Source organism: Hypomesus nipponensis, chromosome 14 (genome assembly GCF_054491055.1).
Source record: "Hypomesus nipponensis isolate SF chromosome 14, ASM5449105v1, whole genome shotgun sequence".
Taxonomy (NCBI): domain Eukaryota; kingdom Metazoa; phylum Chordata; class Actinopteri; order Osmeriformes; family Osmeridae; genus Hypomesus; species Hypomesus nipponensis.
Genome location: NC_140374.1, coordinates 22,495,825 through 22,784,182, shown reverse-complemented (window position 1 = coordinate 22,784,182; position 288,358 = coordinate 22,495,825). Strand labels below are relative to the sequence as shown.

The window sequence follows — 288,358 nt, the reverse complement described above, 5'->3', positions numbered from 1 at the left end:
CCAGGAAACTGTTCAGTCAAGTATCACCCATTTCAGCGATGATACTAGGCTCAAAAGCTCTGTGCCACACAATGACAGCCAGAGGGCTTACTCAACAGAGAATGTTGAACCCCCTCCCCTTTAGAAGTCCCCAATTCCCAGTCCAATATCAACTCCCAAGCATGAAATCCCATTCCTCATCCAGACTTCAAAGAGTAAACGCGCAAAGGGGGTAGCAGTTTGAAACAGCTGAAACTCTAGCCTGTTTAAAGAACCAGGCATGACAAGGTTGACTAAACAGTGGAACAATAGCCTGGCACACAAAATGGGGGGTTGATGTAGATCAAGTTGAAGGTTTGTGGCCAGAGCTGAAACAAGCTCATCAAAAACAATGATTAAGTTTCAAGTTTGTTTGTAATAAGTACAGGTGGTCTTGCTTCCCCCTGGCAGTCCTGTAAATAAATAGATCTTAATCCTATGTGAGCTAAACATTCTTTTAAACCATATAATAATTCCACTATTCAAAAAAACCAAATTGTTTTATTATAATTTAATCTGTAAATGGCAAGGACATAAATATATGATTAGATGAAAACCATCAAGAGCTATTTACAGGCAGCAAGACTATGCCTGTTGACCAAGTTCCTGACATATTCAAATCTATAGCTCCTATAAAGAATGTTTCAAGTACTATTTCTCCATTTGCACTAGATTAAAGATTAGATTTGGACCAATCCCAGAATTCGATATCTTTGGCCAGATGTTTTCAACCTTGCTGACCTTATCGTCTACTGAACAAAACACAGAGCTGGTCTCAGGGTCACATAAAAGCTCTGTCAACCAGTCTGAAATATAAACCAATAAAAATACATGTTGAGCATGTTATACTTATTTTAACAAATTGGTTTAGCGAAAACAAACATGCTACATGGTGTGCACAAAACGTTCCTTCCCTCCAAAAAGTTATAAAAGTTGCTTTAACGAAATGACATGGTACAAACATAACACTTTTACAATCCCAGCATTGTCCTTTTCTCCTACAGGACCTTTAAATGTGTGAGTGTCTCTCAGAAGAGCCAACCTCATTCACTATGACACAATAATGATTAAAGCTAAAGATTTCTCAACTAACTTCATTTCAAAGATGTAGAATCATATTATTTTTATATAAGTATATATTTATAAGTATTTTTCTGAATATCATGATGTAAGTAATGTGTAGGCTGAACATGTGCGTGTGTGTGTGTGTGTTGGATAGCAAGCGCAGTCTTTCACAGACTCTAGGGCTAAGGGAACCAAGGCAGGCCATGAAGACTGATGATCTCTTCTCAAGCTAAACACATTCCTCTCATAGCTCTGTCTGAACAGGCCTGGGATAACGATAGAAAGCAAGCGAGTGAAGGAGAGGAGGGCCAGCTAGCTAGAACTGGTCGATAATCTCCTGTCTTGATTCACAATTTGTAAATCAAGTTTTTGGACAATATTGCGAGACAACAGTCAAATTAAAGGTTTGAGGGATAGAAAAAAAACTACTTCAAAAACGGCTTGTGTTTAATATGACAATCACCACCAACACTGTCCAGTTTAAAACACTTGACTGTCAATAGCAGTAACATACTTCCAGTCAATATGTTCAGACAGGCTGTTTGTAGAGCGTTATTTGTTTTTGTAACGTACATGTGTCCCGAGCCTTAGTGTGCCTACTGGACCAGTGCAGGAGCAGCACACAGTCTCACCATGGGAACTCCCTGATTTCTCACTTCATGTTGGGAGAAAGTAGGGCGCAAACATACAGAAGTGATATTTTAGATCCTGCATTATGTCTTTATTATGCCCCATTATGTATTTGATGGGAAACTCAACAGCTGCTTGTTTCCACAAACATGCCCCCTTTTGGGAGGACGGGGGGCATTAGCAACCCTCTTTCATTGATTTCCCTTGACCTTGGTCATGTGACATGATGAGGGAGGACATCCAAGGTCTGTCTTCTTCACTTCCTGCACCAGATTCTGTGGGAGTCGGCTTGTTTGGCTTTATAGATTTTTCCCTCCACCCAATCTTATCAGGTCGAGTCCCAAGGGATAATGAATCCTGTTGCTTGTGAGGCCAGATATTGAGTCCTCACTAAGTAGGAACTTCGTGGGAAACATGTTGGTGGTGTGTGTGTTGGGGGACACTTGATTAATCCATTAACCATGGCAACCTCAGAAGGGGAAGTACACTCACAATGCTCCAGTATAGTGAAGAGCTCCCCTGCGTCAACAGATGGGTCATCTTTTCTGTTATGCTGTAAGTGCTGCACAACCAGTCAATACACCTCTGCTTAAAGACTGTTCAGCACTTTAGGGTGATGTGGTACCTCTGAAAACCTCAACATGTTGACCGTTGAACAGAGCTTCAGTCCCTGGCTGCTGTCATGACCAAAACTCACTATGACAGCAGGGAACTAAGGTAATGATGTTGGCTTTGGGCAGTGCACAGCTAAGGCACTGTGGCTAAATGCCAAGGCTTTGTCAGTAATGTTATACTCTTGTGGGCATTTTTGATCCTTGGATCTGGACTGTTCCATATTACATGCCCACCTACACTCCATATTACAACATCTGACATGGCTTTGAGCATAGTACTGGCCATACCTAATTATGCTTTACAACAAGCACTTCTTATAGCAAAAATGCATTGGGTAAGATTAGACTGCTTGGCTGTAGCTTGCAGACTATATTACATAACACTAGCCTGGGGCCTGGGAACAGATGTCAGCCTTGTCGTAGAGGAATACTCTGGTCTTATCCAGTGAAGGTATCACACAGACAACCTGTCTTGGTGGGAAGCCAACAGGAGAGGAAAATTAAAAGAACTCAGTAGAACGTACAGACGTGTCTTCACTGTGCTCCGTTGAGAATGATCCAAACAAATGATCTGCTCTCTGCTTGTTTTTCCACCCCAGAGCTTCAGCCAGTAGCGACCTCTGAGCCTTTTAGGTATTCTGCACAGAGCACACTGCCATTGGACAGATGATGGCTCATTAGCAAAAAGTTTGTCCCCCAAGAGGAAAGGAACAAAGACCACATTCTCATGTCCCGAGGCTCATTCTAACTAACCACCCTGACGATCAACAAATCACCATTTAGTGGTAATCATGTCAATGTTGCTAACAACACTACCCTCTACCTCAAAATTCCCTCAACCTTAATTTTACTCAGAGTACAGCCAGACGCCAGGGTGAACAGAAATATTAGGGGGACTTGCAAGGGCCAAAGACCTGACATGTGCAATTAAACTTTTTCAGATTCATAGAGTCCCATGCCAAGATGAAACAGAAGGGTTTGTCTTGGTACTAATGCAATCATGCAGATCTAATGAAGTGGACAGGCATGCAACAACTAAATGAGAAGGATAATTAGGTGAGTGAAGGGTTAGGGCACTGGGGCTTTGTTGGGTTAGGGTGACATTTTGAAACTCTTCAGTCATAATCCAATCCAGGTGTGGAGGTCTGAAAAGAGCTGTCTTGCCTTGTCTTTAAATCTGTAACATTTTAATCGTGTGCTGGAGCAGGCATGTCACTGTGCCAATATCTGCATTTCAGAACTGCAGGGTTCCTTTACAAAAAGCATCAAAATAGCAAGAAACTTGCACAACTATGCAAACCACAAAAACAACCAGATAGATCAAGTGAGACAGGCTGAGATGGAGGAGGAGGAAGAGTACAACTAGCAAGATATGAAGCAAGAATTTGTTTAGAAACATCAGTGCCAGTCAGGTTGAGGGTTAGAGGCTGAGTTAGGGAAAGAGAATTGACAACACAAGGAAATTGTCAGTCACAACAGCACATAAGCTAACAACAGGTAGCAAAACAACAGAGGGACTGAAATAGCTTGTCTTTTGTAGGTGATGTAATGGGATACTTTTGGAAAATCGTGCTAGTCTGGACAGTATCGCACTCATCAACTCTGCTGAAGAAAATCAATTTAAACTGACACAACACTCAGAGTATGAAGAACTACAATGCACAACTGCAGTGTGTGGTTGAAATGTGGTTAGCCAGCTCAGAAATACCCACACTGGGGGGGGGGGGGGGGTCACATATATTTTATATAACTCATATGTTAATGATATGTAAATAAAAATATATATATAATTAATCAGTGATAAAGGCCTCTTTGCTCCTAAACAGAAAGTCAACAGGGTTTTGGGACTAGACAAGTCTGGGCATGTTCTGGCCCTTCCTGACATGGGAGTCACTGGCTGAACTGGCTTCATTTCCTCCCTGGGAAATTCTCCTTTAGAAACTCTTCATTCGTTTTGTTAGCATGAATACTAGTTTGTTGGTTTTGGGCACAGTTTCCCCCATGATGCACTCTCTTATTCCTTCCGTCCTCTTGTCTCCTGGAGTTTAAGAGACAAGATCCAGAGACCCCCCATAAGGAGGACTGTGTCCTGAGCTGGAACTCCCAGCAAGGGGTCTCTCCAATACTCACACACACACACACACACACCCTTCTCATAACAAGTTGAGGTCAGTTAGCAGGGCAGCAAGAGCAGTCTGCAATCTGTCTTTCTATCTCTGCTCTGTTATTGCCCATATTTGAAAAGGACAGGCATTCACAATGAACACATTTTCTTATGTTCTTTATTATCATGTTGCATGTTGCTAATAGCTGCATAGGCACACTCCTAGAGAAGGGGGACCATTGCACTCTTCTCTCACTTCAATGCCAAAAAACATTCATCTTTAAAACCTGACAAACTGTCTGCAGACACGCTGACAAAACAGCTTGTCCACACAAAGACATGTTGTGACCGACTGAAGGGAGTGAAGAAAACCCACAGGGCTCACCTAGTTTTGTTCTGAGCTGGTACCTTCCTTCACACTGCAACACTGGATGCAGCTGATTCAAATGGTTGTAGGGGCCAGGGTATCTCTGGGTTCACAAGTCCACTGACTTCCTGTAGGGAGAGGATCAGAGGGGGGAGGGAGGCTGTGAGAGCATGCTTGCTTAAGCCTGCTAAGAAAAAGACCATGAGGGAGAGAAATAAAATATGTGTAGGAGTCGTCAATATAGAAATCAGTGACTGAGTGTTGCTCCATGAGAGGAGCTGAGAGGGTCTGGCCCTGTGAGAGGGTCTGGCCCTGTGAGAGGGTCTGGCCCTGTGAGAGGGTCTGGCCCTGTGAGAGGGTCTGGCCCTGTGAGAGGGTCTGGCCCTGTGAGAGGGTCTGGCCCTGTGAGAGGGTCTGGCCCTGTGAGAGGGTCTGGCCCTGTGAGAGGGTCTGGCCCTGTGAGAGGGTCTGGCCCTGTGAGAGGGTCTGGCCCTGTGAGAGGGTCTGGCCCTGTGGCTGAGCTTGGAGAGCAGAAGGGAGATATACAAGACTCAGACGTGGGTCAATTGGAGATCATTTACATAAAACTGTTGAAATGAAGGAAGCCAAATTTGATTTCTCTCACAGTCAGCACCTTTTAGGACTGATGCACTGGGTTCATTACAGTGGGTGACATATCACGAAGACCCAGACTTTTAAATGAATTTGTACTATTTGTAAATAGTAGAAAATGAAGCAACACTAGAGAAGCTTAGAAATTCCAGGGCTTACATCAACCAGATAAAGGCCAATTTATACCTCTGCGTTTTCACAGACACGCACACGGGGAACGCCCTCTCCGTCAAGGAACTCCCTCTCCGAGCCCCTCGCAGAGCTCTACGTGCACCTCCTGATTTTCTGACTATCCGTCTGTCCGTCATTTTACGGCTAGCCCTTGGCTGTGATTGGTCCGTATTAAGAACCGCTTGCGTCAGGGGCTGGGGCGGGGTTGCCGTGACCAACAAGAGAACAGAATCCTTTGACCGCCATTGTTGTAAGTTTTTACAATTCATATTTCAGCTAAACAGTACATGTAAATCAGCATCTGAATTAAAATGTGACGAGAAATGGGCAGTGTAGTTGCTGAAAATGTCCGTATTTTATTGATGAAACGGCTAACTTGTAAATTTGCTCCCGACTTTTCGATAACCTAGCTAGCATCGCAGTGCAGCACCATCTATGGGAGTCAGATGGCTGAGCGGTGAGGGAGGTTACTTACCTACTGTAAGTCGCTCTGGATAAGAGCATCTGCTAAATGTAAATCTACTGTTCTGGTGGTGAATTGCTTTCACCACGCAGAACCGTCAGATTAGTATAAATTCAACCAATCTGTCCAACTCCGTGCGTGCGTCTGTCGAAGTATAAATCGGCCTTAAAAGCTTTATTCTTCGTTTATCGATAAAGAAGTTGTCCCACTGCAATTTTGTCAACAAAAAAAATGTCAACATAGTAAAGACACTAGAAATGCAGCCAAGAAATCAAATACGCAATTCTGATCCTTTACCTTCCACTGTACTTTCTATCTGTCTCTCGTTGGATAAAATCACCTGCTAAATTAATAAAATGTAATGTGGAAAGTCCCTTCTGACTACAACCTCAATGAGTCCCATGTCCATTAGAGCTCGCTGTATGAGTCACTAGAACAAGGGGAGGACCACTTATTCAACTTCCATCTGTATTCACCCTAGTGGCAGTTAGCGCCCTATCAAGCACAGCTATATAAGGACCTGTATGTACTCTGATACAGAGATTGAACCAGAGTACAGGCCAGCTTCAGGCCAAGCTGAAGATCCAACTGTTGACACTAAAAGCCTTTTTTTATTTTCCCTTATGAAGAGGTCCCTCCTGCTCAACATGACAGGGCTCTTAAAGCAGAGTCCAACACTAACATTTATTGGCTTGAGGTCTGAGGAGCAGGAAGTGTGTGTGAGGGTGTAGGCATTAAAAACAGAGGTATAGTGTGTTTATCTATGTGTTTGTATGCGTCTAGTTAGTTCTGACCCCCCCCCCCCCCTCACCCCCAAACGCTCCTAGGGCCCCATGGGTCCCATGGGGTCATGATTGGGGCGGAAAGACTTCACCCCTGCAACCCTCTGGTCAGGATTTCCCGCTCACCAGGTGGTGCCTGTTGGGTGTGTGTGTCGGTGTGTGTGGATGAGTAAGTGAGTGTGGGGAGTGTGTGTCGGTCTGGGTGTTGCTGTACCGCTCTCCTGAGATTTCTATTTCCGGAGTGCCCCAGAGGGTCAGTGACAGTAGTTATAAATCAAAAGAGCAGAGGATCTTGCTCTCTCTGCTTTGTAGATGTTTCCCCAATATTCTAGTGATTTCCCACGTTTCTGGGAAAAAAGTTTCAAAAGGTTGAAAAAACGATTTTGGGGAAAAAACCTGTATCATTGATGAGTACCTGACTTTCCTGTACTCTGCTCTGCTCTACTTCGTTTTAGGCTTCTCCATACTCCTCTCCTTTCACTGTGTGAAAAACAAGTTGTTGTTTTTTGAACATAAGTTAAGAAAAAAAAGTTGCAATATGTAAAAAAAAAAATGAAATAGTTTTGAAAACATATTTGCGAAAAAAGGTTTAAAGGTTAAAAAAATGTGTGTCCTCCCGCCCACCCTGTACTTGTTCTCCCTTCTTCCTCCTGTCTGTCTATCCCACGCTGGGGAGAGCCACACAGACAGGGAGCGTGAGAGATGCAAGAGAGGGGGAGAGACCCATATAGATGCAGAGAAAAAGAGAGAGAAATCTGCAGAGTGGCTGACTTAAGGGGTCAACCGTTCCAGAGGATGGAAGACAAATATGAGTGAAGCCGTTGGCTTCCCTTCTGCCTGTGGTCTTAGCTGTGACCACTTCCTTCCTCTAACGTCCTAATTGACAGGAACTATTCCTACGTGGGCGAAAGGACCTAAACTGCTCCATGTGTTAAGGAAGTGAACCATGGGCAGTCTGAAGCATGGGTGCGCCAAAGGTCTAGGCTACTGCTAGTCATCTGCGATCTGGAACCGAATCAACTGATTACATCAGAACCGTAATCAAAGACACATGATATCAACCCACTCTTGGCTAGACGGATTTGTAGAAAAAATAAAAGGCTTAATAGTTCCGGTTCGTGCCCAAATAATTACACCGGTCAAACCAGGAAAGACTGTCTTCAAAAGTTCAGTGGAAAACCTCCTCATAGCTTTTACTATTAACTGACCTGAATCCATTGAATTAGCATGCATTGCATCTTGCCTGAAGTTATGAAATCCAATTGATTACAAAGTTAAAGAACGAATACAATCACACTTCATACTAATGGGTCGTTCTAGAACATTGTTGCACAGCACCATCAGCAACAACTGTCCCACTTGTTTTTGCTTCTTGGCATTTATCAAGTCTTAATCCAGAGCAGGGCAGAAACCCAGCAGTGAGCCCATGGGCTGCAGGTAGCCCCCTCATACAGTGAGCCCATGGGCTGCAGGTAGCCCCCTCATACAGTGAGCCCATGGGCTGAAGGTAGCCCCCTCATACAGTGAGCCCATGGGCTGCAGGTAGCCCCCTCATACAGTGAGCCCATGGGCTGCAGGTAGCCCCCTCATACAGTGAGCCCATGGGCTGAAGGTAGCCCCCTCATACAGTGGGAGCAGGAGCTCATCTGAATGTGGAGCTCGTCAGTGCAGGTCTGCACACCTGTGGAGTCCCCGGGCTGGAGACATGGTATGTCTGCGTGTGTGTGAGCGAGCATGGCAGACTGTTCACTGTGGTTTGTGGAGCGTGTCTTCGGGCCAAGCCCAGTTCCCATGGCAGCGACCCAGAGTTCACCCTGACCTTTAGCTGAGCCTGGAAATGTGGCCACTTCAAGACGAAAATTGTGCATAAGTCATGGTTGACATGAAGTAGGCATTCTGTAGCACATAACTAACTTTACACTGGGTAAGACACCTTGTTGTTGAACACAGCGCTGTATATCCCCTCTGTAAGGTAACAGTGAACTGCATATGTCCATAATGAATTAGTCTTATCAGGTTAGTTAATATATAATAATAGTCCGTTAGCTTCTGGAACAGGGCACTAGTTATAAACGATGATGTTATCACCACTAGTGAGGAAAAAAAACATTGACAAACTCAATGTTAGGACAGCTGAGTCACAAAATGCCTGACCCTAATGTAGTCTGCCAGTAAGCAGACAAGACGGCCAACTCAGAGCCTATCAAAACAGTCAGCCCTCCTCTGTTGCCATAACACAATGCTCCAGTACTGGGCAGCACAGTTAGGAGCTCTGGTGATAGAAGAGATTCATTTGGGTTAGTTTGTCCCTTTAAGGCTGGTCAGCAGGCTGGGATAGACAGCCAGCGTCTCTTAGTCATGATGTCATTATGGTTCCTGTTGGAGCCAGAGTGGAAAAAGAGGATTGAGCTGGCCAACGAGCCAAGGGCTTGCATCACATGCAGATGGAATCACAGACTATTTTTAAACCCTGTGTTGCGAGAGGGGATTGACAAAAGAAGGCTCCAACAAACCCTGCCTTCGACAGGTTGTTTTTTGATGACAGTGTGACGGAGCGCTCGTCTATCTTCTACCCTCCCATTTCCAGCCTGTGGTCCTTCTCAACAGGTTGGGCTGTTGGACAACACACATCTCCAAAGGGTTACACTGAGAATGTAAAGGTTGCCATGGTAAAGGCAGTCACCCGTTGCCCTGCACAGCGGGGTGGGTAGCAGTGTTTATTGTTAGGGCTAATCACAGTTTGGTGGACTCGCCTGCTCCCAAAGTGAAGTTACATCCTGTTATTTAGGCCAAGTTAGTAAAATATTTACATAGAAACACCATACCAAACCAATGGCATCCAATGTAACCAAACTAGATAGCACCAAGTCTCTCATCAAATCAGAGAAAAAGTCAGAAAGCTTCTAGTTGTCGGAATTGCTAAAATGTTAACAGAGGACAACAATGTTTTGTATCATTTGTGTCAAATAAAGCAATATAGAGACTTTGTACAAAATAAGATGAAAGTTCAAGTTTGTTTCCTGTTTCTAATCTACATCAGAAGTCCATAGTTTGCCTCATAGCTCCTCGTTTAACTGAAGTTAATTAAAATGTCTTAACAATGGAGTACGCCAATTTGAGAAATAATGTGCAGTGAGAGCTAGCTTGGATTACAAGCTCAGAGGAGAAAAACCTTTTCCTCAAAAATGTAGGGCATCTGAAATTTTTAAACCTTGTTTGGAAGTAACAGACTTTCAGTATTGAAAAGGTATTTGAACTCCCATCAGTTATACAATCCAGAATAATGGCTGTTTTTTAAGTAATAATAAACACTTTTTAAAAGATCGCCAAGGGACAAACTGCATTTCTCACTTGATGTCTCAAAAATCCTCAATTTCAATTCTGTATACAATCTCACACACACACACACACACACACACACACACACACACACACACACACACACACACACAGCAAGTGTCTAGCTGCAATGGTGTTGCAATCCTCCCGCTCCTTCTCTGGCCTAGCCTCCAGCTCCTTCAGACCTCAGCTGTGTATTTTCCCAGAGGGACCCACCTTGACTGCCTGACAAACACACAGTGGATTCCTCTGATCTCCTCTCAGCTCCTGTCACATGTCACCTGTGTGAGCTACCACAGGCATGTGCTGCAGGGACACAGTCCCTTGGGACAGGAGGGCAGGAGGACAGGAGCGCAGGAGGGCAGGAGGACAGGAGGACAGGAGGACAGGAGGACAGGAGGGCAGGAGGAGGTGGGTGGAGGGGTGGCACTGGGCCGAGAAACTACAGCAGGCAACCTGACCTCATGCCCAGAACTACTGGCACACCTACACAAATACCATGTGTCTGTTGAGGGAAGAGACGCTTCTCTGTGTTTCCCAGTTGGAGAACGATAAAACAACACAAACACTCTGGCATGCGAGTCAACAGGAAATGATCACATTTCTGTTGTCAGCCAGTCATGCTTAAAGTCCCAGCTAGCTTAACTGATCAGTCTTTCAGTCTTTCTTGCAGTCACATCAAGTCAGACTCCTTCATTCAGCACTGTCTGTCCTTGCTGTCTGCCACCAGGGACACACCTCAGTCTGACTACTAAGTAACATTCGGACCAACACTACAATAGTCCAGGCAGCCAAGATAACTTGGTTTAGTATTCTGGACAATGCCAACAGTCACAGTCATTACTGGATGTGGATGACAGTATCTCTGCCCTACACCCACTCTGCAAGTATCACATTCGTGCTGATACTGCCAATTAAACCACTGAGTATACTGAAAGAGGCGGAGGGATATTGAAATACATGACTCATACCGTATTATTGAACTGAAATTATTTAAAGAATCCACAGCTCAAATAGCTGTTATCATTAAAAGCTGCAGTTGGTACTTCCACTGTGTAGCACACTAATAAACAGGTTTGATATTTTACATTTTTAGTCATTTAGCAGACACTCTTATCCAGAGCGACTTACAGTAAGTACAGGGACATTCCCCAGAGGCAAGTAGGGTGAAGGACACAACGTCATTTGGCATGGCGAGGAATCGATCCAGCAACCTTCTGATTACTAGCCCAACTCCCTCACCGCTCAGCCATCTGACTCAGTCTGATATGACTGAACTGTGATTGGTGCTGTGATTCTAAGGGCAGGTTTGGCTTTACTAGGTTGAAGGTTGTTGAAGGAGCTTGTTTTCCTTGCTGTCAGGAATGCTCTGACTAAAAACTGACGTTCACGTGCATACACACACACCAACACCCGCAGCCTGAGATAAGTGTGTGTGATAGCATGAAGATGTGCCAGGGCCTCTTCTTCAGGTCATGTTACTACAGCACCAGGGGTCGGTTGGTAAACAAGGCCAACAGAGGCAGGGCAGGGTACATCCTACCGGATCCACAAGCAGACTGTTCATTCACAACACCTGGCAGGCTGGGGGAACACAAGACACCCTGTACCCTCTGTGTCATACCACAGAGATTACGGTCAGGGTTGACTGTGACAAGAGTGCAACCAAACATTGAATGACGCTGTAATGCTGACAATAGGCCCATGCCGTGTCCTGACCCTAACCAGGGTGTGGGTCTGTTCAAACATCATAAGAATCACTTTGTTAGGTTTGTCAAGCTACAAGCTGAAGACGAGGTCATGTGTTTCTGTTTCTACTGTAGAATGTTTCCTTAGACTAGATTAGTGGGAGGAGCAGCTCCCTGCTGTTACTTGTTCCAGTAATCACAGCTCCTGACACACTGAGCTTATACCATGGCTGGTGATCTGTGGTCCGAGCAGACAGGACCCAGGTCCACACTGGGGCCAGCGCTCAGCTGGGAAACACTGAACGGGAAGTCTGATTGGAGAAGCGAGATGTCAGCACTCTTAACGCGAGGGATATTTTAAAACCCTGGCCCAATGAAAGGAGAAACCGGTTTTAAGTAACCGGGTGGGGGTGGGGAGTTACACTGTGTCACAGAGAGAATATATCGGGGGGTACCAAGGGTCTTGGTCACACAATTTTAATGGGATTGGTATCAACTGAATTTCCCAATTTGAATTTCCAACAGAACTGCTATGAGATTCTGTCTCATATGTAAACGAGATTAATTGAAATTTGAGGTCTATAGAGGATGCAGATTCTTTGTGCTGTGTACTCAGCATGTTACGGAACAGAACCCAGCTGGAACCGGCCCTCAGAGGACCAGCTGGAACCGCCCCTCAGAGGATCTCCTAAACCAGCCTCTGTTGCCTGGACAGGGGCGCCTCTGGCTGAGGTATAATTCATGTTAACAGGGAGAAGGCTGCAGTTAAAAAATTAAAAGGAGGTTGAGGATAATAAAATGTACTCTGTCGGTTATATTGATGGACACATTTCAGATTAGGAATCATACTGTATTAACCATATAGCCTACAGTAGATTATTTTAATTTGCGCAAGAAGGATAACCAAGCTATTTCACTGTTTAACTATTCACTATAGAGCTAGTATTGAACCCCACACTGAAGAATGAATGATAATATTTACATCATCAAAATCTACCTGTTCGTTCACTGCAGGTGTGCGATCAGCCACACCCTCATTGGCTCTGCGGCACGATGCCCCAGGTCATTCCTGTTAGCACGTCTGTCAAGAGGACGTTCCTCTCACCAGTGATTCCCACATCCATCATCTTTTCAAAGGAAGACGCTAACGAGTCTGGACTGAAGAAAGGGATTCAGTCACTCCTGGGTCTGGTCTTTCCACCTGCTAGGAGACTTTGTGGACCACACAGGACACAGCAAGACTACCTCACTCCAGTCTGTTCAACAGGACAATTGCTGACACTGTTAAATCAGAGTCCTAAAAGGGGATTGCAGTGAAGTCAGTTTGGGGGAAAAGATTTAAAAGGGGAACTCTGCTCGACCCTTACTGGCCTACACACGTTTAAATCACACGCTTCAGTTGAAAAGGACAACGTTTTAAGGGAGATGATTGGCATCGAAGCTCCACAGCAATTTTGACAATAGAATTTTAAAAGCAAGTTGTCGTGCCCCTCAGCAAACAGTGTCTTGGAAGATATGTGGTTTCAGTAGAAACTTCATCCACATTTAAACTAACTTCAGCTCTGCATTTAAACAGCGGAAAACCGCAAAAAACACTATGAAAAAAGTATTACTGATGGTAATAAATGGTAATGCAGGCCTAAGAATTGCACTCAAGCTATGTTGAAGTTCACATACCATTTTCGGAATGCATGAAGCACAGATTAAATATTACGAGGTCAACTTACACACACACACACACACACACACACACACACCTACATGCAGTACCACACATGCACACAGTCACACTTCTGGTTTGATCTCTGTCTCTCACAAACACACATGCAAGAGGGCCAGGAGGACAGTGATGAACGCCCCTATCTGATATCACACAACCCCTGAGACTGAACAGCAGAGGTGTCTGCTACCTGGAATGAGCTCTCAAGACAAGCTCACCTGATCCCCTCTTTTGCCCTCATTGTGCTGCAGTCATATAGCCTCGAGCACAGACATGATACAAATGCAGTATTCTGAAACAAACCTGTTTAAAAAAAAAAAAAGTACTATAAAAACTCCTATGATTTAATCACCTATGATTTTAGGCTGCAATTAAGATCTTAAGATATTATGATGGCACAGTATTCACAGTGATCACGAATCATAGTGACGTTAGTGTAACACTCAGCTCAGCATTGAATTAGAGTGAGTCCTTACGCACCAGACGATGTCGAATAGCTTGGTTCTCCATCGAAAACAACATATACTCCCTGTGCAATGTGCGATAGACTGGCTTTCTTGTTAACACGTCACAGTGTGTACGTGTGTATATTTGGTGTGTGTGTGTGTGTGTGTGTTGTCCAGACTGACTGGATGCTACTCCTAGGTCACACCTGTCCCCAAGCCCCCAGTCACAGAGGTCACAGTTCACAGTGTCACATGACATGTCCCTCCCCCTGTGTGTTGGTGGGTCACCACATCAGGCTTCACTGGATCCTGCCATTAGGCCCCTTCCCCACCTTTAACACCACCTTCCCCACCTTTAACACCACTTTTAACACCACCTTCCCCACCTTTAGCACCACCTTCCCCACCTTTAACACCACCTTCTCCACCTTTAACACCTACCTTATGGTACCGATAAACATGACTGATCTATAGAACTGTATGGCTCTCTTACCCGTGTAGGAAATCACCTCTTACATAAGAAGCAACACGTCCTGTTAACTGTGCAACAGCATCAGTCTCACATCATTGATGATGTCACATCGTGTCATTTAAATAGCACTTTCAGCATTTAAATCAATAGATAAACCTGGGGGATAGGGAATAGATATAGCTCAGTGATAGAGCATTTGACTGCAGATCAAAGAAGTTGCAAGATCGCCCCCATTAGTTTCTTTGGATAAAACCATTTGCTAAATAAACAAATGATCATGAATGATAAGTCATTGAAATTGAAAAGTCTCAAGTCTGTCTTTTAGTGATGACAGATTCAAGTAGCAGTAATAGTACCAGGCTACTCGTGATCTGAACTGATCCTTTGCACAATAAACAGCACTTAGGTTATTTCTACTTTAACTTTTACAATTCCATAGTACTACACTAAAAACAAAACAAACTTTACTCACAAATGAGTAAGTTTAGGTTGAACTTCTTTAGTTTGTCACTTGTCATTCATGTATCAAAAGACAAAAAAACTGCATCCTCATTCTGAACTTAATGATAACCTTTAGTCATTTAGCAGACACTCTTATCCAGAGTGACTTACAGTAAGTACAGGGACATTCCCCCGAGGCAAGTAGGGTGAAGTGCCTTGCCTAAGGACACAACCTCATTTGGGACGGCCGGTAATCGAACCGGCAACCTTCTACGTAACACTATGTACCTCTGCCATTGTGTATAATGTAAGGGTAGTGCTCCACAGGCCTTCATTGCCTTTCTGCACAATAAAAGGAGGTCAACTACACCTGACTGGCAGAGGAAGCATATCTCCGGTTTAGACTGTAACTGACAGGAGGTCCGAACATTGTCACTACTACATGCAGCAACCAACATATTGCTGTGATTAAGAGACAGCCAAGACCTATGTATGGAATTAGGTTTTCCATCTCAGGTACCGTTGGCCACTTATCATTACTTACCTTTCACTTTTGATTCTAGAATTCACAGCCTTCAACTTTGACCCGACAAACTACAGTACAGCACAAACCTCTCAACATCACCCTATAGCCACAACAACAGTCTAAATACTAAACAAGCTAACAACAATTCAAGTACAAACACATCCAGTCTTAAAGTAAAAACAACCACAATCCTGAACAGTGTTGACTTTTGAATGGCACATGTCAAAACACGAACAAACCTATCGCTCATGGTCCTAAATGTGATATGAAAAGCTGTTGTACAAAACACTTACTTTCTCTCCTGTGCAACAATAGGGGCTGCTTATAATGAGAAGCAACTAGCCTACATGGCCGAATGCACCTTCTGTGCTGAGAAAGATGATCGATGTATTACCGACAATTACATGACAATGTTGTCACAGTATGCGTCTGCATTTAAAGTTAAAATTAAACATTTTGCAAAATTCTGTTTTTTTTTTACTTCCTTGATGCTCGGTGGGTGTAAACTTGAGGAACACCCCCACATGTCCAAATCTGTTTTGTCCCACTCAACGAGGAAGCAAATTAAGGTAGCATGAGGTGTGTGTATTTAGAAAATACTTAATACGTGTAGCCTAATCCATGCTATCAAAACATTCACCCCAGCGTTTGTATTTTCTATAGGCGACATTTGGAGTATTTTCCTGTCTGATGGTGGCAGGCGTGCGGTATGTGACACTACAGTAATAATAGGCTACTCCTAGCCTATTGCCTAATCAGTGTTTATTTTATATCCTTGGTGTATTGCTTTGATTTAAATATTATTCAAGCGTTCATTTGAAGATCAACCAGACGAATATGAACCTAACTGATTGTCCCAAACGTAGCTTTGTAACCATAATGTCAACAAAATTGCAACTGAGGCATAGGCTACTCTTGCATTCGTTCACATACTGCTATAAAAGAAACAGCATCATGTCTATTTAGTTATAAACGTTAAATAAAGTCGGTTTAGCCTACCTCTTGAAATGTTTTCCTCGCATGCAGAGCTCAAATAGTGCCAACGTTACAAAGTCCTACGCATTAAAGCTGATAAAAGTTGTGTCCCTCTATTTGGGCATTGTAACAACAGTGAGTCAATACGTGTTTTCATATGGGTTTATTTGATAGTGTTCGAATGGCTATAAAAACCATCCACGGTAAGTAATTATTTATCGAAAATGTTAAGAGTAGGCATAGCCTAAGAGCCCTCTTCATTTGGAACTTCGAAACTGAACAATCTAGGCGGTTTATAGTGCAAGCGATATTTAAGTTTTGCTACTTACTTTAACTCCCACGGCTTCCTCCACTTTTCTTTCTATTCTTGACACACATATTCCCCTTAATTTTATATTGTCTTTAACTTAAATAAGACAAACCCGTGGGTGTTACAAATGACAATGCGTCTGAATCTGATCTCTCACTCCTCTGCGTGGCTAGCTGTGCAGCTGCAGTTTTCCCTTCTTGACACGAGCGCGCATTCCGCGCACATACGGGGTAGAGGCGGGCTCGAGCCGACAGTATAAGAAATGCACGCGCACAAAACAGGGAATCCAGACAGTATAAGAAATGCACGCGCACAAAACTGTGAATCCAGACAGTATAAGAAATTCACGCGCACAAAACAGTGACTCCAGTGAATCCAGAGCCATAGAGAGAATATAGATATTTATCTGCGGCTCTGAGTGAATCTATTACGGGGATTCATTTACCGTAACTCAAAATATGATATCACCCTTTAATTCAAATATTGAAACAATCAATGACAAATATTCCCTATGAAAATCTACCAAAAACGGTGAGGTAGACCAGAATCAGAAAGGGATTTATTCGCCATGAAAGTTTGCACAGACAAGGAATTTGCTTTGGCAGGAAGGTGCATGCAATAAACATATAGGAATCTTAAATTTAAATATGTGTGTTCAAATATCTGTTTTAAGCATTCTGTAGAGAGCAACACCAGACTTAGAGAATTGAAGTTTCATGATATTTTATGCATTTAGTCCAGTCAATCGATGATTTCTCATCAATGCAATCAAGCTCAAATATAAGACGTGTTGCGTTTCACTATAATTTCAGTCCTACACGGCCTCTCTTAAAAAGATGTAATTACTCATTATCACCTCATCAGTACATAGGGCTGACATGCATTTTTATCATGCGTTAATAATTTATAATCAAAGGTAGACTATTCAGGAGGAAACCATGTGTTGTGAAAATTTATTTTGTACCAGGTATGTGTTTTGGTGACAGTAATTAACAACTTTTTGTACTCGTTCATTGGAGCTAATTACAAATGAATCTCAACAGCATATGGAGAAGGAATTCCGGAACATTGGTATTGGGTGGAGGAGGTGAGAGTCGGGAGTTGACGGTGAGGTGTGGGAGTGACTCGTGTTTTTACACATTCCTCGCATTCTTTCCGCCCTGCTCGATCCCCAGAACCAAGATTTCAACTTGGGGTGGCACAAGATAAAGCTTAAGCTTCTGTCATTTGCACCCTCATTTACAAATATGTCTTGCTTGAAGATAAATAAATAGCCTACGTAGGAATGTACACCTGTGTAATTCATGTCTGCCTCAGTCGTTGGAAAACCAACATGAAACCGATTTACTATTTTGCATTTCAAAGTGAAAACTCGTACCAACATAGACGAATGGAAAACACAAAAAGACGACTTCAAAATTTCTGTTTTGAGCATTCTGTAGTAGAGCAACACCAGACTTGGAGAATTGCAGTTTCATGGTATTTTATGCATTTAGTCCAGTCAATCGATGATTTCTCCTCAATGCAATCAAGCTCAATGCAAAAGTTGTGACAGTGTTTTTGTAAAGCTGAGTAAGCAGGAACCACATTGCTTGCTGCTGATGCAGGCTTCTAACGCTGATGAAAATCTAAATGTAACACATCTATCATATCTATCATAGTTGAAAGTGCATTTCATCACAATCACTGAAAATGCTTCAAAGCAGTGTCTTCCCCAAAGATTAGCAGGAGGGGTGATTCACGTCTGATGTGATGCTAAAACTGACGGGGTCAGCAGAGTAGCCTAGTTTGTCTAGCGGTAAATCAAGCACAGGAATCAAGTAAGGGGAGAATAAATAATGAATAAGGGTTCATTCCTTTTTCAAAAATTGTCAACGCATTAATATTAATGTGTAGAACAACAAAAATCGTTGGTACACACACTGTATATTTAAAAGGGAAATAGTTTTGAGAAGTATTCAAAATCCCTCACTAAACTCGTTCAGGTTGTGTTGTAATGAAGCTTGCTAGCTCAGCATATGATGCTTCCCCTCTCTGACTCACTCATTCCTGCTATTTGGCTCAGGATCCATGACTCTCCTCGGGAAACCAGTATCTTTCCTGTCTGTCTTCCAAACCGCTTATAATTCACCCTTAAAAACCCAAGCTTTCAGCAGCAACAGGAAGCAGGTTAAGGAAGCAAGCAAGCAAGGGAGATTTGGGGGCGGTGGGGAAGTTTGTCATTGTACTTGAGTGATTAATTTGTGTGCCTATGTGTACTTTGTTTTCAGGAGGGGAATATTTTGGGCACAAAACAATACCAGGTCCCTTGCTCATTTCACCAATTCATCGTTCTGAGTCACGTGACATGCTGGCATGCTCGGTGACCTGGAGGGCAGAAAGCTGCTGGCGATAGCGGCTCACACCGTTGAGACGCAGCAAAAGCCTGCAAATTACCTTCCCACGTTTCTTTGGATCACCTCTCAGCTAAAGAAAAGCTATATGGACACAAACTGCAAGTTTTGGCGTCTAACACAACAATCCAACTATTTAGTTAGCTAACTTTATCTCACTATGACAACTGCAGTTGGACGATACACAACAAACAATGTCAAAGCTGTTACATAAAGATGTGTTTTATGGCTAAAAATACGATAGTTAATATACTTGTGTTTAACTTTACTTGTGCTTAGCTTCGATGAAATGTTCGCTGCAAATGCGTGTATATTTGGACGGCTGCCATTGTATGCCCTCCTCGGAGACAAAGATAGCGTTACGTTTAATGGAACAAATCCATAATCTTCTCCTATCTATATTTTCTTTATCGGGTGGAATTCTGTAGAAACATAGCCCAGGCTTGTCTCTTCTGGAATTAGTGCATCCGATAGCACAACAACTATCCGGCATTATGCCTAAACAAAAGCAGCAGACTGTAAGACTTTATAATGGGTGGCGGGCAGCAGAAAGTCTTTTTTGCCCTTCAGAGGGGCGTGTCCATTGGAACGTGACGTCACGTGATAATTATGAATTATTGAGTTTGCCTTTGAACGACCTATTTTAGGCTTTCTCATATTTATTATTTTCCCAACTAGTCCCTCCATTTTTCAAAGTCAAAATGTTCGTCTTGGTCCCGTTAGCGTTGCTTTAATCTTCCGTTTAGGCATCATTTAAGGTTTATTGGCGAAAAGTGAAGCTAACGGTAGCTAACTAGCGTCACTAACATCATTACGTCACAAACCTGCGCGTGATTACCATCAGTAGAACCGATTAGACATTCTCTGGTAGAACATCAGTTCTGTTAAGTAACCCTGGTAACTCGTTGGCGTCTGGGCGCTAGCTAGCCAACACTGCAAAAAGACAACTGCATAAACGCCACAGGCACAGGCCATGGTGATAACTTCTTATGTAGCTGGCTATGTTTCCATCCAGGCTGTGATATCAACACCCTATATACTCATTTCGTACCGGTTAGCTCTAGCAATATACTACACAGCTGTAGCTCAAGTTAGCTCAGTTGTGTAGTTACTGTACTTACCGGTCTGGGGATCAGGCCTAAAGGCTTAAAGCTAGGAGCAAAACGGAGCACAGCCGGATTCTCCAGTCCACATTATGCTACTACTAGGATGTGCTCTTCTCTAGCTGATGCAGTTATCCAAAGCACCGGATGTACCCGCCGGGTAGCCAGTAGCAGCAGCACTAGCTACCAACCAGTTAGGTATCCTAACATGTCTTCAGCTTTGTTTTCCCTGTATTTGCGCTGTTGAGCTAATATTGTTGTGGGACTAATAAACCACGAGAGGGGTATAAATTATGATCTTAAGTCCTGTAGAGCAATCAATGCCATTCAATATACGAACCATTGGAGTGGTTAACAGTAGAAGTGAGGTTTTCCCTACTCGTACTAGCGCGGGTAACCGGTCACATGACCCCATGACGAGACTTCAGACAGCCAGTGACTAGTTGTAAGGTGCGTTCGACTTCATGTAGCGCCGGCGTCGCCTGCAGCCGGCTGCAGCCCGGCTGACTTGAAGCAGCCAATGGCATTCTCAGCTTCAAGGCAGCCGACTGCAGAAGTCGAACTCACCTACTGACAGGCAATGATCACTAAATGGCGTTTCTTGTATAGAGAAATAGCATGATCGGGAAATGAGATTGCCTTGCAGTGTATAGGCCTAATAGGCAGTGAATAATATCATACTGGTTGGAGAATATCTATTGTGGTTTTATGTAGGCCAGTACTGTCATATTGGGACTCCAGTTTTAAGTGTGGATAGCGAATTACGAAGAGCAGTATTCTAAAAAGAACCACTGGAACTCTGACTGGACTTGACCTGAATTCGAGTTTACAAGAGGAACAAACTCCTAAGGAAACATTAGAAAAGGAGCACCTGGGATGGTGAGAGCTGGGTTGGTTCCAGGGCACGCACAGGCCATTGTGGACAGGAAGTGAGCTGGCAAGGAGGAAATCAGCATTGGTAAACCAAAACAGGAAGTAGTCCAGGGGTCCATCAACATCACAGCCGACTCATTGACCATCCGGGTAGCCAAAACAGCTATTGTAACAGGAGTAAAGTGCTTGATTTAAGAAGTGAAATGACAGAATAAGAAAGGATTAATGATATAAGAAACGATTTTTAATTGATTATTGAAGATTTAGCTTAGGTACCTCTTAAAATGTCATCAGTGAGAAGAAAAAAATTACCATCCACAACTGACTTTTCAATACACTGCTAACCTATCATGTTTTACAAATACATTTCTGCACAACATGGTTGCACGTTTGTAGACGCACTGCAGAGAAATGCAGTTCAAAGCCATTCTCAAACATAATGCAAATCCTGCTACACAATGAGCCATCACCTCATCTCTTTTGACTCAGAGCTTTGTAAGTAATTGGGCAGTATAGCACTGTGACCTAGCACAAAGTCAAACAGTGATGGTATTAGAAAGGATTAGCAATGCAGTTCAATTTGATCAAGCTATGTGTTATCTTTAAACTAGCTTGTTCAAAGAACCTCGTTGCATGCTGTGCAATGTCACAAGATGATGACACCACCTGCTGATAATCGTCAGGGGGCATGCTCTTCAAGATGTATAAGGCTGTTATAGTTTGATGTTGCACAATAGAGGGATCTCCTTTTCTGCCATACTTGCTATAAACTGTCATCAAATTATTAGTGTAAAAAACCCTGTGGAATAATTCAGACCAGTCGCATGACAAATCGAATCTGAAGCAACAATATATACAAACACATTTTGGAAGTGGAGAACATTAGCCAAAAAGGCTAAAGGTCATAAAAGCCAATTTTTCTGTTAATCTGACACCAGATTATTCATGCATTTGTCAGACAGAAAATATACTTTTATATTTTTTGAATTAAGTTATTAATCACTTCAAACTCTTATAACAGAAAAACATCTATAGTATGTCATGCATAACTTGACAGTATATATAAATCGTCAATTTAAAAACATCAGCAAAGAAGAGAGGTGCACTGCACTTTAGTGTGTGTGTCAACATACTGAATGTTGGTCAAATGAAAATTTATTAATTGACTCACAACTTTAACAAAACATTTATGGACTGGCACATTTTTTAAATTAGGTTCAATAATTTTAACCCAATTACAATCAGGTTAATAAGGTTATTGTTTGAAATGAGGTTGAATTTGGTTAATTGAGGAATACACAAGTGCCTTAATGACATACAACTACACAAGACATGTAAAGATGACTAAAGAATACAACAAAAATCTTGGCTTAAAATAAATAAATTCTGACTTCAACACTCCAGCATACTACTATGTGGAATGGATGACATTATCGTGTCATATACTTGGATGGAACAAATATAGGATTCCATAGTCATACAAAACCATCAACTACAGCTATATAAAAAATTGTAGACAGATAAAAAAATTGTTGTAAAAAAAGACAATAAATAGTCAACACTTAACCATGTTCTTAAAAGGCTTTAAAAAAAAGCAAACAAGTGACAGTTTCCTCGTGGAGCAGAAGTGTCAGTGATGGAGTAACGCTTGTGTTCTCAGCAGTGTCAGTGATGGAGTAATGCTTGTGTTCTCAGCAGTGTCAGTGATGGAGTAATGCTTGTGTTCTCAGTTGGCATCACGAATGGCCTCCACACACATCAACTATCCCACGATCCAAATATGTCCGATTACCTAGACGAGAAAATCATCACATGGATTTTAAGATGTATTCCTTTTTATTATTAAGATTAGTATGTTTCCTTGGCCGCTGGTATTCTCGACCTTTTTTTGGTTATGAGTTGATAAGGAGTAGGCCAGTTTATACAACCCTGAATTGTTTGAACACCTTTTTGTTTCCAACCCAAAGCAACATAGTGCAAAAGCATTGGAAACATTAACTAACAAAGGGTGATGCACTGACCACAGCAGGTGTGACAAACACAGCCTCTGAGGCCTCAGAAACATTACCTGTCCAGACGGTTGACCACGTCCCGGACCGTGCTGATGAGGTGGTCATGCTCCTGCGGGTTAGCGAGGATGAGGCCGTGGAGTCGCTTCATGTAGGAGTCGATGGTGTCCAGGGTGGGGGTCTCCCCACTGCCTGCAGGCAAAACACAGCATCAGCACAACGGTGACCTGAAGGGGTAACTTTTTTTGTTGTTGTTGATTTTAATCATACCACAGTGCTGTTGGTGAGTAACCTATACACTGTAGTTTTTGAAGTGTAATATCACAATTTTGAAAGTGATGTTTGTGTATGCAGCGGTGTGTGGGTTGGTGTCTGTTGACGTGTTAGTGTGTGTCTCACCAGGCAGAGCCACTGAGGAGAAACTGGAGGTCAATGCTTGGCGCAAGGTCTCCAGGTGCTGTTGTAGGAGGCCGTTGCGGCCCCTCTCCTGCATCACGTCGCCCTCCAGACGCTCCACGGCGCCGCGCATGCTCTCCACATGCTTCTGCAAGGCGGCGTTGCGCTCCTCGTACTCCATGTTAGTCTTGCGGAGCTGGCGCATCTCCGCTTCGCGAGCTGCATGCCAACAGAAACACTACAGTCAGATGCTGCAGGCCAACAGAAACACTACAGTAAGACGCTGCAGGCCAACAGAAACACTACAGTAAGACGCTGCAGGCCAACAGAAACACTACAGTCAGACGCTGCAGGCCAACAGAAACACAACAGACGCTTGCTTACAAGACAGAGATGGAAGGAAGCAGTGCTGGCTGAGGCTATCAATAATTCACAAGAGCAAGGCACACTCAGCTAAACTTACAGTATACTATTTTAGGATGAAGTAGAGGTGCTAAAGTAGGATGAAGACGAGGTGCTAACTAAAGTACTATGGTGTTGATTGTTACAGTACAGCAAAAGTAAGATGGTTGAAACTGAAACCATGAAAGACTGTTTGGTACCTTTGCTGTGGTTGAGAAACTCCTCAGTGAAGATGGGAATGTCAAACACAGACCGCTCTTTCCCATCTGTGTCCTTCTGGTCAGGTTCAAAGTAAGAAACAGATAGGACAAAGACAGGAAAAGACAGTGGAAAATAACATCAAACCCAATGGAACGTGCTGGTAGGGACCAATATAATACTGCTGTGACAGTGCCACATCATCTGCTATTATAGAAAGGCATGGGGCACTGGGACATGAACGGACTCGGAGAACTCTTCATCTATCGTACACATTTTTACTCAAGCTTAGAGTGTGTGTGTGATGTGGACTAATGACAACCAAGAGAGGGGTCGTTAATCTTGGAAGTGGGAGGTAGCAGGCAGGGGTTGCTCAAAGCAGGTAAGATGGTCATCTACAATGATTAACTTGATGCCACAAAAAAGGGTGGTTTGCAGGCAGGGTAGAAAGTTGCAACAGGCCGCTCCAGTATTAAAGATTAAAGCGTGCAATGTAATCCATCCCTTACTGCCCCATTTCAATTGACAGTAAGTTGAATGTGTTACAGTAGCTTGGTACTGTGCTCCAGGGGGTAGTGTGTGGTCCTAACCCTACCCCCTACACAGCCACGGGATGAAGGATCGCTAAATACGGCTTGGTCACCTTGACTTCCACCCTCCCTGCTTGAAAATTCAGGGAGATTTACACTAGAACCCTATAATCACATCGCTTTACTTCATCAAAAATGAATTAAACACTTACCAGAAGCGAGGGGTTTGGATGCCTAATATAAAGAGGGAGCCAAAGCAGCTTAATCTAGCTTTAGTGCCGCTAGACTTCACGTCCAGCAACCAATGATGGCCAAGCCTTTAGTTGAGCTCTTATGTGATAAAAAAGACTGTCATTGGGTTCATCATTTTAGGTCGTAGAAGCATGCCAAGGTTTAAACTGGATCACATTAGGATATATTAGCCATACTCTTTAGAGGGGGGAAACATGCTTGGTATGTGTACTGGCTTCAAACTGAGACAAAGTTCCAATATATATTTTTTAATAAGTGAGTTTAACACTCAGTCGAAAATTGAGTACAAAACATATTTTTGGAAATGAAACACATTCACTGTCCGTGCCACTAGACGTATCTGCCATAAATACTAATGCAACAACAAACTGGAAGTTGGTTGCAAGCTCATTGATAAATGTGTGTGGTTCAGGACAACCTGGGCACGGAAGGGTTAACTGACCTCGTGAAGAGACTCACTGGCTACCTGGTGACCACCATCTGGAAGAAAAGAACAGAATAAGACAGGACAGGAGATGATTCATGCTTCCTCCACCCAGCATGCGTCTTGCTACATCTTGAACCTATAAAGGAGGAGTTATCAGGGAGGCTTGCCAGCCCCTTTCCAAAAGAGAAAGTCTTAAAGAAATATCAATGACAGCCAGTGGTAAACTATATCTATCCAATACATGTCTCAGCTAACAGGTTACTGATGTGCACCTCCACTTTACAGTCAAAGGTGTTCTAGCTCCTCCGTATTATTGATGCTTTCAGTCATACGTCTTCAAAAGGCCAAATAGAGCAGCTAAAGCTGTGTATCATACTGGACATGGGGGATGGGCACAGCTCAGCTGTAGAGCATTAGACTGAAGCTCAAGAGGTTGCAGGTTCAAATTTCCCTATGTATGTCACTGAGACCACATATAGTGAACTGCAGATTACAATAGCTTCATTTCCATCAAACCCAACTGATCAGTCCTGAGGGTTTTCTTAATCTGGTAAACAGCAAAGAAAACCTTCCTTTCCAAGTTGTGAGTGGTGTTTACCTCCACGATGCCTCTTGCCCTTCTGTTTCTCCTGGACCTTCCTGGTGAAGTGCTTGTAGGCCTCTGTTTTCTGGTATTTCTCCAGCTCCCGCATATAGCGTTCCTTATCCTTCTCTGCCTCATCCAAGTAATGCTGTAACACAGGAGAGACAGGCAGTGACACAGACGGCAGTGAGACAGACGGGCAGTGAGACAGACGGGCAGTGAGACAGACGGGCAGTGAGACAGACGGGCAGTGACACAGACGGCAGTGAGACAGACGGGCAGTGAGACAGACGGGCAGTGAGACAGACGGGCAGTGAGACAGACGGCAGTGACACAGACGGCAGTGAGACAGACGGGCAGTGAGACAGACGGGCAGTGAGACAGACGGGCAGTGAGACAGACGGCAGTGAGACAGACGGGCAGTGAGACAGACGGGCAGTGAGACAGACGGGCAGTGAGACAGACATGTGGTGTGGCCCTTGGACTCCCAAACCCCAGTGGGGATGGACTCACCTGCTTGTCCTCAGGGGGCAGTTTGCTCCACTCGTTGCCCAGCATCCGTGTAATCTCTGGGAAGGGAACATCAGGCCTGTCAGCCCTCAGCTGTTCCCTGCGGTCGTTCATGAAGCGAACATAGCCGGTCAGGGGAGCCTTGGGGGCGTTGCTGTCCTTCACGGGCTTCTTCCTCTTCCTTCCCTTAGTCCAGCTGCCTCGTCTGGACTTCTGACATCAGAACAGTACGGATCAGAACAGTGAGTACAGAACAGAACAGTGAGTACGGATCAGAACAGTGAGTACGGATCAGAACAGTGAGTACGGATCAGAACAGTGAGTACGGATCAGAACAGTGAGTACAGGTCAGAACTATTTTTAAATGCTGACAGATCATTAAGGTGCACTTCTATTCTGATTACCCAGTACAGTGGACTCTTTCCTCGCAAAGGAGAGCCCCTTCATCCTCATCTTCAAGGAGAAGCTCCAGAGGTGTCATCTTACCTCATCTCCATTTCTCTGGCTGCTGTTGTCAGTGTTCCCTCCAGGCGAGCCTGTCTGCTCCTCCATGTCTCCTCAGACTATGACAACAAAACAGGAACATGCTTAGGTGGCGGCAATACAAATATCAGAACATTTTGGCTTCGCTTTATCAATGGCATAGGGTCAATGTTGCTAGGCCTACAGGAAATGACATATAGCCACAGAGACTGTTCAACAGAGAAACCATTCAGAGAGTCTGGGGTGAGGAATTGCACAAATACCAGTGGGGATGCTTCGGAAGGAAATGGTGCACAGACAGACTGTCTCATTGATTACTCCTCAACACACCAACCTGTTTGTTTCTCTCCTGCACCAACCCTTTTCTTGGCCCAATAAATGTCTTGGCTAGAAAATGTTTCCGCTCATAGAAAAGTCTCATCAGTTTCGGAGGCTTGGGAAAACAAGAGCTCTACCTCTTCATGAGATTATCTCCATATTGTACCTAGTCAGATTTCAACTGAAGGAAGTATTGCAGTGGTATTGTGTGAAATAGCATGTAATGTCAGATAAGGCCTAGCCAGGTTGAACAAACACAAGGCCTTTGATGTAATTAATTGGGTGAGGTGGTTAAAAATAACCAAATGCTCAATGGACAACATAGAATCTATGGCCTTGGAAAGCTTATCAAAACAGGCGTTCAGTTTAAATATTTTTATGGAAGCCTAATAAAAACTGTGACCCATTTTTTAGAACAGTTTGCCAATTTAGGCATATAATCTAAATAGTAGGCTAGTATACGATTAATCAATGATGAGGCCCAATGGCTACAGACGACAAATGCCATTGTACATCCTTATCAAACTATTTGCCTATTTAATAGTAGCACACATTAGTAGCACACATAAGTAGCACACACAGTTCGTAGCAAATAGACGACACAAAAAGCAGATTGCATGCAGGGTTTTTGTAGCGTTATATCGCTCTCTGCTGGACCGCGCGTGCTCCACACTGAACCTGTCTCGTACCAATGTGGCTTCCCCACCACCGACCAGTCAACCGCCTTTCTACAGGGTTCACTGAGAAGTGGGTTAACAATAGCTTTTTTCAGAGATAAACATCTTACAGACTTTCGGAAATTGCTTTGTGAGAGCCGGGTCTTCAAAGACAGACAGAATGGCTAATTTACCGTTCCTCCTCGATAGTATAGCATATCAATATTATTTTAAAATACAAATATATGTTATATGTAGACTTTCCGCAAGGAAAAACTGTGAGCTTGGATGTCGTGGAAATACATATTGCAGGAGTTTGCTAAAAAATAAGAATGTAATTTCAATAATTCAAAATTGTAATTTCAGCATGTGTAGGCATCGAGCAACATGTTTGCTGTAGACCTACTCTGCTCCATCCACTGTTCTTTCTATGCCAGTTCACTGGAATAACACTGAAATTAATAGTGCTTAATTTTCTCAATTCAACAGTAAACATTTTCATAAAACATCAGGGTGTGGCTAATCTTGACTAGACAGCTGGCAAACTACTGCTGTCAAATCCAGTTACCTAGCGCTATATATTTCATTTGTAACTACCTAAATGATGTGGCTATAAATTGCATACAAGCGCAGTCTACATTTAACAGCCTCTAAGACGTAACATATAGTTTACGTAGCAAACGAAGTAAATAATGAATACAGTATTGCAATGCTAACCTAGTCTCTGGCTTTGTGCAGCTAGCTAGCTTTCAAGCTAGATTCAGCTAACTTGCATGAAACCTAAAACGTAGAATGATATGGAAATGGAACATAATTCGTATACACTGTCTATTAAAAGCATAAAAATACACTAACCTGTGACGTAAACCTTTATGAACAAGTCTAGAAACGATTGCTAGCTGATGATTTACCTAATCAAAACAAAAGCTGCAGTAGTTTCCGCTACACATTACCATCACCGCGTCACTACCGGTCACCAATGTTGCGTCAAATGTGTCACCAGGTGGCGACATTCCCTTTCTCTATGATTAACAGGGAATAGTAATACATCTTAACGCTGTGATTATAATAATAAATTGCTTGACATATTAGGTTTAGTGATACCAAATACTGCACCCACTGACACAAGGCCCCAGATAGGCACCGGTTCCAGACACATGCCTAGATCTGAAAGCACGAAATAAAACAATGCTATAGCAATTTTAAGAAGATACAAACAGAACGTTTTCCCTTGGCAGGCAAAGTTGACAGGGGGATTTTTCCCCGTGTTGATTTCTGTGCACAGACATCTGAGAAAAACACCAAAAGACGAGATCGGAAAAGCCAAGCAAGGTTTGTTCTAAAACCTCCTTGCCACATTGACTGTAAACGTCCAGATCGGTCGACCTACACAGTAGGGGGACGAGCAGCAGCATCCAGTGAGCTGCAGCAACAGTGGCATTTGGCCTGGGTGTACACATCCCAGATGTGAGCATCTCAGCAAATAACCTACTTTTATTATGGAGGTAGGGAGATGTGCACAGAATTTCAACCCAGGTATTGGATTTTGCAAGATCACAGCCACTCATGTCAAGAACAGATATTTGTGTAAAAAATGTGCCTTGCTCAAAGTGACATCTTACAATGTTGTGGAACAGGAAGCCTACTGTTTGAGAGAGTAGACATTTGTCAGAATGACTTACTGGACTTGAGACTTCTGCAGTTCTGCAGTTTTTGAGTCCACACCCTCTGAAAAAGTTGTCCATGTTGAACACATGATGGCACTGTTATAACAGGACAAACGCTAACCCTTGAGAATGATCATCTCTCACCTACCATGTGTCACCTACGGGTTGTCAAACTATGTAGCCTAAATGCAGCCTAGCTTCACTGATAGTACACACCCTTGGTGTGTCTTCATATGCAGCAGAAAGGTCCACCAGATTCGGTCATCCTTAATAAAAAGTTGTCGGCTCGAGACGCTAGAATTTGATCTGGTGGTGTGACTGGTGTGCCTATAAATAGAAATCCAGACATCCAAGAGTATGCCCTAAATACTGTAGTCCATTTTGAGGTCAGATTTCGTGGAGATTTCGTCCATGTGTTCTCTCCAGCTCTGTTTTCAGGATGTGACATATACATATCGGCAGTAAGGGCTGTAAACAAAAGGATACTATGAAAACATGCCAAGTTCAATTTACCCTAACCTTTTACATCCTTCACACTCCCGGGGTTGTTTGGGCACAGGAGGCAGTAGGTCATTATGACCCCACCCCCTCAGATCATGTCACTTTCATTCAGCTGGTCGTGACATGTGAGGCCCACTCTGCGAAGACAGTGAGGGGGCCATGCTAACTCCTGGTCCCTGGTGTGTCTCCATATGTGTCCTGACCTGTTTGTCACAGCAGCTGGGGAGCTAGAGGCTGGCCTCCACCGCCCACAGTCCCTGTCTTACTGAGCTACAGGACACCTAGAGTAACAAGTCATGTCTAGTAAGGATAGGGGATTCATATTCCAGCTACAGAGACAACAGACCAAACATGCACATGAGCACATAGTGGTATCGATCGTAATAGATGGCCAGTAGGTCACTTCCTGTGTGGTTGCTCAACCTTGGGATCAGTTTAGTGTCGGTCTCCATCATCTGAAGTTGGAAGGACACTACCATAGCGTACTGCAGATCTGGTAACCTATGTGACAGAAATTTTAAAAGAGCTGGAAAAAACAACTGTATGACACCAGACAACACCTTATGGTGTGTCCTTTTACTGCGGTTGTATTACATTTTGTGTCTGCATGATCTGCCACGATCTCGTGAAATAAAGCACAGTGCTATTAAGTTTGTTTACCTGCAATAATTGGTTTTCTACATCACCATGTGAGCGTCCTAAAAATGGACTTGCATGACAACTATGACTGAGACTTAATGAATTCAAGTGGTGCTCCTGAGGCATCTTTTTAATGATGTTCTAGAAACATCACAGCTGTTGCTGTCTTGGTGACAACTTTCAGACTAACACACTGTCATTTTGCCTGTAGCTATATGAACACACCTCACGTATATCGCATTACACCGAACATTTGTAGATAATTAAATGTAACAAATACAATACAGGCATGATTGTAATAATTGCAATTATTTAGCTGAGTTGCTATAATTTAAGATTTATTTTCAAATTAAACTGGTTATAAAGGCAATTACATACTGTATCTTTGTACACTAAATGAAAAAATACAGGGAGGCAGGCATGCACACATATGTACACATATTTCACACTGTCACCTCCCAAATAAACACAAACAAACATGGGATTTTCCATCTGGACTAAATATGTACAATGTGTGAAACCATAACACACGGACAAAGAATGCAATTGTGTGACAATTGACAGTAAATGTCTACAATAACAACCCTCTCCTGGTCCCAGTTGAGGGGCTTCTATTCCAGACAGCTGAGCTAATGGAAGCCTGCGTGCTGCTTGGACTGGTGTACCTCAAGGCTCCTCCCTTCCGTTTCCTGGATGCTCCCCGAGGATGCATTGCTTCTGCATGTATCCCCCCTCCGCTCACCATCTCGCACTTATTTCTAATGTCCGTTTTGCACGTTCTCCCTTTATCTGCCCCGCTTCTCTTCCTCTTCGTCTCCATCGGCCCTGTTTCATGGCTCGCAGGCCTGGGGAAACTCTACCACACAGCGGATGTCAGGAGGCCACTTTGGTTCAAGCCTGGCTGGAGACAGGATTTAATTAGCAAGTCAGGCGATAAATTACCACTACAATTAAGTAGACAGCCCCCTCTTTTTCTGTTTACGCCCAGGGAAAGTCAAACCAAAACAGAGAATCCCAGGCAGACACAGCAGTTTACTGTAGATGAGCACACAGGAGTTAAAGGCTGCCGAGGGCCTCCCTAAATGTAAATATAGTTGAGGGTGTTCGCCGCTCTCTGAAGGGACAAGCTTTCTCTCGTCTCGGGTGACAGATTGGCATTTCTGTCCTTGTCACAGAGACTGTTCCTTGGCACGGGCCCAGAACACACATTTTACTTTAACAGTCGACACACAGCATGAGCTCAGTCCCCAGACTCGACGCTCAGACACTAAACACAGATGTCCCTCTTCTCTGTCTCTCTTCCTTGATCATTTTGAGAACAATTCTAATCAGTAAAATGCCTTGACGCTTGGTTGTTTCTGCCATTTATCTAAATGATGGTTTTTCAGATGTGTAACAGGGACATGGACTAGGGTGCATTTACGCTACATAGTTTGACAACCCTAGGTGACACATGGTAGGTGAGAGATGACCATTCTCAAGGGTTAGCGTTTGTCCTGTTATAACAGAACATCATGTGTTCAACATGGACTGTGTGTCACCCTGACTCATGATTATGGCTCCAAAGATTTTATATTATCTATGTTGCAATATGTGTGACCAAGATTTTATAGCAAAAAAATATTCACTCAATGCATTCTCTTGTGGTGGACACCTGGAAATATATCTTGACTGATTTATTACAGGGGAATAATGAGCAGTATTCAAGCTAATGGGATTTAAAGAGAGCGGCCATCGAAACACCACAAAAAGAGGGTAGGTGTGGAGAATCAAGAGGGAGGAAAGTCGTCGCAGAATGAGCCTGGGTAATCCATCAGATGCCAGTCGTCATTATGGCTGTGGATGCGCCATGAAAAGAAGGCCTTTATCCTGCTTTCCTCCAGCCATTAGTGGCACTCAGGCGAGGGATGGCAGCAGCCCCTCTTGTGCCGAGGGACCCTTAGTGACTGATGGGAGCTGGGCAAATCCTACTGAAGTCTGGCTACACTAGATGGCACCTAGGGCCAGGAAGTAGAAATATATGTGTGTTGGTCCAGGTTTATGTGGGTTGAAATCTGTCAGTGTGCATTCACTGGATAGTGTGTGTGTGTGTGTGTGTGTGTGTGTGCATGTGCATACACGTGTGAAGGTGTGCTGGACATCAACACATAAAGGTCCTAAACAGATACACTTGGACCCGACAGAATCAGTGCACTACTTTAACATAACATTACACTGGAATAGTTTGGTAGTATTGTGGGGTTTTGCTTTACATCTGAAGTCATAACAGATAAAGATACACAGATAACATAGATAAATCAAATGCCATCTCCAGGAGAGGGCAGTGGTTAACAGTAGATACCTATCAAAAGCCCTCTGAGGAAACCAGGGGATCCTCAAGAGGCCTAAAGCATGACAAGTCAAGAGGAGAAAACCTTTCAAAGAGGGAAAGAGTACAAAAAGGTACAAAGGGAGCAAGTCTGAAATCCCTGGGTGACAGTTGGCTCTTTAAAGGGCTGTCACATTGAAGTTTACAGTGTTAAAGACACAGTATGAGACTGATTAATATGAGGGCTGAACGAAAAGTGGCACATACGACCGAACACTTTGAATATTGTGCTCCGGTCATGCAATGGAGTAACCATAGCCATAATCAAATATGTATTGCCTTGCAAACCTGTGTATTCTTGCACTCAAATGTTACATTGAAAGTGCCAACATGTAAAATATTTTCATGGGTTATTTTAACCCTAACCATATGGTACATGTACATTTAGATCGTCATAGTGCAGCTGTCCAGAAGCAGCAGGCCACGGCACATTGTCTACAGACCGGGTAGCCTACAGTAATGAGTTTATCGCTATGGTCTGCGTGAGTGTTTCTTCAACTCTGCTAGCTAGCTGACACGAATAGCACAAACAAACGTCGCTGGAGAGCTTCAGAAGGGGATGAGGATATGATAAATAAATAAAAGTGGGCTATACTAAATTTAGCTAGTACTTAATTTTTGCTGTAATCTGTGTAACCCTTAAATTCAGGACATAAGCTACCTTAAAAATATCATACTATCTTTTCCATCATATAAGACAATTTATATATTTATCAGGGATCCGCTCAGTGCAGAGATGTTTCAGATCATAGTGCAAATATGCTAGCTAGAGTGGTCAGCTTTTTGATGTCTTTGTCTGTCACTCTCCCTCTCTTCTCAAGCCTTACTCTTGTCTTCTAATCGCAGTGGCAGGCTTGAGATGGAGACGAGCGCAGAGGATGGACGTGAGAAGGGGAAAATGCCCCAGTTCGCTGTCAGCCTTGGAGGACATGCTCACAGCCCTAGTGTGACAGTCCCAGCCAAGCTGTCCCCTGTTCACTGCCAGTCAGGCAAATGACAAAAGAATACAGAAAATACACCTCAGGTGAAGACACAAGGATAGAAAGAGAGAGAGATAAAAAAAGGGAGAAAGAAAATAAAAATATGTGGAGAGATGGGAAAGAATGGTAAGAGTTTAAAGAAGATAAGAGAGGGAGTGTATTTGTGTGTGTTGTGTTTCTGTGTGTGTGTGTAAATGGAGGGGTGGGATATATAAACACCTGTTTAGCCGTGGTATCAGTCATCTCGTCTCATGAGTATATGCACACACACACTTGTGTGGTGTGGCGTGCCATGGTGTGTACAAAACAAAGCCTGCGTGTCAAAGAGCGGCCGAACAGACTGCAGAGATCAAACATCAGAGACAGGGAGGCAAATCAGTTGACTTTTCTCCAAGATGAGCATGACTGCTGACAGCAGCTCAGAGCCATACACACACACACACACACACACACATACACATACAATGCCAACCCTATCACATCCTAACATATCCATTTCATTGAGGTACTGATGACGTGAAGCCGACCAGATGAGAGGAACAAAGAAATAGACCAGGATATCGCCGCTCCCTGATGAAGTCCACTTGTGACAGGAAAACCCCCACAGACACAAAGTCTCTGGCTTCACTTCTGAATCCCCAAAGGACCCTCTCTCTCCACCCACACATTTACCCTCAGGCACCCATGTGGACGACATGAGTGGGCCTAATTAGGGGTCATTTCCATTGGAAACTAAGTCGACTGACTGCATGCTGTACGGTCCAATTCACAGGCAAGCAAGTATTGCAGGGCATACACGTGCCTCACTACCAGGTGCTGACAAGAGAGCTGCACACGGGCAGTGAGAACAGCGTGTGAACCCTCTCACTACATGTGGGGACTGTAGGGGGAGCTAGCTCGTCATCTGCCCTGACATCTGATTTTATAATAGAGAAGACCACAGTGATCACTAAATCTCACGTTTTCATTTGAACTATTCTCCATAAGGAACATATTTTTCATATTCGAGATCCTCAAATAATAATGAATGGGATTATTATTCCATGTATGACGTTCTTGAATTTGTCCATGGAATATGTACAAAAACATAATAATTGTATGATTATAGTTGGTTATGGAGGCTGCTTGTGGTTTATTTATTAGCACAATTCAAATCAATAGCAGGTAGTTGTGAGTTGTTGCTACGTAGCTACATGTGATTGATTATATGTTGAGTATATTGTGAACTATGGATCACCTTAACCCTGGCCCAGTGCCAAAGGTTGATTGTTGGGAAGAGAGAACATGTAGAAGACCTACAGGTCATTAATCAGAAGGTTGCCGGTTCAATTCCCAGCAGTGAAAATTACCTTATGTCCTTGGGCAAGGCACTTCACCCTACTTGCCCTGGGGGGAATGTCCCGGTACTTACTGTAAGTCTAAATGACTACAAGTAAATCTCAAGTGGGAACGTGTCCTCTACCATGATGTCATACTGTACTTCCATGATGTCATACTGTACTTCCATGATGTCAGATTCTGCTTCAATGATGCCATACTGTACTTCCATGTATTAGCTGAAAACTTAACGAAAAACAACAGTCAAAAACGTATTGGGAAAATCTAAAAAAAAAATGTTTTGCCAGATTCAACTGTTGTGTTGTCAGCGTCTATCCTAATATGTATAACCAGCATCGCTGCTGATAAACGACCCGGGACTTTGAAACTCAGACCGGCCCATGACCGAATGTTATTATTGTATATATATATTTTTAGCCTTATGCCGCGGCTGTTTGACCGGCCATTCGGGAAATCTTCTGACGGCCAGTCCAACCCTGCCACTGACAAAGAGAAAGGGCTAGTGCGTGAGTAAGCATAAGCCTGTGTGTGTGTGTGTATGTGTGTGTGTGTGTGTGGCCGTTGTGATGATAATAGACATGTGGTCTCCTGTTTCTAACTCTGTTGGAGAACAACATCGCACATTAAGCCCCACAGTAATTGTCTGTAGAGGTCACCCTGCCAAACCCAAGAGGCAGCATTTACTGTGGCAATATGATTTGTTTTTAGTTGTGTTGCTACACTGGACAGAGGCAGCAGACCCTGCTGAAACGTGACACTCAGCCCCCTCTGTGCCAGCAATGGCTGCCCATCCGGAAATTGCTCTCTTACGTAAGGCTCCTTTAATGTGTTCCATTAATAACATCCCATTCTGCCTTTTGTGCATCCAAAGACTCACTTTCCTTCTTCAATATATTATTTGTGTGCACCAAGGCTTACAACCTGATATTGAGCTACGCAGATAGATTACTGCCCCTGGTCGTGTTCCCTGTTCTGTCCCTATTCAGGACTGCTCTATGAACGCACCTGGTCCAACAAGATTGAATGAGTCAGGTGTTCATGTCACTTTACCAGAACAGTCCAGTGGGATGCAAAGCCCTCTGCTGTATTCATCTGTGAAGGTCGTACATTTCACATGTGTTAGGGGGGTAGCAATGATTCTAGCTTGTCCTCTAATTGGCTGGTAAATGCCACGCTATCGAGTTTGATCCAATCAGAACTCTGCGTAGGAAGGCAGAGAGGTAGAAGGGATGATTTGGGACAGGAATGAAGGCAAATTGTTTCCAAACCCAGATTGTAGCCATTCCTCCAAAGTTGCAAATTTGTGAAATTGGGATTGTCTAATTAGTACATAAAGCTCTACCAAAAAAGCTGTCTCATAAAATCATCACTCAAGACTGTCATTTCCCAATGCTACAAAATACTAATACTTGCAATAGGCTACTATACTTGCAACTTAAGTTTTAAAAAGCATAAAGAAAACAAAGTCCTCCTTTCAATAACAAGTGGTTGAAAAAAGGGGTTGAATCTAATTAAATGGGTAGGCTATAAAGCCTAATTATTGTTACTACAGGGATCTCCACCTTCAAATTAATTATGATAAGTGTAGATAATCATGTAGCTTTTACATTCTGGTATGAAGCTTCCTCCGGTTGTCATGTTGTTCCAGACCCTCTGCTAGAAGTAATTCTGTCATTATATTTCTTCCTATCACAAACAGGGGGTGGGCTGCTAATATATTAGTGTTAAAACCATATCCTTGAGGCCATTAGAAGCCATTAGCACGCATACGCTGCTAGGAGGAACTCTACTCTCATGCTAATGCCACAGAGGATGCAACCTTCTCCTTGTACTACTGTGTGTTTATTTACAGTGAAAGCCTGAGGCGCTGGTATGCTTCAGATGTCGCAGTATTCGATGAAAGTTGAATCGCTCTTACTAACCTCCAGAGCATATACATTCGAATCAACAGATAAAAAATTGATAGACTGCTCATGCATGTATGTGATGATGGGTGACTTTGTCTACCCTGTAGTAGGAAAGTTGAGCCTTGCGGTGTGTGGTCACGGTCTCTTAAACACCCCGAAGGATTGTTGTCCGTCTTAAGTTTGCATTACAGGTATCAGTTCTAGCCTTCGAGACTTTTTTGCAAATTGTTGGTGAGCATTCATTATGAACATTGAACAAAATGTTGTAAAACAAAAATGACACAGTAATGCTTCTGGTGAAGGTTTGGTTCTGGTCACAGTTGCATGATGCATTAATGCCAAGAACGAACAATTATCCTAAGCTGCTGTACCTGTCTTAACAAGGATCGACTCAGGTTCACACAACACATACCATTAAAGATGACAGTACAATGAAAGCAATTATTACATATTTCAGAACAATATAGTGAACCTTCAAACCTAAAATTATTGCATTGTAAAAACAATACTATTGTTTCATAAGTGAACTGTATTCAGTGCTTGTATTATTATCAGAAATGAACACAAATGAACTAGGCTAAACCTAATCTGAACTTTAGCCCCTAACCCTAAAACTAGCACTAACTCCTATCCCCCACCCTAACCCTAACCCTTCATGCCATTTTAACCCTATCCCTAAACCCCCCTCTAAAAAGGACAATATCCTTGTGCAAAATATTGGTAGCTATCTGCACTTAGCATACCTACTTAAGGTCTAAGAGCCTCTACAAATTTGACTGTGGTAATTCATCCATCAAGATAAAGTGAACATTTTATACTTCATTGGAAGTGATAACAACATGACAAATGCTATTTCTGTTCTCTGACTTCAGTGTCCCATGACTATATTTCTCTCCATCTTGCTTAAAATAACCAGGGACGGCTTTGTCGTTGTGTCTTGGCAGTTAGAAATGAGAAACAGACAACATTCTTGCAGCTAATTAAGACGGATCTGTTAGTACAGGAGGGAGGGAGAACAACGGATGGAAACTGACACTTTCGTTAGCAGCGCGTGTCTTCCCACCAACTGGGAGCATGCCTGGCAAGCCTTCAAATATGCTGCTTATCTAATTAGATATTCTGTAAGTCGAGAGAATGTCAGACTTACATAAGAGAGGAACCAATACTATGAAAATAATTCATTTGGATACATGCTCAGTCTAAATGTGAAGAGCTTTATTCTCCATTACTTATTCACTAGCTAGCTGTGCGACCCATAAAAAAGCTAATGAACACTTTATTTACACTCACATATACAGTATACATATTTAGCACCCCAATCATGTATTTTTTTTATAAATATGTGAAATAAACCTACAAGGACTTCTATAGCATATTTAACATTCAATACGATATGGAGTTAAAATATTACTACTTTAATATTCACCCATGCTTATCTTATTATGTAAACTATGTAGTGTATGGCTAACGGAAACACAACCTTCCCATACATCCATGCCAGTTCCTGCTATCTTCATATTGTACCAATTTAGAAATGTTATGACGTTTTGACTTTACATCATTTTAAAGAGCCATGCCAACGGGACAACTTCAAATCAAACTGACAAAATTCAAGACGCCAGATTTCCTAACGTCCCCCTTCATCCTGGCCACTTTGACTCAGTGGAATTAGGCCCTGGCCATGTTCCAGATCTGAACACATCAACCTCCTCACCAGGCCTGTCCGGTCGTCCCAGCTGCACATCAGTCTAAGTCAATTAAAAGTGGTCTGGAAGGCCGGTCCGGGGAGACCCAGAACCAGAGTGGCAGCTGGGGTAGAGCGGGGGGACAGGGGTGGAGGGATGAAAAGATGAGGTAGATGGGAGCTTGCAGCTGGGGGATGGAGCGATGAGAAGGGGAGAGGAAGCTGGAGAAAGGGGGCATTGGGGTTGCAGCTGTAGGGAGAAAGGGCACATGGGTATACTGCAGGGGTTGTTCAACCGAGAGAGAAGGATGAAGTAGAAAAAGGGAAACAAGAGTAGGCATCTTCAGAGGGGAGAGGATAGACTACAGGGAGAGGATGCTGCAGTTTCAGATGGGGTAGAAAAGCTTGGGGCTTGGGTAAGAGAACCAAAGGAAGACCAATTCTGGAAAGGTTAATGGGGGCAAGAGGGGGTGGGGGTGCGGTTAATATAACAGCTGGGGGAGAAACACCTAACGGGAGAAGGGGAACAATAATATTTAAAAGGGGGAGGAGGGGAGATGGTTGATGCAGACAGTGAGGTGAGGAGAGTTCAAGTCAGCAAGAAGCAAAGGGAAAAGCAAGAGAAGAGGGGGGAGAGGACAGGGAAGAGGGTAGTTGGGGTAGTGGCAGGGTGTGGAGGCAGAGGAAGAGAATTAACCAGTCTGAGAGCATTCTCAGTGTGGAAGCACACAAGATGCTCTTTCTTTCTCCCCAGTCAGAGGCCCCTTTCTCTGGGCCCGATCTCATCAGCTGCCCATGAGAAGAGGAGAAGAAGAGGGAGGAAGAGGATGAGGGAAGAGGAGGCCGTGCGGGAGGGGGGCTGGAGGGATGTGAGTTGGACGCCAAAGACGGAGCTGGCGCACATCCATTCCTCTTTTCCTGCCCTCACTTTCTCTCTGCCTCTCTCTCTCTCTATCAGAGGAGTGTCGATCAAAAACGCAGTGTTTATGTTTTTCTGCTCCACCGGACGAGCCGTGGGGAGGGGAGCCACGGCCATGAAGTCACCAAGACACACTACCCAACGGTCCTTCCAGCTGTCACTGCACACTGCACTGGGACACACACACACAAATAAATACATCAACATATTGTAGAGCCCTTCCAGTACCTTTCAGAGCCACAAATATTGTATGTGTATTTATTTGGAATTGTGTGTGCAAGTGTGTGTGTTTGTGAGAGAATTTGACAGCCACAGTTCAGCATCACTGAGAATAATGTAGAATCGATGTGTCTGTGTGTGTGTGTGTGTGAGTGTGTGTGTGTGTGTCAAAAGAAATCCCCATCCCCAGGCAGACACTGTTTTCCATCCCTGAGAAGGATCTGTAATGATGATGTCTGTTTGTATAAGTGTGTGTCTTTGTGTGTCTGTGTGTGACATGAGAAAGCCCCATCTCTCAGGTCACTACCTGCCAGTCCCTGTTTACCATCACTGAGGGGTAATCCAGAGGGGCAGCCCACTAGCTTTCCCTGGCATCGTGGACGCCACCACCCCTCACAGGGAATCCCACAAGGGCCCCTCGCTCATACTACAGGCTGGGCCTAGAATAACTGCTTTCCGCATCACACTCACTAATTTCCAATTACCAGATAGGTAGATGCTGTTCCAAAACCGCATAGACTTTGTTGGAAACCCACAAAAAACTAAATTGCCTCCCCCTGTACAGGCCGCTGGAGAGCAGACAAACTGAAATATTGAACATTCAAAGAAACCTTGGTGAATGGAAAAAAAAGCGATAATGCCTGGGACTATGTTTCTATGGTGACACGTGTGGGTACGCGTGAACACTTGTACAAGACACAGGGAAGGCCACAAGGCTAGGCTGAGGCCTGATATGTGTCGATGCTAATTATCACAGACATCATCAACAACACCTTAAAGAGAAACACACTTGGACATATTCATTTATCCAAGGATGATACAGAGTTAGTGAAAGAGCGTGAAGTTGAATGTAAAAACTGAAAGTAAGAAGCTATCATACGTCGAGCACGTACAGGTGGACGTGCACAGAGATGTCAGATGTGGCCCACTTCTCTGAAGTGCTGCATCCATTATTAACACGAGCAATTCCACATTGGTTTTGGAAAACACAAGCTCAAGGACATCCTGCCTCTCCACTGCCTGTGTTTCCACTTCATGTGTCTATACACTCTTAATATGTGTGTACACACACAAGCCTTAATGTGCACACACACATACCGTACAAATCTCATCAACCTCCCCATGTTCCACTAATCTCGCAGATACTCACTGATACTTTTCAGGGAGAGAAATTTAACAAATTATCACCAGACTTGATTTCCCTTTCAAGGGGATTTCACCCGGCCCAGAGGAACAGCTCTCAGTGCAGAACAGTCTGAGGTAGAATCCAGGAAGGTAGATTTCAAGAGGAAAAACTACAACTCCCTACAGTAACAGTGTTTCTAAATTGCTGATCACTGTCACCCTTTGAGCTACAGTAGATGATAATGTACCATCTTCTGTGTATCTTTGGCAAATTTGGTTTTGAGAAAGGGGGACTATAACTGACAGGAACTTTATAAAGAATATTCTGTTTTCTCTAGACAAACACTCTTCTATGAACTGAAGTTCGAATATTCTTACTGAGTATAAAAGGCTCTTACTAAATTGCTGACTTCTATTGAAAATAAAGGGCTCAATTGAAAAGCCAATGTGTTTATGTGCACCTACATGTTCTACAGTCAATACTAGTAAAAATACACACTAGAGAAGCAGCTTGTCTATAATTATTGTTTGTCTCTTGTCTCTTGAAACATATACCCAGCTTGCAGGATTTGTCAAATAAACCCCACAGCTGATCCTGTTTCCCACCAAACCAACAGCATGCTTACTCACACGCACACTCACAAGTACACACACTCTCACCCTCCACCTCACTATCCTCTCTCTTCCTCTCCGTCTCCCTCTCACCCACACACACAGTTTACATTCCATGTCAAGGCCCCATATGGTGCGGGGCGCACATATGGGCACGAGTCGACCTAGAAGCTTGTGGCGTCACAGTGGCAGAGGCTCCAGAGACACCAGGCCCTGGGACACACCAGGGCACAATCAGGGCAGCAGATGCAGCCTGCAATGTCTTCCTCCTCTCTCTGCTTCTGTGTTTTCCACTAACTCAGTTTGCTTCAAGGGGAAGCTCAACATAAAAGCACATGAGACTTTGTCTTGATTTTCCCATACTTTAGAAAACAAATGCATTCCATTGGGCCAGCAACCGGTCTACCTAAATGCATGTACAGAATCCTCCACATAATGGCAAAAACGTATGTATGCTATAGCCTACCTAAATCTATAATTTGATGGTATCTTTGAGTTGGAGCAGTTGTTTCTGCCTGGGAGATGTTTGTATGTACAGTAATGCACTGTTCAGAAAAGTACTGGAATCAAGAAGCATTTCGGTGAAATGGTCAATGAAAGACAGTATAGTACATGGAATATGGATGCTAATCTGTGAATCATAATATGCAATATTTTTAGCAAGCAGAAAGAAACAGTCTATTAAGTTCTTTATTAATTTCATTATAGTTGAAATGGACATATTGAAATCCTTAGCTAACACTTAACCTTAAGTGTACTCGCAGCTCATTAATATGTAACCAGCGTTAAGCACACTGTTGCAATACCTAAAGTAACATTGCAATTATGCACTTCCATGTAATGACACGGTACTATTATGCAGTGGTAATACTGGTAATGTAGCTAATTACAAAGTGGAATGGGAGGAAGATTGCCAGTGTTAAGAAAAAGCTGAACACTCAACGTAACCCTTTTGTACTACAGGTGTTGTTGTCTTGTCTCAAAGGCAAAACATAAAACATGCTAGTATAAAGTTAAATTAATTAATTTGTGAAAGTAAAAAATAAATAGAAATGGGCTCAAATGTGTTACATGTTAAAAGTATAGGTCATCAATAAATGTGGAAAAGTCTGTCGTTCGGTTGAGAGAAAAAAATCCACCTGGCTTAAACTGGAGGAAGCAGTCAGTGTATTATAATAACCCCATACACACATACTCTATTTTGTGTCTCTTAGCTCCTTTCACTCACACACACACACACACACACACACACACCCGCACACACACACACACACACACACACAAAACAAAACAAACAGGTGAGCTATTAATATCTAGTGCACAGCTGGAGATTGAATATGCAAAACACTGGTTTCTGATGTCAGCTGTTAGGATCTGCTACTGAAAGATAGCTAGTGGGATTAGCAGTGTAAAACCAATGGAAAGATTCATTATACTTGCACTCCAAGGAAACAGTGGTTAAGTCTTACAGACAGTGTGTTAGTGTTGTACAGGTCTGCCCAATGTAGGCTACTGTACATGTTCAGGTTTTGAGGCTTAAGATGAAAGGCAGTTTTTTGCTGCAAGTTTGGTAGTCTGCTGTATTGTCAACGCATCTTACCATTGTACTATAAATCTGAAATCATAATGGATTAGCTGATGTATTTTCTACAATTCCATCACTGCATCTGTGGTAAATAAAGTGGACCAATACAAGACATGGGTGTACCTCTAGAATGTGGAGATCACAAACTGCTCAGAAACATGATCAAAAACGGAACGAGGACAGTGTCTGTGTACCAAAATTAAGATCTTAATCATTATTGGAATGACAGTTGTGTCAGGACCAGTATCCGTGGTAACAGCTGCAGAACGCCATCCAATCATGGCTTCAGTTAGAGTTGATCCCTCTCAACAGAAACATGATCCGGCTGGAAAATATCTGAACCCAGACGAAAACCCTGTCTGCCTGTCTGCCTGCCAGCCTGTCTGTCTGTCATGCCTGTCTGTCTGTCTGTCCGTTCGCCCGCCCGCCTGTTTGCCTGTCTAGGTTTGCGATAGCAGAGAATAGAGAACACAGGAGGGACTGAATAATATTGAGATAAGTTACCCTGATCATCAAGTATAGCTTTGCATTCTGTCCTAGTTTCTGAAGATGCCTAGTTAGATTTGTGCAAGGTAGCTAGCGGAACATAATAAACAACGCCACCAGTAACTAGTCATGTGCTCCATGGTAACACACTACAAGCCATTCATCATACTCCACAAGCCTAACTCTTGTCACCTCATTGTGCTGTCCAGAACACTAGGGATTAGATTGTCACATAGCTGCCTCCCTGCTCAGACACACACACACACACTATAAGCAAATACACAGACACAAATACATGCAGGCAAGCGCACACACACATATGTATGCACTGCAGATGTGCACCAAGAGAAACATATGTTAAACACACACAAAACAATGGGAACACACTGATCTCCCTGAAACGACCTTCCTTTCCTATTTTGCGTCCAGAAGTCACCATCGATGTGTACATCTGTCAATCACGTACAGCAAACGTGAGCTAGTCTACAAAGGCACACACACATACAGGCACACACACATATAGGCACACACACATACAGGAACACACACATATTTAATTCTCAAAGGTCGTGCTTCCTGCCCCCCCCACCTCCGCATCTGTTTCCTTCAAACCTCAAGATCAAGAGGTCAAAGCAATCTCACACATTGTGCCCCCACATGTTGCGCTGGTATTTAACAGCGGTGTCAAGTCATTGACAAAGGTAATTGAAAAACCTGAAAGCAATACCAATGGGGGTGAGTCTTGTTCCATATCTTTTGCTACATGTTCTCCGCTCTGTGTTACAGTCAGTACCACCCCTAGCACATCTGTTCCTGGGTACAGTCACCTGTATCCCTTCGGCCTTTCATTTACACGCCTGAGACATCCTGAGAGGAAATTGTTATCAAGCAAATAAGTTGCATCGTATCAGCGGTGCACTGTTATGTTTCTAATGATTGGAATGAGGAAATTCTCCCATATTAACCAAGGTAATTAATAACAAGAAACCTGACAATAAGGCTCAAACAATATGAGGCATCTTATGTTTACTAATCCTTTGTATGGATTTATGCTGATGTATGCCTGTGACAGCAACCAAAGCATTGACAAGAGACTACCAAGTTGCAGATAATACATTATTTAACACACAGATGTGCTAAATATATTCAAACTATTTCCTGTAAACAAGGTTATGCTGTTTCCTGTAAACAAGGGTATGTTATGTTTTCTGCCTTCTCGGGCAAGAGTTTTTCATCGAGTGACACCTGGTGCAATATTCAACCAACTAAGAAACATCTCCAAATGTTTATAAATAAATGATGCTAAAGGTGCTTGGAGTTCAAATGCTATTAATGCTAGGCAGGGGTGAAACTGGTTTCAAGATACACTTCACCCATGTCAGAATCAGAATCAGCTTTATTTGTTTAGTAAATTTATACAAACAAGGAATGTACTATGGCAGGAAGGTGCATATGATATGGTGTTATTTGCATATGTATGATGTGTACATGAGTATCTGTTAGATCTCAATCTTTGCAATGTCTAAGATGGTCTTGGTAAGACACATTTACCCAATTTACACTAGAGCTGTAACACCATCATGCGTCACATGGCATGCTAAAAGAAGAGAAATCAACACCTGTCGAATTATCCTTTCATCCAGACGCTTCCACCTCTCAGAAACATCACACAGGGGACCATGGTTAAAGGGTAACCCATGGAAGGACTGACAAATGTGATCTACATGACTTCTCCCTCATCTGCCCTCTCCCACATTCACAGAAACAATTCCCTGTGAGGCAACAAAAATAAATAGCTGAAATTGATCAAATGTAATTCACGTGTTTATCAAAATGAGTTGTGTAAGTTTGTTCCCCCCTCAGTTGTATGTGTGAGGGTGCAGGATCAGGCCACGATGACAAGTCCTCATCAGCTTCTGTCAAAGCTTATCTGGGTACAATTGTCACCTGGTCACCAGCTCTGAGTAAACAAATGGTTTCATCAAACAGATGGCTTGCACACAGAGATACTCACACACTTTACAAACACACGATGAGTCATCAGGCCCTTTGGGGATGGCACTGAGTAAGTTCATGAAGGTTCAGGAGGACGTGATCGAGCCAATGGGAGATCCACTTCCTCTTTCCCAAGAATGTGACTGAGCATGCTGGAGTACAAACCCAAGTTGAATGGAAATACTTCAGAGTGGAAGGCATGAGATTATCCCTGCAAGGATTTACTGCGACTCGATGAATCCTGTAGGTGGGAATGAGTGCCAGATTCAAAGTAAGCTCCGAACTAAGGATGTAGAGACTGCCCGGTGGAGAGAGAGGGTTCCCAGGCGGAGGTGGTTGCCTGAATGTGTGTGTGAGAGAGAACGAGGAGGAAACATGAAGTTTAAAGTTTAAAGCATATTTTCCCCGCCTCTACTCTGCTTTAAGGACACTAGACAAAGTCACGACATGTGCGTCGAGGTGGAAATGTCCATCAAGGGTTTTATTTTTGGCATTTGAATCACACGCTTATGGGTAATAAAGTTCCAAAAGGCATTAAAAGTTGCTTCAAATATTTAACATTTCAGGAAGCCAGTAGTGGTCCATTTGATCTTAAATTGGACCACTCACAACTTCACCCTCATCTGAGACAAATCTCTTGACAGAAATTAGCAAGAGACAAAAGGCGACGCAAGAAGAAGCAGAGGTGGCCTCTTAATTAGCAAAAAGGAATGGATATTTCATGGCTGTCTTTAAAGATTTATAATCTGTAAGTCTAACGGAGACAGCTGGAACAAGTAAAATAAATTATGTAATAAGAGTGAAATGAGCGGGGGTTTCCTGGACGTTCCTTGGCTAGAAGATTCAACCTATTCCAGAACAAATCAAATATACACAGATGCTCTGGTTAGACTTCTTGGAAGATCCAAAAGGTTTTTTCATGACACTCAATATCCATTTATTCTTTATCTCGGACACAGAGAACTCTGAATGAACTTGTTGAATTGAACTTGTATTGTAAATGCAAACAAATAAACTATATCTCATGAATTATGTATTTGAACAAGACAAAAGTAATTAAATGCATTATCACAAAATCTTTTAAATTATTCATTGTCGCTCGTTTTTAGAAAGAGAGTGGTGTACTTTTTGAATAAAGTGCCGCTTAGTGTGCAGTAGAAAAGCAACATTTCCATATTCATTTTAAAATGAGACGATAAGTGCAGAGTTGAAAAATAAACACCAACCACATTTCTATTTACAACCAGACTTGAATGAAAACAAACACCCTTGACCCATAACCGTAGAGAGGACTGCTGCTTGTTGTGTACAACTCTCTTTTATTGAATTTATTGTACAAAATGGGCTGGATTGAACTAAAACATTTCGTTATATAAGATAAATGATGACCACATACCGACTGCTTAAATACTATAAGGTTACTTAAATACTGACATACAGCCAAGTCATTCCAAGAAATGCCATCATGTCTGCAGTCTATAAACCCTGTCAGGTGGGCAGTCTTGATGGACAGGTCTGCACCCACACTGAAGATGTTCCACATCAGACATAGCAAGACAAATGGTGCACTCCACAAGTTGGCAGCAACCATTGAATCACATCCTCCCGTGACAAGGAGATTTGTGCTTTAAATTAATGAACAATAAAATCAATTAGATAGATCAGAACATTTAATCAATGGCCTAATTACAGGTAATTTAATGCCTCAGCTGTAATTGATTCTATTTATTATGCTGCTGAGAATTAATCACATCTTGACGTGTTTGAAGGAGGCTGTGATATGAGATCGTGTCTGGAACTTTCTCAAACTAAAGTTTTTGATTTGTCGCCATTTTCTTATTTACTCTATTAACTTCAGCCTCGATGGCAACATCAGTGCATTCTATCGTTCTGGCGTCATGTTTGAAGATGTACACCACAAACTGGGGAAAAAAGTTTGAAAGAAGGTTCCATAAAACATTTTTAAGGGTCGAAGATTTGTTCTTACCTGAAAATTGATGTTTGGAACGTTGCAGGCATGTGATTTGAAATGTTCTGTATGGACAGAATTAACAGAATGTTATTTTTGAAAGTGATTTACGAAACCTTCCTAGAGCCTGTTTTCAGATTTTGTTAATTCTGAAACATACGATATAACATGAGACTTAGTTTCTGAGAGAGGGGAATTGAGCCTGCTTTAAATCTTATGTCATTAAGACAATAGCTTTTAGATGTTCAGTTTAGTGCTTAATTGACTACATTCTGGATGAGCCTCAGTAACCCAGTGGTGCTTGAAAGCTTAACTTTGAAAAGAAGCACATCAAAAAGTTGAAATGATAGAAACAAAGTCATTTGAGATTCTAGTTAAGAGTGAGTGGACCGAATCCTTGCCTTATTTGTGCTACTTTTACAAAACCTCTCAGTTGAACCTGGGGCGCAGTGCCAGAGAAAGGCTTGGGGGACCGCAAGGTGATGGAAGAAAGTGGGAAAAAAATCAATATTTGCTCGACAGATCAAATTCCCTCACCTCCTCCTAAGCAGTTGTCTAGTAGTTTAGAAACTCTACAACCCCCCCTAACACACACACACACACACACACACACAGACACAGACACACACACACACACACACACAAACACACACACACAGACACACAGACACACAGACACACACACACACACAGACACAGACACAGACACAGACACAGACACAGACACAGACACACACACACAGACACACACACACACACACACAGACACACACACACACACACACACAGTGATGTTTGATCCTTTGTCCAATCCTCTGTTTATCATTCTGACTGAAACCAGAGGGGATCATTTGGGGCTTTACTGCTCAGGACTCGGACATCTACTCTTTTGTTTATCACATAATTTAACCTTCAGAATCGACCGTTTGTATTGTATCTTATTAGCATTTCTCTGTGTGTATGTGTGAGTAGGGGTGTGTGTATGTCCAGTATAGGTGTATGTTTGTGTGTGTATGTGTGTGTGTGTGTGTGTGGAGGGCTGTGTATGTTCATTATATGTGTGTGTGTGTGTGTGTGTGGGGGGGTGTATGTCCAGTATTCGTGTGTGTGTTTGTGTGTGTGTATGTGAGTGTATGTCCAGTATACGTGTATGTTATTGATGTATTGGTGTCCCAGTAGCTGCTGTTAACCTGGAGCTGATAAATGGCAGCAGAGTCTTTCTCCTCCCAAGCTCGTTTTCAGCCTCTGGCTGCTCTCTCTGGTGTGTATTGATGTGCAGACCTCAAACTAGTGTCGCTCATGCCCTTTAACCCCACCCCCCAGACTGCCAGTAGTACAGGTCTGTTGAGACTACAATGCTCAAAGCCTGTGTGCAGACACACCCTCTCTGCATGACCTTGGCTTTTCTTTGAAAAAATGTCCAATAAATCAACCCACCCACTGCAAAAGCTACAACACAAATACATTATTTAACCCCCACATATAAACCTGTTACAAAATACAAACCTAAACTTCATCCACAGTCCCTTTAGAAACATCAGTGTGCTACTGTATGGACCCCGATGTCCCATCCTAACCCATCAATCATGACCGCAGGCTTCGTAGGAGATGAGGCAATCAGTCAAGATGTCACAGTAAGCATGTGTCAACACATGGCAGTGATGGAGAAGGAAGAGGCATTCCGGGTCTGGATACAGGCTCCCTGCAGTCACCAGCAGTGTTTTTGATTGGTCAGTGACAAGAATTAGCCTGCTCCTTCTTGGTATAGCTGATGTAAAAAGTCAAAGAGAAGCACATTTTGTTACGGAAGTTTTGATGTACTTCTTCTTTGTTAATAGTGTCAACTCAACAAATCCTACTTTACCATTACTACATATGCATACATATCCTAGAGAGAGGATGTTTCAGGATTCCAATATGCTGGAAGCCATTGCTATTATTACAGTTTTTTTATTTTTTAAGTACTTGTGGGCAGAGCAGTCATTATTCACTGAAACAGGGAGGCGCGTGGTGTTTAACATATTGCTAAAGGTTAATGAAAGCAAAACACAAACCACCCACCTATTGTTTTAAGTAAGTAGTGATAAAATGACAAAGAATGAAATCATTGGCTAAGCATGATAAACTTACTCTAATGAAATGTCTATCACTCGAGATTATTCTGGCAATCTTTCTGAATAACTGGCAGAAGACAGTATATTAAGATTGATGCTAGACATCACAAGACTGTTGTCCACATATTTACTTGAACCTAAGACAATCTGTCAAGATGTCATCACACAAACACCACACACCAAGATGGTGTCACCACGCAAGCATATGCTAAAAACAATCAGTAAAGATCATGAAACTGTACAAACTAAATGCAGGATTTGTCACCTGGGACACCTTGGTTGTGCTCTGGCTCAGAAACCAACTGAACACTTTACAAACCTGCTCATCCTCTTTCACAAGCCACACCCATTTTCCTAAACTCATTCCTAGGAGGAAGAAATTCAAGAATTCCCCAAAACACAACTGACCCTGTGACCCTGAAAAGCCAGTGTGTATTGGCTAGTTTAACACACTGACCAGTTGAAAGTACATTTCCCAGGTAAAACCCCCGTTATCATGGTATTGAGCTGGTATTAAGAGACTGAAAACCAAGATGTGCGTTAGAGAAAAGCATTTTTCTGTTTGAATCCGTGAAGGCAGACATGTATTCCCTCAAAAGGGTCTGAGGCCAGCCTCAGCCTCAGCAGCCTCAGCTGCCTCAGCAGCAGCCTCAGCAGATGCACTCCGTTTTGGCAGTGAATCATGTGACCTCTGCCCCGCCGCTCGTGAAAGATCACCTGACTCACCGCACACACCCCTTTCACACCTTGCCCTTTTCCGTGGGGTGGATGTCGTTCTCGGCATTCGTGTCTCCCCAGCTGGTGCATGTACCGCCTACCAGATGGCTTGGTTTGCCTGTGAATAAATCCTTTGCCTGCTCAGAATGTGCTGGAGTGTTTGCCAAAAAAATACCCCTTGTCTTGGTAGGGATGGAGAAGCTGTGAGTTGAGTATAGGATTGAAGTGGACTACAGTTCAGTGAACATGTATCAGTGTTCCAGACATGTTTTATTTGATTTGAGATTATAGTAGTAAATGACCAGTGAGGAAGATATTAAAGGTTTAATGTGGTGCAGCTTTGATGAGTAAGCTGTTTGAAGAGTATAGCACTTCCATACTCTTACCCCACTCTCACACAAAGTGTTGAGTATGGTTCCCCCTTCTATTCATGGTACCGAATAAAACACCAGAGAAGCCAGAAATCAAGATTTTCAGTGAAGTGAACACATTCCACATGCCATCTTGTAACTCACACAAAATGACCCAGAACCAACTGCAGCACCTCTCCCACATTGCGTTTAAAAATGTATGAACCTCAAACGTCTCTGAAGGCTCTATTTTCTGTTTATTGTTGAGGAACCCAAAACAGGCCTGTCGCTTGAAAACGTCTCAGGTGGAGAGGAGTGTGAGAGCTCATGGCAGGGCAGATACCTCCAGCTCTGGAGCAGGGCACATACCTCCAGCTCTGGAGCAGGGCAGATACCTCCAGCTCGTAGGTGGCAGAAGGTGCCCCAGGATCTGTTCACCAGGCTCCCATCAAAAGGCACCAGGCCTTACAGCTGGAACAAGACGGTGGACCAGGGGGAGGAATGTGATCATGTGTTCATTAAGACATTCCAGAAACGCTCTGGATGCAGATGGAGCTTGTGACACTGATGGAAAAGTTGGGACACAAAATCGGATGACTCTTTATTCTCAATAGACTGGGGCAGAGGAAGAACATCTTTCAACAGTTGCCTTGTAAGTGTTTTGCCGACTCATTGTCAATTGGATAAGATTCCTGCATTGGCCAGATTGATTTCTCAGATTGATTTTCCCATACTGATTCTAAAACCAAAACCAAACTGCCCATCAGAGTAGTTATCTACATGCCCATACAAATCTACACGTCTACATTCACAACCAGATATGTAAAACCAAAACACCCCCTGCGTTTAACCTCAGGAGTCTAACAGAAACATATTGCAGGTTGTAGACTCAGTTCACCACTATTTTACTCCAATCACCTCACCGATCACAACAGGAAGACAGGAAGACAAGGTCTGACAAGATCAAACCAGACAGCTGCTGGTGAGGGCTGCAGCATGAAAGTGCACAGAGAGTATTATTAAGCATTAATCCAATTCCACAGCAGTTGTGTGGGAACTTACACAGCTGTCCGAGTCTTAGAGCCCTGGGGCATAAAACATCCAGCTGGGAGTCAAATGGCAGAGAGTCCCTGAGCCTGAAAAACGTCACTCTTCTACCAGTACATAGATTCCCTCTCAGTCCTATTCTTGGTCCTACACTCCTAATCAAACCTTTTTCTCTTTGTGAGCGCTTTCTCTTATTTTTCTTGTTTCTCTTGAATTACTGTCAAATTGACAGTAATTCTCTTTCTCACACACACACAAACAATCAGGAAACATTTTTGTCATTTCATTTATGTGCCTTATTTAAATTTATTTTATTCTGATTGTATATTTATATATGTTCTCTCTTTTTAGTGTTTTTATTGTAATTATGTGGAAGGAAGACATTGCACTATAAGAATGTCATTGTATCGTATACATGACAATAAATACTTGAATCTTGAACACAAACACACACACATATTTAAATGTTTGGCTGGACCTGATGTTTCCTCCAGGATCACAATGACTCTTATTGAGAGACTTTTTGCTCTTGTTGGTTAGTTATAACTGCCTTAAAACTATTGTACTCGCTGTAAAATATATATATTTTTGTTGCTTCCCTTTTTCCACAGGTACACCCTTGCACTTTGAGGTTCATGTTTTTTAATTGTATCTTGTTTAATTACATGCTCTTATGGTTCTTCCCTTTGGGATTTATTTAGTTTTCACAATGTATGTTTCATGTTTTGGCTAGCTGCAATGTTTGGGGTTATCTCGTTGTTATGCTCAGTGACCTATGCACTTTTGTAAAGCTCTCTTTTGGAGACGCTTTGGATAAAAGCGTCTGCTACATGCATAAATGTAATGTAATGTAAACGTAAACTCTCACATCTATTCCTACTGTCCCTCTGTGCCAGTCCTCCTCCTTTCTACTCAATCACTGCTCTTTTGACGGTTGTTACAGCTCATTGTCTTACTAGATGTCAGAAATACCTTTGAAAGTTTTAAGCATCTCTTTTCCTCCCCAGAGCTACGTCTCCTCTCTCCTGAGCAAACAACTGTGACCTTTAATCTTTACTATACAGATAATTACAGTGCCTCGGGAGCGAGAAGCTCTGACAGAGACAGAGGGAGAGAAAGGGAGAGAAATAAATAAAGAAGGGGCAGAGAAAGATGGAAAATGGAGAAAAGAAGAAAAAGCTGTTACCTACTTCTTGAATGGACTCTGCCACCACTCAGCCTCTGCTGTCTGTTCTTCCTAACCCTCCAATCTTTTCTCATCTATTGAAGGCTAATGCTTGGACCTGGTGAGCCGGTGGTGCACAGGGCCTGGGTTCCACCCTGCAGCGGAAAGCCTCCCCCTCATTTTGCAAGTGAACAAAAGGGAGCACACAAAACAAATGAAGAAAAGGTTAATGTATTCCACCAGTCTTATCTGCCGTGAGAGACGAGTCGTCGTCGGACCCACAGCAGTGGAGCTCAGTGCCTCCTGGTGCTGCGGGACAAAACACCACCTCCACTCATTTGCTTCATCAAGCATTTGGAAGATAACTTCAATGAGCTGAAACTGGCTGATTGTTCCTTTACCCCCAGACCAAACCTTTTTACCTAATTGCTTTCAATGCACAAGGCACAAGGTGTTTTTAAGGTCTGTGGTGACACTAAATTAATTGTATTCATGATGCTAACATTGATTTTGTATTTGTAACACAATCATCAACTGCCCTTTTATAACATCCACTTACCCCTGACCTCTGAGTGACATCATACATTGTTCCAAGACATTACAGCTCCGGTGTGGGTATGTGATGGCTGCTCCAAGCAGGACTGTGCAGAATGCTCCAGGCAGGACTGTGTAGAATGCTCCAGGCAGGACTGTGTAGAATGCTCCAGGCAGGACTGTGCAGAATGCTCCAGGCAGGACTGTGCAGAATGCTCCAGACAGGACTGTGCAGAATGCTCCAGACAGGACTGTGCAGAATGCTCCAGGCAGGACTGTGCAGAATGCTCCAGGCAGGACTGTGCAGAATGCCAAGGTCTTGGGATAGGTGGTTGCCAGGTGGGTCCAGAACTATAATAGAAATAGAACTTTAAAGAATAGCGCATTTTATGTTATACAAAATGGAGATCAATTTGTAATCCGGGTCATTTTCAATGGACCAGAGAGTAATATAAACTGAATGAAGGGTATAGGGTTCATGTATAGACATGACATGTATGTATTCTATGTGGACTGTTGTTGTAAGTTGACATTTTGACTTGACAATCGTGTTAAATCATTAACGTAGGCATGGTACATACATACAGAATAGGTTTTTCTGTATTCCATCTCCCCCAAGAGAGGGTTCTCTTACTTAGCAAAAACTGGAGATGCCATTAAGTTTTTCACACTTTTAAATCTCTGCCTACTTTTAATCCTGCATGGAAATGATAGGCTTAATTATCTGAGCATTATCCTGGCCTTGGAGCTTATTAGGTATTAAATAGGAGTTATATTCTAAACAAGATATGATTCTGCATATTTCATTTGTTGTCAGTCTACAGTCACATCTAATACAATATTTGTTTGCCACCTAAAAAAAAGCAATTGTTCCACAATGTTATGCGATTAACTTTTAATTATGTCTGTATCCAAGATGTGCAGACTTACTGTACTCTTGACTTAACAAAAACAAAAAGTGATAAACTGATTTGTATTTGCATGACCAAACCTTCCCAGGAAGACTAATCCCTTAAAGTTGAGTAATTGCACCCAATATATAATTGTATTGACGGTGTCATTTAAAACCATTGTATAACAACGATTACTGTAACAGTGTAGGTATAAACCAAACTGTTCCAGTCACATTTTACATCTAAATGATTAACAATATCATCCTATGGTGATATCATCTAGACTGGAGGGGGCGACCATGTTGGATTTCTTCAAGTGGGTGGACATCAACACAACAAACTAAGGTGCACGAGAAAGACTGTTGTGGCAATGCTGGAACCTCATTGTGGATGTCATTGACCTTATGAAAAACAGATACACAAATAAATATTTCACTCGACAGTTAACCAAGCTCATTTGCAACTCCCACTTGAGCAATCTTGGCTGTGATATGGATGTGCAGCGTGTGACGATGGAGGTGATTAAGAAGACAATGTCTCTGCAGTACCCTAGGTAAAGAGGCATCCAGTGCACCAGAAAATACATTTTCTATTCAGTTTCAGGACCTTCTAAGGATCTCTAACCCTCAGAAAGAAATCACATTTTTAGAACACATCATAGATGTTCTCTGAGAATATCAGACAACCCCCATGTCTGTATATTGTGCTGTCTTGGGTCCTTCACCACGAGTCGTGAGGGATTTAATGGTGGCTTATCATTACATTTTATGTCAAACACAACAGAAAACAGGGCCTCTGAAGAGACAGGAGGAAATGCAGATATCTAGCATTGTAAATGGTCTTGAGTCTTAGGTGAAGGAAAAAGTCATTCAATTATCATAAACACAACTCAGGAGGATAGACACATGATGGAGGACGTGTTAAAGTGGCACACAGTCTGGAGGAGCGAGCCAGCTGGCTGTGCAGCAGAACATGAACCATCCTGAACATGGAGGAGGACGAGGATTGCTGGATACATGTCCCTGTGTCAGCTAACCACATGGGCTACAAGGGACATCTGAAAGCCTGATTAAGTTCTGTATATAATCAGAGTATGGTATTTACACCAACATACTTTATCTCAGCAGTGTTGAATGGATACACGACTTTGAAGTCTTTAGTTTGTTTTAATATGATCCTTAGGTACTCACTATTGAACACAATTATGAAAACTACCCTCACCATCTTGGATCTGCTCCAAGTAATTGATGTAACTTGACAGGTACGACTACATTCTTGAACGTTCTATATCTGAAGATGTTGACCAAATGGGCTCTTTTGGGTAACGTTTGGTCAAGAGTGTAAAAGATCTGTCCCTCAACATGGAAGACTTATGAGATGTCAACGTTCTACCAAACATGATTTGGACTGGTTGAATAACTGTCAGCTGTGTGTATCTAAGATGTTCAAAGGGATTCTCACTGCCAACACAATGCAAACACTTGGCTGATAATATGTGGCTGCACCTTTCATTTAGTTATTTCAGCTTTGACCATTAAATCATTATTTGTTCAGAGACAAGCTGTGAAGACAAGTCAAATATAACACATTTGATTTGCATAGTTGCACCTCCTAACTCTGTAAATGATAAATGTGCGGAAGAGAGTAAAACAATATGACATTTAAATTCTCTAGGTGGTTGAAGAAAATTAATTAACCACCTTGGAGACAAAACTGGAGAGATCTCCTTAGAATTGAATAAAGAAAGCAGGTTAATTCCTGGAGTCAATTTATTAAATAGAATATATTTAATGATTGTAGAAACTATTGAGGATCCATTTTTGGAATAAGTTTGTTTGGAGTAGTTATGTAGAAACTATTAAGGATCTATGTTTAGAATGACTTGGATTAAAAATATTAAACAAAGGAAGAGGATCCATTAGAAAATCACCACAAAAACATGTGTCAGTTTGACCTTTAACCCTCTGATTGTGATGGTCTGACTTCAGCTGGAACCAAGAAATTCAATATAGAAACAAAAGAAAATACCTACCTCCCTGACAAACCTCTGGTCAAATTTCTAGAGCCGGACCAAGTAACAGCTAAAAAACAAAGGAAGGGATTTGGCTGTGGTAATAATGCGCTTATGTCAAGAGGTTTTTGTTTGGCAGTCTAATAAAGACATTTTAATTGTGCCTCGCTTTATTGTTTCCTCCAAAGTTAAATCCTCTTTGACAAATCCTGAGGAAGCAGATATTTCCCTAGATGAAGGAAAGCATTCCCTCCCAGCTAGAACCCCCAATAAGGACAGACGTCCCCAAAGTGGTGCATGTGTTGTCATACCAACCGACATTGCAGATGCTGAACTTTCCCAACATGGCCACTGAGAAGGGAGAGAGATGGCTGCCGCTGATTCTCTGACCCACTGTGGTGTTTTGACTGTGTGCCATGTTGAGTCACAGACACATGCAGTGTATGTGTGTGACATCACTTTGTAGACTCCAAATTGGAAAGCATTGTCTATAATCTTTCCGTAACACTATCCACCCACCCTTCTATCAATCCACCTCCTCCATATCCCCATGCTGCCCCCCCCCCCCCCACCATCCCCTTCCTCCCCTGGTATCTGTCATAATTAAAGAGTTTCCCTGACAGGCTCACTGATTAAAGTCGAGTTGGCCTCATATAAATGTACACCTCACCTTCAGTAAAGGGTAGTTCACTGACGTGGGAGGGGGAGCAAGCAAGGGAGACACAATTCCCAAATTCCCCAAACCTCCCTCCCCTCCTTACCTGATCTCCACCCCCCCTCCTCAACACAACAGTCAGATCCCTGAGTCGTCACACCCAGAGGATTAACTGATGTTAATGAACAAGAAATGCTGTTTGCTCTCTCTCTCTCTCTCTCTCTCTCTCTCTCTCTCTCTCTCTCTCTCTCTCTCTCTCTCTCTCTCTCTCTCTCTCTCTCCCTGCCTCCCTCTTGCTCTCCACCTCTCTCTCCTGCTGATCTTGTTCTTACTCTATCTCTCTCTAACTCTCTCTTGCTTTCCCTCGGTCTCCTGCTCTCACTCTATTTCTCCTTGCTCTGTGAGCCTGATATCCACATGAGGGCTCTTCAGAGGGAATAATTAGTGGAGGGATGGACCACGCAAGCACTTTTAATGAGTGCTCGATTCTACGCTGGGGGTTACAGTGGGACTTGACAGTTGCTCACTGCAACGGTGTTGAAGGCTGACCAAGGTCAAGGCAATCAACCTTTGACCCCAGGGTTCTCCCATGTGTTTCGCATGAAGAGAGACATTTTACTCATATTGTAATATATGTTTTTTTGTCAAGATATTCCATCCTGTCAAAAGTTACAGTGTGTAATAACTATTATTATCTGCTTTAATCATCTAGGTGTTTAAGCGTATGTACTCTGTAGTGGAAGGTGACTTGATAATCTCCTCCATAACATCTGATGTAAATGTTTATATATTTATATGCTTTCAAACATTCCTTGTTTGAAAGCATCATGAATTATTGGCTCAATACTTCCAAACGAAGCCAGAAACCTGCCATCAGTTCTTTTGAATCGACGCGTGACATCTGGAGTTAATTAGGATTTGAGTTGATAATGTCTCCTGCCTTTTAGCACCATGAGGGCCACAATAAGGCTTCAGGACACCATCATGGTACAATCTCCTCAACTTCACTGCTACAACATCAGTAGCTGAATCACTAGAATGGTGTCGACTAAAACTACATGTCCCACATTTTGTTTCACAGCTCAAATTGCCAACATCTTCATTAGTTAAAGAAAAGATGGACGCAAATACATGACATGAGTGGAACATGAAGGAAATTGTTGTAAACATGTAAAATGATCGCTTAACTAAAATGTTGATAACGAGGAACTGTCAATAAATAGATTCAAATGTAAAATGAGTCAATATGCAAGTGTGAAATTAATCTTGAAATTGGCTAAAATCCTTCATTATAATGCAGCCATAGATTTAGTCAATCATTTGTTTTTCTTTTCCTCTCCATCCCTCCATCATCCACATTAGAAATATTATGGAATATGCATAACATAACTCTGGAGGCTCGCTACATTTGCTTGGCATTCTGTTGAGCGCATATATAAATGCATGACCAAACCATAAACATATATTTCATGTGACCTTAGGCCAGGACATTTCTTCTAACTATTACTGTGATCTAGAGCGAAGGTCATGACTGTGATCTAGAGCGAAGTTTAGTCTTTATTCTTTTGCCAGCAAAAGCTTGTCCAAGGTGTCATCTGTCAAAGTAGACAACTGGATATTTTCTGTGTTTGTTTAGAATCAGGGGAATTACACCATGCAAAATTATAAAGGCTGACTTAACCCCTTTTTGTTTTAAATTCTCAGGGAACACAAAACAGATAATGTACTGTGTAAACCCAAATATATTTGTCTTTTTTCTTTCTAAATTTGAGTAAATAAACTGGATTATCAAAGCAAAAGATGGTTGAAAGTTACAAACACATACATTTGTTGTAGTACATATTCATTAATGTTAGTATTTTATTTGACCCTGCCATACCGGTGTCAAAAATCAGACCTTGGGTGAATTTTAAATGTGCAACCTCCAATCCCCACCAAATGGGCTTGAACTAGCCTTGGCTAATTTGGCGAGGATCCAGTTCAGTAAATGCTGATGAGAACTGACTCGTCCTTAACAGTTTGCTGTACAGCTATAGGGGTCGGTCACAAAGGCCATGTGACTCACCATCCTAGGGAGGAGCCAATTAAGGTGCTGAATAGCTGTCCAAACAAACACCCGTGGGACCCACAGCTGATAACTCAAAGGGAAAACTGAAAGAGAGATAGATACAGAATAGATAGAGAGGAAGAGGAGAAGAGAAGTGGTAGAGATGGGCACAGTCAAGAATGCGGATATTGCAATATTTTAGGAAGTAGCAGTTATTATTGAATCAGGAAAAATATATCCATTATTTACAATCTACTGTCCATTTCCCCAATAGAAAACAATAAAAACACGACTGAGATGGAAACTCTTATATTCATGGTTTCCTCTGAGAGATCCACTCCATATTAAATCAGAGCTGCATTCAACAAGCAGGGGTAGTCTTGACTGATTTGTGATACATCACTTTATTATATGGCAACGACCGTACAAGCTTTCTGATTGGCTAATGGGTAGTCATGCCAGCCGCGTATTGACGGCGGTCTGATAATAACTACTTACTAACCGAGAGTGAGGTCATGCCGGGAAATATCAAACTGAGGCTGGAATGTATCAACCTCGCAGTAAGTAGTTAGTATTACTCAGGATCTTACATAACCACTGCACAGTTCACTCTGGATTCACTGAATCTTCAAAGAAACTGCTTTTAATCACATCATACAAATCATGATTCTGTTTTCCTATTGGAAGAGTTGGAAGGAACAATGATGCTAGCATTGGTAGAGCATACTTCTCATGGAGTTGGGTTCTCAGTAGCAATGTATATAATATGTATAGTGTACAAGACAATATTGAGAGATGGGGTAGGTGGTGGGTTGGGGAGGATGTAAAGGATTAGCCTCCTTAGCCAGCATCCAAGTTTACTCCCCACACATTCACAACAACACAAAAATATTTTCACCAGCAAGATTTCAGTTTTAACACTAGATATAGGCACCATATTTAGCTAATGTTTACCAGTTGTCTTGGAACCTTGTTAAAAAAGAGATTTCGGCAGGATTCAAAGGCAAGGCATTGGATACATATTTCCTGCTATGAAGGCAGAGAGTACAAAGGGTCTTAAAATTTAAAATGTTATTTTATTAACCTTAGCATTTGTCACTCCTACATGCCCTCTCTACCATACTGACCATGTCTATGACCTTCCCACTCTCATACAGAGAGCACAGTTGTCCTACTGTTCAGTGTACCAAGCAACCCTTGTCTAATATGGCTGTCCCACCAGCTGTGAGACCCTACGGCCTCTGCTCCCAACCTCAGCTGTGTGGCTTGGCCTCAGAGCCAGCGGTCCATGAACAGGGTCATTCCTGTGTTCTTTGTTCTTGTTACCCTGGTTTTATCACAAAACGAGCCAAAGTTGTCTCATGCAGAGAACCATCACCACTGGTGCACAAGAACGATCATGCAACTAAATAAAAACAAATGCAGGAGCAAGGACAACACAGTAGTAACAGTACGAACAGTCAAGGAAGAACCGATGCAATTACAGTTTAGCAGTGTACTGTAGGTTATTACAAATGTATGAAAAGGTACAATTAGTGCTTTGATCCCTATAACCATGCTGGCAGTGTTGGCCTAGTAATCTTAGACCAAATCCTGTAATCGTCGAATCTTTTTGATGGGAAGGTGTCATGTGTTACCTGCAGATGATTGACAGATGTGATGGCAGTGGCACTGGTCTCAACATCAATATACCAAGTTTGGATGAGACAAGAAGGAAAGCTCAAATGAAGGAGAAGGAGTCATCATGCCCCTCCTGGATGAAAGCCTTGCCGCTCCTCTTCTCTTCTTGGACATTAGCTGTAGCTGCAAGGCTGGGTTAGAGTCACGTTCACCAGCAGAGTGCTGCTGCAAGGCTGGGTTAGAGTCACGTTCACCAGCAGAGTGCTGCTGCACGGCTGCAGACCTCAGTGTCAGCATGTGACCTGACCTGCAGCTAGAGTCCCCTGCACAAACTAGCTTCGCTTTTTTTCTACAGTTTAACTCTGGTTAGCTACACAGGTTGACTTTATGGTTAAGAATTTGGCTACTTCAACATGAATCAGAAACACAACAAAAATTGTTGTTTATAAAAATCCCTAAATGTTATTTTGAGGTAAAGAAAATGTGATCCACAGACTCTTCTCTCTCTAAGCTGGTAGTGAGGTTCTACAATGTGTTCAGGACATGAGTAGCTGGTGGGAATTCCTACTGACAAGTCAGATCATCCTTAGTAGACACAAGCCCCATCCCGTAGGGGAGCGAGAGGCAAGCTTCGCTAGCTGCTTCTACTTTGCTGTTATTATGACCTCAGGCCAGTGTGTGTGTGTGTGTGTGTGTGTGTGTGTGTGTGACCTCAGCAAGGTGCATGTGGCATGGGGTGAGAGAGCCTTGGTGTAATGTGTGGCTGCTCAGCCTATTGGTCTTGTTTATAAAATATTTTTCAACCTTTCAAAACTTATTTAACTGATTTAAAAAAATAAATAAAAATCAACCTGTTCTTGATTAGGACATTGTCCTGTTCAACCTGTTCTTGATTAGGACTTTTTGTCAATCTTTCAAAAACTCTTTTTCAAAACTTTTTATCAAAACTTTTTTTTTCTACCCAAAATGTGTTTTCTAAACGTTTTTTTGACCAGAAAATTGTAACTTGTTACAAACCTTGCAAGTAAACCTTCAACGCACGTGAGAAAAATAGTAAATGTGAAGAGTGAGAGGAACTGGGTCGGGATGCTCATAGCCAAAGGTTTACCAACGGTTTCATAGACATAACACAGAATATACTATATAAACATACTGGTTCATGTCCTTTCATATGGCAAAACTCATTTAAATCAATGTTTAAATGCTCATTGAGAAAAGTCTATTTTTATGTCATTTTTTATGTTGAACATCCAATTGCTGAAGAGGTACTGTCATTTTATAGGGGAATTAAATCAATCAGGAGACTTAACGGAGTAATTCACAGCTAGAATTTCAAACAAATTAATAAAGAAATTACAATGACAGTTGCACCGCTGCATAATTGTATATTTTATATTTAGAATTCCCTTTAGATGTTTGTTGACTCCCAAATAGGTTGTGTCCCTGAAGCGTAGTCCTGTCCTCCACCACCTCAACATTCAGCAGCAGGGCTGCTTTGATGTGCCCGGCCCCTGTCTTTCAAGTTTCCACCTTGTGTAAAATGTGTCTTATCACAAAAAGAGAAAGACAGGCACCATTGAGTTAGTGCTTTGACAGCATATTTCAAGCTAATCTCTTGAACCCTGCAGAAATCTAAGCTCTGCCTCATTACTGTTTCATGGGTTTGACAACGGCTGAGGTGTCACTGCCAAAAAATGAGTGTCAATGTATGTTTCAAACTATTCATCAATAATTTAAGATTATGTAAAAAGTAGTTGATATCATGAATTCAAAAGGGCAAACGTTTAAGCCGTAAAGCATTCTAGGCTTTTAAAGGAAAGCTCCTTCCTACTGTACTATGCCTTATTCCAGGAAGTCCCTCGGGGATAAATATACTTACAAAACAACTGAATACACGCGCTCTAGAGTGAAAAAGTAAATATGCCAGTTGTGGTACTGTTTTCATACTGTGACGTTGGTTCCCAAAGTGTGGTTCGAGAGAAAAGGATGGGCTTAATTTCAGAAAAGGTCTGTCCTACCTGTGTATATATAGCCTGGCTGCCAGTCCAACTTCTCCCCGCCAACGAAAAATTTGGTCGGGAAGTTGGATCTGGAGGGTTTCGTTTTGGGAACAACTACATAAAACCAGGATCTGGGCGGACCAATGAAATTGTCAGGACGGGCTTTATACGATGATGGACAGATGATCAACAGTAACGTAATCAAGCAATCATATTACGTTGCTCTGATTGGTTGTAGGTCTATCCAATTGAGCGTAGAGGCATTTGTTTTACGAGTTCGGTTAAAACACGCCCCATAGTCACAGCCCAACGGAGAGTTTTCAGACTCATATTCTGACTAGAATTATGAGTATGACAACGTCAGGCTAGTGTATATACAGTCTATCTAATGTCACATTGCTATAAGACAGACGCTCTATTGCTAGGTCTGTCGCTAGCTTTGTTGCTAGCTCTGTCGCTAAAGGAAATAGTGTTGTAGGTTTTAGACTTCCACCGATTGAAACATTATGCTGATTTCAGCCCGTTACTTACAACCCGTGAGATGAATATCAGCTAGCAGGAACCTCTTCCATTCCATTTTACCCTCCTACCATGTTACACAGAAGATCCTTGCATTTCTCTGTTCTAGCACCAATGAGACAAATAGTACACTGCGTGATTTATAGTAGTAATCATTAGCAGCAGAAAGGAGGATGTTGGAGAAGGGGGCTTGGAACTGCTTGGCTTGATGGAGTGTGTCTGGAAATGGACGCCAGTTCTCTGTGGAGCAGCAGAGATTTTTATCAGCTTGTCCCCTCTTCCCTCTGCCTGTGCCAAGCCTTGGTCCCTGAGCAATGAGCCAGTGAGCTGGTGGTGTCAGCTGGAGAGCGTGAGAGGAGAAGACAGGTGCTTTCGCTGACTGAGAGAAACGTGTGCCCTGTACTTAATGTGTTAAATAGACATTTCTTTAGGGAATTTAACATACGAGACATGCACAGTCATGAGAATAGTGATAAAAGAAAATGAAAAACACTTAATTAATCAATTATTATTTATCGCTGAATTACATAAAATGAGTTATGCCTATTCAAATGAACAATATAAATACACATAGTAATACATCAAGGTGTGTCTAAAGTCCGTGCTTATGTCCCCCTGCTAACACACAAGCACACACAGCCACTGAGCTGATGGTTAACAGTGAGATACTTGTAACTGGACACAAATGCCTACCGTATAACCCAGGTGCCAGAACTAGGATATTTACATTGTAAGGCTTAGAGAAGTGACACTATCACATCGTGACTATTTCTCAGCAGGTTTCCCACACCCACGAGGGAGAGCACATTCTGTTCCCTCATCCTGATGTCAACAGCCGTCTGTCTCAGTCCAGTACCCACCTGCCAATTCTTTAATAGCAAAAGATCTACAGTGCACTAAGTCCCTACAACAGCGCTATCTCCATCTTGAGAATCCCACCCTCTTTTTCCCCGTCATGTACAGGGAAAGGTAAGCCTTCAGGATGGAGAACTGAGCCGTCTTGTGTGTCTTGACAAAGAGCAGTGAGTGGAAGGAGCAGAGGTAGTGGGGTGGGCTTCACATTGCAAAAAGCTGTCAGAGGGGGTTCAAAAGAAGGTTCAAAAGAGAAGTCAGACTTCACCTGGATCGGAAGCTCTGGTGCAAACAGACCGCAGTCTCCGCCTGACCTTTTAGATATGCCAATGTTCCCCGCCAGTCTCTCTGAATGGCAGGCCAGACCGCCCGAAATCTTTCCATCGGATGACAAGTTTGTGTTTTCCCTCAGACACCTTTGGCTTCTTCGATCAATGGTAATGTGCCACCCCCGACTCCTGTCTGAAAGGATATAGTGTTTCATGAGGGAGGGCGTCTGGGCTCTCAGTAGGGTCTATGCAGTATGAATGATGGTTTTACATGGCCAAGCTGTGCTGTCACCATGAACCTGAGGATAGTGTCTTCCAACGACATAAAGTTTATTCAAAATTAAACGGATGTTATAGATGTTTAGATTCTTAATTCTTATTGGAAATCTTGATCAAAGAACTCAAATGTACACAATTGGCATATGATTTTTCTTCCAACAAGAATTATTTTCAATGTTGTACCAACACTGTCATGTGTCATGCCAATATGCCTGGCTGATGTTGACACATTCAACAGTGGGTTTGATGTCAAACAAAAAACAATCAACATGTTTCTATTGTGTATCAGAGAGAAATGAATGGCATGTTTAGTTATAGGCCACAGTGAACAAGTCAGTCACAGTCAACTGACATGTTTGAACAGGAAAGCATATTAACACAAACACAGGACTGACTCCTCAGCATCTCCCCTGGTGTTTCTGACTGGGTCAGTGGGGAGACCACAGTCACAGGGTCAGTGGGGAGACCACAGTCACAGGGTCAGTGGGGAGACCACAGTCACAGGGTCAGTGAGGAAATCAGAGGAGACCAGAGTCCCCAGGTATACCCCCCAGGTCTTTTTTAATGATGCCCACACAGAAACAATCATGATGGGCAACTCTTCCTTCTATGGCTCAGCTTCACAGCAAACAGGAAGCAGCGATAAGCAGGTGCTTATCTTGAGATTAGCACTAGCACTTTGAGAATTAGCTAAATATAAAGTGCATTACAAAAAACATTATTATAATTATCTCTCTAACTCTGAGACTATTTACTTTCAAATTCAATCAATGTAATTGTATTGAAGAGTATATACATCAATATTCATATAAATGTTGTGTTATTGGTGATGTTACCAAAAGCTACAGGGCCATTGTTTTCCAGATGTATTTCACATGGCACTGACAGAATTAAGTGATAAGTATTTAATATACTGTATTAAAAAGCTTTATTTAAATAACATACTACTGATGAGTTAGGAGTGAAATAAAGGTTTTCTGTAACAGAGTAGAGTTCAATCACTAGTGGGGATATCCTACCATCTGAAGAGAAACATGATTTTGTGAGCTTGATTGCTGATTACAGCTTAATGGCTGATTACAGTTTGATTAGGAAGTGCAGAAGAAATCTGATGATGATGTGTGTGTGCATATGAGGTGGAGGGTGTCGTGGCACTTGGCTATGGCACTGTCTGTTGTACAATCTCAAAGCCAAGCTGCCCAATTCAGGGCTTCCCACAGGTTGGCAGACAGGCTGCCAGCTCCAGACACCGGCGGTCATGACAGGCCCTAGGTAGTCTCAGCTGTAGCGATGTGTCAGGAAAAGGCATTCTTTAATGGAACACCAGCCACTCTGGATGACTGTGGATAAGAACTGTTGTTCTGCTCACGTTAGGATTCAACATACTAAAAGGGAATTAGTTGGCCAGAGGCTGGGTTTGAATGAATATAAAAAGTCAACAAAAGAACAGAACAGCTAAAAAGAAGGGTGTTCAAATTATATGTGCAGTCACACACATCCACAACAATACCTGTGTTCATGATGCACTGCTGCACTGCCTCCAGGCAGGAGAGATGACTACTTGCCTGTATGTTTACAAACTGAGATTTTATGTCAGTTTCACCTTCAGGGCTAGATTAGGGGAATTTACCCAGTGGAATTGGACAGGGTGCAGTATCTTTAAACTCTGTATGACCTCAAATGAGTGCACTTGACATGAAACCTTCCCTCAATAGCATAGTACCTGACCTTATACTAAGGGGATATAGTATGAAATAGTTTTCCTTCTCATTCAATGTGCAAGAGCTCTGTCCCGTAGGGCATGTGAGCAATTGATTCAGTGCTTGTTATATATACCCCTAGCACGGTCCAGCAACAACCTTATGCATGAAACAGGATAAAAAAGTTCTACTTAGAATAGGACTTCATCAAATTTTCATGAGCTGCATGCTTTCCTGGCCAATCCATAGTTGCCATTTTGTTTGAACAGGAAATGGAGCCTACCCTGTCCCCAGAGTGATATCCTGTTTGAGTCATCTCCTCAACAAGATAAGAGAACAAACAGCAAAGAACCATCTGCCAATCAAGGGCCCACCCGGGTGTTCTATAATATAGGCTACTTGTCATTTCCAGGCCTTGGAACTGCACAGTTCTCCAGTGAGTTGTGCTTTCTCTGCTATTCCTGTCCCAGTTCACATTTTGTCATTGGTTAATCTTTTACACTTCTGTTGTTCACTTAGGGTTTGGCTGTCATGTCTCACAGACACACACTAACACAAATATGTGACAAAGACAAGGCCACCAATGTTGTGACCATCAACTTAACACCATGGGGAGGCAGAATGTGCCTCCATCAGACTGTCCACGCCTGATGTTCAGATGCCAGGATGATGTTAGGATTGTATCGTGTGACAAAATTGTTTTCTTGTACATTTGTATTTTTTGTAATATTTGTATTTTTATACTGTAAATTACGGCAACTTATATTTTCTTTGATTGTATATTTTATTTTAATTCTAATTGGACTTAGTATTGCTAGTTGATGTACCCTTAGTATAGATAGACCACATATTTAAATGTAATGTTCCTAAATGTTTATTGTATGCACTTTCCTGCCAAAGGAAATTCCTTGTCTGTGCAAACTTTCATGGCAAACAAATCCCATTCTGATTCTGATTGGATGATGCTAGGATGACGTCAGCATGATGCTAGGATGATGCTTGTATGAGGCTAGGATGATGCTAGCATGACTCTAGGATGACGCAAGCATGACGCTAGGATGATGCTAGCATGACTCTAGGATGACGCAAGCATTATGCTAGAATGATGCTAGAATGATGCTAGGATGATGCTAGCATTACGCTAGAATGATGCGAGGATGATGCTAGGATGATGCTAGCATTACGCTAGAATGATGCTAGAATGATGCTAGGATGATGCTAAGACGAAACCTGATGCTAGGAAACATCTGGAGATACTTTGCGTAAGCACTTGAATTCCACTGTGTGAAGCCCTTTAGTCACAAGTAACTAAGCGCCTCAGAGAGTCAGAGATAGTTAGTCATCTCTGCTAGCTCGCATAATATAGACATAAGTTGTGATTTAAATCATTCTGTTGTTTTCCGTGTTATAAATGTTGTCTGAATTCAATAGGTGTGGAGGAAACTTCCATTACATATTACAGTTTTGATTCCGTAGTTATAGTTTAGATATTAGGTAGAAAAGTCAATACGGTTATTTCTCGGGTGACATTAAATTATTCTAAAGAAAGAGTGTGTCTTAATTTCAGACTGAATCAACCTGTTCCTACTCCTACAAACATACTAGAGAGGATTAATGGCTGGCTCCAGAAATAAGCCTTAACTTAAAAATAAGGTGACAAAAAAAGAGTAACGACCCTTCGCTTAGTATTCTGCAGATATTGATTCACAGGGCCGAGGTGGGGAATGCTGTCTTTGCAGAGTTTGCTTTTATGTGCTTGCCCAGACACCTCGCCTATGGAGCACCGCTGGCTTTAACCACGTTAGGTTTTGACAGTGAGGTTTTAATAGCACATTTTTCTATAACAACTAAATCCGTTCTAGAGTTGTGTGAGAATTGAAGTTATTGTGGATGGGTAAGATTTTTTTAAAGGGCAGGAGCAGCTATTTCAATGGTTTATAAAACCACCAACTGGCAGCAAACGTTAGGATCAACACAGGTCTTGGGGGGGAAAAAATGTATTTAGTCTGCATCCAACTGAAAATACCAGTAAGACTATACTAGAAAGTACAACTGACAAACCCACAAATAATATTAACTATTTTAACTATCCAGTAATGTGCGTTCGGCAGTCAAGTTTATTCTGAAGTGTCACAACGATGTTTAATTCTGATTTAGCTTGTTGGAGGTTAGTCAATAATATCAATATAATTTTTTGTAAAAATTATGTTTTTGTAATTGATAGATTAGTGTGTTTTCTCGCCAAATTAGCAGCACTGACCTTGAAAATTGCGTTTGGCAAAGCCAGTCCTGCAACATACAGACACAGGTGTCCCTTTGTCAAGGTGTCCAACTTGAAATGTATTCACATGTGCATTCTGTTTATCCATTATAAGGTATGTTCCCCTGGAGCTGTGTGCTTATAGAAAGAGGCCATTTAAAATTTCTGTATTCCTTAGACTTGTTTTGGCTGAGAAATGAGGGGTCCCCTTTAGGGTCATTATGTAAAAAGCCCCTAATAAAGTCTGTGTCCATTACCTATCCTCTGGCAAATGGGTGATAATGCTCATTACTGCTCAAAGACCTGGAGGCCAAAAGCCACAACAGTGAAAGGCTTGGCCCCCTGGTCCTCTGGACTCATGGAGGGAACTATGAACCTGATACCTACTAAATCATGTTAAAAAAAGAAACACAAGCTGGGAGACAAAATTATGACCCACGAATAATTTGATACTGAAACTGGATTACACGTTCAGGTCCCTTGGGTAAGGGACACACTTTCAAAATGAACGGGCCAGAGTTTGGGTCTCTTCGATCTGTAGATCGAAGGTCTTTTTCAATTCTCAAGTCTCTTTCTAATTCTTTTTATTCAGCAGTAACCCCTTCTGACATATCTATTGAACCAAAACTGCAGATTGCAAATCTGATGCCTTTATCAGAAACTTTGAAGTAGGCTATTTCCACATCGCTGACCTGATCGTCCATGTTTGAAATATTAATGTAAAATCCCCTGAGATAAATATAGACAGTTATGCCATTTTCAATGGCCAAAATATCGATGGATTAAAACAAATCATATACTTTTATTTGGAACACTCAACTTCATTTCTCGATACTACTCAAACAACCATTGACACAAAGAGTTGTTTAGATGGGCTCATTGCCAAAAAAGCAAAGCTTCAGTTGCCTGATGGGCTGAAAGACCCTGAGGGCTCTTCACCTCCTGGTGGTGAGTTGTTAAACCCCCCCTGTGTGTATTTGCCCAAATGGGTCTGAAACAACAAGAAGATGTGAACGGCAATGAAGCAACACCATAATACACTGAGGAACTACAACCTCATACACAGAGGAACTACAACCTCAGGCTGTTCTATGAATCTCAACATTTCTCAAAGCTGCAAAAAGAAAGCCTTTGATTGTATTGTGTGTGGATGCGTTTCCAATATAAGATTTCATACAGGAACCCTCACCACGGTGATTCTCTAACAATAACCAGTTCACTGAGGCAATCAATACATATTTTTTTAGATAAAAGGGAGGGATACATAGGTCAAATAAAATGCTTTCGAGGCAAATGCTTTAGAACATTTCGACAGGTAAATGTATGCTTTGATGTGCCCATCTGCTTTGTTGGTGATGACTTCTATAGCATTTAGGTATACAGCCTTTCAGCCAAATGGTCCCTATTTGCCTGGGCTGTGGGTGCAATTAATGTATTGGCCAAGGTCTTATTGTATCATTAGGCAGTTCTCACTAATTTACTGTAGGCTTTATTAATTCTCTCTAGGCTTTGTTACTGAGTCCTTGGAATAACGTTACACTGATTTTTGTGTCCTCTGACTCACACTAACAGCTAACCGCCACTAACAAACGCCAGTTAATCCAGCTACGCCACCAAAAAGAAAGCAATTGGATGGTGCAGGTAGTTGGCATGAGTTTGTGTCATGGCTACGGTCATGTCCTGAGGCCTGTTCCATAAAGCCAGTTTACCGAACAAGCCAGACTTATGTCAGTTAGTCGGACTCATTTCTTGTTCATTCGGTTCCATAAAGCTAGCTCAACGTAGTTCGAACTCGGTTACTATGGCAACTTAGGCTACGAAACTAGTCTGGTCAGGGTCAGACTAACTTTCAGGCTTAGCGTGACTTGGTGCTTAACCAGACGTCCCTGTAACACTGACCCAACAGGAAGACGATGATTTACCACGTTTATTCTCATCAGTTCAACATTGATAGAAAATCAACGTAAATAGCCTACATAGGCTACAACATTTAGCCTAATGCATAAAACAATGATGAATAATGGTTTGATAGGCTACGCACCATAGCCGTTAAATGTATGGATGTTTGTTTGTGATTTCAAATGTTTAGGCATCAGGCATAAGCCTACTTCTCAATCTAAATTATCAGAGTATTATTATCATAGCAATATAATTGTTAACAGTAGCCTACAATTGCAAAACAAACCTAAATCCGCCCCCCATTTCCCCGACACAAAACCCATGTTAAAAAGTTAGCACTAGGCTACTGGATAATGTTTTAATTAATAGTAGGCTATTTATTTTAAACAATGTAAAAAAAGTCAATTTAGATTAGTTTAGAGGGTATATTTTAATCAACGAAGGTCTACGTTCACGACGTCAATCATGGCGTGTCATTTTACATTGATTGAAGCGGTGGATGAGGGAGCTGTCATTGTACACGATTTAAAGGGGACGTTCTTTCTGGAAGAAGTCATGTGGCCGTGTGCATTGCTTTTGCCATGGTGGATTGTATGTTCCATGTTTTACCTCTCAGGCTGTAAAAAAATAGGGTGCACGCGCAATTAGCTTGACTACGTAAATCTGACTTGAATTAGTAGGACTGCGTGAGCTGAAATTGGCCTTTATGGAACCGCTTAAGCCCCGCTTGACTAATTAAACTTATTCAAGTCTGGTTTAGGACTTATAGTCTAGCTTTTTTGAGCGGCCTTTATGGAATAGGCCCCTGGTGTTTCCCTGGTGTTTCCCTGGTGTTTCCCTGGTGTTTCCCTGTTGATGGTCTGTGTTGGTGGCGTGTCTGTCTCTCTCCTTGTGCTTTTCCCTGCAAGCGCAGCAGATGTTCTCGTGTGACTTCCTCATACAGTCCAACCCTTCCATCTGGGTCTCACTGTAATCCACCTAGCAGTCGTCAGTTGTCATTAACCCCACGTGCTGCCTTGGTTGGTGTCTGTGTGATGGTTAGTATGTTTTCTTTTCCTGAGGGTTCCTGAGCTTCCTGTGGATTTTTGCCAGGTTTTTCTGGTCTTGATTCAAAGTACCCGAGTTGACAAGTTTATGAATCTTTTGGGTTACTTATTTTAAGTTAATTATTTTGATCCTGTCTGCTTGTGTTCTCCTGCATTTGTCCACTTGCTCTACTACCCATGACAGTTTGACCAATTAACAACATTTTGTGACATTACTTAGTATGTCACCACTGATGTAATTCCCCCTGCTTTTTAATGATTTTTTTTTAACATATAATACAGAATTGGCAGAAATATCTGTCTGTCTGTACAGTAATTTACACTTATGTTGGGAAATTGACACAAATCAAATCAACACTGGACTCCCATAAGACACAATAAAATGAGCAGCAGATGTCAACACCAATTTAGTAAATCTGCTGCCCTACGTGGGCATGCTCAGTGAGGACTAACTCGCCCACTGCCTGCTTCATGGCTTTTGATTGGCCAGGCGATGACAAACAGCTGTGTCTTTTGGCTCAGCTGGTTGCCACTGGCACCTCTGACAGCGAGGGTATGGAGTGCCCTTTCTTACCTTCACCAGTGACAAGGTAACTGCTCATATAACCGATGTGGACGAATAAACTCTCTCCTCAAGTATGTATACAGGCCACCCGCAAACCGCTATTAGCTAGCCTTTCGTTGGCGTAGCTGATAAGGAGTCCCGCTAGCAAGTGATCCGTTTCGAGAGCCATTTGTGGGGAAAATACTGCAAGGAACTGAACATTGATGTGAAGCTTCCTTTTAAGGGGAATGGGTTTGTCACGTAGGATGAGATCAAAATCTAATGAATAAAATGAATTCCAAGCAGTGATCAGGGCAATTACAAGAACTACATGGACTTCAGGGTTTTCTGTGGTTATAGATTTAGTTTTGGATTCGTTTCATAAAGATATTAACCCAGATTTAAAACAAATTCTAGATGACATTTGCAAATCAATATTAAATGAAATACCTGATTCCAAACATATTTGGATATTTGATTTGACATGGCATAAATCATTGCAAATGTCTATCTTCTTGATTACAATTAAATTATTCACCTAAGCACAGTATGCCTGTAAAATGACTGTAGCTGTTTCCATAGCGACAGAGAGTGCTTTTCCCTCTTGCTAAACAAGATGCATAAGCTATTCAGGGGCTAATGACAAGCACAGGGTGCCATCAAGGGTCCACATGCATGTACGAGTTCTTTCCAAAAGCAATTTATCATGAACTGCAAATATTTTCTTTAGTGTCATGGGAGCAATTTCTAACATAACTAAGATGATGAGTTCAATTAGGCCATAATTTAAAATAAATTATATAAACACTGTATGTACATTATATGCCAAATACACACTTAGGAGAGGAAAAAAAGCACTAATATTCTGTATAGGAAATGTGCTTTAGTGCAGGCATTTTGAACAATATACAGTAGTCCATTTGAATTATTTATATGTGAGTAGGCACAAAAACTTATCATCATAATTTTGTCATTTTCCTGGTTTCTTTTATGTAAATGCTGAAAGAAAAAAAAGACCCGGATGCTGCTGAAAAAAATGTATGCATGGATTTATTTAGTCACAATTTGATTATGTACTTTTTTTCCCATCTCCTTCATCTGAGTAAATAATTCGCAATGGGTGCAAAATTAGGTCTTACAACCCTTTCAGGACTCAAAGAACATGGTATTTGGGTGGTTTCTAAATCAGTAAGAAAACTGGAAAACCCACCATGTTTTAATGGGCAGCGCAGATTGTCTGTGTGCTTGGATCAAGACATAAATGAATTTCCTGAGGCATTCGTATGCTGTCATGTCCTCTGGCACATTCAAATCCATAGCTGGATAACCCTTGGTCAAGGGTCGGCAACCTTTCTGATGTTGTGTTCTAACAAAAATCGTAAAAATTGCATGAGAGCCACACAAATGGCCGACTCCCTCCCCCCCCCGCCCTCCACCCAGGTATCATCTCTTACACGGCGACAGCTCCTCCTACCCTCCACCCAGGTATCATCTCTTACACGGCGACAGCTCCTCCTACCCTCCACCCAGGTATCATCTCTTACACGGCGACAGCTCCTCCTACCCTCGGTACACCCTTCTTCTTGTACTGCTCACTGCCATCTGGTCTGGGGGGCAGAGCACTGCTCACTCCCATCTGGTCTGGGGGGCAGAGCACTGCTCACTCCCATCTGGTCTGGGGGGCAGAGCACTGCTCACTCCCATCTGGTCTGGGGGGCAGAGCACTGCTCACTCCCATCTGGTCTGGGGGGCAGAGCACTGCTCACTCCCATCTGGTCTGGGGGGCAGAGCTCTCCATTCCAAGATCCACCAGGACCGTGTGACGCAGTCCAATGCGTCGTGTCGTCAGGCTGTTGATAGGCCCGGCACTTTTCATGACGGACGGAAATCTGATGGGAGGGGCCAGACACATCTGCTAAGGAATATAATCCCTGTTGCAGGTTGGAGGGTTGGTTGGGTTCCCAGGCAACATTTGACTGCTTGGATGGAAAATTGCACAAAACACGCCTCATGATCTGGAATTATGCAACTGGATATTCCAACATGTTAGAGCTTATGTGATCATTATGATCTTAAAGGGATCGGCATACAGACAAAAAGAAAGTCAAGAAAACCTATTTGTGGGTGTAAAAACAGCTAGAGCTGTTACTATAAAGTCAGTGTCCAATGACCCCGATAGAATTGCACAAACCAGCGCCAAGCTATTGGAGAAATGTCAGTGAGAACAGAAACCGCTTTGGAGAAGTCTGGCCTGGAGGCCAGCTGTGTGGCTTCATTAAAAGTTACCATTTATTTCTTTGATTCTTGTGCTTGGAGGGAAGAGTCATAACCTAAGTTGGGCAGGGAACCCTTTTATTCTTTCCCCCAGGATTCTTAACTTGGGGACCTGCCAGACAGCAGGGGAAGACATATAGTGCAGCACCCTGCCTGGTGTTCTATAGAAGTCTTAACCACATCTTAAGTACTCCATGTTACTCCACGTGTTTGCTTGGCAATATCACCCAGTTCTTACATAAATATACTTTAACAAGAAAATGTATGTAAAGTGTTACCTATGAAGCATGACTGAGGGTAACACACTTGCTTTGTTTAGCCTTGTGTCTACTGGTTTCACAGTGTAATACTATTTTAATTCCTGATATGGAACAGAGCTGAGATGATTAGGAGCCAGCTGTCCTTTCAATGTTTTAATCAGCAGCTTATTATGTTTCATTGACTTAAGTCAATCAATCATTTAAATTGATTAATTAAGTTCCAAGGACACTCAAAAACTAGGTGACAATGTGGCCCCTGAGGGACATTGTCTGATGACCCTGAAAGAAGGGCTTGGCATGTATTCTGCTGGTGTAGCGCTGCCCTTATGTTAACCATTCACATCTACAGCATGAAATCTAATAATCTCCCCCCTCAAAATCCATACCCTGTCATTTAGGCAGATGTTCAACAGATAAATAAATAAAATATTTCTTTGGTGGGGGGCGCACACTCCGGTCTGCCCATCGTCAGGGGGGGGGGGAATGTGATTTGGGCTCGCTGGAGAAAAGCCTGTAATGTCAGCTAATCCCCCTCCTCTCACCGTGGTTTGGAACACGAAGGGAGTCTGGCTTGCTTCAACCTTAACAGCTGGCTAGATAAGCACCAGCGCAGTGCTGGCTATTTACACAGACTTATTTAATAGCATTAAAACCAACTGGAGGAGCTGTCTCTGCTTTGTCCTCTAAATTGTTGACATTGTGATGATATTTAAGCTTCTTGTGTGTTGAGGTGTTGAGGCGTCAGGAACTAGGAATGTGTAGCCGTTTCCTTAACTCTAATTCAGCTCTTGAACATATATAGAAATCACCTTGTTTAAGGAGATCAACTGGGGGTGCATTTTGAGTTTGAAAGTAAAAGAGTGTCTGCTAAATGACAAGAATGAAATGTAAAGTGGAGAATGGAGATAGTGAAGTGTTTACATGTAATGATTTCAAAGAGGTTCTTATGTCATAGAAGCAATGTGAATACTATGCTTTGAAGCGATGTTGAAACTGGGTTGTCTAATTTGAAACTCAAAGAACGAGTGGAAATAGAATACTTTCATAATTTTGGACACTGTTTAAATCTTTGTCAGATTTTTGTCCACAATATTTAACATTTAGATGATTAAGTTATTCCCAATAACTTCCTATTTTTCACCTACTTTGTTTTTTTTTTACAAAAACCACATCAGGTAAAAACAGGGTATCATCAATTCCCCAATCGTGTAAGTTGAGAATGAAAACAGTCCAACATGGACAACATGGACATAACAGGTGGGTGGATTAGAGATCCCTGGTGTATGTGTGCACAGTCTTGGTGTGTTCTGCATCCAACTTCACCTGGGATCACAGCTGTTTACCTGCTCCCCTGCAGTTTGGCTGGATTAAGATTAGTAACATGTTCAGTCAGCATGAAGATGATTCCACCGGTGTGGCTCCGCTAGCAATCTCATTAAAACACTTCACACTTCTCCTCCATTTATAACAATAGCTTGACCATAAAACATTATTTGGTTTGAGACTGTTCTGGGCAAATTATCACAAATGTCCATTTAGTGACAAACCCTTAAATTGGTGAGAAATGGGGAGAACATATACAATATGCAAATATACTAGAGACATGTACATTTTGTTGTAGTTCTAAGGAGTAAATATGACCTGAATTTACACAGTGCTTTTCATACTATTTTAATGTAAATACAATGTAAATAAAGAGACTTATATCATTGAACATAGTATTTGCTACTAGGCTGAATTGCATGTTTACCCTGAAAGGATTATGTTGTTTTTTACATGACAGAATGTCAACGCATTAGAACATTTATTCACATGATTCTCAGAAGACAGATGGTCTGTACCCATCACTGATGTTCAACCAGCTTAACTTCCCCACTGGCCTTTTAAGAGACGATTTCATCAATAACTCTGTTCTGTGCTTAGTTACCTCAACATGAGAGAAACCTGCCCATCTTTGCCGTTGTAGCGGGGTCTCGTCGTGTTAAAATAGAAATACTTAATTTATCATAAAGTTCGGGGCACCACCCTAATATTGGTTTAGGACATTAGGGAATCCTATATTTAACATGTAATATTCAGTCTCATCTTTAGGAATGAATTCGTTCTAAGTGTAGAGCCAATCGTAACATCAGTGAACACAACATTAAAACAAAGTAACAAACATGACACAAATATCCCTCTCGTAATTCTCCACCTTGTACTCTCGTGGTAAAGGTGAAGTCTGAAGAACTTTCCTCAAAAGTTCTGATTAAGGTATGTTCTTTGTTCAAATGCCGCCAAAACGGATGCAAATGGTTGCTGGAGACGTGTCGTCTCAAGCACGCCCTTTGAAGCTTGCAAGCTAGCAGGAGGGCTGAGATTGGGGAGGTCCTCCCCCCCAATTCTATGGTTCCTTTGCATCGGCGTTTGGTGGGTAATCAGCATACTGAGGGTGTCACAAGGGCTGATTAGGTTTGTCTGATGTGATTGAATCACTCTTCAGGTGTGGCAAGATGTTGGCTCCGTGTGGTCTTGCTTACCTCACTACATCCCCCCGGATGTCAACTTTCATAGACCGTCGTCGATGAAACTGTTGACATGAAGACAAGAGAAGAAAGACCACAGCAGTGTAACGGCATGTCACCCCCCCTCCCCAGACATTGGCATGGCTATGAGTGATTAAGCTATGACATGACATAGGGAAAAGGTTGAAAGAAAACAATTGAAATAAAAGGAGGCACTTGAAGTGGCTTACAATGGCCGTGGCAATTGAAGCTTTGTGACTAGGGGTCTAGATGAAGGAAAAGTTGTCGGCTTTTCAATCTTTTTAAATCAAACTAGTTTCAATAAACTCATTTAGGTTATGGTTACATTTGACTGCCAAAGACGTACACAAATAGGCAAATAAAGGTGCAAGGTAATTATAGTACATACTTTAACACAATTATAGTTACTAAGTAGCTTCTTGAAGTCAACTTAACTAAACCACATTGACGAACTGCATTTAACAATGTAACTTTAGTTTGGCAACCACTGTTTAAGACACAGTTAGCTGCGGGAATAGTCAATGCTTTTTCCGAAAAGCTATCGTGGCGGCATAATAGGTTACGTGTAGAAACTGCGTTGTTTAGTTGCTTCTAAACAAAAAGTCCTTCGGGACTAATCACTGCCTGTTTCCCTGAACTAGACATGTGCACCAACGTATTAGTTGGTTGGTTAATTCACTTAACCAAATAGCTACACTATTAAAATAGAGGCTATAATAAAGGCTCCTATGCTACTTTCCTTGAAGAGCTGGCCGAGGCAGATTACAACGTAAATGTCGGGGCAGCGGTGTTTCTGAGCACGCGCGTACCTCCGGTCAAACCTAGCTGCTTCCTTTGAGCTAGCTGGTCCCACGCACATACACATTAAAAGCTTGGCCCTATTTTACAAAACAATTGAATACGCACACAGCCACTGTAGCCCAGGCACAGTGGTATTAAAAACATGATGTTACATATAGTTAGAGCTAGCTCTATTTTAACAGTTCGTTTCACAAAAGTTACGATTGCTCATTTCAATCTATCTTAGCCTCACACGGGACACCATTATGTAGCGGGGTCTCGTCGTGTTAAAATAGAAATACTTAATTTATCATAAAGTTCGGGGCACCACCCTAATATTGGTTTAGGACATTAGGGAATCCTATATTTAACATGTAATATTCAGTCTCATCTTTAGGAATGAATTCGTTCTAAGTGTAGAGCCAATCGTAACATCAGTGAACACAACATTAAAACAAAGTAACAAACATGACACAAATATCCCTCTCGTAATTCTCCACCTTGTACTCTCGTGGTAAAGGTGAAGTCTGAAGAACTTTCCTCAAAAGTTCTGATTAAGGTATGTTCTTTGTTCAAATGCCGCCAAAACGGATGCAAATGGTTGCTGGAGACGTGTCGTCTCAAGCACGCCCTTTGAAGCTTGCAAGCTAGCAGGAGGGCTGAGATTGGGGAGGTCCTCCCCCCCAATTCTATGGTTCCTTTGCATCGGCGTTTGGTGGGTAATCAGCATACTGAGGGTGTCACAAGGGCTGATTAGGTTTGTCTGATGTGATTGAATCACTCTTCAGGTGTGGCAAGATGTTGGCTCCGTGTGGTCTTGCTTACCTCACTACACCGTCATATAGGATCCTCCTGCTCCCCTTGCACTCTGGTCTTCCCTCCCTCATGGCCTGACTACCTTGAAGCACCATTAAGGCTCTGAAGCTCATCCAGAACATGCAGCCATCCTGATGTTCCACCTTCTACTATCTTTACCCTGAGTCCAGCTGGGACTTCACTAAGATCCATAGTATTTAATGGAGCAGTTATGTTACCATTCAGTTATGTTACCATTCAGTTATGTTACCATTCATGCTACATGGATAACACCCCAGAGGTGGGCAAACTCAAGGGCCCACAATAGAGGCCCACCCTAGAGGCCCTCACTAGAGGCCCTCACTAGAGGCCCTCACTAGAGGCCCACACTAGAGGCCCTCACTAGAGGCCCTCACTAGAGGCCCTCACTAGAGGCCCTCACTAGAGGCCCACACTAGAGGCCCTCACTAGAGGCCCTCACTAGAGGCCCACACTAGAGGCCCTCACTAGAGGCCCACACTAGAGGCCCTCACTAGAGGCCCTCACTAGAGGCCCACACTAGAGGCCCTCACTAGAGGCCCACACTAGAGGCCCTCACTAGAGGCCCTCACTAGAGGCCCTCACTAGAGGCCCTCACTAGAGGCCCTCACTAGAGGCCCACATTAGAGGCCCACACTAGAGGCCCAACACTAGAGGCCCTCACTAGAGGCCCTCACTAGAGGCCCTCACTAGAGGCCCTCACTAGAGGCCCACACTAGAGGCCCTCACTAGAGGCCCTCACTAGAGGCCCACCCTAGAGGCCCTCACTAGAGGCCCTCACTAGAGGCCCTCACTAGAGGCCCACCCTAGAGGCCCACACTAGAGGCCCATACTAGAGACCCTCACTAGAGGCCCACACTAGAGGCCCATACTAGAGGCCCTCACTAGAGGCCCTCACTAGAGGCCCACACTAGAGGCCAAATCTACAGTTTTGCTCTGAGCTGAACCTAAGTCATGTGAAAGCATGATCAACAAATTACATTATTACTCAGTCCAACCATGTAATCTTTATTTTAAGTGGACCCAATAGACAGCCATTTACCATATGGACACCACACTATCCTGCTCGCATGTCTGGGAGAGGGGGGCGGGGAGGTGATTCATTCAACAGAGACAAAACAATGAATTAATGAGATATTTTCTCAAGCTTGATTGTGCTAGAGTCAGACTGTGCAGATTAGGTGCAGACCATGATTTGTTAATGAAACGCATACAGATCATACTGAAAGTCTTTTACCAGTTTTCTTTACATCACGCTATAAGTACTTAGCTGTAAATCTACACTAAGGATGTATAATGTTTTTGACTTAATATTTTTTTGAGAGCTTTATATTACGGACCTCCTACAGATTTCTTGTGATCTGATATAAGATTAAGTTGCACAGGCTTTGCAGGGTAATAGGTTGCCAATATTTGCTGTTGATTCACTGCCTAGGGAACCAGAAAAGCACGATGCACATCACTCTATATCTTCCAACATCAAACAGACTGGGCCCTTAAATGTGAGCCTAACACACAGTTTCCTGATGCATTTGATCTTGTCTCAGCAGCTGGGAACTGCTGGAGGTGCCTCCCTAGCTGAACTCACGTGTCAAATTAAAGCAACCAAGAGACCGGGCTCACAAGCACGTGCAATCACACACAATGGAAAGCCCTCCATCAGAGTGACTCTGATGGCAGAGTGGCCCTGAAACGGTGGTCCTGGACTCTCTCCTTGGGCCGGGTTGCCGCAAACTTTCTGGTAGGTCACAGGTACCAAAGCTATAGCTGGAAACCCTTTGGTTATTTGGACAGATAACAGGAGATGAATGATAAATGTAGAAGCATATTCATTTCATGCATCCAAACTCTGTTCTGTGTGAACAGTTCTGTCTAAATCTCACAAACATGATTGGATGTGACAAACACGGTAAACCGTGCCTGTTTCACACCTCCAGTGTCAGACATATCCTTCTTAAGGATTCTCTTTGGCTTACATTCAGAAGTGCCTAACCCAGCAATCTACTTGGCCCAAGGTTCCATCAGTACTTAATCTATTTAAGCTCTTTGAGGCGCTAATCTTTATCTCTCAGAATGGTTTTGTTGGTCAACCTCCACTTTGGTTATCTATCTCTGGACCATAAACTTCCTGAGACAAGCTTATGGTGTCTACTAGGGAAGCACTGGGGTGGTGGGATCTATAATGCACATCAAAAACAATAGTTGTACTCTTAAAAATAACACAATATCTTATTGCTGAATATTGAGGATCCCTTGAGGGATGTTTCATTTTGCATGTATGCACATTCTGACTAACATCCATTTATTGTATTTATTCACGATAACACAGTCTTGGACAGCAGAGACCTGCCAGCCAGTAGCCATCTGTGGCTGCTCTCCACCCCTTGCAAAGTGAGTAAAGCCCAGCTGCTTAGTTGGCGGACACCCTGCTCACCAGGAAGGGTATTTAAAAATCCCTAATCTATCACTCCTCAGCCAACCCCACGGCTGGCACAGACCCTCCGCTGATCTGCACTGTCCATCCCCCCAGACGCTCGCCTCTCTCAGCAAGTTCATCTATCACTGTGAAGGAGCGGCAGAGAGAGAGAGGGAGAGGAGGAGGGGTCATCCATTATAATGTTCCTTTTGAAGCCTCACCAGCACCATACAGTATGTAAACAAGCCGTATGGACTAGTGAAAGATTTTTACTGGCATTTTTCTTTTAATTGTTAAGAATCTGCATCTTTAAAGATCCATTGTATATCCTCAGGCGACAAATGTTGTAATAGTTCACCTGACATACGAATAATTGAATAACTGATGGACATCAATGTACTTTCAGTAAAGCAAGAGTTTATTGATGTACATTTGATGTTTTAGTGGTTTAGCTTGGTTCAGTTATCTTAGTAAAAGTGCTTCAGACTGCAGAGTCAATCCTGTCATAACCTAATTTTGTGTTTGGTATTCTTTTAACCAAGAAACAGAAATGGCAATACTACCAACACTAAAAGTGGGTTATCATTATTTTGTAAGTAATCTAACCAGCCAAACCATTCACAGCAGCTCAGAAACATAATGACAAAACATGTGTAGTTTGGTTTGGGCTGTTAGCCACCTGCCCTCGGGCCTTGGCTTGTTTGAGTAAACACCCCCCCCCCCCTCCTTAATGGGAGAATACAGTAACAGTACAGTAGTAGAAGAGTAGTCTTTGTTTTTACAAGCAGAAACTGTATCCATTTTATGCCCCCGACTCATTTTAATTCTTAACCACCGGCTTAGCCAACTGTGGCGCTCCACATTATGGTCAGGTGCATCCTATTTGCTTTACTTATTTTTGAAATGTGTCTAGAACTTGAATGGAGTCCACCTGTGGCAAACTGAATTGATTGGACATGACTGAGGCTACACCTGTGTTAGGTCCAGTAATTCACACTACTTGTCAAGTCGTCCAACAAGTCCAAGGAACTATCTCTAGATCTCTGTTATATAATTGTAGTATAGGTCTTTATTTAGGGTTTTTTAAGGTTGAAAAAATATTTTCTAAAAAAAGTTTCAAATGGGTTGAAAAAAACGTTTGGAAGGGTTGAAAAAAAAGTGTGTTTATTTATTTTTTGAAAGGTAAAACTTTTGCTAAAAAAAACTTTGCATCATAGATGAGGAATCACTGTTCTTCTCTCACCTCTCTTCCTCTTTTAAAGTGAAACAAATACAAATCTACTTGTTTGTGTCATGTGTGTGAAATAAACGTTTTTCTGGATTTTTTTAAGGCTGAAAAACTTCTTTTTTTTTTACAATTGGAGAAAAAAAAAAAAAACTTTTAGGGAACTAAAGTTTCCCTAAATGTTTGCATCATTGATGAATTCTTGATGAGGACTCTACTATACTTTGCTGTACTCTATTGTACTCTGCTTAGCTATAATCAAAGCAGATCAAATCAAAGCCTCCTCCAGAGATGGTTGGTGAAAGAAAGGTGCAGAACACAGGCTAAACATGGGAAGTGTCAATGGGTGCTGAAACACCAAAATCCAGTGTTCAACGTGTTCAATCTACTGTTGGCCTATTGAAGGATTGTTAAAGGTCAGTATACAGCCTGTAGACAGAATGCATACTGGACATATGTATATTTGTTTTTGGGAACAGCCATTTCAGAGAAAGTCCACTATTGTGGCCTCACCCAAAAACTACAACATAGTATGTGACTTTAAGCACTTTTCTTTAACAAAGTAATGGAATACATTATTCTAACCCCATCAGCCTCAGAAAAGGTCCTCTCATTAAACACCTGCTTGAACAATACTAAGTGGATATAACGGTATTAGAGAGCCAATAGCTCTTGCACTGGTACATGAATCCTCATCATGAGTACATTATGAAGACAAAAGAGGCCTCTGTTGGGATCTTTGAAGTGTTTACTTCACAATGAACTATACTGAACAAAAATATATCTTAGTAAGCCATCTCCTTAATGTAAAATGATCTGACGTGACTGGTAATGTTTTTAAAACAACCTATTATGTTCTGGCTCTGTTTTGGGGACAAGAGATAACTAAATCAATGTATTAGTTGTTGTTACCTTCCTCGTCTTGTGAACGTGGTGTTCTGTCTTCTTGTCCATGTCTCTTCCTCTCACCTGTCGCTCAGCTACACAGGTGTCCGTCCCAGCCGGCCCATCGTTCTCATCTGATCTCATCTCAATAACTGTCCTCCATCTCCCAATTTTTCATGGGGCTATACTGATCTTATAATTACATATGTGTGTGATGTCTTGTGTCATGTGACTTGGATCCTGATTGTACATCAGTTACTTGACATATTTTTTTGTCTACACTCCCACAAGTATTTGGATTTGTTCAGTAATATCAGTTATCAACTGACAACAATCAACATTGAATATATTCCAGAAATAGACACTCCTATCTAACGCTCCTTGTGGGTCCAATACTTGCAGTGTAGATTATTAGGAAGGCAATGAATGCATGTTGCTTACGGGAGTGAGCCGGTAATTGCTAGTGATTCCCAGAAGTTCCCTTGTCCTTTATTTTCAGCATCAATGCATTATTTTCTAATTATCTCCATTTGCGCTTGATAGAGTATTTGGACATGAGTCTGCCCTCAGGCAGGAGTGTTTCAGTCACTGTTTCTCTTTGTTTCTGAAGACGAGGCGTTGTGAAAGAACCACCACCTGGATGGACCTGTGGTGTGACTCCTCCTCACCTGGATGGACCTGTGGTGTGACTCCTCCTCAGCTGGGAGGACCAGGTGGTGTGACTCCTCCTCAGCTGGGTGGACCAGGTGGTGTGACTCCTCCTCACCTGGATGGACCAGGTGGTGTGACTCCTCCTCACCTGGGTGGACCAGGTGGTGTGACTCCTCCTCAGCTGGGTGGACCAGGTGGTGTGACTCCTCCTCACCTGGATGGACCTGTGGTGTGACTCCTCCTCACCTGGATGGACCTGTGGTGTGACTCCTCCTCACCTGGATGGACCAGGTGGTGTGACTCCTCCTCAGCTGGGTGGACCAGGTGGTGTGACTCCTCCTCACCTGGATGGACCAGGTGGTGTGACTCCTCCTCACCTGGATGGACCTGTGGTGTGACTCCTCCTCACCTGGGTGGACCAGGTGGTGTGACTCCTCCTCACCTGGATGGACCAGGTGGTGTGACTCCTTTTCCCCTGCGTGGACCAGGTGGTGTGACTCTCCAGTTCTACACAACTTACTCTTAACTACAGGTCACTGAGGACTGTGTGATATGTAAACAAATGCTTCCTAACATCTGAAGATGTGTCAGTCCTTTTAAAAATGTATATGTAAAATGAATCCTAGAGTATGCTAATATTTCCATGTGAAAAATAAGACATAAAAAAAAAAAACATTTCTGAGAGAACATTTTTAGTTGTGCACATGCGTCATCTAAAAAGCAACATATTACATCAGAATATTTTCCCTAGAGGTCCCATCCGCTTATATCATGGTAAAGCATTTATTTTCTTTAGAAAATAAGTATGTATTATCTAGTACAAAGGCTTCTCTTTATAGATGCTCTACGCACAACATGTTATTGACAGAACAGTCCTCTTCACATAAATAGGTTATAATGGTCTTAAAATGTTGCCAGTTCATAATGAGCATCACAATGAGCATTAGGTGCTGCTAGTAATGTACTCATGAAATAACAAGCTTGGTGCAGGTCTTTTTGGAGCTAACAGAATCATGCGACTGAACATTGTTAATTTTATTCATCTCACATCAGTTTCACATCCCCTAGTGCTGCCATGCAACTTCTAATCTCAAGTTTATTTGACTATATTCAAATATTATAATGTGTATTTGGGAAGTGCTTTTAAACAACACAGAATACAGATGCTGATACTATCTTAAGAACACAAGACCCCTTCTACTTATGAATATTTTAATTGTAATGTTGAATTCCATCCATTACAAAAGTGAAATGTTCATATTAATAAAGCCACCAGAGCAGTAACAAGAGTAATGTTCAAAATCATCTTGGCTGGAATCTGTAAATCAGATTTTACAGCACAATTCTCCCCCCTTATCAGATACTGGTCCACTCATCTCTCTTTACCATCCCATCCTGTTAGCCTAGTCAAACTATAATATGTGCCCCTATCTCTTGTACATCACACTCTCACATATTCCCCACTCGCAGCACAGTGTGTAGTAACTTGCTTGTGTTAGTTGAGAAATTTAATTCACAACACACACTTTTAAAAATAAATCTCATTACATATTTTTTAAATTACCACTATTACTATTACATTATCATTAGAGCATAGCCATTTCATCTCCCAGTTTTCAATGGGTGAACCTACAAGGGTGGCGAGGGAAAACCCCAGTGTGTCTTACAGGCAGAGGACCATGGGTGCTGTGTGGTGGTATAGCCCAGTGTGTCTTACAGGCAGAGGACCATGGGTGCTGTGTGGTGGTATAGCCCAGTGTGTCTTACAGGCAGAGGACCATGGGTGCTGTGTGGTGGTATAGCCCAGTGTGTCTTACAGGCAGAGGACCATGGGTGCTGTGTGGTGGTATATGATGACTAAGCAGGAGCTGCAGGAGGCTGGTATTGGAACCTGACGCTTCGCTACGTTGACACATTACTCTAGTGAAGTATCTCCACAGAGACACACACACAACTGGCTAATTTAATTACTCATTATTCTTTTAAATACCCATGGTAATAAGTGCAAAACCTATCTTATAACATCGGACTTGCTCATACAAAGTTAATGTGTAATTATTATGATTGTCAATATAAATATTTGTATATATACACATTACTAAACTGATAATAATGCCATATAACAATAAGGAGATGAACAGATAGGTACAACATTTTACAAACACTAAGTATTAGGTAAGTAAAGGTTGGAGGATTATTTCAAGATAAACGTCTTCACAGACTTAGGCTAACTGGCCTAGTTAAAACAAACTATCTGTGATGCAATGTTAATCTATCCCTTTAGTAAAATCCATATATAATCTGCATTGCATGTCTTCAAGCACGAGTACAGTTCAAGCACAAGTACAGTTCAAGGGTTGTTTTTGTTGCTTGGTTAGATAGACTTGATAGAAGAGGGGTTAAGGGGTTATTTTGATTTGATGTGTCACGGAAGTGACTGAATTGTCACTCATTATTGTAACAAATGCTTCAGAGTTAAAAATGAAACATACTTATGCAACAAAACCCTTTAGTATGTCAGAGGACAACACAAACTACGGCAAGGTGAAATAGCTTTTCTTAGACTGTGCAGGAAAGAACATTGTGTTTTCATGTCAATAAGAGCTAAAAAGACAATAGCAGGAAGAGTGCGTAAGTAGTCTCTAATAGAAGTGCCTACGGGTGACTGGCACATTAGACCTTGCCAGTTTCTATGACTACAGGCTGAATTCCAGGCGTTGTAAGTGCAGTGTTGTCTGATCCTCTGCAGACTGACGATCTGAACTCTTAATTTCACCAAGCATGTTCAACAGGACTCAATGCAAAAATAGCTAAGGCCTCAGTGGTCCATATGGCTTCTGATGGAAACAGCAGCTGCTCAGGGGTTTCAAGGCCATAATCTTTATTTCACACCCTCAGCAAGGCTTTTTAATTTCTGACAGGAGACAGAGGAAGGAAGAGTAGTAAAGGCTAACCACCTGTGCTCGCAAGAATAAAACTTCACAATCTGTCTTTGAAATGTCCAAGGTAATATGGATTATGTGTTGGCCATAGGGGAAGAGTGTGATTGGCCTGCTGGACACCATGCTGGTGAAATACTTGTGGTTCTTGTGCACTGTGCTTAAGATTGCCTCAGCATTAAGAGAAGGGTTGGCTACAGAGTTGAAATATTGTTATTAATTAATAACTGTAAGAAAGTGAAGTGCAACTCTACGTGCACCAGCACTGTATATTTAGTGACTACTACTCTGCAGACTCAGTGGCAGACTGGATGATCTGATGTGTTTGTTATTGCATTGATGTCGTTTTTTCTAGTAGTTTCTCAATGACAGTCAAAGCGCTATTCTACAACATAATGAAATACAAGAATCCAATCAAATAAAAGCATAAAACTGTAAGCTCTGTAGTAAGCTTTGCAATGATCACTTCTCAGTGTTCAGGTCATAAATCAGCAATCTTGTAATTTAGCAGGACCAGGAAATTACCGATTTTGGAACCACTAGAAATGCATGGTCTTTCATAGATGTCATAAGAGGTTCGGTGAAACTTCCAGGACAAGTTAATCCAGGGCACAACTTAAATAATTAGTTACGTGAGTCTGCATTTCACAAACAATGTGAGATACGTTCGGAGGTTTCTGGATTATTTATTTACATGTGACATGAAACCCCTGCTGTTTTCTCCTGAAGCTGAGGGCCAGTCACTCCACAGATAACTAATACATCAACTTTGTCGCTAGTGTTAACCAACTGCCTGCTCATCGGAAAACTGGAGTGCATTTCCATCCGAACCCTATGGTTAGGTTTGGAAACATGATCTTTACTTTGAAATATTGTACAATTCTGTAAACCTGCAGTTATGTTCAAATGTATTGATCGCACCAATGTGAATATATGTTGGGTGTCAATACATGCTTGGAAAACAAGGAATATTCCGCAGTAACTTTAGATGTCTAATTAGCCAATGTTGAACCCAAAACATTCTGCAACAAAGCTAAATGGCCTCTTCACTGGCATGCATTTCAAATGTACTGTGCACAAATGTTTACAAAATGTACACTGTAGTTAAGTCTTCAACATTTGCTCTCCCCACAGTGCAAATCTCTATGGTTCTTGTGGCTTCAACCGCCACCCATACCCAAACTCTTCCATTATTTTAATGAACAGGCCTTGCTATTGTCGCACAGAGTCAAACCTTCAACACAACTATAATATGATCACCTTTTGTTTAATTTGTTAGCCCATCAAACTCTTACTAAATATCAATAACAAATATATCCAGTACTGTTCATTATATATCCATTTACTTCAATAAATCATTGTGTATAATTTTAACTTGCGTAACAAATATCCTCATGTTATCTGATCCGCTCTACGCTTAGAACCAAGTAATTCCTTTGTGATACTGATAAGATGCATAAACTGTTTCCTCAATCTCCCTAAACCAATATGGAGGTGGTGCCCCGATTAATAAATACTTGATTAGAAATTGAGTATATCTATTCTTCAACGACCACACCCCGCTACAGTATCCTTGGTTTTGTAGAGGTACCTTAAGCACTGCAAACAAGATTGAAGTAGTTATGTGCTCAGCAGGGAAAAAAGATGATGGGTGCTTTTCTAAAAGGAACAATAGCCAATCAGATACATGGAAGAGACCCTTCCTCCGGCAGCTCCGAGTAAGATCAAAGTGTGGTGTAGTAATCTTGATCTTCTCAGTCATTATTCAATTTGGTGCCCATTCTCTTGCTAATGCAAGAAAAAAAATTATGGAAGGCAAATTGCAATGTTTAATAGTGCAATTAATCTGTCTTTTGCTGATGGCTTCCCTTGGGACCCTTCTACAGCACAGCAGGGAGGCTGTAGGATGCAGTGCTGTGTGAATTAGCCCCTTCCTGATTAATCTCCATTGACCTTCACCATCAATTGCATTTTTCTGTTGCTATTTCATTTGATGTTCAACTTATTCCCAAATAGTGACTGCGGTACGTATTGTTTGTTTATGTGGATGCAGTAGATGTGCTAAAAAACTAAATTAATGAATTAGATTATCTAAATGAACTGAACAGTTTGCTGTTGGTGGAACCCCCAAATGCAAAGTGCAATCATATGAATTATGTTCAACGTAGGTTACAGAAACACACACAACACAGTGTTCTATGAAGCCATGCAGGTCCTACACATACATACAGTATGACCCAGTCAGACACACAAGCATTGAAGCTTTGTCTCTCAAGTTGTACATTCTAATGATGCCATAACAGGCAATCCACTGATGCTATTGTGAGAGAAAGAATATTCTCCTTCTTCTAATGGAATGCCACACAAACACACAGGAAGAATCCTTCTGCTTATTAGTGACAGGTTTCTGCTCTCCAGTGGGAAAATGTTGTTTTGCTGTCAAGACATCCCTCTTCTCCTGTCTTAAATGTGTGGAGACAGCTCCAATTAAACACAGTAGCCAATGACACATATCAAAATCCTTTGCAGAAAACTTCAAATATAAATATATAGCATGACTTGAAACAAAATCTTTCATTTTGCCTGTTATGTGAACAAAATGGCATACGGAGGAATGGAAAACCCATCAGTTAGAAATCTGAAGAGATGCAAAGCCTGAAAGAGATGATGTGAATATAGTCAATGCATAGTTTTGGCCTTATGCCTTTAGAGGGGAGCACAACGTTTTGGCACACTTACCTTTTTAATACATTAGACCTACATACCAAAGTAGTTATGGCTCCATTGCTCAGGTTTGTCGATCAATTTCTTTAAAATTATTTACATGTAATTAAATTATTAAATGTATTTAAACAATTCATACATGCAGTCCAATGACTATTTAATGAGAGACTAATCAAATACATGTAATTATTAATTATTTTCAATATTGGTTTTACATTAGTATCAAAGCTCAGACTTTCCACCCTTCACTAATCAACCATAAATAAACATAATCAAAAAGTGCCATCTCAGAACCATGGCAGGATTTTGTAGATGTCGTGTGGCTCTTTAGATTCAGTTAGGGTTTGTGTGTCCCTCCAGGCACAGTACATTACAGGGACACTCTTTGGGTGGGGGGTGGCTGGGAGGGAGGGAGAATTAGACATTTTCACAATGTAAAATCCAATAAATAAAAATATTAAGAATTATTCATGTGAAGGGAATAATTGCTGTTGGGTATTTCACTACCAGTGGCTGGTGCAAATCAAAAGTCACTTACAAAAGTACCTCAATAGAAATCTTCCAGCCCAGATTCTTGGGGGAAAAAGAGACCAAAGTATAATTTGCCTGAAAACTGATTTGCAATTCATGGAAAATAAAATGTTTCTCCCATGGTAAGCATAATGAAGGCTAAGAAATTGAAAGCAGGCTTCATGTACTGGAAGGAAAATTTTATTTTAACCGATCTGCTGGGAAATGTGTGCTACTGTGGACAGACAGAATCCAGTAAAACTCTAAAATCTATGTGTACCATTATTTGCAATCATTCATCCTGTGGTAATTTTGGATCAAGGAGTTCTATAACAGGCACAAATAACAGTGGTCTGACTTTAGCCAATCCTGCAAATTCACCCCCCAAAATGTGTTATTAAGTATATTGTAAGTGTATTAAGTGTAAGTAGCTTACATAACTACCAAACCTACCCTGTTAGCCAATGACTTTTGCTGTGATTTATGGAATGTGGCAGAGTAGTTTTTGCTACTGCCTTTATGAGTTGCGTTAATCTTGACATTTACATGTAATAAGTCAACATTAACAATATTCTTCTAACCAATGTGGCAGTGCCGTGGGTCTATGTTCTTGCATCTGAGAAAGCCTCTTGAAAATATGAACAGTATCTCAAGGCTATTAATAAAAACCTACATTTCCGGTCTTGCTTCACTTGCTAAATCATCCTTCACTTTTTCTTTTCTTTCAGGTCATGGCTGCTACCTTGGGCTTTCATAGCCATTTCAATGGCATTAGGTCTACCCATTGTTAATATCCTCAAAGCTATTGGACCATATTTATTTTGAGAATTTGTGTTTTTCAAGAGACCTAAGGGGGTTGAGTGGCAGCCTTTTCCCTGTTTGAAATTGTGCATAAGAATTGTATTGAAATGTAGTAAAGCATCAAGCCTCAACTGATCTAACTTAATTGTAGGTGTTGTGGAAAAATTGCTTTGCTGAGCATTTATCAACAAGGAGCCGTGTGCATAATTGAATAAGAAATGCAGTTTGGCTGTGTTAGAGGGGGTTCCAATGGTTGCTCTTGTAATGTATGGTACCATGTTTAATCCCAGCAATGTGCAGATCTTAATGTACAATTTTTCATGCAACCTTAGGTTATTAAAAAAATACAAATATCAAATGCTTACAAACAGCTACATTAGACAAAAGCGGGAGATACAATTTTTCCTATGAATGTGTGAAGGATTTAATAGCTAAACTGTTTAGGTAGTGGAATGTCAGTTTAACTGATACATCAATTAGCCAAAGTTAGATGATTCATTATCCATGGCATGATGTTTGGAATTATTGATGCAATGTAAACTTAAAGGAGTAGCAGAGGTTAGGTCGGATGGCTGTCAAGGGAGCTGTTAATGAGGGATGTGATTCTGCTCCTCTGATGTTACTGAGATAAAGGACATGAGCAGGAAATTATCAACAAGTCACATTCTGTCTCACATAGACCTGGATGCCAGTCATATATCCCAGATTTGTTCACTTGAAGAACAAAAATAAATTGAAATTGATCCAAGACTTCAGTCACAGTCAGTAAGAAAGCAGACTGAATCCACCATCATTATTTTATGTAAGAAATACAAATTTAAAAAGAAGAAAAGAATGACTATTAACAACAATATATTATATTGTCTTGGTCAACCTTGTAACATTTATAATAGCATTTATAATGTACGGTATACTTTCAATGGTTCGATTTAAACTATTTTGGAATTAATACTTATTTAATACTTGTTTTGGAATCCCCTGGGTTAGGCAACAGGCATTCAACTATAACTGTGCTTTTTACAAAGAAAAAAACAAAACGTGTTACAGTCGACGACACACGTCTACTACATGAGGTGTAGTGGCAGCACATAGTCAACTTTTCAGTCCAAAATTATCAAAGGACATCAAAGGACAAACACATCACTACAGACACAAGCTATTTTGCAAATACACCCAGACACCATGGCCCAAGGGGAGTCGTGTGTTACACAGAGATAATACATTTATTCTGCTTTCGTTTTTAATTTTTTTGCCAGAAAAAGAAGTTGTGACAATAACTCACAGTTCCAAGCATGTAATGCTTATACTGAGGTTCTCTCAGTGGCAAGATTCTGTAAGCTGTTTGGAAAAGGTCTGGCTTGTAAAGACCTTAAAAAAAAAAAAACATATGTACAGTATATGATGAAAGGAGAGTATTTTGCTGTTGTGATATTAACTAAATAACCAGTGCAAATCTTAAGTGTTTTATAGTTTTAGGGTTGGCAATCTTTCTGCTGCCTGGCTGTTTGTACACCAGGCGTCCGTCTTTTCAATTAACGATACAACAATTTTGACACGGACCTCACAGGCAATACAATATTCTACAAATAAAAAAAACTGCTTCCGTCCTGCAGGGTGAAGGGTTCCTCAGTGGGCTAGTCAGGTAGCCACAGGCTAGTCAGGTGTTGCCCTCCTTTGCTGTGGCCTATTTTCCACTTGGGATGGGGGGGTCCTGGGGCGCTCAAACTCTATTCCAATATGGTTCTGCTTCAGTGCCCACGCCTCACACCTCCTAATGTGGAGCTGTGGCTGTAGCTACATGCGACAAAGCACTTTTCAAAGGCACTGCAGATCTGTCATAGCTGTGATGCCATGCAGGGATCTGCTGGAATAAAGCTGGTCCTATTTTTGTTAGTGCCACAGTGTAACCTGAATCTCTGGCCAAGCAACATGAGAGGCGTTGATTAGGTGTTTTGTATTTCTGAATGGCACATTAGTCTTCCTACAATTATAAGTTATTGGAAGAAATCTTTCTTTTTAAACATGATGGTCACTTACTGTCTCTGGGCACACAATCAGAATATATTTTGCACATACAGAAAATACAGCTTTGGAAAAATACATTATTTTTGATGTGGGCAACGTATGCATTTTCAGACCCATCCTATCCATACATTTCCACTACTATCGATGGAGGACAAGTATTACATTTCCCTCACAAATACTTAATCAATTTGCTCCTCAACTTTGGAAACTTTGGAAAGCATACCTATGCCTCCATTTAAGGGGGTAAAAAAGAAAAAAACGATCCTTCACCTTGGAGTGAAATTGGCAACAATGTCGGTCTGAAGTCAATCATACAGTATCAGCTCCCTCTGCAAACCATGCTTGCCACTAATAAACGCTCACCAAATAAATCAGTGAATCATTTCAAAGTGGAAATATTTTGCTGCAAAGCTGGATGATTGCCACCCCAATAACCATATAATGAATATACTCCAAACCTTTTTGGCGGATGAAGAATTTAATCAATTGTGAAAGGGTTGGGGTACATCTGAGAGCTAGCAAGCAAAGCCCCAGTGGTAATGACCCGATTTTTCAGTTCAATCAGGAATTCATAAGTTGAGTAGCCTAAAACTGACAGCCCCTTTGAAATAAGATGCCAAAAAAAAAAAAAAAAAAAAAAGCTATTGAAGACTGAGCACCACATTAACACACCCTGTGGTGATCCTGGAGAGTTTCAGATCTCCAAACTTATGAATCGTTCTATCAATTCAAAGTATAAAAAAAATCTATGTCTCAAACTCTGTCATCTTTTTACAATATAGCTTAAGTGTTTAAGGGAAAACAATTGCTAAACTAAAATGAAGTAATCTCTATCTACGATATCTATCTACGATAGAGATTAATATATAACAGGTGATGTGTATTGTAAGATGCAGAGAAAATTCATGTCTGATATTCTTTAACCACATTCTTCCTATGGAAGCAGGAGCTTATTACATTTGTTGGCGATAAAACCTAAAGTTTGCTAACATGCATTTCCATTCTAATACCTTGCTACATCTAATTTGGCGTGTACCTCTAATTAAAAAAACGTCCCTACTGTACACCTTGTTACAAACAGAAAACCATTTTAGCAAACTGACAGTATAAAGTAAAACATGTATAAGGATTAACTTATTTATGTAGTGCAGAAATGGTAATTTCAAACATGCTCCAGTTGTTTGGTAACTTCAATTGATCCACCGATAAAAAAAAACAGCTTCTTTAAAAATATATTTTTATTGGAATAAAGCTCTGGGACTTGAATTTTTAGGATTCTTTAGAAAACACAAGTAAATAGTCTGTCCTAACTCCATTCTCTATTTGTTGTTAATTACACAACAAAGTTTCATGGAGGCAAGATAGAAAAAGGGTTTCCTACTCTCCTAAGTGCACACTGAAGGCAAAGTTGTGTATTATTCCCCCTTATCATGTGAATCATCTAACAAGGGAGAAAAGTGATTGTAACGTGCAACAGCCTGCAGGGTAGGCCATTTGCATTTCATAGTCGGGCTAATATCCCTATAGCCTGGTCTCCAATTGAATAATACAATACCACTCATTATAAACATAACATTCAAAATGCTTAATTTAGCTTGAAGAGAATTTTGAGAAACTGTTGAGTCATAGAGAATGAATTATACTAATGAAACAAGCATCCCAGAGCTTAAGATTCTTTTTTTCCAAAATCTTGGTGTGCATTTTATAATCCTCTAAGTGAACTGTAAGAGTACCAAGTTTTTGCATGTAAATTACAAATGCATTGACTGTATTGCAGAACACATTACAGGGGCACCAAATCCATGATTTAGCAATTATGAGTAAGCTCTGGGATTGTTTTCTTTGTGTCTTTGTAGTCTTACCAGTCACAAGGAAACCAGGACTTACGGGTTTTAAGCAAGCTTTTCAGGTTTCCTCCCAGCGAAGTGCAGACATCTTTGTTGTGCTAATGTTGTCATCTTTGTTCGTTTTTTAGTCATTTTTAGTAGTTTTGTGTCAGAAATATTCATTATATTTTATTTTATAAGAGTTTGATTCAGTTTGAAATGATGCACTCTTTGGCATCCAATGCATGTTTATTTTAAATGATGTCAAAGTGCTACTGTGGCGGTTAACACTGCAGATGAGCTGTGACGCGGTGGCTCTCTCAACATGGGGCCGCCACAATTTCAAAGAGTTGGTGGCTATGTTTAGAATTTCCCGTTGGATTTGAGCCAACGACACAACGAGGATCCTCAACATGAATATTACAAGAATTAATATGAATCATCAAACTGGCCTTAATCTGAAAGAAAATGTAATCATCCTTAACATTGATTCAGAATGTTATGTTATGTTGAAGGACATACAAACTGGGAGACCGACTGCAGAGAAAATGCTATCAAAAGCCAAGTTACATGAAGACACACACCAGCAGTCACACACGTGCTCACACACGTGCACACACACACACATCCTAGCACGTGCACACTCACACTGACACAGCGATTGTCCCTTTACCATCACAGGCTGAATTGATGAAGCATGAATGCTGAGATGGAATCTATGATCCAGAAGTTCCTGACAGAAAATCAGCTGAAGCTACCTGGAACCCTCTCTCCCTGAGTACAGTAATTGCATCCAAGTTGCCCTCTATTAGCAGGTCTTTGACAGCAAGTGGCTTGATTGCGCAGACACTTTCAGGAGCTTATGGAAGGCTGCAGTCTTTAATAAATAATGAAAACTAACACAAGCCTGATGTATAGGCCAGTCAAAGAAAATGTAACGTACTTTTAATTATTGACCAATTTAAATAGAGGAGCTGTATCTTCATGTCGTGGTTACATTCTTTTCAAAAATCTTTTAAGGAGCAGGACACTGTCTTGCAGAAAAAACATACAGAATGCAGGTCAATTGAAGCCTTTGTGAAGGCCATATTTTGAGTTTCCAATTACATTCATTTTTAAACTTGATATAAAACCAGACCCATACTGAACAAGCAACACACGTTCACAGAATCACAGACACTATCTCAGAATGCTAAGTGAGGCTTTGCAAGGCCCAACGGTTTTTTAAATGTCAAGCAAATTTAAATGGACCTTGAAGCAGTTTAAGAACATTTCTCGGGCCAATCTTTTTGTATATCTTTAAGTACAATTACCCTCAAGGACTATTATGCTGTAGAAGTAAAAACATTTAAATATGTACACATTATCCTCAACAAGGGTTCAATAAACTTTCTGACTGTTATCCCTATCCAGCACCTGTGGTTAAATAGCAGAACATTCCCCACAGGGACAATCCCACATGCCAACTGGTTATCTGTGTTACTATAGTTAAGTAGCGACTAAGTCAATCTATAAAATATTATTGCATTTATACAGTAATGGATTGCTATAGCAGTCAGCCAGCAAGCCATGAAAGTTGAATCAAATGGAAAACCAACATGTCCAGGGAGTCAGGTGGCTGAGCGGTTAGGGAATCGGGCCAGTAATCTGAAGGTCTCCAGTTTGATTCCTTTCAGCCAACATCACAGAAGATATCTGGGATAACTACCACAGAGAGATGCCCTCCATCCCAAGAACAGCAGTTCTACATACTATCTTATTATCCAGTGAGGCAGCTATAGCTATTCCCATTCAACAGTGGGGCTCAATTGACTTTTGCTTATTATCCCTTTCCATAGAAACATCTCACGTCTCCCCTGCCAACCTGACCGACCTCCATTCGATCACTTACTCATGGTTGATGGGGTAGAGGAACGAGCTGACTCATTTATGGATGTCAATGGTTTTTGAAAATGCCATGCATCTTACAAGAGGACCTCAAAATCATGTCAATGACCTTGTCTTGCTAGACAACACAAAGATGTTCAAAGATGTTCCTGTTTTAGGACAGGAACATCTTTAAAGGAACATCTTTAAAATGGGAAGAGTGACTGGGCGTGCCTAGGGATGTTTTGTTATTGGATTTCATTTCTGAGATAGAGGTCTGTCCTATCAATTCATGATTCCATAGCAAAGGTCAGTGGTCTGATTGATATTTGTCAGCTAATCAATATTGAACCTACCCACCTTAGACTCCATTTAAACTCTGACTAGCACATATTATAATATATTATAATATAACTGATCCTGTATTCCTAGTAGCCTGTGGCTCTTGTCTGGTCTGCATGAGAAGACATGATGGGAGAGTGTAATTCCAGGGATCCATCTCTTCTATTGACCTTCTAAGTTCTACAGTAGGCTGTGGAAGCATGTGCTGCGCGCTGTCAAAAGGTTTAATTTTCTTTTCTGCTGTCCTCTACCACTTCTTCCTACTAAGAAGAGAGGAGGATTTATCAATGTAAACAAAAAGAAGAAGGAGAAGAATCCCTTGTTTTTGAAGCATCCCTTCCACCTACCTCCATCCTGTGTTTATTGAATCAGAGAGGGAATGTTTTATTAAATGTAAAAATAAAGAAATTCCAACATTTCTGTTTCTACAATCCTCTGCTCTTAAACTGATGTCATGCTCTGTAGCTATCTACATGGAAATTAATGTGCATTATTAACTGGACATCGGGAGAGGTGGATTGAGGGAGAGGACAAGGGGTTTGGAATAAGAATCATTGCCCATGTATCAACGTATCAAACACAACAACCTAAAACAACTAGGCATGCTGACAAAGGGCCCATCCCAATCCAATCGTATCATAGATAATAGAACGACTTTAGGAAGATTTTCTCTCTTTAGTCAATTTTATTCTTCTCTACGTTATGCGTTCTGGAAAGATTTGGGTTCAGTATTCCATGTGTGTTTAAGGTTAGGGTTACGTTCACACAAAAACATAGCAGCACTCCAAAGTTTAACCGTAATCAAGCCATGGTGGTTTGATAGACCCAAACAATGAATTTACCACTCATTTGCTTTGCAGTAATGACCTCTAAAGATATCAATCAGTGTCGTAGGTTACAGACCCACGTCATCAGGATCTCCTCTGCCTGCCACATGCAAAAATGAGCAACAATGACGAGATTAAACCATGACTCATGATGAAACCATGGAATTGTACTGTTGAATGCATAACATAACCCATTATTGACTGTTGGGTTTATTGAATCAACTATTTTGGGTGCAGTCTGTGTGGCTGAGGACATGCATTGTCATAGAGGACTTGTAGTTCAATCTTCACACACACAGCTGAGATACACTTTGAAGCCGACTGATTCACTGACAGAAAACAAGAGGGAGTCTCAAGCAACAGGGCACTGAATTTGTTAAAATTAAATAAAGTAATACATTATATCATGATAAACGTATAGCTTGTCATTGCTTTGTGAGGTTATATTAGTAATAAAACTATTATTAATAGTTATTTTTATTGTATTTATTTATTCATATTAATAAAAATAAATAAATGTAAATACTACTTTTCACCCAGCATTCTTTGAAACCACAGAATCCGAGATAAATCTATTTGTGATAAACTGTTGGCTGACCCCTTATACACACAGATACAATGTTAACATTGGAGGCTTGAAAGGGTTTCTTCATTGAAGTGCTTTCAATCTGGCTGGCAATGACACAGAGAGCTTTTTTAATCTAATAGAGAGCATTTGAGCTGTGAATTAGCGTGTTTATGTAAAGGAGGCAGTAATCCCCAGCCTGGCATGAGCTGTGCAATGATTCCCCTCCTACACAGCAGTCCTCATGGCCACCTCTTTTCCTCTAAAGCCCACAACACCGCTGCCTAGCTCACTCAGCAGTGTTATAGAACGGCACCAAACAAGTATTGATAACAGCATTTGTCTTTCACTTGGCCTTGTTAGGGTGTAGATTTGCATGTCTCAGTACCCCACAGTTGATTTTTATTTTTGAAAGTATCATGTTTCAGTTACAACACAAGTTCAACCAGGTAAACCCTGTAAAAAGCAGACAACCACGCAAGCAGGAACTGTTCCACATACACCCGACGATCTAACATATCATGTTTGTCATGGCTTACCTATATTTTCTCCCTGTTACTGAGTAACAGCTGTTCTTTCAACCTTCCGGGTTGGAGGTGAGGGTGGTCAGGGTGGAGGTGAGGTGGTCAGGGTGGAGGTGAGGGTGGAGGTTAGGGTGGTTGGGGTGGAGGTTAGGATCATCCATGGACTAAATCCATGGGTTTCTGACCAGACTTATGTGACCAGCATGATAATAACTCCCTTCTAGTGAAGCATTTATATGTTTACTGTGTCCCTTTAATTCACGATGTGAATATGTTAGTCACTCTGTTTCCTGTTCAAATCCGAGTAAAATAACTTGATGAAGACCACCAAAAAGGTTGGTTCAGTTATAGGACATTGAAAAATCATTGTCAGTGTGAGATGGAATATGAGATGTATGGGAAATAACAATACCTATTGTATGGCAGAGAAGAAATGTATACACATACAGTACAGAATTATATCCAAAACAATTACTTTTCTTTTCAACCTTTCCTATCCCTCCTGGAAATGCTTTCAATTTGAATGCCACAGGCCAACTAACCTTTTCTTCCAATCGTTTGAAGGTTATTTAGTTCCTCAGAGAAACATCATCAAGTATTCACGGCGGAATAAGCATTCTGCCTGCTGAGAGGAACATTTTAATCTGTAAAAAAACAAAAACTATATTTAGGTCCTCAATAGGCTGATTTGCTGTTTTATTAAGTTCCTCAAGGCTGCATTCCAAACAGCAGCATAGGCAACTAATGGAATGATATTTTACCTTAATGCATTTGAATAGGTAACTTTGTGACATTTGATTATGACCATAGCCTAAAGGTGTAAGCTTATTGTTTAACACTGTAAATAAATGGTTTATTTCTAGAAGTTAAGACAGTCTGTTTACCAAATATGATTCATATTGATAATAATACTTCAATATGAATATGGTATTGAGTAGGCCTATACTTAGGCCTATATGCATGATTCAAGCCATCTATCAAATCTTATTTTTAATGCAAGGTTTGACAAGACTTGCACCTTCGTTTCATCAAGTTAATGAGTGCAGTGCCCAGGTGGATGGTCTGTCGCTTTGTCTGCAGCTCAGCCAATCATCCTCCTTTGTCCCTCATGTTGCCCTCATCTCACAAAGATGATTATTTTATTTTGTTTGCCCTTTCTTGTTTTTTACCTGTAGCACTTTGAGATTTTAGTTAAAATAAATTGCATTATAAATATTATTATTATTATTATTATGTGAGGAATAAAATGTCGAATTGGAGTCTATGCTAGTTTGTTCCTCGTCAAATCCGTTCTGTGTAATAAAGCAGCAGTTTCTGAGTAAAGAACATTTTTATAGTAATATTTTGATTTATCAAATGCAACTTTAGTTTTACACACATATGCGCTACTGCTCTTGCGTAACCCCCCATCACACTTAGAACTGGAGTCCCAATGTTTGCTGAATGATTGAAGGGGTAGACAACAAACTATCAAAACCAAAATGAATGACAGATCGACGAAGGCAATTACATTTTCCGACCATGCCATTTCTCTCTGCAAGAAGCGCCATCTAGCGATCATGGTCAATAACAACATTCCTGTCTGAAGACTCGGGGGTCATGTGACCGGCTATCCGCACTGTAAGTAGGAAAACCAAGGACCGGTAAGTAACTTGTACAGCTGGGCTAACTAGAGCTACTGCTGTGAGGGAGTTCTAGAGTTAACCAGAACAAAGAGTGAAGTATCACAACCTGGAATCACATCTAGCTACATAAGATGTTATCACCCTGGCCTGTACCAGCCGTTACAAGAAATATAATCGGGACCAAGATCGCACCGACATCTATGTCTAATAATAAAATATATGATAGAGTAAATAGGTTGAACCTTGCCAAAGGCAGAAACACCCAATACAGGCTAGCCTTATAGGAATCCAGCTTTATGAAAATCAAGGATCTTACAACAGATGTCAAATGCTAAAATAACTCTTTATAGCCGTAATCACCTGAAAGGGAAAGCCAGTAGCTTTCAGCAGAGTTTGGGGTAAAGGTTTTCAATAGATGCAGATGGGAAAAGTTTCTTTTTCCACATACAGGATGTTTTTCCACCTGACACAGGCAGAGCCCAGAGCTAGGGACAGATGTAAAAGCTGTAAACAAGATCTTTAAAATGTCGGTAAAGTTAAGGACGCAAGCAGATGGTTGGGAACACGTTTCCACTCTTTATGTTCCGTCAGACATTATCATTCATCCAGAGGCAATGTACAGAAGACTTCCAGAAAATTCAGAGAAATCCAGATCTCTATCCAGTACCTATGTATTTACTAAGCTCTAATTAATTTTCATTTTAAAGGCGAAAAACACAGTCCAGGTTTGGCTTCTTCATTCAGTTCATAATTGTATTAGATTTTGAAGTTAGGCCTTCCCTACTCTGCAACCATGTTAAATGATGGCTTCATAGCCCCCTGGATTGTTGACTGGGGAACCTTTCTCACAACTGTCTTTTTGTCCTGGGTTTGACTCTGTAAAGGAGATGATTCATATGAATATGAAACATAATAGTTTATTTCCTGTGTTTAGGTGGCTACTTCAATTTGTGTGTCATAATCACTACAGCGCTATACTATTATGAACAATTCTATAACAATATGAGCCTTTCAAATTGAGATTTGTTATGCTACAGTGCACAGCAGTTCACACAAACCAGTATTTGTCCTTCAATGGGTTAACTGTATAGCCTGACGTTGTCATACTCATAATTCTAGTCAGAATATGAGTCTGACAACCCCGTTGGGCTGTGACTATGGGGCGTGTTTCAACCGAACTCGGAAAACAAATGCCTCTTTGCTCAATTGGATAGACCTACAACCAATCAGAGCAACGTAATATGTTATTTGTTGAAAACAAATTCAACCCAGGCGCTCTTTGGTGACGTGGTTAATTACATTACTGTTGATCATCTGTCCATCATTGTATAAAGCCCGCCCTGAAAATGTCATTGGTCCGAACAGCTCCTGTTCTGTTATAGTTTTTCCGCAACCGAGCTACTCCAGACCCAAGCCCCCGACCAATTTTTTTGTGGGCGGGGCAAAGTTGGGATGGCAGCCAGGCTATTAACTGTAAACAAAAAGGCAATAAATGAAGCACAGGTTTTTAGGAGCTGAAGAATTGTTGTAAGTAGATAATGTATATCTTCTGTGCAGCAACACCAAATACATGGATTCAATTTGGAAGATTTGAAATCTAAGGATTTGCAAGTAGAGTAAGTAGAAAATGTTCCATCCAGACGGCTCTGGAAGTGATGACGATCTCTTGCTTTTACCACACGCAGCACAGCTATTCATCTTGCTTGTCTATATCCAACCATTTATTTACTCCCACAATGAATGTAATAATGCGCATCCATCTACAGTTTACCCGTTTTTTTAATGTAATCACCGACCCACACAAGAGTTTGCCGTTGAAAGGTCTATAATTTTCTCTGACACATCTCATTGACTTGCACATATAAACGAACCTTGATTAAAAAGTCCAGGTTTAAAGAAGCAGCTGCCCAAGATGGATTCTGTTTGAACTGAAAGATAAATTGGACTCTTAGGACAGGTCAAGGTTACCTTGTGTATTCTCTATATGAATTATGCATTGGGTTGGACACAGCACTTTTTAGTATAGATGCAGTATCTGTGCTAATCTACCATGAACTATACCAGTGCAATGTTTGCATTTTACATATATTTGTGGACATGCATTTGTCATTGATGTTGTGAAGATATGTGTGCAATTTTGTAAATCTGATGAAAGGCTCATTGATAAAAGAAAACAACTCTTTGCTTTGTCCCGAATTACCAACATGGTGGAATCCAACATTTATCTTGAGCAGTACTGTTCAGTTTTATAGATGGAGGTAGTTAAAGGCAAAGTTTATCTCAAGAAACATACCATTGCATGCAGTACAGCTCTACCTCCATACTTTAATGAGCCATTTGTGATCTCTAACACATTCAACCCCCAAACCAACCAATCTATATAGGAAGCAAAAACATTCTCCCTCCACCGGCCTCTGACCCACCCAGAGAGGAAGGACTCCTAGGACAGAAAGCTGTTTGCTGTTGACTTGAACTCAGCAATCAACTCAATCATTTCTTTAATGTTCAAGTTATTCCAGTTACATGCGCAGCCATACTGGGTGGTGAAATGTGTATCTTGGTGCAGTTATTTATAACGTCCTCTGTCCAACTGCAGCAGCTACACACTGCAGGCTGCTGATGAACTATAGTTGCAAATTCCATGAAGACTTTGAAGAAAGGACATTTGTTTTGTCTTTTCAGAAGTCAAAATGCGATTTACCTGAGACGAATGAAAAGGCCAGTCATTTCTGTCATGCCTCTGTATTTCCCCACAAACTGAATATAAACTAAGATTAAATAAAGGGCAGTTAAAAGTCTTCACTTGGGATGAGTACTGAATCTGTAGAACCCGGAGAACTGTGAAGGTTGATATGTAAATCCTTATTTACTTCTTCAAGAACTTACTATCAGGGTTATCAAAGAGTACCAGACAAGGTGGAGGTAAAAAGCGAAACAAATAGGATGTGAGATATTTAGTTAATTACAATGTTTAATGACAATCAATGTAATGTTACTAACAAAAAACGATTTAAGCTAAAGCTGCTTCTTAATGTTACAAATTCAGAATCCTGTAATGGGCCTTTCTATTCATAATGAGCTGATAAAGAAATAGTGTGGCTGCATAATTATAAAATACTTCATTTATTTCAATAGTAATTACAATAGAAACATTGTCTGATAAGCCAGACAGCCTTGCCCAGAGTTTGGCTTTAGTCATGATTCAATGACAATTATAGCTCAGAAAGTAATTCACACTGGATTTACCAGTACTCTCTTTCTGCACTATTGAGACAGTTCAAAAGTCTCTTTCTCTGCAGAGAGTAAATTGAAGAGATTCTCACCCCAGTTTCTCTCTCTCTCTAACTCCTTCTTAAATAATTGAGACCCTACAGTACTAAATCTAGACAATTGCACAACATTGAATGAGTAAGATTCTTCAGAACTCTGGCAGAGCGATTGATGAAGAAGCCAAAACAGCTTAGAGTTGTAATATCTGTAGTGGTGCCTTGCTATGGTAATGCAGAGAAGGCAAAAGTAAAAAAGAAAGAAAACACATCCTTCACTCAAGTAGAAGTATAGACACATGTTTAAAAAGACTGTGGTAAAAGTTGAAGTACTGACCATTTTTTTTCACTCAAGTTAAAGTAATGTGGGCTCTGACATATATAAGTATATATAAAAAGTAGGCATTACCTGTTTTAGTGTCACGCTGGTAACTGGACCTCACATCATATTAATACATTAATACAAAAATAATAGTATATTTTGTTGACAGGTATGACTCTGTTTAGCCTGTGTTCCACACCCGGGTTCTGTACCTCTCTTTCACCAACCGCCTCTGGAGGAGGGGATCCCTCACTGAATTGCTCCTCCCAAAGTTTCTTACATTTTTTTCTCCTCTAGTGACTTTTTCTGGGAGTTTTTCCTTGTCTTCCTTGAGGGTTTAAGTTGGTGGAGGGGCAGTTCTATGGGTGTATCTGAAGCCCTCTGTGACATTGCTTGTAAAAAGGGCGATACAAATACATTTAGAATTGAAGATTAGGTAAAATATTTGTCATAAAAAAATATATATATACGTTTAGAAAAAAAAGTCTCAGGATGGAAAACTTAAAGTTTGAAAGGTTGGAAAAGTATTTTGGAAAAAAGTTTCAATTTTTTTTTTTTTCTAAAGGTTGAATTCTTTAGAATTCAAGGTCGACTTCTTTAGAATTCAAGGTTAAATTCTTTAGAATTCTTTTTTGGAGATTTCAATGTTTTTTTTTTCACTTTCTTTTCACCCACACGGTGAAAGGAGAAAGAAGCTCAAGTGAGTCAGAGAAGCCTAAAACAGAGTAGATTACAGCAGAGCAGAGCACAGTAGAGTCCTGTAGAGTCCTCATCATGTACTCATCAATAATGTTTTAGAAACCTTTTTTTTTTTTTTTGGAGAAAAACAAATCTAACCTTTTTCCGATGTCTTTAAAAAAAAGACACACACAAACAGTGTTTTTCTCACACATACACAGTGAGAGGAGAGGAGAAAGATCATGGCACTAAATACAGATTAAAACTAAAATAATGAGCCTTGCTTGACAGTGTAAGAAGTAGAAAGTACAGATATTTAAATATAGTAAAGTACTGATATCAGAAAAATCACTCAAGTAATTCCCATCTCCGTGGTATTGTTTGTTCATGGTGGTCTCTGCATGACAACATATTTCAGTGTTATTCAACTATCTTGACATGCATACTTTTTTAGAGAAATTTCTGTCTCATAGAAAATATATTTAATCTCAGGAACCTTTTGTGATCCTGGCCCAGTTCCATTCATCCTATTTCAAAATCTTCATGATTTGCAAAAGCTAAATTTTGATGTCTTCTAGGAAATAAGTGACTGTTTTATAATTTTGTCACGTGTTTCATTCAGTGATTATAAGATAAAGCAAACTGCATATGATGATTATGGTGCATCTAATTGGACTTAAATGGCTTCAATGCACAGTACTTTTTAGATGATGAGATGCAATTAACATGATATTTCCAATTTCCTTGGTTTTCTGCTCTGGTTATATTGACAAATGAAGACACCTTACTTGCCGAGCGTGAGAAGAGTATAATCATTTCCACAACAGTGAGAACAGCTTTCCATTCCAGTACTGCCGATCATGTTTCTTACATGAAGTATATACATTACTAACCTATTGCTGAACTAAACCAAAATAAAAGATGCCTCTGGAAAGTGGTCTGGAATAAAAAAGCTAAACATCTGCTGTCAGATGGCAAACAAAATGAAAAAATAAATTCACACTCACCTGCGAGACTCTTGGTATAGTTCTTACAAATGGGGCCAGCCTTGCTTGGCTGTTTTGGCCAAATCACATCGTGCAGCTCTGCGTCGGCATCCCTCTCTGCTGCCCACTGAAGTTCAGTGGCCTTGTCGTCCTTGAGGCAATTGGGCTGAAGCCAAATAATTTGGACAGCCGTAATTTACTTCAAGGTGAAATAGTTGAATAAAATAGCACTCAATTATTTTGGCATGACATATTCAGGCCACACATAAAGCAACTGGAAACAGAGAATGCTGAGATTGTACCTTGACAGTTAACATTCAAATCCCCTTCCCAACATGCTTGGAATGAATCTGTTGAAGGAACATACAGAGTTGTTCATTCACCATTAGGACCTTTTTCATGTCAGCGTGCAGCCAATGACAAGGTTTTAATAATAAAAAAATAAATTGGGATCTCATGACTCTTTTATTGTGATGTTGAATAAGTAAAGAGTTTAGATTACAGTGCAGAGAAGCAGGGGGCCTTGGCTCAGCCAAGAAAAGTGCAGATTGACTTCTTAAAAGAGACACCACAGCAGGCTCTTGGCCAATAGAGCAAACACAGAAGGCAGTGAAAATATATTGTGCAAGAGGCAAATCCTGAATCCAGCACAATAAAATACTTTGACAGATGGATTTTTAGGTCCCACCTCTCAGACTAAATGCCTACAAAAGCAGAAAACATTGGGACTTGATGGTATTTCTTGAAAGTGTAATATTTACTTACGAGTTTCTGGTACATGCAATGTAGTTTTAGTGTTAATATTGGCATTAGTTTTGGGGGTGATTTAAAATATATTTTTTTATGATTCCTCATCATAGGTTTCCATTAACATTTCCCCATTAACCACATCAAATAACTACTGTGCAATGTGCATTGTTTTGGTTTTCACAAACTTGTCTTGTAACAAGCCTTAGAGGTGAGATAAAAAAAATCTGGATAGCCTCCAACAAATGTACCCCAGGGCTTTGAGTGAGGTCAGGGAGGTAATTGGGGTCTTGAACAGATATCTGTGAAACAATACCCAGGCTAAATTATTTAACAAAGGCATTCACCTTGCACGGTCTTTCTGTCTAGACTGTTTTTTATACCGTCATACCTAGGGTAATTTGACGTCATTCCAAAATTACCTGACAAGCTAGAGCATAAAAAGGCAGATTTTTATGAGGGGCTGGTGCATCCACCTCTTGGCCCAATGATATTCATTACATTCAGACTTGTAGAATAACATTCTATATAACACACAACCTTGTGAACAGGGTGGTCTTTTTGGGATATAAATGACTTAACTTGAGTGTAACCATACTGACAAAGAATTTTACCAGACAAAGTTTCAAATCCATAACCAACTTGTTTAAGCTAGCTAAGAATGACACGGCAGTTTGTAATAATTACTTTGTAGTTCAGTTGTGCAAAGGACATTAAAGTTTTAGAGCAATTCACTCCTGTCCAGGTCTAACTTGACTCTTAACCTTTAATTAATTCAGATCCTTTATTAAAATCATGAACTTCTTTAGCAGTGAACCTGACTGAGTTGCTACAGTGCATGCTTTGATATAGGTATATCTCTACATTGAAATGCCATGTCGAGGGGTTTGAACATGGATATTGAATTTGTTTTTAGTAGGAGATCATGAACTGCAATGCTGAGTCTTTGCTAGTTGAATAGGCCACAGAGTACATTCAACAGACCTTCAAAGCACACAGTATGATATTTGAAAGCTGGCTTTGTGCAAGCAAATGTCAAACATCGCAAGATACAAGGTGAGCAAACAATGTAAAGGTTAGAAAGGTAATATGAAGTATTTGTGTCCAGTGCACATAAGTACCTCATCTCCATGTATCTTTTGAACACAATAGTTAACATTAACTATAACAACTTTAACTATTGTGCAGCACCTGCTAATTCAGTTACATTTAGGAATGATAACGAATACAGTACTAGATGGAGGACCCGTAGGTATGTCTGTATGTTCTTGCACAGCTGAGGAGAACAGACTGTTGCATGATGATGTCAGAATCCCTCTGCCTGTTCGTCCTGATCTACAAATCAAGTGCATCTCCAATGCATGAGGAATGAAAACAATGGATTCCCCATTACTCCGACGAGCCATGGGACTTCAGATATAGCTTTGCTCGCCTTCTATTCTGCCTGTCTATTTTCAAGTGAGAAGATAAATGAGCACACTTTGATACTGCTTGAGGGAAGAAACCATGTCCCAGTGGGTTCTTTGGCAGCCAAGGCAGCAAATATATAAAATACCACTGAAATCCAAATTCAACATGGAGTTCTAGTGTGTTTTACATAGCTAAAACGAGTCTTATCACTGGTAATTTCAAGTAACCTTAAATGGAATTTTGCAACAAGATACTACAAAATGAAACCCTGATTTCCTGTTATAAAGCTGTCAGTCTAAATACATTACTGCTTGGGAAGACCTCTGAGTCATTGTTTGACTTAGAAGGTAGCCAGTGTCTGGACCATAACCCTAACCCTATGGCAACAGTTCTTAACACATAAGGGTGCACTAAGCCTAACTGTATCCTGAACTCTAATTATAACCCAAACTCTAACCCCTCGCAACAATATAGTACGCAAAAGGCTGCAGTCAACATCATTATAGTTATTTTCTTTCATTCAAAGTGTTACTGCATGTGTTTTGATTTAATCAAGATGGGACTATCAGGTGTTTAAAAAACTCCATAGATTGTTTAATACAACATACCATATGTTCAACAATATAACATCAATAAAATGTTAATAAAAAAAAATCTGCATATTACTTTTATTGCACATAACAATTTGAATGTAGTTTTTAAATATATTTTATAACTTTTTTTTAATAAAAGGTTGGCTTGGACTACATGTACAACATAGTCCTGGGTCAAAATAAAAAAAGAAACAACATATTCCCATTAATTGACAGGACCAGAAAAGAAGGCTAAGTACAGTAGCCACAATGAACACGGAGAGCATTCAGCCACAGAGAACCATGAGCCCAAGCAAATGGCTTTTCTATAAAACGGATTACGTCAAACCTGCTTCAGATGGCTCCATGGGTGAAACCATCTGCGTCCCTCCACCATCTGCATATTCCATCCATACATCCAACCCATTACTGTTTTGGTCGTCCATCATAATGTTATCCTTGAACACACCCGCAAAGCCCGTCTGTACACAGACTTGCAAAGATAAAGGTGTACAGTACTGAATGAATGTGAATGAACATTTTGTATCTTTTATGCTCAAACTCTTCACATAATGTTTGGACACATAACCGCAAAAGAATCCTTCTCTGGAACCTTTTTGCATGGTTTGCAAGGGAAGATGAAAAAAGAATATCTGCAGTTGCAATAAAAGATCAAATCTCACTAATGTTAGATTAAAAATAAACATTTTACAGGTTGTTGAGCACATTATCCAAACAAAGTAGAGCTACTTCCATCTTCCATAATCGTGTTACCCACAAACATAAAACCCTTATATAAGACCATTAGGTATGCAGTGTAAAAGATGGACGGTAAACAGATACTAAGTATACATGCACATTCATGGGATGAGGAGCACTGGATGGTTGCACTCTCAGTCGTTCTCATGTGCAGAAAAGAACCCATGTGTTACCTTAAAATGTCTTATGACTCATCCTCTGAACAGAAGGAGGAATAAGTATAATGTACTGATTGGTTTACTGAACTATGGAAGATAGTCCTCACAAAGCTCTTTCCGCCATAAATGATTTGTTTATAGACGGACCAGTACTTGGATGTAAACATTTTTGACATAAAACACTCTTTCATCCCCATTCATTTTAAACTTAATTTTGATCAAGTGACAAAATAATGGTTTACTGTCTAGTTTGTTTCTATCTGTTGATGCTTTTACAGTTATGTTGCTGAGATCATGAAAAAGCAGGAATGCATGTTACAAAATTCATACTTGAATGACACAATGTACAGTACAGTTAAAATTATGGCGTTTTGACCAGAAAATACAACAGCTATTACAGAACCAAAAGCTTTGGTAGAGCAGGTTAATGTCAGGATACTCTTACGTACACACTATGACACTATGTTACTGAAATTACATTCTATCAACACCCACTGTCATGGATCCATTTCATCATGTACTTAGAAGTACATCGTTATTTAAATGTGCTCATCAACCCATACAAATCTACTTTTTACTCTTTGATAAAACAACAATTCCGTTATCCTTGATAGCAAGAAATAAACAAAAAATGACAAGCAAAAATATTTCAAAAACCAAAATTATGGTCTGCCTTTTGCATTCTGCCTTTAGTTACGAACATACAAGTGTTTCTCATAGGTTTTTTTTTATACAATTTTTTTTCCCAATATAAATCCACAGGAATATGAACCGTTTACAACAAAATTTGCTGAAGTCCTCAGAGAATGTGCCAATGATCTGGAGCATCTGCAGAGCTCTCATTGTTCTCATGGGCGCATCACAAAAGCAAAGGACCATCCCTCTCAAGTGCTTCAGTCCAGAAAAAAATTACTCTATGATTCCCAGGCTCCACAGGTTTGTAAGGGAGAAGTAGACATATTAGCCTTTTTTTTTGTCCCAACATCACAATTGTCCACCACAAAGCCCCCTCTAAATCATCTTCATATTGAACTTGCGGGGAGCATCTGCTCCATTGCTGCTCATGCCAGCATCTGACTTGCGTGGGACGTACTCAATCTCTATGTTGTGCTTGGTGTTCCCCTTCCCACGGCTCCACAGGAACAGCAACACCAGACAGAACAGGACCACACCCAAGAAAGATATGAATCCCATGGTTGTGGCAATGATTAAGGTCTTAATGTCAAAGGGGAAAGGGGCGTTGGCTCGTGTCCCATTGACACCGTTTTCGTTGGGCTGGTTGGAGATGAAGGCGAATGTCTTGTTGGGCTGGTGTGGCCAGTCAGGTGAGTAGCTGTGAACGTGGAGGTGAGCCAGGGATGTATCATTGCCACCTGCGTTGCTTGCTATACACACGTATGTACCATTGTCCTGGATTTGGGCGTAGCGCACCTCAAGGTTACCGTCAGAAAACACTGTGAGCCTTCCGATTGTTTTGGTTGTGATTACCTGCTTCTGCGGGGAAAGCCACATGATCACTGGAGCAGGATCTCCATCCGCCTGGCAGCCAAACTGAACGGTGGTTCCCTCATCTACAAATTTCTGTTGAGCTTTGCGATCCCTAATCCTGGACTTGCGACATGTGAAGTAGTTGGGCTGCAGAACATCTGGAAAGTCCTTGAACTCTTTCCCCTGGACAAACTCAGGGGAGGAACAGGTGGGTTGCTGACGGTTAAAGTTGAGTCTCCAGCGTCTGCGGAACACCCAGAGCAGGCGGCAGTCACACGCCAGGGGGTTGTCATACAGTGCCAGGGTCTCCAGGTTGCCGACCGAATGGAACGCAGACTCTTCCAGAGTGCTCAGAGTGTTTCCCGACACATTTAGGATCTTCAGGTAGTTAAGGCCCCGGAAGGAGTAGGGCTCAATCATTGCCAGCCTGCCTCCAACCAGATGAAACTCCTGGAGTCTCAGAAGGTCGTGGAGCTTATTCCCCTCAATTGTGTGGATAGGGTTATAGGACAGATTGAGAAAGCGCAAGTAGACCAAGTGCCGCAGAGCTACATAAGGAATCGAGGTCAAGTTGCCACTGGCAATGGTCAGGGAGGTCAGGTTCAATCCATTGAGGCAATTGGAAGTCATGGTATCCAAGTAGGGCCAATTGACTATCTCCAATACTTTGAGCCGGTAGAGCCTTTTGAAGGAGTAATCCCTGATGACGTTAATGTTGAGGTGGCGGAGCTTCAGGTTGATCAAGCTGTGGAGGTGGGTGAAAGCCTCTGTGGGCACGGATGTCAGATTACACTTCTCCAGAGTCAGGTTCTCCAGGCCACTGAGGCCGTGAAAGGCCCTATGGGAGATGAACACCAAGTCGTTATCACCCACTTCCAGGGATTGGAGGTTGTACAGGTCTTGGAACATGTAATCCAGCAGGATGACAATCTTGTTCTCGCTGATGTCCAGCTGTGTGAGGTTGCTAAGGCCAGTGAACACACCCAGCTGGATGAGCTTGAGCTTGTTACTGCGCAGCCCCAATGTTCGCAGGCCGTACAGGTTGTTGAAGGCTCCAGGCTCAATGGCCGAAATGGTGTTCTCATTGAGCTCCAACTCTTCCAGGTTTGGGTAATTGGTAAACTCATCTGGGCCGATGGTCTTGATGCGGTTCTTGCTAAGGTCCAGCAGCCTTGTTTCTATGGGTATCCCTTCAGGGACAGTCATGAGTTTCCTACGGTGGCACATGACAGAGCGCTCCTGGGCATTGCACTCGCAGCGAGAGGGGCAGCCTGTGGTGGATCCAGACAGTACCGTGCCTAGCATGAGAATCAATATGGGCTGCCAGCACGCCACCAAGTAGCTGTGCCCACTCACTTCCCCGACCACCATCCTATCGGTTACCTGGGGAAAACAGAAAAGAAGGAGAAGGGTCAAGACAGGAGACCTGACGGCGTGTGAACATACTACAGCCACAATCCAAGAACAACACACTCCAAGGGATGCTAGTCCATGGTGATGTCAGTTGATTTCACAGAGAACACAAAATTGCTACAATCGACAATCTTGTAAATGGTATCAATTAGGATCACACACGACTGCATTATGTGCCATTTCCTCAAGTTACAGAGGATACACAATGATGTAAGGTGTAGGATATCCATTTACCAGAGGACCATGATACTATTCTCCATGGTGCTGCCTATTGTCAAATAGACATATCTCAGTAATTGTAAGTAATCTTGTGTAACTTGAGATGTAACCTTCATGTGACACAATTTAAATAGAATCAGAAGTATTAGATTGGCTATTAATGCCACAAATGACTGTGGAATGATTTTTTTGTTTGTTGAGAAATAAGGCCAGCATAATAGACACCTGACACATTTGAATGCTACTATATTCAGTCATCTGTGTGAGCTGCTTCAGAGATATTTCAAAGGGAAGAGGCTTTGTGAACAGATGGGCTGGGGAGGGATGCATGGATCCATTGCAAGGTTACAGCAGCACTTCATTACATATATTTATGATTTAGGGAAATGCTGGGCTTGGACGGAGCAGAACGTGTAGAATATGAATCTTGTTCACTAACATGTCTGTTCCTTAAAGTCTGTGAGTGTGGTGTGTGTGCGTGTGGTGTGTGTGTGTGGATGTGGTGTGTGTGTGTGAGTGTGGTGTGTGTGTGTGTGGTGTGTGTGTGTGGATGTGGTGTGTGTGTGAGTGTGGTGTGTGTGAGTGTGTGTGGTGTGTGTGTGTGTGGTGTGTGTGTGTGTGAGTGTGGTGTGTGTGTGTGAGTGTGGTGTGTGTGTGTGTGTGTGGATGTGGTGTGTGTGTGTGTGGATGTGGTGTGTGTGAGTGTGAGTGTGTGTGGCTCACACTTCCAATTCGGTCCTAGGGGATGTGCTCAGACACGTGCACAGGATCAATCAGGTGATGTCAGATGACTAATACTAAATGATGGCACCTTTAAAATGGGACCAGGTGCTGGAGGAATTAAGCCCATTTTCCAGAGGGTAATCAAATTCATACTGAGCTCATCTGTGGTGTGTAGAGTTTACATGAAATCATTTTCCTCCTTTCCTCCCTTCTTCCCCTACATTAGAGTTGAGAGGGAGGTTGGGGGTAATTGGCACAATCAGAGATGGATGATGGCAAACGTGATGTATGTGCCATGTCTAATATTCAGCTTTTCCCCATTACAGCCCAAGTGCTGGTGGTAACATGAAAGCTAGGTACTGGTCTTAAACGTACAAAAACAAACAGTATTTAATTTTCCTTCCTATAAGACTAAGCCCCCAGCCTCCCTCCGTTTAAAATGTAATTAGGAATTGATTTTAACATGATACCATTTTTATGTTGTATGCTGCAAAATGCAGGGGTAGAGTGATTCCTGCTTTATTTATTGAAGACCCAGCACATCGGTTTGTTTAAAATGAATGCCTCGATTTGTGAACAGCTATTCATCTGTGGTATGTATATGTATAATAATAATATTAATAATAATAATAATAATAAATATAACTGCAAGGCAGCAATGAGGTGGCCAAGCAGTCAAATGACCCAGAAAACGTTTTAGACATCCTCAGAACAGGGTTCTGAGTGCACGCAGCAAGTTTGGTGTGAATCCATCAAAGATTTGCTGAGATATGACCCAACTTCCTGTTTGCTGGCTGAACGGCACATTTTGATTGGCTGTACCGGGAAAACGGTTTCGAAAATCAAAAAACAATGTGATAGCTTTTGTGAGGCTTGGTCTGAAGATAATCTCTGCCAAATTTGGTGAAGACTGGACAGTCTTTTTTCAGTAATTCAAAATGGCGGCCACATCAATTCGGCTGTTATCACAATGTGTTACACACGGGATGTACCAAGATATCATGAGACAAAGGAATCACTTAATAAAGGCAAACAAATCAACTGTTATTGGCCAAAACACATTTTTGCTTTCTGCGGCCACACCCAGTGATCACATGACCCCAATTTGTTTGGACATCCTCAGAAGAGGGTTCAGAGTCATCATACTAAGTTTGGTGTTGATTTCTCAAAGAGTTGCTGAGATACGACCCAACTTCCTGTTTGGTTGCTTTGTTGCCAATTTTGATTGGCTGTACCGGACAAACGGTTTTGAAAATCAGAAATCTTTGCCTATCTTCAGCGAGAGTTGCTCTGACGATGATGTGTGCAAAATCTGGGGAAGATTGGACAAAAAATTAAGGAGGAGTAGCGAAAAACTGTATAATTGACGCCATAGAGTGTGTTGAGCTCGTCTTGGTCCACGGAATCCATCGGTAGTTCATTGTTGAAAATCAGCCATGGTTCAAAAGTTACGTGTGTAAACAAAAGTCAAACTTTGACCAGTTGGTGGCGCTGAAGTGCTCCAATTGGAGACATGAAACTTTGGGTAAATAAAGAAGGGACTGTGCTTAATGTGTGTGCCACATTTCACAACTTTTTAACATAAGGTTTTAGGGGCTGCCATAGACTCCAATGGCAGAAGAAGATGGGTAATAATAAGAAAAGGTAGAAACACTTACGTGGCTCCGCAGCTTCGCTGCTTGGCCACCAATAGTATATCTATTCATAATCTGTAACATTAGCCGAGTCATCTTTCACACACTGTACTGTTATTAAGATGAGTTTGGTTAAGCTTGCCTAAAGCATTACTTGATAATCCTGGTCTGATAGTGATAGCCATTAGTCCTATAAATTAACCCACACATCAAACTTTCATGAACATCCAAGACCTTGGAACTTAAAATGCATGATTAAATGTGTATGAGACCTGTCATAGGCTACCTGCTGCACATGAAGTCCACCTGAGGAATCCCTGTAACCTCTCGGGAAACCCTGTCAAATAGTGACTGCGGTTGTTAACTTATAGAGTTCCCTCAGTGCTAAGCAGTTTAACCTCCCCTCATTAATCTGTCTCTCAAGTTAACGTACAACCCAGACCTTCAACACTGCTTTATGGAATGTTTGTGAAGCTGGATTATGTACACGTTTGAGCGTCAGCAGTTTTAATGGTCAAATTACATGTGACATAATGTGACTGGAACGAGTAACAACATTTATATTGTTATGGTAGACAGTTAATTTTATTAGAATAAAAACTACAGATGTAGCTATCGCTAATAATTTGTGGATTGTTTCTCTTTCCATAGAGACACAGGCAGATGTCCCCAAGGTCAAATATAATCATCAAATCAATGAGGAGCAACAAGGTGACAGGGTAACACAAAACAAAATACGTTGAGTTGGAAAACAGCTATTGAATCCAACCATCACATTGTTGTGTTCATGTGCCTTAAGTTTGATCAAAAGTAAGGTTGACCTCACCTGAAAATGCACACAATTAGACCTTAGGACAGGTGCCTGTGCTGTTGGAGAGGGCTAAAGTGTACTGTGTTAATACACAGTGTGTATAATCACAGTATACCGTGTTAATACACAGTACGTATAATCAGATTGCTAAGATTCACTAATACCTACATTGCTCAACCTGCTACTCAGCTGGTGAGGCCCTTTAAGGAGTGCTTATCCTGGAGCCTTCAACAGCAGCTAGTGCAACACACGACCAGAGCCGGGTGGAGCTGCCAGACTGCATCCTCACTCTCACCATCTCTCTACCACTGCAGCATGTCTGTGGCGGATATTGTAAGAGTCTCTATGTCCAACTGCATTATCACTGATACCAAACCCTAATCAAGGGAGCACATCACAACCTAAGCCCTTGATGGTAAAGCTCCCAGGACAGTTTTTGTAGCACAGTATTAGCATGATAATGAGTACTGGCAGTCCTTCACTTCGCTACTGGGGTCAAAATAAGCTTTTTGACATAATACCCTGGATGATTATTTAATCGTGCATGGGACACATCTAATTATTAGCCATGGGTCATTTGAAATAGACAACACCAGTCATAATTATAGGTTGTCATCTTCTCATATAGGTACAGAAACAGGCTGTGCCTAGGGGTGTCTTCAACAACAGATAAGCAGTCATATGAGACATGCATATCACATCAACTGCTGCACATCTTTAAGTGGTATATTTGTACTCTTGTAGGCAGACAGCATGAATGCAGTATTTCACTTCAGTCAGCAAGCAGCAGAAGTGAAGAATTTTCTCAAAGAAAATGAATGTGGCAGGGAAAAAAAGCAAGCGAGGAGCCCTTGGACCAGCACCAATAATAATCAGATCAATGGCTGCATGTTGAAATCAATGACAGCCAACTGTGAAGCGGATTGGATCATGGGAAGAAGACCAGTTGCAAAGGGTGTGCAAATTGTGCTAGACTTACTCTACTGATGAACTGAGCTGAATTGTCCAAAAACAATTATACAAGAGCACAACAAGAACATTTCTGAAACCACATGGGGAGGAGGGTGGAGTGGCGGGTGCTTGTCTTATAGCAAGTACAGCGATAGCTAGTCCCTTGTACCTGTCACAATATATCACAGCCAATCCTAGCTGAATACTCAGGTTAAATACCGGTAAGCTCCAGGAAAATCCGTCTGAGGTAGCTGATGGATCTATCCTGCAAAGTGTTAAAGTGCTCTAAGCCAACGCCTGGGCAGCCTGCTTACTCAGCTCCCCAGTTTAATCCTGAGGAGGTGCCCCACTATGTTGATTAGCACTTCATTTGCATGACTTTGATAGCATATCCCACAACCGTTTGCATTATGTTCATACTATATGTACTAAGTAGGAATGACAAATTCATTTGTGGAGAATGCCTGGAAATGAATATCCCTTGCAATGGTTTAGCCAGGCCTAAGAATATATTACTAACGACAGTTTATAGAAATTTGTGCAAAGAAATTACCTTTCCAAAAATAATGACAAAGATTTTACTGACCAGGTTTTAGAATGGTACTGATGTTCCATCTCAGTGGTATTGTACCAAATTCAGATCACTTTGATCAAAACTAGAACTGGAATGAAATACATACAGTATAGAATATCCACAAGTTCATTTATAGAGAACGCTAAAACAAAATGGAAAGCTGTTACTGTTTTACATATCCTCCAGTAAATCTTTGATTTCCCTCAAATGTTAGACATGTGAATGGCTAAGGGAAGGTGACCAGCTTGTCATTAGTGAGTAAATCACATGGGTGGGGTCACTGAGGCTAGCTCAAGATACGGCCTAGCTTAAACGTGAGTCGACGCCGCACAGGCTAGCTCAAGATACGGCCTAGCTTAAACGTGAGTCGACGCCGCACAGGCTAGCTCAAGATACGGCCTAGCTTAAACGTGAGTCGACGCCGCACAGGCTAGCTCAAGATACGGCCTAGCTTAAACGTGAGTCGACGCCGCACAGGCTAGCTCAAGATACGGCCTAGCTTAAACGTGAGTCGACGCCGCACAGGGCAAGCTGAAGCCATAATCCAGAGAAAGATGCTGGTAGATGACACAAGGTGTTGGATTCCAGCTGTTATTTTATTAAACTCATGTTGAGGGTTGTCTACAACTCCTTCCTGATCTTCACCTCATAGAGTCCAGTCTGCTCTGATGCAGCCTAGATCTTCACCTCACAGCTGACTGCACAGTCTCAACAAGCACTTACTGTGTATTAATACTCGTGAGCATATGGCTTGGGGAAATACAGTATGCAAGTCTCATTACAGTATGATAAAAGCTTTTTCTGAGTGGAATTAAACTGCTTAGTGAGAGTAATGCTGAACACACTATCACACTGCAGTTTAGTCCAGATGTGCACTTGTGTAAGCATTCAGAGTAGATGTGAACCTGAAATGGTACATGATGTTACACTGAGTCATGTGAAAGTGGGACTGGGAAGGATGGTGACGCACAAACAGAATGCTAGTCTTATGTAACAGTGGCTTCATATTCTTATGCAAAGTTTATAAGTTTGATCATGAGGCACACATTAATTAAAATGTTTTAGTACAGTAAAAGGTCCAGGGTCAGAAAGCTGCTGTGTGTCAGTGGTTTGAGTAAAGGTCCTGACAGACCTGAAGTACCTATGTCTCCACTACCAGGCACATTAATACTACAACACTATGAAAACACGACAGTAATACCACAGTGAAAATACAGTGCACAAAATAACATTGCTTAAGTATGTCTCAACAATAACCTCTCGATTACAGTAGCTGATTAATGCATTGCGGACAAGTTTTCAAAGTCAGCTACAAATAATATTACAGAATAATACTGTCAGAGTTACTGTTGTAAACCTGTTGGCAAGGGAGTAGACAAAATGGATGTTCAGTGCTATCTGAGTGAGGAGCCATGCTGCATCTCTCTGAGCTAGAGAGTGAAAATATTCTTTCCAGGTGGTCCCAACCTAGGGTCCAAGCCAAATAGCCCTCATGTCCACTCTTGAATGCAGTGATATCCCTGCTCTCCCAAACCGTAGGAGAGTAACAATACGCCTATAAAGGATGATCAAATGCGTACCCTAATGACGCTGCTTGTGAAGACAGTGCAGTCAGTCATATTCCATTGCCCTCATGCCCTCAGGCTGTAATTAGGGCAGCACGTTGCTCCGTTAGCAGGGCTGGTTTTGTTTGAGGAGGTGGATCTTTGTGCTTCTCTCATTAGATCTGATGAGCTCATTACCCTCTCTCTCAAACTCTCTGGAATAAAATGAATTAGACAGTGCTGCCTCCTTTTCAAAGACAGAAAAATGTGAGTTAAAAGAGTTTTTCCCCCCCTAAAAAAACGACTCTTTTGTTATCGGTCCACAGAGCTTTAAATAAACTAGTCACTAAAACGAAAATTGAGGATTCAATTGCACATCACCAATGACGTTTCTTAAAACACTAGTGACCAAAGTTCATAATCATTAAAATAAAGTATTTCTTTTGATATTGCATATTTGTTATCAATGAAAATATCAACAGACCCTAATAACAATCAAAGACACATGGTAAGTGGCCTCTGATGAATTTGCAACAAGGGGCGGATGACCAGAACAACTTAATTATGGAAGAATCCTGCTGAGCTTTGGAGCAGCAGTCATTTTCAAGTTTATTTTAGTGGAGAAGCGTAATGATGGCATGGCTGGAGGTCTAGCTTTCACACAAATAAACCCAAAGCAGCTTTATCCCATTCTGCTCAGCGTTTGGTGGATGAGGTCATCTCTCCTCCACGGAGCATCATATTTGTTTTGTTTGGGCATCTGAAGGCGGCTAAACTTGAAACAAAACTGTGTAATAGTCACACAAACACACTTATACACACACAGTCAGAAAGATCCAGAAGCATGCACAAACACTTTTCCAGCCTCCCCAGGAGCTAGTGACCTTCAGAGCTCCTTAGTGCCACTTGCTGCTAAACTGGCGAAAATAAAAACTGCACAGCCATGGCAGAAGGAAAAAAAAAAGAATAATTGATTCAAAAGGTCACCTTTCCTCATACTTCACACGGATGGTGACCTTGTCAGAGAGTTTGATCCTTTAGGCAGGACCGAGCCAGCATATACAGCCTGCTCCCACTACGTATTTAGAAGGCAGGATCCAGTGGAAGATAACAAGGCCCTGAGGTGCTCACTGGAGATCCATTTCAAAGCTAAGGGGGCCAGGAGAGAGGCTTGGGTGTGTGGTTAGTCATTCGCTTCACGCTGGCAGTAAGCAGGCATATCATGACCTTTGTCTCAGTGGCTACTCTCAAAACAAAGTCTTGGCACAGTAAGGGCTCCTTATAAAATCACCCAAGCGGACGCAAACTAGTTATGACAACTACACTAAAGGGGATCTTGTCTTGGTCACACTTGAGCTGGTTAATTATCCAATAACTAATATGGGCACAGTTGAGGTTGGCATTCACTACATAATGGTAATCACTTACCACATATTATACAGAAATACAAGGGAGCTGAGAGAGTGAATGGAGAGCTATTGTCATTTTGCCACCACAGTCAAAAGAAACTCTTAACTCAAGCAGCCTCCTTTCTTCATTGAACAAGCATTTTCCTATTGTTGCTGCTTTAATATACAATTTTCCTTGGCAGGAGAGAAGGAAATATAATTTAGATTAGAAAGAGGATACCATAGCTCTAAAAGACATACTTGAAATATTATTCTCATACAATATACATGAAATGCTCCACTGTTGTACTTTGAATAGGAATATGATTACATTGATAGAATAAAAATGTTATACTGATGACCTTATTGCCTTGCCGGAGATGTTAATATGGCACAAGTAAAAAAAAAAACTGCAACTGCATATAAGAACATGTTTCTGGTTCTAACCTGAGACTGAGATTGGTCATTTCTCAAATTACCAGCCCCTCCTTCAAATCCATTGGTTAAATCTACAGTATTTGAGCAAAATATATTTCATCAACATAATATTATCCAGTTTATTCAAGTATTACAGAATTCCACTTGCACATTTACCATACAAAAACCATTATGTACATAAACAAAGCATTTAATTATGAATATGTAAGCTTTTGTTCAATTGTGAGGAAAACTTTCTTTAAGTGAAACTCAGAACAAAGGTGGACTTGGAACCAATAAAAAATACTTAATTAACAGAGTAAAATTGTCTGTCAAAAATTCATGTTGCAGGGTTGTACTGAGGGCTAAGTACATTGCTGTTTTCACAAAATTTGCATGTGCATAAAAAGAATCTACGTTGGAAGCAGGCAGTTGTCTGGAGTGCCTATAAGTCACACGCTTGCCTACAGGGCCCCACTGCATCTCAACAACACATCTGCTTTTTATGCCACTATGTAAGATAGGGACTTTGATACTACAGAATCACAGAACACACACACACACACACACACACACACACACACACACCACCACCCCAACATGAGAAAACAAGAAAACATCCCTTAATCTTACAATGAATAATTAAGATGCAGCTTATCGTCTGCACAAGTGCAAGAAGTCCATAGCATGGTGCAGCAGGGTGATATTAACTTTAATCACGACTGGCATTTCAAGTCTTCCTCCCACTGAACTGAGAAACGTCCCACTCTCTTAGCTGGCCTGCAGATTGTGGAGAGGCATTTAACGGTAAAATGAGCAGTAATTAGTTGAGAAAGAGGTGACCCCCGGTGCAGAAAATACCACAACGTACCCCGGCCACAAATGCTGTTGGAGGGTTAGTGCAGCCCCAACGGAGAAGCAGTAGAATGACATAGTCGTGCCTCATCTTAGTGGCATTCCATAGGAATGGGATTCCGTGCCATTGTCCAATAATAAGTTGTCTTTTAAAACAAGCCTTCAATCAACCCTAAATATCTCACAGCTACATTATGACTGAATATGTCAAATGACAGGAAATGCAAAGGCAAAAGAGAAAGACTGCTCCTACAGTCTCTGAAAAATAACCCAATTTCCATAAAAACTTGTTGTTGAGGACGGATGTTTGTGAAGTGAAGCTCACTGTGCTAGATGCTGTGGGAAACTAAATCACATTTTCCAGAGGCTTCCAAACTATGGTCACCTTCAAAAATTTGACAAACATTGAAAGGTTCAAGATGCAATTTCATTCCAGCACATCCATGAATACAAAAAACAAACATCCTCTGACATTCTCCCCAAACAGTTCTTGATTTATAGTACTTTGAATGTGCAGACTCTTGAATGTTATATAAAACTGCTGAAGCAAAGACACTATTTACCCATTTAGAATTTATCTCCTCCAATGCGGAGGGTTGAAAAAACAATTTCTTATAAGTGCTTCATAAAAAATGTGTGTTGCAAGAAGTGTACGTGAGCCAACTCATGCTGTGAGGCACATTCCTTCTTGAGTTGGATCAAAAATGTGCCGCTTTCCCAAGAACAGGAGCGATGGAAGCCAAGTCAAAGAGCTCCATGAAGCTCCTGCACTGCAGTGGAGGGGTCACGCTGCACAATAACCAGGACTCCATATGTTCCCTCTGTTTAAACAGCCTGGTATGCTAGGTGTTGTTTTAATTGCTCTCAATCCTTGCCTTTTGCCTGTTGACTTAGACAGTTGTAATTTAACCAGAGTTGACTCAGGACAACAAGCTGTTTGAAATTCACACTGTGCTGCCTGCGGCATAGCCCAACCAGTGAGTCAGTGTCCACACTGCAACCAGTGAGCCAGTGTCCACACTGCAACCAGTGAGGCAGTGTCCACACTGCAACCAGTGAGGCAGTGTCCACACTGCAACCAGTGAGGCAGTGTCCACACTGCAACCAGTGAGGCAGTGTCCACACTGCAGCCAGAATGAATCACCTGATTATGTATGCTAGCAAAACACGAAGCCTGTGGAGGCATGTGGAACTAATTGTAAATGAATTGTGCAAAAGATTCAGTCAAGCAAGGTATAGATTTAAATATCTTTATATGGGTTAAAACCAGGCCAGGATCACAGTTGATGACAATATTAATATCGGTGGATAGAAGAAGAAAAAAAGAGAGGGTTAGGGTTAAGATTGTTTTGGGGAGTAAAAAAAAGGGGGACTATTGAGTAGATCACTGACCCAGTCACAGATATAAATTAACTGAAAGTATCATTTTATTATTCTGGTAACTGAAAATCGGTAACAGTCTTGACTTCAGGAACACTAATGTAGTTGATACAAACACAATCCAATTCAATCTTTCATATTTCAATGCCACTGTCTCTGTAGATTAAGTTGCAGACCCATGACTGACATCTAAAAATTTATATTTTGTATACTTGGATATACCGTATAACAGCTAGTTATTATAAATTAAGGAATTTTATTTTTCCAGACAATTCTATCAAATACACAGTACAATATCTATGATACACAAATACCCTTTGAGATGTTTATGTACATTTTCACATCTAGGTAGGCCATGTAGAAAACTGACTCAATTACTTTACTGATATGAATTGAGAAAGAATGACTCAGCCAAATGGAAACAAAGGCTACAAGGGAAGGGGGTTATACCAGAGTAACAGGGTTAGACTAGAGTAGCAGGGTTATACCAGAGTAGCAGGGTTAGACTAGAGTAGCAGGGTTAGACCAGAGTAGCAGGGTTAGACTAGAGTAGCAGGGTTAGACTAGAGTAGCAGGGTTAGACCAGAGTAGCAGGGTTAGACTAGAGTAGCAGGGTTAGACTAGAGTAGCAGGGTTAGACTAGAGTAGCAGGGTTAGACCAGAGTAACAGGGTTAGACTAGAGTAGCAGGGTTAGACTAGAGTAGCAGGGTTAGACCAGAGTAGCAGGGTTAGACCAGAGTAACAGGGTTAGACTAGAGTAACAGGGTTAGACTAGAGTAGCAGGGTTAGACTAGAGTAGCAGGGTTAGACCAGAGTAGCAGGGTTAGACTAGAGTAGCAGGGTTAGACTAGAGTAGCAGGGTTAGACTAGAGTAGCAGGGTTAGACCAGAGTAGCAGGGTTAGACTAGAGTAGCAGGGTTAGACTAGAGTAGCAGGGTTAGACCAGAGTAACAGGGTTAGACTAGAGTAGCAGGGTTAGACCAGAGTAGCAGGGTTAGACTAGAGTAGCGGGGTTAGACCAGAGTAACAGGGTTAGACTAGAGTAGCAGGGTTAGACTAGAGTAGCAGGGTTAGAGCAGGATAGCAGGGTTAGACCAGAGTAGCAGGGTTAGACCAGAGTAACAGGGTTAGACCAGAGTAGAGGGTTAGACCAGAGTAACAGGGTTAGACCAGAGTAACAGGGTTAGACCAGAGTAGCAGGGTTAGACCAGAGTAACAGGGTTAGACCAGAGTAGCAGGGTTAGACCAGAGTAACAGGGTTAGACTAGAGTAGCAGGGTTAGACCAGAGTAACAGGGTTAGACTAGAGTAACAGGGTTAGACCAGAGTGACTTTCACAAAGAATGTGCAGTGCCAGGGTAAAGAAACAACAGTCTGAGTCCAGACAATAAAGATGAGGCCTCTCAAGCTATCATCCAGCTCCAATTATATGTAAGAAGCTTACAGGGAGGAAACTGACCTTTATATATAATCAAAGATTATAGGAAAGGAAACAACAACAGTCTTTTTAAGTGATTGAATGACAGAAGCTCACGGGAATTACCAGTAATTAGAAGCAAGATTACGTTTCTAAGCTGTCCTTACATCCTTGAGTCCACTGCAATTTGCTGCCTTTGTGAGATCAGGGGTCATACAGATGGTGAATGACATCCATATCTTACTATTATTTATTAATAATGGATGGTCTTAGGGAGGCCGAATCTACATTTTGACCAAGGAATATCCATTTCACAAATTTGAAGCACATGTGGATCAATGACAAGGTGACCTCATGTGGCAATACAAAATGGCTTTGCTTTTGATACTGCAAATCCCTTGCCAACACATGTGAGATAAGGAAAATCCTGATGTGAGGTAACCTTGCTTCCCCCACAGCATAGTCTATGCATAACAGGACAAATATGACCCTCACAAAAACCTTCCCATTTCAGACAAATCAGAAAAGCCAAAATGTGTGTATGTGTGCCCTTTATTGTGGAGGGAATTAATTAAATCTCAAACACTTCAGATCAAAACAAATCGAAACATCCATCTGCTGTATGTGCCACTCAAGCATGAATTAATGACTCTTGCTTTTATTTCTTTGGAAAGATGTGTCTTCTCCCTAGACTGTCTGAGATGAACCTAAGCACCCACTCATTGTCACATGTGTTTTGACACACACTTGGGGATGAAAAGGCTTGTCTCCTATCCAACCTAACACCAATTATATAGAATACTTCATCATTATCTGCAGGACCAGAGGCACCTACACCTGGACTGAGACCCATGCCTCCTACTGTGGCTGTGAACTACTGCACAAGGCATCTTGAGGCATTTCCAGCAACAAATTAGAGTAAATATTACCATTTGGTTGTCTTCAACATGTTTTGAGGCAGAAGTGAACGACCAGTTACATCTTGACTATAAAGCAGAAGGTTATTTGAAAAGGTATGTCCCTCAAGGGCATGTCCAGAGTTGCCTAAGGTCTGGGACCTGAATCTATTCTTCCCTAACCGGAAGCTCAAAGCAAGGTGAATGGCAGGGCGACAACCTATTTTCCTTATCATCTCTTTGCTCCTTATTAACAACGTGGCAGGCGTCGGAGCCTTGAAATGCTAAATAGACGAATTATTAATTTGACATTTGCATATCTCGTAAAGGCTCAGGCTGGGGGAAATTGTATTAGGGGAGAAGATTAATTCCAAGGCTTCTTTTTAGGGCATAACACCAGCTTCACCCAATTTACAGAGCCCATTACTTGTCATCTTAAGTAAAAATGTAATGCATAAAGAGAGTCATCGGCACACCAGAGGAAAAGTCATTTCATCACCTGATATCCACTCATAATGTCTTGCTGAAGTTATTTCACTTCTACACTTCCAAGAATGCGTGATTGTACCCACCTGCCTGGTAATGAGACAACGAGGTTAAAGTAGGAGACGCCTGTTCACACATCCGTCCCCCCAAACCCGTTCACCAAGAGTCCCTCAGGTGCCCGACTACTTTGCACTTCTGTGGCCGGGTGTCAGTCTTTAGAGTCTGACAAGGTCAAAAGCCATTTCATTTTCTCGCCCTTGATCCCCCCTCCGGCCGCTCCCTTTACTCTTTCATCAACTGCACCACGGCACCCCTCTCCCGTTAACACTATCCCTCTCCCGTTAACACTATCCCTCTCCCGTTAACACTATCCCTCTCCCGTTAACACTATCCCTCGCTCTTCCTAGTAGAATTACAGAATGTGACTGCGGGCAGCTGAGACACACCTACATTGCCAGACCCTGCAGTTCAATCACAATGACGTGTCCATATCTTCCGACCAACTCTAACACATGATTTAGCTTTACCAGGACTTGTGCAATGCAATACTAAGTCGTGCACTGTATGCTAGACGCTTATCTGTAAGCATGTGCTGCTTTTACATGTGCATACTTTTACAAACAAAAACTGGTAATATGGCTCAAGTTACAGGAATAAGACAGTAATTTGACATGTGCAAGTATATGCGGATAAATAAGGGTTTACATTTAAGGGAAATCGTAAAATGTCGACATCATTAATCACACCTTTAGAAATATTTATAGCTTACAGTATCAGACGTGATACTTGAAAGCATTATGTAAAAATTTTAATTGAAACATAATTGGTCCCTACTCATTGCATAACATCTACACTGCAGTAACCACGGGCACTTAAATGGGCGTTGCTGTAAGTGATTAAATTTGTCTCTATGCTACAATAGTCTTGGTGTTCCACAGTAGAATTCTGTTCTCCAAGTCCTAGAAGGCAATATATATCCAGGCATTGGACCATTTCATGACAGTCAACTTTCAAACCATGATGTTTTAAAGAAATCATACTGTTACCCTGACAATGACAAAGATAGCCCTTTGTCCATGCCAATTTTCGTTCGAGCCCTGAACTGATTGAGTCCAAGTGAATATGGCATGTGCTGTTTCTTCCATCTTGGGTCTTTATGATTCTTAACTGCCCCTTTCACTGGACTGTAACGTTTGGACATCTCTATTCGATGATGCATTGGTGAGTTTCAGAAAGACAGTATTACAATTCTTTAGACTGGGCTGATTCTAAATTTTGACATCTTTTCATGAGTACATACAGTACAATGCTTTCTGACTGATAGATAGAAGCCAAAATCTTGTTTCCTTGCAGCACTTTTCTTTATCACAAAGTTTTGAAGCTCTTAGCTCCCACTCCATCCCTCTGCCTGTTCAATTCCACCTTTTATTTCAGCTGCTGTTTGGACAAAATGGAAGAAAGCAAGTCTTTCCTATGAAGTACAATGTAGACATGACCGCACGCTTTGGCAAGCTCCCTTTTTCACAGCCTTGACCATAAAAGACTTACAGCACAAATCGGCCGTCAGGGTATTTAAATTCAGGGCTTTTAGAGCGCTAAAAGCCAGATATTCTTTTGTTCCAGAGAAAAAAGGCCACATTGTTGCAAAACCACCAATGTATGGTGCTCGGTCTGTTGACTGGCGGATTAAAAGCGACTGCATTGATTCACTGAATTGGAGGATACAATAAGCTTGAAACACATTAAAATATTATAATTATCAAAGAGGACTGTAATTCATGCATCAGGGAGGAAGCCATTTTTTAGGCTGTGGTAACACTTGTTTCTAATGAATTATAATAGGATTATTGGACTGAGGTGATGCTTCTTTGTCCAAAGCAACTAAACCCAGGGTCTTCCAGGGTGGATGCATGCTGCTGATGTGTCTTCTGAGAGTGTCTCATTTTATCCACTAAATTCCAAAAGGACTGTCGTTTTTACATGGACTATTCTACAGTCATAGTTTGGAGTTCAATACACCAAAATGATAAATAAACAAATACTTGTTTCAAACTGAGTGCAAGTCTGAGATGAGAGGGGCAGGACAGGGTTGAGAGAATAGGCTGCCTCTCATGTTTCTCGACAGTTGGAGGGTCAACATAACAGGGGCAGGAGTGTGGAGAGCACATACTTAAATAATGGACCAATTTTCTATCTAAACACATTATTTTCCCAGCATTCATGTATTGGAGCAGGGTCACATGTCTCTTATCTCCTTATGAAACTACAGTATGCCTCTCTCACACATTTACGCACACACATACACACACATGCATGCACAATGGTTTGGCCAATGGTAGCTGCCTAATTTTTCCATAATTTTGAAATGCGATGAGATATAGCTCTACAAGCAGGTTGATTACACCACATACATAGCAGTACTATATGTAGTATGTACTACATACATAGTACAGTGTTACATATTATAGGGATATGCAATTCTTATTACAATATTTGGGGTTGATAATATTGACTTTGCATTTCTGGGTCCCCCATTTGGTTGTGGATGTGTATCCACTTCAAGTCTTTGAAACATTTTAATTATTGATTCTCTTTAAGCTACATATCATGTAGCCTGCTGTGGGCATTTATCAATATAGTCCACAGATAAATTTAACAAATTCAACCAGACAACCCCCTTTGTCACGTTCTGCTTAACTCAACAACTTGTAGACAGGCAGGCTTACGAGCAGGAAACCCTCTTCCAGACCCACACTGAGACTGTTAACTCCCCCTGCCAAATTACATTTACAGCCTGCCTCCTTGGGATAGTGACATGCATGTCAATCACTGCCCCTTGCCAATGATGGGTGTTGCGGTTTAATTCCACCAGGAATCACCGTCACCAGCAGAAGCATTGATTGGCCCCCATGTGCTGCATACCTTCTCCTCTCAAAGAGTAGGTTGATGGAGAAGCCTTAGTAATCAGAGTCACACCTCCACCACCCTTTGGCCCATGTCATCGTCTATCATCCCCTTCTCTTTGTTACTTGTTCCCCAGCAGCAACATCCATAGGGTATCAAGTACCACATGCCAGAGGGTGTTTTTCTAGACAGAGACGGATGTGTGAAAATAAACACCAACACCATGTTTGACATGGATTTTGACTCCTTTTCTTGGAAGTACAAAGGCCAAAAGACAACATATGCTGGCCTCTATGTCAAGTACTTTAGTCAAATTGACCAGACCAAATATGTCTCAATGCTCTATGTAGTAACAGTGGGTGTAGGGGGGGGGGGGGGGCTTATAAAGTGGGCTTCATGCTTTTATCCAAATGGTTTGAAAATAAAAATATTAAAAAACAGCTTCTGAAATGAACCCTGTTGAAGGCAAGTTTGGCAAGCATTTATATCTAGTGGCTATTGCCATTTCCTCAGGCTTCTGAATATGTAACAGTACAGGCTATCTGAAATGTGCATTTGAACTTGTTTCCTCCAAGGGTATTCCTGAACAATTCAACATGGGATATGAATGGGCTTGTGCTAACTTGCCTCAGCCATCCGTTATATCGTCATCAAATGATGACCCATGTGGACACATTACAATGCACTGACATGCTTAAACATTGTAGAGGACCAGGTCAGTGGACCATTTCAATTAGTGTCAAAAGATGTCACAGGTCTTATTACTTTCATAGCGCACACAATAGATAGAGCTGCACTGAAGATGACATTCAAATGTATCCGCACCATTTCTAAATTTGGCCAAACAAACTTGGATATTATCATGTTTTCCCTTAAAATTAGTTAAATTGTATATGTTCTATACTGTAAGGCTGAGAGTGATGGGGAATTCTATGTTTGTAGGATCTACTGTACTGTACAAATCCTAGAATTAAAAAGGTCAACTTTCTTAATGCCACATGATACAGAAGTGTAACATCATCAGACTTGATTGGTTGGGCCGTACCATAGACAGGTTGGGCTGTACCATAGACAGGTTGGGCTGTACCATAGACAGGTTGGGCCGTACCATAGACAGGTTGGGCCGTACCATAGACAGGTTGGGCCGTACCATAGACAGGTTGGGCCGTACCATAGACAGGTTGGCCTGTACCATAGACAGGTTATCAATGGCAAAGCCAACGGACAGAAATATGAGCTATTCAACACTTCCATATATCTGATGGAGTGTTTCATTTGAAGCTTTGTGACCAAGCTGTTCTGTGTGTCAATACAACTATAACTGCTTTGTTTCCAGAGACACACACTGTAACAAGCACACTGTAACCTTCTAAAAGCAGAAAAAGCACAGGCACAATGAGATATAGCTTTAACAGTGTGACCACGAAATAACACAAATCTTAGAACAACATATACCATTGTTTGGTTATGCCCAGTGAGTTCTAGATGTATGTCAGTGAATTATATATATTACATTTCTTGGGTAGGGGAATAATACATGTCAGTTTTAACCCTGAGAGAAGGAGGAATAAACAACTGTTCCCTGGGTAAGGTGTTTAAAGACAGAACCCTGCACATCAAGCTAGCTGGGGGAGAATTTCACAGCAGGCAGGAAATCTAACTCTGCTGGAACTCACCAGCAAGATAAAAGAAAAAAAAACATCTTAAGCATGTCCCTTCACCTTGTCCAACAGCCATTGAAGAAATGCATTATAATCTCTTGGAGGCTGGCCTACAAGTTTATGATGAGGTTTAAAAGAGACAAGCTTTGAAGAACAGACCGACAGATCCCACAGCTAGCGTCAGCACTGATGGCACCACAGCCATGCCATGTAGCTCAAGTCACAACATTAAAGCAGGATTTGGTGAACTGGTTAAGTAAACAATATAATTGTGCTCCCCTATGTGATCCGTACTGTTGCGCTACGTCATCGTGGCTTTAGAGAATGCTGGCTGCGCATGAGGGAGCTCATAAACACCTTGTCAACACAGAAGGTGTCAGCTTTACACCCGGGGTGAGTGTCTCCTGGAGACATGACAACACGTGTGAACAAGTCACAGGCCAATATTAGACATCCCTTACTAGCGCTATTGGTCCTTCAGTGTGGTCAGGTTGGTTGTCTTGCGTGTCTCTCAGTTACTCAATAATCAATGTAGTCATGTGCTTACAGATCCAACTGGTGGCACAGATCACTAGAACAGTTTAAGTTAAGTCTAGAATTTATCATCTGAGTTCATCATGGAAAGGTCTCCAGACATATCCGTGTCTGGGTTAAAATAATCCAGGATAATCTTCATACTTTGGTTTCATTGGCGTACATAATGATCAAGCATACACTGTATGGTAGGGTTAAAGTCACAAACGAGATAATCATTTAAACTGCATTGAAATGTAATATGGAAATATAATGTCAAAGTGGTTTTATTTAAGGTTTGAGGGCTGTCTTTGTCTATGACAGTAGGCATAACTAAGGAAAAGCACCACACTACAATGCAGAACATGTACTTACAGCTTGTCAACAGGGGGATTATTGTAGGTGGGGCCGGTGGGGATAGTGCTGCCCAGTGTTCAGCAGGGCAGAGAGGTGAGTCCCAGGGACAGCTAAAGCCATGTCAAGGTCACAGGCACCTCATGTGTCTAATGACGGCAGGGTGAGTAGGTAACACTGAGCCGTCTGTCAGCTGTTACAAGCCAACAGCCACCATTGATTTACTATCCAGACAGTCTAAGAAAAACCCTACAGCCAGCACACTAAGGGAAGACGAGCAAACTATTATTATTATAATTATTGTTGTCTTTAAAAAAAATATATATATATATATATGGGAACAAGTTACACAATGCGCCACACCCTTTCAGATATTGAGTTTCAGATTTGAGAATTCTATCATGCTCCCACTTGATAGGGAGATACAGCTATCAGACCAGCCAGCCCCCCCCCCCCCCCCCTGTCTTCCTGTCTTCCTGTTCCCTCAGTCCCTTTGGTCCAGTTGAAACCCAGCAGTTTCTGCCCCTCTGAAGGACAGAGCATCACACAGCCTTATGACGCCTCAACTGGCTGAGTTTACAGTCCAACTAGAGATCAAAACATGTAATAAAGAAACATACAAAAACAAGAAATTAAAATACTGTATCTCATACAATATGGTATGAAAAGAGTATGACATTGATAAGAAAACTTAGTGTAAACAGACACACATTTTATATAAATAGATATAAAATGTTTCTATATATTGCTTAAGAGAGAGGGAGACAGACAGAGGGAGAGAGGCACAGAGAGAGAGATGGGCACTACAGGGAATCAAGGGACGGGAACTACAGTGAAACAGTGGGTGTTCAAGTTATTAAGGCCAGACAAAGTCAAATTAAACATCTTAGTGTATCACACTACATTAAATGGCAAATGTATACAGCTCCATATCCTTATGTTTCACAATATCAATCAAATATGATTTAAGGTTTAGCTCTGGATTTGATTTGGAAGTGTGACTGGGGAGCTTTATTTACCACAGGTACAAATATATTTGATAACAAATTATATACATAGATACTATATATGCGCATAAACATACAAAGAGAAATAGAGAGAGACTGAGGGAGGGAGAGCGAGATCGGACTCTATACTGTTGGAAAGGTGGAAATATCTGAAATATTACATTTTTGATTCTGATGGGTTATGTTGGTTTGATAAGCCCACCCGCATTCGGACACTGTCATACAATACTCATCGATCGGTATAGAGGACATGCCTACTCTTTATACTGTAAATGCATCCTGGTGCCATTGCCGTCTGTTCCAATACCGTTCGCGCATATCCCCAAAAATGCAGTAGAATACTGAGTCATGTTGAAACTCAAATTATGGTTCACAACACGGCATAGACATTTGACATGTTGTTAAAAACATAACATAGCCAAATAGTATTCATACACTAAGCATTTCAAAGCGGCTATGATCTCTATAGTTGAAAACCACAATCCCCTCTGCCGCGCTCCGTGTCCAAACCTTAACTAGCACCAAAATGAACCAGCCGATTTCTAAGTTTCCTTTGAAGAACTGACCATATCAATGCCACTGCAACACTAACCGCAAGCAAGCCTCAGGGCATTTTTCTACCAACTCACCTGCTACTGTTACTGCTTCCAAACATCCTTACGCATATCTCCCAATGGCAACTCCCAGCACAGAAGAATCAAATTGAGACCCACTACCTCAAGTCCATTGCTTTGAAAGCCACGTTTTAAACAGATACGTGTCTTGCAGATTCCAATAGTGTAAATGAATAAATAAAAAGTGATAGTCCGATAGAATTGGTCAGTTTTCAATGTCGACTGATGTGCCGGTTCTTCTACGCCCAGCTCCCCCTCAGTAAGAAGCGTCCAATGCGCCTTTATGTCGTCAGATACATAGGAAAAGCGAGGTTGCAATAGTGGAAAAAAACTCCCACGCATTTGTTCCAAAGCACACCGTTCCCTCTCCTTGTAGCTGTCTGCAGCAGACGTACACGATGATCGTGTGACCACCGTCTATGGAGGAAATTCGCTTGCTTGTAGTCGAGGGAGGGACAAATCCCGTGGACGGGGTGTACCCTTCTCCAGCCACGGTGTAGGAATATTCAGAGTGCACGCATGTGTGCGTGTCTGCGTGCGTATGTGTGTTTGATCATCAAATTTGACGCATATTAATTTACACGTGATTTATTCATATCACGTTTTGTTTACCAGCGCATTCGGTTTTCTGATATATTAACCCCTACTTCACAGAGATGCATAAGTTAATAGAATAATCGTAAAGATTAACATTAAAATTAAGAAAACAATTCCTTTTCTAAAAATACATTGGTCCACCAGCCATGACAGCACAATGGACATTCCTAAACTTTCAATCAATTTTGATAAAATCTTGATTTAGACCTTTTTGTCTATAACTAGGTCTTTACCTGATTTCTGCATCTGAGATGGGCATGTGTTTTGTGTGTGTGTATGTGTGTGTGTGTGTGTGTGTGTGTGTGTGAGAGAGAGAGACAGAGAGAGAGAGAGGACAGGGCAAGGCAGAACAGTGTGATAAAGAAAATAGATGAGGGAACCAGGTAGAGAAATAAAGAGAGAGATTCTGCAGTAGTACCACTGCTGGGGACCTGGTGGCACTGTGAGCTGCAGATCTCTCACTCACCTGGTGGCACTGTGAGCTGCAGATCTCTCACTCACCTGGTGGCACTGTGAGCTGCAGATCTCTCACTCACCTGGTGGCACTGTGAGCTGCAGATCTCTCACTCACCTGGTGGCACTGTGAGCTGCAGATCTCTCACTCACCTGGTGGCACTGTGAGCTGCTCTCTCACTCACCTGGTGGCACTGTGAGCTGCAGATCTCTCACTCACCTGGTGGCACTGTGAACTGCAGATCTCTCACTCACCTGGTGGCACTGTGAGCTGCAGATCTCTCACTCACCTGGTGGCACTGTGAACTGCAGATCTCTCACTCACCTGGTGGCACTGTGAGCTGCAGATCTCTCACTCACCTGGTGGCACTGTGAGCTGCAGATCTCTCACTCACACTTGAACGGCCACAGGTATTTATAGCACAAACAATCTTGGGGAAACCAATAATAGAGTTTGTGTTTCAGTTAAAACATGTAGGACATCCTTTTATCTTAATGACCTGACACTCACACGTCCTACATCCCATCCATTGGAAAATAGAAATACAAAGGCTTCACATGTCTAGTACATTGTAATATCAGAGGCTTCACATGTCTAGTACATTGTAATATCAGAGGCTTCACATGTCTAGTACATTGTAATATCAGAGGCTTCACATGTCTAGTACATTGTAATATCAGGGTTTTGCATTCAAAGACACATTTTCTTGCTGTTGCTTGCTATAGATGCCACAACAGGTACAAAGCCTTCTGTTAAATCAGATGGACTGGGCCTGCCTTCCTTGTATGAGTATTACTACAACCTAAAGACCAATAGCTTGTTGACCAAGGGAACACACATACCATGTCAAACACCTAGAGGAAAGCAATAGCCAACTTCTGCACAAAATAACAGATTTGATTATAAGATAAGTGACTTTTCAAAGAATGTTTCAGTTCAACACTTTCTGTTTTGGCATCTGCTCTCATGTTGGGATGAGCTCCCATCCAGCCTCAGATCTGCACATCTAAATAGTAGATAGAACTACCATACACATGGCCATCAACAACTCATACATCCTTCATCCAGTTAGTATGACTAAAACACTGTTCTGTAGGTGACTGGATTTTCCACTAAGAAGATGGTATATGGTTGCTGTGGTCAGAGAGACTTGGTCAGCCTAAACAAAGGAATCAACACAAAGCAATAAATATGTTTTTGTATTCTGCTTGTAACACTTTTCAAAATTATATTAAGATGATATATAGATAAGACTATTCTAATGTTGTGCACCCATGAAAGCCCATCTACTGTACTGTACCATACTATACCCCTTGCGTGACTTATAGCTATGCAGTACTTGTATGCCATTGCTACACATGAACAGTTTTATAACCTTGCTTAGGCCTCTGTCAGAGGAGTAAGTTAAGACTTCTCTCCCTCAAAGCATCCTCTAGACAGATCGCGTGGACTCTTAAGAGCAACTTTAGCCATTGATGCATCCCCACAACATGTGAATATCCTCAGCATCAGTTTATGCATGGGCACCAGACACTTGCTCGGAGGCCAAAGGGGTTTATTCCACAGAGCAGAAATACCTCGGCTTTTGAATGCACTACACTGACTACAATGTTTGTGCAGTCAAGGCAACAGCTCGGCTGGCAACTCTGACAACTGAAATAACCATATGGTGATGGGAGCTTGAGCGATAAAGTCAAGGCAAGGTTTGGGAAGGTGCACACCTTTAGGAGTGTGGAGGGTAGCTGGCATTTCAGAGGTTTCTAGTTTTCCATGATGGTCATTGTTGTCCTGTTCTGTCTTGACTTTCATTTCTCATTGTCTTCCATTTAGTTTCACTTTACATTTTTTTTCTTTATCTTTTTCTTTGTCTTTGTCCATTTCTATTTAAATGGAGCACATAGTGGTTCTAAACGTAACTATCAATAACCCTTAAAATTAAGCGGAACTAATTTTGCTCACTCAGTCAAAATATAAATATACCAAACACATACCAACCCATGCAAGTTAAACGTTTATGATGTCACAGCTGGCCACAGCTCTTTCTGGGTGAACAGTCACATTTAACAACACTCCATAAGGGGTACTAAGATTGGGAATCCCAAGGAAGTGATGTCCATTAGTTGTGCTGAGTACATCCATGTTGGCTGACTTTAACCTGCTGGGCTATGGAGTGAATAGAGGGGCTGTATGGCTGAGCAGATTTTGGCTTACTTTTTTGTTTCAACTGTGTGTCTTTTGGGGTTGCAATACCCATCTCAGTAAGCGATGAGCCCTGGTTAACTTGCGTTAGGAAACACAAGACAAGGGCGTTCATCACACTAGCATGCCATCAACAACCAGGCAGAGGTAACAAAGTGATGTCAAGAGCTTTTAAACCAGACATGAATCATTCATAGAAGTGTTTTAATGATCCATGCTGGTGTGCTTCTTTCCTGTTGAGTAAACTGAAGTGGTGATATTATGATGTTTCGTTCAATTAAGTTAATTGAAAAAAGGGCTTATAATATTTTGAGCGAATTAATTTGTAATTATTGCAAACTTCTTGACCGAACCACAAAAGGGCACTCCACTTCTGTCTACTGAATGAACCAAAGAAGACACAGGTTTGAGACTTTCACACCTGAATAGTAAACAAGGTACGGTACTTTTCTTGTCCCACTCAACAGTGGTGGCACCCAATACAACAACCTTCATGTCAATATCTCCACCCCCGCAATCAGATCAAAGAAGTAGACTACAATGCTCCCACTGCTGTAACTCATCTCAATTGTTTTAGCACCACAGACAGATGTGGCCCTTGCTGTAGCACCATGGACAGCTCCTAAGAGTATTTGCTTTACAGCTACTGTATATGAACTAGAGCGAGTCACGCCTTTTGTGGTCTAACCTAAAACGTAATCCTCCTGACAATTTGGATCTTTAATATTACTATACATATTCCATATCACAAGCACACATTCAGTATTACATTTCCTCAGCCGTGAGTAACTTCCAAAGCACAGTTTCTGTGAAAGCTTTACACATCTAACACGTATGTTGAAGTTAAATGCAAAATTTGAAATACATTTGGGTGAAAACACCTGGTCCATACATGTTGTAGCTAAATTAATGCTAGCACTGAACCTCTCAGTGCTAGCCAGTCGAGAACTGTAAAACAACTTCACTTTAATAGGAACTATCCATCCTGCCTGCAACATGATGCCTCCAACCGCGAAGCCATGTCTTAGCCATCTTTTCTACCGACAGTATCCCCTCTTTTCCTCACTTTTATTCTTTAGGTTTTTGCGCTCTTATTCCATGTCAATTATCTGTTAGCCTCTCAAAGAGGCCACTCCGTCCACTACAATTTGGCTGTGGCAGAGCCAGCGGCAGCTTAAGAGAGAAAATTACAGACATCTCAAGGGAATTTAAGGGCAGTGGTAGAGAGCATGAAATTCAGGGGCGATGGCTTGTGTTTGAGCTCTGAATTGCAAAGGTGCAAGTATAGTCTGAGGGTTGCCCAATAAACCTAGTCTGGCGTAGCCAGAGTGATTTGAAAGTGTGCATTAATCAAATCTCTCAGTTCATTTTTAATTTCCATGGGGTGTTTCAAAGGGTGCAGACTGGAATGCAACTGGATCGAAACAACCAATCAGAGCAACCAAACGTCATCTTGTTTAGGCCTTAACGGCACTCCTCTGTCCAGGAGCTGACTCCTCTGTCATCGTATCAAATCAGACCATTTTAGATAAGAGGATGTGATTGGAATAAACCGGGCCAGGTTGGCTTGAAATCTCTCTGAACGGGAGGATGGCCAGATGTATGTGCCAGAGCAAATCAAACATGAGCTAATTGATTCGTCTGATTCTGATTCGTCTGATTCTGATTTGTATGATTCAAAACCTGAGCAGCACTGCCCACTTAAAAACAATCGAGCATTTTCAATGTGAGTCAGAGTCCCTCCAGATTCAAGTCTTTATTTAGCTTTAATCTAAAGTAACATACAAATATTGTATATAGTAAGTGCAACAGATAATCAAGGAATAGGACAACTATCTCAGCTCATCAGTAGTGAGAGTTGAAAAGATATTCTGTAAATAACAGCTTTTCTGAACATCAGAAAAACTTGATACACTGTATGGTTAATATTGATGCACTGTCTAGTTTACGTGTCGTCTGTCAGATTAAGAGGTTGTTTAGGTTTTCTAGCCAGTATAAAAACTCTTACACATACTCTAATTGTGTTATCCTCTCTAGATTAAACAAACCAAAGCAGTCCAGGAGTAATTAGTATTCCTGAAATAGAACTAGATGCATTTGTCAATTTTAACGACTACCCACCATGAGGCAAAGGCAGATTTTTCTGTGTGGAAAACACAGGGCTTTCATTTTGCCAAAAAGCTGAAAAATGTGTTCCTGGATAGACAAGCTATTATGAGCTGTGCCCAGGACTCAGACCCCTGTAGATATTTGGCTTATGGCCTCTGAAACAATGGTCCTTTATTTATTTTTTCCTTCTGCAAGGCGCAATCCATTGCCCAGATAGAGCGGCCGTCGTTTCATTGCACAGACAATAGCCTCCTGACACAAGCTCTCCCTGTAAAATATGTTGTAGGCCCTGGTTTGGACTGCAACACACGGTCATGCACAGGCGCACAAACACACATCTAATCCGGCCCTTGATCAAATCTGGGAACGTGGATGTGTTGCACATGCTAGGTGAGTAATCGCTATTTCTGGGGGTTTGGGAGAGCAGCACACAGACTTGTAGAAAACAGACCTCAAGGGTACTGGGATTTCAATCACTTTAGACCAGCCAATGTAGCTTTAGTAAACTGCTGATGACCAAACCCTAACCCGATCCCTTGAGTGACTGCATGCTGTCTATTGTTTGGATCATTTTGTCTCAATCGTGAATCACTGAATGAATGTAAAAAATGATGCCTTGGATATAAGAAATCAAGATGTGAAGGCGACATCCGTGAAGCGATGAGGCTTCCTGTCCAATGTGAGTTTGAGTATGTCTACATGCAATGGACATACTTAAATCGCATTTTCACCCTGACAAGGTTGCCAAAAGCCATACATATAAGAGTAGGCTATAAGCCAGTGTTGACCCCCCTGAGAATTCTATTATGAAATATTCCTTCAACATGACTTTCCAGAGACCTAAGTGGTTTGAGTTCATGGTCTTCACAGATATAAAAACATGCATAATACATATGAAAATCACTTGTAGAGAAAAGTAAAGCTTCTGGCTTACTTCCGACTTCCCACCATTGAAGTATTTTTCCTGGGTGAAAAATGCTGGCATGCTTTAACTGTCACTCGTATTACAGAGTAGAGAGCAGCCACTGGCAACTACTGGGTTGCGCTAGATAATATGACTGTCCATGTATGTGAGGCCATTTAAGTCTACAACTTTGTGATGAGAAATGTAGCATTAGAACTTATTGTACACTACCACAATTATTACAGAAGCATATATGGCATTTAAATCCCCATTGCTTGTCTATATCTATTTGAAATGTTTCATCAACAATGTTAACCACATTACAGCGTTTCACACAGATTAGAATGCAATTAGTGGCGGGAGGTGCTATCCTCCTCTCATACTCTTTCTTCAATTCCTGACGAATCTCTTTCTCTCCCTGACCCTGTCTTTCTGCTGGAGCAGCACTGGTTGAAGCCTGAAAATATTGTAAACAATTTCTGAATATATGCAGGTAGCAACGCTCGTGCTAGTAAACAACTATTTAGCTGGTCGGCTCCATGACGACGGGTAAGTAAGGCTCGTGAGACTGCTCACCAAAAGAACGAAGGGGAACCCACTTGTCTAGCAGATTAAGACATGTTAGTAGGTACCAAGCGAAAAATAACCTAAACTTTCCTAGACTTTTAGCTACGGTAGTAATGCTGAAGGCTACCTGATATCGCATAGCGTCGTTGCTAACGTGTGCTGACGTTGTGACTCATTGTGTGTATGTGAGAGACGCATGAGTGACAGAGAGGCGGAGGGAGAGCAGGGAAAGGAAATGTAGCTGAACGAAGACGCTGCGTGTTTTAAACAGCGTTAAACATTTTATAACGTAACGCAATAGGTGGCGGTCTGTGTAGATTCTGTGGCGTACCACCACAAATTAGTCTGTGTGGGAAACACTGCATTATATTTACATTGACATTTAGTCATTTAGCAGACACTCTTATCCAGAGCGAGTAGGGTGAAGTGCCTTGCCAAAGGAAGGACACAACGTCATTTAGTCAGCCTGGAATCGAACCAGCAACCTTCTGGTTAATAGCCAGATTCCCTAACTGTTATTCCATTGGAGTACCAGTATTTGAAAAGCAAACTTCCATTGTCTGCATTTTAGTCACCATTTTAAGCTATGTTGCAAAGCTAAAAAAGAAGGGGGGCTTTTCTTGTAGCTTTGCAACATAGCTTGAAACTAGAAAAAACATTTGAAATGCAAATACATTATTTGTCTTCCTCTCCATAAGCCCTTGTATTGTTTTGTAGTTGTTTGTTTTCTTTTTTTAAACTTTAACCGCTGACAAATTGTGCATTTTGCACACAAAATATTCTACAAAACTTTGTTAACTGTAATCAACATAGCTCAGCAGAAAGATATATTTGGTTCTAGGATCATAGATTAATAACACCCAAATTAGCCTGAAAATGTTTTTTAAGCAATTTTCCATTCAAAATGTTACTCAATTTCTCTTACCCATCTTTACATTTACATTTAGTCATTTAGCAGACACTCTGGATAGAGCGACTTACAGTAAGTACAGGGACATTCACCCCGAGGCAAGTAGGGTGAAGTGCCTCGCCCAAGGACACAACGGCATTTGGCACAGCGGGGAATCGATCGGCAACCTTCGGATTACTAGCCCGACTCCCTCACCATTCAGCCAGCTGACTCCCAATCTTTACCAAGAATGCTGTGTCATAAGCAATGATAAGAGGTCCAAATAGATAATTTGCTACACAAACTCAATTTCTGAGCACAGTGTAAAGTTTTTTTTTTTTTTTTTTTTTTTTTTTTACAGCATCATGGCATGGCTTGAGACCAGTTGACCTCAATATGATAACCTTAAGCAAACCCCCTACTTTCCTAGTCTTCACTGATTCCTGAAAACATACAACATAAATTACCTCACACCAGGCCACAACACAGTGTCCATGGAATCTCATTATTTCCATGCAGTTGTCAAGCAGATTACAAAGTTGAGAAAAATGTATTATGTTGCCTAGCTTTATTTGTTTCCAGGTAATGACCATTTCTCAGTGTGTCGCTTCTAGCAACACACTGGTCCTGATGCGGGGGGAGCTTGAGAGAACCTCATTACTCAGTACTTTCCCAGTAGAACAGCACAGAAATCCTATGGTAAATTGTTGTAGTGTCTCTAAACATTTGACGGAAAGGTCAAATATGACCCTTCTTCTCTCCATCTTGTAATTAGTTAGAGCCATACATGCAGTTCCACCTAGATAATAGGCAGTCTGTTAGATTATATATTTTTATAAAGTAGGCTGCATTCTAATAAACTCGGGTATAGGCACAAATGAAAAATGAATGCAAAACTAATTGAATGACATTATAAATTACGACCATTATGACAATATTTAATGTTAACATTTAGGCTGGTGAAAGGTGTAAAAGGACTATGAGTTCAAGATTTAAAACCAACAATCACAAAATAATTTGTTGAATGTTCCCAATATGATCAAATTGGCTTTCCTTTTCCGTACAGTATGCTTTCACAGTTCCTGATGTTAGCATTTATTATGACATCCTCGACTCGCTTGGCTGTCATTACAAAGATACTGGGTACAGTGCTATGAACAGCTGTTCAGGATTCCTTGCTCTAGGATTTTGACAGCACATCTTGTCAAATATTAAAGCATGTTGTAGAGACCCGAACACACATGGGGTATTTTAAGAACACTCTTTCCATCAGGGCATGCAGATGACATTCTCTTATTCTCACAAGTCTGGGAAGTAGCATTGTTGTTTTATACATTCATTAGTGAGCCCGTCTCTTCTTAAAGATGCTGTGCTTATACTAAAGAAATGCTGCACAACTATTCACTATTAAAACGTCAAAGAGCCCCTCATTTTAAAGACTACGTTTCTTATGTTAACTGATAAGGCCAGCCTTGGAGGTTGAATTTACTAAATACTGAAACACGAATTGCTATGAATGTAATATCATTAAATATCTGCTGTATATAAAGTAGACAACACTTTTGAGTGTATAATAACACTGGTCTTTAAAGACACGTAAAAGTTTGTCTTTAAGCAAACTTGCTAGAGCTCATTCTTGGGGCAGAATATGTTGCTTGCTAAAGTTCATGATTCTATTGCCCTGCTCGTGGGCAACTTCAAGCGAAATTTTTTAATGATTCACGCTCGGTGGAGGTTGAAGGTTGCAGCAGAATACAGAAAAGAAACCAGAGGCAACACAGGGATGACAATTTATGGTCACACTTTTCCCCCAGTATCCTACAGACACCAAAGCCAATAATCTCTCTGTGCTCACAGCTGGACACAAACAAGCGCTGGAGGAGAGAAGGAAGTAAAAGGGTGATCGTGCCGCGTGGGAGCAGATGACTAGCTACCGATACATGCAGGGTGACATATGAGATAAGAATTATCGCCACATGATACAGAAAAAGGACTATCATTTTCTCTACCTCTTATCACTTTGACACATGCACTATACATTGTAATCTGCATGTACTTCAAGAATGTATCCAAGCAAACAAATGTTTTATGTTTTTATATTTTAGACCTCAAGAGTTACTGTATAGAAATACGTTAAGATCTCACCTTGAATTTCGTAAGTACCATCCCAAGCCAACTTGTTAGAAACCCTGAGTTTGAATTGGTGCCAAATACTGCCACTAGAATATTTACTATATATTATTTTATTTATTTGTTCAACCTTGTGCTAGTCCAATGACTTCCAGTAAAGATTGAGCTGATTTGAAAAAAATTATATCAATAATTTGCTGTAGTTTGTACTTCATGCAATTGCAGCACCCTATCTTTCTGACCTTCTTACAGCTCCCTGAGGGTGCAATAACCTCAAGATGCAGGATGGTTGTCAAAATGAATAAGAAAATGTAATCATGCAGCCATGCTATTGAAAGATTCAAAAGGATTCCTGGGTCTAGATGGCAGCAGTCCTTACTGTCCCTACATGTGTTCCCCATGCCTCCACGTGATCTTCAGGCCGGCCACAGACCACTGGGCTTCAGTACCCTCCTATGAGCTGCTAAACTGCTCCTCTCAACCTCCACCTGTGTGGCGGTGTAAGTGTAAGGCCTCAGATCTACTGGGGATGCATTGAGGTCACCTCCTTCAACTTAATTCTAACTTTTTAAAGCATGCTGTATTTCCATCAATTCAAGTCCCTGTTGTGATTATGTGACCTTCAGGAGTCTTAAGGAATGTTTTGATTGGATAATGCTCTTTGTAGCACTTTTCTCATTTGACGGTGAAATGTATTTGATGGTGACCATCATGTCAATCACTTCAAAACATGCAAAACACTGGTAGAATAAATCCTAATTTCAATGCAAGCAGAAACAGCAACCCGTCAATCCATGTCTAACCATGGGTGTTGTCAATGCTTGACAGACACTGAACGCAGTGCAAGATCATACTGCTGAGTGAACCATGCAGCTCCTCTATTCAAGGTTATGCAACACTGGATCCTGAAGGGGTTTGTTTTTGTAAATAGAGTATATTATAGAAATAAACTTAACAATTATGTATGTGTAATGAGGGTACTGACAACTATTAATTTCATCAATGTTAAGTGGTACTCTTGATATGAATAAAGCAAAATTGTTAAGTTGATGCAGGCAATTGTATAAACACTCCAGTTTCTAGGTCAATGTAATTTGGGTTTTCATCAGCTCTTGGAAGGTTGATGTATAATTCATACTGAAGCTTCCCAAATGTACTCCATAGATGTTTTCAAGGGAGGGGTGTCTCTGGAAGTTTATAATGCTCTGCAGTGTTCACCATCTACTTAAACTGAAAGTCTCCTTTTCTCTCCAAGATTGTGTTGGCTTCTTAGCTACCTAAAACAAAAAGTGATAATTGCCAAAAAACCTTCTACAGAATTATTTTGGGGCAATCTAGCCAAGAATCCTGGTAGTTAAATTAAAATCTATCATCTTAGCCAGTTATGGTGCGTATCTAAAAGGTAACACTATCTTGTAAATAAAAAATAAAAACATTTACAAGGGATCAAAGAAAGTGGTAACTGCAAGGTCTTCAACGTTCCCTATAGATTTTCAGTTGCATTTTGAGATATGGATGGAATGTCTCAAGAGGTATTAGGGCTGACTCCTTTTCTTATTTGCAAATCCTACTGCACTAAATTGTGAAGGGCTATTTCCTTTTACTTTATTATTCCACTATCGAACATTCCACTAACCTATCTTCAACAGTATCATCAGGATTACAAGCAATCATGGATAGAAAAGGGATTAGAACGGCGACAGAGAATCTGAGCACAATCATGTTGATGCATCTCTTTCCCAAATGATGTATTAGCCTCCGTGCCTCCTCAATGATCCTTGTCCCAGATCATTAAAGCACCTTCACTGAACCCCCGGGCTGGCACACATCATCGTCAGACGCCTTCCCTCTCTCCGGTATCGAGAAAGTATTCCTCCCATACCACAAAAAACAACACCGAACAAATTGCTGCTCAATGTGGAATAAATAACTCCTTCCTAATCAATAATATTTTCTTAGGTCGAGACACATTAGTTACTGCCACATGGTTCATGAGAAGGTTGTCTGTCAAATGGCTACTTATGCTTTTGGCAAGATGCTGCTATTAGATGGGGTTCTCTGGCGTAAACATGATCCACACAGGCTTTTCAACACAAAAGCTAACAATGATGGAGGATTGATAATATATTCACTCAACATTGTTTAACTCTACAGATAACGTATGAGTCTATAGAACACAGAGGCAGCAAATGATGATGTCAGACGGCACACATGCCACCCGCACATGCTAACCGCCCTACATCATGGCTGGCACCATCAATAATTCTTGAGACCACCGCCATGACGAGCAGACGCATTGTTCTCGATGTTGGATGGTCCGCCCATTGAGCCATGGAGACCATTACTGAGACCCCTGTCCCATCAGCCCCAGCTCTATTCACTGTAACCTATCACGCTTCAGTGCTACAATGGCCAGGCTAATTGGCGGTATCCATTAAAGGCCTGCTTACTGTCACACTCTTACCCTGTCGATCTCTTCACAAATTTTATTTTATTTCATATTCTGCAACTGTGGGTGGTCTCTCCGTGATGAAGGGTTCTCACCTGTACTTGGAAAGAGCCCACAGCTGCTGTCTCCGATAATGGATTTATGTCACAAATGAAGTCCATTTCAGAAAAATGGATTTATTTGAAATATAACACTGTAAATTACCCCTTGCTGCAACAATGAGAGGAGAGGGAGGATGATAAGAACATCTGAATGGATGGTGTGAATATTTCTGAAAACACCTCAGGTGAACAGCAGTTCATCTGAAGAGTGCGTGTGTGTGTGTGTTTGTGTGTGTGTTTGGGGGGGGGGGGGTGTAGGCAAAAAATAAAAATACAAAATGAAGTTGAGTCTAACCTTGGATTTCTCTTTTCAGGTTTTTCCAGGATTAATAAGAGAAAAATAATAATGAGCTAGATACTTGAAATAGTCGAAAATCATCCGCCATCAGTTCCCAGTTCCTAATTGACAAACATGCTATTTACTCTCACTGACGTTTATCTCTCATCCTCTAACCTCATTTTATTATTATTATTAACTACCTTAGTTCTTTATATAGCAGTGGTCAGGTCCACATCTTCCCACCAACTTGCCTCTTACATCACTCACTGTCAACAACATCTTCCAACCTTGCTACAAACCTTGTTAGCAACTACGCAGAGGGAATAACCAAGTGCTAAAGGTGGTGTACAGTTCATCTCAGTCACTATTCTCTGTGTCAGGTTACATGGATGTCTATGCAAGCAGGTGGAAGTGTGGATAGATCTATAGAGTGGGAGGATTTTTCTTCAAACTATTTTTGTCTTGTGAATATGTGTGTGTGTGTGTGTGTGTGTATGTGCAAGCATAGTGGGTAGCAACATCATTAAAAAGAAAAGTACAACCATTAATCCAATGGATTAAAAGAAAATCTATCCCATGGATGATTTTAAAGCCAATGGAAGCAATTCTAAACTCATTAGAGAGAGAGAGACATAGAGAGAGAGAGAGAGAGAGAGAGAGAGAGACAGAGACAGAGACAGAGAGAGAGAGAGAGAGAGAGAGACATAGAGAGAGACAGAGACAGAGAGAGAGAGAGACAGAGAGAGAGACAGAGACAGAGAGAGAGAGAGAGAGAGAGACAGAGAGAGAGAGAGACAGAGACAGAGAGAGAGAGAGACAGAGAGAGAGACAGAGACAGAGAGAGAGAGAGAGAGAGAGAGACAGAGAGAGAGAGAGAGAGAGACAGAGAGAGAGAGGGAGAGAGAGAGAGAGACAGAGAGAAAGAGAGAAAGAGAGAGAGAGATGTTCTGGCTCATTGTCAACTAAAGATTAATAAATCCTTAACCTTTTGAATAAAACTACATCCTACATACAATTATTGCAATACCCTGTCTGATAACTGTATTCGAATAGATAAACTGTTTTAGAAATCCCTAACTCCTCTGACATATGACGCAGAGAGATCAGTATGTTCATATACAGTAGTATAGTGAACAAACTAAGTCATCAAAATGTGTTCCCACCGATAGCGTGTCACTTTCAGATGAAAGACCAGAGCTGACTGACTGCCAGTTTAGAAAAATCATTTAGACGTTTTATAATATGATATAAATACATTTCTCTGTAGGTGTAATGTTTAACTGGCAAAAGAAAAACAACACTGTAACTTACTGAAATACTAGAGTGTAGGTGGGAGAGCAAGAATCAATACAACAAAAAATCTAATTCTGATCACTTGATGAAGTGGAATTTACAGAAGCTACAGAATGCAATGCCACGACATCTCTTCAACCGGCAGTATATTTCTGAATGCCAGTTAACTTGCTGTCTGTCTGACTGTTACTGTCTGTGATTCTTCAGTCTATCTACTGTATCTGGCTGTCTATCTTACTTCTACTTAAGCACCTCTCTGGAATAACCCAAAACATACCAGGGGAAACTGAGTGGAATTCAGCAAAAAAAACTCCTTTTGGTCTTCTAGTCTATCTTTCAATATATTTACACACACACACACACACACACACACACACACACACACACATACACTCACACACACAATCACAGGAGTTTTTGACACACGCTTCAGAAAGTGTATGTGTGTAAAAACCTACTGTGATGACCTTCATGTGTTGCAATCTTTAGCCTTACCACAACAGCAGAGCAGACCAATGAAAGGTAAGTGTATTGGAAATTTCCTAAGAGCACATGCCTAGAATACATCAACACTGTTCTAAAAATGTTCTATACTCTATGATATATTTCTCTATTTATATATTCTATGATGTACATTATTTACCAAGATCTTTACTTGACCTAGATTGTTTTTGTGTACTGCGTTAGCAACGTAACCCAAACTATGATGTCATTAAAATGGCAATTCATATCATGGTCTAATAAGACTCCATTTTGACCATCACTTTCCTCTATACATTTAGAATATATTTTCCTCTATAACTCTAGAAACAAAACATCAAAAATATTTTTTCAACCTTTCAAAACATTTGACATTTTTAAATATTTTTCAAAACCTTTTGAGGAAGTATATTTTTTCCAGTTTTCAAAAACTGTTTTTCTGAGGACAAAGTATGGCTGCCTTCTAGATGATATGGAGAAGAGTTAAAGTAGTCTAGACGAGACAGAACTGTGTCCTGGATGAGCAGCTAGGAGGGGTAAATGCGCAGAAGGTGACCCTGATGGAGCTGAGGGATTACTGACAGCACTGGGCCAACAATGTGCTCTTTCAAATTCTGACTGTGATGATGATGTCTAGGTTTCTTGTCAATGGATCTGGCAGGGATGAAAAGGAGCTCTGACTTGAGGTTTGAGTTTGCAGTAGGGGGAGCACATCCATGAGATATCAGTCAGACATGTCCAGCTTATTTTGTTGACTGAAGAATGGAAAGTAGAGAAACATTTGAGTCACCAGCACAGCAGCGGTTAGAGAAGCCATGTGACTAGATGACCAAGCCAAGAGATGTGGTGGTGCAGGGAAAGGGCCTAGACGCTTGGGACACTCCTGGGTCTCGTTAACACTACTTCATAGTAGCAGAAAACAAACAGGACATACATTGTACACATGATTTACATCATTATTTATAGTCCTTTATTCTAAAAGGTGTCTAGGCATTTTCTTAATAATTTATCGAAACGGAAACTAAATAATTTACTAATTAGGAGACAGACACCTAAACAGCAGCTGGTTGTCAAATTCGACCAACAGTGAAACCAACCTAACAGTTTTATATGGAGCTCTTCATGGAAGGGAGAAATGCTCTGTAATTAAACTTGTACCAGTTCTGTGACCTCATTGCTGTCAGTAAACTTCAACCCACATGTTGCTCAGTGGTGAGTAAGGCTTTGCTTGCATCTCATACTAGATTTAAAATAACCATGTTACAATCATCAGAATTGAGGCTGCAGGAGTAAACATCACATACTTTACCAAACATTATCATTGTTAAGTACTTTGTTCACACAGTATCTTCTAATCATATCAAAGCAGAACACATCTGCTACATTTTTCTCCTCATTAAATGATCTCAAGATCTGTGACACTACTGTCAAGCCTGAAGGGGCACAGATGTTGAAAAAATGCAAATCTTAGTCCTGTAAAAGAGATTTTGACTAAAAGGCAATGTGTATTATGCAATACCATGTCTAATGCATGTGTATCTTTTCTCCTTAAATTGACACAGTTTATTATTGAATTAGAATAATGGATTTTACATTCAGCTTGGCCTTTTGCACACCCCACAGTCAAGCATAATATACAATATGGCCACACCAGCTGAAGAGAGCATTGCATGGCATTATTGGTGGTATTAAGGTCACAAAGTGTGAGAGATGAGGCAGTGCAGAAACCTATATCCGTGAAGAAGTTATAGAAAAATGCATAAATCCTTAAACAATGTATATACAGTTGTTCCAGTAACATTCTTTACAAAGAATATTAAAAGAGTGTGATGGTGGAGGTTAAAAAATCAAAGATACTGCATCTCACCAGGAACTGATATAAACAGGACAACACAGGGCTGGCCCAGACAGATGAGAATGTGAGGCTGATAAAACAGCATTGACAGGTGTGTAGTGATCCGTCAGGAGCCAAGGTGGAGCCCATTTCCCATGCTCTTGGGTCCAGTCCCCCCCCCCCCCAATAAAATAAATAAACATACTTACAGGCAGCAAGTTTTGACCTATGGATTCCAACAGACACCAGTTTATAGCTAGAAGGGTAGATGGCTGCAGGTAAAAGGTAGACTCTGCCTCTCCTTAAACAACATTCCTTTGCAGCATCCCCTGGTCAGCACCTAAACATGGGTAAAATGAATCTCAATACATTTCTGTGGAACATACACAATATTGGCAAATAATGAATAGAATAGAGCTGACTTCATGGATATGATATCTTATTCATTGTTACTGTCAGCAGGAGGGGACTTGAGTTACAACAACTAAGAGTGGCAATCACAACATACTGACAAAATCAATGAGACAATTTTGTTTTTATATTCAGATTAATGTCAACATTATTCTTCAACAATACTATCTACTGCAATACTTTCTTTCATGGGGTGCATTTCATTTTTTAAATGTTATGATAGTCTCTTTGCAAATTCAACAACAACAAAAACATTACCAATAGATTGCAGTCTCTCTCTGAGAGTTCCTAATGTATTCTTTTTGACATAAAGGAGGTACATGGCATTCATAATTTCACTCAAAGTCATACTAAACTAGCAGACTATCATTTGCATGGATAATTAGCTGTTTCCTACAAAGCTGGAGGCAACATTGACACCAACAGAGACTTCAACACCTCATAGTCGTGAATCAGTTGGTGTTGATGCAGCACAGGGCAAAGTATATACTCAAGGTGGATTTATTTAGATGTATTTACACTATAGTTAATGCAATACCTATAATATTTTCACATAATACACAACTATTATTATACACACATATTACAAGGCATTTTAAAAGAGTTAATGCTCGAGTTAGGATTATTTTTAAACAACGCTATAGTAGCTTAAGACACGAGTTGAATGAAGACATAAAAATTAATCTTCCACCACCAGTCTATGTTCACTGTACTTTTCGGATCAAAATCTAACTAATCTCCCACCCATTCACTTGAGCCACTTCTGGACTGTAAGGCACACTGCTGCAGTTACCTGGAACCTGACCTGTCCGACTGGAACTTGAGACCCTGATCTAGAGGGGCACATCCTGAACACCCAAACCATCTCTCAATAACAAGGCCCAAACCATCTCTCAATAACAAGGCCCAAACCATCTCTCAATAACAAGGCCCAAACCATCTCTCAATAACAAGGCCCAAACCATCTCTCAATACCAAGACCGAAACAGACACAGTCAAGACAACCATCAAAGTGCCATGTTTGGCCTGTGTCACTTTCGTCACTGTGGTGGTGCTTCCCCTTACCTTATACAGATAATAAATAATGTATACTGTATATTATTGTTTAACTGCCCTTGCCAAGACCCTCCCATGCCGTATACCCCACTGGATGCACCACTCTCAAAAGAGGACAGTTAGAAGGTACTTACATTTGAGTGTTGGATAAAACATTACATGTGATCATGAGTTGCCCAAAAAACAAGCATTCTTCCATAGGTATCTGAGGTAGCAGCATTCCAACAGAACACTCCAGAAAGGCCAGCTGGGACTGTTGGCTTGGTTTGCTAATTCCAGTAAATAAATCAACATATCCAAACTGCTCAACAAACATTTTAAACAGAAACATTCTGCAAAGCTGGATAGCTGAAAGGTTCCAACTAAGAATTTTACTACAAACTCTCACAAATAATAATAACACACCAAAAAATATTACCTCCAGTTTCAACTGAATTATTACTAAATGAAAATTGCATTTTGGCATCAGATATACTCATTAATAATATATACATCCCTATATGTTCTTGAGGCTAGGTGCCTTACCAAAGTAATGAAATACGTATTGACTACAAGTTCCTTGAAGTGGATTTATGAAGCATTGGGGAGTTAATTCTCTAAAGTAAGCTAGCCTCTACACTTCATTACAATTGAGCTCACACATACTTAAAAAAATTGACAGCACTTAGCACTTCTATAGGTACCACTTCAACTCCATCGCTTCTACCACAGGCCCTTGATAACTAAGTAATTTAGTCAACTAATCCGTCCTGGTGCCAGAGTAATTACCGGAGGCTGGTAAACAGTTCTGTTTTCACAGAACCATTAAAATTACATTTCTTATTAATATCACATTGAAAAATGTCAGATAATTAAATACCAAGAGTTTATATTGTACCGAGAGTTTGTGTCTAGAAGTGTAACATTTTATATTAAGAGTACACTAACTACCAGGTTACTGCATACTTATACTAACAACTTTGCAGGTATATATTGTGGGATATGTGACGTAAGTACATGGTATCAAGGGTTGGGTACAGGTCACCAGAAAAATGTAAGAAGGCACAGTTTGTAAGAGGTAATGTAATGTTGCAAAGGGACAGTTGAAGGCTGTGTTGCTGAAACAAGATCAATAGTGACACCCCCTTCCCAATACCAAGGTTAACTTGTTATGAGTTGTACCTCTTCCCCCTGTTTCACCCATAGACATATATACATGTCTATGGTTTCACCTGTCTCCAGTTAAAGTCTCCAAACTCACACAGTCCTCCTTCTCCCACATTTCCCACCTTCCTCATTAACCACCGTATGTTTATCCCTGCATTCTCTGTTTATATGCTTCCAGTTCATCTTGTCTTGTTTAGACAGTGTTCCAGAGTAGTATAATTTAGAATATTTTAGAATAAATTGACAATGACAAGACCACTAATTCTGTTAGCATGCAGCAAAATGTAAATCCACAGAATTAGAAAGGCAGGGTTGAGAGCTTTTTCAATGGCATTCAGATGGGGGTACCCCACTGAGGCAAAGAGGAGTGTACCAGGCATGCTTGCCGTTCTAGAGGTGGCAGTTGAAAGACACACCTGCTGGTGATATAAATTGACAATGTTGAGCGGGGGCAGGGCTAAGGCAGACAAGATAGTGATACATTCTACAGTGCATCCTAGAAAAGAGGGAGAAATAAAATACAACTTTGAAAGATATTTGGGGTCTAGTGTTGAAACACCACAAATGTGCCTCAAAAAAAAAAAAAAAAAAAAAACGATCCAAAAGGCGAAGGGCAAGATAAGACCTCCAAATTAAATATATGCATGAGTGGATAACGGTTTATGGGAACAAACCTAAAAAGGTCTTCGTTTCTTTCCTTTGCCAGAGTGCTTGCAAATTGTTTCCCTGAGCAAGAGTCTTTGCCATTGATAGCTTGGGACTTGGTTTTTCCCCCACAACAGTGTCTGTGACAAGATTAGACTATCTTCTTGTGCACATGGATGGCTGGCTCCTTGGGGCCGGTGGCTCTTGTCCTCTGTGCTTCTACCCAAGGCACAAACATTTCTGTTTTCAACAGGATTGGCCTGGTAAGAAGTCCACCTGACACTCTTACCACATTAGCCACAGCGCGTGTGCCCATCGTGCCCTTAGAATATCCCTACATTAACTAACAAGTGTGGCTTCACGCAATCATTCACATGTATGCCCAGTCATTTGTTCATGTGCACTGGAGAGAAGCTTTAACAACACTAACACAGAGGTGGTAGGTATTTAATGGCTAAACATTGTGTGGAGATGTACTGTGTCCATTCCGACTCTGAACGGCACCCCAGGAAGCCACCCCAGGTGCAGCCCCAGGAAGCCACCCCAGGTGCAGCCCCATTCTGTTCTTCTGCTCCACTCAAAAGTCCTTCCCATTTTCCACAAATTATAAAAGGTGCATAGTGGATAATGCATTTGAAGAAAACATTTTAAATTTATGTAGTTACAGTTAAATTGTGTACAGTAAAAACAATTCTCTCGAGCATGCCTCGACCATAGCTGACAGTATTCTGAGCAACTTCTAATATTATGTGAGCAACCTGAAATGAGAAATAATCTGTGTATGTGTAAGAGTGCTAATACAGAATATACTTTAATGTTCTTCTACAGAAAAAAACATGTCATAACATGCTGCAGTTACAGATTATGTCCAAAATCCATTTAAAAAAAAGTTAACTCTGCGGTTGAAAGAACATAGGTCATGTGACTGCAGCAACCGTACTGTAACTAGAAAAACATTTGCGGTTGGCCCCAACTATCTTACATGGGAATAAAAGTCAGTGTCATGAAACTATGTATTATATATAACTATGTACCAGTACTTTTCTGTAATCTAACCTCCAGTAACCCCTTAAAATCCCCAAACCATATAAAGCAATGAAAGGAAACATTGACAGCAGTTTAAATTAGGGGAAGAGACCAAACTGCAGAGGATTTGATAACAAAAAAAGTATAATGTAAGGCATTTTCATGTTGCCCTCCCTCCCACCCACCCCCTACCCTTCCCCCCAACCTCCCCCTTCCTCCGTTTTTTGATTTGTTTTAATTAGTTCATTTAAGGCTACAAAATAATCCTCGTAATTAAGAACTTCATTGGGCCCTTCGGAGACTGACGTGACTAAATTGGTGGATTACTGTTACCACAGCGTTAGTTACATCTCCAATGAGAGGACAGCAGTTTTAACTAGGTCTGTCTGGAAGGCCTCTACAGGGAATGCTGCAGATCCACTTTAATTACAGGAGCAACAATTAATCAATTGCTCATCTGGTACAGGCAAAAGGTAATTAATCAGAATTTGCCTTATATAATTTCTAAATGCTTGTGTTATTTAATATAAATAGGTCTACTATAGACATTCTGTTCCCACTGAGGGTCTTATCAACTTGTCACAGCCACTGCAGACACAAGGGTCTTTAAACTCAACAGTTGATACATCAGAAATTTAACCACAGTTCTGTTCCAATCAGAATCAGATTCTGATTCAGAATCATTTCTCATCATCACTTGCATTTTGACTGACTTATTTATTTTGAATGTTGACGAATACGGAAGTGCCAGAGAAGACATTTGTGGGATTATTAGGCTGCATAAGCAATTCAACAAGAAAAAGTGACAGAGAAGAGGAGAGAAGAGTCCGAGAATTATCTACTGGAATAGAGGATTGTGTGACAATGTGGGACAGTGTGTTGAGGAATTCAATGACTGGGATACTGTTTTGCTGAGCAAGCATGGGAGGCAGTCAATGTTTCAAATGCGTGCCTCCTGTTCCCTCACTGTCCAAGCCTCCAACGAAACACTCAGACACCCTAGGCACTCATAGTCTGCTCACTTCCTACAGAAATATGTACATAGAACGTATGTACTTACTTTCCAATACTTTGGCATCTGAATAACAATGTGTTGGTATACATGTTAATAATAAGGCAGAATAAGAGTGATCAGGCAGTTAATATAGAAACACTCATTTAAAGTAATTTATCTGCTTTTGTTACCAACATTTTTCAGGCTCAATATTTTTCAGCCCCATCCAGAATGTTACATTCTTGCTGTATCACAATTTGCATTCTTCATTAATCTCAAGACCTGGAAATGCCATTCCTTGGCACTTTATCTTGCTAATGCTTATGAAATAGGCTCAACCTCTTTTGGCAGCCATTTTGTTCTTAGTCATGCACTAAATCTCAAGTTGTTTCACACCATCTGGAGTCCTGCTTTTCTCTGTATTTTTTTATCTTCTTGCTACATTTGCGTATTAAATGTCCATGGATGTAATTCTGACTAACTATTATGCTTGTAGTTCCTAACAATGACTATGGCACAGGCAAGCAGAACAATCATAAATCATTTCACAAGTGTCAGTTTGGGAAAAATGAAAACAAATGTGTCTTGGGACCAAGCATCACTGCGCTGGTAAAGACGCAGGGGGGAAATGTCACAGCATCATTATTATTTGTTTACTGAAGAAGCTGAGAGGCAGGATTTGCATTTTTTCTCTTAATCTTCTTCATGAAATATTTGGGATAATTCATTGGTTTGACATGTGGACACTGGAAGGAAGATTTAGTCAATGATGGATGGTTGTCTCTTGACTGCTGGTACTAACACAGCAGAAATCGGTGCAGCTTTGCCCTTAGGTGGGGAGGGGTCAAGGTAAAGAGCTGGGTAAATGTACTCGTCACAATGACTCAGTGTCGCCATGCAGTATTTCACTGCTTGTCAATATATAATATGAGACGGTCAGGTGACACGAGCCAGTCAGGTGACATAAGCCTGTCAGCTTTAATAACTTGTGTCCTACCGATCCTTGGAGTTGGATGTGCTGTTGACTAATCTGACATTGATAGTACTGCATAAGGCTAACATGCATTCCATCCCTCCTGGCTAAGTCTCATCACTGTGATACTCTATTTGCTGCAACGCTGTTAAACACTGTCTTACCTCTCAGAAAGGAAGTTGGTGCCAAAAAAACTAATTGCCAGCTATATCACAGGGCTGCCGGCTGACTATTGCAAGCTGTATACTGTATATGACCACTCTGTAGAATACTCTGAAGTCTCAAAATGGCGTTATCTGGGATGTGCAATTGATGAAGTACCGGGAGACTCGGGGGTATTCAACGAATGGATCAACTGACATTGGTGAGAGGGCATCGTTCCATTTCTTTCCCCCCAGGAAGATAAGCACAGTCCGTCAGTGTGAGTGGCGTATCAAAGGAAGCCAGGCTCTGGCACTGGAGTGGAACCTTGACTGCTAAAATGGCTTATTTTGGACTGGTTTCAAATGTTAACAACCTATATGGAGACCTATATGTAGAGTAAAAGCTGATAGGCGCTGAAATAAGGGTCTACAAGCAATGATCCTGAAGGGCTACACCACTACTGACCTGAACGTTAGCGCTCACCTGGGATGCTTGTGAAAAAACTCTTCACTCAGTTAAGTGTTTTATTAGGACAGACACCGCCATTCTGTAGTAGAAATGTTGTCAGTAGCATTAAATGAATGACCTTGTTTGATGAAGCAGGCTAGTTTTACAGCTCATACTACTCATCCTGAGATCCTGAGTCGATACTGGGGTTTTGCTTTTCTCTATTTTCTGAAACCAGTAAGTTTTTTCTCAGCAACACTTACTAAAAGTGCAGTGTCGTTACCTTCCTTTATGGCATTATCCACAATGTTCCATGATTTATGTTCATTTTGTTCTAGTTTAAACACTAAGCCATCTGATTAGGAAGGTTCACCACACATAACCCAGAGTATGAGGACAAATGAGTGACATCAAACTAAGACCGACACAGAGTTTAAAACTGAGGTTGTATCAAAGCCAGTGTAGGACAGGAATGGAGAGCACACTGGCTCTTTCAAAGATTAGTCTGATCACGACGACCAGCCTGGAGATGAAGGGTCAGACGGTTTGTTAACATCCGAAGGAAACAAGCTTGAATCCACTGAAAGAGAGAGAAAGACAGACAAAAGGACAGAGAGAAGCAGAAGAAGAGGTAGAATCACAGAAATGTAATGAATAAGGGTAGAGGCAGGTAGAAAGAGGGTAGAGGCAGGTAGAAAGAGGGTAGAGGCAGTGATATAGTGGAGGGCAGTTTGCCAAACTACCCACTCCTTTGCTGATTCTCCAGCGCTCAAAAAAGGCAGCAATTATTTTGTCCGAGACCAGCAAGAAATCATAAAAAAGCTTTGCTGGGGCACACTCCAGTAATAACAGGCCTCTGTAAGCACTGCCTCTGTCTTTTGTACATCGGTAAGCATGTCTGAATCATTTCTCTGAACTCCTTGTACAATAACAACCAAACAATTAGGGACAGAGGAGATTGCATTATGGTGGACAGCGAATGTTGACATTCATCAGACAAGACTTGTGAAGCTGTTAGATTGACAAAATATTAACAATGTGTGCTTCAAAAAAAGCCATGTTCTGGTGTGATGGAAAGGGGTGGGGGTGATGGCCCTGGTGCAGGAAGACAGGGGTGATGCATATATTAAATAGGACACATGTCCGCTTCACGGATTAAATGAGGACAGATCTGGGTTTTGCAAAGACTTTTACATTCACCTAGATGTCCTTCAGAACTAGTTTTCACAAGCTCAGGCAAGCTGAAGATGCCACAGAACAGTACCTACAGATCGAAGCTTTCTTTCATCTGAGGGGGGACTGCTAGCTCTGCTCTGCTAGCTCTGCTCTGCTAGCTCTGCTCTGCTAGCTCTGCTCTGCTAGCTCTGCTCTGCTAGCTCTGCTCTGCTAGCTCTGCTCTGCTAGCTCTGCTCTGATACCTCTGATACCTCTGCTAGATCCAACTGTGTCTCTGCCCAGGGGCGTCACAGCCACGGCCGCGCCCCAGACATTTCTGTTTGTTCTCCCTGTTTTCCCTGCCCCTACTGTTTTCTGTTTGTCTCCCTGGGTGTATGTTCCTGGTCATGTCGCTCTCGCCTGGTTCCTGGTTTCCTGCACTTCTGTGTCTCATTCCCATCACTCAGCGGTCTGCTTGTGTATTCCTTGTCGTGATACATGAGGAGTTCTCTGTTTTCCTGGGTTCTAGATTAATACACATATTTTGGTTACTTGGATCCAGCCTGCCTCTCCCTTCACCTCTTGCTCTACCCCTTGACTAGGGGATTGACAGACTAAAGTATTCTTGGAAAGTATGGGGACCTGGATTTCTTTAAGAAGGCTAGTCAATATCAAACACAGGACAAGTACGGATGCTGTACTTAGTTGTTCAACAGATGCTGTTGAAACGCTGTGATCTGATTACAGTGATTACATTCTTTACAGAAACACAGTAGTTTACTCTAGAAGTATACTGCTGTAGTGTCTGAGATTGTCTGTGGTCTATAAGTGGGTGATAATAATCTAGCTTCTACGTAATTGATCTAGCTGCTTCTTTTAATGAGATTAGTGTAGACCTTGCAATGGTTGCCGGGCAACGTGCTGAGCCGAGACAGGGTGCTGCATCTTGGAATTCAAAGTCTTTCAGAGATCAACAGCATGGTGATCTGCATGGTGATCTGCATGGTGATCTGCATGGTGATCTGCATGGTGATCTGCATGGTGATCTGCATGGTGATCTGCATGGTGATCTGCATGGTGATCTGCATGGTGATCTGCATGGTTACATTATTTTCAACGTTATGTGCAGTGTAGTGAAAGTAGGTATGGGGGAGGTTGGGATTTCCAGGAGTAAGAGGATGATCAGTGAAAAATGTACCTTGTTTTGGTAACACAACCTTTAACTGTCCCTTTAAAGCCCCCACTCACCCCTCCCACATACTGTACCTTCTTACACTTTATAATAAACCATACCACAAACACTTCATAATATCAAATACATAGTCATTTGTGTACCTACAATGTGTTGACTATATGAAATCACTTTTAGTGACAAGGCAGTGATAAGTATAACATTCACTTGAAGTGTAATTAAGCATATCACACAATCCTACACGTTTACTGGTCTGAAGTTTTCCAGAGTGAAGCTGTGTTTATGTTAACTCCATGTAACGGCAGAACATCGTCTGATTTCTGCTGCCAACTTCAATATCCTTATCTGCCTGCCTATTAACCTGCCTGGCAGCTGTACGCGCCTGCCTGTCTCTTATTTATGAGTTTATATCTTCTGCTGTATCACAAAATAGGAGCACTGTTATTTTAAACATCCAACCTGTGCTGGTATGAAGGGACAGAAGTGATTGAGATGGGAGGAAGCACGTATGGATCACAGACGCTGACGTCAGGCTGACGGGGTTAGTGTTCAAAGTTGATTGATTTCAACTGGATACAATATGGAGTCTAGTGACACACTGCTGAGTCCACAAAAACAGTTCTAGTGACTAACGCTGACTGGTGTCTCCACAGAAAATCACAATGTAACCAAGCAACTTGATCTTTGAGATCAATTAATGTATTTGCATTAACTGTTACACACGGTATTTTAATTATCACATTCAAAATGCCAATACATCTTAGATGTTGCTATTGTGATGTTCAATATCTCTAATCCTTACCTTTAATGTTATTATTTTTGAAGATGACCACTACTAACATTCTCGCCATGCTGTGGTCACAGAAACGTGTTGTTAAAAGAGAGTTAAAAGAGATTAATTCTCTTCTTTTTTTTTTGACATAGGAACTGCCAATAATGCCCTTCCTGAGAACCTTAGGCTGCATACTGGCTTCAAACAAAGTGATATACAGTTTTCAAACATAAGTTATTGATTTTTTTACACAGAAGCAGCGACTGATTGGAGAAGAATATAAGAGGGGCTGAAAGAGGAAAGAATCATTGACACAGCCTTCCTACAGTTTCCCCTCCTCTCTCCTTGTTCACAAACCTCCAGGGAGACCGTGTAGGAACATTGATATTTTTAGAAGGTTTCACTAACCCTTCTGTAAATAATTACCCCAGTTGTTGCAAAAGCTATCGGCTCATATGATTGGAGAGGCTTTCTGCGTCACACTTCAAAGGCAAGCGAAAAAATAAGATTTACATCATATGGCAGTTACATATCTGCAGAGGGCCCTTGGTGAGACCGAAGGTACTTAGCTGTACCACAACCACATAACAAGGGAACAGTTCTGTCACCAAGTGGGTAGGGAGAAAATGGGAAACGTGACTAAGCATATTTTTTCTTGGTTCGCAGACATGGGTCTACATTTTGGAACCGTAGGGTCACCGTTGTGGCATCTAATGCTCTGGGATATTGCCTGATGCACTGAGCTAAACGCTCCAAAAATAATTTGGTATCTTGCTCACGCAACATATCTGAAAGTCCATGAGATCAGCCAGCATGTGGGTGGAATAATTGAGTTATTTGGCTGGACCCTATTTACCCAGCATCGCTGTTCTGGAACCTCTGTGTTTATCTTGATTTTCAGCAGGCGTTGTCAACTGGTGCAGACCAAACCACTTCTGAACGCAATTAGATACAACCAACCAATCAGAGCAACAAAATGTCAACTTGGTTGTTGCCTCAGCAGCGCACCACTGTACAGTCATTGTTTCAACCCCACCCCATATCAGATACACTGTTGGGATTAACCTGACCAGATACTGGTTGGAGGGAAATCTGTTTGAATGGAAGGGTGACAAGACCCATCTGCCAGAACAAATAAACCATGAGCTGATTGGTCTGGTTCTTAGGCTAGGTCCTTAGAACCAATCAGGTGCAAACAGGGTTGCATGGAAATAATTGACTAACAAAGCAAAGAATAAGAGAACCACAACCACCGTATAGTATACTGGATGAGGTAGACTGTATCATGAACATTTACAGAACTCTTGTTTGCACACCAAGCTGGCAGTACAGCTCATTGTATCTCCTGAGACAGCAGATGTCAACCTCCATTTCTGTGTTATTTGAGTAATGCATCTAATCAAGGTATGTTGTTGTCCTCATTTGGAGACATTACTCTGCCTTGTTTTGAAAGCTACATGAATTATGGCCTCAATACTTCAGACTTTAGCAAGTATCAGTAAGTACCACCTGGTACAGGGGAGATGTCGGACTTACAATTGAAGCCAATTAGTATTATAACCTGTACTTCTCTCTGCCTTTTAGCACCATTCAGGCTCACAATAGAATCTGTCAAATCTAGTCAACTTTTTTTTCCACAAAGACCGCCCGGTCCTAACAGAAGCTCTTCTCCTGCCTGGCCCCCCAATGGTGGAACCCACCTTCAAGAAAAGGCTCAAGATGCACTTGTTCCGGGAGTACAACGGCACTTAGGAATGCTGGCTTGATTGGACCTGATGTTAGTTTCCTCCAGGATCACAATGACTCTTATTGAGAGACTTGTTGCCCTTGTAGGTTAGTTATAACAAAGTTAACTGTTGAACTCTTGTACTCGCTGTGAAATATTTTACTGTTGATTGTTCCTCTACAGGTACAGTCTTGCACTTTTTGGGGTTCATGTTGTTGTAATTTGTAACTTATATAACTGCATGCTCTTATAGGTCTTCCCTTTGGCACTTGTTTAGTTTTTCACAATGTATGCTTCATGTTTTGGCTGCTTGCAGTGTTTGGGACTACCTTGTTGTTGTGATCAGTGACCTATGCTCTTTTGTAAACCTCTCTCTTGGACGTTGTTTTGGATAAAAGCATCTGCTAAATGCATAAATGTAAATGTACATTTTACCAGGAGACAAAAAATGTCTGAATATCAAACTGATTGAAAATGCTTTTGGTTCGCTTTAAGATACGAGCAGACCGTTTTCCCCAGTTATTCTGCTAATATCCCTGACAGTAGACAGAAGGAGGAGGGCACTGCAGCAAAGGGGCAGTTCAATTTATATTCATTCAAATGAATGTTCTTAGCATTGCATTGCAAAAAGTATTTTTTTTTGAGTAGCACACAAATTTGACTTGGCCAGGGAATTCATGGACACGTGTGCTGATACGACTGAAGTACACTTTAGTGGTGGGTGAATACGGATGGGTTCTTTGGATGTGCTGCACTTTTGATGATGATGATGACTAACAATAGGAAACAGCAGAAAAACAAGTGCAAAATAGCAATAGCTATGAAAACACATGCTATTTTTGTGGACCGATCAAACGACCAAGTTGCAGTTAGAAATGTATATGACCACACCACACAAGAAGGCCCGCGGGAGGAGCAGATCACCTATCACGTCTTTGACACAAACAGCCTACAAGAATTTAAAGAAAGCAAAGTGAAGAAATCGGTGTCCTTAACATGGCACAGACTGGAACAACAAACAAAGGTGAACTGAACCAGGATAGATGACAAGCATCTTCACTGAAGAGTGTATATTCAGAGTGTATGTTCACTGCCATCTCATTGTCAGAAAGAATTCACTCAGCCATTTGTTTATGTATTATACTAATTCAAGTCATTCTACCTGTGCACTGTCACTAAAATCAAACATTAATTTGGGTGACAGTTGCATAATGCCCTTTTATGATTGCCATGAGCCTACTTCTCACTTTTCCAGAAACAAGGAGCCATTTGTCAACATCTGAAATATTGATCTTGCCTCCCCCTCAGCAAGGCAGCCATTGGAAGGTTGAGAGATTTTCCTTGTGGACCATTCCGTCTTCTGGTTAGTCCATTGCCTAAAAGTTGTGCTGTTTACTAACAACAAATTATTATTCTTAAACATACTATCCTGAAGAGCACAAGGCTTACGAGCATTTTGTGCAATAAATGTAGCCTACAGTACTGTTGAAACAATATTCCAAAACCTGTACTTTTGTCATGTGTCAATGTCAGAATAATGTTTTCCTTGAAAATTGACTGGTCTGGAACTGTTTCTATCCAGCCTCCATTTGTAGGTTCCAAATGTAGACCCGTTTCTGCTTTTGAATGCTACTATTCGAATGTTCACATGCTGAAATATTTCACATTCTGTCGGTCACAGTCTATCTGATGTAATCATCACCTTAAAGCCTCAGGAGGACGATGCTGCTGTTCTTGGTGTCAGCTGCACCCTGTCTGAGACTGAGAAAAGAGGGTGCTCTTCTGCTCAAAGGTCTGTGAAAGGTGTTATACCAGTGTGACTGAAGCATCTAAAGGTAGTGCAGAGGGACAGTGATTTGACAAGCACAAGCAATGACTAATGCTAGCCCCCTTATGCTGACAGCCCCAGATGGAAAAGACGTATATACGAAAGGGGTTTTCAACTTTAGCACAACAAAAATGCAAATGTCTATGTTTATCTCTTCAAACAGCACTTGTCAAATTATTATTTTTGAGTGGCATAGGACTGTCAAATGCAAATGTGGAACTCCATTTCCAGTGCTGGAGAAACGTTCACCGCTTGCAAAGATTTTGTTCACTTTGACTGCTACATCAGATGTGTAGACTTATGAAATACATTGCAAAATATTAATGATGGTTGAGATTTTGTACAATCTACAAACTATTAATACAACTACGAAATATCCAGTTAAATTGTACAGTAATTTGTGAGCCACTTCAGATTTTTTTTAATTTAATAAGCAATTTAATGAGTCGTTTCGTTTTGATAAAAAAAATATACGTACTTTGCTAATTAAAATAATCAGGACTTGGTTTTAATACAGTCTACTGCCGGCCTCCATATTGGACAGGATTGTTCACTGGGACTCAGCATTGCCCACCTACACCAGATCAGATCCTGGTGGTTCTGCGGGCAGTGCACTTCTTTCAGAACACTGTAGGCCAATATTTTAGATATGTCAGTGTGCTAACTATGTCAAACCACCTCAGGGTTCTGGCTTAACTATGCCATCCCCCCTGCTTCAACCACCTCAGGGCTCTGGCCTAACGATGCCATCCCGCCTGCCTGAACCTGCAGCCGAGGTCTGAGGCAGTGAGCATGGGGCCATTTCACACTGCCGCTGATTGACAGCCAATTCCACTGTTTAGCCGAAATCATAATGTTTAGAAAAAACCCTGCCTCTACAGTGGTTAGGCTGACTATGTCATACTACAGCAAGCTGCCCTATACAGGAAGCTCAAGCAGCAGGTGTGATTACATTCTTAACAATCCATACTGCAAATCCATGTGTGGTTTGATGGATTCCTACTTCATTCTCCCTCAAATATTTCTTTTTTTTTGGGGGGGGGGAACACCATACCATCTGTGCCAGCCAGATTGGTGGATCTCTGCCAGGCAGATGTGGTAAAGGGCTAATAATGTAACTTTCATGTAATAAATCAATGTTACATTTCATTGGACTACAACTGAGCCCGTTCTGGTTTAAACTACCATTTTCGGTCATATATAGTAGTTCAATCAGCCTTGCAAATGACAAACCAGTGACACTTTAAAACTCACAGCAATGAATCAGCCTTCAACGTAATCATATAAAAGGACTTGTGTCCGCTAAAGCCTTTGATGGTTCAATATTATCTGTTTTCAAGATCCCCTACCACCGCCTTGCCATCTTCCTCCACCGGTTCCAGCAGGTCATAGCCCCTATCTACTCTGAAGGGTAGTTCCAGCAGGTCATAGCCCCCATCTACTCTGAAGGTTAGTTCCAGCAGGTCATAGCCCCTATCTACTCTGAAGGTTAGTTCCAGCAGGTCATAGCCCCTATCTACTCTGAAGGGTAGTTCCAGCAGGTCATAGCCCCTATCTACTCTGAAGGGTAGTTCCAGCAGGTCATAGCCCCTATCTACTCTGAAGGGTAGTTCTGATAGCCCCCTGCCTTTTTCACCACCACTGGATTGATAATACTCATTAGACCAGATGCCTAGTGAGTACCAAAATAAATCTAATTCAAACCATTTATCATTATGTAGCACTCCTGTATTCGATCACCATTACATTTCATCTGACTGGGTTAAGTCCTTTTATGGCTGACGTCCCCATATTATAGTAACAGGAAAAATGGACAAAGACTTCATCAAGGAAAGTAGACACACAGATCACCACATGATGTGTGAAACTGTGCGAAACCTTGTGATGACCCATCAAAAAGTTACGATTTTCATTAAGCTAAGCTAGATGGGAGCCAGTGGCACAGCTTGTCACCACAGCTAATGCTTCTATTTTAGGACCCTAACATTCAGCTGTGACACTGACAGCAGCCACTGTTCATTTATGAACAGCTTTGTGCTTTCCAATGCCAAAAGAACAGGGCAGTTAATCCCAGCATCTTCTCTGTCCTGTAAAAGCCAGATTTGCTCCTTTATACAGGTTCTCGCTCATTGTAGACCCCCATACAAAAATGAACCAAAGATTAGTGATTGAAGTTATACAAGTCACTTTTTGCCAAATGTAGGGCCATTTTCCCACTGAGGTGAATTTATTGTTAAGAGAGGAAACGAAGGCTTGCATCTGTGAGTCATAGCTGCCACCGGGGAGTCGGTCCACAAAGGCAGGCAATCAGCATGTCGCCTGTCTACTCCTCTCACAGCAACAGAGCTTCACGCATGACTGGACTCCATGCCTTAAATGGCCTGCATGGAGAGTCATGGATTAAAACCCAGTTATTACAGAGTAACCTGCGGAAAAATGTCCTTAGGATGGGAAAGTTCAGATTAAATGCCGGTACAACTGCACTGCCAAATTAAACTTGGCTGATTACTCATGCAAGTGTAAGGAGGTCAATAACGTTAATAGAGGTGGTCTGTGTGTGTTAGTGTGTGTCTTTACACTGCACATAATCAGAAAATAGTGAATGAAGTACAAGTTGGGTGCAACACACTGTGTTAATGTTTTACAATTATGTTAGAGCACAATCCACATGGTTAAACCTATAGGCTTCTGGGCCAATTAAACTTCTAACAGTTGTCCAATCATTACCTTAGAGCCATTCACTTCACAACATTGTCTGGCAACCCAATCAATCTGTATAAGCTCGACTTGTTTTTCTGGAGAAAGGGTTTTTGAAGAGCAAGTTGCAATCCACTTGTGTCCAATGGATCTGCAGTAATAAGATTATTAAAATGCCATGCTTGGTTGTCTACTTTAAATTGTGTGATTTCAAGTGTATTAATTCAATTAAAGATCTTTATTAACCTCCAACCTGCAAGTAAAAACGTCACACAGCAAAATTAAACAAGTTAGAATTAAGAATGAAACCAAACAAGAGGTGAAGTTTGCAGTCGCCCATGGAATCTAAATTATTCTGTATAATTTTTTATTGTTCTATTATAAACTCTAAAGGAACATGCCAATTACCACCACAACTATCACTTTATTGATGTACTAACAACACATGACATGTTACAGAAGGGTAACACACACTAACATGTTACAGTTTGAGGGGTAACTCACTGATGAAATACTAGTTGTCAAAGCCCCTATAAAAGACCCAGCTACTGGTGCTTTGCAATTATTCCTCTCCACACTTTCACAGGCTGCGTTAGCATGTTTAAGTCATGTGCCACTCAGAAAATACACTTCAGACATAATGCTATTCATTATGTCAGTCAGGTTCAGTCTTAAATAAGTATACATACTGTTTCTATTATAAGACTCTTCATTAAATTGTGCACAAGAATATCAACATTGTTTGATACTGATGTGATAACTGAGCTTTTTTACTTGCAAAGATTAAGTATACTTTTTGTAGTTCCAAACCATCAAATTTCCTTTAAATGTATTATTCCAAGGTGGTGCAACTAAAGCACCTGGTGCAACTCGTGCATACACTAAAGGCATACACAAAATATGTGGATGCCTATTTGTGTAAATATATATGTGTATCCTATGCACCTTCCTGCCAAAGCAAATTCCTTGTCTGTGCAAACTTTCATGGAGAATAAATCCCTTTATGATTCTGAAAATCTGTTGGCTTAGTATTAAAATAATAATTTGAAAAAGTGCAAAAAGTGTCAACAAATAGTCGTGGTCTTGCTTAAATTTAATTTGCCATTAAATGGCCTGCATTGTTGTCTCCTTGAAAAAGGGATGTAAATGTGCAATACACATATAGTTGGTACCATTTCCAACAAGTTTTTGTTAAGATCTGACACTGATAAAATAAGTCAGGTGTCTTAAGAATCATTTATGTCTTCAATTTGCCTGTATTGTACATAAGGGTTCTTTGAAAATGTGCATTTGTCATTTGATTGTCTGGTTCCTTTAAAAAATGTAGCCTATATTCTTGCAATCTAGTCTAGTCTGCCCTTGGCTTGATATGGGTGTGGTTGTGTGTCAACAGAATGATACAGAGATCTGCAGGCACCCTGCAGAACACTTATTATTTTGCAAGGTATTGATTTTTGCCACTTCTGTGCCCCGTGCAATCATGATTCTGTAGTGTAACCATGCAGCATCAATATTTTCACTCTCAACATCACATCACTTGTCATGCCAGCAAATTTCTGTCACTCCAATATAATATTTTATTATTAATAACAGATAGTATTGTGTACTTTAACATTTTATTATAAACATTTATATTTTAGTCCTTAGTCTTTAGTTGCATTTACATAGAAATCTTGCAAGACTTTACTTGATATAGTACTATTATTTTCTTAAAACACCACAATGGTCATTGCAACGCTGGTCAACACAACAATAGCTAAAAATGATCAACACCATTCAACTGAAATGCTAACATAGATGAGCACATTAATGTGTTGCAGTGCATCAATACTGCAATGGTCAAACATTTGCTAAAGCTTCTCAAATATAACAGTGCACCTCTGTAGAACCTAGACACATTCCATGTGGAGCGGAGAAGGTCTGCTTTCACTATCAATACTTTACTTAGTTACCCTATGGAGCATTTCTGTTGGTTAAAGAGTTCACACCCGATAATCCTTCATTGCCTGTCAAGTTGCCATGGAAACAAGAGGAGCAAGAGAGATCATCTGAAATGAATTTACATGTTCCAGAGGCAGTAGAAGTACTCAAGACATCAGATTGATTCTGATTCTTGGCTGCAAAACTGTCAACGTGCAAAATCAATTTCTCACATCATTCAAGGTGAGAAGGACTGAAACTGAACATGGACTGTATGGCACTGATTAACCCTATTACCTTCTGCACATGAATCAGATTATCCTCTGGGTAATAACTTTGTTACATCCCTAAAAATGGTTGACTTTAAACTTACGTTGATAAATAACTGCATACACTGTCGTTATGAAACTTTTCCTTCATCTGTCTATTGCTTTTAATGAAGAGATTGTGGACCCACTAATCTGAGAGCAAGGCCACAGAGCACATGAGGGAGACCATCACATGAGGGAGACCATCACATGACACTATCACATGAGGGAGACCATCACACAAGAGAGACCAGCACATGAGGGAGACCATCACACAAGAGAGACCATCACATGAGGGAGACCATCACACAAGAGAGACCAGCACATGAGGGAGACCATCACATGAGGGAGACCATCACATGAGGGAGACCATCACATGAGGGAGACCATCACATGACACTATCACATGAGGGAGACCATCACACAAGAGAGACCAGCACATGAGGGAGACCATCACATGAGGGAGACCATCACATGAGGGAGACCATCACACAAGAGAGACCAGCACATGAGGGAGACCATCACATGAGGGAGACCATCACATGAGGGAGACCATCACACAAGAGAGACCAGCACATGAGGGAGACCATCACATGACACTATCACATGAGACCAGCACATGAGGGAGACCATCACATGAGGGAGACCATCACATGAGGGAGACCATCACATGACACTATCACATGAGGGAGACCATCACACAAGAGAGACCAGCACATGAGGGAGACCATCACATGAGGGAGACCATCACATGAGGGAGACCATCACATGAGGGAGACCATCACACAAGAGAGACCAGCACATGAGGGAGACCATCACATGAGGGAGACCATCACATGAGGGAGACCATCACACAAGAGAGACCAGCACATGAGGGAGACCATCACATGACACTATCACATGAGACCAGCACATGAGGGAGACCATCACATGAGGGAGACCATCACATGAGGGAGACCATCACACAAGAGAGACCAGCACATGAGGGAGACCATCACATGACACTATCACATGAGACCAGTACATGAGGGACACCATCACACGAGAGAGACCATCACATGAGGGAGACCATCACACAAGAGAGACCAGCACATGAGGGAGACCATCACATGACACTATCACATGAGACCAGCACATGAGGGAGACCATCACATGAGAGAGACCATCACATGAGGGAGACCATCACACAAGAGAGACCAGCACATGAGGGAGACCATCACATGACACTATCACATGAGACCAGCACATGAGGGAGACCATCACATGAGAGAGACCATCACATGAGGGAGACCATCACACAAGAGAGACCAGCACATGAGGGAGACCATCACATGACACTATCACATGAGACCAGCACATGAGGGAGACCATCACATGAGAGAGACCATCACATAAGGGAGACCATCACATGACACCATCACATGACACCATCACATGAGACCAGCACATGAGGGAGACCATCACATGAGAGAAACCATCACATGAGGGAGACCAGCACATGAGACCATCACATGAGACCAGCACATGAGGGAGACCATCACATGAGAGAGACCATCACATGAGGGAGACCAGCACATGAGGGAGACCAGCACATGAGGGAGACCATCAAGATCCACTCAAACTGTATTGGAACACACCAATGGAACACACATTTTACTAAACCAAATTAGGTTCCAGAGAATGAAAAAAAATAAAAAAATTCTGTGAATTAGTCATTGTCTGTTTATATCAACACAAAGTCCTGCAGATTTTTTTCCCCCACAAAGCCTTCGGTCAAGATGTGTTCTTGACAATCATCAGTGAAGAGTATTTCACCAAAGCACTGTGGGAGTGTTGGAGAGGGCCAACATTGCTCTAAGGGACAGCTCACTGTCTAACCTACAATTCAAAAGCTCTTTCTGTCATTTGCCTAAGTACAGGAAAGGAGAAAAAACTCTGTGAAAATAGATAAGCTCTTTGGGAGACTTATTTTCATGCCTGTAGCATTGCTCTGACCGGTCTGAGGATTTAGGAACTTCCTTCACTGCTAATTAGTCACACCTCATTTGACTGGTACACTCAAGGTTATTTCTTTAATGATGTGCAAGCATGGATATTTATGCAAACAAAACAATGTGAGTGGTGGTTTTCCACTGCTGGACAAAGGTCACGAGTCTCATCTTCACATCTACACCTGCCATTAGTAATCATCCCAGGTAGAGGCAATATAATAATATTATGATAGACAGCGCATGGTGAGAGGGACTGAAAATAATATACTTAAAACCTTGTTTCTAATATGAAGGTGAACGTCTGTACTCGTGTATCAAGATGGGGTTCATGATATAAAGACAGAGTTTGCGACTGAGAATATACAGTAGATGCTTGAAGACTATCTAGCTATTCAATTTGACTGACTGGTCGTTAAACACATTTAAGAAGGAGAAGTTTGTGCATGAATTCCCCAGCAATACATTCCCCAAGCAAAACATTGACATACTTAAATTAAATTCCAATGTATTAAATAAGAGCCTAATATATTGTCATTAAATGTATATTTGTTCTATTGTCTTTATATACGGTAAGTATAATACATCTTCACTTAGGTCCCAGTATGCTCGATCAGGTAGAGAATCAGGACTAGGGTCAGCCAGGTGAACACAAGTGGAAGTATAAAGTTATTCTGCAAGTTTCAAGGGCACAGTCATGTTGCTCCCAGGCAAGAGAACTGAGGTCAGCTGACTTAAAGGGGACAGTTCTACAGTATATGCCCACACACTCCACCTGACTCTACAAGTATCTACCGCTCCTGTTTCCTGACTATACAAAACTCAAATGTTCTAATCATTTAACATTGTATCAGTATGAGATATTGGAAACCAACATAATAGGTTGCAAAGCATTACTCATTAGGCTTTGGGAGATTAGGCTTTCTTAGGAGTCACGTGTTGCAGTGCCAACCATCTCTGGAAGAGATGAAATCTCCTCTTGAGGTTTCTTCATTTATTGTACTCTACTATGAGAGTTTCTCTGGTTTCATCTGAGAGTTAATGGTTCAGGTGTGATCAGGGGACAACTGTAAAAAGGATACAAATAAAATGTGATGCTGTTTCATTTCCCTTTACCTACACCTGTCTCATCATATATTCATCATCAAATGTTGGTACAAAAGCACGTGTTATCCATGTGTTATACATGTGTGCGCCTATGCAATGCATTTCTATGCACGTGTAGGCAATATCATTTTACTGTGTGTTTAATGCATACTGTAGAGAGAAGTTTGTACATTTGAAAGATAGGGTTCGGGTTAATGTTTTTGAACGTTTGTCTTTTATCCTAGAGGTGACAGGCATTGACAGTCTTGGATATGCAATTTAGGCCACCCACAATACATTTTTTCACATATTTCCACACCGCACTGTACCTTGATAATAAGATTATCATCAGATTATGGGATATTTCTCACATGTTGCAGGGGAATAAGCACACTGTGATCTGGCCATCTCTTGACTGACTTCATCTTACCCATTATCATGCCTAGGCAAAATGTGAAAGATACCTTAGATAGCAGGAAAACTATTCTTAAATGAATCCATCTTTGTTGTCCATGGTGTGGACACTAGAAAAATACACTTTTTCCCCAAAATAATTACATGAATCTTTCAAATATAAATAATTTAGACTTTCCTAAATTCAACACATTTACAACATAAGTAAATATTATGATTAAATACTTATCTGACACACCTACATTTAGTCATTTAGCAGACACTCTTATCCAGAGCAACTTACACTAAGTACAGAGACCTTCCCCCTAGGCAAGTAGGGTGAAGTGCTTTGTTCAAGGACACAAACGTCATTTGGAACGGTCGGGTTTCGAACCGGTAACCTTTTCATTATTAGCCCGATTCCCTAACAGCTCAGCCATCTGACCCCATCTGACACCTTGTGAACACTATTCTTGAACTGTGGGCTTACGCTGATTAATATCCAGCCTGCATTCTTACTAAGGCTTTCCAGAACAGGTGAAGGCGTAGATCAAAAGCAACTGAAAGTTATGCATTTAAAAGTAGACACATTCTGATTTCAATTCATTCAAATGTATATCCACATACACAACATCTCATAAACACTAATATTTTGGATAGAACTGCCAAATGAGAAGATGAAGGCAACCACCACCTACTCACATTCAAATATCATTGAATGTTCTAAATAAAAATATGCAGAGGAGAGATGACAAAATAATGTATCAACTATCATGACCTTATTGCACAATACCTACACCTGCCACTCATCTTACAGCTATTCATGCAACACCTTCACATTGTGTCAATCATGAGAAGGGATTAATTAAGGTTAAGGCTGTGTAAGTATAGACTGCTATCCAAAGACATTCCTTTATTTCAATTGTTCGTGACGACAGATTGAATTGACCTTGGTAGATTGGTGACGACCTGTCTTATTCCATTATAATGTCTTGGGTATTATAAGGTGGCACAAAATAGTATACCTTTTTACACCCACAAAAGCAGCAGTCACTATGGCTGAACCACCCACAGAAAAGCTCTAGCTTTAAAGCAGATTAGGAGGAGAAAGGAACACTTCCATTAAGGCAACAAAATGACCCAAAACACACAATGTTCACCTCATTTTGATAGAAAATTAAATGTCAGCCTTTGATTTGGAAATCAGAGCATCTAAGCGTCTTGTCCAGAATACCAATTTATGCATGCATCTCCACTGACCCAATGCTGATGTAGTGTCAGGATTTACAAACTTTGGTATGAATGGGCACAAGCAGACATCTGAATCATCAGGTACTACCTTTGTTGTAAGTATAGTGTGAATTGGTTTGACAATGATTCAAATTCCATTCAGTTGTGCAGGGTGAACCCCTTGTTCTGGGTATGACTGTACCTTACACTGCACTGCACTGACAACACCTGGAAACTCTAGATAATCCTCATTTCCTTTAAATTCCCTGTCATCATCCCGTTTTAAAAGATTCAAGCTATCCCTGGCAGAAATAAGATCTCAACGGTTCCTTCACCTTCAGAAGCCCTGTCCATCTCGCAAGGTAATACTTCTAGTCGAAAAAGCTCTAAAGAGAGATCACAGACTACTGTAACCCGCTCAAGCCAATTGGCTTTCGCTCAGACTATCTTTTTCCAATTTGGCTTACGTGTGTACTGGCTCACCTGTGTCTGACCAACTGGAGGTCTTCATAACCTGCGTGCGAGGCTTTCCCAATCCTCCCAGTCCTGTAATCCTTCTGACCTTCCCTGTATGGCTACATCAAATGGGGCACAGAGCATTGGTTCTAACACCAGGAATGTTTCCATACCTGGGCCCCTTACGTTGTGCTTGACAGAATCCTCTAGCCTGCAGCCACTCTGCATTACATTGACTGACTACAGGCTACAAATGGGCAGCTTCAAAGATTTGACTGACAGAATTAAAATTACAGACTATGTAGCGCACCTTAAGGAAAGGCCAGTTACCTGAGTCCACTACCTCTTATTTGGAATAGGCACAAAAGCAATGACAGATTGTATGGATAACTGTAGACAAACATATGAGCATCAGTATTTCATATTTGCGACCAAGCCAATCTTTCATAAGCAGGGAAGAAGTCTAACTAAAATGGGAATGGAAGCTCTGCCCAAGGTTAGGTAATTTGATTTATCTTTTATTATTTTTCTAGCCCACAGTATGTTATCATGGTTCCCTCCACTAAAATGGGAAATGTAATAAATATTGATGTTCATTGTAGGAAAAGCAACCAGACCTGCACTGGATGCAAGGCCGGCCCTATCAATCATGTTTTCTTTTAGAGAGCATAGATCTATGTGTAAACTGACCCCCCACCATTGCCAACATGCCTCTGAAGATGTTAGCAGGTCTAAAAGCTATTTTGCAGCTTGTTTGCACTCTCCCTCTTTTGTATCCATCATCACTTCCATCTTCTCTGTAACAATGTCTCCCATCCTCCCTTTCTCATAAGCTTATGGAGACATAGAAAGGAGAGAGTGAGCGAGCAGGAGATGAACAAAGAATTAATAACCAGACAGCAGTGAAGATGAAAGGAATGGAGCTCATCCAACATGCAGTGAAACAACCAAAATAGCAACGTAAACTTTGCCCTGTTCCATACGTCACCTGTACCACACGTCATGCCTTCACTTTCAACACCAGCTGTTATTCCACCCAAGTTATCGAAAAAGTACTCAGTCTCAAATTTCAAAGGTTTGTAACCAAGAGTCTGGAATAACTACCAAATATTTAAAAACAACCCTTTTGCAAATATTTGTTGTCAAGATCTGGATTGATGAGTTTTGCCTGTGTGAGTATCAGAGATTTAACTAAAACATTTATTTGGTCGTTTATTTGCTCTTTAATGCTTCTGTTAATGTGTTCACAAAAGCCAACATTTCAGTTGATACTTGAAATATAATTGTACAAGGAGAATTGGCAGAAAATAGATTTCCATTTTGGACATTTAATAATGTCAAAACACAACAGCTCTACTTGGGTAAACAAGTATTTTCTTCAACAATATGTGTGACTACATGGTTGTTAGCTGTCATATATTCTTTAAGGAATATGTTTGACCAAAAACGACAGTGCAAAGTGAGGTTAGGTCCAGGGTTTGGTTGCTCTAAACTAGCAAGCCCTAAACGTAGGTTACACTATGCAAGACTTGCACTGAAACCCGGTTAGAATATGGTACTGGTACCTGTATGACCGGTATACCCAGACCCAATCAGAACGCAGATTTAAGTGCCACTTAAATGGCTGAGCTGTCGATTAAAACATGTGTGCTCCGAAACGGACATAAGAAGTGTCTTCACCACACCTAATGGCAGTTCAAATCCAGCCTACTGCATTCATGTGGTGTCAAAATAATCTGGAGAAAAAAATCCAGACTCAGAAAATTCACGTGAATTGAAGTTGGAACACGGAAAGTTAATGAACATGGTACACAAGGGATTTTTGTATAATACATTTTTTAAAAAGGCCGTTCTTTAATGTCATTCACCGTCGTTTTTGAGCAAAACTCAAGGAAATCCAGGAACCTTGTGCCTGCTCTGTGTACCACACCTTGAATGAGCCTGTACAGATACCTGTGTGTGTACAAACACACACACACACACACACACATGTACCAACAACTAATAACAGTGCTAGTGTAACATTTAGTTACAAACAGCAAAGTTGTTTAAAGGGAATCGAGTTTTAAAATCCACATCCTGATACACAACATCCACGACTGAAAATCATTTGTTTCAATGATAAAATGATGTTACACTACTTCAGTCTCCTCCCCTCCCTCTTTACTTCCATCCGTCCCTCTAAAATCAAACAATTATCTGCTACATTTAACAATACCTCAATTCCGCCCAGTGAAATGCAATACTTGCATCTGCAAATTCGTTTTAAAAACCAATAAGTGATAAGAGAGAGATATGTGCAGCAATCTTACCAGAACTATAAATGTGAGAATTTAAAAATAGCTTCCGTCATTGCAGTGGGGTTCCTTATTAAATCCAAGTTGTTGAGGAAAAGATGGAAGATTCCATTGATGAGATGCACAAGAAAATGTAATTTGATCTATATGGAGATTTTCTGTCTCCTTAAACGTGGTATACGCAGAAATAGGTGACCACAGGAAGCAGAAGCCTTCTGGTTTGCTGTCTAATATCCGATTTCAGACTTTACAAGCCCTTTGCTGTCAGTTGTGTGTGTGCATGTACACACATGCAGCTTCACTCAACAATACCCCCCCGCACACGTGCAGACATGGAGGGTGTAGCTGAACAGTAGTTGGGAAGATTGAGGCAGAGAGGAGGAACGAGAGGAGGGAGGAATCTGGAGCACAGCGAGCTAGAGGGAGGAGCTGCACTGGAGAAAGATGGAGAGAGGAGCGAGCGAGGGAGGGAAACATGAAGTAGAGGAGCGAGCGAGCGAGCGAGGGAGGGAAACATAAGGGAGAGGAGCGAGCGAGCGAGGGAGGGAAACATGAGGGAGAGGGCTGCAGCAGGATCTGCACAAACACAACAGATGCAACTAATGAGATTATTTGCCATATTTTCATACTCAACGTTGCAGTGGCCATTATTCCTCAGTTGATCTAATTAAAATAGAAGAAGAAACTACAGTTCAAATTAGGCAATTCAATTTGATACCATTAGCAATCTTAATGTTCTAAAATAGTTTAATTGGTTTAAACAATGAACAACAGTATATTTGTCATGTTCTTACAAGGAATGGCAAACTGAGGAAGGGTTACCATGAAAGATGGAGACTGGGCATCACAGTGCACATCACACACTGTGACTTTATGAAACACAATGAATAAGAGGATGCAGAACAATCTGCCACCTACCATTAACAACACGTGAATATGAAACGAAGGATACTAGAATGTGTTCACTTCAACATCAGGGCAGAAAATGCAGATGTGCTACTCCAGTAAAAATACATTGGAGAAGAGAGACTGTAAACAGATAGCACACTGACATACAGTAGATAAGAGAGACTGTAAACAGATAGCACACTGACATACAGACTGACTGGTTAACTTGAATCTTGCAAAATTGTGCTAGTTTATATATTGACGTTGTTGGGACAATGAATGACTTGTCACTCTAATGCACACCACAAAGTATTGTTCCTCCATTATATCACAAGTTAAACTGTTATTTTCTATTATTGTCAAACCTCCCATCTCCCTAATTACAGAATGATATTTCAAACCTACACTGAAACATACTTTGACAGTGAACCTTTTGCATAATCCTACACTGATGATTCATAATACCAAACTGGCATGCTGCTTGGAGGTAAGGGTTAAATGCATGGGTGGTATGTGCAGGGGCTCCTGCTGTGGAGTGCGCTGAGGGGATTAAGAGCGAGTGATGGCATTGATGGGTGCCTGGTGGGTAGAGCTTTGAACACATCTCCTTGCTGGTGACTGTCAAATTCTAAACCCAACAGGGTTGCTCCCACAGTTACATAGAAGCACTGATACTCTTTACAAAATTACATGAATAGAATCATTCTAATACACCAATAACAGTTTAATAAAACATGCTCTGAATTCTTTAGTGAGTTTTAATTTTTTTGGTACCATAAAAAATACTGTAACTCAGCTTTTTTGTCTAAACAGACATGTTAGCTGGCTCCTGATCCATGGCCCTTATAACACTATGAAGAATTTATTAGACATGGCTAGATGAGCAAAATGCTATACCAGAATGGACTTGGAAGTCCAAATTCATTTCTGACCAGTACATTTACAATCCCCAAAAAGTATCTGCATTGAGGAGGAGATCCAAGTGCATCTGGACGGGAACAACGAAAACAGCTGCTCCTGCCAGGACTCTGTAGGGGCTGGCGCTCTGAGCAAATCGTACACAACCATGAATTATTAAACAGCACCTCTAGCGAAGCCTGATCTTTTTGGTCCATCTACTCAGGAGATTCCCGCTTTTATTGGAATCCAGGCCGCTTGCTCTGTCCTTATTTAGCATTTTCAGCTCTGTCCCGTGGGAATACTGACACAAATTTTGAGTTATGCGTGTGGTAGCATTTCTACATCCCCAAAAAGCATTGTGATGCCCTAAAGAAGTATGGTCTCCCAGAATTCCCCAGTGGAACGTCCTGCAGGTGAAGCATAATGGCTGTTCAAAAGAAAGCTGTGAAATTGATGTCCATGAACTTGTCGATTGCTTTAGCCCATTACAAATTGCTTGTGCTGAAGCAATTGGTTGCATATTCTCAAGGGGATCTTGGAACAGGAAGGTTTATGCATTTGACTCAAGAAGCACGTCTTCTTGTTGAGCCATGTTGAAAGGGAGCACAGGAACAGAATTACCCTAAGATTCATAAAGATTGCAAACCGTTTTCAACCCTCCCCTCCAAATGAAGAGAATTAAGACTTAATAAGAGCCATTCTAAACTGTAACAATAATGTAGGACCAAACAAACAACATAGCACTAAAAAGAAAAAACAACACAACACATACTACAGCTGTGAGCCACGGAACGAGAAGGGAATCTTCCATTAGGTTAGATTTGGTTTCAGTGTTAACGGCCTAGTTAGCACATCATTAGTGTCAGCAGCTCCAGTGGTTCCAGACTGCCCACAACAAACCTTTAAGTCCCACCTAAATTGTCTGAATGAGTTTGTTCATTGAACACTGACTGTGCATTCAATAACAACACATCCACAGATGAAATATTGGACATTCTTGTTCATCACAGTCAAGCTCTGGTGATTATGTGGATCTTTACATTGGTGTAGAGTCTGGGCAAGATGTGCTGGGTCACTAGGAACAACATTACACAACACAGAGCTGAACATAATGGTGGTTATAAACACTGGGGCTTTAGTGCAGCTTGGTGCAAGAGGGACACGTGAACAGTATGAAAGTACACACATATCAAGTATTGCAAAATAGATGAAAGGCTTCATATGAAATGCACTTGACTTGGAGATGTACCTGTATTTCTGATTTTGTATGTTGAATGTCATACTTAACTGACATCATCTTGAAAGTGTTTACAGAAATGGCATGAAGATACTGTTTGTATAGTTTGACTAAATAGTCTACAGTACAATCAGAAAGCCACTAACAGACATTCACTGTATAGTTTAGCCAAGGTTCTGGTTTACGCCTGCAGTCATTAAGGATCAGGAACAATACATCATTTTCCTGGTGATGTGTTTCAGACAGTGTTTTCCTGGTGATGTGTTTCAGACAGTGTTTTCCTGGTGATGTGTTTCAGACAGTGTTTTCCTGGTGATGTGTTTCAGACAGTGTTTTCCTGGTGATGTGTTTCAGACAGTGTTTTCCTGGTGATGTGTTTCAGACAGTGTTTTCCTGGTGATGTGTTTCAGACAGTGTTTTCCTGGTGATGTGTTTCAGACAGTGTAGATTCATTGTCATCGACTTAGTCGTAACACATTTGCACTTCGCTGACAATGCAACACAAAATCTGTTTGTCAAAACACAACCAAAATTTCCATCATATGCAATTATAATATGTTTTTGAATTAAACACGGATAATTCAAAATAGCATTCATCCCCATGAAGATATGGTGTCTCTCTACTCTCTCACAGTGTGGAGGTGAATAGGGGAGTCATATTCATTTTCTCTATCGAAAGATCTCATATCGAATATTTTATGTGTATGCCCTTTCCCCTTGAGGGTTTAGGTTGGTTGAGGGGCAGTTCTATGGGCGTATGTGAAGCCCTCTGTGACATGCTTGCGTGTAAAAAGGGCTATACAAATAAATTTGATTTGATTTGATCCCCTGTTTGTTTGTATACTGATCCCAGTTTTCCATCACTGGGAAAATAGTATGTTAAAGACGACTGGTCTCTGTATTCCTTTCGCAGCAGTCGTCTTCTCATTAGTCTGACCCCTCACCCTGCCTTTTTAATAATCGACAGTATTACAACCCTCCTTGACCTATGCATATTTATAAAGCCCTCATTATGCCATCACTCAAAGCCCTCATTATCCTGGGGCCCATTATAGTTGAGTTCTGGCACTGTTCACTGAGCGGATGTTTTTTGACAGATACAGCACAAATGAGAATGCTTGTCCACAGCCAGATATATAAGTTCCCCCTCACAAACATGCACTCTCATGTTCTTGTATATACAGTAAAAGTATGGAACCACAGTCTGTTTTTTTTCATTAGCAAAAACTCATCACAATGATTACAAGTCCTTTGACACAATCCAGAACCTGCTGTGCCTTCAGTGTTAATATTCAACAGCACAATATCCACTCCTACCTGGCATTTCAAAGGAAACATTGTGATTCATAGTTCTAATGGACATGTTCTTTTTCCACAATGTACTGTATTGTCACGGCCACCAGCAGCTGATTTGCAAATTAACAGAATTAGTACTCAACAGGTCAGCACAGGAACATGACAAAATTTTAATAACAATGACTTTTAAAGATCCTGTAAAGTGGAATTGAAAATGAGTTTCAAGTTCATCACACAACAGAAGACTGTGTTGTTAACTACCCATCCAAATTCGAATGAAAAATCCCACTGAAGGAGCTGAAGCTCCGCCCCCTCGAATTTAGCAACAACAGCAACACTAGATAATTCAGTTGCAGATCTCAGATCAGACCTACCTGCAGCCTCTGAGTGTTTAATGTCATTACTTTGTCTTTGCATCGTACCAGCTAGAGTAACAGAATGCAACCGTCTGTGATCTGAGGTAGATAGGTCGCTGTGACGTAGATCGGTCGGGTTTTGGCTCCGCCTATACAAAACCTGAGCTGAAAACGTAATAGAGAAACTGTTCGACAGTCTAACTCCACATTTTAGTGCAACAAAGTTTTTGCACTTTCCACCTGCTTTCAGGAATTCATTTCACACGTATATAATGTACTGAGAAGCAAATAATGGAATTCGCTTGACAGGATCTTTAAGGATTTTCTCCGACAAGTACTGGACATGAACATCCTCACACTGGACTGGAGACAACCGGATTGGATGAACATTTTGGAGTTTGTAATTTAATAGTATTTCCTGCATCAAGCATTGCACCAATGGTGTATATCCATTTGTGTAGCAGCATGGAGAATAACTCATCCTTGGCAAAACAGCACAGATTATACATAATTTAAATGTTTACACATACAGTACCTGTAAGCTTTTCTTTTGTTTTAATATATTTTCCTGTCCTGTGTTGTAGTTTGCTTGTGTATAATCCAACAGATAAAAGACAGAGCTCAGATCTGTCTTCATCCATTATTGAGCAGTCAGCTTTTTAGCCAGTGGATAAAATGGTCCTTTCAAGAAAGTCGAGAAAATTAAGGTGTCATACAGGCTTAAAAGTAATTTGTAACATGCTATACTCTAAACTACACTACTATACACTAAACTACTATAATCAACTACTTCTCTACTTTAACTTAGAAAATACCTCTACATGGGTATTTATCTTCTCTTTTTAGGAGTGTTGTAGATTGCAATCGTGTGTCTTGGGTCAGTGTATGGAAAGACTAGCATGACAAGCAATAACTTGTAAGTAATGCCACAGGGGAAATTAGGTTTAGTCAGTGACAATAAACAGAATAGATTTATTGTTACCAAGAAGAAACAGAAGACTGGTTTGTGTATTGCGACATCTGTCTGTAGAGGAAATTGTGTAATTGTAGCGTCATGGTCAAAATTGCTAAGTCTTAATGTCCACAGCAATGGTATTTGTGAATCTTGGAATGTGGAAAATCCTTTCTACATCAATGTGTTGTTAAAAAAAAATGTCTACATACTCAATTACTCACCAAAAATAAACAAATCCATAACATTGCAAAGTAGCCAAGTGTTTTTCTGATGCAATGAGGGGCTTTTGGTCTCCAAAGAAGGGTCCATGCTTAAACATGGTTTCAACCGTGGCAACCAGGTCAGCAAATGATTCAAATTAATGGGTCAATTAGGCCCATTTATTTGAATCAGGTGTGTTGGAGCAGGGAAATATTTAAAACATGGAGGGCAGAAGGGCCCGAGAACCAGAATTGAGAACCACTGTACGATAGTATGAACACTTGAGATGAGCCCGTATTTTTTCAACAAATGTAAACACTTAGTAAAAACATGTGGACTTCAAATTGCATGACATTGAGTGCAGTGCCTTATGACCAGGCCCAAACGTAATTCGCGAGCGCAGAATTCTGACAAAAGCCCATGGAGTTTCAAATAGAATGCATATTGGTCTGAAGCAAAACATTTATAAACTTGTTAACTCATTATGTCTTCATTCTTTCAAAATATTTAACCTGTAAACAGAGCCCATTGCCACCAGTGTAGGTAGGTCTGTGATAGCAATCAAAGGAAGTCCGTCAACCCATAAACCGATACAGTAACATTCATGTAAAACACTAACTACAAGGGCTGGGTGATACATCGAAAATAATATCGCAATAATTTTGGCGACGATTAAAAATTTAAAAATATGAATATAGAATATTTCAAATTCAAGCATACCTTCCCAAAGAACTCGGTCCAATATTACTTCCCCTTTTCATCTTGTCGCGTATTCCCACACAAGAGACATGAGGTAGGGGAGGTTTTTTTTTCTTCTTTTTTTTTACTGCTTAAATTTGCACTACACATTTTGTTCTAATAGCTGTTCTATCAACAAACAAAAAAGTTCTAATGGGGGGAAAAGAAAATTATGTTTTTTTTTATTATTTAAAAGCAAATGCAAACATATCAAGATATATATCCAATATTAACAGATAGCAACTTTTTTTTATATATCACCCAGCCCTATTAGCTACTGTAGCCAATATTAAAACGTTAGCCAAGAATGCCGAGAGTCAGCCCTGAAGAATTGACACAGAAACACTTCAACCAAAATTACAGCAATAGACAGGGCCAGAGAGTTCAGGAGATATTTATGAGGATGGATCAATACTTTTTTGCAGTCTTTTAACATTCAATCAACCATTTTTGGCGTCAAACTGTTGTGGAACATCCTCGGTCGCTACGACATAAAAACAGGAAGGCTGGCAGAATTCCGCAGACTTTCAGTCTGAATAATCCCAGTAAATGTGAAATTTTGTTTGGGCTTGCTCATGACTTTATCTGATTGTATAATGTCAAAAATATGTGAAAAAGTTCCTTAAACTATATACGGTTGCAAGAGAACCTCAAAAAACGTACAATACCTGCAACTTGCATATCGGCCTCAATGAATAAACCTTACATTTTACCATATCACTTAGTGCTGTCATGAGAACTGTCAGAGCAGGGATAATGCAAGCTTATTCTTAAAGGCACCCTCAGTTTAGTGCTTACAGTGATAACTGAAGGTTAGCAGCAGAATAGAGCTGCCATGATAATTGACATTTGGCGATGAAATGCCTCACACAATGAATGCTAAAGGGTGCACTAATTACTGCCTATCCATGTGTCAATAGCGTCATCTGCTCTGTTCTAAATGTCAGTAGTCTATTTAATTGAAATTCTAGATGTGAGGCAGCTGAAAACCCAAGGCTAGTCCTTGGTGGCTCCAACATCTGAACACACTTTCCCAGGTAGGCCAATACACTATAACAATGTTCACTAGAGGACTAATATCTTAAAGAGACACACTTCAAAAATACTTGGACATCTTATAATGCAGTTTGTCAATAGTAAGATGTCAGTGACAATAGGAAACCTTAGGGCTGTCCACTGAATATAGTAAACGGAACACAACTACATAATTTAGCAATTGCTATGAAGTGTCTTAATGTATAATATTACATACCAGAGCATTAGCATGCTTAGAAGTCACTAATAATGATACATAATAACCCTTGAACCCTGGACGCACTCATGCTGCAGGGCAGCACAGGTCTCATTGAAGTCGAGCGGGATGAAAGAAAGAACAGGGTTACGACAGACAGAGGTTGTGCATCTTGGTAGGTGTTACACTATGCCGACTAAAATAGACCACTAACAGGTTTAACTTAATGGAAAGGTGGTTATCATTTTCCTTCGGGCCATTATTTTTGCCATCTCATGATTTCATGTAAGCATAAATGATTTATATCAAAGTGATGGCAACAGGAAGCCCTTCGTCATGCCACATCCACTTACTCTTGTAAACTCCCTCAGGTCATTACAGACAAAGGAACTAGTTTATCTCAAATTTGAGATAGATTCAGTAAGAAGGTTATGCAGTCCCAACACAGTTCTTTCAACGATTTGCCTCAATGTTATAATTTATTAAGTTGAGAAGACATCTACTAATTGCTTCGAACATTATTTCCCATTATGCTCAATTAGTTGTTCACCAGGGAAAGTCTGCATCCTGCTGTTATTATACTGTGGCTTGTTGGTGTACCAGTTCAGCCAAGCATTCAAACTCAGAAAATAATATTAAGATTACAACTGATCTGTAGCTTTACTTTATCTACTTGCTTTGTCTATCAAAACAATGAAGCAGTGTGGGCAGCAATTATATATATATAATATCTATATATAAGTCCTGGAGGGACAATGTTTGACAGCAAACTTTTATATCTTGAGTCTCTGAATAACTGCACTACTGGAGGTTTTCCATTTAAAATGCTTCTCAATGCATTGTTGCTGCAAGTAAAGTTAGTTGAGAATTTTAAGAGTGCTAGCATTGCATTGTCATGAGACAGCATAGAGTGCTAGCATTGCATTGTCATGAGACAGCATAGAGTGCTAGCATTGCATTGTCATAAGAGAGCAGTTTCTTATTCCCATTTTCACTAAATAATTTTGTGTCAAATAACACCCATTAACCGTAACAATTCAAGCATTGTCAATATGGTTTGGTTGTACGCAGAGTTGGTTTTTCAATAACATCCATAAGAGATTAAATATAGGCTTTCATAGAAGCACTGATCTCCATTTTGTGATGCAGACAAAACTTCATACTTTCAGCCTGCTTCCCTGCAACTGCCAAAGGATTCCACAAAACTGAGGAGAGAATTTACAACTTAATCCATTCAATTTTAATCTCCAATCCATCCTCTCATGCCTTAGCCTAAATTAAGTTTACCATTGGTTCTGGATTGTTCCATATGCAAACGCAATTGAACAACAGAACAAAAGAGAAAAGCACAGAGCTGTTGTGTAACAGAATTCATTTCTTTTGCAGGAAGATTATTGTATCCCCTTTGTTTTGAAGTGTGTTCAAATCTGCTGTTAGTTTCACTCAAAAACTAAAATAACTTTTTAATTAGATATTTGTCACATCTTCATTCATTAACAAAAGGTATACATTACATTTACATTTAGCAGACGCTCTTATCCAGAGCAACTTACAGTAAGTGCAGGGACTTTCTCCCTGAGGCAAGTAGGGTGAAGTGCCTTGCCCAAAGATACAACATCAAACACCCCAGCCAGGAATTGAACTGGCAACCTTCAGATTACTTGCCCAATGCCCTAACCGCTCAGCCACCTGACTCCCTCCCTTTCCCTAATACAAAGCTGTGTCTCTGGTGACACTTCAAGAGAACCACCAAAGAATTATGAGAAAGAGAAACTAGTTTTAGGGGGAATCAGAATAGAAGCCGGGATTTACAGTTTGCAGACTCAGAAGGATGAATGCATTAAGAAGACAGCACAAAGCTTCCCATTGAATAAGAAGAAATGCATGATCCCATATCACATGCATGATCCCATATCACATGCATGATCCCATATCACATGCATGATCCCATATCACATGCATGATCCCATATCACAAATCAAATTTCACGAATTAACCCAGCTTGTAGGGCGGTCTATTTAAATAACCAGTAATCATCCTATACTCATACACACATAAAATACATATGGTCATAACAGACTTTATGTGAAAAGAGGGGTTATCTTAGCTGAATACTTTGTCTTTGCAAAGAAGTTAACATGAATTTGTACGAAATGCTGTTTCTTTTTGTTACCAGTAAATATGTCAAATGACTTGTATTAGCTATGCATCTTTATCAGGAGATTTTCATGTCTGGTTGCAAGCAAGGACAAGTAGTACAGTATCTGCATTTGATTTTCATGTTGGGCTGTAAGGAACACACAGTGGGCACACACACAGCCTGGCATTATTGGGGATGATGCACCTTCCCAAATGATTCAACAATTCCATCTATTTGATGAACATGGTCCCACTGACTTCCTGGTAATTTGCGCAAACAAATACCAATTTCTGAAAATTGGTATTTCTGAATACCAATTTGTCACATGAAATAGCCCTTAGTAGATAGTACCCCATTATGGCTGTGTTCCTAAATATATCCCTCCATCAGACTGAATACCCTAAGCCCAATAGAACCGAGAATACTACATTACTATCTTCACTGCTTTCTTCAGACTGTGAATACCCTTTTCCTTGCCTAATTATTATTGCTTTAATCAGGTCCTTGGTGGGTAATGGGTGAAATAAAGGTAGCAGAGTGTGTAGGCTCTCTAGTGTCTGAGGCTATAAACCAGTGAAAGTCAAATAATAAATAGTTCTACTTGCTGTAACCGGAGCCTTAACCTAAACCAATTTGAGTGACAAACTAAACTATGAAGCACTGCTGTGGATACAGTTTGTTGTTATGTCACCATGAAAACAAAACTTATCTGTTTTGTTTTATGCTGTCACTGTTGACATTCAAAATCCAAAAGGTGAACATTTGAAGAGAGAGACTGTCTTTGGCACATTTCTAGACATGGACACTGGCACCTGGTTATTATCAACTGGGAGTTCTATCATCAGCGCAGGGAACAGATTCTTTACTTGCGTTTTTGTCATGTCATCGTTTTTGGAAGGTAAAACATTTCAGCTGATCGTAGCAATGTTGGCAGATGCGCCCCAGCCAATTTGTCAAACCTTGTCATACAAGAGAGGAGTTCTTTTTAAAGCAAATCAGGTAGGATTCTTGCTAGAGCATGAGTGATATTAAACCAGAATGTCTTCCATTTCACCTTCTTTAAAGATGTTTCACAGAGGATACAAAATATATATTTGTATTTTCTAACCTTACCCTTTCTCACCCGGTTCAGTTTAAGTTAAGAATGTGAAACTAATAGAGAGAGATCAAGACATGTAAAGTACTGTGTTCTGGATTGTGAGTCAATAGTTGAGCGATTGTACCTGAAATAATTTTTTATAATGACATTTGGAATGCTAAGTAGAAACAAAATGGTTGAAAGTAGTAGCCCAGTATTCAAGACATTTGGGTAGTATAGAAGTACATCACTTTACATTATGTGCATCTCTTGCATTAACGCAAATGTTTTAATTGTATCGTGTTTAGCTGATTTTAAGTATGTATTCATTTTCAAGTGGTTTTAAATGTCAAGTGATTTGACTGTCACATTAGCGGGCAGCTTAGTCATCATCAGTTGGATGAACAGAGATAGCTCTCCATGTCCTCTTTCTTTCTATAGCAAGCCCCAAACCGAAGCACTGTCTTTTCTGGGATCTCTCAAACAACATTGTGGAATACCACACTTGTACATTGTGGATATTAGAAACAAGCAAACCCTTCTTTCTTATTTAGATCATTGCACCCATATATTAATTTGGAATTTGGACTCTAAGTATGAATCAATCATTTTCATGTACAGCTGCAGATGTCGGTGGTGTCGTAGTTCCATAACAAATTAGTTCAATAATATGAATTCAGGATGCAACAGTAAAATCATTACAGGTTTCTCCATGCAAGGCCAGTTTGGCTCACAGCAGTGGTCCATGCCACATGGTAGACCCAAACCTAAACAGATTCCCTAAGTCATGTACCTTAACCTACATGTACCTTGACCTACATGTGACTTCTCCTACAGTGGTTCACCCTCTGGCTAGCTTAAATACATTATAAATAATTCTACAGTTCTCCAGAATATACGGACAATAGAGCAGAATACTTGAAGCACCTAGAGGATTTTGGGGAGGTGATACAAGGACTAATAAAAACATTCTGTTGAGGTGTTGTGCATTCACTGAAATCTAAAACAGGAATATACTATATCACTCATAATATATTCCTCCACAACTACACTCAGGTCCAGACTGAGAAACGGCCCAGGACTTTGAAACGGAGACCGGCCCACGGCCGTGTATTATATTATACAGTGGGGCAAAAAAGTATTTAGTCGGCCACCAATTGTGCAAGTTCTCCTACTTAAAAAGATGAGAGAGGCCTGTAATTTTCATCATAGGTATACCTCAACTATGAGAGACAAAATGAGAAAATAAATGCCAGAAAATCACTGAAAAAAAAAAAGTATTTGCAAATTATGATGGAAAATAACTATTTGGTCAATAACAAAAGCTTATCTCAATACTTTGTTATATACCCTTTGTTGGCAATGACAAGAGGTCCAATGTTTTCTGTAAGTCTTAACAAGCTTTTCATACACTGTTGCTGGTATTTTGGCCCATTCCCCCATGCAGATCTTCTCTAGAGCAGTGATGGTCTTGGGCTGTCGCTGGGCAACACGGACTTTCAACTCCCTCCACAGATTTTTTATCTGGAGACTGGCTAGGCCACTCCAGGACCTTGAAATGTTTCTTACGAAGCCACTCCTTCGTTGCCCGGGCGGTGTGTTTGGGATCATTGTCATGCTGAAAGACCCAGCCACGTTTCATCTTCAATGCCCTTGCTGATGGAAGGAGGTTTTCACTCAAAACCTCACAATACATGGCCCCATTCATTCTTTCCTTTACACGGATCAGTCGTCCTGGTCCCCTTGCAGAAACAGCCCCAAAGCATGATGTTTCCACCCCCATGCTTCACAGTAGGTATGGTGTTCTTTGGATGCAACTCTGTATTCTTTCTCCTCCAAACACGACGAGTTGAGTTTTTACCAAAAAGTTCTTTTTTGGGTTTCATCTGACCATATGACATTCTCCCAACCCTCTTCTGGATCATCCAAATGCTCTCTAGCAACCTTCAGACGGGCCTGGACATGTACTGGCTGAAGCAGGGGGACACGTCTGGCACTGCAGGATTGGAGTCCCTGGCAGCGTAGTGTGTTACTGATGGTAGCCTTTGTTACGTTCACTAGGTCCCCCCGTGTGGTCCTAGGATTTTTGTCCTCCGCTCTAGTGATCATTTTGACCCCACAGGGTGAGATCTTGCGTGGAGCACCAGATCGAGGGAGACTATCAGTGGTCTTGTATGTCTTCCATTTTCTGATAATTGCTCCCACAGTTGATTTCTTCACACCAAGCTGCTTACCTATTGCAGATTCAGCCTTCCCAGCTACAATTCTACAAGGTCTACAATTTTGTTCCTGGTGTCCTTTGACAGCTCTTTGGTCTTGGCCATAGTGGAGTTTGGAGTGTGACCGTTTGAGGTTGTGGACAGGTGTCTTTTATACTGAAAACAAGTTCAAACAGGTGTCATTAATACAGGTAACGAGTGGAGGACAGAGGAGCCTTTTAAAGAAGAAATTACAGGTCTGTGAGAGCCAGAAATCTTGCTTGTTTGTAGGTGACCAAATACTTATTTTACAGAGGAATTTACCAATTAATTCATAAAAAATCCTACAATGTGATTTTCTGGATTTTTTTTTCTCATTTTGTCTCTCATAGTTGAGGTATACCTATGATGAAAATTACAGGCCTCTCTCATCTTTTTAAGTGGGAGAACTTGCACAATTGGTGGCTGACTAAATACTTTTTTGCCCTACTGTAAAATCTATTTTTGCATTATGCCGCGGCGGTTTGACCAGCCGTTTGGGAAATCTCCCGACGGCCAGTTCGACCTTGAGTCCACTCCACATGGTGGCAATCATCATGTTGTCTTACTTCACAATAGTTTTCAGTAATGGCTGATCTTCACACATCACCTCAAGTGCCAAATACATTTTTCATTTGAGTCTTCAATGAAAGTATCTCAATTTCACTAATGACGATGCAGACACAAATAACTCTTATTAGGTCGATTTATACAAATTGTCCTCCTACATCCCGCAGGCTTGAGCAGCTGCTCAGAACAAAGTCGTTAGGAGGTGGAAGGGAGAGAAGGAGTGGAGGAGGTTGTACCATCCACAGGGAGTCTACATGGTAACTGGCAGAGAGGGGAAGAAACAATACTTTGTTACTGTACTTAAGTAGCTTTTTCTGGAATCAGTACTTTAACTTACCAATTTTTTTTTCTGACAACTTTTTACTTTCACTTCTTTCTTACATTTACAATCTGTATTTTGTGCTAAAATAGTTATTAGCACCGTTTTTTGATTCTATTGACAGCGTAAAAACTTCTGAGAGGAAGTTTTTTTATTTATTTTATCTAAAGGTTGATAACATATTTTCAAGCAAAAAATAAACATTAAAAAAAAACATTTTCGAAATGTTGAACAAACTCTACTTTAATCTACTCTGTTTTAAGCTTCTCTGGGTCCTTTCTCCTCTCCCTGTGTGTGAAAAAAATAGTTTCAAAAGGTTTACAAATTATTTTGTACAACAAGTACATTATGGATGGACAGACATGGCCATATTTGAGATGTTTGAAATTGTCTGCGTCAAAAAGGATTACTGGGTCTATAATGTATTTTTGTTATTAATGTATCAATATGATGTGAGGTCCAGTTACCAGTGTGACATTAAAACAGATATTAGTAATGGCTACTTATTTATGTATATGTCAGAGCTTTTAACTTGAGCGAAAAAGGGTAGTCAGTACTTGAACTTTTACCTTTATGTCTTTTTAAACAAGTATCTGTACTTCTACTTGAGTGAAGGATGTGTGTACTTTTGCCATCTCTGGCAACTGGACATGATCCAGTGGTAGAGCAGTCAGGCATAGAGAGGAGAGAGAGTTTGACAGACAAAGATAGAGAGGGAGGAAGAGGCTAGTACTGAGCGAGACTGACAAGATACGTACTAGCTCTCTTCCAAGCTGGCAGGCAGCTCTAACGATCCAACATTCCACCACAAGGAAGGGTGAGGGATGTAATCACTGTGGGAATACTGGGGCCCCATCAGGGCTATGGATGTACACAGAAGACCAAGCAAAGGAACAAGACAAACTCAAATAAAACACATACTGTACGTTGATGAGTTCCCTTTTTTTTGGACAAATTATTAATGTGCTACAGTATATGCGTCTTCCCAATTCTTTGGAGAACAGTGGTCTATTGTATATTACTACATTGAGATAGGATTTTTACTACTTTCAATTCCTCAGTGAAATAATGTGTCCAGTATTTTTCAGAACATAGCTAAATTAACAGACTCACTAAATTAAAATTTCATTGAGAAAAGCCAAGAAACAAATTCACAGAATGTGACATGCAAGCCCTTTTTGTGGAGGTTCTTATCTAGTAAAAACTGTATTTGGGGATTGTGGATTTGCAGTGATCCTGCCAAGCTACGTAATATTATGATGACATTTTCTTTGTAACCTTAGAAACAAAGCCCACTGCCTTTTGAGACGAATGATATGCAGGAGAGTAGGAGAGAACAGTGTTTTAAATAACTGCGTCTGTTTGAAAGGTTGACCAATAAAAGTTCCAGTTGGAACTGCTCACGGGAGAGACCTGTCTGTGAGTGGACCTCACATTGAACATGATATATTCACTGATGATTTCCAAGCTCTGCTCCCACAGAAGATAAGCAATACATCTACGTATGAGCATGTACAGTACGTTACATGCAGGCAAACAAGACTATGGAGACAGACTGTGGTAAAATGTGGACATCACATCTCCAATCATTCAATGCCTTTAGGCAGAAGTGTGTCATTGCTCCATTTTTCTAATGTGGGTTCAAACTGTTTATGCATGTCTGCAAATGAGAAAATCTAGGAAAACCATTGCATTTCCCCCCCAGAGTAGGTGTCAGTGTTAAACATTTAGTAAGCTCCACCCCTTGGATATTTTGAATGGCTCATAATTTAATCTGGTGGAATGTTATTTCTATGGCATTTATCTAAATAAATTAACATTCATCAATGAAAACGAGAGCATAAGGTACAATCTAAGAGATGCTAAACACTTTAAATGTGGGAGGGCCAACTGCAAATGAAAAGCTGGAAACATTTATTTAGGTTACTGAGGGGAAACAGGTGGGTGTCATTTCTGCATTGGGGACACACTGTAAGGTATGGCATCTTTAAAGAAATGCAGTTGTATGTGGATTTAACACTTCTCTGGGGGGTTGGTTAGATAAAAAGGAATTGGTGATGTTTTATGCAAGGCCACAAAATACTTCCTGCGGGTTTCTGTAGTGTAGCCTGTAACCTCGAGTAATCGTAAAGTGTACACTGGAAAACCCACAATTATACATTCATTAACAGACAAAACACCTTTGCAAAGTGAATAATAGTGCAGTTTTAACTCACAATCGTAACATGTTGCACATGAATGGATGGACTAAAGTACTTCAAAAAGGTGCCTGAGCTGAGCCGAGACACCTTGGGCAGTTTGGAGAAACAGCATTGCTCACTCGGTTAAGCTTGGAGAATATGTGTGTAAAATATGTATTTTAATGATTCCGCTGCTCCAGTTGTCGTTTGAAAGGAAGGCTATGAATTCAGACGTCATGTGTGCCCAGCTAGGTAGGGCCCAGAGATGGAGCACAGGGCTGTGACAATGTCATGCATGCATCAAGGACTCCATACAGCATGCTTAAAAGAACAAGCAAGCTCTGGTGCATTTTGGTCTGACAGTAAGCTTGCAGTAGTCAGATAAAAGCTTGCAGAAGTCAGATAAAAGTAATTATCCATGTGAATTGTTAGGTTGGATATCATCACTATAATATCTAAGATTACATCCATGATATGTATCATATTCTTTATGACATGATTGTGCCATGCAGGGGAAAAACTAAAGCATTCCTGTCGTTCCCTCCACACCCGCCTCCGAGAGGCAGTCAGTCTTTCTCTTTCTCAACTGGACAATCAGAACATCAGGTAACATGGAGAACTCACTACTGGCCCAGGTTCCTCCGACACCTTTCCCCTGGTAGAGCGTAATAACCCCCTCTGTGCCTGAGACTTGTCATGACCTGGCCCAGGTTTATACAGTAATTCCTATGATGCAAAATACTAAATAAGGCAGCTTTTTAAGTTATTCAAGAGGTTGAATTATATTTACATAATTTAGTATTGCCACAATATTAAAATGTAGCAAATCACTTGCTGCACAAGGATAGCTATACTAACTGACAGGTTGCCTTGATGTGTCAACTCCGACAAGGGTCACATCCCAAACTACAAGAAGATATGTTGTTGTTGTTGTATTATTATTATTAATTATGAGGTTAATTTGGCATGAAGAAAGGCGTTCATACATACACCTTTCAAAATAATTAGTTAATGCACTAAAATGTTCAATGATGCTCAACTTTTCAATCAATTTGTGTCAATAAAAACAAGGTAAACAGCCAGGGATCAATATATGCTATAGACAATGACAGTGATTCCCTAAAACAGCAAACTTAACAGAGAAACAACAAAATCTACATTTCAATATTCAAGTAGGCTGTGCAACGGTATGTTCTGTGATATGAAACCTGTGGCATGCACATTAGAATACAAACAGGGTTTTTAAATTAATGTAAACAAAATATGAAGCGTTGTACTGGGGTAAAATGTGTTCTTCAATTACTTCCACTCCTTTTTGCCTCCATCAATATAACAGGTGTTCCATAATAACTTAATTTGGGAAGAATGTCCTCGGAATCAATTAAGGACCTCCTCCACAGTCTTCACACCCATTTCCCACTGCGGGCTCTAGCTAGCTGTAACCGGCAGCCATATGCTAATCGGCCACACATATGCTACCCTGCAAGACTATCACAGGCCCTAAGGATAGAAAAAGACAGAAAAGGACACTAGTACCGGGGAGATGGAAAGCCTTAGATGAGAGGTCCAGTCCTGGCGCATGTCCCCAGGGGGTGGGGGGAAAGAGCGGGATTGGTGAGATAGCTGTAACAGTCTGGCTAGCAGCACACAGGCAGATGGAGAGACTGCCTGTGGTAAGTTGGACCCTGTAGGACACCAGTGCATATATCGGTCCCAGATGAGGAGAGAGGTAAAGTACCTCCTGTTTTCTGTAGCCTGTTTATGCTATAAAATAACACCTGAAATAGGAGCAAGTTTAAAAAACAAAAATAAACATCCTGAATTCTTCCTGAAGCAGTTCTGCCATCTCATATCTGATGCCAGTAATCAATTTCATGACCCATGACAGTTAGGGCCTTATACATTACATGTTTTTTCAATTTAATATGCAATGCTGAAATGTATTCATATAGCGTGATACATAGTGTAATGTAGACTAGATTGTATTGTACATTACATTATCCATGCAAACCCTTAAAAGGATCCAGGAAAAGAACTGTGTTTGAAAGGAAAGGTGTGAGTGCATACTACAGTGCACATTTAGCCTGGGGTACTGTACCATGAGGAGTGGGTCAGCATCTCTCTCTCTCTGTGTGTGTGTGTGTGTGTGTGTGTGTGTGTGTGTGTGTGTGTGTGTGTGTGTGCGAGAGAGAGAGAGAGAGAGAAGGGGTGGTGGTGGTGGTGGGGGGGAATAGAGCATGGAAAGTGCCCCATACGGCATGATTCTAGATGGTGAGCACTTGAGCTGTAGATATTCAGACAGCCGAAAGGCAGAGCTCTGCACAGAGCAGGAAGGGTCATGGCAGAGCTCTGCACAGAGCAGGAAGGGTCATGGGATCATGGGAGGATACTGTGGGACTACAACATCAAGTCAACAAGGAAAACAGAACAAAAAATCCCAAGTTAGAGACCATATGTTGGTGTTGGTTCTCTTGTCTCCAGAGGCTTGGATAAGAGATATTAAGAAAGTGAGAGTGAAACCTGATTCTTTCCATGGAATTTCTTTTTAAATCAACATTCATTACAAAGGTCTGTATCCCATCCAGTGTCAGTTTGAACAATGTTACTTAGGCAATTGTAGTCTACTTTTCATAGGTATTGCTGCAGTGCAACCTTCCTTCCAGAGAGCCACATGTATTGTCCTGTGGAAATCAAGCATTACTTCCTAAGAGCTTGTCTTCTTCAGCCAGGGAAAAGGAACATTTGACTTTAAGCCTTTTTGGAAGCATGTGTGCGCTCAACCTTGAGTTTTCTTGGCTGCAAATCTCATAACGACAGAGGATATATCAAACTACAAGTGCAACATGAACGCTGTCCTCAGACAAGAGGCTGTAGGAGCTGCCTGCTCACATACACTGCTAGATTATATTGGAAAGCTTCATCGTGACTAGCCAAGTAGCCATATACACACACACACACACACACACACAGAGCATTTAAAGAAAGTCCTACTACTGGCCTGTGTTAGTGACCTTTTACCATTTTTTGTTTAGGTCCTATAAATGACCTGGGGTCTCATTTATAAAGCTTGCGTACGCACAAAACGGGGCTGAAAATGTGCGTACGCCACTTTCCACGCAAAGGTTGTGATTTATAAAAAACAAACTTGACGGGAGTATGATCGGTCCTCCACGCAAACTCTGACCCTCCCGTAGGCCTACGCACATTTTGAAAACAGTTGGAATTGGCGACGCAGATGACCATACTGTAGTCAGACTGCAGAAATTTGAATGTGGGAAGAACATTTCTCCTAATATTTATATATTTTGTTTTCCTCACACACGTTTTTTTCATTCAATTTCATTATTATCATGAAGATTACATCCAGCAGTGTTATTTGCGCTTGTACTGAGTGATTCTTGTTCCATAGACACCTTGTACAATCCAACTCAAATTTTAAATACAAATTCAGCGCTTCCTCACCATTAGATTGGGAGTTCAGGAGGGGGAGATTCCCCGACTGCATGGAATACAGTATAACATCACATATCCTACCTTTAGATAACTGCAGAACACAGTGTATAACTAAATATATTTATTTAATACTGTGCAAATATCCTCATATGTCAAAAACTGGAAATACAGTCGTTAAGCTCCCGTGCAATCGCTACACTCTATGTCCTCGTTATCAGTCCAGACTTTAATAGATTACTGTTCATAACAAAACGCTTATGTTTTCAAATTGTACCTCGACTCGCAGTATATCACTGGCACAGTTGACCACTCGCACAGTTTTTTTTAATTGGTGATCTACCGGCCACCACATTTTCGGAGTTTTCGGGCTCCACCAATAGGCTAACAGTGTCTGAGAAGTTGTCATGCGCTATGATTCACCGTAAAGATGAATCGTATGCCAGGGTCATGATGAGATACTAGATTAGCATTCATGAGGTGCTTTGCATTGACTATTTATGGTTGAAAATGGGCGTGTTCAGGGCGGGGTACAATGCCGATTCACGTACGCACACTTGTGGGTAATCTGTGATTTATAAAGGGAACATTGCGTACAGGTGTGCGTACGCACGGTTTATATAAATCTGAATTTTTGTGTGCGTACGCCATTTTAGGCTTTTGGGCGTACGTACACTTTTAGTAAGAATCCTACGCACAGTTTTATAAATGAGACCCCTGGACATTTCAGAAAACTACAGTAATATATTATGTGAATAAAGCAATTGTAGTAACATACAAAAGTGTGTAAGTTACATAGATTTTTATTGAATAGACAGTGAGCAGTAGACACTTTTTGCAAGAAGCCTTGTTTCAGTTTGGTTTTCTTTATTTTCGTACCATATTATGTATTTATATAGCACATAGCCTAGGTTTGTTAGGTGTGATCAGGCAAAAGATAATTAGAAAAAGGGCTGTACGATGTGTTGCACAGACTGCCTGCTTCATAAAACCTCTGACTCACCTCTCTGCAAGCCTGAGAGATCAACCCCCCCCCCCCCTTTTGTCTCTGTCTAATTAGACACATATTAGAAATGCAGTGAGAAAAAAATCTAATTAAAGGGAGACTGACTTAATTTGCCGGTGGAAAGTTCAGTAATGGAGGTGAGGACAGTCTGGGGGGAAACACAGGGGAGAGAGAGGAAGTCGAAAGAGATGAGAAGCTTAATCTCAAACATCCATCATCCAAATCTGCACCTATTAATGACTACTTCTTGACAGACGTGCGATGGAGTCTGAACTGAGAAACTGCAGCCCGTCGTGTTTGTTTATATACTGTCCTGTCTGCTGCTAATCAAAGCACACCAGAGGCTCCATGCTGGTACGAAAGTAACAATTAATCATCACAGTCTACATCTACACAGGAAAATCCCCACGTGGTTCACAAACAAAAGATACTGACAAAGCATCTGGGTACTGATTAAACCATTTATCTTCATGTTACTGACTCACACTGGTCTTGGGAGGACAGCTACCTATTGAGTTTAGTGAACGCAAATTCTTAAGCAGCATCTTATAATATTCAACTCTACAACACATTTGTTTGCGTCGGCCATTAAATGCAACCCGAGCACAGGAGGCAGGAGCCTGCTTGACTGTGGGCGCAGTGTGATCACTATTTACACAATATTAAATAACTCAATCCTTAAGTATTGGCCTACAGGAGAATAGCCTGTCACAGAAATGTTGGTTTGGAAATGAAGAGGAGAAGTAGGGCTTTTTGAATAACAAAATATGGCTGTGGTTAGGTGTTACTGTTGCACTTGCACTGCTCAAGGACAACAGTGTTAGCTACGTTACTGGTCTGGGAACTTTATCCAACTGCATACAATTTTATTTACCCAATGTTCAACGTCTATTTACAACCACATTTGCAGAGGCCCCATAGAGGTTGAAGCCCCTGGGCTGCAAATGATTGTAGTGCATTTTTGCTCTGAAATGAGTAAACTATTCTTGCATTGTATGGCTTCTGTTGTGCAGCAGAGCAGAGTCACCCTGGCAGGGCTGCTTGTGCCCTGAGCAGGTGTCCCTGCACTGCTGCCTCAGGGGAACCTGGGACAGGACGCAACAGCCAGGACAGGAAGTCATGCTTGGGTACTGATACCTTGTTAAAGAGAGTAATCTACCTCTAGGTTGTCTGACTTGGTCTATGCATAATACATCTTTGACAAGTAATAGACTCCAGATATATACAGTAGACATGTCACACTGAACAAATTGCACAGTACAGTTCTTCTGTATCTTAAATGTGCCTTTACCAAATTAAAAGTTAATAGATTCTTCCTTGTGGATATGACAACTGCCATCACACCTTCTTAGGGAGTGTAAAATGCAGAAGTAGATGTTTTTAATGCAGTGCCAATATCAGAAAAGAAGCATGTCAGTTTTTATAAAATGCTGTGACAGGTACAAATAGGCCAATCCTGTGTGATGCCCCCAATTTATTGCAATCTTAAATATGCTTTCCATAATTTTGCCTTTTCTATGGGATTCTATTTGAGAGGATTTCCCAGTGTTCCTGTGATGTAACACCACATATTCCCCTGTGGACACATCCACATCATGTCATGCAAAGGGTTAACTGGAAAGTAGTCACACATTATCTTCTAAGAAAGCTGCAAGGTTGACAGACCACCAAGCTGTTTATCAAGTGAAAGGTATTTGTCTTCCTGACATGGTGCATGAACTACATTGGCACAAAAAGGAGTGGAGTACAGTAAACAGAAAGAAGTTGAACATAAATGGTGAAAATAAAACCACCAGATGACATACATTAAAATAATTGGAACTGAGACTATATTATACTGAGAATGCAACACAACGATTTTGGATACAACACCCGATGATTTACAAAGGAAATTACAAAAAACATAACATGCATGTAGCAAAACTAGTTACATACTTGAGTATACCCACTGAACGGTTTATCAGCAAATGAATGACTATGAATCAATTAATGGACTTGTTAACCTATGATAAATCCACATCCGATATCTTTTCAATCAGTGCTTTAGGCCATGCAGAGAGGCATGTAGGCTCCGCAAATCACACCAGATGCAGTCATAGCTCACCAAGCTTCGAGGTCAACTGATAAAACAGGAAAAACATGTCTTAACATGAGATAAACATCCCAACATCCCTGGAGGAAAACAAGAGATCGGAAGATTTGCAACAAATGTTTTGTTTCTGGTGTTGATACTGGTTTTGATCTGGTGTTGATACTGGTTTTGATCTGGTGCTGTGAATATCTTGCAGTGTCAGGGATGTATTGGCAGGACTTTCCATGTGTTTATCAATTGCAACCTTTGGCCAAAAACAAAACATGCTACTTACGTCAGTGGATATGACATTGATGTGTCACCAAAACTCCAAAGGAGTGAGATCCATGTGTGCAACAGATGAATACCTGTTTGACATTTGACATATTGCACACAAAAGAACTGCATTGCACTCAAATAAGGCTTTCCCAAAAGAAAACTGATATGAATAACACAGTAACTCTTACCCGACAGTGTATCACTGTCTTAGCACTGGTAGACTGACTGTACTTTCTCTTGAAGTAATCTGAGGGACACAGAACAGTTGGCTTGTATACTAGCTGTTGGGCACTGATGGACTGGGAGACAAGAGGACTTCACACCCAGCCGAGGCTTCTCTCAGCCTCTAGCTTGCCTCCGGCATTTGGCCAATAATGTTCCCTTGGCGGTCAACCCACAATGTCACATCGATCACACATGGGGTGTTATAACAGTTTGGGTGCTTATCAAAATCAGCCCTCAAAAAGAAATACATGTCTAGTGAAGGACAATCCTCTCTATTCCTATTGCCCACAAGGCTTAACACACATGTCAAGGTCTGGCAGCTGATGACTGGGGAAGTGAAGATGGTTGCCTTGGCAACAGCCTGGGAACTTGCCGCCCTGTGTCCTATGGGAGGGAAAGATACCTTTCTCACTGGAAGGCATTAGCCTTTTCACACTTATGGGTCCAAAAGAGAACCTCTTTCTGAAGTACAGGGTCAAGGGAGATCACCTAACACAATGTGTGTAGAGTGAGATACAATACGTTTCCACAGGCATTTTCACTATATTTACATTGGGCATCTTTCTTAGTTAAGGTTTAATGACTTTCGTGGTCACGTCAGGCAACCACACCATTACAGAGAAAACTGTTGTGTAAATGAAAGTGTTCTATCTTTAAGTTCTTAATAAGCTGTCTTGTTTCTAAGAAGTGCACAGTCTGTCTCACACACCAGCATGATCAGTCTTCATTCTCACTTAAGAAACACTGATCTGGCCACAGACTCTGTATTTAAAGTGAAAAACAAACACTGGCCTGTCCTGATCCAAGAGCTGTCTCGAGTGGAACATGTCTTCCCTTCCTCTGTACCAGCACCTTATTCCTCCTCTCAGTGATGGCCAGGCATCCAAAAGGGGGTTGGTTGATGTGGGGGTGTGGGGCTGAGGCACATCCTCAGGGCATAATTACTGGCAAGTCTTGGTAGCTCAGCTAGACTGATATAGGAGAGCTTTATGAGCTGGTATTTGTCTTCCCCCTGGTATGACTGGTGTACTCATTAACACCTTCGGTGGAAAGAGTGGTAGAAACAAATAACAAAGGTTGAAAGGGGTCACGATGATGTCTCACAAATACAGACAAAGCCTTCAGTACGATGTTGAAACGATTGTCATTAGGATTCCTGTATTTTATATAAATTGTTGGGCAAATATATTGAGTATATTTAACAGTTTGTTTCAAATACTTTTTTTCAGAACTATATTTACAAGCCTAATCAAACTTTTAACACACTTGAGATTTGTTTAATGTTGATAATGTCAACATTAAATCAACCGCTACAGATATTTTTTCAACCCTCACTTTGTCAGGAATAGTTAAATGAGAAATTGATATGGATGTTGGCAGATGCTCTTGAAAGGGTCAAACAAATATAAAAATGACTAGTAATAATATTGAGTACATGTCCAAGTGCCAGCATACACAGAATAAGCATAATTTAACTTGAAGTGATCTTTAGTGCAGTGGAAAATATTTACTGTTTTTAGTATTATATTATTATTACAAAGACTATTTACAAGAATAGCGTTGTCTACACTGGCTTTGATATCAAATCAACATGTTTTTGAACCAACTGGTGGGAAATGTATTGAATGTGAATGTCGGATTTGAGTATAAACTAAACTGTCTTCAAAACAGATCCCCCTGTGTTTCACAATCTTTAATTAAAAATGCATCAAAGTAGTTCTAAGTCACTTTTTGTCATTTCAGATATGCAAGTAGACTTGAAGGAAATGAACTTTCCATTGTGAGATTCAAGGCTTTTTGAAGTTGTAAATCAAACTCCTTTAAACAACAACAACACACACTCACAAGACACTCACATGCACAAACTGAAAAAGCGAAAAACCCTAAAAAGGATGATTAAGTGTTGTTGACAGTTACGGTATGATTAAACAAAACAGGAAGGCCTATTTGATTGATTACGGCAAGCAATCAAAGGGGACATGAAAGAGACAGGAACTCTTGACATTTAGTATGGGAAAGCACTGCACACTAAACGTCTGCAACTAAACCTATGCAGGGAATAGTTATATTCCTACACAAGAAAGAGTTTTCTAATTTACCTTCATTTTTTAATCAGTATACAACCTATCAATGTATTTTAGTTGTACTACTACTGTTTACCGGTAAATATGTTTAGGGCATTTTTGCTTGAATGGGACATATCCAGTGAAAAGACAGGAAATGTAAAGGAGAGAGGGGGGGAAAGAAATGTAGGAAATGGCCCAGGGTTGACTGGAACCCAGTCTGCTGCTGGGAGTACGGTTAGTGACAGTAGAGATGTATGAAGTTATTCATCCTGTCAGGTAAACAGGACTCCTTCTGCTGCCTCTTCAGACACGTTTGGTGATGAGGATTTTATTATTGACATACCGGAAGAGATCAGTTCAATTTTTAAACGGACCAATCTTAACTGAGCCACAAACGAGAGTCTCCTTGCTATACTGCAGTTCCAGATCCATAACTACAGTGCCGTGTACAATCAGAGCAATATATAGTACAGCTTTAAGGACCGTAGTTATCATTACCATATTGTTCTGATTATTCTCCATACTCTGGCGAGTTGTGATTTCCACAGTAAGGCTCTAATTATACAATAATTCTGCCAAAGCCAGTCCCTACCGTCTTGAGAGCTGAGCTGGGTGTGACTTGGCCTACATAATAGCTAAGCCTCGTTAGGCACAAGCACTGAAACCTGCATGAAGCATGGAAGCACTGATGACTGCTGGTGACAACCAGAACAGTAATTCCCACCAGGACATGGTGGGGCTTGAGTACACATTCCACATTCTCCCACCAGGGATACAAAACAAACAAACAAACAAACAATTAAATAATATTACATTAGCAACATTCAATCAATGAACAGGTGTGTCACGTAAGAATAGAACAAAATCACAACTCTCTTATTTTCAGCAACACAACATTGCCAAAAGCAATCAAATATTAAAAATAAACTGGACAGCTGTGTGCAGCAGTCCCTGCACAGATATTAACATGAGAGTATTAAGGAAGTTAAGAAGCTTTCGATTGATTGTGTGTTCTCTCTATTGCAGACGGAATAAGTTCGAAAAAAGATAAAACATGCATTATTGGTGATATACTTAATTGTTGATGAATACAGTAACAAATACTTAATAGCTTATTCTATTTAAAAAATACATGTACACTGAATGAATCTGGTTTACTCCCCATTTTATTGTAAGTTTTCCCCTTCTTGCGATGCCTGAGGAGATGGTAGTTCACCATCACCTTTTTTATGGTAGCAATTAGTGGGTCTCCACTAGCTGTGGATTCATGACTACCCACAGTCACGACTGCTCACAGTCATGAATTACATCAGCTGGAAGAGTAACACACTGCTCAGAGATTTACACTGGACACTGTACAGTGGAGACTTATTTTATAACTCTCACCTTCACCTCCAAGCAAGGGAAATCATTTAGCTTTTTACAAGCAACTTTTACTGTATGCATGCATATCCTTGCACACTGTGTTTCCAAGGATTCATTTGAGTCACAAAAAAAAGTTTAATAGAAATTTGAGCTTGACAAGAAGGTTTTTCAATAAGGCAATAGTTATTTATGTCACAATGTCTCTTTTGTAAAGAGGTAGCGCACTGGTGGTCTGATGCATCATTACATTTGTATTTGAGTTTTTTGTATTCAAGGGAGCAGGAAGCTACCATAGAAAGGGTTTTCAATCCATGTGGAAATCTTAAGCCACGTATTCAGCACATCACAGGCAGTCCACTGTATGAAGCACCTTTACTGTGAAACAGCATCCAGCATCCTTATTGTAACAGTCAAAGAACTTGCATGCTTAGCTAACTATATGTGTTGTGTACTTAGAGACAGATTTGCCTGGGACGCTGTTTCAAACCAGCTAGGTCAGGCAAATCTCATCTGATACAAATGCAAGCTTGGTCGCTAGCTACAGAAACTGATCCAAAGTGGAAAGAACAGTCAGAGAAATCAGACAGGGTGGAAAGGAAGGCCTGACCTCCCAGAAAATATCCCTTTTCAAACCTCACACTGATATGGAGGGGGCACCGCAGAGACTTCAATCTGGTGGATTTAAATATCAATTTAGGGACAACCAGAATACAAGTAATCAAAAAAATACTGAATATTTCTGCTCAGTCAAATGAATGGGTTGCCAATTAGGCCAAACCCTGCAGTCATGAAAATGAAGCAGACTGTGTCAGCTTGGCAGAGCCGCTTCGCATGAAATATTGATCTTCAGGGATCAAAGATGTGATCTGATGAGGATGGCTCATCTTATTATGGATGAGTGTAAACAAACACCAATGACAAATAAAACCTACTGATGGGAGTCAATAATTCCTCTAATTAGAAAAGAGAAAATATCTAAACTAAATTACTATATGATTAACAAATGTTGTAGTTCTCAGTGAATTAATTCAAGCAATGTGCAGGAGATGTTTTACCTTATTAGCTAAAAACATCACATTTTTCAAGAACAGTATGTGGCAGGTAAAACCTTGTGACGCACTTTTCCACACCAGTGCAATGTGCTTGACAACACAAGGGATTGTGGGTATTCTGCCCTTCTAACCTGCCACTTGCCAAGTCTCTGCTCCATTGCCATTACTAATGCATGCTAAAAATACAGCCCTGTCCCACTGCCATGCGTGCTATGCCAGAGAAACAGCAGACAAGCTCTCAACTGTCTGAAAAAGACAAATACATGATTCCAGTGTTCAACCCTTCATGCTGCAGAGGTGCTCCAGATAGTGTAGAAGGGTTGGGGCACTGGCACAAGAAAGAATGTTTTTGTGATTGATTTCAAACAGACATCTTAAGGTCAAATAGAATAACAAATCCTGATCTTCTGTGCAAAGAGGTTTATTTTATTATCTGGTGGTAAATCTCGGAAATGTTTTAGCGTAGTGGTAATGTAGCGTAGTGGTAATAACCATTAGAAGAAACTTGTGAAGTACTAAAGAAGTATGGAAGCAACCTTTTAGTTACCAAATTGTCATTGTTGTGATTTTCTGAAGCAGTTAGAAGCTCCCATATACCAGTACACCATCAAAAACAATGAGAACACATCTCAATCTCATCACCACTTCTCTACTACCCAGGCAGCACTAGGAGGCAGGATACACAATGCTGACCTAATGAGCAGGGGCACATTAATAACCTGTCAAACATAACCAGCAGGGATAATAATTGATTTATTTTCCCTGAATGAGAAAAATTCTACCGCTTTCAAACTATTTTATTTTGATGGCAGGGAGGGAGGAAGGAACATGACAACATGACATCAATTTCACAGATAATAGAGGCGATAAATTATCAAATTGAAATATTATGCACTTGTAAGTTCATAAGTTAAAACAATATATAACAAATAAATATGCATTGAGACATTCACCTTCACTGAATGTTTTAGCAAACAATTTCAACAATACTTAATCGGCCACAGGAGGTTTGGCAACATAAAGCCTAGCTAAGGTTTGATTGTTTGATAACTGGGTTGGTTTAGTGACTGCAATAACAAATCAGGAAGTACAAACAGCAGCAGTAGTATTGCATCACACACTACAGTGACTAAATGAATCTCCATTCAACGTATTGAATTGAATGATTAATGAATATTTGTATGTATCTCAAATTAAAGAATATCCTCAGTGGTGATACTGCATTGACTGTTTAGTACAAATCCATTAAGTGATCAGCATGTCAGTATAAAGACTACACCAATCAATCACCATCATCATTCTACTTTCTCTTGTCACACTTTGAGGCTAGGCTAGCTGATAAAGCAACAAAGCCCACAGACCAGGTGATGGGTGTGATCAGCACACACAGGACAGAGGAAACACAGCTGTCCTGACAACTGGAGCTTTGCTCTCATTAAGCCTCTACCAGTTCATCCTCTCTTGATTATTGTAGCCCCTCTTCCTTTCATTGCCTTTTCTCTCGTCTATAAGCAAGTGATACTCAAGAAGAGGCAAGAGCCAGCATGCTGGATAATACCCCTGATGAAAAAGGAGAATTTAATTAGGTGTTTAAAATATTCAATTACAGCTTTAATTACTAAAACCAAGAGGCTCTCTTTAATGCTTCTGAAAGGGAGCCAGGACAAGTGGACCATGGCTGGTGTTTGGAGATAGCACTGAGCCTTTTTTGGGCCTTTCATCCCGAACATTTACGTCTCCTACTGTTTGGAGAAGAAACACGCTGGGGATGCAGAGGTGTCCCATTAATGAACCAGACGTTGTGTCAGGCAATGGGAATTTACTGCAGATTCAAAAGGCCAGTACCACACAAATCACATGATGACATAAATATGTGAATCAGAGGCCCAGTCTGGCCTTCAAAGACTTGACGCATTCCTTCCTGCCCAGGCTGCAGCTTGATCTTAAATCAATCTCAACAACTCAATTTTCAGCATTTTTCTTTTTTTTACATTTTATCTGCAATTGGTAGATCGCTTTAGGATAACCACCATATGCATTTACTAGTCAACAATCTGACACAAACTACTCATTTGACATTCAAAGCCAAAGTGGATATAGAGAAGAAAATCTGGTCTCACTGTGAAGATGAATAGTTGTTTTCCTTCCAAAATTTCACCCCAGTTTAAGAGCATCAAATCTCTGCAATGGTAAGACCTTTTCAGAAGCTGTTTGAATTTGAAGAAAGTGCCCATTATGCAGTGTGTTTATGCTCAGGGGGCTTCTCCCCGAATCCTCAGAGTTCGCATTAACCGCAAGGCTGTCAGAGAAAGAGAGATGAGAGAACATGTGGCCAAACCAACCTGGAGCTGATGCTTACAGATGGAAACAGAGCTGATACTTCCATTATCAAACCATGGCTTCTACTAGACCTGGAGCTGATGCTTACAGATGGAAACAGAGCTGATACTTCCATTATCAAACCATGGCTTCTACTAGACCTGGAGCTGATGCTTACAGATGGAAACAGAGCTGATACTTCCATTATCAAACCATGGCTTCTACTAGACCTGGAGCTGATGCTTACAGATGGAAACAGAGCTGATACTTCCATTATCAAACCACCGGGAGCAGACTTTTATCTCGACAAGTCACGACATGTCCAGCCTTGACCAAAACTTGCTTCTTATTAAAAGAAAATCCTCGTCAGTGAGCATCCCATACAATATTGAGGTATTTTGGTACATTTTATTTAGTTACCCAGGACTCCCATCAGTTTGTTGTTGTTTAGGCTCAGTCTACCACCTAAGCCTAATTTGGAGCCAGGAAAACCCCTGTGGATCATCTCTGGAGGAATGGGGCCCTCACTAAATTGCTCGACACAAAGTTTCAATATTTCTGGGAGTTTTCTGGGTTTTTGGTGGGTTTCGGTGCAGTTTTAAGGGCATTTGTGAAGCCCTCTGTGACATTGCTTGTACAAAGGGTTATACAAATAAAATGTGATTTGATTTAGAACAATTCTCTGTGCTGGCTTGAACCATTCATTTCTCTGTAATTTGTGAGCTCCTAGAGCTGCAGATTGACTGTCCTAGTTTTCATGACAACACATCAAGTTGGGCACAGGTCCCTGGAAGCCGCTCTCATGTTCATGGAGTCTGCATGGGGGGAGATAAAAGACAAAGCTGGACATTGTACAAAACTTTCCGTAAGAAGATGAGTGCTTGTGCCGGCTCACAATGCCAGTTAAGCTGGGCTCAGACTAACTGCCTTGTTTCTCTATCCCCTATTGGATGGAATTTTGAGACCAGCTCATTTCAAAAGTGAATGGCTATGAAACTTAATTGACACCTGGGTAGTACCCTGCAGATCGACTTCAGTTGCAACGGCCAAATGGATTTGAAGGACTAGTGATTGGATATGCCTTTGGCAGAAGAAAAACATTTGAATAAACCAGGACATGTAAGGCCCCTTTTTTACCATCCCACTCTCCTCACTCCCTCTATTGCTCAAACTCTTGGAAGTGACAGACATTATGGATTGCATAACCAATTACTGTTTCCAACATATTGCAGTATTAATGTAACACTTAAGTGGAAGGGTTCATATTTCATTAATAGCTAAAAATGGCAGCTTCAACCTGGAGGTGAACTTCAAGAGGCATTCTGCTCAGACACTCCTGCTCCCAATACTATAGGGTACACAAGCATTATCTGTTGAGAACTCAAAAGTGATTTTTTATTAGTGCAATTACTCATGCAATGCAATTTGAAAATTAAGATTATATTTTGGCTGAACCCTTGATGACCACGAATATTTAATGAGCAGGAAATCATTTCGATGTCTTCCTGTATGACACACTATATAAAGGAAAGGGCATTTACATGTACAAAAACAGCTACCTGAGGAATTGTCACAAGGATCAATCCTCTGACAAAATGCTAAATGGATAAAAGTACACTATTTACAAATAAAATAGGATTTAGCCTACCTATTTCTCATTTTGAAGTGAAAACACAGACCTGGCAGTCATCCTCATTGTTGCATTGATATAATCTTTAACGTCATTCGGGTCTCTTCTATTCATCCAAGACTGTCAATTGATAATCCGCCATTAGAGATGTCTTGTAAGGCCTTGTCAGAAGACATTCCCTAGATGGATATGAAATGGACCTTAAAGGACAATCTGATCTCACACTATCACACTATCAGAGGGCACAAAGCAATGTGCAGGTCGTCTGGGATTGTGTCTGACACAAATGGTCAGAAAACAGAGCCCTGAATCTGACAGATCTAATTCCTATTCTCTTCCCTCAGCCATTCCTCAATTAAATTGTCAACCATCATCTCAGCTCTCTACAGGGCTATAGTTTGACAGAGAGGAAGGAGATTTGTTGCTGGGGCCCGTTCAGCCATCTCTCACCTGTGAAACTATTCGCAATGACACCTTGTGAAAAACAGACAAAGTACCTGCTGATGTGACTTTATTGATTAGATCTAATAGTGTCTGCTGGTAAATCCCAACACATGTTTAAGAGAGGGTAAGCTGCTCATCTCCACTTCTGGGGAGAGTGAAAAAGACCTTCACTAATATTGTTAGAATGTTGGTAGACTGCCATGATGCCAGCAACACTGTGATGATGCAAACACATGAGCATCACCCTTACTGTCATCTGACATCACCACATGTGAAGGTCTGGGAGTCCATTTTAGAATATGTCGAATGATCTTCGAATAATAGTAAGAGCATAAAGTTTAGTCATTAGCGAGACCCTGTGGGAGAAATTGACCATCTGTTTATGTTAATCAATGAGTAGATCAGCTCTTTCATTCTATTTTACACCACATACGCTTCTAAAACATAAGAAAGGAGGTGTAAATGAGATGCACCTCTAATCAGCCTCACACTTTAACAGTAGCAAGCTGGGACGCAGCAACACAGCATGTGTGTTCAGCCCAGAAGAGGAGCATCAGCATTTGGGTCTACGAAAATGAAACTAATGGCATGTCATAAGGAATGCACCAGCCTTTCATTTAACAAGACAGCAAAAATAATCCAGCTGACTTGACTATTTAAGAAAAGAAATAGCCTGGCTGTTAAAGACCTAACCATTTTTCTTTCTTGAGCAGAAACAAAGAACAGCGAGAACAGTATACTATTGCTTTAGGTCACTGCTGAGTGCCAGAGGGGGTCGAGGGGGTGTTGGGGGGAAGGGGGGAGGGGCGTTGGGTGATGGGTGGGGGGGCAGAAGAAGAGAAGGGTCATGACTTTACTTAGAGATTTTACCCTGAGCAAAATATAGCACTGTCAACTGCACTGAGACCAACTGCACGGGACTTTGCCACCTTGTTTCATGCAGGCAGAATCACCAGTGTGAGCAATCTGTAGCAGCAAAGTGAAGTTTTGCTAAGGAGCTCCATGATATGGAGCTGGTGGTGTCTGTCCTTCAGAGACTCCTGCTCTCGATAATAAAGTTCAGACTCTGGAATGGATTTACTCATCAGCAGAACGCAACATTTCCAGATTTTTTTTTTTTTTTAAGTAGATACACGGGGTATCTAATTACATAGGTACTTTTCACAGTACTTGATTACCGTGTTTTTCGGAAGAAAAAACAAGTTGTGGTTTGTACCCCGATTTTACAGTTTTCTTGTGGTTTTATGGCTTCTATTTCAAGCGGCGTATTGCCCGGTTTTAGAACAAAAAGTGGCTTCGTCCCAAGATCTCTACAGACCGTGCAGCTAGTTTAATGCTCAACACTAACGGGGGCTTATTGAAAGAGGAATTATTTACTGTGTCGTCTCAGTTACACTATTTGGGCTTGGAAATACAGTGACTTGCTAAAGTAGGCAAATGGCTAGTAGAAAATAATATTTCATCATAATTTCAGTAAATCAAAACAACTGCAAGACCAAGTGTTATATACAGGCTGTATGATACAGCTAGCAAACCAATGTTAGCTAGTATCGTTAACGACATTGGCTGATTCTACTTTGGAAGGCTATCCTCAGGATTTGCAAGCTAGGTAAACATATGGGTGTCACACATAGGGAGTCAGGTGGCTGAGCGGGTAGAGCGTTGGGCTAGTAATCTGAAGGTTGCCAGTTTGATTCCCGGCTGGTGCACATGAGGTTGTGTCCTTCGGCAAGGCACTTCACTCTACTCGTGCATTGCTTGGTATCATTGTTCCCGTATTAAGTTCAGCATATATATTTCAGTGCAGGTTAAAATCCGATGTACAAACACAAAGCTCCCATTCTGGTGGGGTGCGGGTTATAGAAAATGCGTCTTGTTTTACGCAAAATACGGTACGGTTCCTTTAGACAAAGTAGTTGAATGGGCAACCCTTACTGAAGCAACCTCTCCAACTGAAGTGTAAACACAAGTTACCTCGTGGGCGTCCATACTGCAGACATACCATCTTCAAAAAGGTTCTACTCTACTAAATTATTCCTTGGCCTCTTCAAACGGTACATTTGTTGAGCAGCAAGTTTTCCTCTGGAATTTTGTTTGCATTTTGGTACATTGTTTATTGCATAAGATGTTCCCCAGGGCCTGCTTGTAAGAAACGTCCGCATATAATTATGCTGTTTTCTTTCTCTGACAGTGTCCTGCATGACTTAGTGCTACCCACGCTGGTTTAGTTGCCTAACGAGGGGGTTCAATTCCATGGGCTGATTGATTGTGGCACCTGGACTGGGTAATATTTATGAATGTCTGTGTAAATATCCTCAATTCTGACTCAGCTGGGTCTTACCAGCCCTGTGGAACTGTATGTGGTCCTGCTCTGACAAGAGGGCTGCATAATGTCTGTCAAGGTTACATCTAACCAAACACGTTCTCAGTTTCTATTTTTTTATAGGCAATGATGATGAGGAAAACATTTATAGTGAACTGCACTGCAGGGTCATAACCCTTTTTTTTTAAGAAACAACATATAGTTGAAGAAAACCTTCACTATCTTAGAAAGGAAGCCATTCTAAGTTCAAAAAGTGCTTTAAGTCTATGACAATCAAATAAACCTGTCACTCGTTTGGACCATATCTTTAGGTGAACGAGGCATTTCTTTATTTTTCAATGGGTTGATGCCCGAGGCCAAATGGGTAATTGTTCCTTACTTTCTCTTTGCTTAACCAAGTGCAAGATTTCAATTGGCCATTAAAATGCAAATTGTTACGTTAATTGTACACTGGGGTACTTTCACAGCTGAATATCGTTTTTGTATTTGTAAATAAAGACCACACTGTATGAGTTCATGTCATACAGATTCTCACAAATTAAGTGGTAAATTCTACTGTTAAATTAAATATACCTTCATAACAAGAGAGATAGCTAATAATACATATTGAAATACGTGCACTGTCAACACTGCTGCCAGCACACACCCAAATCAAAATGTTAATCATCCAATTTAATTTGGTTGCTTTTACAAACAAAAACATATGAGTGGTAGGCAAAACTCATTTACTGGGATCAAATCCAACGTCAATTTAAGATTAACTCCAATGCAAATACTAGATGAATTGGATATTTAAAACAAAACACTGCTGACCGTTCCCCATCACTACTCACCAAACCCCCCGTGGTGTGGAGGGGGCTTAGGGTTCCGTGAGAGGACGTGTTGATGTCTCAGAGAAGAGAGGGGGGAGGGGGAAGAAACACTGCACATTTTGGAGTGTGATTTTAAACCACACCTAAGGGAATTACAGTGTGAGAAGCTGACATCCAGCATGAAAAGCACACAAAAATATTGAGCTGTGGATTTGCACTGCCTGAGTGGAATTAGAAGTAGGAGGAGCGGATGCAGAGGCCAAGAGGAGCTGGACAGGGGCTCTCCATCAAAAGAGAGAGAGAGAGGTAGACAGAAAGAGAGAGGGAAGAGAGAGAGAGAGGTAGACAGAAAGAGAGAGGGAAGAGAGAGAGAGAGGTAGACAGAAAGAGAGAGGGAAGAGAGAGAGAGAGGTAGACAGAAAGAGAGAGGGAAGAGTGAGAGTGGTTAGAAAAAGGAGATAGGAAGAGGATGTGATAGAGAGGGGGAAATAATCAATGGCACAACAATGGTGGCAGGTTCTGTCTCAGTGTAATCAAAAGCAAGCACAGCTATAATCAAGTCATGTGTGTGGTTGGAATGTACACACTGGTATTTCACCATTACATTTCTGTGTCTTTTATGTCTTGACTCGAAAATATGCATTATCATCTGGCCCCCCATGCAATTAGCGATTTCTTGAAATTGAATATTTCAGTGTAGAAATTCAAAAACCATGAAGGATGGAGAGGTTGGCCTATGAAGTACCGTATTCAGAAAATAAGCCGCATTTTCTATAAGCAGCCCCCACGAGAATGGGAGCCTTGTCTTTGTAAATCTGAGTATAAACCGCACTGGAATATAGAACATGATTACAACACTGACAATGTATCCTTATCTTAAAACATCCAAGCCAACACTAAGGTTAGAAACAGGACCAGGATAAGTGACCACAAGTTTATCCTGAGCTTTTTTCAATTGCTCCAGAAGAGGAGAGTATGTAGCCAAATTTTCCTAGCCTGGTCCTAACCAGACTCTCGTACATTTCATTTGTACAGCGAGTCTGGCCTCGCTCCTTTGAGAAGCGTTGACTTCCTTGTAGGTGGTACTCTGTTGAAGTTATTATATTTATTTTGAAACTATTGGATCTGCCCAGAGCCACTCTTATCTGCCATAACCAATTGCTAGCGTTCGCCTTAGCCAATTCCTTCACCACTACTGTAACAGAGCTAACTGCCGTAGCTGGAAAATCAAACTGTTCCCGAACCCCGTGGGGAGACGGGCCACAACATCATGGCCGCAAAACAACTCAGCAAAACTTGCTCCGGCTTTAATTTATAGATATTCGGCAGTGTTGCCACAATGGACCGAATGGCTTCGCTCGCATCTTTCTCCGCCGCCATTACGGAACTACGACACAAACTAGCGCACAACATCAACGTTGTCGTTCTCAGCCTGCAAAATCTGACTTGCGTACCGAATGGCTAGACTGAGTACAGAAGCAAAATCCGTATTGAGTGGAAGTACATAGGAGGGCAGAGCCAGGCTAACATTTTCCACCTTTTGAAAACAAATTATCAAAATATATATTTTCTACCTTTTGAAACTTTTTTGCCAAAATATCGTTCACCCTTTTTGAGGAGAGAATAAGCAATGCACGCAGCATCTTTTTTTTTTTAGCACTCAGACACAATCTAAACTTGTACAATGCCCTATTGTATTGTTAAATATTCTTTCAGCTGAGGGCTACGCTTATATGGACAAACCCAAGCTCTCCTCATCTGAACAATTGAAAAAAGATGCTGGCGATCAGGAAAAACGCCTGCCCTACATGAACACTATACAGCCATATCCTAGTACTGTTTCCACCCGAGTCTTGGGTTTTATTTGTTTAGATGAAGACAAGTCGTCAATGTAATATATTTTTCACAATTATAAAATGGATTACGGATGTGTGTAAAGTATACTATAGCCATGTCACATTCAAAACATTGATACATAGACTAAGGGCAAGCGTGCAAAAGAGTATAAGTTTCACCATCAAATTTCTCATGACCTAATAAGTTTTTAGATTTCATCTGTATAAGAAGAAAACAATTCCCTGAATATAGGAAAGACTTCAGATGTTCTTTGGAAAATGACGTATCATTATGGATTGACCCACATAGTCCTGGTTCACTACAGTCAATGAATAGCAATGAACTGGGACAATTCCATGACTCTAAAAGTAATTTGTTGCCAATCTGTTTCAAGACCTCCCTGATCTACTTATGACATTTTTCTTTTTTGAAAATAGACTGTTAAATCATCAAGCCCCATGATAAAGCTGCACCTCGATTGTAAAGATAATGGCTTTCTGATCGAATAGAGGGGACCAAAAAAAGAAATAGGTCTTTTCCATTCTCTTTCTGTAGCTTTTGACAGTTTAATGAAATATATAATTTAATATGTGCAATTTTATCATTGATACAGGAATGCCCAATTGATTCTCATAATCCCAAAGTAAAGAATTAATAGGCTCGCTGAACACAATGCACATTTGATTTTGTTTAATAAATAACTTCAAAGTGTTATGCATTATTGATTTTTCATGCAACCATAACATGGTCATATGATGTTGAAATGCCAGGGGGAAACTGTCAGTTTTGCAGTTGCTTTTTAGCATTAATTACAGTGAGTTTGTTAAGATTAAAGAGAGAGCCCCCCTTTGGGGGTTTGAAATGTGTTAGCCGGAAACATGAGGAAATGTGTCTTTTCACATCCCACTTTGTCAAAGTCATACCAGTTTTAGGCATTGTCAGATTTGCCTTTTTGAAACAACACCAAAGTAACCACCTGTGAAATGCCTGCACTGTCAGATTGAAAATTGAATCCGAAAAAGTGAGAAGCTTGATAATGTTAATTCTGACGGCATTTGCAGCACCATCGTCCTGGCAAACATGGACACGGTCCAAAGATGATGCAATGTCATTCTGAGAATCAATCTTTAATCTAACTTAAAAACAGGGAAATTTATTTTGAACAAGCATTTATTAAACACGCAAACTATTGAACACAGAACCCAATTACAGAGACAATCTGTTACACACAAACATGAAACAAAAACCATCTGGCCTAGAAATGTTATGGTGATCTGAGTCTGTGTGCACCTAAGAGCTGTACTTCACTGCTTCTGATGGTTAAGTCACACAAGGAACTCCATCTTATGGCAATCCAAGACAAGCAGAAGACAAAAGGACAACATCTGTTTCCTTGCTTGCCCATTCAACAACTTCCTGATACCGTTAAAAGACAGTGGTGTCTGACCATCTGACCCCTTTCCCCTGAAGTATCTTCAACTGATCAAGGACTGAAAGGTCTTTCTCCTTCCAAGCACCATGAAGTAATTATAACCACAGTTCATGAACTGAGATCTGCTCTGCAATTTAAACACAAGCTTCCTCAGATTATTTAAGAATATGTTAATGTAAGAGAATAATGTTTATGACACAAATTAATGGACTAATCATGTATTCCTTGACCTAAGGGAACCTTAGCTACACATGACTTTAGGTGGTATCTGTGAAATAGACTTGTTGGACTTTAGATATGTTGTTATTATTGCGCTGTGCCTGGTAACAACAACAAAAAAAAGTTCCTTGGCACTAACCAATGAAACACTAAGAACTATGTATCTCTGGACATTGATTATCTGCAGAACTTACCACTACATGTCATACATTTGGATAAAAGCATCTTCTAAAGGAATGAAATACTGTATATATGTCATGTAAAACCTTCGGAATGTATATTAATATGACAGCTAACATTTCGTTTCCAAAAAGATTACTTTATGCTGGTCTTCTCCAGGATATTACATTAATTCTGACCGAGACCAAGACTGTTTATCTGGTATAGAGTCGAGGGGGTCCTAAAGTGAGCCATGCAAACCGGACAGTAGATCAAAGCCCCAGCACATTCACACTCACACACACAAATCTTTATGCCTTAACCACAGTCTGGAAGTTACGGGCTTGCACAATTTCAGTGTGAATTACTATGACATAAGAGAACTAGCTGTCACCCACAAAGTACCAAGGGAGATATTATTGATGATTTTATTAAAAAACAGACCATGACTACCTGCCTATTGCCATTCTGCATTTCTGTGGGAGACAGAAAGCTGTGCAACTGCTGATGTGTGTGTGTTCAAGTGTGCTGATGTCCACAATTACTGAGGAAAATTATTAAGATAATCTCCTCTCATTACAAAATATAAACAATAAGAAAGAGATTGAACCTAAATCTGAATTGATTGAGGGCCGGGTGCACTCGCATGTTAAGTCTGTTCTCACAGCCCTAACCACTTTGAGCCACTCCACAGCGGATCCAATCATGAAGGTAGGATTATAGGGGTGTGGGATCCTTACAGAAAGTGAGATGGAGTCCACTTTTTCAGCAACTCAGGGTGTCTCCTAGCTCCCTGAGAGGCCTTTTATTTAAGGCACATATCTGGAGACCTCCCCTTCAAGGCTTACGTTCATCAGTGGGGGCTTGAAAGGTCCCCGGTTCTGGTAGAATGGAAAGAACTGTAGTCTTACAGTGTCTAGGTTGTGATCGTTCATGGTAAATCATCTCTCCTCTTAATCATCAAACCTTGAAGCCCGTTCTTTTTCTATAGCTGAAATATCTCTATTTAAAACACCATACTGTCCTGTCTGCCATATTGTGACCATGCGACACTATAGGGGTGGGGGAAAAAATCGATTCACATTTGAATCGGGATTCAGTCTGCTAGTGATTCAGATCGATCACAAATTTATGTGAATCCATTTTTTTGTTCATTTTTTTTCAAAAAATCTTAAAACACGTGAAGTGTTTTTTAATCAAATCGTGACCCCAAGAATTGAATCGAATCATGAGGTACCAAAAGATTCACACCCCTACTACACAATGCGTTTCCTTTATTCCCAGCATGTATTCCTCTCTCCCATTCTAACAATCCAGAAAGCTTCTTCCCAGTCCAGGACCAATTCTTAAAGAGCAACATGTCCTCAGTTACTTGCTGGCGACTCCAGTCATACTTCCATCACAACTCTAATTTTTTTGCCAGAGTTGTTGTCATGGTCAGGAGGCAATGACCCCAACACAGAACTCATCATGCTTGACATTTTAGCTGGCCTTGAGGGAAGGAAAGAAAAATGGCACAAGAACAAGTGGTGTAAGAAGTGGACAAAGTGGAGGGCTCAGACACCCTACAGACACCTCTACTGTGTCCAGACACATTTTAAGCATAAACTTTACTTTGATTTCAGTTATTTTGCACAAAATCCCAAGAGACTGTCAATTGTTAAAGCACTCAAGTGCTAACACCTTGACTGATAAAGGCCCACAATTAATGGCTATACTCAGTTACGAGTCAGAGATCACTACATTGAGGTCAAGATGGGGCCTGTCATTATTTCAGACTCATTACACACCAAAGGGAGCATCTCACAGAATGTTTTTGTTTTGTTTTTTACACGTAGACCACTTAAATGATTGATTTATATCAGGATGTGATGAAACTTTCAACCAGTATAACAACTTTTATAAACTAAATCTGTTATGATAAATTTGATATGGCAAATATATGCTTTTACTCTGTTGCTGAAAAAATACTCAAGCACGAGTCTTTCTGTGATGTAATGTATCAGACTCAGTGGTAGCGGCTGGGAATAGACTGTGGAGAGCATTTACTATTGTTCAGTGTAAACAGTCAAGTGTTTGTCAGAAGAGGTGGACCAGGTCCAGCCCGCTGTGTCCTAGCCTCCACACCCAGCAGAGTTGAAGCTCCTGATTATTGGTACACTGTGCGCCATTTCAAAAGAAGCAGCACTGAGCTGTGCCTCAGAGGTGTGCAGTAGGGTTAGGCTAAGATGCACCTCTTTGCTTCTAAGAAAGGCTGCCATGAGTCAACCAGCAGAGAAAACCCACTAGCTCCAACCCACTAGCTCCAACCCACTAACTCCACCCCACTAACTCCACCCCACTAACTCCACCCCACTAACTCCACCCCACTAACTCCACCCCACTAACTCCACCCCACTAACTCCACCCCACTAACTCCACCCCACTAACTCCACCCCACTAACTCCACCCCACTAACTCCACCCCCAACCATCTCTGGACATCAGCACCAGCGTGGGAGAAGGCCATCTTTACTGTGGTGAGACAGTGTGCTAAATGTATTAAAGCACTGCCCGTCTTGGGGAAGAAAAACAAGACCTTCTTCTATTCCACCAATATCCAGCTGAAAATACAGCCCATCTACCTGAGGTTGGTATATGAGGAGATGGGGTTGCCAGGTTTTCAGACCTTGAGACAGTGATTGTGACTCAAGTCTAATTACACACAGAAATAGATTGTTATTCTCTTCCGATGTAAGACCCCTTTCACTGACTGTCTGGAAAAGACTACAAATCAAATCTTTTTACGAGTCTCTCTCCTTCTCTGCTGTTTTTTTGTGTCGCTGAATGGCAGAAAATGTTCTGTCCAAGCCAGACAGAAAGTGGCCAACTTGATGTGCCATAAGCTCCAGATGGCAGACAACCGCAAGCCCTCAACTGCCGACCCCTCGTTATAACAAAGTTAAAGGAGACAAGAACAAATTTCTCTCAGGTCCACGATGAAGTCTACCTTACAGTCCATGCCGTACAGGCCCTCTACATCAACAGAAAGGAAACACGTGATTGGCTGCCCCACCTCAGATGACCGCACACTTGTGGCTCATCCAGCAAGTCTCCACTCCTCTGCATTTAAGGACACAGAAAACATAGTCAGGCAACCTTGGTGGAAAGAATCTATTTACAGACATTCACATCTAAAATGGAAAAGAAAATTACCTCTGGTTGCAAAATTCTTCACACTTCACACAGAATTTCTAAGTGTGCTATTTAATTAAGACATGTGACCATTTGTGTTGTGTTTTTTCTAAGGCTTCAATTCCTTAGCAAAGTTTTTACCCTGCACTGCAACATAGACTTCAGGAGTTTATTGAAGCAATACTTTAGAAAGGTTAGATGGCAATGTTTCACCAAGACAACAAAATACATTGTTCTACTGTGTGTTAGCAAACAGTACCCTAACCATGGCATGGGCTTTTCCTTTTAAAGCAGTGAATTCTACTGGTTGGAGGAGTTTTTATGACTTGCTCATCTGTTATCCTTAAAGTACATATAGTACCCTAACAGGAGTATTTGCTAGTGTGTGCAGTAAGTGGTTTTGTTGGCGTAGCTGTCTAAAGGGAACAATATTGTAGATTGTACATTATTGTGCACCAAGAAAGAATGAAGTAGAAGGTCATTCCAACGAACCAACAAAGACTGAAGGTCAAGAAGAAACCACACCACACCCAATAACACCAATTTCTAATATTAAAGATATACTGTAAAATCCAGTTTTGATGTTGTAGTCTATTTACATGTAGTTAACAATTAAATAAATTGAATGGATGAATTGTATCAAATTAAATTCTGGTATCATAACATTTAGTTCTCTTTGTGACATCTGACAGCAGCAGACTATACACACACTCTCCCTTAGCAACCCACCTTAATCCCTCCTCCTCTTCCATCTGACAGTGGTTCTTTCATGCTAGACACCCACCTCTTACAGTCTCATTTTTCTCCTCAATTTCTCTCTCCCTTCCCTTTTCCTTTCCATTTGGCCCCATTTGTTAAAGAAAAGAAGGTTGGGCAAAAGTTCTCCCTAGCACTCTTGCCCTTGGGCAGAGGATAAGTTCAGCAAAGACACAAGCATGTGAATGTACAGGAGCACCCAGCTAAGTGAAATCAGAGATGTTTCGTTATCTCTATCCTACTCATTTATCTCAAACCTTCTCTACATCTATATATCTGTTGTCGCTCTTCAAATGTATTTTTTGTCTTTCCCCAGCACAATCATGGAACTGCATTTTGGAGCACACTAACACCAATTATAAAATGGTACATTTACAGAGCAGATGAGGTGAATGTATATTGAAATCTAAGGGAGGTGAAAATCATTTGTCTGTGCCCTTTCATGAAAGCCCTCTAATTGTAATAAAGCACAATATGTCCCCCTGTTGGTAAAGAGAATGATTGCAACCCAACAGTGCTCCTAACCGTCCACCAGACACTCCCACAGCAGGGGGTTAGGGTTTCAAATGCTGTTTTTCTCCTTCTGATCAGAATGTTGGACAGAATTTTCGCTCCAGTGAACATCCCAGCAAGAGTTGAGATAGTATGTGTACGTACAGACCACAATTATGCCACTGTGCCTTAGAGCTCTCAACGAAACGACACACAAAACAAGACACACACTGAACTCACACACAGACTGAAACCCATCAAGTCAAGCTCATCAGGAAACTACAGTGAGAATCGTCTCAGCTGGAGGGGAAGAATCTCAAACAATAGCAGTAAAAACATCAAACAGGGTGGACCAAGTATTTTAATAAGTCACAGGAGTGGTGAATGCTTGGGAGGGCAATTGTAAAAACAATCAATTGCTTTTGCTCATGATCTGGTCATGGCTAGTGGCTAGGTATGAGGATTGAGGATTTTCAGCTCTGTCACTGGGGGTGAATCACACGTCTGTCCTATCTTCCGCTCATGTGGGGACCGGCAACACTAACTGTGTCACTGGCAGGCAGTTACCACCTCCTGCCAGCTTTGCGTCTGACTGACTCGATTTGTGGCTTCATTCTGTGCCGTAATGAATAATGAAGAGTTGATTTCTCAGAGGGAGCGAGTCTGCATTGCACCTGTCTGTCCACCTGTCTGGCAGCCAATCTCATCCATGGCCTACCAACTAGCTCAAAGGACCCCAGGCAACATCCACAGACTACAAATTAGCCCTGTCTGAAAAAGAATAATTCCAACTTTAAAAAAAACTCCAAGTGATCCAAAGTCTGCAGACAATCTCTAACCCTAAGTCAAAGGAGTATTTTGGCAAGAAGGTGTGTGATTAACAGGACCATTCTATGCAAGATGTCTAAAATATATTCTCAAACTGATTTGCTTTTGAATTAGGATATTACAGTAAGATTGCAATATCAAAAACATCAACATAGGTTTTGTAATAGGTAGGTACAAAATACAATTTTGGCGAAGCAGGTAGCGAGAACTGTGACTGTAGGGAAAGAAATGTAATGACTTTTTTGAAAAAGTTCAGACAACGTTCAAGTAGTCTCATTTGAAAGTTAGAATGAGCACGTCTGACTAACGATTGAGCAATCACATTTCTGAAAAGAATACAATCCATACATTTATTCATTTAGTAGATGCTTTTATCCAGGGTGACTTCCAAGAGAAAGCTTTACAAAAGTGCATAGGCCACTGATCATAACAAGGAGAACATTGCAGGTAGCCAAAACATGAAGCACATTGTTGAAACCAAATAAGTGCCAATGGGGAAAACCATAAGAGCATGCAGTTAAACAAGTTACAATTAAACAACATGAACCTCAAAACGTGCAAGAGTATACCTGTAGAAAACTTTCAAGACTGTATTTGCAAATGAACTAACAAACAACAGGAAAAGGACCTTATGCAATACTTTATGAAAGAAGGTACATAAGGCACTAACACACGCCATGATAAATCACACAAGCTCAAGCTGGGAAAAGGAGAACATTTCATGATTTTGGGCAAGCACGCTGAAGGGGAAAAGGGAAATGAATTCTCCAGAACTGTTTGCAAACTCTTAGCCTGGTCCTAACCAGACCCTCGTAAATTTCATTTGTACACAGGGTCTGGGATTGCCCCATTGACAAGCGTTAACTTCCTTGAAGGCGGGTCCTCTGTTGAAGTTTAAAACTATTGGATCTGCCCAGAGCCACTCTGATCTGCCATAACCATTCGTCTTAGCCAACTCCTTCACCACTACCGTAACGGAGCTAGCTGCCGTAGCTGGAAAATCAAACCTTTCCCGAACCCCGTGGGGAGGAGGGCTACAACATCATGGCCACCAACCAAACTCAGCAAGGAATGTTCTTGCTCCAGCTTTAACTTATGGATATTCGGCAGCAATGCCACAACCGCAGAATAAGAATGTGGTCGGAAGTTGGGTCTGGAGGGTCGCGTATTGGGAACAACTACATAAAACTAGGATCTGGGCGGACCAATGAAATTGCCAGGGAGGGCTTTATATGATGATGGACAGATGATCAACAGTAACATAATCAACAACGGCACGAAAGAGCCCTTGGGTTGAATTCGTTTTCAACAAAAACATATTACGTTGCTCTGATTGGTTGTAGGTCTATCCAATTGAGCGTAAATTGGCATTTGTTTTAAGAGTTCGGTTGAAACACGCCCCGTAGTCAAAGCCCAACGGAGAGTTTCCAGACTCATATTCTGACTAGAATTATGAGTATGACAACGTCAAGCTATAGGAGGGCAGAGCCAGGCTAGCAAACTCTGGCAATGTTTGTTTAATTTACCTCACTGTGCCACCGTTGTTCGTAGAACACTAATGTACCATAATGCCCTTTTTTTGAGAGTGCAGAGAACAGAAACATTGATAGTAGCTGAGCCTTTACGGTGACAAACCAAGACGTTTAACATTGCGGTTATTAGTAAAGTCGGTTAATTGTTGCATCCCTAGAGGAGTCCCTGTGTAACAGCTAACTAATGCGTGTAGTATAGCCTACCTAATTTACCACTGTATCCAAATTGGCTATATCCACACCACAGTGATACCTACGCAAAGTGACAATCAGATAATTGTGTACATTAATGAAGCTAAAAATTGATAACTAGCTACCCTAGCTAATGTTACTGCTAGACAACTTAAGAGGGTAATTACCTTAATTGTCGATGTAGCTCGAAACATACAATTTGAACAATTTTTTCCTCTCGCTAGAAGGGCAGCAACATAGAATCCTATGTAGGCTACATCGTTAATTGTCATTTTGGGAAGATCACCAAAGCTCCTGAAAAAAACGAAATTTATGTTGAGAGAATTCACGTGCCAGCTACCGGTAGTTGTTGACCTATGCTGTGCAATATCCGGAAGTGATGCGTGCAAATGGTGAAATCAGTACAACCAAAGAACTTATATTGTTTGTAGACTCTTTGGTACAACTGAGAAGGCCTAGCTCTTCAGGAGCATCATGTTCGGACAGTTGTTAATATTTGAGTTTATTGTAATGCAAATTATTGTTGTGTGTGTCGTTTATTATCCCAAACGTAAGTTTTGTTACAGCCACAACCACTATATTGTACGATAAGTAGCCCAGTCGGCGTTATTTTAGGCTATCTCAGTTACGCACTAGGATTTATGCTGCCTTCACGTGCTGTTGGAATTATGGTAAATACTTTCCAACTGGGAAGTTACACATGAACGCCCCTTCAAGTCAATTACCAGTGGGAAACTCGGAGGTAATGTTGATAACCGAGTTCCCGAATTGAATGACCTTTCAACATGGCGGAGAAGAGGAAAGGTTCGGTAGTGGAAGGTAGCCTATGGCATTCTTTATTTTTAACAATGCAACTTATGTCAGCTGTTGTTTGTGAACATGATTTTAATCTGTAATTTATGTAGGTCTACACTTAAATTGTACCATTTGTTGAGTCCATTTCTTCTTCTTGCAGGTGCATAATAGATTCTTAAAATGATTTCCACAATAATATGGTGCCGCCAAATTTAACGTCCGCCATTTTTTATATTGCTCCGACAACAAAAGCGCACTTGAACATGACAATGATGATGTTTCGTAACTATGATTTCTGTTTCGAAAAGCAATAATAAAAGCCATCAAAGAAATTTTGTACAATAAAAGCATATGCTTAAAGCTGGTTTTATACGTCCCTAATGTTACGAAATAAATTAATGCATGTATGCTTGTTACTGCTTGTTATGTAATATTATTGTTAGGCTACTTGTTATTCCTTAGACTTGAATCGTACCATTCAAGTCTACAATCGTTGCATCCCTAGTCTCGTCATAACTGTTGACTGTGGATGTAGTCTTTGTAGTTAACAATATTTCTTGTTGGAATGAGCCACTGTGGGAAGGCCTGCACAGCAATCATTAATGTTTCTTTGGGAGGCAGGATTAAGCATTATTTATAGGGGGATTCACTATAACTACTGTGCTCCTGCTGTCAGTTCAAATGATATGCTTAACATGTGAGGAGACCTGAATGTGATGGTTTTAGATTCTCCCTGTGACTGTGGGAGGCATGTGAGACATAACAAATATATTGTGGAGCTCCAGATATTGACTGAAACCATTTTAGTTATCAAATCATACGCATTCAGAGCTATACATAGTTCTCTAAATATGGATCTATGAGCATACAAGGGATTAATTCTTGAGAAAGGCTGAGATAATTGTGCTGGAGTGCAAACCAATTTAAGCCCCTCAGAGTTCCAGCTACACAGCGTTTTCATTTAGTTGCTGTTAGGTCCACTAAAAGCACCCTTCACCACATCAGTTGACCCTGAGACCCAAAAGGCTATGGTTATTCTTGCCTCTATCACCAGAACAAAGGACTTCACAATTCCTACAGTTTTATAGGTGAGAGTCACAGCATGCTATAGCCTAGCCTACTTCTGTTCTTCTTATACTAACATGCAATCTTATTTAATATGTTTTACTCTTAAACTATACTTTCATACTCTTGATTAGCTGCTACTATTTCAACAGGGGTTACCTACAATTGTGTTCAAAGTTGTGAAAATAAAAGTACAGTACGGTTGAACTGTGTCATATCAAATGGACTGAGGTGTACAGTTGGCTCACATTTAGCTCTCGTAGCCTATGCATATGAACTGGTGCTGTTTATTTAAGCAATAAGCCCCAAGAAGCCGTACGCTGATTTTAGAACAGGTAAGGGGAGTTGTTAGGCACGACGCGAAGCGGAGTTACTACAAATGTTACTACAAATATTTGATATGGTTTCATCAATAAAGACAATTAGAAACAAAATAGTTTAATAATAAACCGTCATTCTTCCGCTTCTACAAAGTATAGTTCCTACATAAATTGTTGCCACGCAACAGCCAGATGGACATCTTTGCCGTATTTTTCAATTTGAAATATTCGATGCGCAGTAATATGGAATGTTAAAGAATGTTATGAGGACAACCTGTGACGTTATAGATTTTACAACGGCATGGAACGCGATATAGCCAATCACAATCAACGATTGGAACAACCAGTTTTAGAATACTTTTTATGACCCTTCCACATACCACGGCTTATATACAGGGAACCTTTGGTAATATAAATGATTACACCGATTGGCATGTTTGGTGAATGATTCCTCCTTGTTTTATGAATCACATAAGCACTCATTTACAGCTGTAAAATGTGGCATCAAGTGATAAAGAAGCCTTTTGAGGGCTCCCTCAGTTCAGTGCTGCAGTGATTATTGTGCATTTGAAAGATAACACTTTTATTATGCTTCTATGAATCAATTTAGGAATTCCAAATTAAAATTACCCTAGTATGAAAAATTAGGCAATGCGTTTTTTAGTCATTTGTAATTAAAGTGAAATGTAGAACCAGTTCAGTCAAGGCGTGTATTGATTTAACCATTTATTGGATTGGAAATAGGTTGGTCTTTGGCAGTGTGGTTCTATCTTAGGGGAAATTCCCTGCCTGGGAGCTGCTAGTATAGCACAAGTACATACAATAACAATGCAGAACACAGGATATAAATACTCTGGTGGACAGGAAATCAAATTAAACGTGTTGCTTTTTTAACAAGTGATGTCATGAGGCTTCATAGAGTATTACAACAACTTCTTGTAGTACAATACAAAAGACAGTGTGGAGGAGCTGAGGAGGGTGGCAGCAACTTCACATGCCGGTGCATAGCAACATATTCTAGTGCATAGCAACACATGCAGGTGCACAGCAACACATGCAGGTGCACAGCAACACATGCAGGTGCACAGCAACACATGCAGGTGAATAGCAATACATTCTAGACCCAGTAATTGTGCGGTTCCTTTGTTTTGACCTGCTGAGGCAGTACTGATTTGAATTAGCTTGGAGCTATATTCTGGTATGGTGCATCAAATGGTGACATGTTTTAAATTGTACATGGTCCCATAAAGGAAATAAGTAAATGAACCTTCAGTTATCACACCTGTAATGATTATGAGTGATATCATCTGATGACGTAACGCCAGTTTGAGTGCCATGCCAGAACTAGATCTGCCAATTTGGGCTTCAATAAAATTGTCGTCTATATAAACTTTAGACCAAACTGTGTGCTGAAACGAGTAGAGAATATATCAGAAAAATGTCATGCACGCCATGCAAAATTCAATATATGTTGCTAAATGTGAGGTGATTGGTTTAGTTTAATATAGTTTTAATTGAATTTAAGTAACTTGTTGCTATCTAAATAGATAATATGGAACAGCAGAGGATTAATACTGCAGTAGAATATATTGGAAACAAAAAAATGTTCTCCTCATCAACTTTGTGCTGTATGACAACTGATTTTCACATCTACATTAAGAAAGGTCCATTGATGCGATTGTTGAATTAAAATACAGTGGCCTACTGACTTCTCCATCTGTCTGTCACTATGGAAGGAATATTTTCAGCAGAGCCTGGGGCACCACTCAGAGCAGCCATGCTTTCAGGACAAGAGTGTGGCAATAAAAAGCAAGGACATTCAGCCCCCCACACACCCACCCACCCACACCCCATTCACAATGAAAAAGGAAATGATGCGTTAAACACACTGCAGGGCTGCCCATTCTATAAAACCCAACTGTGTAACAAAGGATATGTGACAGTGTAGAAACAACAAAATGACTTGTTATTCATATTTCTCAGTTTCTGCATGCAGAGTTGTGTGCAGTAAGCACACTTATTTAAAAATCGCAAATAATTAGCAGATAAAGGAGGAAAAAATATTTGCACTTTGAACACATGGAATTTGATATGGATTGCCAGAAGAGCATATTGTCATAGTGGAAATATGTGTAGGACTGTCAGCCCCTGATGTCAAATAGTACATATGTCCAGTTCTAGGCAATTCATATGTGATACGGTATATTTAGGAAGTAAAAAGTCCCGACCCCCACCACCATGCCACTGGCAAGGAAGAAGAGGGGGCAACAGCAGCAGCCATCTGTGACAACAGTTAGGGCAGTTGAGTCACCTTCGAGCCATCAAGACATTTTCTCTCTCTGGGGGTGCACATTATGCCAAACGCACACCCAATGACATGGCATACGTGGTGGCCTCTGAACTCCGCTTGTACCCTCTCTTGCAAAGCTTCCCATCAAGAGGCAATGAGGCTAATGGAAGGGCTGATGTAGGAAGCGCTTCTGTCACCCACAATAAAGTGACCTGGAGGTGGATAGCAAGCGCCTGAGTAAACCAGCTTTGCCAAAGCTTACATTTACTAGACATCTTTGAGTGGTCATAATCACTCAAACCGTGCACACAATTATAGGAATTATACTAATACTAACTACTAACTAATAGCACTAATACTCAAAGAGGAAATGGCAGGAAATGCATCAATGAAAAATAAATCTGTTGGAGACTCCCTGGCTCCTCTGGTCATGTGATCCAGCAGCTGCCTCTGGTCATGTGATTCAGCAGCTGCTTCTGGTCGGGGACCTCCCGGACCAGTCAGGTACATGAAAGTGAGTGTGTTTGTTGGGCCGACCAAGGATGGAGTCAGGGTGTATTGATTGAGCAACCAACTCCTGGTATAATAAAATCCGGCCCAGAGGTTCTGCTGTCACTGGTCCACTGCACTCAAATCATATTTGTGGTGGATCATATTACAAAGAACTTGTCACCGCGATGCTTTGTGGTGTTTAATCCCAATATTTTTTCCCCTGCTCGTAAAACAGTTGACCTTCTACTTAGATAAGCGTTATTACCTCCAGGCTTCACTGCCTTCAGAGCAAGGCACAGTATCGCTGGTGAAAGACACAGGAGCCTGGCAATAGCTTGCAATACACAGATAACCCTCACAACTACCATAAACAGCATGAAACACACCTGACCTGGGATGTAATTACATGTTTAGCGGGCAGAGTATTTGGTTGTCGTAGTTGTAAGGTTATCTACATGACATTTACAGCTGTCTTCACTAGAGCTGTCAGCCAAATTCGGAAGCATAATAAGAGACCAGCAGACAAAGCCTCATGGACTGAAGAATGCCTGTATATTATTGCTTGGCTGTGCTATGGACCAGGAAAATGTCATGTGAACAGACCACACAGATTGTGTTGCATGAGGAAGAACAGTAAATAAAAATGACTGACACTACAGTAGGTGTTCGATTAAATAAACCATATGTTACAGTATTTGCAGCCATTCTTTGTTATGAGATTTCAAGTGTTCAAATTATTACGTTTACTTTGCATACATCATGTTATTGCATAAAGAAAAATACATCATTTTGGTATCTAAAGACATATATATTGGCCACAGGCTGAGGATGCTTGTTTAGTTCTGAGGCAGCTGAAGCTGTTTGGGTTGTTCAGTATCAGTAGAGTCAGATCAACAGACACTCCTTAGAGACATTCTCCTGTCTGTCTTCCCTCTGTCATTACACACACACAACAAACACACACACAAACATTCTTCCTTTTTGGGAGATTACGAGATGACTTCTTTCACTAAAGCATCTGTGGTTGTGTCCGAAGGGATAACAGTTGATCAAGTATGAAAACACGAATAAGCCATAGTGTCATAGTTCAGTGACACCTTGCAGGGACATCGATGTGCAATGGTGCTTGTCGACCAGAAACGACCCTGGAAAAGTAATTGATTGATGGATGGATAGATGGATGGCAGCTCTGGAGACCCGAGGTGCAAATACAGACCTGGTAAACAGTTTACGGACGTCTGTCCTGTCCCCATGGTGCCCTTGCGCTCTTCACTTGCTTCTGACTGGCATGAGCTGTGATGGATGTCAGCTGTCACTCCCCTGTCCGTTCCACCCCATCACCCTTGCCGGTTGCCATGGCTGCCACTATGCATGAGTCCCATCTCCTGCCTGGCAAGCTGAGCTCAGATTGGCCACAATGGGAAAAGGAGGTCCGATGCATCAACATTCTCAACATCTGCCCTGTAATAACCTTTGGAGTCATGGGGGACCAGACTGGGGCCTTCGAATGATGTGGATATAGGCCGATGAAATGTGATCTGTTTAAAGGTCAGGGCAATGTTTAGAATTCCTGACATTCTACCAATGTCCCCACAACAACCTATGTAAGGGCTCTGCTGTCACCTGCAGAGATGTTCCAAATATTGTCTTCTCTTGTACCAAATGACAAGTCGGAGAGAGACAGATCTCCAGGTAAAAAAGTAGAACTGCCAAAATACATGCAGTGAGAGTTGAAAGTAAAGTTACAAGGATGAGTAGGGTGCTTTGAATGTCATTATTTAATTAAACTGGGTAAGATCACAGGGCTTGAGATTCACATCAAAGAGCAAGCTCCACTTTCATTCCTCCTGCCGAGTTGGGAAACATACACAGCAAGTGGAAGGTCTGCTCTCGCTCTGGTGGCTTTAATGTGAAGAGATGCCTATTGAAGCATATGAGCCACAGATTTACACAGTTAATCAATAAAGGCAGTGAGACAGACAAAGGGGGGTCTCCTGTTTGAGGGTGTGTGTATGGATTGAAGTAAGCAGAACACCTTTGATCAGGCTCTATAGGCTGATGAAGATGACAGGCAGCATGGTGGACATGACAGAGAACGGAACAGAAACCATGGTCATGGTCACAAACATGGTAATGCAAAAACGTTATGGAGATATTTGACTCAACCAATCCAGGAGGGGGACACATCATGCACATTATACTTGCCTTTATTCTAATTAGGGTTTCTCCGGAAAGTTATAAAGTCATTGGACCTGTGTGGGGAGGGTTTGACAAGTGTGATGACTGTATTCCTCCACAGATACCATGAAGTTGAACCACTATTCACTTTGACTTGATGGGTGTGATCTGTGAAGAATTAATGGCACCATGCAATGGTGAAGGGCTATAACCCAGGGTTGATTGGAAATAACATGTAGTAGGGCAGAATAGAGGAACTGGCAAAGGTGCTGGTGTGGAAAGTCCCCAAAGATTGTGCAGAATGGGAAGAAAATATTATTATTAATTGTATCAAGGCCCAATTGGAGAAGATGCCACATTTAATTCATTTTGCAAGTGTTGTGGCCCAAAATTGATTGACAGTGTAGTGTAGAAGTTAGGAGGAACATTCACAAGTGTGTAAGGGGGGCCAAGGGTGACGCACCATTATCTAAGACTGTTATGTGTTTTCGCTTCTCCAAAGGAGTTGTTATGAATCAACATTATCTTAGGGAACAGAGAATTAGGGGGGTTGCCAAGGTTTGTCAGTTGAAAACGTTTATGATTGAAGGCCAGGCATCTGGGTTTGCTGTTATCCTCTGAACCTTTGCCCATCTTGGGAGCAGAATAGGGGTCTTGACAAAGTTTAGAAGGAGAAACCCATAGAACAGAGATGAGGGCTGGCTCTGGTCATGTGATCCAGCTGGGCTGGTTCTCATAGTAGAAGGGGTGAACTGGGGTTTGAGGATAAAAAGGGAACATAGAGAGGGGTTTGAGCAGAAATTAAAGATAGAGAGCTTGTACACATGACACATCATGGAAAGGGAACAAACTATGGGAAAATTATGTGGCAATATTGGGAAATAGTAGTATGGAGGGAGGGGGATTTCCTTCATATTGACTATATAATGTGCTATATACTGTGTTATAAACTGTGGTGGATTTTAGGAGTATGTATGCTTTGTGTGTCTTCCTGTACCAACTGTTGCATTGCTGAATAAACCTATCAAGCCATCTTGACTTTGTAAGATTGTCTGTCTCCGACTCTATTTTTGATCCAAATCTTTCAGAAGTAAAATATCCTTCTTTAACTCAGTTACAAACATAATATTTTAAATGTGCATGCTTGGCTGATTGCTACGGACTGCTCCAAACACTGGTTCCTGGCTCCACCATCCGCTCGCGCTCCAAATTCTCACAGACACATCCTGTGAACAACCACGAAATGGGCCTGATCTGATATATTATCCTCAGCAATTCCAATTTCAAACCCTTTTAAGGCGAATTCATCACAGACCCTTACAACAGCTAATAAATGGTTTTACCTTTGGATAGAATGAACTCACTTAAGACATAATGTTGTGTAATGTACTCCAGGAAAAGTTCAGTGTATGTGAGTTCAGTCGGCAAACCAATCCAGTGCCTTAACATTATTGTGAGTCATGTGAATTCAAGCATCAATTCAGTTTGTGGACTGCTGATTGGGTGAAAGTTGATGTTAAATTTCCAATGACACAGGGTCTTAATATAGTTGTGTTAAGGGGAAGCTGAGGATGTGTGACAGGAAATGCAGAGGAGACCTGGCAGGCTCTCCAGTTGAATCAACAGAAATGAAGATGTCCTTTTGAAGTAGGGCAGCAGGCCCTCACTGCTGTTTTGTTTCCAGCTCTGACTAAATCTTTAGGCGGTACAGAAGGAACTAGATCGGCGGGGGAGTGTGTGAGTGTAAATGGATATCCATTTGGTTTTTGCAATATATTTTAAGTTGGATGAAATTAAATAAACATTCAAGGTAGCTATGAAGTGTTTGCACTGCACCATATCCCTAAAAGGCACTGCCACTGGGAGGACCGTTTTAGCAGGTCCTCAGATTCTACCTGGTCGGGCCTCTTTCAAGCTTCAGTTGAAGCTAAATGCCCTGTCCACCTTAACTGAATTGTCTGTTTTCTTTTTACTTTTAGTCAATTCTCATTCTACATTCTTCCTGGAGCAAAGTATCATTCTACATTCAGTCAGTCCCTAATTCTCCTTCCACTGACAGTCAAGTCATTCCATGTTCCACATACTGGAGTTGATATTTCTTCCACCTTCACGTTAGTTGAATGAACAAAAGCATTTTGAACCCAATCTTATGTCACTATTTGAATGACCAAAATGGAGTTCATGACCTAAGCATAAAGCATTATGAACCAAATATTATGTCACTTTATAAATTATTGTGTCAGTAAGATAAACATAAATAACATAAATATAATAAATTATGAATTGGGTTGAATTAATTTAAGCAAGTTCTAACCCAAATCATTGCAAGATCCTGTTTGATTCATCCCTCTTTTGATCCCTGTGACACAAGAGCACTGTGTCAAGTTCTCAAACACATCCGCATATCTTGGATCCACCACAATTTCCCACAACATCAGACAACAGGTGTGAGAACTGAACACACTCTCCCACTGTCTTCGTAAATCAACAGGTGTGAGAACTGAACACACTCTCCCACTGTCTTCGTAAATCAACAGGTGTGAGAACTGAACACACTCTCCCACTGTCTTCGTAAATCAACAGGTGTGAGAACTGAACACACTCTCCCACTGTCTTCGTAAATCAACAGGTGTGAGAACTGAACACACTCTCCCACTGTCTTCGTAAATCAACAGGTGTGAGAACTGAACACACTCTCCCACTGTCTTCGTAAATCAACAGGTGTGAGAACTGAACACACTCTCCCACTGTCTTCGTAAATCAACAGGTGTGAGAACTGAACACACTCTCCCACTGTCTTCGTAAATCAACAGGTGTGAGAACTGAACACACTCTCCCACTGTCTTCGTAAATCAACAGGTGTGAGAACTGAACACACTCTCCCACTGTCTTCGTAAATCAACAGGTGTGAGAACTGAACACACTCTCCCACTGTCTTCGTAAATCAACAGGTGTGAGAACTGAACACACTCTCCCACTGTCTTCGTAAATCAACAGGTGTGAGAACTGAACACACTCTCCCACTGTCTTCGTAAATCAACAGGTGTGAGAACTGAACACACTCTCCCACTGTCTTCGTAAATCAACAGGTGTGAGAACTGAACACACTCTCCCACTGTCTTCGTAAATCAACAGGTGTGAGAACTGAACACACTCTCCCACTGTCTTCGTAAATCAACAGGTGTGAGAACTGAACACACTCTCCCACTGTCTTCGTAAATCAACAGGTGTGAGAACTGAACACACTCTCCCACTGTCTTCGTAAATCAACAGGTGTGAGAACTGAACACACTCTCCCACTGTCTTCGTAAATCAACAGGTGTGAGAACTGAACACACTCTCCCACTGTCTTCGTAAATCAACAGGTGTGAGAACTGAACACACTCTCCCACTGTCTTCGTAAATCAACAGGTGTGAGAACTGAACACACTCTCCCACTGTCTTCGTAAATCAACAGGTGTGAGAACTGAACACACTCTCCCACTGTCTTCGTAAATCAACAGGTGTGAGAACTGAACACACTCTCCCACTGTCTTCGTAAATCAACAGGTGTGAGAACTGAACACACTCTCCCACTGTCTTCGTAAATCAACAGGTGTGAGAACTGAACACACTCTCCCACTGTCTTCGTAAATCAACAGGTGTGAGAACTGAACACACTCTCCCACTGTCTTCGTAAATCAACAGGTGTGAGAACTGAACACACTCTCCCACTGTCTTCGTAAATCAACAGGTGTGAGAACTGAACACACTCTCCCACTGTCTTCGTAAATCAACAGGTGTGAGAACTGAACACACTCTCCCACTGTCTTCGTAAATCAACAGGTGTGAGAACTGAACACACTCTCCCACTGTCTTCGTAAATCAACAGGTGTGAGAACTGAACACACTCTCCCACTGTCTTCGTAAATCAACAGGTGTGAGAACTGAACACACTCTCCCACTGTCTTCGTAAATCAACAGGTGTGAGAACTGAACACACTCTCCCACTGTCTTCGTAAATCAACAGGTGTGAGAACTGAACACACTCTCCCACTGTCTTCGTAAATCAACAGGTGTGAGAACTGAACACACTCTCCCACTGTCTTCGTAAATCAACAGGTGTGAGAACTGAACACACTCTCCCACTGTCTTCGTAAATCAACAGGTGTGAGAACTGAACACACTCTCCCACTGTCTTCGTAAATCAACAGGTGTGAGAACTGAACACACTCTCCCACTGTCTTCGTAAATCAACAGGTGTGAGAACTGAACACACTCTCCCACTGTCTTCGTAAATCAACAGGTGTGAGAACTGAACACACTCTCCCACTGTCTTCGTAAATCAACAGGTGTGAGAACTGAACACACTCTCCCACTGTCTTCGTAAATCAACAGGTGTGAGAACTGAACACACTCTCCCACCGTCTTCGTAAATCAACAGGTGTGAGAACTGAACACACTCTCCCACCGTCTTCGTAAATCAACAGGTGTGAGAACTGAACACACTCTCCCACTGTCTTCGTAAATCAACAGGTGTGAGAACTGAACACACTCTCCCACTGTCTTCGTAAATCAACAGGTGTGAGAACTGAACACACTCTCCCACCGTCTTCGTAAATCAACAGGTGTGAGAACTGAACACACTCTCCCACCGTCTTCGTAAATCAACAGGTGTGAGAACTGAACACACTCTCCCACTGTCTTCGTAAATCAACAGGTGTGAGAACTGAACACACTCTCCCACTGTCTTCGTAAATCAACAGGTGTGAGAACTGAACACACTCTCCCACTGTCTTCGTAAATCAACAGGTGTGAGAACTGAACACACTCTCCCACTGTCTTCGTAAATCAACAGGTGTGAGAACTGAACACACTCTCCCACTGTCTTCGTAAATCAACAGGTGTGAGAACTGAACACACTCTCCCACTGTCTTCGTAAATCAACAGGTGTGAGAACTGAACACACTCTCCCACTGTCTTCGTAAATCAACAGGTGTGAGAACTGAACACACTCTCCCACTGTCTTCGTAAATCAACAGGTGTGAGAACTGAACACACTCTCCCACTGTCTTCGTAAATCAACAGGTGTGAGAACTGAACACACTCTCCCACTGTCTTCGTAAATCAACAGGTGTGAGAACTGAACACACTCTCCCACCGTCTTCGTAAATCAACAGGTGTGAGAACTGAACACACTCTCCCACTGTCTTCGTAAATCAACAGGTGTGAGAACTGAACACACTCTCCCACTGTCTTCGTAAATCAACAGGTGTGAGAACTGAACACACTCTCCCACTGTCTTCGTAAATCAACAGGTGTGAGAACTGAACACACTCTCCCACTGTCTTCGTAAATCAACAGGTGTGAGAACTGAACACACTCTCCCACTGTCTTCGTAAATCAACAGGTGTGAGAACTGAACACACTCTCCCACTGTCTTCGTAAATCAACAGAATGACGACTATTATCCAGCAATGGCTGAATCACACCAGAAAAATGTTTGCCGTGGCTAATGACATCTGATGCCCATTACTGTCGGTTAGTCTCAGAGTTTCTGATTTCCATTGAGATAGACCATGCTGTGTACATTTCATATGAGGCCTGGGTCAGCAGAGAAACACTTTTTCCATTTTCTGATCCTCTTAATAGCATCAACTCTTCTGAGAGACAAAGGAAGGTACCTGATGCTTAACCAGACATCCCTGTAACACTGACCCAACGAGAAAACGATGATTTACCACGGACATTCTCATTCTTTTTTCATTCTACCTCAGTTTAATAGGCTACATTTATAGAAAATCAACTTATATACATAGGCTACAACATTTAGCCTAACGCATTAAACAATAATGAAAGATGATTTCAGAATGATACAAGCCTACATAGCCATGTTAAACGTATGGCTATATGGTAGTTTGTGATTTCAAATGTTTAGGCAAGCGTTAACTTCCTTAAAGGCGGGTACTCTGTTGAAGTTAAAAACTATTGGATCTGCCCACTGCCCAGAGCCACTCTGGATCTGCCATAACCAATTGCTAGCGTTTGCCTTAGCCAACTCCTTCACTACTAACGGAGCTGACTGGAAAATCTAACTATTCTCGAACCCCGTGGGGAGGAGGGCCACTACATCATGGCCACCTACAAAACTCAGCAAAGATTGTTCTTGCTCCGCTTCTTCGTAACTTCTGGATATTCGGCAATCACGTGGCCGTGTGCATTGCTTTTTGCCGTGGTGGCTCGATATCATCAACGTTCTACCTCTCGGGCAGTTTAAGAATAGGGTGCACGCGCAATTAGCCTGACTGCTTAAATCTGACATGAATAAGTAGGCTTGCGTGAGCTGAAATTGGTATTTATGGAACTGCTTTAGTTCCGCTTGACTTGTTGAGATAATTCAAGTCAGGTTTGGGACTTTTAAGTCCAGCTTTTTTGAGCGGCCTTTATGGAACAAGCCTCAGAGCGGTGATTTACTGGGGGAGTGTCCCTGGCTCTTTTCCTGTTATGTGAAAACAAATCAGTCAACCAAAACACTAACAGAAACGTGGTTCGTTGGTCTAGTGGTATGATTCTCAGTAAGGTGCAGAGAACCTTCGTCTAACGATGTATTTTTTAGGGAAATTATTCACCTTACACTCCAGCAGGAGCATGGCTCGTTGGTCTAGGGGTATGATTCTCGCTTAGGGTGCGAGAGGTCCCGGGTTCAAATCCCGGACGAGCCCTTCTTTTAAATGGTTGAATTTCTTTCTCAAAAATATATAGCCATCATTGATGAGTTCTTACTGAGGATTCTACTATACTCTACTGTACTCTAGTCCACCTTTTTCTGTTCTGCTTTAATCTAGTCTGTTCTCTGTCTCCTCTCTCCTCCTCTTTCTTCTCCTCTCCTATCACTGTGTGTGTAAAAATACGTTTAGAAAGGTAGAAAAGTTGTATCAAAGTTCAGAACAAAAATTTGGAAAGCTTGAAAAAGGTTTTTCCAAAAAAGGTCCCCAAATGTTTTAGAAAAGTTTAACAAATATTTTTTTAAAGAAGTTTTGCAAAGGTTGAAAAATATTTTTCCTAAAAAAGTTGCCATCGTTGATGAGTACTTAAAGAGGACTAACTTGAGTGAAAAAGTGTAGTCACTACTTCAACTTACTTCAGTCTTTTTAAACATGAGTATCTGTATTTCTACTTGAGTGAAGGATGTGTGTACTTTTGTCATCTCAGATTTGTACCACTGCTAATTTAAATCAATGAATCGATGGTCGTTTGGATCCTCTACCACCAGAGGGCAGTAAGTACTAGAAATGTGAGCACCTTAAATTACATAGCAATCAACTATTTTCCAAAATTTCTAATTTGGCAACTGAAGTTACATCTCTATAAGCCTGCAACACGGCTCTTCTACCACATGATTTAGTTTAATTTCACTAGGAAATGTAATGTGCCTGTCACTGAAACCATTTGAAAACATTAATTTAATGTCAAGTTGTATCAACTTTTATCTACACAATTCGTTTGATATTTAGATTTTCAACACGTTTACTTCAAGGCTCTGACATTAATCTCTCATTTGAAACAACTTCTCTTATCTTTTGAATGTGGATTCCATTAACCGCCAAAAAGTGAAAATAATTAGCAATTCTCTTATGCAAATTAAGATGTTTCAGTCAGATAAGCTTAGATATTAGACTCATTTTAGAATTAAGATCATCTAAGTATGGTGAAGCATGGTTCTGCTTCTGAACATCCTTATGCCTGAGAAACTCACCTTTGACTAAATCTCAACTTCAGGCAAAATGCTGGATGACATCAGTCAATCCTCCTGACAGATATGAAAGAAGAGTCAGAAGGGCCCACTGGTGGTGGAGGCAGCAACCATGTAGTATGACACGTCAGTTAAACCATGTCAGGTGTGCGTGACTTCCTGCTGTTTTAAATAGGGCGTACTGTTAAGTAGTGGTGACTGTAACTACACCTAGGTCAAATGGTGGTGGTATGTCAGGTGATGTCATCATGGTGCGCCTCATGAGTGTACCACCTGAACTAGCTTTGTCCATTCCTTTGATACGCAACAGTCAGGGAAACTGAAATACACAATCCAGTCAATCCACTTTGATGTCATGTCATGTTGTATATTGCTTAAGCAAAGCATCTGAACAGAGTTGAGTTTTACTACTTCAAAGTTTCAATTTTTCATGGAGCATCTTTTGAACTGTGTATTTACTTGAATGAAAATTGAAATAAATGTACTATGAATTCATGTCTATAGTATGTTTTTTAGACAATGGAGTCTGAATGTTTTCTTTGTCCAATATTCAGGTCTGACGGTTGTGCAAATTTATTGTATTTCTATTTGGTATAAAAAAAGCTTTTAGTGTAATGTTTGTGTAGAACTTGAAGCATCATTTTAGGGATAGCGATTGAAAGTCACAGAGGTGTAAAAAGAAAGATGGGAATATTAGTCTCATGGAGATTATCATACAGTCTAGGACACTTGTGTGCATTGTAAAAGTAAACACTAATAGATTAGAAGTCAGAAATGGGTTACGTTTAAAAATATATATGGTGGGGATTTAATTAAATTGATTTATAATATGTTGCAAATTTAGGTTATGCTTGCTAAACCTTTCAGGTAGAATGCTAGTCAATCTCTGAAAGAAGCAAAGACTAAGAAACATCATCTCTGGTGTGTAACTGGGCTTGAACTTGATTCTCTTGAACATCACCAGAGTGAGCCACAGCATTAAGACTGATGTCATAAATTGTTGAAAAACTTTATCTTCCTTTTTTTGACTTTCAAGTGGCATTTTTAATTTAGCATAAGTAATTTATTATCATTAATTTATGATGTCAGGTATTGATTTCCAGCAATTTAACCCAACTAACTCATTGAATTTAGAAGGTTGGTTATAAAGAACTTACAAGTCCTCTTGAAGGACCATAGATGTAAACAAATATGTGACTTTACAAATCCTTTAAGAGTCTGTGTTTTGATAAAAAACTATACTAAAAGACTAAAACATCTTGATTTGCCATTAAGTCAAAGTAAAAACTTTCTTCTTATGGTGCTCAAGATCACTGTAATTATGAAGTGAAAGAGCCCTTCAACTTTAAGAATTGCCAGACTTAGTAATTTGAGAGAGGGAGCAGAGGAGAAAGAGCGAGAGAGAGAAAATAAGGGTGGGGGTTAGAGGGGTTGTGAAAGAAACTTTTCTCATGCGCTCTGGCTCCAGGAGCGTGTGAGAGAGGGGGGTGGAGGGGGAGGTGGGCTGGGCTTGTGAGGGCTTTCTGGGGAGATGATAGAAGGCGTCACCTCAGCGTTCAGCCCAAGCCTCGCCCCTTCCATAGAGTAGGAGCTGCAAGATGATCTTAGGTCCCAAAACTGGAAAGGGGTCCTCTTTGAATGGAGAGCACAGTATTGCGGACTACACCGGTAACATGAAAACCTTGCTTTTTGCCCTGTGTGCCTTGCTGCCCCTGCTCTGTCATCCTGTCCATGGAGGTAAGTGCCACTTCAAATCATCTTATCTTGTGTTCCCGCTTACCCTCCTCTCAGGCCCAGTGCACAGGTTTCCTCACATTGATTCTAAACCATGTTCCTTGAAGATGTCTTCTGAAATACTGATTTAGCATCAGCTTGATACACTCTACTAAAAAATACCTACCTGTAGCACTGAAAGCACATAAAACTAATTTGTAACATATAGGAAACTTGTATTTCACTCTTTCACAATTGTCAGTGTAAAAAATTATTGTGCTTAAACACTTTTGTTTGGCCTATAGGTATCCCAGAACAGTCTTGTGCAAAGCTTTTGAACTCTAATAACTTGTGCAGATCCCAATTTACAGTATAATCCTAAAACCATTCTTCACTATAATATGAGTTTTACTCATGGATGAGACCACATGTACATGAAGAACTGGCCTATATACGGTTTAGTGATGCATCAAATGTTGAGTAATATAAGTGTGGTATTCCAAAGAAGGTTTGGAAGAGGGTTGGTAATGAGCAAAGTGTTTATATTACCCAGCTTTGCTGAATGTGGAGCTGAGGGATCTCTTGGCTGTGAAGGGATCTTTCAGAAGGTGGGCGACAGGACTGTTAGACAAAGTTACACCTCAATCACACAGCGAGGTGAGCTGGGGGAAGGAGAACCTTCCATCTCATAGATGCATCGCCCCATATAAAGAGCCCACAGTGCAGTCTGAATAAGCTGCACCAGTACCTTGTTTGTAAGGATGCAGTTGGCCCTTTGGTGTGAGTGCGCGTGTGTGTGAATGTGGCACTGGGCACAGGGTTTTTAGTGTTCCTGTAGAGCGACGGCAAATCTGGCTTTTGCCCCAATTCCGGTGAGGGAATGAAATGGTGTCTTTGTAGAGCTCATTGGATCCAACACACAGATGCACGTGCCCATTTGGCAAGAGCACGCAATGCCTTTGTGCAGATGTTTAGTTTATTGTGCTCCACAAGCTCAGATCTTAGATCTACTGAAGGACATTCCACTCCAAGGAACATTTTGGAACAGTGATCAGTCTCTTTAGTGACAACTAGAGGGAGCTTGATCCTTCAGTAGGATTATATCATTTTTATAGTGCATGAACAAACAAGAATGAAAAAAGTAAATTTAAGAATCATTTTAAAAGAAAAGAAAACCACAGCCTTATGTTTGAATGTTAAAAGGGTTCAGAGCATTCACTAAACAACTCGTCTACTGGAAAATGTGCTATTTCCACATCTAAATTAGGCAGTTCGGGTTTTGGTCTGAACAGTTGATGGAATTTCTTAACTGAGTTCATTTTTTTCTATCTACTGTAGACATGTAACGAGATTCACAAATAATACACGGCACAGGCCAATTGTTCATTAGACGCTTGGGAAACTGAATATTGTACAAACCACACGCTGACATTAGAAGAACTTCATACTACCTAGAATGTTTATCACTGACCTCCCCTGTGTTTACATCTTGTTCATCTGTGACACGGAGCACCACATGGTCCCAGGTGGAAAACGTGACAGCAGGAAACCAGGGCTTCATTCCATTTCAGCTTGTAACTGATGGGAAAAAACATTCTTCCACTGCTCCTATTTGTAACTTATGACAAAACATTTTTGAAAGTGGAAAATGTTTTTCGTATAATACTACCCACTCAAAAGAAAAGAATGCCTTGATGAATTGTTTGTATCAATAAAAGAGCCCTTTGAAAAGGATTCTGTAAAGGTGCTTTTTTGAGTCAGTTTGGGTCCACAGAGAACCGTCCCAGTCAACACTCCAGACTGCGCACTTCAAAGGGCTTTGTGTCCAATTTACACACCTCATACAACCCATTTTTCATTCATTTAAAATCAAACTCGAAGTTTTGATTATTTTACACAGGAATGTCAAAATGCAATCGGAATATATTACAGTTTAGCACTGTGAGCAATGTTCTTGAGAAGGACAACTGGGTTCTGTTTGGAAACGTAGGATCCTACATGGAAAATGTGAGGCTCTTTTACAAGGGTCATACTGTCTGAAGCATGCAGTGGCACAGGGCCAACAAAACCTTAGGTGAAAGGTTATTTAGAAAAAAAATTAAGCAATGAATAAATTATGATGGGAGAATAATATTGTGGCAGTGAGTTTTCACGCCAACTCTAAGTTACTCAAAGAATGCTGCTCACAGAAACAGTCTTACAGCAACAGTAATGTGTGATGTCACCAAATGATTTATCATGTTCTGAAGAGGCTTTGAGAAACTACTTGTGTGTTTGAACTTCAAATTGCAGAAGTCTTACAGGGGATTTGCATTAGAGGTGCTATCTGCCCCTCAGTGTTCATGTATTATGTTGCTATAGTAACTAAATAAATAAATATGGATTTTTTTGGCTCCATTTCTTGGAGCTTTCAGTTAGTAGAACTGTGTGACTGCTAGTGGCTGCTCATACAAAAAGACTGAAAAGTGTTGTCAAATGGATGAGATTAGCCTGTTACTGACACTGACAGACACTTTCAACCAGTTTTCCTTCATCTACTATACCATGGAAACTGATACATTTAGCACAAGAGCCGAAAGCCCACACACAGATAACATTTGGCCAGGATGTGTCGAATACAAGAGTTAATGTACACTAACAAATACTGTTCTAAAGGTTATTTAACAACTTGTACTCGCCGTGTATTATATTAATGTTGCTTCCAGGTACATTCTAGCACTTTCAAGGATCATGTTGTTTAATTGAAATTTAAACACTGGGTTCTACCCATTGGCACCCAAAGCTCTCTCTTGGAAGTCGCTTTGGATCAAAGCGTCTGCTAAATGACTAAATTTAAATGTAATAGGTCAAATAATGTTGGCTGTAATACCGTTTCCATATCAATCACATACAAATCAGTTAGAGACCAGATCTACGTTGGAGAAGTTTATCATCGAACATTTTGCCTTGAGTCCCTTTTAATTCAAACATTTACTGCCATAAAAAATTCAAAAAAGTGCCCCCCAGAAAAAGTAAATATTACGCATCTGACATTACTTGATGTGCCATCTACAAACAATGCAGTCAGCCTATGCCATTAATGTCTTACCTAACCCCAAAACATTCATTACAATTGCCTCTGGATTTTTAAATTCTTTATGGGTTCGAATATGTCAGTTGTCATAATTAGTCCATGCAGCCAACTAGCGCAAACACAAGTATCAACTGTCCAACCTTAAAGCATCTAGGACATTCCACATTTTGACTGACAGCAGGCAGCAGGGTGTTTATGGTGCGCTGACACAAGAAAGCCTCTGCTCTACACCTGGCTCTCTCTTCATTAGCGCTGACACTTCAGCAGCTAGCGTACCCTGGGTCATTGCAGTTAGACGCTTTCTTCAGAAGCTGCAGTTTGAGACAAAATCATGCGAGTGGTATAAAACCGGGGCTTAGATTCTGGCAAATGACTTGATGCAGAATAAATATAGGCTGGCTGGTGGACACAGAGCTCATTGCTTCACATTGAACTGAGGAGAGTGAGAGCACAATGGGGTGGGGTGTGTGTGTGTGTTTGGCTGGCATTCACACAGACCCAGTGTTTGGGGACTAGAATGATGTCGTCATTTCCCAATCATGAAGGTTTTAAATAGACACAGTCTGCCCCATATAACAGGGTTTGTCTAACTGTAGCCTTCCTCAGTAGAGGGAAGGACGGGAAGGAAAAAGAGAGAAGGAAAATGGAAGAGAATAGGGAAATCATTCTGACACGCAGAGATCTCTATTATGGGTCATTTGCTGCCAGTCTGTCTATCCAGACGACCAAGCCCTGTCTGGGCATATGAAAGGCTGCATTATAACAATTAGGTTTATGTTATGTGTTGATTTGCATCACTTTACACTAGTTTTACAGACATCAAATGAATAGATAGTTTATAACATAGTGCATCACAATCAAGATTCAAGCTTTAGTTTATGCAAGAGTGAAAGGTAATTATTCCAACACAAATGCTTCTTCATTTAGTGTAAATTCTAGGTCCAACCTGACATTGGACCGCCCTCCAGGACAAACTACCTGGATAGATTGCACTCCAACCCATAACTTCCCAGCCCTAAGATAAGAGGTTTCACCTCCTCCAATTAACTACCAAGGTTCTTCTCCCCCTCCTGATGTGAACGGCCCCTCCCTCGTGTGTTGAGTGCATCCATCAGACCGCATGAGCCACATCTCTTAACCTTCCCTCCACTCACTGGTTCAGACCCTCTGACTTTCCCAGCTGTGCCTCTTAGAAACACATCCAGCTCAGGTGAAAGAGGAACATCTTGATTGGGCTGTGTGCCTCCACCTCTTATTCAGAGTCAAACCACATGTGCAGTCCCAGTCCCTACCCGGAAGAACCAGATCAGGATTCAAACTTTACCTTGACAAGAAAGACCCTGGTCGTCCCACTTAAAGACACATACATCAACAAAATATCAACAGTGGTCTGCACTTGTACCCATTTTTTATATATTGCATATTATTAAATTGCTAGTTATTTTTACTTGAAGTTAAGTCAAGTATCACATCGCTCAAGAATGTGGCTATTTGGAAAATGACTGAAATGTGGTTGCCGAGCAAATGGAGTGTGTCGAAGGAAAGAAAGACACAACAGTGCTGATAAAAACCCTTCAGGGTTTAGAAAGGAGACAGGAACTCTGATCAGGTACACCACATTATGAAGACAGTCAGTGAAGGGAATGTATACTGGTAGGAAAATATACAATAGATTATACTCAAGATGTTTACACATCCAAGTCAAGAGTGGAAACATACAGTCTGGTATTCCAACCAATATGGATTATCAAATAGACCATCTGTACTGTGGAGAATATACTTGTAGAAACATACAATGTTAGCAGGCTTATTGAACATGTGAACACCAGCTGGTCAGTTGGACTGCTGTAGCCACTTGAGATGCCTTAAACTACAAGGAATCTTTGACTGAGATTGGACTGCTGTTGTAAACATCTGCTGTGAGAGCAATAGCAGTAGTCCCATCTATGTCAGGATCCAAGGCTATTTACACTGTCATGGTTATGGTATGTTCATGTTACGCACTTTGTTCAATCATATTGAAACAAATAACCAAACTTTGTGTTTTTATGCCTGACTACATGAATATAAGAGTTGCACTTGGCCCTGCCACCACTGATGACTTGAGTTGTTAAAAATAAAACACATTATTAGAGTGTGATGAGATGGGATGGGGCAGAGAAAGTGATGCTTCTGGAAACAAAATCCACGCCCTGGACTAAACCAAGAGCTTGGGCAGAACAAATTTTGGTAACTTCAGATGAATCATTCTTTCTAAAAAACACGTACAGTTAACCAACATTCTTCCCACTCACATCAAATGTGGTTTAGTTGAGTTTTATCAACACAAAAGATCATTTTTCTTGTGAAAAATCACAATACGTTGCTTGTTTGCTTTTCAAGACCTAGTTCCTCTAGTACCCTCAGTTAGTTGGTGCCTCTGCAAAACATTCACACAGTACCTCATAAAAGTTCAAAAAAAGAACTCTTCCCGTGGCTCCAGAACCACTTCAAAGCCTGGCATGGAGGAAAGCAGCATTGTAAAATCCAGTGTATGCATACCATGCCATCAGCCCTGCAATGCAGTGCTGTAAAAAACACTAGTTTGTGCATAATGTGTGTTTGTGTGCTTCTGTTGAGTATAATTGTATTTACCATGTATGTGTTTGTGTACATGTATGCTTGCGTGGCTTGACTATGTTTTCTGAACCCGGGCTTCCTTAACGAGTTGACTCAGGGCACCATCATTTATTATAATGCTTTTTGCAACATAAACAGTAACAAAAAACAGTAGAGTGTTGCACAGTGTGAGATCACACTGTGCAACACGAAGCCTGAAGAAGAGGAGAACTGAATGTGATGGTTGTGATTCAGTGAGGACATCATGCCTCATGACTCATGCCTTAGTACTCAAGTTAGTTTGGTGACTGTGGCCTGTTGTCTTTTGGGCACAAGGTTCACCCTCTGACACGAGTGTAATGATATTTGTGTGTGTGTGTGTGTGTGTGTGTGTGTAGCGGTCCATAAGAATACTTGCTCAAGTGTGTTGCTTGTCACTTGTTGATGATGAATGGGCCGAAGCAAGCCTTGAGTCGAGCTCTCCCAGTAGTTTCGTATAAACACACTTCATTCAAAACTGAATTAAACTATTATTTGTTGTAACTACACAGACTTGCTGTAACCATGGGTCTCAGAGGTTGGTAAATCATTGTTTTAAACCTATTGGAATACTTTATCTGTGCTTATTAGAGCTTGTTTTGTACAATACAACAACTGTATGTCTATCTCTTTGTTTAATGCAACGTGACCTGAACAACCATTCCTGAACACAGACTGTCATGCTTCCTATGATATGGTGGGTTTCCCAAGAAGCACAAAATGAACGTTAAACACAATTACTCTCTAATTGATTATTTTACTTCTCCCCTGTTTCATGACTGCAAGAAGGAAACTGAGAAATCGGGGAGGAACACAGACTGCTGAGGTGTGGAAATCGACTGGGAGGAGAATGGAACAATGATCTTGTTTAATTGTTGTAAAACAAAACTGATTAAGTTTTTCAACAACAATTTATTCTTGTCACGACAAAGAAAAGTAATGACTTGATTCAGGTTCCAGAATACCTGTTGCTGATGGCAACAACCGTCTATTTAAGGGTCTTAAGTTTCCTTCTCCAACTCTGCACAGATTCTGTGCAGTTGTAAAAAACTGAAAACAACTGTTTGAATGTTCCTCCAGCAAGATAGCCCTCCCCAAGATTACTGTCTAGGGGACTCATTTAATGCTGCTCAACAAAAACAAATGTAAAGATCTGGCACTGTTCACTTGAGGCCATTAAAGCACTAATCTCAGATAATGCTTTACAGCTGGGACCTACATTTCCCTGCACAGAATACTGCAATAGCTGCCCAAACTCTGACTCCTAGAGTCATCAGTCAAATTAGATCTCAGTTCTCAATGTTAGGTGAATACAAATTGTGGAACAATCAAGCTTATGGTTCTGTGACTATTACTGTAATATCAATATATTTTCAACAACTTGTGTCCTCTGACACATACAGTACCAGTCAAAAGTTTTGAATGGTACTGTACAGATTTAGTCAGTTACACCACTGAAAAGCTAGCAACATCTGATCTAATGAAATCCTAACAACTTCCAGAATGGTTTTCAGAATAAGTAGTTTAAATAGTTTAAATAGTTTAAATTGGCGTGTAGTACTGGAGGCCAATGGGTTGCTGTAGGGTTGACCTAATGTTTCAGGCATTAGCTCTGTGTGATGCAGGTGGGCTGGCCCCATTCATCACATTGGTGGTAGCTCGCATGTTTTCAGGGTGTTAGACCTAGTTTGACGTAGCTTAGGTTTTTTTACCTCTTAGTGACAGCCTCCTCAGCTGAATGTTGACAGAGTTGTGGGGTTACAAACTTAATAGCCCTTGGTACTTATTATTTTAAATCATTAAGAACATTTATGTACTGATGCTGTCTGTATTATGTAACTAACACCGGTATTTCTACCACAGGTAGTGTTCAGTGCCACTTTTTCCCATACTAGATTCCCATTTTATGTTTTCTTTTCTGTGCTTAGTTTTGTTTTGTTTAAGGGGCTGGTTTCTTTGCTTATTGTTTTGGGGTTATATCTCTATTTTGAGCGTTGGTTGTGTTTGGCTAGCTAACATTTTCTTTCCTCCCTAGATCACGTGTGACTTAGCATTCCCCAGGTTGGGAGTTCACCCAACCATAGCCATTCTAGGCCAAAGGCCCAAGCATAGGCCCACAATCACACCCCTGCCTTTCGTGTTTGTCCTTTTTGGTAGCATGTACTGTCTGATTTTACTATTGTGGATTTAATAAACCTTGTATTTATATTTGATACCACCTCCTCTACTCAAGTTCATTCGATTGGACTGGACATGTGTAGGAAACTAGTCTTAGTTCTAGTACGCTCACTAAGGGTCTGTCACCCCATCTGGGAGTGGCGTAGTCAGAAAAACTAGCATAGACCTGGTCCTAACATGAACAGAAACCCATTTAATGTTAAGTGCACCACACTGACACAGAAGCATAAAAAAATGGCTTGGAAATGGTTTCCTTGTTTGTTGGTAAACTGTGACACAAGGAAGATGTTTTCACCTCTTGAAAACAAACATTCCAAGCCTGTGCCTATGTGCCAAGCTTAAACCTCAAGGTTTTCAAAACAAGATTTCAAAAAAGGATGTGAAATTAAGAATCCCCCATACTGTCACAAATTAAAAGCAGAATGATGAGGGAAGAGAGAGGAGTGGTCCACAGCTGAATACTAGCAGACATTGAAACACTACATTTGCAGTATGAGACAGCCAAGAAGGCACAGCACCAGGAGTTGGCCACTGGGTCACATACTCAAGGCGGCCAAGAATATGCATCTGAACAGTTTTATTTACAGTATGTTTAAGTTATAAATCACATTATTATAGTGTATATTATGTTAAACTAACCAATTGGTTTCAGCCTTCAAAAAATGTGGCACCATGTTTAAACAGGGTTGTAATTCTTCCCTGCTTTCTTCAAAGCAGCAAATATGGTGCACTCTTCAAGTTCATGATTATCACATCCCATCTGGTGAAAATAGATTCTTCTATGAAGTATTATGTATGTGTGCAGGCCATGTAATACTTATTCTGAAACATTGACGTTTCAGCATTTTGCAAGCATGATTTGCTTAGTCAGTACTAGTGAACACATCTGCCAATGGGTTTGGTCCTGTGTCTCAATAGAAGAACCATTACAGTCCTCCTCGTATCGTACCTTCATAATGTTTGTAGACTAGCCTACTTCCGTACAGTCCTCCTCGTATCGTACCTTCATAATGTTTGTAGACTAGCCTACTTCCGTACAGTCCTCCTCGTATCGTACCTTCATAATGTTTGTAGACTAGCCTACTTCCATAATCGAGCTGACTGTCATGAAATGGCGGTTCATTGAAGTTTGTGATTTTTTTACGATGCCGAAACATTCTGTGAATGCAGTGGCTAACCAAATAGTATGTAAAGATTTTACAGAATGTTTTCATGAGCCAATTCAGTTAATGAACGTGATTACTTTCAGATGGTTACTGCAAATTAAGGGTTATCTGCTAATTCTGAGCCTTGTCTTCCCTTTAGTTGAAGTTTTCCTGTTTTGACTACACCTGGTTTGTCCCTTTGTATTGTTTGAATTCTGCTATTAGACTAGCTTGGTAGATGCAGAGTTTAAGTCATGACACTAAGCAGGTTGGTCATGTGAGGAATGCTGTTTTAGCTGAGTGCAAGATGTGTTGAGCAGTGTATATTTTATAACAGCCTACTACTGCTGCATGAGATCGCTGTAATCATAAACCAGCAATGTGCATTGTCTGCTTTAAGAGGACTCCATGTGGTCATGGTTAGGAACATGTGCACAGGGAAGACTATGTGCACGTGTATGTGTGCGCACGTGTGTGCACGTATGTGCACGTGTGTGCACGTATGTGTGTGTGTGACATGTTGGAGCAACATGCCTCCTGGCCCAAAGGCTGCCATTGCTGAAGGATTTCTGGGGAAGGCTGGAATTCCTCCACTCAGGGGGATGTCTCCATGCAGCACATGTTGAAGTTATTAGTGTAGATGGGGCATGGGTTTTAAGGTCCAACCTCAGCAGAAAATGACGTAGAGGCTCGGTAAAAATATCTAGTGTTTCAGCTCCACTGTTGGAGTTTTGTAGCGTAGGTGCTGAAGCTTTCTCCATGCTAAGAAGGTGGAAAGTCTTTTCTGTAACAGTGTGGGAATGTGGGTGATCGTGACACTGAATATCTCAAAGGCACCCAAATGACCCAGCTCTAGATTGCCTTTACAGGACTCTTTGAACAACAGGAAATGGACTGAATGGGACGACCCACTCTAGTCACCGTGACACCAGTATTCATGAGGCCTTCTCAAAGAGCAACAGAATGGTTTGAAGGCATGTGTCACCTTTGTCATTTCATTTAATCCCTTTATGTTCATGTTATTTTAGGAGTGCTCTCTTTCCACATAGGATGCTTTATATTTCTCTCTGTCTTGAATCCTAGTATGATGAGCGTCACCATGGATAGGGTTGACACTGTGAGCACTTGGACACTGTAAGGAATAACAGTGCTGCTGAGACTGCAGATTAAATAAGGCCCTTGAGGTTCCACCTCACTCTCACAAAAGAAAAACTTGTGTTTGTCAGATAGATATTGTATAGAACATAATCTAGAGATACAAGTTTAGACTGACAGTGCTACATTTTCCATTACAACTGATACTATCTCCATCTTTGGTTGGAAGTCCCAAATGAAGTGGTCGGCGGCGGAAAAGAAAATGGCGGCAGAAGCTGAATTGAGTCAAGTTGAGGTTGGAACATTACAGTTTAAGTCGTTTCACAGTGCTTCCCCCGTCTCTCCAGAAAAAGGGCCTTTGTTTATTTTGGGCTGTGTGTGGTGAGTAGGGACCGACAGAGGAGGAGTTGGGTTGAGGAGAGGAGGGTGGGTGCTCTGACGCTCTACTGAGATGTGGCTACTGAGTGCTACCATGGCAAGAAAATCCCCCTCAAACAGAAGCCTAGTGGTTACGGCAGAGTGGGGGGGGGGAGCAGGACCGAGGGTGGGGTGACTCACACAAACTGGGAGTCTGTAGACTTAATAGTTGTGGAGACCGTAACGGTTTGGTTATTTGGCGGGATGTTGGAGTTGAAATACTAAAATACAAGGTGGTGGCGGGGTAAAGACGTCTGGAAAAGCAGTTGTGTTATCTGTGATCTCTATGGTGGAGCAGTGAGGCAAAGGTAGGAAGGGGTGGTTTAGTAGTGTGTGTGTGTGTGTGTGTGTGTAAAGAGGAAGGGGAGAAGACAAGCTAGAAGGGTCAGACGAGTAGCCTGTGGCTTCAGCTGGACCTGATCACTAGGTCTGACCTCTGACACACTGACTGACTACTGAAGGGCTGCAAACAGGGAGGCCCTCTCTTATGCAGCTTCTGTGTCCCAACTTTTTTCAGACCCGCTAACGCTTCACAGACCCTGGTACTGTACCCGCTAACGCTTCACAGACCCTGTTACTGTACCCGCTAACGCTTCACAGACCCTGGTACTGTACCCGCTAACGCTTCACAGACCCTAGTACTGTACCCGCTAACGCTTCACAGACCCTGGTACTGTACCCGCTAACGCTTCACAGACCCTGTGTACTGTACCCGCTAACGCTTCACAGACCCTGTGTACTGTACCCGCTAACTCTTCACAGACCCTGGTACTGTACCCGCTAACGCTTCACAGACCCTGGTACTGTACCTGCTAACGCTTCACAGACCCTGTGTACTGTACCTGCTAACGCTTCACAGACCCTGGTACTGTACCTGCTAACGCTTCACAGACCCTGTGTACTGTACCTGCTAACGCTTCACAGACCCTGGTACTGTACCTGCTAACGCTTCACAGACCCTGTGTACTGTACCTGCTAACGCTTCACAGACCCTGGTACTGTACCTGCTAACGCTTCACAGACCCTGTGTACTGTACCTGCTAACGCTTCACAGACCCTGGTACTGTACCTGCTAACGCTTCACAGACCCTGTGTACTGTACCTGCTAACGCTTCACAGACCCTGGTACTGTACCTGCTAACGCTTCACAGACCCTGTGTACTGTACCTGCTAACGCTTCACAGACCCTGGTACTGTACCTGCTAACGCTTCACAGACCCTGTGTACTGTACCTGCTAACGCTTCACAGACCCTGTGTACTGTACCTGATAACGCTTCACATAGGATCGTCCCCAGAGAGCTGGTCTAAGATCTGTCAGTCGATGATGAAAAGGGCCCCATTTCCCCAACTTCAGCTTCCTAACATCAACCTCCCTACCTCACCCCCACTCATCATCCTGTCTTTAGCCCTGTCTATCTTGTGTGGGATGGGTCTCCGCACAGGATCAACACTAGCTAGAGTGATTTACTCAAGTTAAATTGTAAAATTCCCAATTGAATGAGTAGCAGCAGTTGATTTGTGTGTCAAAACCTCCCCACATGTTCATACTGTCCTCACGGTCTGGTTACCAAGACAAACAGCACGTCCTCTGTATTTAAATCTAGTCGGTTTACTTCTCAGTGTGTTCTTATTTGGCCACTGGGCAGGGAAGGTGTGGTATGGAGTCTGAGGAGGGGGGGAGGTGTGGCATGGAGGCTGAGGAGGGGGGGAGGTGTGGTATGGAGGCTGAGGAGGGGGGGGAGGTGTGGTATGGAGGCTGAGGAGGGGGGGAGGTGTGGTATGGAGGCTGAGGAGGGTGTGGCGTGTAGGGAGGGAGGGGAGGAAGGGGGGGGGGGGCGTCTGATGTCACAGGGGGACTATTTAAAAATAACCCAGCCACAGGGGATCTTAGTGGTTGACGGCTTCCATGGCTCTCCTGGTCTGACAGAGGCAGCCTTTGTACTGCCTGGTCATAAACCATGGCAGGATTCGACTTTCCTACAATGATCCTGTTGAGGAGTTGTTTGTGTTACAATACTGTCAGGCATGTGGGATCAGAAGGTGCAGGAACCTTTCTGACTACACCCAAATCTTTTATTTTTGTGATGAACCTACAACCAAAGTGTGATGTTAGTAACTAGAATGGAATGGCAGTTGCCCAAACAAAGTGAGCATTGAGGCTAGAACGTTCTCTAAGAGCGCTGTTCTCCTCTTGGAGAGCGTCTGCAGTATTCTGATGTTCACTGCCAGCCAACCTAACATGAAACTACACAGCAGCTCAATCCTAAGACAATGCTTCACTGTAAAGTGAAAAAATAGGACATTTGAGTATGTCCTATTTAGGTTGAAACATGCGATCAAGAACGTATGTCTCTTTAACGTTGCTCCTTCAATTGACTATTTATTTGGTTCCCCTCCTATCCGCTCTAAAACCCTCAATTGTCATCATGCCAGACAGTGTTCAGATTTCAAGTCGATGATGAAGTTAGCACACTTCAGCAGATATGAACATTTGAGCTTTGACCACAGACGCACGTTTGAGTAGATCAGGGCGGCATTCCACCACACACGGTCATGAGTCATCAAAACATCTGTTATGGTTTTATCTCTGTTTCTCTTCTCTGTTTTGGGTTAGTGGCTGACTCATTCATTCACACCTTTATGTATAAAACTCCAGACAACAGACTTATTCTTGAAAATGGTCCCATGTTTTTCCTTTCCTTTCACAGTGTTTGCTTTTTTACAGCTGAGTTTGAGGTTATTCTGTTCAGAAAGGACATGTTGACTCGAAGCTACCAACCGTTTCCCTTGCTTGTTTAAGTGTACATTTTACCAAAGGGAGCTAAAAGGTTTTAATCATTTCCATGGAAGGACCCAGCCATTGAGAATCTCCAGCTTCTGTTTGAATGTTTTATACCTCTTTACCCCAGTGGCAGTGTCAAAACTCAAGGGGAAGCTGACTTTGAAGAGAAAGGAGGGCGAAAATGATGTTGTGTTTGCTTACACAATGTCTGGATATGGCTTGAGAAAAGTCTTTACAAACACTGTAAAACTGTGTCCCTGGTGTGTTCTGAAAAGAGGGAGCTTGGCAGCGTTATAAAACATTGCAATAGAGCTGCTTTTAGTTGTGTCTCTGCTTTGGCCCCTCAGAACAGTGCTTAATGGTGGAGGCAACCTGCAGTTTCCTACAAACCCCACCATTCAGAGACCATAGCTTAAGCTAATAATGGGCCAGTGCTGGCACCGTTAGGGGTGTAACTGTGTTGTGGTACTGTGTTTGGTTCCTTTAAAGGGCTGCTTTCATGCTGGGTTTAGCGTGTGAACAACACCCACAATAGGTGTTGCAATGATTAGTTGGATAAATAAGTCTTACTTGAATAACTAGGCCAGCATGTTGTCTTCTCACTTCATTGTAAAGTCATCTTCTGTCTTTGTGACCTGAGTCACAACACAACGAAAAAAACAAGTCCCTTTTTCTAGACAATACAAACTGTATGTAATACATGCTGTACAAAGTAGAGCTAATAGGAGAGCATTTTGAATTCTACCCAACAAAAATTATTGGGCTCACATGGCCATGATTTCTGAGAAGCAGTCCTCAAACATAGGACTCATAGTTTATAGAGTGGATCAGTCCTAATTCTGCTACATTTTGGCTCCAGCAAAGCGGTAAAGGGGTTCGGTTTCATATGCACATAAAGATGTGTACAAAATGTGTGAATGGAGAAAAATGATGCACACACACACACAGCCAAACAACAACCACCATTCCTTAACAGTAAATGTGTGTTCTGAGGATACAGAGAAGGATAGCACAGAAATAAACTTAGACTCGAGACTTGCTCATCAGCTCTGGTGTCTGCACACTGTAATAGACCTCAGTGACTGGCCAGCAAATGTGACTCATACCCACTGCTGAGTCACAAGGACACTTAACACACATCAAAGCTCTCCATGCTCTGTGGTCAAATCATTCTCTCTTCCTCGTGGATTTTCCAGATGTGTAAGTAGATAGTGCGCGAGGGTACAGAGGGAAAGGGGCAGACAGTTAAGGGATTGGAGGGGATCAATTCATAACTGTGGAAAGAGAGACAATGCATGTTTTAAAGACATCTGGCCCTGATGAGTACAGCTTTGCCCGGACCCCTAGGTTGTAATTCACGCACATCACCGAATGTGTTCAGAAAAGCATGGTTCACATCTTTGCAGAGACGTGCTGTTCTGTTTCCAAATGTTTGGTTTAGGCACCTACTCTGCAGAAACTTGACTACATTGTTTGGGCATCCTTTAAGTATTAATCCCCTTACTCTGTAAACTACCCACCAAAACTTTAAGGGTTAGGACAAATCTTGATAGGGTTATTTTTTGTTGAATTCAATATGCTACTTCAAGTTAGGCACAGAATTATCTGTAATTTCATTCTAAATCTTCAAATTTTCTTTCTAAATGTTTCTAGCTTGACCTCTAACTCCTAATATGTGAAAGAAGAAATTCTGGAAAGCCCCCTTTATGCATCCTGGCCGGAGTCATGGAAAATCCTTCCTTGGAAACAGACCCTTGGAATTCCTCTAGTTGTATTTTGGTGCGTGAGCTTGGGGAAATCAATGGCTGCCTAAGTGATGTACGTTTTGTAAGGGGTCTCCAGAAGGTGTGGTTTAAACCCGGTAGCTGAAATTGGAAATCCTCCTGCCAAATCATTTGCACTCAAAGTATTGGGATAGCTGATGTCTCAGTGAGAGAATCCCTTTGAAACTAGAAAACACATGGTTCAAGAATCTCCTCTGTCTCCTCTTCTTTCACTGTGTCCGTGGAAAAAGCTTCGAAAGGTTGAAAAAATATTGTAGAATTTTTTTTTACCCAAATGTTTTTGAAAGGTTAAAAATATATTTTCAAAAAAAAGTTGCCATCATTGATGAGTACTTAATGAGGGCTAATTTGAGTGAAAAAGTGTCGCCAGTACTTTTACCAGTCATTTTAAACATGAGTATCTGCACTTCTACTTGAGTGAAGGATGTGTGTACTTTGCCAATCTCACATTTTTACCACTGCTTAGTGGTAAGTTCCGTTTTCTGATCCTATTGACAGCATCAACACTTCTGAGGGGAAGTTTCGACAAATAAAGTTTCGAAAGGTATTTTCGAAAATAGTTTTGAAAAATTATTTTCTGACAAAAGTTTTGTCCTTAATATGAATGAATGACACACTGAGGTACACCTCTATTCATATGTACCGTACCAATATAAGATGACATCTCCAATTTTTCCCGTCATAAGATACTGAAAAAGAATGCAAGGAATTTTATTAATGTTACAATTTTTTGCAATCCCAAACCACAGCATTGTGCTGCACTGTACTTATCGCACATACACAAAAACATATTGGTTAATACAAACTTCCAATTGTGTTTTCTCCATAGCGTCCTACTTTGGGGACAGTTTCTGTAGAATACAGTCAATCCAAGATGTGTCTTCCTTCCACCTGGCTCTGCAGTTTAAGACGAGTCGACGAAGTGGACTTTTGCTCATGGCTGCAGGAATGCAAGACTACATGTTCCTAGAACTCCGCAATGGGAATCTACAGGTGAGCAGGAAACCTTGCCAAACCTTGTCATTAGAGACTCTTGTTGTTGTGGACAAAACAATATAATAGACAACAGAAATAAACTGTTGCAATATAGTGTCATTGTTTAATCAAAGGTGTCATTCATTAAGGTTTAATTAAGTATTTGAGAACATTAAAGAGCATCATACAATTATGAAAGCAAGACTATAATAAGCCATCCATACACAATAATAAACACTGTTTTCATTAAATGGTAGGTGAGAATGGACATGGGGACAGGTGAGGTGGTGCTGTCCTCTTCAGCCGGGCTGCAGCTGAACAACCTCCTCCTGCACAAAGTATCCATCAAACTGCAGGATTCCAAACTGACCATGATGATTGATGATCTGTTCTCCACGTTCATCCCTTTGGAAGAGTCCAACGATGAACTCAATGTTGATTTAGGGATGTGGCTGGGTGGCACAGGAGACTTGGACACACCCTACCTCAGTAATGCCATTCCACCATTTCGCGGTTGTATTTCCCACGTCAATTTTGAGTCTCACCAATTTGATATTCTTGAAGGTGTGCCAACAGACTGTCACGACACCAAGGAATCTTGCAGCAGTGAGTTTGAGGCTGGTGATGGCGAGGCCACCAGCTTCATCAGCCCAGATTCTTTTGTGTCCTTCCCTACCTGGAGTGGGGCTAGTGGGAGTGCACGCACTCTAGAGTTCCTCATGAAAACCACCATTGAAGATGCCCTTTTGGCTTTTCACCCTGGACTAGAGTCTGACTTCATTGCTGTTGGTTTGGTCGCAGGCCACCTCAAGGGGGTGGTGGACCTCGGCAGGGGCATGGTGGTACTGGACAATGCCAAAGTGCAGCTAGATGATGATCAATGGCATAGAGTTCAAATTCAGATTGACCAGAGTTTGTTTGAGATTAACGTGGATAGTCAGATTGCTTCCCTCTCTATAAATGAATCGGAGAGATTGGATTTAGTTGGTAATCTATATTTGGGAGGTATTCAGGGCAAAATGAAGGAAGTTTTCAGGGAGGGGGGGTTCTTGGATCGCATGGAGGAGATGGTAACATCAGAAGCTTTTATCGGATGCTTGGGTGAAATAAAAGTTAATCAAAAGGATAGAAGCCTGCAAGATGCTCTTGTGACCAAGGACGTTCATGTAAAATGCGAAGGAGAGGACTATGATTACTCAAGTTATTACGATGGTGATGCAACCACAACCACAGCCCCTGTCAGGATCCGATACGTTCATGTGGACCCCAATGAAAGACACTGCCATCCAACAGACCATATGCCTGAGGAATACCAGAACATCACAAAACTCCTTGCAATCACCTCTTTGCTTGTGCCTGAGGGTGGGGAAGCCTTTTTAGATGTTAACAACCTGAGCCCCACATTTGACCTAAGTACTGTTGGACTCCGACAATCTCAGATCATCTTCACTCTTAAGAGTGATCCTTGGTATGGACTGCTTGATATGAACATCAACAGTAGACGTACAAAGAAGTTCACTCTCTGGGATGTGGCCAACAAGAAAATTAAGTATCTCCATGATGGTAATGAAAAGTATACAGATCAAATCCAATTAGATGTCGTAGCTCAGAGCAACAGCTACCTCCCAGACTGCTTCAAAAGTCCCCATCTGTATGTCCTGCCAGTTGATATCATTCCTGTCAATGACTTACCTCAAATTCGTGGAGAAGACATTTCCATCACCCAAAATGGACGCACTCGCTTAAGTCCTAACCTTATACAAATTTTAGATTCAGACACTCGCTGTGATGATATCACAGTAACTATAACTTCTGAACCTTCCAGAGATGTGGGTTTCTTGGAAAATGGACAGCAGCCTGGGGTAAGCATTAGTGAGTTTACTTGCAGGCAGTTGAAAGATGGTAATATATACTTTGTCCACCAAGGTGGTAGTGGAGCAGGAATAACTCTGCATGTGTCTGACGGTCAATCAATAAGTCAATCCACTTCTTTCAAGCTGACCATCACACAACCACAACTGAACCTTGTGACAAATACAGGCCTTCTTTTGTCTCAAGGAAGCCACTCCACAATAGGGTTAAAAAACTTGGCTGTCATTGCTCAACCCCGTGATGGAGATATAGTTTATAATGTCACACAGGCACTAAGATATGGAGAATTGCAGATTCTCACAAGCAATGACGTGTATAAAAAGGTGACATCCTTTCACCACTCGGATTTGGAGCAAAATCGTCTAAGGTACGTTAGCACAGATTTATCGGAACAGGGCAGAATTCAGATTGAGGAAATTCAATTTGACGTTCATCTTGGACAGTTCTCCTTGTGGAACAACACCTTCTCAGTCCAAATCACCCCCTCACAAATACAAATGTCCAAAATGGTTCCCCTACAGCTGACAGGCAAGAATCAGGTCATAAAACACACCGAGCTCCAGGCAGAGGTGAAAGGAAAGACTGTAGACTTTGAATCTGTGAGATACGTCCTCGTCAAGGCCCCAAAATGGGGTACTCTCCAACTGTTTGGCAGGGCGCTGAACGACGGTGATGGCTTCACCCAACAGGACATCTGGAATGGCCACATCAGCTACAACCTCCAGGTGCATGAAGCTGTTGACAGCCAGGACCAGTTCAAGTTTAAGATCCTTTTTGAAAACCAGTACTCACCCGTGTATACCTACCCAATCCAAATCCTTGCTGACTCTGACGTTCCAATCATGACAAATGAAAGATTGATTGTTTTAGAAGGTGGGGAGAGTGTTCTGAACAGAGACCATCTCTGGGTTCAGACATCCAGCTCAACCTCCTTTGTTTACCGCGTGACACAAGGCCCCAAGCATGGTCGTCTTATCAGGGAGTCCCCACATGGACAGCCCAGGTTTGAAGGTGCAATCAAAATGTTCAGCAATGAAGACCTTTTTCTTGACAGGCTAATCTACAAACATGATGGCTCAGACAAAAGTGATGATGAGTTTCATTTCTTGACATTCAAACAGACTTCTGTCATCCAAACAGAAGGTCCAGAATCCGTGAGTGGAGTTTTCAGAATAGCCATTCAGTCGAAGAATGATCATGTTCCAATCAGGGTTGTGGATAAAACCTTCAACGTGGTCCGGAACGGCAAGCATTTGTTGACTACTGATGACATTCTATTCACAGATGAAGACCCGGGTTTTAATGATACCCAGCTGGTCTACGTTCGTGAGGGCATCCTCTCAGGAAACATAGTCTCAAACTCTGACCCATCACAGCCCCTCTTCCGTTTCACCCAAGCAGACCTGAGGGAGAAGAATGTTCTGTTTGTGCACCATGGAGCAGACCGTGAACGTTTCCAGCTTCAGGTGTCTGACGGCCTCCACAAGACCAGTGCTCTTTTCCAAATCCAGGCGGGTGAGCCCTACTTGCATGTGGTCAACAACAACATGGTGGTCATAAATCATGGTAGCACCAAGACCCTTGACACCTCACTATTGAGTGCAGAGTCCAACATGGACATCAGAGATGCCAGTGAGTTCCTCTATCAGGTGATATTGCCCCCTACAGATGGAAAGATCATTGTAAGCGGGATTGAGGCTTCTCAGTTCACCCAAGAAGATCTGAAAAAGGGTGTGGTGTCATATGAGCACAATGATGAAAGCTTGAGATCCAAGGACTCTTTTGGTTTCATTGTGCAAGCTAAAGGTCATTCTGTGGAAGGCACTTTTAGGATACAGATATTCAAGCAAGGTTACCTGTCTGAACCTGAGGTCATTGCCAATAAGATCCTCATCTCCTACGAGGGAGAACATACTGTGTTGGACCAGGATCATCTGAGGGTATGTTCACATCAACCTGAATTACTCATCTCTTGTTTGTTATCTGTTTACAAGTAATTATTCTCAGGTAACATTTGTTCTCATAACATTGTATCATGAACTGAGAGAAATGTATGCTTATCATGCTTTGAAGAAGGATAGAGATTGTAACAAGTACAATGGATTTCATGCAAATATGATTCCTCAAACAACTGTATTGATGTGTTTATTTATAAGTCCTTTTCTCTCTGTGGCCCACAATTAATTGGCAAAATGACAAAACTCACAAGGTTTTGTTGTGAAACTGATATTATTATGCAGGCATGCTATGTATGTTGCTGTATGTCTGTGTTCCTCAATTTTAATTAAATGCATTTAAATGTGAAGATTTTTTTTTAAAACATTTGATATTAACTCTGCCATACAATTCACTTCTCAGCTGGAGCAAGGGCCTCTCTCCCAGGCCATCCAGCCTGAACACATGGTTTTTACCATCAAGGACCCTCCTCGTCTTGGCCATGTGGTCATGCTGACTAACGACTCAGACAGCACAGCTTCCCCAGTCTTGGACTACATTGATTCCTTTACCCAGGATGACATCAACAGGGGGCTCATTCTTTATGTGTCTGCATCTGTTCAGGTACCTGTCAGACCACATGGTGTGGGCCTACTTATTGCTACATTGTTGTAATTTTTTCACACAATTCTGTTTTATTTTTGGTCTCCCAGGGCAATGATGCCTTCACAGCAGACGTCAGTAATGGTTTCACCACAGTAGAAGACCTGCGAGTGAAAATAGACATTGTGCCTCGGCTCATCCCTGTCCAGACGGCCAACTTCACTGTGAAGGAAGGTGGTGGGATGGCTATTTCCACGGACCTTGTCAATATCTCACACCCCTTCTACAGTTCAGCTAATGTTGAGTTCATTGTGGAAGAGCCACCTCTGCATGGAAATATTCGTTACCAAGGCGGAGATGAGCAAGACCTCAACTTCTTCACCTGGGAAGAGGTGGGTGCAATTTAGAAACTACATTATTTACATATAGAGGAATGAGATTATATTTCTAAACGTTCATTATTTTCTTAATCGCATGGGACTGCCAGAATAATATACAAGTTACACCACAATCATCTTATATACACATTTTGAGGAATTCCTTGAACCATGTGGTTCGGAGGACCCGTGCTTGGAAAGAATGAAACAGACGAGTCCACTGCTGGGAGGAGAGCCTCTGCAGCCCAGGAGGACCAAGCCGCATTAGTCACAAGCATGGAGCTCTCCTCTCCTCTCTGTACTTCTACGAGGATTGTGGAAAAACTGACTGTGCCCTTCAAAAGCCTAGAGCCAAAATAAACGGGCTCAGTATATTCTTGTAATAATGCTCAGAGCACTCACCCCGCTCCCTCTCAAAGACCCCACTGTGCTGCTTAACTCAACTGGGACCAATGCATAGCCACGATTCAGCTACATCTGAATAGGGATAAAAAATAAGGCAGCGGGGTAAAACGAGGAACATCGACATCATGTACGTGTTATACTGACAATGTTTGTGACTTTAAACTGTTTTATGGGGTATCTTTCTGTTACTTCTCTGTCCCTTGTTCCCATAAGTCTGTTAAGAGGACATACCAACTCCTCCAGACGATCTGCCACATTGCCATACATCTCAAAGCTTCAAGGCAGGACTGGAACCAGAGTGCAGTTCCCCTAAATTAAAGTCGGACACGCTTTCACTCATTATTGGACATGGATTGACCAGAAAAGTCCAAAAGTCCACTCTTTGTTTATTGTTCAAACAGAGATTGATTGTCTCACTCACTTTCCCCAACAAGTAATGACACAGGGTGTTTTTCCAGTGCAATGGCAGACATCTGGCATCCATTAGTTTCTCGTTGCACTCTGGTGCAGGTCCCTCTCATCAATAAAGACTGACTACTTCCCAGGAAGTAGAACGAATGGAAAATGTGTGTCACGCAGTGAGCTGTGGCTTCTGTGTACTTCCTCAAAGGAGCAGGAGTAGGCTTCTGATTCACATAGTAACTATTTCACTCTAATCTTGAGAAAGCACTTTTCATTGGTGGTAAATATAAGAATCCCTATGGGATATGAGTGGATGTGAAACAGCAAAACTGTATTTTCCTAACATAATTGTGGCAGGATTGACAGTAATCTTTAAGGCTTTTCCTTCCTTTGCAGGTGAAGCTTGGACATGTCTACTATATGCATGATAGCTCAGAGAGTGGTGAGGACAGTTTTACCCTCTCCGCCTCAGTCTATGAGTTGGAGCGGCGCAGTATTCCCTTCACCCTTGCGGTGACTGTCCTCCCGGTTAATGACGAGCCACCCAGACTAACACGAAACACTGGACTGGAGGTAAGATAGTTTGATTGATGGTAAGAAGTATTAAGATGCTTTTTTAAACCACTATTAAACTTTCAAACTGGGACTGTAGCAAGTTCTTGTCAATTGTATTGATCCAATTAGTGAGATAACTAGGCATTAAATTCCCACCATACATGGATGACTACTTATGAATAAATTGGTTAAAATCCATTTTAACCAACCCCTTGATGAACCTCTTCTATGCATTTGTCAGGAACTTGGCACTGTTCAAAGACAATCATTTAATATTGAGGTTCATGCATTTTGTTGCTTGTGAACTTCTCAAGGCAAAAAGAAAGCTTAAAAAGCGAATCCGACAGTGAAGACTGGAAGATTGTTGGAGAAAGTTAACCATAATCATCTTGCATATCTGGAAACCAACGGTGTCATTCAGTCCTCTCTGTTCTGTCTGTGGTTGAGCGTAGTCTTGGCAACGTGTATTTTTGGAAAACCAAGATGGTGAAACGGCCGGAGCTCCTGGCATAGCCAGGGCGCCAGCCAATCCCAACATCTTAGTACCACAAAATGTACATAATTATACATACATGTTTCCTAACACAGTCTGAGTTTACTTACATTAACTCCTCCTACCTGGGTTGTGTTGCTGGTGTGATTTCAAACAGGAAATGTTTGTACCACAGCAGATGAACAGACATAATGAATAACATTGTCATGACACACTTTGATCGCCATAGATGCTGCTTGGCTCCAGAGGACAAAGCTGGTCTCCATTAGGTCTCTCTCATTCCCGCTCTCTCTCTCACTCTCCTTTTCTTTACATGGGTATAAGTGTGTGTGTATTATACTTTGCCCAGCCGGCATATTAGGACTCTCAAACGTACATTTTGAGTGCTTCTTTCTCTCTTTTCTGTCTAGTATTAATTTGAAAGATAATGTCTTGTGTAGAATTCACCAATTCAATCATACACAGTCAATAGCCGTCTCAAAGAAGCTCCTCAAATGTCTATTTCCATTAGTCTTTGAGTTGTATATGATGCCAGAAAGGGGATATACCTTAATGAGATGCGTTGTAACTTCAGACATGCTGCTCCCTCTGGTTCATACACTGCCAACTGACATGCCTATTCTCTGGAGTCTCATGAAACCTCTTGACAATGCCTGACAGCAGCTTTTCATAGCACAAAGGGACATGTTATACATTTCTCAATAGTGCCACCTTGCCATTCCTGTGTATGATGCAATGATCGTGATATAAACAATCAATATCCAACTCAATTTATTTTCAACTAATGTACGAACCTTGGTGAGCTTCATTGTGATTGTGAGGGGATGTAGCCATCTAGTGGAAGGTTCCATAGAACAAAAAATAACTGTTTTCTTTTAAGGGGAACATTCCCAAGTATTTTCTTACATTCCCACACTATCATATATATCACGAAGGGTCAGTGTCATTTGATTTGTACATATTGTTTTCCATTTATTATTTTAAAACAAAAAATGATGTATGTGTACAAATAGTGCCTATTTTGTACTTCATAAAACATGAACACACAAGCATTAATCCAACATTAAGCTTGTGAACAAAGCCATTTAAGATATGGAAATCCATTAACAAATATATTTATAAAACATTAAACATTTATAAATGCCATTGGTCTAGAGAAAATTATGTTTTTGTTTTGAAATTATTTTATTTTCATGTCATGAAAAGTGTCCAACCCTCATGGTAAATATATTTCATTTCAAACTTAAAGGTTATTTCTTAACTGAATGAACTATAGTTCATAAACATTTTATGACATCCTTAAATGTCCTTACATAAATTGAGACTTTCATGTTATCATTTTTACCTATCCTCTGGATCCATTGAGATGGATGTTGTAGTAGAAGACATTCACAAAATATGTGTAAGTAAGTATGCATGTGATCATCTGGATGTTTCTGAAGCTCACCTGTTTGGTTGCCCTTCCTGCCCTTCCTGGCGAAACATCTCTGATCTTGATCTTGTGAGGGGGAGAGAGAGTAGGTAAACAGAGAAGAAACGAAGGATGCCTTGAGCAGATCAATATGTTCTGACTGCACGCCTGCCCAGTCTTCATCGAGTTTATCCCAGTTATTTTAAATATTCAGTAGACCTGGTCAATCTCTTTGAAATGATGTTCAATTTTGCAAGTGGAGCATTGGAAGTCGATAAGTCCATCAAAACCCCTTCACCAAGGGAGAGTTCCTCTTCCTATTCAAGACACCTCATCTTCTCCAGTGCACACAATCTACCATTAACATTTCAACAGGCCATTTGTCCTCCCATTCACACTTAGTACTTCTCTCTTTTAAATGTACCTTATTTGTAGACACATTGATAAAATTGGAGTAGATTTTTTATGTGCAGTCCTGAAGTTGAATGTCACACATAATACGAAACATTTAAACACGTCACTGTTAACCGTACTGTTGCTTTGCTTCTTGCTTGTTTGTTTCAGCTGCTGGCTGGAGAGGAGGCAGACATCACACCTAACATGTTGAACACTAAAGATGCAGACACCCCTGCAGAAGACTTGATATATTCTGTTGAGTCCCCAACCAATGGAATGGTAGCCCTGAAAGAATCCCCTGAAGAAAGCCTTGTAAACTTTACACAGGCTCAGATTACTAATGGAGAGGTGATTTTTATCCACGAAGGTAAGGCTTATTAGATTGTGACATTGACCTTTCCTGTTGTTGTGTTGAGCAAACAAGCTGTGACAGCCACTTGATTGAAAATGACTGACAGACAGATTGTTCTCTCACAGTTTGTTTAGCCGCCAACACGCCGTAATTGCAATCACAGCCACAGCAATGAACTGTGTCTGCTTGACAGGGCTGGATTCCGGAGGCTTCAGTTTCACCGTGACAGATGGAGAGCACACGTCACCGCTCTACCGCTTCGTCGTCACGGCAAGAGAGCGCACCATCACCATGGAAACACAGGAGGAGCTGATGGTATTTCCAGGTGATAATGCTTGTTTTTATCTGTGCTGTATAATATTTTGAAAAAATCCCATCTTCTAAAACATCAGGGTCACCCAAAACAGGTTTTGAAGGTTTTGAAACAGAAAATATGTAAATGGTGATTTTGAGATATACTGTAGTTGTTTGCTAAGTTAACATGACTGGCATGTCTTAACTCGCCTGAGAATATTAAGAGAACAAGTCAGTTTTCCACTCTTCCAGGAACAAGACAACTTATCTCCAGCGCCAATCTGGGGGCGGTGACCAACGAGGACGGCGATGAGATCAGCTACTCTCTCATACGGCCGCCTCGTCTGGGAAGACTCATCATAGCAAAGGACAAGAATCTGTTTGAGGAGATTAACCACTTTTCTCAAACAGAGGTACTGTGATTCTCTACAAATTCATTTACAGACGCCATGAGACCAAGGCCTATGTCATTACTACTGTTATCAAAGCTTATTACTAGATTTGAACATGACTTCTGACACAGTGCTCCCCCACACAGCTGGAGGCAGGTGCTGTGTTCTATGAGCACCAGATGCCTGAGGAGCCCTTCTGGGTGGTGAGAGACTCCATCATGCTCCTGCTGTCCTCCTCACCAGCCCCAGTGGTCCATCACGTCCTCCCCATCACCGTCTCCTACTATGCAGCTAACCGCAAGGTCTCCTCACAGCTCTGGAGGAACAAAGGTGGGTTGGGACAACTGAAAAGTGACACGTGTCTAAAGCACTTTGACTTGAACAAGACGATAATGAAACATGAAAAACTGTTGAACTAAAGGAAATTGCAAATGTGACGTGTCGTTTGAGTATTTTTTTTATTTATTATTATACAATTTCATTTATAATTTGATAATTGCATTTATCATTTGACTTTTGTCGTAAAACGTTCTTGCTCGAACAACGATTTGAATAGTTTTTCTCTTCATTAGGTTTGGATATTGTGCAAGGTCAGAGGAAAGCCATTGACAGAACCATCTTGGATGCCTCCAACCTGCTGGCAACCTTATCAGAGTCAGAACGGGTGGATGTGGATGTGGTCTTTGAGGTTCACCGCTTCCCAGCCCATGGACAAATTACCCTGGGAGGTCTGGATCTGCCCAGAGACACCCCGTATTTCATGCAGGAAGATGTTGTGCAGGGTGAAGTGGAATATGCCCATGATGACTCTGGAGCCTCTTTTGACAGCTTTGGATTCCGAGTGCGTTTGAATTCCCAGGGTCATAGCGTGCCGCTGCCAGCTCAGTCAGTGGTCCTTGAAGAGATCTTCAACATCTCCATCCGCCGCCGTGACTCCAGCCCCCCTGAGCTGGTCACTCTGGACATGCTCCTGGAGGTTCTCCAAGGTGCCATGACCGTCCTCACCCAGAAACACCTCAACACCAGGGATGAGGACAGTACCCCTGATGAGGTGCGCTTCACTGTCACCAAAGCCCCGACCAACGGGCAACTTGTGGATACGCAGGTGATGGATCCCATCTCGGAGTTCACCCAGGATGCAGTAAACAAGGGTCAAGTTGGATTTGCCAGTGATGGCAGCCTGGTTGATGGTTTCATGGAGTTCACAGTGTCAGACGGGAAACACCGCACAGAGTCTTACACGCTTCACATCGGCGTGCTGGCACGGACGCTGGTTCTGGCCAAAGCTCTAGAGATCCAGGTAAAGCAGGGAGATGATGAAACACTGGTGACAGAGGACATGCTTAAGGCTACCACGGGAGGTCCCATCGAGGAGGACATCCTCTACAAGATCACCAACGTCCCAAAGTTTGCTGCTGTTATGGTGGATCGCCAACCCACTTCTGCCTTCACCCAAACACAGATCAACGAAGGACGCGTTAGTGTTCGCTTCATCAAGTCAACGTCACCACGAGACAGTGTGGCCTTTGTGGTCAGGAGTCGAGCAGCTAATGTCTCGTCTGTCCTCAACATCACAGTCAAACCACTTGTCAACATTGCCCAGAATCCTCTCATACCGCGCGGTGCCACTGTTCAACTGGACAGGAAGCTGCTGGATGCTACAGCTCTGGCCAATAAGACCAGGTCATCCCCGACGTTCAGCGTCATCCAGCATCCTCGAGGGGCTCGTTTTGTGAGGCCTGGAGGGTCTGGAGATGGCCAGCCTGGAGGGTCTGGAGACGGCCAGCCTGTCGACATGTTCACCCAGAAGGAGCTGGACGAGGGTCGGGTGGCTCTGGAGATCCTGAACAGCACGGAAAGATCACAAGGTGGTGTAGATCAGGACGAGGCTCACTTCCTCCTCAAGGCCTACGGGGTCCCTCCTGCTGAATGTGTCCTGTCGTTCAGAACCTCACCCTACAATGCCTCAGGGGTGTACCCTGTCACACTCCTTAGAGTCCCTCCAGAGTCAAATTGGATTGACAGCAATGACCTCCCCAGTGGATATCCACTAGCCACTGCCCCAAGCCCTCGATGGAGGGGGAACATGGACCGGCCCCACGGAGACAGCCTCACCACTGCCTCTGCTGACTCTGCCTCACACAGGAAACCAGTTCTGTCACGTCGAAACAACCTCTGGTCCATCCTCATCCCCATCCTGGTCATCCTTCTCCTGCTCCTCGCTGCGATGTGTGCGTACTACTTAGTGCGTCGCAACAAGACTGGCAAGCACAACGTACAGATGGTGGCGACCTCCAAGCCCAAAAATGGAGAGGTCAGTACTCAGGAGACCTTTAGGAAAACTGACCCAGCAAACAGCATTCCTTTGTCCAACATGGACTCCAAAGATGCAGATCCAGAGTTACTGCAGCACTGTCGGACAACAGACCCGGCCATAAAAAAGAACCAGTACTGGGTATGAAAGCCCAACGCATAAACAGGAAGTGGTAGATCCTAGTAGTGTTTGGAATGTGTCCCTAAAGCATTCCCTTCAGTATTAAAAGACCTCTTGCCACAGTAGTATTAAGAAATTGGGTGTATGTTTTGAAAATAGTGGTCATTTTTATTATTGCAAATTATTGGTGTGCTAAACCTCAGGTCTTAAAACACTGTATCATGATATTGGCAAACAAGAGGCAGCCATTTAATCCAAGTGTTTCTCCTTGTCTATTTATTGTAGGAAACCTGTCAGGCATTTCTTGTCATTTTCACAGTGCACAAATAAGGACATAAACATGTTAAATGTTTGCAAAAGTATGGTGTGTGCTCTTAAAACGTATTCTGTATTCTATTATATGCCAATATTCATTCTGTGCATACATATAATGGTTAAAGGTTTAGCAGCTAATTAGTAGTTTTGATTCAAATAAAGTGAATATGTTTGTACATAATTCAGCTCATTGAGGGTTGTCCATGTGTTACATATGCTATCCATTTGTTTTTGTTATCTTCATAACTCTTCAGCCGAGACTTTGTCAAACTTGCTGTATTTATACAATATTATGTAAACTTTCTACCAGCAGAGAAAATCTAAAATGCTATAGACTCATGTAGCCATGTGCTTTCATTCAAAACTCTTTTAAATTCATGAAATACTTTTACATACTTTTGGTGTATTCATGCATAACTGCTTGCTTTGAATCACTGGACTGACTTCTGGCACTGACTGAAGATGACATGGTAGCCCGGGCTGCACAGTGGCTCCCATCACAGCCTCTGTGGACTGGCATCAGCAGTAAGGTCATTCAACACTGTTAAAGTAAAAGGTTTCATAATTAAGATGTAATAAATGCAATGGCTTATGGTTTGCTTGAGAAGAAAGCACAGATATTTCTACAGACATTCAAAAAACTGCTTGATTGGTTTTAACTGGTGCACTTGTTACATTACCTACAATTTTGCATTCTGACTTTTTAGTTATGATATAGTATTGCGTTCCATGTTTCAATTTTAATGAGAAAAGTAAAACGGTACATTCTACACTTTTACAGGATATGTTTATAGATGATCAATAACTGAAAAGTTGTACCCATAACAATTTACAGTTAATAATTTCTAGATTACACGGCCTATGGGGAACCTTGAAGAGAATGTTAGAACCAATTTGTATGTTCATGTGAGCTCAAATAAACATGCTCCACTCAAGCAATGCTTTTGTTGAAAGTGGTTTCTATTAGAAATGAAAAAAACAAGTTCTATATGGCTCTGGAAAAAATAAAAACTGTATTATTGTATGTGTGTGCAAAAAGCTCAATCTAACATTTAAACTGCAATTAAAATCTTATAATGTTCAATTGTTAATATTTAAGTATTTGCTTAAACTAAAGAGTGAAACTGATTCACTCAAGAATTAGGGATTGAAAGATTTAATTAGATTGTTTGTATTTGCTTGAAAGGACATTTATGGCTGTCTAAAAAATGTTTAATCATTGTATATGGATCATTAGCATTTTGAAACCACCAATCATCCAGTGATCTTAGAACCTTCTTGCTAGAAATGATAATCTGATGATTCCTGGAGATACTGATTATTTCAATAATTTAATTTAAATGTGTGTCGTACACTTATTTGGACACTAGATGGAATAAGGGTGCAAGAGTGATTTTCCAGAAACAAGACAAGTCCTTTATCAGCATTTAACAACCTTGTTTGAGCAGTCATATTATTCATTTTTTCCGACAAAGGTTTTTGGTTTCTGGAAGTTCCAAGTTCTGTCTCAACACAGGCCTTGTGGCTTTTTAATCATGTTTTTTCTTTTTCTCTTGATGGTCCCGCAAGGTATTTTATAACTTTGTCATGTGATATGTTAATAACTTTCAGTATTTAGTCAGTGGCTTTGGTCAGTTGACAGATAACACAGGCTTCTGAAATCATACACCGTGTTCCATTTAGACCTAATAATAGTTCTTATGGGATCATATCAATCAATGATGACAGCAGATTGCAGTGGTATGATTATTTGTGAGGTGTACAAAGGCATCATATCTTCTGAGACCAAATGTGTCAAACTCAGAGGACGGTGCTTCGTGTGGCACAACAACATGCTGTCCTAGCAACAGAGGACCACAGTCAAAAAGCAGCCCAACATTTCCAGCTGACCAACCTGATATGAAATCATTAAAGTATGAACATACCACTAGAGTCATCCTGAGCCGGTCCCATGCAGCCTTGTCTTGAGGGTGTTCAGATGAGCACCTGCTCCTCTGAACATGCTCTCTGTGCAGCTGCTGTGAGCACATGGCGGCTCACACTGTCTCAGTGTGTCTGTCCGTGATTCTCACTCTGTGCATGATTGCAAGAACAGAAAGCCAAGAAAAGCACAACTCAATCTAACATAACATCCCCCCACCCCTAACCCATGAAGGGGACCAGGAGAATGGGTTTGGCAGGAAATGACCAGGGTGGACGCCCTGAGAAGAGTGCTGGATTTGACTCTTCTGATCTGGGCTGTGTTGTCACGGATGCCAGCTGATGGAGGATGAAGGGGATGGGAGTCAACACACACAGGTGAAGGTCTGTAGCTATGAAGCTGGAAGAGAGCACTTCTGGAAATCCACTTAGGCTGTCATGGTCTCCTGAAGCTCGAGGTTTTCCATACATTAGTGAGACAGCCCGTGGTGCATTCACACCTCCTATGCATTTCACAAGTCATTTAAAACGAATGCCATTCAATGTGTACTTTTACAATGTCTTAGTATGATACCAACATCTTAATTCAAAATTCAATTATTGAATAACTTGTAATACGTAATAAGTTTACTAAAAGTAAAGTGCTGGGGAGGCGACTGGATGTCCAATGGTATATCAATCTAAAGGTATATTTGAGAAAAAGATCTCTCCCCTTCAGTCTGCACTGTCCAAAGGCCACACATTTCAGCATTTGCCCTGCACAGACAGTAAACCTCCTAGGTTAGCAGTTAAAGAGACTGGCTGAAAACAACGTGGGCGTGTATTTCTGTCTGTCTGTGCGCTGAGTACCACAACTGAAAAAGTGTCCAGTGATTAGGAAAACAGAGAGACAGAAACAGGAAATACGTACTTTAAAAACATTTAAACATACAAAGATGTCCACATGGTAATCATGTGAAGATCCCCATTGTCATTTTTCAGGGAACTCTGATTATGAAGATTACAAAATATGTCAAATAAATAATACATTATTAGTTTTATAACCACAGTGCTGTGGCTTCTTTCCAAAGCTGGAATGTTGTTTACAACGGTCAGACAGGATCGTAGGAATGCAGACTCTGTGTTCTGAGGAAGTGGCTGCTGTCTCTAGAGAGAACTTCTTGTCTGACACAGAGCGAAGCGGAACGTCCAATGAAAGAGGAGTCAAAGTTGGAAGTTGTCCCTGGAGACTTGTGTGTCTGTTTGGCACATCCAGTCACTCGTTCAAAATGTTTAGTGTAGGTTTCAGAGAGGAAACACAACTTGCCCTTCGATTTAAATGCTTCAAATATATTTGTTGTTGCTTTTTGTGAACAAAAAAACTCAGATGATGCCTCTCAACGTCCTCTGTGGATTCTGGTGATGTCATCACTTCAGGATATAAACTCAAGGGAGATGTTTAAGTGTAAGGATTTCTACTTCACAAATTCAAGAGTAGTTACATACTTAATACTGGAACTTTCCGGAAGAAATCTGGAGCTAAACTGGGCAATGGCCCCTTATCCCTAGAATGTCACATGTTCCTTCTAGGTTCCATGGAATATCCATACATCTATGTGGTTTAAATAGATGCCCCTCCTCCACAAATAGTCAATAACAGTTTGCTGGGTGAGGGAGAGACTGCCAGAGGTTGTGACTACTTTGTACAGAACTTTAGAGATGAAAACCAAAGCAGTGCAGATCATTTATACACTGTGCTTCGTGGTTAGTAAATAACAGTCTATGAACACAGATTTAATAAAAGATATACCCAAGAGGGAACGGCAGTGGTTTACTCCTGTTGACTGACAATGTAACATGTAGTTTCAAGTACTGTTTTCAACTCATTTGTAAACAGTAAGAATACAAGTGGCTGTTGCCCTGGGATAATGATACAATGTTTAGGTTTAGAGACAGAGAACAAAGGGTATGGGTATATTTTTGCCCCTTCCTGCTAATGACCTTGGCGAGGTGTGGGTCAAGGTGTGGGACACTACAGTGGTGTTGGTGGAAGAGGAGTTAAACAAGCGTCCTGTGTCAGGGTCATGACCATCTGTTGTGGTTCTGCAAGACGCTGGTGCAGATCATGACATGCATGACCATATCTTAAGAGCATCTGTCAGGACAGCTTCCCATTGCTGTTTGTTTATTATATTATCTCAGAGGCGTAGGTCTGTGGTCAAATGTGGGTGGGATGGCTTTAACTAGGGTCCCTGTGTGTGTGTGTGTGTGTTGTGTGTGTGTGTAGGTTGATGCTCATGTACAATCATGGTGTTCATATTGGTTTACAACAAAGGGTACTTATTATTTAGTTATATTAAGCCTACATTAGGGCCTGTTTGTATTTCCCAGCCAACTCTCAGTAAGTGGACTAGATTAAAGGTTTGTAGGTTCCCCAGGCAATTCTTTTGAAATACCTAAAGCAGCTTGGCCTCCAGTGCAGTTTCTATGCACTTCCCAGCATGCAGTGCTTTTATAGAAAACTGCTGGTACATCTCAAAGCTCTGCAGACTTGTAACGGCTAGACAGTCAGCTGCATATACTTCTGGTTTTTTAGGTATCAGAAGTATTAGGACACCCACTTTCAAAATTGCTGTGTGTGAATGGGTCTGCATCTTGCAAAGTTGAACCCATTCATTCATTGATAGGACACTTTTACAGAGAATATTTTTTGGTAAAAATAAAGAAATACACCCGACACACTGCTGCAGAAATGAACAAAACATCATTATAATTTCTTTTATTAAAATGTAGAGCCTCCAACCCTAACACTAGTCCTCTTCCTCTGATAAACACTTCATATATCAGCCCCCATTTCACACATCCTCTTCAAGATTAAATCATGTGTGCAACCCCTCACCAAACACTAAATTACTGTCAACATTTAAGGAATGTCTTTATTATCAGGCTGCCAGTGGTTGTCGTAAAAAAGACAACGTGTTTTGCAGTCATCAAAGAAAATCCTTCTCGTCTCCCATTGCAAAGTGTTTTTTTTAAATCCTACATTTGCATTAAAATAGCAAATGAGAAAAAAAAAACTTTCTTAAGACTCAAGGGAGTTAACAATAAACAATTAAGACCCTTCAGCATAAAAACAAATTAAAAAAATTCCAGTGGAAAGTAATGGGTTTACTTTGGTCTTAGAGCAACACAACTGTGCAAAAAGAGACAACAGAAAAAAAGAAAAGACAAAAAAAAAGATTTAAAGAGATTCAACACCTGGAATGCAGTCACCCACCTGGATTGAAATCTGAACCATGACGACCCGTCCCAGAGCAGACAGGGAGTGGCTTGGCAGGTGGGACTGTTATTCTACACAGAATGAATGCATTTGAAACATATAATTAATGCACTTCCATCTATCATTGTTTTTTTGGATTGTTTTAACTACAATATCTGTATAACTGGAAATAAGAGCTGATCATTTAAAAGCAATGCACAGGTTCAGACAGGACACATTCTGTAGTCTAAGAACACTTTGCTTAATACTAATAATAATGCTTAACAGCACTAAAGAAAATAACTAGTTAAATAATCACAAACCTGGTAGAGAAAAATGACTTGAACTGTTGCGCAATACATGAAATAAGTTGAATGTGGAGCTGTCTTAGGTTGTGGCTACCCCTTACTGGTTCATATAAACCTGAAAATAACTCCACACATTCCTATATAATGTTTACTTTGATAAAAACCAATCAGTATATTATATATTTGGACAATCATTTGTTTGGAATCAGTATTAGGTATTTAACAGACTGGTTTAATTTGGACCAATCTACAGAATACTGTACATGTTCCCCGGTATGCATATCATTTGTTCTCTCTGATACACACACACAGGTCCACCAGTTAAAGAACTGTGCAAACTAAAGAACAGGATATTCAGGGCTCCATCTCTCTTCAAAAAAGAAGAATCAGATGAAGTCTTGAACACACACACACTAACATGCCTTGGTTTCATAAGGCACTTCTTAAACTAAAACCACACAAAGAACATTATATTGTAATTATTATGGCTGTCAAAGGTAACCAAACCACTACACACCTTTAAATGTTTTTACCGACACCAAAACTGACATGCTTGTCTCAAATGTATTCCTTGTACGAGCCCATTATTAAAGTTTTCACTTGGTAGCTTCAGGTTGAAGAACACGCAGCTAGACTGTAGTATCATTTTGAGAAGGTAGGGGGAGTTTCAGGGTGGCCTGCTGCTAAGCCCGTGTTATAAAGCAACATTCAGGTCCAACAGCAACACACAGGTGGGCCTGCAAGCTCTTGATCCGCAGTCAAATGCTTCACCTTGCCTTCAAATTGAAGTAGTTGACAGCCCTACTAATTAACCTGAAGCTCCTAAATTGCTTGGAACCCACTAACCTTCAACAGGCATAATTCTGGCTTGTCTAGGATTTGAACTTGAGGACAAAGACAGTAAGGTTACATCATCCAATTAGCTGAGCCCTTAGTTGTTCTCTTCAAGCATCATGTTTGTATTTCAACTGGTCCTTGCCAAGAGACACCATGTTTCCACATATTGCTCGATCATCACACTGCATGGGGCTAACATACCAGATCCTCTTTTTGAACACAGCTCGTGTTGTGGCTTTTAGGTGTTTCATGTATTACTATAGCAGAACACATTATAAAGCCTTACACCAAGCAACTATATTGTAAAACCTGTGGTAATAAGTTATATAGAACTGCTATGAAATTACAAAGTACAGCATGATATAACTAAGTTATTACACGAGTGGATTATGGGCATTGTGTTTTGTAGGTTAAAGTGGATGTGGAATATGAGAAATGTAGTTGAAATGTTAGTAAATCACAACTCACATTTACATCCACTTGTCCCTGAAAAGCCCACTTCACCCATATCTTGAGATTCAAGTGTTCATAGTGTGACCAAGCACTTGATTTAAATCAAACTGCAGGTTATTCAATGCACATAGTCACGTACTTCCTGATGTGACAGAATTAAACATCACAAGTAAATAATTTACTCCATCTATTTGTTACGTTTGGCCAGTGCTTTTGTATAAGAAAATGTGACCCAAGGCCTGAAAGACAGTCATAATGTGGGTTTTGTGAAGATGTTGCTGGTTTAAATAACTGGTTCAAAGTTTGGAGGGCTAATGCTAACTGGAGCCTATAAAGATTCTTCTAAATGCCTTAAACAGAACATTTGCATAACATGATGACACTCCCTGGAAATGTATGCAAAAACAAGCTACATGTTCTATGTCTGGGAGGCATTATCCATCTGGGATACCAAATCTCTCACATCTGGCATGAAACTCACACTTTGCCTCTAACAAGTAAAATAGGGTTAGGGTAAGAATTTATAGTTATTAGCTGTAAACCTCTTCAAAAATGATACCATTGTGTTGTAATTGCATTGTTCAACCTTTTCCAAAACCCAATTCCCAGGTTTCCAAGGCTGGTTAGAAAAGCATGAATGCTATTTGGACAGGGCTGTCACTGTTAACCAGACGGACAGAGACACGACCTTCAGCTCTACAGGGTGTCCTACATGTTGCTCTACAGGGTGTCGTACATGTGCAGGGTGCGTTCCAGCTGCTGGCCCACACGCTGATAGAAGGCAATCTGCTCTTTGAGGTAGGCCTGCATCATTTCCTTGAAGTCCACTTCCCGGCGCCGATGGAAGTGGTTCATCTCAGCTTGCAGAGCAAACCCCACTGTTCGGCAGCGCTTGCGAACACCATCCGCCTCATCCTGCTCCATCTTCCCTTCATCACTCATCCTTTGGCTCTCCTTCACCTTGGCAAACGCACCTGCAGGACAGGAGCACGTCAGTAATGATGAGTGTCTAGCTAGGGAAGTTACACTGGAGGTCTCCTCCCATGCAAGTGCAGTGCACTAAGAACTTCCAAGCTTAGTAAACAAGTGACCTCTATCACATAGCAGTAGAGGGAAAGCACATTATCTACGTAATGTGATGTGTGATTGAACATCAAATTGAGGTTGGCACATAGAGATCGTCACTTTGACAACAGAAGGTATGTTCTTTAGGTTCCAGCAAACCCCAAATGAAGCAGGGCTCAGAGATGGCCTCATCCACCACGAGCCAAACAATCCGTCTGTATTAGTCCAGTGTAAAGGTGCTCTTCAACAGAGTCAGATGGCTGAGCGGTTAGGGAATCGGACTAGTAATCAGAAGGTCGCTGGTTTGATTCCCGGCCATGCCAAATGACATTGTGTCCTTGGGCAAGGCCCTTCACCCTACTTGCTTCGGGGGGAATGTCCCTGTACTTACTGTAAGTCACTCTGGATAAATGCGTCTGCTAAATGTAAATGTACATTTTTAATCCTAATTGGAATCATGGAATCTGCTTGTGAATCTTATACTGGAACTAGACATGTATGGGTTTATGGAGACCTGGAAAACTTTAACAAACGTTTTGTAAGGCACCTTAATTGCAACATAGTCATTCATCAAGGATCACTAGACAACAGAACCTGAGCAGCAAGCAAATGCACAGGAGGAAAAAGAAAACAAGAAATGATGTGATCTTAGCAAAGCTATGGAGGCACACTAAAGTCCTCACTACTGCTGAGATCAAGCTGTTGCCACATTCAGCCCTCCCTGTGATGACATCACTCAGTAAGCATGGAACACAGCAGCAACAGGGTGGCAAGTGGCCAGACTGCATTTCATGAGATTGTGCCTCAACTTGAATCTAGATACTGGTTTCTGTCCGAAAAGCCACATTAAGATTCGCTCATTTGAATGTTAAACAGGCATCTAGGGCACTTCCCTGTTGTGACAGTGGAAGCCATGTTAAACAGTCTGTAGTGTTTAGTTGACCTACATTGATGTATTGTTTTCCACATGAGGGGAGAATGTGCATTACCAGAAAGGAGAGAAGCGGACAAAGGGGCTGCCTTAAGGGGACGGGAGATGAGATGGGTAGGAGAGCTGAATCACCATTTCCAGATTTCTTCATGCCATGAAGAGGTCTGTCCTTAAACCATTGATCAGTTAGCAACAATTAAAGATAGTGATTACTTCTATTATTCTATTATATTCTATTATTTCTATACGGTCTGAAAGGTTCTGAATATAATAAACAACGTTTGATCTATACCTTGCAATATTAAGTTCATAAGCAGATAACCCTTGGTTATGTCCAGGAGAGAAATCTATTAATTATGTTTCTTGTATCATGGATAAACTGTTATTATTCTGTTTTATTATGCCTGCATAGCCATAAGTTGGGTCTTTGTCCTTCTATTTTCCTCTCACAGAGGAAAATAGAAGGAGCGACAAGGCCATTTCTGGGAGCCTTGTCTAAAGACCCAAACAAAAGCTATTTAGCATGCTGTGTCCTTTATCAGTGCCTGCAAAAGGCTATACTATTCCTTTCATTGACTTTGCACTTTCAGAGCAATTAGGTAATATCAAATACGTCTTCAGCCATAACAAACAAAAGATACTTGAACATGAATAAGGTGTAGATCTTCACAAGCTTTTTGGGATGAAAAATGTGTTATCTGATATTCTGTAAGAACTAGATGTATTTGACACAAAGTAAAGTACAGTATCTGGACAGTGACCCACTTTTTCCTTTGGCTCTGTGCTCCACTACTTTGGGCTTGGTATTGATACACTGGGAGGTTGACGGGCAGACAGTCAGCTTCAATTTGATAGTATTTAAGGTCTTCATGAATGCCAAACCAAAGCAATACTATGGTTACCCACAATCTACTGCACTCTAAGGAATTTGCTGTCATGACAACACATAGGTGGATGATCCTTCCTAGAACTAATCTTTTCTTCCTTTGTCCTGCTGTCTGTAAGTTGTGCAGCTCAATGCTAGGTTTATGTGCACCAACCAGCAACATAGCAATCCCCACTAAACACATGTTCATACCAAATGATTAATGCAGCTTCTCCTCCGATGCATGCTAAAACACAAACATGTCAGCAAACCATCAACACTGTTCCGTATGACTTTTTGTATGTCATTAGTAGCATATTCAGGCTTGATGAAAGCAATGTCACAGAGGGCTTCATATGTGCCCATAGAAGTACACCTACACCCACCTAAATGAATGCATCCACTGGCTGCAAAGGACCACAAAGCTTTAATTTGGGCGCAAGGCTGTTTCTGCTAGAAGCACATTTCTCTGGACAGCCAACCTCATAATCAATGGTTTAAAATCCATTTAAAAAGGCACATATGCTGGGAGAGACCAAGTGAGAAGAGATCCTGAGTGTCGTCCAGTTGGCTTGAATGCTGTGGCAATAGAAATCTGAGTGAAATGTGCTAAGGTTTGGTTGAGATAGATTATAAGAAAGAAAAAACACCATAACCTAGAGTTTAAAGTTGGGAGTTGAATAAATAAAGGAAGAGAGCAGAAAAGGCAGAAAGAGCACAGTAAAGTCTCAGTGACCCTCGATCTGGCTGTGAACATAATAGGCCAACTAGATGTGCTCAAACAGAATGTGCGGGCGATTCAGTTTTGCTATCTCCAGTCGTGTTTCTCTGTTTGGACTTCAGAGAGGGTAGTTTCCCTCACTGAAGGAAACGAGTGAAGAGGAACAAAGTACAGCTATTTGCAACCACATGATAGTTTTAATTAGTAAACAGATTCACAAATGTTTGGGACTTAATTTAAGTGTTAATGCAATTAGGCCTACATGTTAACTCACTGCATTAGTCATACCAAGGAAAGCGACGGGCAATTCAGGATCTGTTAAAAGTGTTTTGTCGGAAATGGCTTATTTTGGCAGTTGTTATTAGAATTAAAACGCAGCGTTGAAGAACATAGACAAAATACAAGACATGATGAAACTGTTTCAGTAACACCAATCAGAGTCAGTATTACTCTAATGTCAGACTCAGTCCTCATGGTCACATCTGTCTGTTTTCATGCTTTGATCAAGGTCCAACTAAAGGATCAGATCTGTTTTCATGCTTTGATCAAGGTCCAACTAAAGGATCAGATCTGGCCCAGCTCAAAATGCTCAAGTCATTGTATGGACCAGACTTGATCTATTCCTTTAGAATTGAAACCATACAGACAGCCTGCCCTGACAGACCAACCAGTGGGATAGTGAAAGAAAACTAGACCTAAAAGGTAAATCCCTAAAAGGTACATCCCTAAAAGGTAAATCCCTAAAAGGTACATCCCTAAAAGGTAAAGCAACAACTCCGGGTTAGGGGACATGAGAAAGAAACAGAAAAGGGAGTTGACAAAAGAATGACAGTGAGAAGGTGGTTAGGTACGAGAAAACTGTTGTAGAAAAATAGTCTCTCTGGAGCCTGTCCTACCCAGCCCTGCTTTATAAGTGCCGTACTGAGCTCACCCCACCACACCCAGATGTTCCACAAGTTCACACATACAACAATATCAGAGTTCAGACGGTGGTGGTAGTCAGTACACAGTGAGAGGAGTCAGACGAGAGATAAAATGTGTAGCCTACATGCGTGCTGAATCTCAAGTCTGTGTGTCTGGTATGTTGTCACAGCTGGATTTCATTCTGAGGAACATGTATCACATCAAGTGAAGCTCTCCGTCGTAGCTTATAAACCTCAGCTGCAGCAATAAGCAAACAGCCTTTTAGTCTTATCATCAACTGGTGTTATTGCCATCGTTGACGCAGTGGGTACATTTCAGCACAGTCAAGATAAAATGTCTACAACATGAGGTCAGTCTAGGTTAGCTTTACCGCCATTTCAAAATGAACAAACCACTTATTTAAGACTGACAAGCTTTTGTTCAGTTACATGTAGGCTAAAGAGGTAGAGTATCAATGATCAGTATTAGAGCACCAATCAACATGAAGGCAGTGTTTGACGACAACAATTGACATGCCTTCTGTCTGGTAGCAGCCTAACAGCTTGCACTGATTCCAGCTCCAAGGCTGATGGTAATGCCATCATGATGCCCATGGGTGAACTGAAGCAGGAGTGCAATGCATGTGCACATGTCAGCAGTGGTGTTACGGGGGGCCGGAGAGATGCAGGAAGGAGGCAGCTGAGCCGAACTTTAGTATCTGATGTCAATGGTACTACAGTCACAGATGTCATGACGTCGCTAGTCAGTATCACTTCCTCCTTCAACCACCCACCCCCAGGGATCAAACTGGGGTTTCGACTCACTCACACACAACCATCTCTTATTATCACCACTTTAGTCAGCTACACCATTGAAAAGCTTGCAATTTGGCACAACTGGATACACAGGATAGTCACAGAAGTGGGGAGGGGGAAAGAAAAGGACTGACAGACTGAAAGTATAGTCCTTAGTAAGTGAGCAGTGACTGAGAAATGGAGAGGGGGTCACGGTTTTGTTCATGGATTAAAAACTAACAAAGAAAGCGTAATGACCCATCAAATTCTCATCTCAAACTGCAGTAGAGAACCAGTGTTCTCTGTTTTTTGCAGTTGGGTGTGGCCTGCAAATGTGAACCTACTACGCAAACAACTAATGCAAAAGAAATGTGAACAATCTTGATTGAGTTAGCCCCTCCTTTCCCTCCGGGACACACAGCACCTGACAGCAGTTTGATCTGAGATCAAGCATGCAGCTTTGATATGGAGTTGTGGACTACCGCTAAACACTTTTAGCATTTCAACAATAGAAAAATCAGACCGTTCAATACTGTACAGTGCCACAACTCAGAAGAGCTTTCATTTAGGCATACAACCTATGTAAGAGACATGCATTAAGCATACATTTGGTATTTCACATAGAGCCTGCTACATTTCTCAATTTATATGCAGAACTTGCAAACACATTAATACATGTGTCTAATGCCTTTTGCACTTTGTGGACATATTTTTGATATTTATACATTTTTCATATTTTAGTTTTCACTGGTTTGGTGGCCCACTTGCATTACCCTGGCGGACCGGTTGGGAATTACTGAAGTTTTCAAGTTACTTCACATTATGCAGGTGCCTGCTTGCATGCTAGAAGATTCCTGACTAAGCAGATATAGCAGCATTGCATGTGCCAGACCAGTACATTCCTGTGCCTTGACTTCAGAGTACTTGAAACTTCCATAAAAACATATTGCAGGATAGTCCTACCAGATGCTGGGAACAGGTATAGGCTTTTATATAAGTTCGTAGCACTAGAAAATGTGATACACTTTTCTGAGTGAAGTCTAATGCAGTATAGGACAACAAGTTCAGGTATCCTGTAAAATCAGATGTTATTGTGAAAATCAGCTTTGTGTAAAGCAGAAGTTTCCATCAGACTTCAATCCCATTCAGACCAGCACATTTAAGCACTTAATTGTATTTACCAGGTATAGGCCTAATGAAACCAATAGAGATAAGTTGCAACTGAAATTAAACTAACAAATGAATCTAAATACAGTCATGCAGTGGAAAATACTGTGTCATTATATGACTATTTAGACTTGTTTGATGGTTTAATTTCAGTTGCAACTTATGGGGCCCTATTGGTATTTAACCACAGTTTGATATTTGTGAGTTAATTTCAACTTTGGGCATAGGCTACCCTGTTTGTAAGTTTCATATTTCTTTGCTTTTTATCTTGGACCAGGCTAATTGAGGAGATGGAAATTCTCCCTCACAGTGTGGACAAGAGGAAGCAGTGGTGTGGACTTTTTCATTTCATCCAAGATCCAAGTATCACCATGCACACAAGACCAAACTACTGAAGTGATGGAAGCTGTCTGCTTTGAGTTCAATTAAATTTACAATCCTCCATGATAACAATGAAGGTGGAGGATGTTTTTTTTAAGAGTAACTACAGCCTAAACTAAAAAGGACTAGCAATTTGACTAGGGCACATTACCTTTTTGCAGATGAATTATGTCTGGGAAATTTGCAAGCAGGCCTTGGTAGAGTGACAGTCTGTCCAGCATGAGGAACAGGTCATACTTGGGTTGCTCTGCAAACATCTCCCCAATGTTCTCATAAGTGCGGCCTGTGTGTGAAATGGCATTGTTGAGGGCCTCCGAGCTGTGTGGAGGGTCAAGCATGAACGCCTGGCTGATGGACTGGAACGCACTTCCCAGGCGCTGAAACTCTTTCCTGAAGCCACCAAGATGTTTTCGAACCAGTTCTGAGGCGACGTGGGTCAGCTGCATGACGCTTTCATCCATCTTCCTAGCAAAGGACTTGAAGGTATCCACTCGCTCCTCCACGTCCTGTAGATCCTGGTGCTCGTTAGGAATCTGAAAGGTCAGCATGAAGTGGGCACCCACCATCTCATCTTTCTCCGCCCGCCGCTTGCCCAGCTTCCACTGCTTGTCATCAGCACACATGAGGAAGTGTTCCAAGCCCTCGTACTGTGAAAGGACAGGATGACTGGTCATGTGGTCCATCCAGATGACCAACCGTCTTTTGCGCTTCTCGATGAAGTCCTCCTCAAAACGCCCTGTGGCCTGTTTCTCTGGCAAGTGAGGCACAGAGATGACGGTGAACTTATGCAGCAGACGGTTGTATAGCCAATCGAAGTGCTTGTACCGGCGGTAGACGGGTCGCCCTGTATGGCTGGGGGTGACCCGGTAAGATATATAGGTCTTGATGCCTTTGAACTTGGTCTGTTTGGTAGGGTCCTCCACAGAACAGGAGAAAGGCTGAGGGCTCTCTTTCCACTGGGGCCCTTTGGGGCCCATCTCAATGGTGTATGACTCAGCTATCTTGGCCATCATAGGGACATCGCCCAATACAAATGCCTCTACCCCTGAGCGCACAAAGCTTGAGAACCGGTTCAAGTTCCTGCCCACCATGCTGCCCTTCCGCGAGCTGGAAATACTGTCCTGCCTCTCCATGTAAGGTTTAGCACGGTAGTGGACATTGGGGTTGTTGGAGTGCGGGTTCTGATGAGAATGTCCGTTTGCCCCACTTCCCCTCCTGGGGTCGTCGTCTTCCACCACGGTGGAGCTGTCGTCCCAGTCGTCCCAGTCATCGTCCTCGTCATCATAGTACCTCTGTTCCATGTGAAATGGGGTGTTTGGGGCAGAGGTGAAGTAGGAGGAGTCATTACCTAGAGAACCAGCTGGGCTTATGGAGCAGTCGGTCAGGTTTGAGTTGGAGCGAGGACGGACGATCTCCACGTACGAGGCAGGAAAGAGACCTTTCTCCCCTCGACTGTTCTCCCCTTGTAGCCAACCATCCACAGAGTGCTCGTTAAATATAACAAGCTGTTCGTTCTCCTGGATGCTGATCTCTTCTTTGTTTTCGCTTTGGAAAGTGTAAAGGGCTTTGGCTTTCACTGACATTTTGACTCAAAACCTGTGAAAAAGCATCTGCACATAAATTGCACCCTGACTCAGATCATCATGATGCTGCTACTGCTCATGTAATGGCAGCATGCTCTCATAACACTTTTCTGAAGTGTGACATACGTTTTTGTCAAATTAATGATTTAAAGCTCAAATGACACCACCACAAGGGTCAGATTACAACAAAACTGAAAGAGTAGGCTACAGTACTCTTCAAATATTCGTACTGACCTTTTATAAAACAGAATGTAGCATTTCGTAAACCATTATGTCCTTAAACACACGCTTTTCATATTTTGCGATAGATTTGTAGGTTTTAGCTAAAATGTCTTCTTCCAGCTGCTATAAAATAACTTCATATAGCCTACTGCGGTTACCGAGCTCAACAATGGTCGTATCAGTTTCAGAATCCTACTGATAACGTTCAATAATTTCATAAAGCATCACTTCTTTTGTTCCAGTTATTTAGGATAGATTGATGACAAAGCTTGGATTTTTGAAAACATAATTGATCTTCTTATGCTGTGTGGAAACTTTTTCGTCCAAGGAATAGCCTACAAACATCGGTTTTCATCGACAAGCAATTCAGATTGTACGGTCGTTGTAATCCACGGGATTCGAGCTACCATTGCGTAATCTAATATTCCCAAACAGATTTGCCGTACATCCTACAGACATGATCTTGAGATCTCAAAATATAATATTCCATAACAAGGTGCTTCAAATGCAAACGCTGAGAGGGAGGAGTAGTTAGGCTATCCTTGTGCTAGTTCAGTTATGCTCCACATTCCTTTGGAAACTTGCTCCATTTTCCGTGTTAAACAGGTTCTCGCACATCTTCATCTTGATACCTTAGAAAAAAAGAAGGGAGTAGCCAACAACAAAAAAACTGACTGACAACGAAGCACATCGCAGGCAAGTCCTAGCCACTCTCTTCCGTTCTGCAAGGAATAAGACTAAGCATTTCCATGACGTTAAACATGGACAATCGAGGAAAGTTATTTTTCCGTGAGGTCCTTTATCCATTCTTTGCATTTCAAGAAATATGCTCTACAGCGCCCCCAACACGTGAAACAATAAAAATGTGTGAAGGCAGTGACGATGGTGTCTTTTTTATTAATTAAAATAATTTAAAGATGCTGCTGATAAAAAAAGAATAGTATGGCAGAATTATTTATATTATTTTAATATACCTGAAACTGATAAGAACAAGGTATTATTGTAATAACCTCTACACAGCATTCTATTTGATTAAGTCATTAGCCGATGACGCCATCTGGAGCATATTTACCCAAAAGGTTAATCAAAACGTTAACATTAATAGGCTATATTTTGTTTCTCATGTAGGTTACAAGGAGTAAAGATGAGAAGAATATCTCAAGAGTCAACATTATTTGGGGATATTTTGCAGTTTTGAATGTTCAGGAACTCCGGGAAACATCTAGCTTGGCCAACAAAAATATTTTTCTCAAGGAGGGGGGGGAATTGGGTTTGTTTGCAAGAATCAACTGTGCATCCACAATCTGCGCTCATTACGAGCGCCACTGTAAATATTTGTAAGGTGCTTCAACCTTTTTACATCCCAAAGCGCATACTTTTACTTTAGTTATTATTATTCTGCACCCCACCTGCCGTGACAATACTAATGCATGTAGTATGCATGCAATTAGGACATACTAACTAGTCACGTCATCGAACTGATGAGTACAGTATTGCGCCTCTTTGTCCACAAAGAGTTGTGGGTCAGAATATCCAGAAACGCAAGCTGGCTCGCACACTGCAAAATGCAACCAAATTTTAAACTTTCAGGTATTTTTGCCATACTGTATTGGTCTTCAGCTACAATTATTTTCTGTAAAAGCTAATATTTTGATATTTTTGAGCCAGGTTAAGGAGCATAAAAATATTGGGGTAGTTTTGACAGGGGCAAACGAAATCACCAAGATCCATCGGGGCCTTAGACCTGCACACGAGATGTTATACAGTTAGTCAGTTTGCAGCTGAATGCATCTCTTGTTTGTGTACTAAGTTTCAGCCAACATTTGATTGTTTAAATACTGACAGGTCCGTATCATGTAACAGCGTCATCTGCTGGTATGTTCTAGCCTAGCGGTTTTAGTAAAAAAATAAAATAGAAAGTAGGCTAATGCAAACTGAATGTTATTTTAAAAAAAAATCATAAAACCATCATCCAAATATATTGGAATTGAGGAATGAGATGGATGTAAATTATCACGTTATATCCCTTTTGGCTAATCGGGTCCAATAAGTAGACGGGAGAAGAAGACGTAAAGGAAGGGATGAAAGTTTTCAAACGAGATCAGTGACTGGGGTTCTGGGCGTCGCCCTCGTTGTACAGGGACCAATGAGAATTCTGGCACAGACTTGTAAACAAGTTCTACACGTTGCGAGATGTATTATTTTAGCACCCTTACTACGAAATGCGTTATCTGTTCGTGGACCGCACGGATTAAAGACGGCAATACAGTAAGAGATACATAATGTTATCAATCTGTTATTTTTGTGCCACTGTTTTGTGTGAATTCTTCTATAACGTACTACAGTTGCGTAGTAAACGCGTTTCAAACGCGTTACAAGGTCGAGCAAAAAATGTGTGTGACATCCGGTAAAAGATAACAGCCGTCATCCCCCTTTAATTGTAAAGGATTTCAAACTGTGTCAAATAGTTGACAAATCGGAACATATCTAATTGATCAAAAGGTATGATGTTGAATACAATAGTTAATGAATAAGCAAACCCATAGAATTGTTTGTCTATCCTGCTCGTACGTTAATATTTCATAAAAGTTATACTTTGGCTTTGGTGACAAAGATTCTCAAGTAGTTTACCGTATAAATATGTGGTCTGTTGCTTGAAAACTACAAGTGTGTTGCGGTAGAAAGATTCATGGTCAAGTTAAAAAACAAAGTGACTGATGGCATTACAGATGTGGACAGATGTGCTACTGAGTTGCAAGTGCGCAACAGAATGAGGGCGCGCATACCTAGAGTGCTCAATTTAGAGGATTAAGCCATTTTTGCAATATCTCGACGTTAAAACCTCAGATTTGGTGGTAAACTATTAAATAGTGAAATACACACTCCTAAGTTAACACGGGGTCACTAATAAATATACACTATCACATTGTACTATCACAAAAATCAGTTCATCAACGAAAAACATTATACAAATGCAGCTCAATTAAATCTTTTGTATATGGTGATGATGATGACCAGAATCAATTACACACCATGTCAGCCTCAGCAGTGTGGAATCCTTGTTTCAGACTGGTGAGAAATCAGTTGGCCTGCCTGTCCTCACATGAAACCAGGATAAGACTTGACTAGGGAGCAGCGGATGTGGGCACAGCCCTCAACGTACAGCCAGTGTCACACAGCTGCAGCAGAACCCTCCGCTCCTTGGGACACTCTGGCTGGGGGTGTGTGGGGGGGGGGGGTTAGCTTCCTGTCAGAACAGGTCAGGAACACTTTGTATCCTGGCAGAGAGTTTTTTTGGGGGGGGGCGTGTGTGGTGGGGGTCAAAATGCTAAAGAGGTCTTCACTTACAGAGTGGAATCCAAATAGCTGGGTTTCTAAGGAGAGCCACTTGTCTTGCAAGGGCCTATGTTTCTTTGATTCTAATAAATTAGCGACTCGAGTTAGTGCATTTTTGTGTTTTGGTTAACAAAGAAATAAATCAAAATCATCAGAAATAATCAAATCTTTGCACACCATGAGCAGTAGATTGTAGATTTCTGGCATACTGTAGTGAAGTGGGCTGGAAGTGTGTATGGTGTGGCAGTGCCAAACGTGTTGTGGTTGAATGTGTTATAGTCCAGTGTGTGAAGGCATGTTGTTTAATCTGTCGTGGTCCATGTGTAAAGGTGTTTTGGGTTTGGGTAAATCTGGTGTAGTGCAGTAAAGTGTATTCCTGTTTTCAGCATTATCTTGAGCATACATTCACATACATACTAGGGCCAAGTGTCCTCCCACCACATACATAGCTTTAGTGCCATTCTATCTGACGCATAAAGTCTCTCTTTTAGTAAAAAAAAAAAAAAAGTATTCTTATAGATTATTTATGGATTCATGATTAAATGTTTATCTTAATGACTACAATGCCAGCTCAAAGGCTAATCACTCCTTCATATTCACATGAATACTGAATATTTCCAATGTGTGGTATCTTTTCAAACAGGAAATTATAGCTTTTCTCACTTTCAAAAGACATTTTTTTCTCCTCCAATATTAAACCAGTTGAGCGGAAGAAACAAAACTGACGTCACAACTTCCTGTCTCATCTTTTTACACGCAAACAGTCTGCTGTCTTTGATCCGAAACAAACAAGCTCTTCGTCCTTGTTACAGTTGTTACAGTTGGCATACTACCTGATTAACACATGATTAACATGCAACAATTACAGTAAATACAGGACTGTATTTGGTTTCTAAATGTAGAGGGAAGAGTGCAACTTTGTCCAGGGATGACATTTGAAGGTGTGGATCTGCCTGAGTACTGTCATTATCACAGCTGGTTCAAGGTGTGGATCCGGCTGGGTAACTGTCATTATCACAGCTGGTTCAAAGTGTGGATCTGCCTGAGTACTGTCATTATCACAGATGGTTCAAAGTGTGGATCCGCCTGAGTCACTGTCATTATCACAGCTAGTTCAAGGTGTGGATCCGGCTGGGTAACTGTCATTATCAGAGCTGGTTCAAGGTGTGGTGCTGTGTTTTATTTTTGTCACCTCTCAAGGGTGCTGAGTAGGCAGAGTAACATGATGTTCTGAGGGTTTGAGAATTCCCCCAGTGGTTTCAACTTTGTCAGTTCCTCCAAACACCTTACTGTAACTGCTACCCTGTTCTGCAGTTTATTGTGGTTGAGTGAGTGTCTGGTTTCTCTTGAACAGTGTCACTGTGACATGGCAATGCTTCTTAGTCCCTTACTGAGATTTTTCCATTAAAATTTGACTAATACCAAAGTATCTTTATTTTACAAAAGAGAATCATGAACAGTTGTTTAATTGGTAACAGCCATCAAAACTAAATACAACATGATGACAACATAATAAAAGCACATCTAATTTGGTTAAGCGATTACTGGGCGTGAACAATATATGTGTCGTCATCATCGTCATCCATCTTTTGCCTAGCGATGCCAGAGAGGAGGTAATGGTAGATTTCCTACAGTGTTAGATGCTAATTGCAATTTTGATAAAGACCAGTTTCTTAACACTTGTTGTCAATTTTGTCAACTAAAAGTCTAAACTTTTTAGTTGCGAAGCATTTGTTTGTTTGCCTGGCTCTGCCCTCCTATGTACTTTCGCTCAATTTTCATTTTGCTTCTGAACTGCGTCTGGGCTTTAGATATATTGGTCAGATGTCTCCGGTAAACTTTTTACCGGTCCAATCAGTGAACAGAAGGAGTGGCTGAGAATGATGATGTTGATGTTGTGTGCTAGTTTGAGTTGTAGTTCCGTAATGGCGGCGGAGAAAGATCCAAGTGAAGCCATTCGGTCTGTTGTGGCAACGCTGCCAAATATTCAGACGTTAAAGCCGGAACAAGAACAAACTTTGATCCCCACGGGGTTCGTTTGATTTTCCAGCTAGCTCCGTTAGTAATGAAGGAGTTGGCTAAGGCGAACGCTAGCGTTGGGTTATGCCAGATCCAGAGTGGCTCTGGCAGATCCAATAGTTTTAAACTTCAACAGAGTACCTGCCTTTAAGGAAGTTAACGCTTGTCAATGGATTGTGCCCTGACTCTCTGTACAAATGAAATGTACGAGAGTCTGGTTAGGACCAGGCTATTTGTTTGTAGGAGTGACCCGAGTTTTTCAGGACAACATTACAAGATCAGGCTTCTGTGTTCGTGTCAGGCAGCTACTACTGATCGTAGTAGTACTGTATAGCCTTGTTTTTTGCAGATTTCTGTGAAACTTGCTAAATAAATATTAGCTAGCCACACTTTGCAAAAAATATACGTTTTCCTCTATCTTATAGCGAAAGAGTGGTTGAAAATGAATTTGAACAGGTGGAGAAGATTATTGTAAAAATTGCTGTGTGAAATCTTCTTGATAAAGGATGATTTGTCTTAACCTTTAGAGGAGTGAGTTCTAAATATTACAGACGCTGCCAGCAGAGTGAGTTATTTTTTCAAAACGAAAGCTAGCTAGCTTTAGTTAGCTTCCATTACCTAGCAACCTAGCATAATACTCGTAGCAATGCTACTACCTGCTAGTGTTACTTGTTAGCCATACTATAGCGTTTGTCATATAGTTTTTGTCTATCGGAAAATAGTCGGTTGGAATGTTCAGAATCACATATGTGTGACGGTACTCTGTGGGGCCCGCTTTCGAACGATCACATATACGTGACGCTACTTTACGGGTTAAATAATCATACATGCATGTATATGATTTGAAAGCCCTAGATCTTCTCAATATGGTATAAACAGTTCAGGTGTATGATTTAATATGAAAATGTGATGGAAAAATGAATATGCATGCATACCTCGTTACACAACGGACGTGGGACAACCGCCAGAAAATGGCGGCCAAACAAAACAATGTTGCAATTTACCCAGAATTCAACACGGCGTGACGCTTTTTCCGCTTTTTGTTAGCTAGCTTGTTAGCTTCCTGGAGGTACTGACAGTGTTGCAAAACGAGGCCACAGGCACAGGCCACGGTGGATATAGCTTTGTTATTCTGGTTTGCAATCCCCCACACATTAGTTAGCCTACTGTTGTAGTTAGCTCTACTTACCCTGCATGATGGAGTGGTGGACTACGATGACAGCGTCTCGTAAAGGTGAGCATAAATAATGGTACATTATGCGTGCTAGCATTTAGGCTACTGTAGCTGCTATCCTGGTACTAACAGTGCCAGCTAGTTGTCCAAAGCACAGGGTTTTGGACGTTGGACGTTTGATGTTAGTTTAAACAATAGGTTTGGAGGTGGTTATATTAGTCATCTTTACGGAAATGGACATGGAGGATGAAAATCCTCATTTTCTAGCCAATGGACAAGTTTAACAAAGTGCTGTTTAAATATGGAGCTGAATGTTTTGGGAATGCCTAGTAGTATTAACCTTACATCTGTTTAATACTGTGTATGTTGTATGTACTCACAGCCAGTAGGTGGCAGGAAAGGCCTTCC

At 41.2% G+C, this 288,358-nt stretch overlaps 6 protein-coding genes and 1 non-coding gene across 17 annotated transcripts in view; 3 read left to right on the top strand and 4 right to left on the bottom strand.

The window, feature by feature from the left end:
• Positions 1–21,323, bottom strand: part of peak1 (pseudopodium-enriched atypical kinase 1) — a 69,705-nt gene extending 48,382 nt beyond the window's left edge. Inside the window, exons 1-2 of one of the 2 annotated variants that reach the window (XM_084671301.1) lie at positions 20,258–21,323; positions 4,817–4,926 (exon numbers count right to left, since the gene is read on the bottom strand). The gene's annotated coding sequence lies outside the window, so the exon portion shown is untranslated. Of the gene's footprint in view, positions 1–4,816; positions 4,927–16,762; positions 16,926–20,257 lie in introns of those variants that run through there. The other variant, XM_084671299.1, reaches the window with a different exon arrangement.
• A 900-nt stretch (positions 21,324–22,223) lies between these two features.
• hmg20a (high mobility group 20A) lies at positions 22,224–28,849 on the bottom strand. Of its 7 annotated transcripts, none has more exons than XM_084671303.1 (9): positions 28,732–28,849; positions 26,906–26,973; positions 26,423–26,632; positions 25,925–26,057; positions 25,342–25,379; positions 24,120–24,195; positions 23,521–23,736; positions 23,181–23,313; positions 22,224–22,904 (listed from the first exon to the last, which is right to left on the bottom strand). In XM_084671303.1, the coding sequence occupies exons 2-9, from the start codon at positions 26,969–26,971 to the stop codon at positions 22,901–22,903; spliced, it is 876 nt and encodes a 291-aa protein (XP_084527429.1). In that variant the 5' UTR covers positions 26,972–26,973; positions 28,732–28,849; the 3' UTR covers positions 22,224–22,900. The 7 variants fall into 7 exon arrangements, with proteins under 7 accessions (XP_084527429.1, XP_084527428.1, XP_084527434.1 ...); XM_084671302.1 differs by having other exon boundaries at positions 26,906–26,982; positions 28,732–28,843; XM_084671308.1 differs by having other exon boundaries at positions 24,120–24,192; positions 26,906–26,982; positions 28,732–28,843.
• Positions 28,850–108,830: 79,981 nt separating this feature from the next.
• Positions 108,831–221,471, bottom strand: lingo1a (leucine rich repeat and Ig domain containing 1a). Of its 2 annotated transcripts, XM_084672884.1 has the most exons (3): positions 221,293–221,471; positions 149,458–149,588; positions 108,831–112,584 (listed from the first exon to the last, which is right to left on the bottom strand). In XM_084672884.1, the coding sequence occupies exon 3, from the start codon at positions 112,570–112,572 to the stop codon at positions 110,725–110,727; it is 1,848 nt and encodes a 615-aa protein (XP_084529010.1). In that variant the 5' UTR covers positions 112,573–112,584; positions 149,458–149,588; positions 221,293–221,471; the 3' UTR covers positions 108,831–110,724. The 2 variants fall into 2 exon arrangements, with proteins under 2 accessions (XP_084529010.1, XP_084529011.1); XM_084672885.1 differs by lacking the exons at positions 149,458–149,588; positions 221,293–221,471 and adding an exon at positions 132,978–133,367.
• Positions 221,472–221,910: 439 nt separating this feature from the next.
• On the top strand, positions 221,911–267,057 carry cspg4 (chondroitin sulfate proteoglycan 4). The gene is made up of 11 exons (XM_084671904.1): positions 221,911–221,944; positions 253,652–253,815; positions 254,055–257,609; positions 258,028–258,228; positions 258,318–258,599; positions 259,788–259,964; positions 262,415–262,613; positions 262,792–262,923; positions 263,145–263,305; positions 263,431–263,614; positions 263,857–267,057. Exons 1-11 carry the CDS (start codon positions 221,911–221,913, stop codon positions 265,743–265,745), a joined length of 6,978 nt encoding a protein of 2,325 aa, XP_084528030.1. The 3' UTR covers positions 265,746–267,057.
• Positions 234,895–234,966, top strand: trnap-agg (transfer RNA proline (anticodon AGG)). The gene has a single exon. It is a non-coding gene; the product is annotated as a tRNA-Pro (tRNA).
• A 3,620-nt stretch (positions 267,058–270,677) lies between the features above and the next one.
• snx33 (sorting nexin 33) lies at positions 270,678–282,228 on the bottom strand. Its single transcript, XM_084672655.1, has 2 exons — positions 279,768–282,228; positions 270,678–273,763 (listed from the first exon to the last, which is right to left on the bottom strand). The coding sequence occupies exons 1-2, from the start codon at positions 281,197–281,199 to the stop codon at positions 273,510–273,512; spliced, it is 1,686 nt and encodes a 561-aa protein (XP_084528781.1). The 5' UTR covers positions 281,200–282,228; the 3' UTR covers positions 270,678–273,509.
• Positions 282,229–283,559: 1,331 nt separating this feature from the next.
• The window catches only part of ccnd2a (cyclin D2, a), a 122,077-nt gene continuing 117,278 nt past the window's right edge, over positions 283,560–288,358 (top strand). For 2 of the 3 annotated variants that reach the window (XM_084671384.1, XM_084671382.1), the window contains exon 1: positions 283,600–283,689. The gene's annotated coding sequence lies outside the window, so the exon portion shown is untranslated. Of the gene's footprint in view, positions 283,690–288,358 lie in introns of all 3 variants that reach the window. The other variant, XM_084671380.1, reaches the window with a different exon arrangement.

Bases quoted from the DNA above. Each gene is read 5' to 3' on its own strand.
- hmg20a (XM_084671303.1), bottom strand. From the start codon at position 26,971: ATGGAGGAGCAGACAGGCTCGCCTGGAGGGAACACTGACAACAGCAGC. The intron at 26,633-26,905 runs GTAAGATGACAC...TTCTGATGTCAG, and splicing joins GCCAGAGAAATGGAGATGAG to AAGTCCAGACGAGGCAGCTG. The intron at 24,196-25,341 runs GTCAGTTAACCC...GAACCTGACCAG, and splicing joins CCAGTGAGTCTCTTCACGAG to AAGGACACAGATGGGAAAGA.
- lingo1a (XM_084672884.1), bottom strand. From the start codon at position 112,572: ATGGTGGTCGGGGAAGTGAGTGGGCACAGCTACTTGGTGGCGTGCTGG.
- cspg4 (XM_084671904.1), top strand. From the start codon at position 221,911: ATGGCGGAGAAGAGGAAAGGTTCGGTAGTGGAAG. The intron at 262,614-262,791 runs GTAAGGCTTATT...TCTGCTTGACAG, and splicing joins GGTGATTTTTATCCACGAAG to GGCTGGATTCCGGAGGCTTC. The intron at 262,924-263,144 runs GTGATAATGCTT...CCACTCTTCCAG, and splicing joins GGAGCTGATGGTATTTCCAG to GAACAAGACAACTTATCTCC.
- snx33 (XM_084672655.1), bottom strand. From the start codon at position 281,199: ATGTCAGTGAAAGCCAAAGCCCTTTACACTTTCCAAAGCGAAAACAAA. The intron at 273,764-279,767 runs GTAATGTGCCCT...CCTGTCCTGCAG, and splicing joins CATAATTCATCTGCAAAAAG to GTGCGTTTGCCAAGGTGAAG.